General features: G+C 39.7%; 1 protein-coding gene across 4 annotated transcripts; it reads right to left on the bottom strand.

The window, feature by feature from the left end:
• Positions 1 to 109,091: 109,091 nt before the first annotated feature.
• Positions 109,092 to 280,622, bottom strand: MLLT3 (MLLT3 super elongation complex subunit). Of its 4 annotated transcripts, none has more exons than XM_070742521.1 (12): positions 280,567 to 280,622; positions 262,949 to 263,129; positions 168,736 to 168,818; positions 163,178 to 163,321; positions 157,141 to 157,260; positions 148,753 to 149,361; positions 127,528 to 127,606; positions 123,611 to 123,743; positions 121,020 to 121,116; positions 117,844 to 117,915; positions 117,462 to 117,533; positions 109,092 to 112,272 (listed from the first exon to the last, which is right to left on the bottom strand). In XM_070742521.1, exons 1-12 carry the CDS (start codon positions 280,576 to 280,578, stop codon positions 112,141 to 112,143), a joined length of 1,734 nt encoding a protein of 577 aa, XP_070598622.1. In that variant the 5' UTR covers positions 280,579 to 280,622; the 3' UTR covers positions 109,092 to 112,140. The 4 variants fall into 4 exon arrangements, with proteins under 4 accessions (XP_070598622.1, XP_070598621.1, XP_070598624.1 ...); XM_070742520.1 differs by lacking the exon at positions 280,567 to 280,622 and adding an exon at positions 264,417 to 265,067; XM_070742523.1 differs by lacking the exon at positions 280,567 to 280,622 and adding an exon at positions 264,023 to 264,673.
• Between the last annotated feature and the right edge of the window lie 7,736 nt (positions 280,623 to 288,358).

Below are 288,358 nucleotides of genomic sequence, written 5' to 3'. Positions count from 1 at the left end.
TATCAAGGGAGCTACATTTGGCAAAAGCCTAAGTGAAGGGCCTTTTCTGCTGTGGTGCTCACATTGCGGAATCTTCTTCCTCATCATCTCTGAGCTTTAGAAGGTCCCTCAAGAACTGGTTATGCCAGCAGACCTGGGGATTTAGGTGGCTCTGTTATTATTAACAATTTCCTTCATTTATTGTTTTCTTTTCTTGTTTTTAGTTCTGTTTTTATAGTTTTCAATATTTTAAAATAAATTATCATATAATGGATTTAAGGTAATGATTGTTTTACACTTTCCGTGAGTTGGGTGGCCATATAAATTTGATCGATAGATAAAAATAATAAAAATAGCTTTAGCCCACCAGTTTTTAAAATATACCTCATCCATATCATAGCAAAGATACCCAGATGTATATTGCTCAGAGTGTCTTTGAGAATGAAGACGATTCAAATATAATATCTACCAAAGCACAGGTATTAACTAAGGCTAATACTGAAATAAATGCGAGTGAAAAAATAGCGCAGTGAGATGTAAACTAAGGATTCACACAAGTAAGTGCAAAAGAGCCCTGTGTGGAAAAAATAATTTGTGAATTGAGGAAAAGACAGGCACTTTCATCCATTCTCCTTAGGTGATTATTCTTCATCATTATTCCGTAGACTACTCTACAGCAGTGTTTTTCAACCAGTGTGCCGTGGCATACTAGTGTGACCGAGACATGGTCAGGTGTGCCACGAAGAAGGAAGCTCAGGTTCAAGTCTCACAACTTTTTCCTGTGAGAGAGAGAGAGAGAAAGCAAGAGAGAGAGAAAGAGAGAGAAAGAAAGCAAGAGAGAGAGAAAGAGAGAGAAAAAGAGAGTGAGAGAGAGAGGGAAAGCAAGAGAGAGAAAGAAAAGAGAGAAACAGAGAGAAAGCAACAGTGAGAGAGAAAGAAAGCAAGAGAGAGCAAAAGAGAGAGAAAGAAAGTAAGAGAGAAAGAAAGCAAGAGAGAGAGAGAAAAGGAGAGGAAGGGAGAGAGAGAGAGAAATGAGCAAAAAGGGGAAGAAAAAAGAGAAATGAGAAAATGATTGAGACAGAGAATGAGAGGAAAGAGAGAGAAACAAAAGAGAGAGAGAAGTGACTCTTGATTTAAAGCATATGATAAAAAGCACCCAAAGAATAAGAGAGAACCCCCCCCCCAGCCCTCACCTGTTTTGGGAAATGGTTCAAGAGTGTGTATACACACACACACACAAGGGTGGGGAGAAGACAGGGATGGAAAAAGAGAGGAGAGTGTCCTAGGGTGTCATTTTGTGTCATTTTGGTTGGTGGTGTGCCCCAGGACTTTGTAAATGTAAAAAATGTGCCGCGGCTCAAAAAAGGTTGAAAATCACTGCTCTACAGTAGTCTAGTTAAATGCATTAACTAGACTACTATAATTCAGGAGAATCTGTTTATGTCTCCAACTCTTTTAAAGTTCATTTCATAGCCAGGTTTCAACTGAAATTATATTTGCACTGATTAAATCAGAAACAAGAGAGATGGCTAAAACTTTTTTTAAAGAAGAAATGATCTCAGGGTGCTTTGAAGTATAGTAAAGCACTGACTCAGAAACGTGAAGCTCTTTTAAAGCATATTTTTTTTGCTCCACAGCAGGAATGGGTGGGTGAATTTCATCAAGGGAGTGACCCTGTTCAAATATTTGCTGTGAGGCATAAGCTATTTCCTACCTTTCTCCTGTACTTGTTAACCCCATTAGAGTTAATCTCTAGCTCGATTTTACAGATAATGTGAACATTTGACTATTTACTCCAGGATAAAATCACGTTAAGAAGCGGAAAAGAAATCTTAGCCTTGTCAAACTATCACAGATATCATAACATTTCAACATCATCCTGGCAATTTGTCATTACTGCAAGACGGACACTTGATATGACAGTAAGAACTTAAGCCTGTATTTATATCAAAACAGATGCTGATTAAGAAAATATATGGAGGATGCAAATTCTTAAAAGTTTGCAGAGTGGTTCATTTTAAAAACAAATTGTGCATTTTAATGTAACAGATGGTGAGTAATATGAAAGAATTGCATTAGCTGTGTTATTACAGTTTTCATGAATGAAAGTAAAAAATATATTACAGTATTCATTTTAAAAATCTTTTCCTTGCTTTCATTCCCCGCGATGCTATTGTGCAGAAAAGATTAAAGGTCACCATGGACAACCAGTTCTGATGGCAATAATGGAGAGAACAAATGAGGTTAAGCAGTTATTAGAGAGGTCTCAGAACTAGAACAATTTCATAAAAAATAGCCTGCAATGTGATTGAACAATTATCCTCGGTTCAAGACTTCAGGGAACAAGGTTTGTACCAACTCTAATACTAATGATGGTCACAACCACTGGTTTCAAAGCCAGCCAAGTCATGCGTAGAAATGGTTGCACTGGACTGTAAAAGAGTTGGTAACACCACAATTTTTACAGAAATGGGAACTTGATCGGATTTAAAGTATAGCATAGAAGGCTCTTGAGAAAGGTTGTAGAAGATCAGGCAGTGCTGAGAGTGGGCGGAGTTAAGCACGTCATCAACTTAGAATTGTTGTGTTCCCACGAACACTTCAAATCCAACCCCTCCTGGTGCCAATGTGGAGGAGAAGCATACATTACATATTCCTGATATTTTTCAGCTTACCTGAATATTAGTCCATCTACAGGAAGTCCTCAACTTACGACCACAATGTCTGTTGTTAACCCTGCTCTTGTGTTCACGTTTACTATACACTTGTACTGTTTTGGGTGTAACAAAATGTAACAGAATATCTCCGGGACGCCTTCTGCCGCACGAATCCCAGCGACCGGTTAGGTCCCACAGAGTTGGCCTTCTCCGGGTCCCGTCGACTAAACAATGTCATTTGGCGGGACCCAGGGGAAGAGCCTTCTCTGTGGCGGCCCCGGCCCTCCGGAACCAACTCCCCCCAGAGATCAGAATCGCCCCCACTCTCCTTGCCTTTCGTAAACTTCTCAAAACCCACCTCTGCCGTCAGGCATGGGGGAATTGAAATATCTTCCCCAGGCCTGTATAATTTATGTATGGTGTGTTGTGTGCATGTTTTTTAAATTATGGGTTTTTAACTTCGTACTATTAGATTTGTATTGTACATTGTTTCTATCACTGCTGTGAGCCGCCCCGAGTCTACAGAGAGGGGCGGCATACAAATAAAATTAAATAAATAAATAAATAAATAAACAAATAAAAAAACAGCATGTAGCAAAAAGTAAACAAAACAAAAAAAACCCCACACTCATAATAAGAACCCCTCAAACGAGGAAAAGTCAATTAATCACAAGTTTCAGATCTCCATGACAAATAATCTACATGGTCTCAAATTTCATTTTGGGTCATATAGACCCAACCATAGTAGCAGGATTAAGTGAGTCCTGTCCAATTTTTACAAACTTTTTTAGCCATGATTATTAAGCGGATTGTTGCACTTGTTAAGTGAATCATCTGGTCATGAAGTGAACAACTTTGCTTGTGGGAAACCAACTGTGTGGTTCAACTTCATAAATGTACACCAATGGCTAAACTCTCAGATGTTGAACACAGGGCCATAAGCATGATACAATGGTTGTAAAAAGGGTGAGTTCCTCCCAGTTCGGACCAGATTTCCCGAACCGTTAGCACTTGCTGGTGACATAAAAATGGCATATTCGGACCAGAATATCTCCGAGACCGCCTTCTGCCGCACGAATCCCAGCGACCGATTAGGTTCCACAGAGTGGGCCTCCTCCGGGTCCCGTCAACTAAACAATGTCGGTTGGCGGGCCCCAGGGGGAGAGCCTTCTCTGTGGCGGCACTGACTCTCTGGAACCAACTCCCCCCGGAGATCAGAACTGCTCCTACTCTTCCTGCCTTCCGTAAACTCCTCAAAACCCACCTTTGTCGTCAGGCATGGGGAAACTAAACATCTCTCCTTGGGCACGTTGAATTTATACATAGTATGCTTGTGTGTGTGTGTATGTTAGTATAGGGTTTTTTTAAATTTTTTGAAATATTTTAATTAATTGGATTATGTATTGGATTGTTTTTTCACTTGTTGTGAGCCGCCCCGAGTCTTCGGAGAGGGGCGGCATACAAATCCAAATAATAAATAATAAATAAATAAATAAAATCATGGATCCAGTTCTGTTACTGCTGGTTCTTGGGCACCACCATATCTTTTTGGTAATTTTGCATGAATTTTTCAGTTTTTTGACGGCTTCTCCTCTTCTGTGGCTTGAAAAAGAGCCCACTGCCCGCCCACCCCTGGGCTAATGCTCATCTTTATTTCTTCACCGGAAGCACAGCTGACGAGCTCCTTGACTGTCTTTCAGGTTGAATCCTGTTACGGAGTAGCAGGACTGGAAGTGGAAGTAGCAGGATTGCGTAGAAGTGAAATCACACATCGAGGTGCACGCAAAATGTTGTGATGTGCACCGGTAGCAAAGGTAAGTGGAACCCACCCCTGTGTTGTGTTGTGGTTGACTCACATCCAAGTTTTCATTTGGGCTAATTGCTGTTAATTGATAGGGCCAATCAGAACAGGCTTAAGTGCAAGTCACAGTTTTCAGTCCTGTTGTAACTTTGAGTATTTGCTAAATGAATGTTTGTAAATTGAGGACTACTTGTGTGGATTTTGTCAGAGCATAACAACTTAAGCAGTGCCCTGCAGGATAGGACCTTCCATCAAATGGTCCAACAGTCTGCTTTCACAGTGGTCAACCCTCTACATAACTCAAATCTCCCAGCATAATGTAGATAACTTGTGTTTGTATGAAACAGACCGACAGACAGATAGACTGACAGACAGATAGACCGACTGACCGACCGACCGACCGACAGACAGACAAAGTTCTGCACTGGCATATTTCAGTATTGGGAGATGATCCTATATTGTAAATACTATATTACAACACCATAGGAATAATTCAATTTCAGTAGATCTTTATTTCAAGATTCCCTAGTATGCTTTCTCAGATACCTGTTAAACAGTCCAGACTGAACTACAGAAGAGTTTCATCCCAACCGGGAGCCCAGAATTCAAGTAGCCATCAATAATTTAATAACCAGAGTTGATTTATAATACCAGGTGGGAAACTTTATATTGCAGACAATATAAATATTAAGCCTAGCAGTACAATTAGTTTTATGTGAATACTGATCATATTTCCTAGGGATGTTTGTGTTTGGAGTTTGATGATCAGGATTGGATCTTTAAAAATTATCGCGAATGGTGGGTCAAAAATGGAGAGAAAAATACACAAGTTATTCTTGAGGAATAAATGGATAGGTAAGCTTTCATGCTTTTTTCAGAATTGTTCATCAAATAGATTGTTTAAAAAAGAAAGTGATGAGCAAAGTAAAATTATTGCATATTTTATTGTATGCATAATTGTAACATGTATTTTATTTTATACATAAGTTATGTATTTAAGATGGTCAGCTAAAAATATTTTGTAAATAAACCAATAAAAAGACCAACATGTATAACATTTGGAAAAGGATGTATCTTTTTGTGTGGCCTTTTTGAGTGTGGATTTTAAAGCCCTCTTCAAAAACCAAAGCTCTTTAGCTATCTTACCTAAGGAAGAATTTGTAAAAACTCAGAAGCTATCAGTTTGATTTACAAGTCTTCAGCTGACCTATTTTAAGATACTCCCTTTGGACTATTAGGGTTTTTTTCCATGACCATCAATGGTTTAAAATAATAAACAATGAAATGATAAAAGAGATACTGCAAGACGCAGAGCTAATTGTAGAACTAAAGAAGCATTACTTTGAAATTTGAGGATAATAAAGCATTAAAATGTTTATGAATGGATGAGTTAAATTGCAGTGCTTAATTTTCAGAACAACTGGAGTGATTTTGGAAAAAACCAAGGAGAGATGATAGGAGAAAAAAAACACTGGCGTGACCATAGCTCTGTCCAGACATTTTTTTAAAAAAGAAAATCAAATAAAAGGGACATCAAAGATGGTCAAATTACCTAGGGATAACAAAAACTTTTGATGTCCCATGAAATAGATGCAATGAATTTGCACATTTCACTTTTGAAAAATCTAATACTAGGAACTCACAGAAAAATATGTAGCCTTGTAGAAACCATGGATCCGGTATGATCATGAAAAGTATTGATTTGTGCCTGTTCGTTTATTAAATATATTTGCTGGTTATCTCATTGTTCCAGATCACTCTGAGTGACTTGTAGGAAGATTGCAGGATGTGGTATATAAATGTTTCCAAGGGCAAACATTTATATGCCACCTGCCCAGATTCAAATAGCTCACAACAATCAAATATAAAGACCATAAGATCAGCATAAAGCCCTTAAAATTTCAAAATATAATTAAACAGCTAGTAAGTATCATATCATACCAATTTCCCACATTCTGTTAAATTCAGCAGAAGAGGATAATCTTAATCTGTTTTTCTGAAAAGAATTCAAAGAAAGCGTAATCTTAACTTCGGGGAAGGAAGGTAGTCCATAGGGTTACAAGGCCAGCAGAAAAAGCCTAACTATCTGGCCCGGGGCCCTTGATCTCTTGGGGTACAATCAGAAGCAGCACTTCCTGAACAGACTGCATAGGATAGACAGATTCTGATCAAAGATGGTCTTGTAGATAAAAAGGAAAAATCCACATTTTGGATTGTACTAGGAAACCTATTGGTAGTCTATATGGCTGCTACAGTAGCCTTTTAAAGTAGCCTTTAAAGCCCTTCATGACATTGGACCAGAATATCTCCGGAACTGCCTTCTACCGCACGAATCCCAGCGGCCGATAAGGTCCCACAGAGTTGGTCTTCTCTGGGTCCCATCGACCAAACAATGTCGTTTGGCAGGCCCCAGGGGAAGAGCCTTCTCTGTGGCAGCCCCGGCCCTTTGGAATCAACTCCCCCTAGAGATTAGAACGGACCCCACCCTCCTTGTCTTTCGCAAGTTACTCTTTTTTTTTTCCTTTTTTTTTTCCAATATTTTTTTATTAATTTTCTTTAAAATAACATACAGACTTACAAACATTTAACATACAGTGTAGGGATGTATCATCCCTGCTCTTCTCAAAAGTATAAATGCAGATACAGAAAAAGGAATACATGATTGAATATCTAATTCAATGCTACTAATACAAAAAATATCTAATAGAAAAAATTGATATCATAAAAAAATTTCTAGCTAGTTTCTAGTCAAAAAATCTTAAAGAGAAAAAAGAAAGGCAAATTTCTATTCTATATATATAAACTAAATCTAATATAAATCTCAATGAGAAAAAATTATCTAAAATATCTCTACTTATTATTACTCTTCTTTCTTTATTTTTTATTCTTATCTATCCATTCATAAACATTGTTCCATGTTTCATAAAATTTGGTTTCTTCCTGGTCATTCAAGCGTCTTGTCATCATGTCCATTTCCGCGCAGTCTAATATTTTTGCAATAACTCCCTCTTCTTTGGGGATATCTTCCCCTTTCCAGTTTTGCGCGTAGATAATCCTTGCCGCTGTAAAAATATGTATAATCAAGTACAAAATTTCTTTTTTGTAATTTTGGTTAGTAATTCCTAGCAAACAAAACTCCGGGGTGAAATCTATTTTCTGCTTTGTAATTTCTTTTGTCATTTTTTCTATCATTTTCCAGTACATTTTAGCTTTATTACATGTCCACCATTGGTGGTAGTAGGATCCTATTTCTTTCTTACATTTCCAGCATAAGGGTGATGTGTTTGGGAACATTTTTGCTATTCTACTTGGTGGGAGATGCCATCTATAGAACATTTTAATTTGGTTCTCTTTCAAAGAAACTGACTTTGTCATCTTCCAATTACACATCCAAACTTTCTCCCATATATCTAAATCAATTTCTTTACCTATGTTTCTACACCAGTGTATCATACTATCTTTTAATGTTAACTCGATATTCTTATGAGTAATCAAATATTTATATATTTTTCCAATTACCCTATTTTGATTTTTAGTAATTAAGTCGCTTAACAAATTTTTACTTTTATTGAATATGTAAAGTATACTGTCTTTCTGATATCTAGATCTAATCTGTGCGTAGTGCCACCAATCAATTTGTATCCCTTCATCTTGTAATTTAATTCTAGATTTTAATTTCATTTGGTTATCTAACAAGTCTTTGTATCTTATATTTCTTGTGTCGTTAATAGAATTTGGATGTATTATTGCATCCAAGGGGGTAACCCAATCCGGGATTGTTAAAAAGTGGTTTTTCTTTATATCTTTCCAGATGTCAAATAAGTATTTTCTCAACGTATGTCTTTTAAAATAAGAATGATTTTTATCTTTATCATACCAAACAAATGCATGCCAGCCAAGCATAAGATCATGTCCTTCTAATTTTGATGTTCTCATGTCCTCTAAAGTTATCCAATTTTTAACCAAGTTAAAGCGGCTGCCTGATAATATAATTTCCAGTTTGGGAGGGCAACCCCCCCCCCTCTTTTATATCTTCTAACATATTTATCTTAATTCTTGCCTTTTTCCCTTGCCATAAAATTTTTTTAACCACATTTGTTAGATTTTTTAAAAAAATTGCCCCTGGATTGATTGGGATCACTTGAAATAAAAATAATACCTTAGGTAAGATATTCATCTTGATTGTGGCAATTCTTCCCAAAAATGATATTTTTAAATTATTCCATATTTCTAAATCCTTTTTGATTTCATTGATTAATTTTATGTAGTTATCATTTTTTAATGTTATTGTTTTGCCTGTTAGCCATATTCCCAAGTACTTTACTTTTTTAACTATTTGCATTCCAGTAATACATTCTAAATTACTTTCTTGTATTTTACTCATATTTTTAGTTATAATTTTTGTTTTATTTTTATTTATTTTCAAACCTGCTACCTTACCATATTGTTCTATTGTTTGGATTAATCTTGGTGCTGTAACTAACGGATCTTCCATTATAAAAGTCAAATCATCTGCGAAAGCCTGGACTTTATATGTCTCTTTTCTAACTGTTAAGCCCTTTATCTTTGAGTCTGCTCTTATTTTTATTATTCGCAAGTTACTCAAGACCCACCTATATTGCCAGGCATGGGGGAATTAAGACATCTCACCCAGGCTTTCTTATATTTTATGTTTGGTATGTATGTGCTGTATGGTTTTTAAATTGTTGGGGTTTTTTATATAATTTTATTATTAGTTCCATTCTTATACTGTTTTTTATTACTGTTGTGAGCCGCCCCGAGTCTTCGTAGAGGGGCGGCATACAAATCTAATAAATTGAATTGAATTGAATTGAATTTGTGCCATGATGGACCATGGACCACCAGCAAATGAACAGTTTTTCCAACATCAAAGATAACCCATAAAACATTACAATAACTCAGTGCTTCTCAATTATTTTCTGTTATGTCCCTTCTAGGAAGAAGTAAACATTTTGCACCCTCCCAACTCTCTGCTGACACTCATCTCATGTCTCCCCCCCCGTCCAACCTGCCACTCCCAAATTGCACCCCACTGTGAGACGCATGTTCCACCTGACACTTGTACCGTACCTCCGTTGCATTCCATAGCGTCATGTCCAGGCAGCCCATTCTAAAAGAAAATGTCTTTGTGAGTTTGAGAACTTTGATTGAACTCGTGAGACGTTTTCTTTTAGAATGGGCTGCCCTGGACACAACCACTGAAGAATGCGATGGAGGTGTCAGGTAAGTCTTGCATCCTACTCCCTGTGGCAAAAAAAGCATGTTCCCCTCGGTCACATGCCCCCTTGGCATCACTCTGCACTCCCAGGGGGCACCCTCCCCAGATGGGGGGAAAACGTGGTGGGGTAGCGAAAATGGAGGTCCACCCCAGAGCACCCCATTTGCACTGAAAGATGTTGAAAGAAAATGCAGAGTGTCCTGCATAAACCACGCCCACAGTGTGGTAGTAAAAATTTTAGTAGCTCTTCACTAGGCACACCCCACCAATGTTCCCTCTAATTTTTTTTCGGTGTGGGCGGAAAAGTATGGACTGGGCGGCATAGAAGTATAAATAAATAAATAAATAAATAAATAAATAAATAAATAAATAAATAAATAAATAAACAAACAAACAAACAAACAAAGAAAAAAATCCCCTTCTTTTTTTATTAAAAGAAATTAATAATAAAACTAAACCAAAATCTATTACTATGGCTCCTTTTCCTCCTACTGCCGCACCTCCCCGCCCCCGCCCCCCCGCGGGCTAGCAGGGGGATGGGGAGTGCGCACCCATGGAAAAGGGTGCACGGGGGGGTATTTTGGGGCACGCGCATGTACATGCATGCAGCTTACAGGGAACGCTGCACCCCACTATTTGAGAAGGCCTGCAATAACTGAAGTGCAAAGTGTGACTTTCGCTATATCTACAGCCCGGCACAGTTGGATATTAACTCAGAATATGTTTTTAATGCTTGGTTATCAGAGTCTAATCAAATCAGAGCACTTTAAAAAAAAGTTTTTTGATGAACTAAATTAACATATAAAGATGAAGAGCCTCAGCAAAATCCTGATCAACAGACAACAATTAACCACTGAGCTGATTTGATATCAAAATGTTTTCCACCCAGAGAAGATGCTCATTTAAACCATTCCTTTTTGTACAAAGCAGCAGCAGAAGAAGAAAAAAAATCACTGTTGTAAAACTTAAAACAATGCCTCTTCCCAATTAGGCAGCCTGGGATTTGCAATGCTTTGTGAACAATTTCTGATATTTAAACGACATCAAAGGCTAATACATTTGCAGCCCTGAAATTAAGTCTTTTGAATATACAGATTACATTGCTTGAGTGAGGAATAATGTTGTGTTCTTGAATGAACTTGGGGAATATGTTTAGGAAAGACCCATTGCTGATCTACAAGCATGAGAAAAAAAATTAAGCTTTGGAGTCTTGGTTAAAGCAAGACTGACTTACATTACAAGCCTCACTGTTTATGCAGAAACAGTACACTCACTCACCGGCACTCATTTAGTTCAAAATGTGCTACAATAAATTAATGGAGTTCTTGGAAAGATTAAACATCTTTTTTTTAAAAAATTGGGACTTGGCATTTATAGAACTGTGATTTGAGCGACTCACGTGCTAGGACTCTGAAAGATCCAAAACAGCTCTCAGGAAATATATATGCTGTTTAAAAACAGCTCTGCCATTACTGTCAAAGCAAATTATTTGCTTTGGCCGGGGTTATTTTCTTCATAGCTCTGCACCTCAGCGTTCCTTTCATGGCTCCCACCTCACCCAAGCTGTCTCCCCGAAGGGATGCTTGGTCTCTCAGATCCCAGTTTTATAAATACATAAAGTGTTGGCCGAGCCACAAAGCCAACAAAACAGAATCTATCTCATGATGAAATATGACCTTTGCCAGTTCTTTTCCTTGTAACACAGGAAATCTTACCCACTTAAGATAATACTAACTTACCACAAGGTTGTCTTCAGAAAGGCAACCTATATAGGGGGGGGGGGGGAAGAGATTTTAACTTGAGAAAAACTGAAAATACAGGCAAATATATAGCAATAGCTCTCTACATGGGGCTACCTTTGAAACTTCAGATTGTGCAGAATGCAGCTGCGAGAGCAATCATGGGCTTCCCAAGATATGCCCATGTTACACCAACACTCCGCAGTCTGCATTGGTTGCCGATCAATTTTCGGTCACAATTCAAAGTGTTGGTCTTGACCTATAAAGCCCTTCATGGCATCGGACCAGAATATCTCCGGGACTGCCTTCTGCTGCACGAATCCCAGCGACCGATTAGGTCCCACAGAGTTGGCCTTCTCCGGGTCCCGTCGACTAAACAATGTCATTTGGCGGGTCCCAGGGGAAGAGCCTTCTCTGTGGCAGCCCCAATCCTCTGGAACCAGCTCCCCCCTGAGATTAGAACTGCCCCCACCCTCCTTGCCTTCCGCAAACTCCTTAAAACCCACCTCTGCCACCAGGCATGGGGGAACTGAAATATCTTTCCCAGGCCTATACTGTTTATGTATGGTATGTTGTGTGCATGTTTTTTAAAAAATTATGGGTTTTTAGCTTTCTAATTATTGAATTTGTATTATATATTGTTTTCTGTTGCTGTTGTGAGCCGCCCCGAGTCTGCGGAGAGGGGTGGCATACAAATTTAATAAATAATAAATAATAATAAATAATTAGGCAAAATATAGAAAGGGCTTGTACCATCGTCAAAGGGTAGTTTGGTGTAGTAGTAAAGATGTCAGCATAGAAATCAGGAGAAGATGAGTTCTAGTCCCGCCTTAGATATGAAAGCTGGCTGAGTGACTTTGGACCAGACACTTTTCCTCAGCTCAACCCATCCCAGAGGATTGTTGTTACAACCACAAAGAATCTGAAATCTGAAAAGAGACTATTGCTAAGCAAGGCAGTTGTTAAGAGATTTTTGCTCCATTTTGTTTTGGTTGGATTGCAGCCATGTCCTCTGATAACAGAATTTGAGCCAGATTAATCGGGTCTGTCTGGTCATGATCAGCCTGTGTGGCTAAGATAAGGTGTGAGGGTCCTGCAGAGGCTATAGAACCCCCAACTGGGGCTTTGCGTGGGTCTGATGATGAAAAGGAGATGAGGGATCCTATTCTGGATGCATGAGTGAGAAGGATGCAGGGGAGGCAAGAACAGTTACGCAGACTCAGAAGGAGGACTTAAACATAGCTGTGTGCAGTCTATAATCCCAGGGTGTATATAAGGGAAGGAGATTGGGAGGTTCCCTTTGTAGAAAATCAAAGTTTGATTCTTTGAAGGAAAAGAGCATGTTAAGAGTTTTGGCCTTTTGTACAAACATACCTTTCTGCAGTTCTGAGCAATTATAGTGTTAAATCTGTGAGTACATTTTCCTTTGGAAACCTTGTTTTAAAATCCTGCTTTTCGGCTCTCCCACTTGCTTTGAACTTTGGCAGCCAAGGGACATTCCTTTGTTAAAATTTGTGTTTTGCAACAAACCGGATTGTGTACAATTGAAGGCTTGTGTCATAAGCCGGCAGAACAGGTACTATTTCATTTCAACAGCCTGAGTCTGAGACTTAATTGGAAGTTAATTACTGCTCATTTTCCATGTGAGACAGAACACGTTTTATTATTATTATTATTATTATTATTATTATTGTCACACTTCTTAAGCAAACTACTGCAATTGTTTAGTGAATCATACGATCGTTATGACTAGGTAGTTGTGGGAAAAATAGGAAGTGGAAGGAATATTAGGTACATTTGCTGCCTCTAGTTACTTATAAAGTATTCTGTTGGGCTCTCTGGTACACTCCTCCCAAAAATTCACAGACACACACACGTTTGAAAATTCAAAACAATGTTTTTTATAATGAAAATTCACTTAAACTAAGCCCTCTTTTGGTATAGCAAAGAGCACTGGTCTCCAAACAAACTGGTAATTTGTACAAGTCCCTTATCAGTTCTGTGATACTTAGCTTGCAGCTATGAGGCAATTCACAGTCCTTCTTCTTTCACAAAGTGAAACACACTTTGCTCTGGTTTAGTTTCCAAGCGGAGAAAAATCAGCACACAAAAGGTCAAAGTCAGTAAAGCAGTCATGAAGCACAACTATCAGATAATCCTCTACAATGGCCAAACCCACAGGCTGCTATTTATAGCAGCCTCACTAATTACCACAGCCTCACCCAACCACAGGTGGCCTCATTTTCTTTGATAATAATCTCTCAGTTGTTGTTGCCTATGCATCGCTCTCCGCATGCGTGGCTGTATCATTAACTCTTGTTCTGAATCCAAGGAGGAGCTAGATAATTGATCTCCTTCTGAGCTGTCTGCCACACTCTCCTCCTCCCTGTCACTCATGTCTTCTTGGTCAGAGGAGCCTTCATCAGCAGATTCCACCGGGGGCAAAACAGGCCTGCAGCATGTGGATGTCTCCCCCACATCCACAGTCCTTGGGGCAGGAGCTGGGCCAGAGCTAACCACAACATAAAGTAATAAAGGTGGGATTTTTAAAAAAAATTTCAATCAAAGAAACAAACAGACAGACAAACAAACAAACAAATAAATAAATAAATAAATAAATGCATCCTTTGCATCTAACCAAGTGAGCTGCAATCCAGCAGCTTTTATGCAGTCATAGATTCATCTTGAAAGCACCTCAAGATTCCTCGCTAGCTTAGCTGCAAAAGATTAATGCAGCCACCATGTCTCTCTCTGGAACACTGAATAAAACAGAGAGCAAGTCAAATTATATGGAACCTTACACAGGAGCAAAACAATCATTTTTAGAGAGTTAGAGAGCAACTGGGGATAGTTGTAAGTGAAAGTAAGCATTTTGATTGCTAGATAGAAGGAAATCCAAACATAATGTCTTGTGATAATGGTCCCTGGAGTAAGATATTGCATAAATTGGCCATCTGCTCAAAGGAGTTTCTGCCTCTATGTCTTGTTTCTGGCCTGAGGAAAAAGAGGGTAAGCTCCCCACAATAGCTTTTTTAAAAAACATCTTTCTTTTATTTTTGTCGTTCCTTTTAGCTGCATCCTGACAGGACAAACTTGTAGAGCTGAAGTTAGGTAGGAGCTATAACTCTAAAAATACTCCAGATGTTCTTCAGTAAGCGCAGCAAAGTCTTTATTCATGTGGGCACTCAAAAGCCAAATTAATATTTCATCCTGATTATTATTTTTACTTACTCATTTGTTTAATTTATCAGGCAATTCTTGTAAATTGCCGATCGGTTTCCGGTCACAGTGTTGGTAATGACCTTTAAAGCCCTACATGGCATTGGGCCAGAATACATCCGGAACTGCCTTCTACCGCACGAATCCCAGCGGCCGATAAGGTCCCACAGAGTGGGCCTTCTCCGGGTCCCGTCGACCAAACAATGCCGTTTGGCGGGCCCCAGGGGAAGAGCCTTCGCTGTGGTGGCCCCGGCCCTCTGGAATCAACTCCCCCCAGGGATTAGAACGGCCCCCATCCTCCTTGTCTTTCGCAAATTACTGAAGACCCACCTTTGTCGCCAGGCATGGGGGAGTTAGGATATTCCTTCCCCTAGGCCATTACAAGTTATGTATGGTATGTTATGTGCATGTTTGGTTTTTATATTAAGGGTTTTTAGTTGTTTAATTAAATTGAATTGTTACATGTTGTTTTTTGTCATTGTTGTTAGCCGCCCCGAGTCTGCAGAGAGGGGCAGCGTACAAATCCAATAAATAAATAAATGAATGAATAAATGAATGAATAAATAAATAAATAAATAAAATAAATGAATAAATGAATAAATGAATGAATAAATATTTTTTTAAATTTTTTTATTGAAAATGATTCATATGGCAATAAAGGCAAATGTTCAGCGTAGTGGTTAAGGCACCACACTGGAAACCAGTCCTGCCTTGGGCACGAAACCAGTTGGGTGAACTCTCTCAGCCATGGGAAGAAGAAAACAATAGCGAAAGCAATAGCACTTTGTTCTGTCTGGGTGCCCCCAGACTTCAACACCAACTGGAAAAAGCAGCCAGACACGCTGGTGAAAGCAAAAGCACTTTATAGTTTGAAAAATAAACACAGAGAAAAACCTGTTCTTCCCAACAGGCAGGCTATGAGACTTCACAGCAGAGTCCTGATGGCCAGACAATACAGCAGACTTCTTGCTGGCACACCCACCACTGTAGAGAATAAGACCCACACCTTTCCCCCCCAAGGTTTCAGTATTCAAAGTCACAAACCAGAATTCCAAGACGCCAAAGATCACAGCCAGGTCCCAGGACTCCCAAAGATAATACTCCACAAGCCAGGAAGGGTGGGTCTGCCTTTTCAGCCTTTCCAGAGAGCACCACACCCAAACCCAGCTGTTGCCTCTTTAGTGCTGAAAGTACCTGGCTAATTGTCCCCTTCGTTGTGTTGCTCTTCTCTGCCGGAGATCGATTATTGCTTGTGCATTTTCATCTAAGGAATCCAGGCTGCTTGCTGGGGAGAGCTCCCTCTCGGGGGACTCTGGCTGTCCTCCCTCTCCCTCAGCCTGAGATTCCTCCTCCCCGTCTGCCTGAACCTCCTGTTCCTCATCCTCCCCCTCTGAGCAGGAAGCCGGCAGAGGATCAGCCGTTCCCTGAGGGGCCTCAGACGGAATCACAACACACTTGGGCTTATATACCACTTCTTTACACCCCCTGCTTAAGCAGTTTACAGAGTCATCATATTGCCCCCAATATTCTGGATTCTTATTTTACCGACCACAGAAGGATGCAAGACTGAGTCAACCTTGAGCTGGTGGAGGATTGTACTACCAAACTATTGGCAGTCAGCAATCAGCAGAATTTGCCTGCAATATTGCATTGTAACCACTGCAACACCACAGCTCTCAAAAGCAAACCACTTCTGAAAAACTTGGCCGACCAAACTCCAGGGACTAATCCAGAATCAGTGTTGCAAGGTCGACACTGAAAAGGCACTCACACACAAAGTTTTCACTGCATGTCTTTTAGAGGGCTACCTCTGAAGAGTGTTTGGAAACTTCGGATCGTGCAGAATGTGGCCACGAGAGCAATCATGGGCCTTCCCAGATACGCCCAAGTCTTGTCATCACTCCGTGGCCTGCACTGATTGCCAATTAGGTTCCAGACACAATTCAAAGTGTTAGTAATGACCTATAAAGCCCTACATGGCATTGGACCAGAACACCTACAGGACCGCTTTCTGCCGCACGAATCCCAGTGGCCAATTAGGTCCCATAGAGTTGGCCTTTTCTGGGTCCCGTCAACTAAACAATGATATACAGTAGTATCTCTAGATACAAGTCTAATTCGTTCCAGACCAGAGCTCGTATGTTGATCAACTCGCATCTCGAACGAATGCCTTTAGACTTTGTTTTTCGCGCAGAGATAACTGGTAGCAAGGAATTCTTGTGCCATCTAGTGGAAGCTCGGCTCATATCCTGAATTTGAGCTTGGGTGTCAAACAGAAATTTTGCTCGCGTCTCGGCTCGTAACTTGGAATACTCGCATGTGGAGCAGCTCGTATCTAGAGGTACTACTGTAGAATGTGATTTTTGGCCTGATACAATTTCCTGGAAAATTTTGTTGACTTTGTTGTCTGCAATTTTTTCATTGTGGCTTTCTTCTACCTGTCTTTCCTTCCATCTATTAAATACAGATAATCCTCAACATGTAACAGTTCATTTACTACCATTTGAAGTTACAATAGCACTGAAAAAGTGACTTTTGTTCACTGTTCACTCGTACAACCTTTGTAGCATCCCCCGGTCACGTGATCAAAATTTAGATGCTGACTCACATTTATGACAGCTGCCGTGCGCTATGGCTGTGTGATCACCTTTTGCGACCTTATAACAAGGCAAGTCAATTTTCACAAAACTGAACGGGTCCAAAGACGGGCTACAAGAATGGTGGAAGGTCTTAAGTATACAACGTATCAGAAAAGACTTAATGAACTCAATCTGTATAGTCTGGAGGACAGAAGGAAAAGGGGGGACATGATCGAAACATTTAAATATGTTAAAGGGTTAAATAAGGTTCAGGAGGGAAGTGTTTTTAATAGGAAAGTGAACACAAGAACAAGGGGACACAATCTGAAGTTACTTGGGGGAAAGATCAAAGGCAACATGAGAAAATATTATTTTACTGAAAGAGTAGTAGATCCTTGGAACAAACTTCCAGCAGACATGGTTGGTAAATCCACAGTAACTGAATTTAAACATGCCTGGGATAAACATATATCCATTGTAAGATAAAATACAGGGAATAGTATAAGGGCAGACTAGATGGACCATGAGGTCTTTTTCTGCCGTCAGTCTTCTATGTTTCTATGTTTAATTGTGGTTGTAAATTGAGGACTCGCCTGTATACAGTACTACTGCAAAATGACATCATAGAAAGACAAGAAATAGAACCGCTTGGAATAATCTATTTGCAAGCAGAAGCAATATGATAAAAATGAAAGGAGACTGGGAAAAGAATTAATTACAGTCTTTCAAACACGAGCATAAAGATATAATACCTTTGTATTAAGGATCCTTGTTCTCTAAGAGCTTTAAAACCACAATACCATACAGTAATCTGAAGAAGGTTTTCTGTTTACTGTTTGATTTGTTCTGCTGTAGTTTTGATTGTACTAGTTTCTGAAGCATTGTGCGAGTGCCAAAGGAAACCAAATACCCCTGATCTAATCTTACCATGGCTCAGTTCAAGCGTAACACTAAGCTGTGGTTCGTTTTTGAAACCCGATTTTACTGACTCAACCACAGTTAGCTAAGTTCACACAAAGATGGAAATTACAAACCACGGTTTACAAACCACAGCGCTTGAGTTCACAGAACATGATAAACCAAAAAACCGAGTAAGCTACCCTGGTGGCTTAGCGGAATGAGTGAACCCAGTCATGACCTTCTGACTATTTCATATTTGATATACACACAACACCACACAAAGGAGCTTGGGACTCTCTGCCTCTCATCCAATATCTAAATATTCACTGCAGGCACTTTAGGCACATGAGTTCTGGGTTTTAGAGTGTATTGTTGGAGATGCACAATAAGTAAACATCTCAGCTTTGATATCTGTTGTGGGAATACTCTCACTTTTTGATAAATGGGGACAGTAGGATTAGAACTTTTTCTGTCGGGCTCTCTGGTAGAATCCTCCCAAAAATTCACAGGTACAAATTTCAGACACACACACGTTTGAAAATTCAAAACAATGTTCTTTATAATGAAAATTCACTTAAACTAAGCCCTCTTTTGTGATAGCAAAGAGCACTTGTCTCCAAACAAACTGGTAATTTGTACAAGTCCCTTATCAGTTCTGTGATACTTAGCTTGCAGTTGTGAGGCAATTCACAGTCCTTCTTCTTTCACAAAGTGAAACACACTTTGCTCTGGTTTAGTTTCAAAGCGGGGAAAAATCAGCACACAAAAGGTCAAAGTCAGTAAAGCAGTCACGAAACACAATGATCAGATAATCCTCCACAATGGCCAAACCCACAGGCTGCTATTTATAGCAGCCTCACTAATTACCACAGCCCCACCCAACCACAGGTGGCCTCATTTTCTTTGATAATAATCTCTCAGTTGTTGTTGCCTACATATCGCTCTCCGCATGCGTGGCTGTATCATTAACTCTTGTTCTGAATCCAAGGAGGAGCTAGATAATTGATCTCCTTCTGAGCTGTCTGCCCCACTCTCCTCCCCCTGTCACTCATGTCTTCTTGGTCAGAGGAGCCTTCATCAGCAGATTCCACCGGGGGCAAAACAGGCCTGCAGCATGTGGATGTCTCCCCCACATCCACAGTCCTTGAGGCAGGAGCTGGGCCAGAGCTAACCACAACAGAACTTAGGTATAAACAGAGATGGATTCATTAAGGGTTCACAACATTAGAATCTAGATTGCTGTTTCTCAACCTTGTCTGGCTGGGAAATTCTGGGAGCTCATGTCCACACATCTTCAATTTGCCAAGGGTGAGAAACAGTGAGAAACAATTTCTTGACAACAATAAAGACACCTAGAATAGAGTAGAGTAGAGTAGAGTAGAATAGAATAAGAATAGAATAGAATAAAATAGAATTCTTTATTGGCCAAGTGTGATTGGACACACAAGGAATTTGTCTTTTGTGCATAGGCTCTCAGTATACATAAAAGAAAAAAATACATTTGTCAAGAATCATGAGGTACAACACTTAATGATTGTCATAGAGTACAAATAAGCAATCTGGAAACAATCAGTATTAATATAAATCGTATGGATACAAGCAAGAAGTTACAGTCATAAGTAGGAGGAGATGGGTTATAGGAACAATAAGAAGACTAATAGTAATAATAATGCAGCCTTAGTGAATAGTTTGACAGTGGTGAGGGAATTATTTGTTTAGCAGAATGATGACGTTCGGGGGAAACTGTTCTAGTGTGTAATTGTCCTGGTTTGTAGTGCTCTATAGCATCATTTTGAGGGTAAGAGTTGAAGCAATTAATGTAAAGGATGCAAAGGATCAGTAAATATTTTCACTGCCCTCTTTTTGATTCTTGCAGTATACAGGTCCTCAATGGAAGGCAGGTTGCTAGTAATTGTTTTTTCTGCAGTAATGGAAGGTATATAATTTATGACTGTAACTTGTTGCTTATATCCTAAGATTTTTATTAATATTGCTTCTTCACTGCTTATTTGACCCCTGTGACAACCATTAAGTGTTGTACCACATGATTCTTGACAAATGTATATTTTATTTTATGTACGCTGAGAGCATATGCACCAAGACAAATTCCTTGTGTGTCCAATCACACTTGGCCAATAAAAATTCTATTCTATTCTATTCGCATCCAGATAAATGGAGGTATGTTGTATGAGGAGTATAAACTTGATACTGAGGGGATAACTTTCAAAATTTTTAGTCTGGAAAAAAAATCCCTTGTAGTTCAATGGATTAAGTCTTACTTACAAGCCTAAAGTTTTTAATTGAGACTCTGACATACAAAGTGATGGCAGGAGACTGAAAAAGTAACAAATGGGACCAGATTAAGTGTTTGATTCGTTTCAAGTGATTTTAAAAGGCAGTATTCTCTCACCATTTTTGCCTCTATAGAGTTAGGTGAAATGTTTCTAATATAAAAAAACAATAGTAGTTTTTGGTTGGTTAGTGAATAAAAGTTAATGGAGAAAAAGTACATAAAAATAGGTTGCCTGGCATGATCACTGCTAATAGGTCTCTCAAACTGGGGAAGGGTTCAGTGGAAGAAACCTGTCAACATACATGCTTTGATGGGCCTGGAAATTTTCTAGTCACCCTAGTCAAGTTCAGGATTCAGAAATACAATCATGCATAAAGGTCTGGATTACTACAGAGAATCTGCAAACTGCATATTCAGGGATTTTTTTAAAACATTAAAAAACAACATAAAAACTAAATTTAAAAACTTCAAATTAATATGAAGCAAGGAAGAAACAAAAGAAAAGACAAAATGCAAAGAAAAAAAGTTTAAGAAAAATGTTCATTTCCATTCCTTGGATTTTTGCTGAAAGTCATTGCTTTGAATCTTCAGTGGAATTTTGCCCTTGAAAAGACAAGAAAGATGGAGATTGATTAAACTGTTAGTGGAGGAGAGAGAGATTGTGATTTTCACCATTCACACACCCAACTGAATTAAGGCAGAGTGCATGCTTTCTCTCATAATTATGGGGTTGGCCCTTTCATTAGATAAGGTGTGGCAGTTGCCTCGGGCCAAGAACTCTGGTGTGTGTTTTTTTTAAAGACAGCAAATGATTATTTAATGCATGCATTATTGTGGTATTTAAAGCTGTGGATAAAGGGACTCATGGGATTTTTGTTTATGAACAAATGTTTGCTTTGTTAAATATGCCAGAAATATTTTATCTATCTATCTATCTATCTATCTATCTATCTATCTATCTATCTATCTATCTATCTATCTATCTATCTATCTATATTTTTCTTCTTTATTTCAATTGTATATATTACAAATGTACATATATATTAATAAGTTCCTATATAGAAATGAATATACTGCGTAATGAATTATAAGACGGGCTACAAAAATGGTGGAAGGTCTTAAGCATAAAACGTATCTGGAAAGACTTAATGAACTCAATCTGTATAGTCTGGAGGACAGAAGGAAAAGGGGGGACATGATCGAAGCATTTAAATATGTTAAAGGGTTAAATAAGGTTCAGGAGGGAAGTGTTTTTAATAGGAAAGTGAACACAAGAACAAGGGGACACAATCTGAAGTTAGTTGGGGGAAAGATCAAAAGCAACATGAGAAAATATTTTACTGAAAGAGTAGTCGATCCTTGGAACAAACTTCCAGCAGACGTGGTTGGTAAATCCACAGTAACTGAATTTAAACATGCCTGGGATAAACATATATCCATCCTAAGATAAAAATACAGGAAATAGTATAAGGGCAGACTAGATGGATCATGAGGTCTTTTTCTGCCATCAGTCTTCTATGTTTCTATAAACACAAAATGTAGTAGATACAGGTTATGATCTGTGGAAATTTATAAGATTTATTTCGCTCTTTGGAATCTTCGGAGAGGGGCAGCATACAAATATAATTAATAATAACAATAACAATAATAACAACATCAACACTAACACTAACACCAATAATAACAATAATAATAGTTGTTGTTGTTGTTATTATTATTATTATTATTATTATTTGAAAATCAATAAATTTGGAAACGTCTGCAATAAAACAACCAAACTCAGAGTGCCAAGAACCACCCATTTCAAGCCAGAGCTACAAATATTTTTCTTTATTAGCATATAAAAGGTAAATGAAGCAGTGCCCTTGAATTCTTCAGCGTTATCCAAACTCCATTAGCCATGAACATTAATTTCACAAAGGACATAAATTAATCTCTCCTGTCCTTGTTGGCTAACTTTCACCAGGGACAGGACAGGAAATCAGAAACAGAGATAGTTTCATGCACACTCCCAAAACTTGTCACCTTTGTCTCAAATGACTTTGCAAATGGAACTCTTTTCACGAACTTGTCAAAACTTACCCAACTGGAATACGCAATAATTTGTTAATGTCCATAATCATCTGGAAGAGGGAACCTTAAACTACCTAAGTGCCAGAAGAAGACAGATAAGGCTATAAATTTACTTTGCTGGGACAGGAAAAAACAAACAGAGCTTTTTGCTGAAGGATGTCAAGTTAAATAAGTGCCACTGTGGGTTTCAAAACATCAGTTCACACTTCGTTTCTCTCCGAATGTTGACCCATTTGAGAATTCTTCTGTTGCCTTTGAAATTGTCCAAAAGTATTTTTTTTCTCCCATGTAGACACACTGCATAGACACAGACAAGATAAGGAATAATATACAGCTTCTGACAGACTTGCTGTTAACATGTTAAAATAGGTTAACCAAATGAAGATGTCTAGGACCAAAGGCAGATGTTGTGGCAGTTTAAGGTGTTAAAGGAAAAGTACACGAACAGCATCTCCAGGTCAAAATCGGTTATTGATTTATGCATCTCTCTTAAGTGGAATTTTTCAGAAAATTTCAAGAAGATTCAGATCAAAGCTAGCAATTCTGTGAGGAAGATACCCCCCTCCCCAGCCGTAGGGTCAAAAGTGACATTCAAAATCCTATATCCCAAAATCCGAGGGTCACCCAGAAAGTAATGCACCACATTTTTTTCTTCAACAATTATTTATTGAACACAATGAAGCTTACACAAGAGGAAGAATAATGTTTCTTCTGCACTCCCTATTTTCCACGTAATCTTCACCCTGTTTGTGGCCTTCCTCCAGCGAGACACAAGGGCGTGTATGCCCTCTTGGTACCACTCCTTGTTCTGGTCTCGAAGCCATTTCTGCATTGTGCAAATCACTGAACCGTCTCCTAATGGCCTCACCCTCTGTGCCCAGCGACTAACTGTACTTCTGTTGATTGCAGATTCTCCATAAACTGTACACAAATGTTTGTGAATGTTCCCAACAGTTTCTTTCTCTGCGGTGAGAAATTCAATGATGACACGCTGCTTGTAACCTACATCACTTACAGATGTTATTTCGAAACAGTGCTGCAGCTATGCTATATGTCTGAATAAACACAAAATTTACATGCATACTCCTGACAATTTAAATAATGTATATCTAAAGTTTCACATTCATACCATTACTGTAGGCTGAGAAAAAAAATGTGGTGCATTACTTTCTGGGCAACCCTCGTAGGCACATAACAACTAATTCTCGTATGCAATGACATTTATTTCCTGTTAAATGATTCACTGCAATTGTTCAATTAGTAACATGATTTTTAAGTGAATCTGGTTTCCCCATTGACTTGCTTGTTTAACTCCTATGACAATCATTAAGTATTGTACCTCATGATTTTTGACAAATGTGTATTTTATGTTATGTACACTGAGAGCCTATGCACCAAAGACCAATTCTTTATGTGTCCAATCACACTTGGCCAATAAAGAATTCTATTCTATTCTTTGCTTTGCTTGTCATAAGGTCGCAAAAGGGGATCACATGATGACAGCAGGACACAGCAACCGTCGTAAATATGAATCAGTTGTCAGGCATCTGAATTTTGATCACATGACCTTGGGGCTGCTGCAACGGTTGTAAATGTGAAAAATAATCATGTCACTTTTTTTAACGGTGTTGTAACTTTGGTCACTAAATGAACTATTGTTAAGTTGAGAACTATCTGTAAACAAGTTGTTGCAAATGTCAGGCTGGTTGTGAAGACTCGGGATGAGGCACGACAGCAACACAGCCAGGGAACAATTCTAACTCCTGTTGTGGTTAGCTCTGGCCCAGCTCCTGCCCCAAGGAATGTGGTGGTGGAGGTGGGAGAGACATACACAGGCCTGTTTTTCTCCCAGTAGAATCTGCCGACGAAGTCTCCTCTGACCAAGGAAGCATGAATGACAGGGAAGAGGGGTGTTTGGCAGACAGCCCAGGACGAGATCACTCATCTGTATCATCCCTGGATTCTGAACAAGAATTAATGACACACATGCGTAGAGTGATGCATAGGAGACAACAACTGAAGGATTATTACAAGAGAAAATAAGGCCACCTGTGGTTGGGTGGGACTGCTGTAATTAGTGCTACAAATAAAATGCAGCCTGGTGTTTTAGCCTCATGGCAGTTTATCTGATTCATTGTTTTGTCAAGATCGTGGTTTTTGCTGTTCAGGATTGTGTGTGTGGACTCTCTGGACTTTAGAATTGGACTCAATTTTCCAGTTATTGGGTGAGCAATTGGACTGCATTTAACCTGCGCCTTCTGTGTACCAGAAAATACTTTTGACATTTAAAAGGGAGCTGTTTCTGTTTTTCTGTTTATAAAAACTTTTGGGTTTTCCTTTTATCGTGTGGTGTGTGTCTTCCTGGACTAATTACCCTGTAATTACAGGCGGTTGAGACATGCCGGCGGAACAACTCCCCTCTGGTGAGCCTTGTGAAGAGGGGTGGAGTGCCCTTCTCCCGAGTTGTTGGGTTGTTGGGTTGCCCTGCTCTCATCCCATCTCCTCTCCATTCTTCGTGCTCAGGGATCGGGAAGGTAGGTAATTGCTTGTTGCTGGAGCTTCGTTGCTCCTCTGCTCCACTGCCTGCCCTCTTGCCTGGTCTTCCTGTACCCCCTCTCTGTCACTGGCAACTCTTCTCAGGCCCAAGGGATCTGGGACTACCTTGTCCTGCTCCTCTAGTCATTTCTCCAGGGTTTGGCTCTGTCTTGTCCTCCTTCTCAGACTCAGGCTCCAATGGGACCATGATATGTGTTGACTTGCAGGGAGAAGCTCAAGGACGGATTCCTCCTACTGCTGCTACCAGTGCACTGCGCGCACAGCTTCGAGTATGTTGCGTGTGCATGCACGTGTCCCAGCAAGATTTTGCTTCTGCGCATGCACAGGAAGACAAATCTCACGAGGGGGCACACACGCACAAGAGATTTTGACAATTGTTTTCTTCCATGCATGCGCAGAAGCAAAACATTACCGAAATCTTGCGCCCGTGCATATCCCTTCATGAGATTTTGCACAGAAGCAAAATCTCACTAGGATGCGCACATGCGCATGCAACATTCCTGCAGCTGCATGCACAGCTCAATTTTTAATACCAATGCAGCGTCCTTTATTGCGTAGCAACCCGCTCCTGGAGAAGTAGCTATATACAAGATCGGTTTCAGCGTCAACATTGGCATCCTCATCTACCGGTTATATTCAACCAAGACACTTAATTAGTTTAGTAAAAACCAACAGATGCATTTGCAAGCCTACCATCTGGAAGAGTCAACCTTGAGCCTCATCAGGATCAAACTCCAGGCTGTAGGCAGAGTTTGCCTGCAATATTATATTCTGACCACCGCAACACCAAGGCTCCAGGGACCCGGTGATGCTAGTAGGTCCAGTGATGTCATTTCAGTATTATTGCCTGATTAACTAAAACAGTGTTTCCCAACCTTGGCAACTTGAAGATATTTGGACTTCAACTCCCAGAATTCCCCAGCCAGCAAATGCTGGCTGGGGAATTCTGGGAGTTGAAGTCCAGATATCTTCAAGTTGCCAAGGTTGGGAAACACTGAACTAAAACATGCATTCATTACAGTGAGCATTTCACAAAACATAACCATATCTGGCAGGGCCGCCATCAGGAATTTTGGGGCCCCATACAGCCTAAGTGTCTGCCCCCCACAACATTTTAAAACTACTGCCCCCCCAAATCCTGTGCCATGCCACCATGGCCACACACCCTGGGCAAGCCCTCCCCCGGCCCTCTGAGGTCAAACACAGCGTTGATGTGGCCCTCAATGAAATTGAGTTTGACACCACTGGCCTAGAGGCTAAATCCTATGACCAAGAGCTAAGAGAACGAGCATATTTAGCTCAAAAGATAGAAAACTGAGGGGGAATATAATAGTAGTTTCCCAATCCTTAAAAGGCTGCCACAGAGCAGATGGCATCTATTTATAGAAATGAAATAAATAAATAAATAAATAAATAAATAAATAAATCCCTTCTTTTTTATTAAAAGAAATTAATAATTAAAAAAACCCAAAATCCATTACTATTAAAACTAAAACAACCAGCAAAACTGGTTGTTTTAGTTTTTAGTCTCATGCCGGCCCGGGCCGGATGAGGCGAGCTCCCGGCCGCCCAAGCCTCATTCCCAAATAGATTTTTTTTACACAGAAGGCTGCTTAGGAAAGAAACAAAATTTAATAAAGCGCAACTAACTTTTGCAAATGGCTTTTTTTTGAGCGACCAGGATGATTGGCTTGTAAAAGGAATTGGGGTACAAAAGCAAACTACTCGTGCCGGCCCAGGCCCGGATGAGGCGAGCACCCGGCCGCCCAAGCCTCGTTCCCCAATGCCATGTCGTTGCCACCCCGAAGGGGCTCCTACCTTCGCCGCACGCTTTATTCCAAGACCGGGAGCACCGCACTGCCAAAGGCTCCGTCAGGGCTTCGAGTCCTGCCTCGCGAGGGCCAGAGAGCACGCCTTTTTTGTTGGTTAGGCAGGCAGCCGGCAAGAGAGGGCCGGTACTGTGCCTGTGCGAGGAGCTGCTCACTGGGCACAAATAACTGCAGGCGCCAGGAGGCTGGCCAGCAAAATCCCCCTCCCCATTTTTCAATTTGGCCGGGCCCCTGATGCCACTACCAGTAGTACCGGCCTATCGGCGGCCCTGATATCTGGAAAGTGAGCCTGCTATTATGAAAGTTGCTTATTTAAAATAGCCAGTCAATATTTCTGTGAAATTATACAGCACAAGCTGAAAATAGCCCAGGCCAATTTTTATGAAAAAAAGCAATGGATTTAGAGCCCTTTTTTCTCATACTTTCACCAAGACCCAATTTAATTGTACTTGGCAAGAATATATTTGTTTTATGTATCTGGAGTATGTGATGGTTGAATAATATTCCTCAGTTAATTTAATAGAGTTAGAGGCTTAAACTAAGTTTATTTATGTGTTCTAAAATAAGTATTTTATTTTCCTGGCAATATATATGCAGTCCTAGAGAACAAGGTTCAAATATAAACAGTTTCAATTAAATTTAATAGAACTGAATCAGACAAAGCAGTCTAAGGACAGCTTTTAGAAAAAATACTTCAGTAAAGTTTATTTTCTTTATTTATTTTTTGTCAAAATGTGTACAAGATAATTTATTTTTATTTATTTATTTATTTATTTTGTCCAATACACAATACACATTGAAGATAATAGATCTGTAATAATATAAATAAAGAAAAGAATAGAAGAAAAGATATAAAAGTATAGGTGAACATATTTGAAAGGAAGAAAAGATAAATGAGATAAGGAGAGACAATTGGACAGGGGATGGAAGGCACACTGGTGCACTTATGCGTGCCCCTTACTGACCTCTAAGGAACCTGGAGAGGTCAATCATGGATAGTCTAAGGGAAAAATGTTGGGGGTTAGCGGTTGACACTACTGAGTCAGGTAATGAGTTCCACGATTCGACAACTTGGTTGCTGAAGTCATATTTTTTACAGTCAAGTTTGGAGCGGTTAATATTAAGTTTGAATCTGTTGCGTGCTCTTGTGTTGTTGCGGTTGAAGCTGAAGAAGTCACTGACAAGTAGAACATTGCAGCATATGATCTTGTGGGCAATACTTAGATCGTGTTTTAGGCGATGTAGTTCTAAGCTTTCTAGACCTAGGATTGATAGTCTGCTTTCGTAGGGTATTCTGTTTCGAGTGGAGGAGTGAAGGGCTCTTTTGGTGAAGTATCTTTGGACATTTTCAAGGGTGTTGATGTCTGAGATGTGGTATGGGTTCCAGACAGATGAACTGTATTCAAGGATGGGTCTGGCAAAAGTTTTGTAGGCTCTGGTGAGTAGTGTGAGATTGCCAGAGCAGAAGCTGCGTAGGTAATAATAATAATAATAATAATAATAATAATAATAATAATAATAATAATAATAATAATAATAATAATAGGTATGGTATAAATATAAACAAAAACAAAGTAGGTAGAGGTAAATTTAGACAATAGGACAGTTCAACAGGGACGGTAAGCATGATGGTGCGCTCATGTACGCCCCTTACAGACCTCTTAGGAATGGAGTGAGGTTGACTGTAGCTAGTCTAAGGTTAAAGTTTTTGGGGTTTGGGGAAGAAATCTCAGAGTCAGGAAGTGCATTCCATGCAAAGGTGGGCTACTGCCTGGATGGAGGAACACAGTGGGGTAGTGAAAATGGAGCTCCATCCCAGAGCACCTGCGCTGAAAGAGCAGTATAACAGTCAGAGAATAATCTTTGCCAATCAATAGATGAGAGGTCAGCATCTTGCAGTTTTCGTACTGGATTTACCTATGAAATTATTCCAAAAGGCAGTTTGGTTGGTTTTGGTTTAGCATATTGTCTGAACCCAGGTGCTCCCTTTTTTTCATGTTATCAGGACATTATGGTTTATTCAGTAAATCATGGTTAATTAAATCATAGTTTAGCTTCATAGTTTAGCTTCACGTATGGCGCAGCAGATAGAGTGCTGTACTGCAGGCCACTGAAGCTGACTGTAGATCTGTAGGTCAGCGGTTCAAATCTCATCACCGGCTCAAGGTTGACTCAGTCTTCCATCTTTCCAAGGTGGGCAAAATGAGGACCCAGATTGTGGGGGCAATATGCTGGCTCTGTTAAAAAGTGCTATTACTAACATGTTGTAAGCCAACCTGAATCTAAGGAGAAGGGCGGCATTAAAAAATTGAACAAACAAACACATTTAGTCCATAACATCATACTAGTAGACCAGGGTTGTCAAACTCAATTTCATTGAGGGCTGAATCAGGGTTGTGTTTGACCTTGGGGAGGCTGGAAGGGCATGGCCATCTCCATGTCACTCGTGTTGGGAGTGCCTGTGGTGGCCTGAGAGCTCTGCCAAAGAAAACGGGCTCCTGGGCTCTGTTTTTGGCTGTGATGGCTTCCTGAAATTATTTGCCAGTAAAAAAAAGGAGCTCAGGAGGGGTGAGCTCGCGAGCTCCATTTTCATTGGCAGAGACACCACGAGCTGGTCCTTTGCTGTTTCCAAGGTAGCCCACAGACCAGATCTAAGCACCCTGTGGGCCGGATCTGTCCCCCGGACCGTGAGTCTGCTACTCCTGCATTAGACCACGAAATGATTTGTATTAGTGGTGGGCTCCTATGGGTACAGTCAGGTACGTAGTATCAGTAGCAAAATTTTGGTCAGGTACACAGTACCGGTAGTAAATATTTTTTTCTTTTTTTCCCTTCTGGGCTCTGGGTATGTTTTTCCTATCACAGTAAATGAGTTTGAATGTGTATAATTTTAGAAGAGCTGTGCGTGCGTGTGTGTATATAGAAACACAGAAACATAGAAGTCTGACAGCAGAAAAAGACCTCATGGTCCATCTAGTCTGCCCTTATACTATTTTCTGTATTTTATCTTAGGATGGATATATGTTTATCCCAGGCATGTTTAAATTCAGTTACTGTGGATTTATCAACCACGTCTGCTGGAAGTTTGTTCCAAGGATCTACTACTCTTTCAGTAAAATAATATTTTCTCATGTTGCTTTTGATTTCCCCCCCAACTAACTTCAGATTGTGTCCCCTTGTTCTTGTGTTCACTTTCCTATTAAAAACACTTCCCTCCTGGACCTTATTTAACCCTTTAACATATTTAAATGTTTCGATCATGTCCCCCCTTTTCCTTCTGTCCTCCAGACTATACAGATTGAGTTCATTAAGTCTTTCCTGATACGTTTTATGCTTAGGACCTTCCACCATTCTTGTAGCCCGTCTTTGGACCCGTTCAATTTTGTCAATATCTTTTTGTATATGAGGTCTCCAGAACTGAACACAGTATTCCAAATGTATATACACTTTATATAGTAGATAATCAGAAGTGGGCTACTGTTCGAACAGGGGAGAACAGAGTGGGTTAGCGAAAATGGAGCTCCACCACAGAACACACAATTTGCACTGAAAGATGTTGAAACAAAGTGCATAAGCCATGCCCACAGTGTGGTAGTGAAAAATTTGGTAGCCTATCACTGCATAGTATGTTGCATGAATCATGGCTAATAGCCTTAGTATTAATCTAATATAGAATTATATTAGATTGGATTTAATTGGATTAGTGAATTAGAGTAGATATGCACCCAGAATTGATATCCTACTTCTCAAAAAGAATTTCATACTTGAGTTAGAACAGGAACTGTGCAGATTCACCCAAAATATAGGATTTGAGAGAGCCGCTCTAAAAGAAGAAAAGAAGTACTATGTAGTCTACCTTGGCAAAATTATGCATTAAGCACTTAAAAATCACTTTTAAATGTAAGAACAATAATCCCTTGTATTTGGGGACATTTGTTTTCTAATGCCGCTCCCATTTTAAAACAGCTGTCTGTTCTCGGGAGTTTTGACAATTTCTCTAGTGGATGTTTATATTTCAGCTCTACTGCTGAACAGGTTTAAGATTTAAGCAGCCACAATTGTGCTTGGAGGCTAACACACCAATTAAGATAAATGAGAGAAGTTTGTTTGTCTTTGGGACTCATTTGGTGCTCCACACCTGAAAACTGACAGGCAGAAGACAAGCCTTTCTCTTTAATAGCTGTCTTTCAGATTAAAAGAAGTTTTAACGGTGGTGGGGGGATGGCAATCATATCTGAAGATCCAGAATCCACCAAATAAAGAGGAATAACGAGAGCCATTCACCGAATTTCAAAATCTCAAAGCTTCCTGGTTTCAACACTAATGGACTCAAATTCGATCTCTGGAGAGGCTTAAGCCCCTTCGCAGAGGTGCTCTTTGTATCATTAGTAGATGCATCAGTGCTCAGAGCAGCAACCTTAACAGTTCCACCCTCCCAAGGCAAACTGCTAACTGTCCATTTAGGGTGGGGAGAGGGTGCAAAGATTTTGCTGATGGCAATTTGTTCCATCGCTATCTTTCAGAGTTGGCTTGAGTTTGTTTAAGCTCATGCTTGTGTATTCGCTGATAGTATCTCGCCTCCTTGTCTTCTGTCAATTTTGTTTTCAACTGCCTTTGGTTTTTACAAGCATCAAGGTCTTCCCTGGTGATGCTTGTCTTTGCAGAACATGTCCAAGATATGAGAGATTTAGATTTATTTATTAGTGCTTGGGTTTTCCTCAGATGTGAGTGCATTGTCAGATGCTACATCTTTTCTACCCTGCTCTACTGAGTGGAGAATTGGTCTCTGACAGAAAGTCACTTGAAGAGACTAGAGACTAACACTGTGGGCCCACACTAATAAAATGATGTTCAACGTCGACAAGAGCAAAGTCCTTCACCTAGGTAAAATAAATCCTAGACATACATACAGCCTGGGAGAAACACCACTTAGCAGTAGTGACTGTGAAAGAGATCTTGGAGTCTTGGTGGATAATCAACTAAACATAAGCCAGCACTGTGCAGCAGCGGCCAAAAAAGCCAACACAATCCTAAACTGTATCAACAGGGGGATACACTCCAAGACCAGGGAAGTATTAATACCATTCTACTACGCCCTGGTCAGACCACATCTGGAGTAATGCATCCAGTTCTGGTCACCACACTTCAAAAGAGACATAAAAACTCTGGAGAAGGTGCAGAAAAGAGCAACCAAAATGATTAGGGGACTTGAAACCAAGACTTACAAAGAGAGATTGCGGGAACCTAGCCTAGAGAAAAGGAGGGGCAGAGGGGACTTGATAGCAGTAAACAGGTAATTGAGGGGTTGCCACAGAGAGGAGGGGGTCACTCTATTCTCCAGAGCACCAGAGGGCCGGACGAGGAACAACGTCTGGAAGCTGCCAAGGAGAGATTCAACCTAGAAATAAGGAAGAACTTCCTGATGATCAGAGCGATCAACCAGCAGAACAACCTGCCTGCGGAGGTTGTGAACTCCCCAACTCTGGACACTTTCAAGAGGAGATTGGACTGTCCTTTGCCTGGGGTGCTATAGGATTCCTGCTCAGGCAGGGGGTTGGACTTGATGACCTGCATGGTCCCTTTCAACGCAATTAATTAAAATAAAGTAAAATAAAATAAAATAAAATATAAAATAATAATAAAATAAAATAATAAAATAAAATAAAATAAAATAAAATAAAATAAAAAAATAAAATAAAATAAAATAAAATAAAATAAAATAAAATAAAATAAAATAAATAAAATAAAATAATAAAATAAAATAAAATAAAATAAAATAAAATAAAATAAAATAAAATAAAATAAAATAAAATAAAATAAAATAAAATAAAATAAAATAAAATAAAATAAAATAAAATAAAATAAAATAAAATAAAATAAAATAAAATAAAATAAAATAAAATAAAATAAAATAAAATAAAATAAAATAAAATAAAATAAAATAAAATAAAATAAAATAAAATTAAAAATACAAAACATTTGAAATGTGGATTTACAGGCAGCCATTACATATAAGTTGGCTTGGCAAAATCAGAAATGAGGTGATAAGCCACCTGGGAAAACCGAGGGAAATCATCAAATCCATCAAAAAGTGAAAGTTAGAATATTTTGGGCATGTGATGTGCAGCACCCAGAAAAATACGGCATACTTCACTTAATCCTCCAAGGAAAGATTGAAGGCAAATGAGGTCCAGGCAGAAGTATATAATCATGGCTTCAAAATCTAAAGGACTGGTTTGGACAAAACTTAACAGCACTTTTTTGTGCGGCTCTTAATATAAATAGGATCACCAACATGATCACCAACGTCCAATGATGGATATGGCACAAGAAGAAGAAGAGGCTGCATCGTGCAAGTGGGAGTAATAGGATAAGAATCAGTGGTCTCTTATCCCCAAAGCATTGTGAGACTATACTTGTTTCTACAATAATGTCTTTAATTTATCCTAGACCCAAGGATGAGGCAGATCAGGTCTATTACCTTCAACTTATGTGTCCATGAGCAAGTGCATTATGAATCTTCAAAAAAATAATTATTTATTTATTTTTATTTTATTTATTTATTAGATTTGTATGCAGCCCCTCTCCGTAGACTCGGGGCAGCTCACAACAATAATAAAACAATGTACAACAAATCTAATATTTAAAAGTAACCAAAAAAACCCTTATTTAAAAAGCAAGACATACACAGAAACATACCATGCATAAACTATATAGGCCTATTGAGTCCTTGGGCATGATTTTTGGAAATCTTCTATCACTGCTTTCTTTTGATCACTGGGAGAAAGTAAGGTAAGGGTAAAAGTTCCTAAAGGTAAATGTTCCTCTCTCACATATGTGCTAGTCCAGGGAGTAAGCAAAGTTGGCTCTTCTATGACTTGTGGACTTCAACTCCTACTGGGAGCTAAAGTCCACATGCCATAGAAGTGCCAACTTTACCTACCCCTGTGCTAGTCGTTCCTGACTCTAGGGTTTAGCCCAAATAAGAGGGGAAGGGTGTTACATTCTCAGACTGAAGCACAGGGGCTTCACTCAGGTCCTCCATTCTGGAGGGAAAATGCTGACTGCAGATTGGCTAGACTGTCTGGCAGCTCCCTATAAAATGGCTGTCTATCAAACAGAACCTTTACTGGGTTGTAAATCGTTGCCAAATAAAGAGCTGTTGTTTTGAAACCACTTCTGTCTGCCTCTTCCATTCACCCTATCAAACAGTGTTGATTATAATGAAGGTTCTGGTTTCAAACAAAAGTCAATTCATAATTATGCTGATTTAGCTAAGGAGGTTAGTAGCGTTAGGGCCGTAGTACTAGAAAACTGAATGTTTTTTTCACAGAACATTTTTTGAGTCTACAAGCTTCCAAAATTAAAATTTCAATGGATTGTTCAGTTGTACATTTTTTATTTTTAGGGGTTTTTTGAAGGGTTTTCTTTGTAAGATGCAAAACAGGCAAGAGTTCATAAGAAACATACCGTTTTTAAGCCACTGGAAGTCAAATGATTTAGATATACACATGTTCACCTGAAGCAAAATTATATGTAGTCCGAAATGCCAGTGGGGAAATCTGCAGTTTTCCAAATGGCTACTGCCTATTTGATCTACTGTATTATTATTACATTAAAGTTGTTTCTGAACAAGTACTCCAAAAAATCCACCAGACTAAAAATCTTCAAATTTGTGACAGAGAATAAGGATTGCTGCAAAAGACTGAATCAGAGGGAAAAGAAGTATTCTTAATAAATAAACAAATTCCAAGCACCATCATCCACTAACTTTGACCTCTCCAGATTCCTAAGAGGTCAGTAAGAGGCGTATATAAGTGCACTAGAGTGCCTTCCGATCCCTGTCCTATTGTCTCTCCTATATCCCATATATCTTCTCTTCTATCCCTATATCTTTCTTCTATTCTCTCATTGATTTTTTTTTATCCTATATTCTCTCTTCTATTCTTTCTCTAATTCTATTTCCTCGAAGGTGTCCTCTATTACCTTCATTGTGTATTATTGTGTATTGGACTAACAAATAAAATAAAATAAAATAAAATAAAATAAAATAAAATAAAATAAAATAAAATAAAATAAAATAAAATAAAATAAAATAAAATAAAATAAAATAAAATAAAATAAAATAAAATAAAATAAAATAAAATAAAATAAAATAAAATAAAATAAAATAAAATAAAATAAAATAAAATAAAATAAAATAAAATAAAATAAAATAAAATAAAATAAAATAAAATAAAATAAAATAAAATAAAATAAAATAAAATAAAATAAAATAAAATAAAATAAAATAAAATAAAATAAAATAAAATAAAATAAAATAAAATAAAATAAAATAAAATAAAATAAAATAAAATAAAATAAAATAAAATAAAATAAAATAAAATAAAATAAAATAAAATAAAATAAAATAAAATAAAATAAAATAAAATAAAATAAAATAAAATAAAATAAAATAAAATAAAATAAAATAAAATAAAATAAAATAAAAAATAAAATAAATAAAATAAATAAAATAAATAAAATAAATAAAATAAATAAAATAAATAAAATAAATAAAATAAATAAAATAAATAAAATAAATAAAATAAATAAAATAAATAAAATAAATAAAATAAATAAAATAAATAAAATAAATAAAATAAATAAAATAAATAAAATAAATAAAATAAATAAAATAAATAAAATAAATAAAATAAATAAAATAAATAAAATAAAATAATATAAAATAAAATAATATAAAATAAAATAAAATAAATAAAATAAAATAAAATAAAGCCTTTTGGAATGATCACCAACCCGTCACTTCCATGTCCTTCTAATGTTGGTTTATGATGATACTTCCAAAAGCCAATGTTAGATCTGAGTTTTACCATAAAATCCATTTGACATTATGATTTCTTGTGGATGGCTTTGGACAGGTTTCATCCATAGGTAACTTTTAAGGCCCCTATGCATTTAGCATCACAGGCTATTTCCTTTGGAAAGCTCAAATGACCCCAACGAGAGTCCCCAGGAATCTGCATGCTGCTGAGTTTCCTTGCCCCCTCAAAAAAGTCTCTTTTATCTCCCGTGTAAAGCCTCCTGTAGCATTCAAACCTCAGAAATCAGCAGCTAGTCCTCCACTGCTGGCAGGCAAAGAAGAAAGAGCTGAGGTGCTATAAAAAGAATACCTCAAAAGGCCAGTCTTGCTCCAGTGAAGCTTGCGAGAATCTGGAAAAGGTGAAAGTCAGGAAAGAGGCTGTATAGAATTCCGATTGTTACAATAGGAGAACTATAAAACTATCTGGGAGGAATTACAGCTTAATTACAGGCCCCGCTGGGCAGCAGGAATGCAGGTTAATTCATTTTGAGGCCACATGATTCCTTGGGTCCTCGTGACAGACAGCTGGCAACAGCTGTATAAAGCCACATTTCTTGCAGCATACGCAAGCTTTGATGAGGGCCGAGTAAAATGGACTTGCATGTCATCAGTTACATCTCTTTGTTTGCTTTTGGTCTCAGACAGGAGCAAGATGGCCAATTTTTCCAGGAGTTTTGGATGTGGCTATGTACTGTAAAGAATAGAATAGAATAGAATTTTATTGGCCAAGTGTGATTGGACACACAAGGAATTTGTCTTGGTGCATATGCTCTGAGTGTACATAAAATAAAATATACATTTGTCAAGAATCATGTGGTACGACACTTAATGATTGTCATAGGGGTCAAATAAGCAATGAAGAAGCAATATTAATAAAAATCTTAGGATATAAAGGCAGGAGATTCATACTTCCCAGCAAATTTATTCTTTTCACCACATGGTCTATGTCCATTACCACCTCCATGTCATAATGATACATGCTTCTCCAGATTTTTCCACTTGCCTCTTATCCTGGCACCAGACATCTTGTTCCCAAATTGGGAATTAGTCAGCTATACTGGCACTAAAGAAGCATTCCCCCCCTCCCAATCCGAAGGCAGCCTCAACATGTACAACATCTGTTTGACTTTGTCACATTAATCTTGGCAGGGACTTGAAATGGCACAGGAGGTGAAGTAGGGATGATCAGAGGGAACAACAAGTAGCCTGGATATATTTTTCTGCTGAGCTACTGAGCATGCACAGAAGACAAATTGCACGAAGAAGCGTGCGCCTAAGCAGAGCATGTGTATGCGTGGAAAACGTCACAATGTGAACGAGTGGCGAAGGTAACTGGAACCGACCCTTGGATGGAGCTTGTTTCCTATATACAGGCAGGGGTAGGCAGCAGGCAGGATGGGGTGGAACACAGTTCCACCAGTGGATGGATGGATGGATATCTATCTATCTATCTATCTATCTATCTATCTATCTATCTATCTATCTATCTATCTATCTATCTATCTATCTATCTATTTATTTATTGGATTTGTACGCCACCCCTCTCCAAGGACTAGGGGCAGCTCACAACATAAATGAAGCTGTGTGCCCAGCTCCACCCTCCCATCCTCCTCCTCCTTGGAAAGCGACAGGGAGATCAGCACCGGCAGTAGTTGCAAGGAGCCCTCATCTTTTCTCAACAGCTGATTGACACCCGTTCGCCTAGCTACCCAGCCTGAGGCAGGGGGTGACCCAGTAAGGAGAGCACAGGAAACGCGAAGCAAATTGTCTCCCCAGAGAATGACACTGGGGAGATTGTAAGTCAAGGACTTAACAGTTCCCTTGAACGATGATGATCATTCAAACCACTCCCAGATCATGGTTATCCCAAAGATGCTTTTTCAAAAGGCAACTGGGTTTTGTTTTTCCTTGAAGAAATTTAGCTTCACATCCGTTCAAATGGTTTCAATGATTCTCAGAGAGAGTGGCAATGACCAGTATTGGGTTGCTAGCCGGTACGGGCCACATTGTGCACCGGCAGTAAAACCGACAATATATACGTGCAGTTCTGGGTGGCCAGCAAGTGTGTGTGTGTGTGTCCCAGCAAGATTTTGCTTCTGCGCTTGTGCGGGAAGTAAAATCTCCCAAAAGGAAATGGGTATTAAGTATGAGCAGAGTTACTGGTGAGATTACAAAAGTTTAAGATTTGCATGTTGTTTGCTGATTGGTTACTTGTTTTGGCGCTTTAATTGTATCCCTGTCAAAGTTACCTGTTGCTGCGGTGGGTTAGTATAAATACATAGAGACGCGGTATACACGCCCTCTCGCGCTTAGAATTGTTAACAGTATCCGTTCAGCTGTAGAGTTCCTGTCAGAAATAAATTGTTTAAACGGCATCCGCTTTTCGAGAGTTATTTCAATGTGCGCGGGTGAGATTTCAGCAATTTTTTTGCCAAAAGTTTGCCGAAATCTCACCTACACATGCATCCTCTTGTGAGATTTTGCTTCCTGCACATATGCAGGAACAAAATCTCGCCAAGACGTCCCCACCCGCCGGTCACCCAGAGCTGTGCAGGCATCGCACAGGTAGCGTCAGTAAGTAAGAACCTCTGTCTGATAATGATCAAATGATTGCAAGGAATATCAATCGTTCCATTCTCTGCCATTCAGTCAGAAGCGAAGAAGCTTCTTGGATGAGAAGCGAAACATCTTCAAGGAAAGGCAAGTCCAGCTGCCTTTTGAAAAAGCATCTTTGGGATAGCAAGATGTCATGAAAAATCTGCCCCTCTCTGGCTGAAGCAGAAAGAAATGTTATGGGCATGGTTGGAACAGGGTTTTTTTAATCCTGAAAAGAAATGGAGTGACTCCAATGCTCAAAACGATTTCAATTGCTCCCTAGAACCATTGGTGGGCTATGAGACGGAACGCTAAATTGGGCTTGCCGCGGCGGCTCCTAAGTTCTTGCTGGGCCAGCGTGATTTTGCTGCTGCACCCGTGGAGGTAGCAAAATCGTGCACGGAGCTGCAGGTACACCTGTGTTATGGCATGCGCGGAAGCAAAAACACTTCGCCGAACCTGCAGCTCCATGCGTGATTTTGCTACCTCCACAGGTGCAACAGCAAAGTGGCGCTGGCCCTGCAAGAACTTACGAGCTGCGGCGGCAAGTGCAATTTAGCATTCTGGCTCATAGCCCACCGCTGCCTAGAACATATGCATTTCAGGACCCAACACTCTTGCACTCTAAGGATCTGGAGATGAAGGCCTTTACTTCTTATTTGCCTTCATTAAAAACAACTGGAACTAACTTCTTAAACAGTTGTACTATCCCTGCACCTTGCTCTATCTATATCATGAGTAAAGCATGAGTAAAAGACATGCCATTTGAGCGCTGTCTTTGACCAATCCATTTGGGCAATCCAATTACCCAATCCATTACCATAAGCATAGTTCACTTAAAAATCATCATCAACTCAGAGTTTTCCAAACCTGCCCAGAAGCCGAGAGGAAAAGAGTGAGAGGGAAGGAGAGAGAGAGGAAGAGAGGAAGAGAGAGAAACAGATAGAAAAAAGAGAGGAAGGAAAAGAGAAAGAAAAAGAATGGGAGTAAGGAAGAGAGAAAGAAAATCAAAATCTAGTTTGAAACTAGCTCAACTATTTAAGTGGCATTTTGATATTGATAGAGTTGCCCTATTATGAGCTCACTGTTATAGACACACAATACAATATTTTATTTTGAAATTCTCTGAGGCAAAACAGGGTGGGTTTTTTATTTATTTATTTGTTTGTTTGTTTGTTTGTTTGTTTGTTTGTTTGTTTGTTTGTTTGTTTGTTTGTTTATTTATTTATTTATTTATTTATTTATTTATTTATTTATTATTTCTGTGCCGCCCAGTCCCGAAGGGACTGTCGCTCAGACACTATACTTTTCCGCCCACCCCCCCCAAAAAATTAGAGGGAACACTGACCATAAGTGTCAATTAGTTGACAATGGGGCTAGATTTTCATCCTATTGGTAGTCAGCTTCTTACTGGTTATATTTTTAAAATGCTGAAATTGCAGAATCAGGAACCAGAACATCTCAGGCTAGAGAGTACGTTTTGTAAACCCAGAGTAGAGGGCCACATTTCCATTGTTTTGAAGAGATTGCTAGGAAAGCCTAGGGTTAAAATCCTGGAGAAGACACAGATTCACACAGCTTGATTGCTGTCTTCTTCAGGATTTTAAGTCTTGAATCTTAAAGTCTTAACACTTGTAAATCTACATGACTTCTATCTTGTCTGCAATATTTTATCTAGCCAGAAGCTTCTCTTGTAGCAAAACCATAAGTATGAAATAAAGTGTCTGGAGAGAAGGTTTTTATTGCCAAGTCTTTTGTAATGTTTGATATTATTTTTGTCAGCCAGGTGAGAAAAGGCCTGGAGTACATCCCATTTGACAGATTTGGAGTAGTTAACTCTCCTAGACTTCATAACATTTTTATTATCATTATGTATTTTTTCTAATGCTGATATACTAGCAGTTGGAACTTAAATGGGTTCTACTGCCTGTTCTCTAAAGCAGTGTTTTTCAACCAGTGTGCCGCGAGACATGGTCAGGTGTGCCGCGAAGAAGGAAGCTCAAGTTCCGGTCTCACAACTTTTTGCAGAGAGTGTGTGTGTGTGAGAGAGAGAGAGAGAGTGAGAGAGAAAGAAAGCAAGAGAGAGAGAAAGAAAAAGGAAGAAAGAGAGAGTGAGAGAGAAATCAAGAGAGAGAAAGAAAAGAAAGAGAGAGAAAGCAAGTGTCAGAGAGAAAGAAACCAAGAGAGAGAAAGAAACCAAGAGAGAGAGAGAGAGAAAGAAAGAGAGAAGGAGAGGGAGAGAAATGAGCAAGGGGAGGAAAAAAAGAGAAATGAGAAAATGATTGAGACAGAGAATGAGAGGAAAGAGAGAGAAATAAAATAGAGAGAAGTGACTCTTGATTTAAAACATATTTAAAGCACCCAAAGAATAAGAGAGAGAAAACCCCCAGCCCTCACCTGTTTTTGGAAATGGTTCAAGAGTGTGTATATACACACACACAAGGGTGGGGAGGAGACAGGGATGGAAAAAGAGAGGAGAGTGTCTTAGGGTATCATTTTGTGTCATTTTGGTTGGTAGTGTGCCCCAGGATTTTAAAATGTAAAAAATGTGCCGCGGCTCAAAAACGGTTGAAAATCACTGCTCTAAAGGCAGTTCCTTAAGATTCTGGTAGATCTCATTCTACCTATCTATATATTCAAATTTATTCTAAACTTCAATTTCTTGCATAGTAACCACTTACAAAAATGCCCAAATATATTGATTTTCATGAAGTTTGAGATGTGTATTTGCTTTAAAAATAATTAGATGTGTAAGGTAGGAGTATTTACGTAATTGAGAAATAGATAAAGCAAATTTCATTTATTCATATATTTGTTGCATAGATTTCTAAGCTGCTAGTAGTTGCTTTGAACATGCAGATGGGCAGCAAATAAATTAAATAGTAATACTAAGCGACTTTATTTGATCAATTGCAAAAGGCAGTTCACCTAGAACAACTTTCATCATGTGACAATGCATGTAACACCATCAGACATTAACATTGCTTACGCCATTGCTTATTCTTGGGACAGGCTTGATAAGTGGATAAAAATGCCTGATCCATTCTGAACATCTGGCTAGCTGTATGACCAGCCATCAGCAGACTGGGCTGAACTGGACTGGACTAGACTAGAATTAGACCGGACCAGACCGGACTGGACTGGACTGGACTAGACTAGACTAGAATTAGACTGGACTGCACTAGACTAGAATTAGACTGGACTGGAATGGACTGGACTAGACAAGAATTAGACCAGACTGGACTGGACTGGACTAGACTAGAATTAGACTGGACTGGACTAGACTAGAATTAGACTGGAATGGACTGGACTAGACTAGAATTAGACTGGACTGGACTGGACTAGACTAGAATTAGACTGGACTGGACTGGACTAGACTAGAATTTGACTGGACTGGACTGGACTAGACTAAACTAGAATTAGACTGGACCGGACTGGAGTGGACTGGACTAGACTAGAATTAGACCGGACCGGACTGGACTCCTTTATTGGCCAAGTGTGATTGGCCGCAATTGATCCCCAAATTTCTGTTGCTGAGTGAGACATTTGTTAAGTGAGTTTGCCCCACTTTATGACCTTTCTTGCCTCAGTTGTTAAGTGAATCATTGCAGTTGATAAGTTAGTAACCTGGTGGTTAAGTGAACTTGGCTTCCCCATTGACTTTGCTTGTCAGAAGGTCACAAAATGGGATCACATGAGTCAGCAACAGTCATAAATATGAACCAGTTGCCAAGCACTGAATTTTGATCACATGATCGTGGGGATGCTGCAAAGATTGTACATATGAAAAACAGTCATCATCCGAAGAGGATTCCTACCGGTACGGATGAGGATGGCGCATCAGTGGCAAAAGTTGCGCCGTGTGTGCAGCTTCTCTTCCCCTGCATGTGTTCTTGCATGGCCCTGCGTGTTTTTGCTTTTGTGCATGCGCAGGAGGCAAAATCTCGCAAGGGGACATTTGCATGCATGAGATTTTGCTCATATTTTGGTTCTGTGCATGCGCAGAAGCAAAAAAAAATCACTGAAATCTCACATTCGCATGTATCTTCTCACAAGATTTTGCTTTCTGCGCATGCGCAGAAGCAAAACCATGTAGGGACGCGCACACATGCACGCAGGAGAAGGGAAACGTCACATGCAGTCCACCAGTAGCAGCAAAATCGGGAATCCTCCCCGGTCGTCACTCACTTTTCTCAGTGCCATTGTAAATTTGAACGGTCACTACATGAACTGTTGTAAGTCGAGGCCTAACTTGTAGTCGGAGCAAAACGTAACCAAGCCCTTTCCAAGTTGGTGTGCTCCAGATGTTTCCCATCTGGGGTTTGAACAGGCAGGCAGTACCAGATGTGGTCCACTGGAAGGAGAGCTTGTCTGAGCCTGAAGCGGACAGCTGTGGTGATGAAGTCATGGGCACAAGCCGGGCAATAGAAAGAACTTTGCTGGGAAGAATTGTGCCGCTGCCCTCCATCCCTCTCCCCCCTCCCTCACACCTTGTTTGAAGTCCCTAAGCTTCGGGGTTCGAGGGAATTGTTGCTTTGAGTTTATTCTTCCGTAAGCGGGTGGCTGCCTGCCAGTGGCAGCTGCATCTGGGATCATTTGCATTGCATGTAGAGGCTCCGGTTTAAAAGAGAGGAGCCTTCCTCCCTTTGGATCATCTGCTGCTTTAAAGTCACGGCCATCGCTCTGCACAGATTGTATCCTCCCTTTTAATCTGCACTACTATTACTACAGGTTTTTTTCCTCATCATTCCTATCATCCATTTCCTCCCACTTAGGACTGTATGAGTGTAACTTGTTGCTTGTATCCTTATGATTTTTGTTAATACTGATTGTTTCTTCATTGCTTGTTTCACCCCTATGACAATCATTAAGTGTTGTACCACAATTCTTGACAAATGTATCTTTTTCTTTTATGTACACTGAGAGCATATGCACCAAGACAAATTCCTTGTGTGTCCAATCACACTTGGCCAATAAAATAAATCTAATTCTATTCTATTCTAATCTTTTACTTGACTTCCACCAAGGAGTTTAATAAAGCTTCTTTGAGCCAGGCATGGCCAGCTCATCCCAATCACGGTGAAAGACAGTCCATGGGACGAAGGAGGAATTTACTTGTTTGTTTGTTTGTTTGTTTGTTTGTTTGTTTGTTTGATTGATTGATTGATTGATTGATTTCTAGGCCACCCTTCTCAACCGACTCAGGGTGGCTCACAACCAAAATAGATACAAATATAAAGCGAGTAGAAATCTAACATTTAAAACTTTCTAAAAATTCTAAAACCCCATTTTCAAAAAACCCCATCCATATTCATCCAATTAAATTAACTATTCAGAACATCAGCTGGAGTTAGTTCACACTCACAGTCCCCGTGCCTACTGGGTCTTCAGAGCCTTGCGAAAGGCCAGGAGGGTGGAAGAGGTAAGTTGTCCTCTTTGGTGAGACACATGCCCATAAAATCATCTGCTACAATGTTCTTCCTGTCAACAACTACTTCAGCTTCAACCACAATAACACATGAGCACACAACAGATACAAACTTAAAGTAAATAGCTCTAAACTCAACTGCAGGAAATATGACTTTAGTAACTCAGTAGTTGATGCATGGAACTCAATACCAGACTCTGTAGTATCATCACCTAACCCCCAAAACTTTCCCTTGGACTATCCACTGTTGTCCTCTCACGATTCCTAAGAGGTCAGTAAGGGTCGTGCATAAGTGCGCCAGTGTGCCTTCCGTCCCTGTCCTAATGTTTCTCTTTTACTAGTATTATTATATCTTTGTATACCACCAATATGTATGTGACAAAACAAATAAAATAAAAGGGAGATTTTGGAAGCAGAGGTCGTACACTCCCGCCAAGTCCCACTGACAGCCAGTTAACCCGTCCACCACTCAGGACACAGAGCTTAATGGGAATCGGCAATTTTCAGTTCACACTTCATGGGGACAAGAAAGAGCATTTCAGTTCCTGTTCGACATCAAACAAACCAGCAGCTTTCATCTCTCTGTGAAAAATGTGAGCCTTTTTACTTTACACCTGATAAAATGGAGTTGTCTCACCGTTTATTCTTTACAGGCCTAGTGTGGGAGATCTTCGGAGTAAACCCCAAAAAGCGATTATTAATCTGGGAATTAATAACACACCACTTTCTGTGGCTATGGTTTTTTGAAAAATGAAGTTTATCTGTAAAAAAAAGGTATCAGTGCCCACGATGCATTTTAATCTGTAAATGGCCATTCCCATGCCATACTTCTCATGTGTCTGGGAATGGACAAATTTGTCACAATCATGGCTTTTTTTCTTTTGGATAATCTGCTGGACTGTGGTATTCTCAGATATTCTCTATATATTTTTTAATTCTTTTTTTCAGGAAGCAAGGTGGAAAAGACCAGGGGGCCAGTCTTTGAAATAAGAATGTTAAATCTGTAGGAGAAATGATAGATCAGTGACGGTGAACCTTTTTTCCCTTGGGTGCCAAAAAAGCATGCGTGCATGCTATCGCACATGCACGAGTGCTCACAGCCATAATTCAATGCCTGGGGAGGGTGAAAACAGCTTTCGCTGCCCCCTAGAGGCCCTCTAGAGGCCAGAAACGGCCTGTTTCCCAACTTCTGGTGGGCCCTGTAGGCTTGTGTTTCACCCTTCTCAGTCTCCAAAGGTTTCCCTGGAGCCGGGGAAGGGTAAAAATGTCCTCCTTATCCCCCTGGAGGCTCTCTGGAAGCCAAAAACACCCTCCCAAAGCCTCTGTGTGAGCGAAAAATCAGCTGGCCAACACATACATGCACATTGGAGCTGAGCAAGGGCAACGGCTCATGTGCAAACAGATATGGCTCTGTGTGCCACCTGTGCCATAGCTTCGCCATCACCGCAATAGATTATTTCATTTTTCCAGCGCCATAAAAAAATCAAATATCAGGAACCCAAGGAATTTGTCTCTGTGGCTTGCAAATTTATTGCAGAATTCCAGTCTTCCAAATCTTTTGGATAGCAAAGCGGGGGGGGGGGGGGTTGTGCAAACTACAGATATGAACCAACTCAGTTCAGAGGATTCACACTTTACAAGATTTTACTTGGCCATTGCTGTTTGAGGATGGAAGGGTTAAGATATTTTAAAAGTCTCAACATACAACTGGTTCCATGTTTACTTCCCAGGCATTGGATTCATATTAAAGAGACATGCATTTTTTCTTTCCCAGCTTTTCCCAAAGGTTTTTTTAAAAAACATTTTTAGAATTTCAGCTATATAGTCCTGGTACATGGACTATTAAACCTATTTACAGTAGCTAATTGGTGCACCAGTTGCGACCCTATTTGGACCGGGAGTCACTACTCACAGTCACTCATGCCCTCATCACCTCGAGGCTCGACTACTGTAATGCTCTCTACATGGGGCTATCTTTGAAAAGTGTTCGGAAACTTCAGATCGTGCAGAATGCAGCTGCGAGAGCAATCATGGGCTTTCCCAAATATGCCCATGTTACTCCAACACTCCGCAGTCTGCATTGGTTGCCGATCAGTTTCCGGTCACAATTCAAAGTGTTGGTTATGACCTATAAAGCCCTCCATGGCACCGGACCAGATTACCTCAGGGACCGCCTTCTGCTGCACGAATCCCAGCGACCAGTTAGGTCCCACAGAGTGGGTCTTCTCCGGGTCCCGTCAACCAAACAATGTCGCTTGGCGGGACCCAGAGGAAGAGCCTTCTCTGTGGCGGCTCCGACCCTCTGGAACCAACTCCCCCTAGAGATTAGAATTGCCCCCACCCTCCTTGCCTTTCATAAGCTGCTTAAAACCCACCTTCCCCCTAGGCCTTTACACTTTTATGCATGGTATGTTTGTATGTATGATTGGTTTTTATATAATGGGTTTTTAACTGTTTTTAGTATTGGATTTTGTTATACTGTTTTACTGCTGTTGTTAGCCGCCCCGAGTCTGCAGAGAGTGGCAGCATACAAATTCAATAAATAAATGAATGAATGAATGAATGAATAAATAAATAAATAAAGCCTCACTAAAGCCAGGTTATTTACGCAAAATACCTTCAAGAGCTGGCTCCTTATCCTAATAAGGAACTAAATATCTTGAAATAGCTATACTGGTTCTTCCTTTATTTCTTTGTCAGTAAATTTTAAAAAAATAAATTTAATCCCAAACGTGCTTTTTCAAGAAGTAACTGGATGTTCTGGTTTTTCTGTGAAGACATTTCACTTCTTTTCCAAGAAGCTTCTTCAGCTCTGACTTGATGATTGGGAACGGAAGGATTTATATTCCTTGAACATAGCTGGTCATTTGCAGCTCTTCAAACTTGGCAACTTTTTAGGACTTCAACTCCCAGAATTCTCCAGGCAGTTTCCAAGTTTGAGGACCCCTGCTTATCCTTTCAGCTGTGTAGATGCCAAAATCTCTCTCTCACAATCACCCGCATGTCCCCTCGTGATATTTTGTTTTCTGCACATGCACAAAAGCAAAAACACGCTGGGGCACACACAGGAAAACAGAAGCTGCGTGCGCAATGCAACTTTCACTACCGGTGCGCCGTCTTCATCCATATTGGTAGCAATGCAATACTGGTTGTAAGCCAAGGACACTACCAATAGAAGGAATTACACATTTGCTTACTCCTTCTTAACATGACATAGATAGTTTCTCTCTCGGGAAAAGTGATTTCGATGACATTTTTCATACCCACTGTCATTTTACAGTTCTTTGGGAGGGGATGGATGTTTTAAACAGCCCTTCTGAACAGCCAACGCATCTCCCGTTGACCATTTCCACTTTTTATTTATTTATTTTGTCCAATACATAATACACATTGAAGAGAAAGATATGTAATAATATAAGTAAAGAAAAGAATAGAAGAAAAGATATAAATGTTTAGGTGAACATATTTGAAAGGAAGAAAAGATAAATGAGATAAGGAGAGACAATTGGACAAGGGACGGAAGGCACACTGGTGCACTTATGCACACCCCTTACTGACCTCTAAGGAACCTGGAGAGGTCAATTGTGGATAGTCTAAGGGAAAAATGTTTGGGGTTAGGGGTTGACACTACTGAGTCAGGTAATGAGTTCCATGCTTCGACAACTCGGTTGCTGAAGTCAAATTTTTTACAGTCAAGTTTGGAGCAGTTAATATTAAGTTTGAATCTGTTGCGTGCTCTTGTGTTGTTGCAATTGAAGCTGAAGTAGTCATTGACAGGTAGAACGTTGCAGCATATGATCTTGTGGGCAATACTTAGATCGTGTTTTAGGCGACGTAGTTCTAAGCTTTCTAGATCTAGGATTGATAGTCTGCTTTCGTAGGGTATTCTGTTTCGAGTGGAGGAGTGAAGGGCTCTTCTGGTGAAGTATCTTTGGACATTTTCAAGGGTGTTGATGTCTGAGATGTGGTATGGGTTCCAGACAGATGAACTGTATTCAAGGACGGGTCTGGCAAAAGTTTTGTAGGCTCTGGTGAGTAGCGTGAGATTGCCAGAGCAGAAGCTGCGTAGGATCAGGTTAACAACTCTAGAAGCCTTTTTGGCGATATTGTTACAGTGGGCTTTGGCACTTAGATCATTTGATATTAGTATTCCAAGGTCTTTTACTGAGTGGGGGTTGGCTGTGAGATTTTGTTTATTCAGTTTATATATGAGGTTCAGATTCTTTTTGCCGATGTGGAGGGTAGAACATTTGCTGGTTGATATTTGAAGTTGCCATGTGCTAGACTAATGTGAGATAAAGTCGAGGTCTTTTTGGAGAGTAGATGTGTTGTCCGTGGTGTTGAAAAGTTTTACATCGTCTGCGAAAAGAACACAGTTGCTTGTGATATGATCGCATAGGTTGTTGATGTAGAGAATTCCTTGGGGAACGCCACTTTTAACCGGGACAGACTTTGTATCTCTTCATTACACCTTTGGTACCCGACATCCTTTAAAGACGTACTGATGGTCAAGAGAAAAGAGGGCTCTTCCCCCCTCCCCCAACCCCTTAAAAAAACATTTAAGCAACAACAGCAGCCAGAGCATTCAGAAAGCGTTTAAGATCACATGACTCATGATACAAACATGCGAGTTGGCAAGGCCAGCATTGTATCCGATTGAAGAGCAATGAAGTTTTAATAATGGGTCATTTACTAACACGGAGGTGATGTAGTTTTTAAGAGCTCTTTCTCATTCTAATATGTTTTCTAATATGCTGGGCTGTAGGGTGGGAGGGAGGGAAGGGGAAGTAGATTTCATTCCCCTCCTCCCTTAAGGGAGAAAAATATCTTGTTAGTCTCTCTTCTTTTCAGTCTTTTACCCCAAGGGTAGGTTGGGCGGGTGGGATATGGGGGGGTGTAAGGAGACTGAGTAGAATAAACTTGAAAAATATGTTACACAGTTTGAATGTTCTCCTGTGGTTGCAGTCGAGGCATACATTGGCGGATAACTAGAAAGGGGAGAAGAAGGAGGAGGAGAAGGAGGAGGGAGAGAAAAGAAGAAAGGAGAGAAAGAGAGAAAGAAAGAGAGAGAGAGAGAGAGAAAGAGAAAGGAAGAAAGAAAGAAGGGGAGGAGAAAGAAAGAAAGAGAGAGAGAGGAAGAGAGAGAAAGAAAGAGAGAAAGAGAACGAATGAGAGAGATAGAAAGATAGAAAAAGAAAAGAAAGAAAAGAGAGAGAGAAAGAAAAAGGAAGAAAGAGAAAGAAAAAGAAAGAAAGAGAGAGAGAAAGAAAGAAAGAAAGAAAGAGAGAGGAAGATAGAGAAAGAAAGAAAGAAAGAGAAAGAATAAGAGAGAAAGAGAAAGAAAGAGAGAAAAAGAAAAGAAAGAAAGAAAAGAGAGAGAGAAAGAAAGAGGAAGATAGAGAAAGAAAGAAAGAAAGAAAGAGAAAGAGAAAGAATGAGAGAGAAAAAGAAAGAAAGAGAGAAAAAGAAAAGAAAGAAAGAAAAGAGAGAGAGAAAGAAAGAAAAAGGAAGAAAGAGAGAGAGAAAGAAAGAGAAAGAGAGAAAGAAGGGGAGGAGAAAGAAAGAAAGAGAGAGAGAGGAAGAGAGAGAAAGAAAGAGAAAAAGAGAAAGAAAGAGAAAAAGAGAAAGAATGAGAGAGAGAGAAAAAGAGAGAAAGAGAGAAAAAGAAAAGAAAGAAAGAAAAGAGAGAGAGAGAAAGAAAAAGAAAAGAAAGAGAGAAAGAAAGAAAGAAAGAAAGAAAGAAAGAAAAAGGAGAAGAAAGGTGAGAGCCTAATCTTTCTGAAGCCTGGCAGAGTTCATTTTAAGAGCAACCCATAAAGGTTGCCGGCTGTGATTTTCCTGGTTCGTTTCCCCCCCCCTTTTTTCCTGAGCCAGGCCGACATGGTGGGCAGGGATTTCTCAGGCCTCTGGGAAAACACAAGGAAGAACAAAGTGCAGCAAAGCAGCAGTTGCCCCGAAGGATATCAAAGAAGTGGGGCTTTTTTGAAGAAGCGTTTCCGTTTGGGGAGGGAAGAGTCTATTTCTGCCACCAAAAGGAAGCCCGAAGGATCAAAACCATCGTTTGTCATTGCCCTTGTTTCCCCGAAAGCAATTTTGTTTAACACTCTACCTCTTAAACCTTCGGTATATAGCAAGTCAGAGATTCCACACTTGGTCTGTTCCCTTTGATGTCCGTTTGCTTTTGTTCTTGACCTAACTCCATGCTATTTTCACAAGGCTTCATTTGTATGCAGCCTCAGTCCAAGCCTGCCACCCAGAATTCTGTATAGAAGTTTTTATCAGCAGGCAAAATGAATTTGCAGAGGGGTGAACTGTGTCCGTCTGTCTGTCCGTCCATATACAAACACACATTATGTATGCGTTTGGGAAGGTGGATGCATGGTGGGGAGGCTGGAGTAAAACTGCAGAAACAATAATGTCACAAAGAAGATGCTTGCTGATTTTTGTGATTCTTTTTTTTTTTTATGAAATGTATGTCTTGAAAGAAGCAGCCTTTTATATCCTGTGTTATTATATTGTTAAGTCATTTTGAGGTGGTCAAGGACTAAAGATCAGAACACCAATGATTAGAAAAACAGCTTTCCGTAAGGGCACCAGAGGAGCCCTTCACTCCTCCACTCCTCCACTCTTCCACTCAAAATAAGACGTGCATAAGCGCAAAGGGGGGAGCAGTGTGGTCGAGCGGTAGGAAAAGCAAGTAGGATGCTTGGCTGCATAGCTAGAGGTATAACAAGCAGGAAGAGGGAGATTGTGATCCCCTTATATAGAGCGCTGGTGAGACCACATTTGGAGTACTGTGTTCAGTTCTGGAGACCTCACCTACAAAAAGATATTGACAAAATTGAATGGGTCCAAAGACGGGCTACAAGAATGGTGGCAGGTCTTAAGTATAAAACGTATCAGGAAAGACTTAATGAACTCAATCTGTATAGTCTGGAAGACAGAAGGAAAAGGGGGGACATGATCGAAACATTTAAATATGTTAAAGGGTTAAATAGGGTTCAGGAGGGAAGTGTTTTTAATAGGAAGGTGAACACAAGAACAAGGGGACACAGTCTGAAGTTAGTTTATTTATTTATTTATTTATTATTTGGATTTGTATGCCGCCCCTCTCCGAAAACTCGGGGCGGCTCACAACAAGTTGGGGGAAAGATCAGGGGCAACATGAGAAAATATTATTTTACTGAAAGAGTAGTAGATCCTTGGAACAAACTTCCAGCAGACGTGGTAGATAAATCCACAGTAACTGAATTTAAACATGCCAGGGATAAACATATATCCATTGTAAGATAAAATACAGGAAATAGTATAAGGGCAGACTAGATGGACCATGAGGTCTTTTTCTGCCGTCAGACTTCTATGTTTTTATGTTTCTAAAAGCGCACCACTGTGCCTACCATCCCTGTCCTATTGTCTTCTTTTGTTACTTTTTATCATTACTTATCTAATGTTTAATTTGTACAAATTATCACGCTATAATTGTTTGACTAAATAGATAGAAAGAAAGAAAGAAAGAAAGATAGATAGATAGATAGATAGATAGATAGATAGATAGATAGATAGATAAAAATAATAAAATACCCTACGAGACTAGTCTTTCAATCCTAGGCCTAGAAAGCTTAGAACTAAGACGCCTTAAACACTGTGGGTGTGGCTTATGCATTTTGTTTCAACATCTTTCAGTGCAAATTGGGTGCTGTGGAGTGGAGCTCCAAATTTTGTTACCGGTACTGTGTTCCTGACTGTTCCTGTAGGAGCTCATCACTGCATATATACATAGAATTAAATAGTATAATGGTAAATAGATAGGGAAGTTGTATCTCTTTGAGGCAAGGAGAGGCCAGGCACCCTAACCCAAACCTTGGCCACCTTTAAGCCAGTCACATGATCTTTAAGCCACCAGGTCACATGGCCCACAAGCCACACCCATAAAATAAGCCAATAAAATAAAATAAGCCAAAAAAGAAAATTTTTAAAAATCAGTCTCTATGAAGGTCTAGTTCAGTGACCTTCACGCATAATGCAATTCCCTCCCCCTGCACCTGCACATACAACCCTTTCCAGCCTTCCGGTAGGCCCACTGGGCCATTTTTTTGCCCTCCCCAGGCTTCAGGAAAGCCTTCAGAGACTGAGGAGGGCAAAAAACCGGCCCAACAGGCCTACCAGAAGTTTGTTTCTAAAAAATAAAAATCAGCTAGCCAATGCGCACATGCGCGTTGCAGCTGACATAGGGCAATGCCTCATGAGCCCTCAGATGTGGCTCTGCGTGCCCAGGGCCGCCGATAGGGCAGTACTACTGGTAGTGGCATCAGGGGCCCGGCCAAATTGACAAATAGTGGGGTCCGGATGGTTTTGCCGGCCCCCTGGCGCCCGCAGTAATTTGTGCCCAGTGAGCAGCGCCGACGTCGAGCTCCAGCTCCTCGCTTGCACAGGCGCAGTACCGCCCCTCTCTTGGAGCACGCGGCGAAGGTAGGAGCCCCTTTGGGGTGGCGGCATTGGGGAATGAGGCTTGGGCGGCTGGGGCGTTCCCTGTAGCTGTAGGCTGCGCACGCCTTAGCCAGCGCACCCCAAAATGCCCCCCGGCCCCGCACACCCTTTTCCAAGGGCGCGCACACCACGGATGCCCCCAGCCCCCTCGCTCCTCTAGCCCCCTAGCGCCCCGGCTACTCGCCGCTGCCCCCCGCATGCCCACCCACCCACCTGATCCACCTCTCTTTCTCCTCCGCCGACCAAGGTTTTTCTTGCCGAAAAAAAAAGAAAAAAAACCTTTGCCGGCTTTTTTTTTTTCTTAATTTGAATGTTCCGGGCGGGCTGGCAGGGACATTGAAAATCACTTTCGCCAGCGTCCGGAGAACGAGAGAGAGTGAGAGCGACAGAGCAAGATAGAGAGAAAGTGAGAAAGAGAGAGAGGGGGGGGGAGAGAAAGAGATAGCAAGAGAGAGAGAACGAGAGAGAGAAAGAGTGAGAGAAAGAAAACAAGAGAGAGAAAGTGAGAAAAAGAGAGAGAGAGCAAGAGGGGGAGAGATAGAGAAAGAGGGGGAAGAGAGAGAAAGAGAAAGAAAGAAAGAAAAAGAAAGAGAGATGAAAGAGGAAGGAAGAGAGTGAGAGAAAGGAAGAAAGCAAGATAGAGAAAGAGAGAAAGAAAGAGATGAGAGAGGAAGGAAGAGAGTGAGAGAGAGGAAGAAAGCAAGATAGAGAAAGAGAAAGAGAGAAAGAAAGAAAGAAAGAAAGAGATGAGAGAGGAAGGAAGAGAGTGAGAGAGGGCTGTGTTTGACCTCAGAGGGCCGGGGGAGGGCTTGCCCAGGGTGTGTGGCCATGGTGGGCATGGCACGGGATTTGGGGGCAGTAGTTTTAAAATGGCAGGGGGGGGGCAGACACTTAGGCTGTATGGGGCCCCAAAATACCTGATGGTGGCCCTGTGCGTGCCACCTGTGGCACATGTGCCATAGGTTCATCGTCATGGGTCTAGAGCCCGGACGGGAGGGATTGCAGTAGGGTAGCGAAAATGGAGCTCCACCCCAGAGCACACAATTTGCACTGAAAGATGCTGAAAGAAAATGCATAAGTCATGCCCACAGTGTGGTAGTAAAAATTTTGGTAGCCATTCACTGGTCTAGTGCAAACATGGATCTCCAGACTGAACTCCATAATCCTTGTATAGCCAGAGGACAAGGGGCGATGGGAGTTGTATTATATAGAGTAGGGGTGTCAAACTCGCATTGTCATGGCATCATCACATGATGTATTGTGACTTCCCCCCTTTGCTAAACCAGGTGTGGGAATGGCCGGGGTATGACACATCTGGCCCGCAGGCTGCAAGTTTGACAGTCATGATATATAAGAGCCATGATGTATAAGAGCCATAGAGTCATCATCATCAGCTTTCCCAAAAATGCCCATGTAACACCAACACTCCGCAGTCTGCATTGGTTGCCGATCAGTTTCCGGTCACAATTCAAAGTGTTGGTCATTACCTATAAAGCCCTTCATGGCACCGGATCAGGGTATCTACGAGACCGCCTTCTGCCGCACGAATCCCAGCGACCGGTTAGGTCCCACAGAGTGGGCCTTCTCCGGGTCCCGTCAACAAAACAATGTCGCTTGGCGGGGCCCAGGGGAAAAGCCTTCTGTGTGGTGGCCCCGACCCTCTGGAATCAACTCCCTCCAGAGATTAGAATTGCCCCCACCCTCCTTGCCTTTTGTAAGCTCCTTAAAACCCACCTCTGTCGTCAGGCATGGGGGAATTGAGACATTCTTTCCCCCTAAGCCTTTATAATTTATGCATGGTATGTTTGTTGTATGGATGTTTAGTTTTATAATAAGGGTATTTTAGTTGTTTTTAGTATTGGATTTGCATGATGTTTTTTATTGTTGTTGTTAGCCACCCCGAGTCTACGGAGAGGGGCAGCATACAAATCCAATCAATCAATCAATCAATCAATCAATCAATCAATCAATCAATAAAATCATCTTACTTATCTAGTGCAGTGTTTCCCAAAGTGTGGTATATGTACCGCCAGGGATGGGGGTACAAGATCAGAAAAAGTTCTGAAATACATCTTGCCTTTTCCAACTTTATATTTATGTGAAGTTGCCTTTTCAGCATTTGTAGACATTAGATTGAAAAAAGGAACAGACTATTGGATGTGGAACCGCATTTCAGATTAAAATTAACAACCAGGGAACCAAATTATGACGATCTGTCATCTCAGCACAAACAATTTCATCCTTCTCATTGATCCAAATAAATGTTACTTATAATATAACTTTTATTTATATTTTATTATGAATAATTTTATTTTTCGTTTATTATTTTGTGTATGTACCAAGAAAAGAAAAAAAATAAATATTTTGATTGTTATTAAAATACATCAATTTTTTTTGACGGGCGGTACTAAGCGTTACGAAAATTATAGAAGGGGTGCACATATGTCAAAAACACTGATATTAAGGCACCAGTCTAGAAACCATGAATTCAACTCCTGCCTTAGCTGTGAAAACGAGCTGGGTGACTCTGGGCCAGTCCTTTCCTGTCTCAGCTTAACCCACCCCATAGGGTTGTTGTTGGGGAGAAAATTATAAAAGGAAGGTGTGTTGGACATGTTTGCCACCTGAGTTATTTTTAAGAATAATAAAATGGGATATAAATAAAAATCCACAGGTTGAAATATCCCATTCCTGTTGAAGATTATGATATTTTCTTATTCATCCATCTATCCATCCATCCATCCATCCATCCATCCATCCATCCATCCACATCAGATACATGTACAATTAGCACAGGTGCCCCCCAAGGCTGTGTACTCTCACCACTTCTCTTCTCTCTATACACTAATGACTGCATCTCAAACGATCCATCTGTTAAACTACTGAAGTTTGCAGATGATACAACAGTGATCGGACTCATTTAAGACAATGATGAATCCGCATACAGATGGGAAGTTGAACAACTATCCTTGTGGTGCGACCAGAACAATCTAGAACTGAACACACTCAAAACCGTAGAAATGGTGGTAGACTTTAAGAGAAATCCTTCCACCCTTCCACCTCTCATAATACTAGACAACAGAGTATCAAAAGTAGAGACCTACAAATTTCTAGGTTCTATCATATCTCAAGACCTAAAATGGTCACCTAACATCAAAAACATCATCAAAAAAGCACAACAAAGAATGTTCTTTCTGCGCCAGCTCAGGAAGCTAAAACTGTCCAAGAAGCTGCTGATACAGTTCTACAGAGAAATCATTGAGTCTGTCATCTGCACCTCTATAACTGTCTGGTTTGGTGCTGCAACCCAACAGGATCGACACAGACTTCAGAGGATAATCAGAACTGCAGAAAAAACAATTGCTGCCAACCTGCCTTCCATTGAGGACCTGTATACTGCACGAGTCAAAAAGAGGGCGGGGAAAATATTTACTGACCCCTCACATCCTGGACACAAATAGTTTCAACTCCTACCCTTAAAACGTTGCTACAGAGCACTGCACACAAGACAGCTAGACACAAGAACAGTTTTTTTCTGAACGCCATCACTCTACTAAACAAATAATCCCCTCAACAGTGTCAGACTTTCTACTAAATCTGCACTTCTATTCTACTAGTTTTTCCTCATCATTCCTTTCACCCATTTCCTCCCATGTTGACTGTATGACTGTAACTTGTTGCTTATATCCTAAGATTTTTATTAATATTGCTTCTTCATTGCTTATTTGACCCCTATGACAATCATTAAGTGTTGTACCACATGATTCTTGACAAATGTATATTTTATTTTATGTACGCTGAGAGCATATGCACCAAGACAAATTCCTTGTGTGTCCAATCACACTTGGCCAATAAATATTCTATTCTGTTCTATTCTATGCTATGCTGCCCCTCTCCGTGGACTCAGGGCAGCTCACAACATATAATATACAGTATACAAAATCTTGAATCTAGTTAATTAATTAAGAATCTAAAAACCCCAAAAAGCATAAAACACAATCATTCAATTCACTCAACATTCTCTTCACTGGCCAGGGGTCAAGGATCTAATGGCCCCAGGCCTGGTGGCATAAACGAATCTTCAGATTCTTAAGGAAGACAAAGAGGGTGGGGGCAGTACGAATCTCCAGGCTGGGCTGATTCCAGAGGGCTAGGGCCCCCATGGAGAAGGCTCTCCCTCTAGGCCCCGCCAAGCAACATTGTCTAGTTGACGGAACCTGGAGAAGGCCGACTCTGTGGGACCTGACCGGTCGCTGGGATTCATGTGGCAGAAGGCTGTCTTGGAGGTATTCTGGTCCCATGACATGTAGGGCTTTATAGGTCATAACTAACACTGGGTATAACCAACAAATGTCACTGTCTTTCATTGAAAACAAAACTAGGCTTGCTGAAACCACTTACAGTAAGATGTAAGTATAGCACAGTATGTACCCAACATATATATGTATGCAACCGTGCCTTACTGTACGAACCATGGTGATGAAGTGGTTATTTATTTATTTATTAATCAGATTTGTATGCCGCCCCTCTCCACAGACTTGGGGCGGCTAACAACAATAAAAAGACAATGTAAACAAATCTAATATTAAAAATAATCTTAAAAAACCCCAATTTAAAGAACCAATCATACATACAAACATACCATTCTATAAGCCTAGGGGGAAGGGAAAAGTTCAATTCCCCCATGCCTGATGACAAAGGTGGGTTTTGAGGAGCTTACAAAAGGCAAGGAGGGTGGGGGCAACTCTGATATCCGGGGGGAGTTGGTTCCAGAGGGTTGGGGCCGCCACAGAAAAGGCTCTTCCCCTGGGTCCCACCAGACGACATTGTTGGGAATGCAGTAGTGCAAGCTAATTCTGCCGAGTGCCAGCAGTTGGATCCTAACCAGTTCAAGTTTGACACAGGTGGTAAAATGAGGACCCGGATTGTTGGGGGCAATATGCTGACTCTGTCAAGGGCTGTAAAGCACTATGAAGCTATTTATAAGTCTAAGTGCTATTGTTATTGTTATACAGGCATACATATACATGCCAAACATAGAATAAAGGCATCCTTGGCTTGGCGACTACCTCTGTGCATTTTCCTTGTCCAAGATATGGAAATAATTTATCATTGCTGCCTTCAGAATATTTTTTCCCAACTTTCTAGTCTACCAATAGTTCTAGATTTTCTCAATGCTTTCCATTCAGTACCAGGCAAGGCATGCTTCGTTTCTAGGATCAGCTGGATACAGCTAAGCACTGCCACCTGTCTGAGGCATTCATGTAGATATACACATATGGAAGTAAATCTTTCATTTAATGCAATAACTATTTGCCCAAAGACCATGCTTCTAACTGTATAGTCTGGAGGACAGAAGGAAAAGGGGGGACATGATCGAAACATTTAAATATGTTAAAGGGTTAAATAAGGTCCAGGAGGGAAGTGTTTTTAATAGGAAAGTGAACACAAGAAAAAGGGGGCACAATCTGAAGTTAGTTGGGGGAAAGATCAAAAACAACGTGAGAAAATATTATTTCACTGAAAGTAGTAGATCCTTGGAACAAACTTCCAGCAGACGTGGTTGGTAAATCCACAGTAACTGAATTTAAACATGCCTGGGATAAACATATATCCATTGTAAGATAAAATACAGGAAATAGTATTAGGGCAGACTAGATGGACCATGAGGTCTTTTTCTGGCGTCAATCTTCTATGTTTCTATGTTTTCGCCAAACCACGCTATGCTAGTCAGTATGAGAATTAGCATTTACAGAGAAACAGCCCAGTAGAGGATCCAACCATTGCAAACACAAGGGAATTGAAGGACAATGGATCTCCTGCCCAAAAGAGGGTAACCCATGATATTGGCTGAGAAAGAATCTGTCTGCATTGGGGGTGGGTTCTAATTTACCTCACTGCTGGTTTGCTTCTTCCCGTGCCGCGTGGGCACTGCTGAATTTTTTGAAAAAAAGAAGCCAAAACAAGATGGCAACTCATGCACAGTGCCAGAAACTCTGCTTCTGCACATGCTCAGAAGAAATTTTTTTTAAAAAAATTCCAAAGCAAAAAAAGAAGAAGCCAAAAACAAGATGGCGACCGCATACACAATGCTGGGAACTTGGCTTGTGCACATCCTCAGAAGAAAAAAATAAATTCATTTTAAAAAAAATTTTTTTTTTAAAGATGGTGGGACCCATGGACTCACACCAACCAAACCGGTTCCGTGACATCAACTTGATGTCACTAGTGGGTCACTACCAGTAAACGTCTTTTGTTAGGACTCATCGCTTTTCAGAACTTTGTGGGTTCTTGTGAGCATGCCTAATTGGATACAGTCCTGCCTGCCAGAATAAAAATAATTAAATATAATTAAAAAGCCATAGAATGACATCTTAAAAGAAAAACACTTTTACCCTATCTACTCTATTCTTGCTTAAATGAACACATCTTCATTGTGGTTCCTCTTTTCTGATAAGTTGGCTTAGAATTTGGTTAAAGAAAAAAGATGGATGAACTTATCTGCAAGACTGGAAAAATTAGGCACCTGCACTTCTCCCTCCCTCCTCCCTCTCCCTCCCTCTTTCCCTCCCTCCCCCTCTCTCTGTGTGTGTAGGGCACACAATTCTACATGCTTTGCAATATTCAGATAGAGTAATCAGGACTGCTGATCAGCAATCAGGCAGTAATGGTGAGCCTATGGGACGGGTGTCACAGGTGGCACGTGGAGCCATATCTGCTGGCACACGAGCCGTTACCCTAGCTCAGCTCCAACATGCATGTGTGTGCCAGCCAGCTGATGTTTGGCTTGCATAGAAGCTCTGGGAGGGTGTTTTTGGCTTCCAGAGTGCCTCCGGGATGATGGGGGAGGGAATTTGTACCCTGCCCCAGCTCCAGGGAAGACTTTGGAGCCTGGGGAGGATGAAACAGGAGCTTACTGGGCCCACCAGAAATTGGGAAACAGTCTGTTTCTGATCTCCAGGGGGCATCCGGGGGTGGGGGAACCTGTTTTCATCTTCTCCAGGCATTGAATTATGGGTGTGGGCACTTGTGCATGTGTGATAACATGCGTGCACCCAAGGAAAAAAAGGTTAGCCATCACTGGCATAGGGCTTATCATGAGGTTCTCCCAACAAGAACAGGCAAAGATTAAATCCTCCATTTCCAATCAGGCTTGTTTCTTCCTCTTTTTGATCTCCATCAGGACCATGTCAATGGATTTACCAAACACAGTTTGCCTGATCTGAGTGACCATTCCTTGCGGTCATAGAGCTAATTATAAATTGAAGGCTGCTGAAGATAATTTCAAAAATCATATCTTCACAATCTTAGCCAGTTCATTCATGGTTTCCTTTAATTTCCTGATATCTGAAGGCATCAGTAAGCGTGGGTTATTAGGGATCTTGACATACCAAAGGTCATTGCACGGGACTATAAATTCTAAGGCTTTTACAAACTCTTCAGTTTAGGATACCCTGTTTGAAATTGTGTGGAATCTATGAAAAGCTACCGTATTTTTCCTCCCTTAAAAGAGGCTGCTAATTGGGGTGCGTCTTATACTCTGAATATAGCTTTTTTTTCCCCTCCCTCCAGCCCTAACTAGCTGCTAATGATCTTCCCAGCTCTTACCTTGCAAGTTCTTTCATTGTTTCTCTCTGCAAAGAATGTTTTCCAAGCCTTAAGTCTCTAACTTGCTCCGAATAAGTTTCTTTCCAGCCCTAACCAGGTACTAACAATGTTCCCAGCTCTCACCAGCTTGCAAGCTCTTTCATTGTTACTCTTTGCAAAGAATGTTTTCCAAGCCCCAAGTCTTTGCAAGTATTTTTTTCCATTGGTCTAACTTTCTCCAAATGTTTCTTTCCAACCCTAACCAGGTACTAACAATGTTCTCAGCTCTTACCAGCTTGCAAGCTCTTTCATTGTTACTCTCTGCGAAGAATGTTTTCCAAGCCCTAAGTCTTTGCAGGGTTTTTTCCTTTGCTCTACTTATTATTATTATTTATTAATCTCCAAAGACTAGGGCGGCTCACAGAATGTTTCTTTCCAGGTACTAATGATGTTCCCAGCTTTTACTGGCTTGCAAGTTCTTTCATTGTTACTCTCTCTGAATAAAGTTTTTTAAAAGCCCTAACCAGGGGATAAAATAATGTGCTGGCTAAAGACGCTAGCCAGATGTATACCTGGTAAACAGATTCTTTTCCCCATTTTGCTTCCCAAAACTAAGGTGTGTCTTATACTGCGGTGCGTCTTATACTCTGAAAAATATGGTAATCCCTTTCTCTAGACTACAATCTAAGGTGGATAGCTGCCACAGGTTCATTTATCAGTTGAAAGCAAAACCAAACATGGTTACTTGTACATGCAGCTTGATAACATAAACTTGTTGTTTCAAATATACTGATAATTGAAACTGCTCCGGAAGGCCTTGGACAAAGGGAAATCAAATTTAATTGTTGGTAAAACTTCAGTATGTCTTGAATGTTTTGCAAACTGTTTTTTAGGTTTTTCAGACTTGACAGGTTTGACAGCTTTAGGATGTCAACCTGCATAGATGTGCGGACCTGGCAGAATGGGAGTTGAAGTCTATGCATTTTAAAATGGCCATGTGTTGAAAAATGCTGCTTTAAATGCTAAAATGCCTAATTTATTTGTGTTTTAAAATAAAGCAGATACATAAATATTTGAACACTCAAATCCATACTTCTCAATAGAACAGAACAGAACATAATTCTTTATCAGCCGAGTACAATTTGGACAGACAAGGAAGTTGTCTCTGGTGCATAAGCTCTTAGCGTACATAGGTCATAGATGTCATAGATCATAAATCATAAAATAAATCATACTTCATAAGATGCAAACAAAGGACATATCATAATATACCAACAGGGAAAGGTAGTAGGAAAGATGACAAGGTGAGAAAGATGAGAAGATGAGAAGGATAATAGTAATACAGACGTCTACATGGGTAAATATTTTTAGGCATAAGACAGTGCTGTGAAAGTTAGCAGAGTGATGGCATGGGAGTTAGCAGAGTGATGGCATGACATATGTTTGTGTCTTTTTGATTTGGCATGCAATGCCCTACAGCAGCATCCTGAGGGGAGAAGTTGAAACAGTTTATATCCAGGATGCGAGGGGTAGGTAGAAAAATAGTTATTTTCTCAGTCCTCTTTCTGGTTTGGGCTGTTATACAGATCCTCAATGGAAGGCAGGCTGATTGCAATTGCTTTTTCTGCAGTGCTAACTATTCGTTGAAGTCTGCACCTATCTTATTTGGTCATTCTGCCAAACCAGGCAATTATAGAAGCATGTCCTCTTAACGTGTGCCTACATAACATTTCTGTCGGTTCCAATCCCTCTATATCACAGCCGGCAGTTCCATAAATGTTCCAGGAGAAAGTGAGTCATCTTCCATCACAAACATACAGAAAGACATTCCTTCCCTCTCTCTCTCTCTCTCTCTCTCTCTCTCTCTCTCTCTCTCTCGTATATGGCTGCCATCTCACTCTGCGTGGTGTACATTAAAACCAATAATTAAAAGCATTTTGAGAAAACCACTCAAAACAATGACACATAAATAAAAACAAGATCCCCAGAGAGAATACATCAGAAGATTACATATGATGCAGCCAATCTATGGGCTCCTTGTTGCCAGGGGGTTTCCAGGCTTGTTAAGAAAAAAAAACCACCCAAATTTTGAGGGATTTCCAGAAAGTAACAATGGTGTCGGCTAATTTAATCACGAGGGGGGAAGGTGTTTTCCTCGCTCCTTCTGATACCATCATTTTAACACCAAGCCAAAACCTAATTTCCTTATTATTATTTTTTGTCTGCTTTAAGATATAGTCCTTTTCTCTGAGAGGCTCATGTTCCTTTTTTAGACGACGTCGATGCTTCAAATGTTAGTTAATGGCTTGAAGCGTTCTGTTTTGGAGGGAAACTGCCCTACAGTAGGAATCCACATAAGAAGTAAATGAAAGACAGATGTGGGGAGAGTGGGAGAAGTCGAAGTGGCAGGAATGATGGCTGCGTAAAAGCCATCTGATGAGGTTTCTAAGCACTGATGGGACAAGGGAAGGACCGGGATACTTATAATTGGCGGTGCATTCTCAAATTCCAAGAAATGTCTGCTGACATCATGCTGTCTCCTGAAGCACTTTTGCATATCTGCTATTTATTTGGCTAATGAATGTGCTTTACTAGTAGTTTAGGTGATCGCATTCCGATGTGAGGATGTCACCAGGTGGGGTTGTATAAGCTCAAAAAAGCAAAAAAACCCAGAGATAAGCAAGACCCTTAAGCTAGCTCTGCTGCTTATAAAGGCAACACAGGTGGTCCTTGACTTACGACTACAATTAAATCTCACATTTTTGCTGCTAAGTGAGACGTTTGTTAAGTGAGTTTTGCCCCATTTAATAACCTTTCTTGCCGCAGTGAATGTTAAGGGAATTACTGTAGCTGTGAAGTTTGTAATAGAGTTGTTAGGTGGCTTCAGTGGTGAAATCCATTTTTTTTTACTACCGGTTCTGTGGGTTTGGCTTGGTGGACGTGGCAGGGGAAGGGTACTGCAAAATCCCCATTTCCCCCCAATCAGATGGGATTCGGGAGGCAGGGAATAGAGAATATTTACTGGTTGTCCGAATTACTCAAAATTTCCACTACCGGTTCTCCGAAGTACTCAAAATTTCTGCTACCAGTTCTCCGAACTACTCAAAATTTCTGCTACCAATTCTCTGAACTGCTCAAAATTTCCACTACCAGTTAAGAACATAAGAAGAGCCATGCTGAATCAGGCCAAAGCCATCAAGTCCAGTATTCTATGTCACACAGTGGCCCACCAATTGTCCATGGGGATCTTGAGCAGAAAGAGAAGGCAAGACCCTCCCTTTCCCTTGACCTCCAACAAATGGTACTCAAGGGAATCTTGCCTGCCTCAACCAACATAGAGGCGGCACATGGACATCTGTTTCAATAACCACCGATACACTTGGCATCCATGAATCTGTCTAATCCTGCCTTGAAGTTATCCAAGCTGACAGCGATCACGACCTCTTCTGGAAGTGAATTCCATAAACCAACGACTCCCTGGGTGAAGAAATATTTCCCTTGATTTGTCCTCACTTTCTTACCTATGAGCTTTAGGGAGTGCCCCCTCGTCCTAGTATTGTGTGATAAAGAAAGGATTTTTTCTCTATCCACCTTTTCTATCCCATGTATGATTTTATACACTTCAATCAAGACTGAAGAGACCAAGGCGTTGCAACCTGGTTTCATAAGGGAGGTGCTCAATTTCCTTGATCATACTTCTTGTCCTTTTTTGCACCTTTTCCAGTTCCGTTATATTCTTCTTGAGGTGCAGTGACCATAACTGTACACAATACTCAAAGTGTGGTCTCACCATCGATTTGTACAGAGGCAATACAACTCTTACTGACTTATTTTTGATTCCCTTCCTAATGCCAAGCATGGAATTTGCTTTTTTTATTGCTGCTGCGCACCGGGTTGACATCTTCATTGAGCTGTCCACCAAAACCCCGAACTACTCAAAACTTCTCCAAACTACTCAAAATGTCCACTACCAGTTCTCTGAACAACTCAAAATTTCCTCTACCAGTTCTCCAGAACCTGTCAGAACCTGCTGGATTCCATACCTGGGTGGCTTCCCCATTGACGTTGCTTGTTAGAAGGACACAAAAGGGGATCACATGACCCCAGGGACACTGCAACCGTCAAAACAATAAACTAGTTGCCAAGCATCTGAATTTTGATCCCATGACCATGTGGATACCGCAACAGTCGTCAGGGTGAAAAATGTTTGTAAGTCATTTTTTTCACTACCATTGTAACTTCGACCCTTCACTAAACAAATAGTTTTAAGTTGAGGACTTCCTGTATCATTGTTACCATCTGTGATGTTTTGCAGGCCTTTGGATTGGATGTTTGCTGTTTTCATGCTTCTATTCTTTTCATGGTCCGTCCCTTTCTCTTTTAAAAATTCTATATTTGGTTGGCACATGGGCCAGATGTCTTCACAGCTCTGCATCTGCTCCAGTTATTTACTAAGCTGCCAATGTTTTGGGATGGATGGTGGGGATGTGTGGAGTGGAGAGGAAGAATAAAAGGGACACTTGGTCCCTTGCTATGAAAGCACCCTTAAAAACAACAACATCAACAATTCCTCTCTGGTAAAAACTGGATCTCAAGCCATATTTCTCCCTTCCTCTTCTATACTGTGAACGCCCCACACAGAGCCAAAGAACCACCAGAAGCGTTGCATTGCTTTGGAACATCTTGGTGTTAATTGAAACCAGAGATAGATTTCTCTTTTTCTTTAAAACAAATTTGAGAGTCAGGCAAAGCAAACCTCAGTCAAACGTTTGTCTGAAGCTGGAAGTTCACAGCGCCGCTCAGCACTTTACTCAGTTCAGTTTAAATAATTAGAGACACCCAGGCAGCCCAAACTCCTGGGCTATTTAAAAGAAAGGATGGGAATAATATGTTTAACTAATTTGTGTAGTGTTTCCTTGTAAACCACATGCAATAAAACCTATTCTGAAAAATGTGTTTCTTTACAGCTCTGATTTGATGTACAGCAAAAACACTCTGGAATGAGGGAAAAAGACATCTTGCTGGTTCCTTTTATACTGATTTCCTCTTATATATAGTTGTTATTAATTACAGGGACTATCATATTAAAGACCTAATGTACTGTAGTTGTTGTGTCAACCTCAGGATTGTGAAGATTTAGGCCATCCTCAGCTACGGAAATTTAAGGTGGTAAATCATAGTCCTGTCTATTTTCCCCATAACAACCCATAAAAAACAGACAAAACTTCAATAGCACCATTGTAGTCGCTATCTTCACTAATTTTGGCTACACCTTATGGATATCCTTGTGCCTATCGCCGATGTACCGCCTCCAAAAACAGGTGACCCCTCTCAGGAAAAATTGTTCCCATCCAAATCTAGGTAGTAGGAAATATCATAAAAATTTACTAGTCTTCATCTTTCTTTCTTAAAGGTTTTAGCCTGTGTTTTTTCAGAGTAAATATATATTATGGTATGATATTTTATAGTATGGTATCTTACTATGCTATGCTATGCTATGCTATGCTATGATATGATATGATATGCTATTATTACTATTACCAATACCAATACTTATTATGCTATACTACACTACACTACACTAAACTAGACCACACTACACTTATTATTTATTTATTTTATTTTATTTATTTATTTTGTCCAATACACAATAATACACAATGAAGGTTATAGAGGATATAGGAGAGACTATAGGACAGGGGACGGAAGGCACTCCAGTGTGCTTATGTCCCCTGTATAATATTATAGTATATATTATAAATAGATTAATAGATAAAGGTACTAACCAGGCTTCTTAGTGTACAAAAAACTTTTAAATTGTTGCTTACTGTTTTTTTTAAAAAAAATCTATTCTTATTATTGATTTTTTTTAATAGTATACATATTTTTTCCTAAAGAAAAGCTTCATCACAAATATTAAATTGTTAATAGCAAAAAAAAAAAGAGCTGGAGTTATTTTTTTATCGAATAAATTAATAAAAAGCTAAACCAAGAACTTGATTAAGTAAGTAAGTAAGTAAGTAAGTAAGTAAGTAAGGAAGGAAGGAAGGAAGGAAGGAAGGAAGGAAGGAAGGAAGGAAGGAAGGAAGGAAGGAAGGAAGTTTGGTTGGAGTGTTTTTAAAGAATTGCCTTTTTGGTGCTTTTTGAGTGTTGATTGTAGTTTTTTTTGTCTGGTCCATTTCTGTGGTGTACAAGAGTTGGCTGAGTGCCAGTGTGACAATCAATAACTCCTGAGCCCCTCTCCTCTGTTGGAGATTATTCCTTGGGCTCCTTTGTTTTACTGGTGGGTGGGTGGGTGTGGTGGGGGGAGGCAGGCAGGAAAGGGGGGCAATTTCTAAACTGAAACAGGATGTCCTGCTGGTGTCTCAGACTCTGAAAGGCTCCGTTTCGCTGGCTGCGTTGCAAGATGGCTTAAGTTAATCCAGGAGGATTTAGTTGGCTGCAGGACTTCTCTTTGCAACTCAGAAAACCCTCAGAAGGACTTGCCGCTGGAGCTGGCAGCATTGTGGAGGGGACTCTTTCAAAGGCCCAGGAAGTCAAAGAGAAAAAAGATCGTGTTTTAACATGTTATCGTGGAACTGTAATCAATTTTGGATCGCCCTCACAAAGGAAAGTGTAGCAGTAGAAATGTAAACTTCACACACATTCACACACTTAATCCATCGGATCAGGGAGCCCAAGAAACTGCATTACCTATTTCGGTCATGGTTAGTTGAGGCAGCTGGCTACAAAGCAAAGTTTCAGGCAATCTTGTAAGCAGAACTGCCAGGAGTCCTCTCTGAATTTTATCTAGGGCTTGACCACACAGGAGGCAACCGATAAGGATCAGTATGGTCTAAATATATATGCTCTGAAGACTTTTGTGATCCTCAAAATGGTCAGAGAGATAGGCAAATCACAGAACCTGATGGATAATCATTCCTATTTAGGATTTATACCAGACAGACTATTCTTTATTTTGGAAAGGCTTTAACGAGCATGCAAGCTTTTATAGATTGACTCACTGAAATGAGTTAAATTATTAGAGGCTTTTATGCATTAAAAAAAGCCTGTTAGTATTTGTGAGTGAACATTAATGGGCTTTTCACACCTGCTCTGAATTTGCTTAGTTCTCTTTTGGTTTTTTCAGTCCCTTACCAAATGTTCAACGTAACAATGCTCAGATGAGAATCACAATTTAATGTTTGCTAAGGGAGGGAAGCTGCTGTTAGCAAAAAACCCAGGTTTGTGTTAACGGGTAGATGTGATAGAACCCTAACAAGGCAGGATGAACAAAAGCTCACATTTTGACATGTTCCGATCGTGTCCCCATATTTAAACCAAAGAGTCCAGCTGTTAAAAGATAAGGCTGTATTCCCACTAAATAGAACAAGCTTGCAGTCCCCAGGGCTCAATGCTGCTGGCTTTGCTTAGAGAAACTGTGTTGAGGAAAGTGTTTTCACAATTAAATCGAGAGCACCAGCTGCATCTGCGCCTGAACCAATCAGATTTGATAAGGATTATCTATGCCTTAATCGCATCCTTGACCACTGCAATGGGCTCTTTGGTACCCTCGAAAAGTGTCTTTAATCTGCAGTTTGTTCAAAACATGGCGGCAAGGCTACAAATCTCAGTAAGATTAGTATAAGGCCTTGGTAAGACCACATTTGGAATATTGCATCCAGTTTTGGTCACTGCAGTATAAAAAAAGATGTTGAGACTCTAGAAAGAGTGTGGAGTGTTCTGTCGAGCTCTCTGGTAGAATCCTCCCAAAAATGCACAGATACAATTTCAGACACACACATGTTTGAAAATTCAAAACAATGTTCTTTATAATGAAAATTCGCTTAAACCAAGCCCTCTTTTGGTATAGCAAAGAGGACTCGTCTCCAAACAAACTGGTAATTTGTACAAGTCCCTTATCAGTTCTGTGATACTTAGCTTGCAACTGTGAGGCAATTCACAGTCCTTCTTCTTTCACAAAGTGAAACACACTTTGCCCTGGTTTAGTTTCAAAGCGGGGGAAAATCAGCACACAAAAGGTCAAAGTCAGTAAAGCAGTCACGAAACACAATGATCAGATAATCCTCCACAATGGCCAAACCCACAGGCTGCTCTTTATAGCAGCCTCACTAATTACCACAGCCCCACCCAACCACAGGTGGCCTCATTTTCTTTGATAATAATCTCTCAGTTGTTGTTGCCTATGCATCGCTCTCCGCATGCGTGGCTGTATCATTAACTTTTGTTCTGAATACAAGGAGGAGCTAGATAATTGATCTCCTTCTGAGCTGTCTGCCACACTCTCCTCCTCCCTGTCACTCAAGTCTTCTTGGTCAGAGGAGCCTTCATCAGCAGATTCCACCGGGGGGGGGGCAAAACAGGCCTGCAGCATGTGGATGTCTCCCCCACATCCACAGTCCTTGGGGCAGGAGCTGGGCCAGAGCTAACCACAACAGAAATAAAGAGAAATTTCCTGACAGAACAATTAATCAGTGGAACAACTTGCCTCCAGAAGTTATGGGTGCTCCAACACTGGAAGTTTTTAAGAAGAGCTTGGACATTTGTCTGAATTGGTATAGCGTTTCCTGCTTGAGCCGAGGGTTGGACTAAACTTGACAGGTCCCTTCAAACCAGATATCACACTTTGTCATGAAGGAGCTACTTTCTGCCCACTTTTTAGGGTGACAATATTGTTCTTTGCAGCCTGAAATATTAATATTCATGTTTGTTGCAAAACCGGAAGCACACACAGATGACTGATTCAGCTGGATTCAATAACTCCTTTATAAACATAATAACAGATAAATTTACAATACCATTAGCTGATTATTTCTTCAAGTAAACACAAGCAGGAGTTAGTTTCATTTCAGCAGAGAGTTCAGAGAGAAATGTGCAGAGTGGGCAGAGAGTAGAGTGGAACTGAACCACACCCAGCCTTAAGCTTAAGTTCCAGTTTTGATTCTCTGCACAGACGCAGAAGTGTTTAACTCCCATTGGCTGATGTAGTTGCTATGCCTATTCATTGGTTGATCTTGTTACCATTGACTCTCCCAGTTCATAAATATCTTAAGCAAGCACCAGATTAAGTGATTTCTATAGCTATTTGAAATATGGTTGCTAAGATCGGCAGGAAAATCACTAGGATTCTGTTAGTTCTCTTAGACTTTGAGTTATTATTGATAATAGTATTTGCATTTTTAATTTTTTATACTCTGGTGTTGTCTTCAAAATTTGTTCACTGTCTTGTGTGCTCACTGAGTGGGGAAATAGGACATAAATCAAATATAGACATTCCCCTAGCATAGTAAAGTTATACTTTATTATGGTCTTAGACCAGAACAAAACAGAAAATAAGGTTACAAACATTATTAGAAGCTATTATGTCAGATTCCTAGACAATATAATTAGCTACCTGTTTCTCATGGAGGGTGTTATATATTTTATAATTATATTTTGCCAACTAACTCAAAGCATCATTCAGAGCTTCCTTTAATGCTTTTCCATTTGTTCCATATTCTTGGAAGGAGAAAGAACAAAATCCCAGCCTTTCAAAAACTGAAATACATTTTTTGCAGTACAACCATGACCTTCTACCCTTCAAAGTTTAGGCTGTTTTAGGGGAATGGTTCATTCAGCCTCTTTTAACAAATTTCCTAACTATTTTTTTTTAAATATTATTTCTTTCCCTTGCAGCAACTAACTTGCTTAACTTCAAATTAGGAGAGGCATGGAGATTACAACTATATTCTTAGGAACGGAACACAAACACACAGAGAGAGAATAGAATAGAATAGAATAGAATAGAATTCTTTATTGGCCAAGTGTGATTGAACACCCAAGGAATTTGTCTTTGGTGCATATGCTCTCAGTGTACATAAAAGAAAAGATCCAGTATATTTCTCAAGAATCATGAGGTGCAACACTTAATGATTGTCATAGGGTACAAACAAGCACTCCGGAAACAATCAATATTAATATAAATCATAAAGGTACAAGGAACAAGTTACAGTCATACAGTCATAAGTGGGAGGAGATGGGTGATAGGAATGATCAGAAGGCTAACAGTGATAGTAATGCAGCCTTAGTGAATAGTTTGACAGTGGTGATGTGACTAATAAGTAGGGACAATTTTTTTTAGAAATACTACAATGAAGGAGAGTCTAACTATAAAACCTGAACCAATGTCTTGTGAATTGAGAAACTAAGGCAGCCAGAGGATGCACAGTAGAAAAGATTGGTAAGATGATTTAAATCCAGCTATGGAATGTCCTCCGTCAGAGTTGTCATTTATTCCTGCTCTTTCAGCATTAAGAAATTTTTTCAAATTTTTTCAAATTTTTTCAAATTTTTTCAAATTTTTTCAAATTTTTTCAAATTTTTTCAAATTTTTTCAAATTTTTTCAATAATAATAATAATAATAATAATAATAATAATAATAATAATAATTTATTGGATTTGTATGCCGCCCCTCTCCGCAGACTCGGGGCGGCTAACAACAATAATAAACACAACATGTACAATCCAATAATAAAAAACAACTAAAAACCCCTATTATAAAACCAAACATACACACAAACATACCATGCATAACTTGCAATGGCCTAGGGGGAAGAGCTATCTCAACTCCCCCATGCCTGGCGGTATAAATGAGTCTTGAGTTGTTTACAAAAGACATGGAGGGTGGGGGCAGTTCTAATCTCCGGGGGGAGTTGGTTCCAGAGGGCCGGGGCCGTTACAGAGAAGGTTCTTCCCCTGGGACCCGCCAAACGACATTGTTTAGTCGACGGGACCCGGAGAAGGCCAACTCTGTGGGACCTTATCGGTCGCTGGGATTCGTGCGGTAGCAGGCGGTTCCGGAGGTAATCTGGTCCATTGCCATGTAGGGCTTTAAAGGTCATGACCAACACTTTGAATTGTGACCGGAAACTGATCGGCAGCCAATGCAAGCCACGGAGTGTTGAAGAAACGTGGGCGAATCTTGGAAGCCCCACGATAGCTCTCGTGGCTGCATTCTGCACAATCTGAAGTTTCCGAACACTTTTCAGAGTGCATCTATGCATCTATTGGACTGAGTTTTAACCTTAATTCATGAATATTTATGTCATAATTTGTTGAGTAAAGAGAATAACAGAATAACAGAGTTGGAAGGGACCTTGGAGGTCTTCTAGTCCAACCTCCCCCTGCTCAGGCAGGAAACCCCACATCATTTCATAAAGATGGTTGTTTAATCGCTTCTTTAAAACTTCCAGTGATGGAGCACCCACAACGTCTGGATGCAAGTTGTTCCACTGATTAATTGTTCTACCCATCAGGAAATTTCTCCTTAGGTATCTAGATTGCTTCTCTCCTTGATTAATTTTCATCCATTGCTTATTGTCTTGCTTTCAGGTGCTTTGGAGAATAGCAATAACAATAGCACTTATAGACTGCAGTTTACAGAGTCAGCCTGATCTGGGTCCTCAGTTTACTCACCTTGGAAGGCTGAATCAACCTTGAGCCTGGTGAGATTTGATCTGCCAAACTGCTGTCAGCCAGTGATCAGCAGAAGTAGCCTACGGTACTGCACGCTAACCACTGCGCCACCGCGGCTCATAGCTTGACTCCCTCTTCTTTGTGGCAGCCCCTCAGATATTGGAAGACTATCTCAGTGGAAGGAATACTAAAAGGAAAGAAGGAAGGAAGAAAAGAAGGAAAGAAAGAAAGAAGGAAGGAAGGAAAGAAAGAAAGAAAGAAAGAAAGAAGGAAGGAAAGAAAGAAAGAAAGAAGGAAGGAAGAAAAGAAGGAAAGAAGGAAAGAAGGAAAGAAGGAAAGAAAGAAGGAAGGAAGGAGAAAAAGAAAGAAAGAAAGAAGAAAAGAAGGAAGGAAGGAAAGAAGAAAAGAAGGAAAGAAAGAAGGAAGGAAGGAAGGAGAAAAAGAAAGAAAGAAAGAAAGAAAGAAGGAAAGAAAGAAGGAAGGAGAAAAAGAAAGAAAGAAGGAAGGAAGGAGAAAAAGAAAGAAGGAAGGAAGGAAAAAAAGAAAGAAAGAAAGGAAAGAAGGAAGGAAGGAAGGAAGGAAGGAAGGAAGGAAGGAAGGAAGGAACAAACAACCTCCTGGGTGCTCTGTGACTGCCCATGAGCACTGCACATTTTCAACCATTTTGTAATATGCTGTCCAAGTTGCAAACAAGCTCAGCCAGGGCCGAAAGAGCTGCTTTTGATCCTTTTCTGTTCAGGCAGAACTGAAATATGATGAGCTCCCAATAGCTTTATAGTGGGCTATAAACAAAGTATATTGGGTGCTTAAGTTGCCTACTTCAACCCTGATGTTTCCAAAAAGAGGTGTGGGATTGTTGGGGTTTTTTTTTTACACAATGTGTTCCTTGTTCAACAAATTAGATAAGTTGCTAAAAGAGAATTGCTGTTATTGGAAATTAAACACCAGACCAGTTAGACTTTTAGTGTGATCCTCTGGGACTCTTAGGATCTGATTGGAATAGAAATATAGGCAGCTTTTATTTTTGTTTTTATTTTATTTTATTTTAATCTAGAATTTTTCCTATTTTTCTCTTCTAGGCAGGCTGCGTTATTTGTAATTTTTAAAAAAAGGTTTGTCTCTAGGGGAAAAAATGCTCTGGCAACAGGCCGAATTTATAAATCTAAAAGGCTTCCCCCAAAATGGTACTAAAACCCAAGGAAAGTTCTCAGCAGCATTTTCAAGGCAGAAAAATACAGTTTACAAAATATTCAGCCTACGTGCATCACCAGGATGGAACTTCCAGACTTTACCTAAGGGATTAGGATACTGATTCAATAACTTTGGTATCTATTCTGTAGGAACAGCCTAAATGACAGGCAGATGAAAAACTTGAAATGAAATGCATTTCTCTCTCTCTTAATCAGATAAGACGCCTTTGATCCTTTGAAGCATGTGTCGAAACAACTGTTAATAGATCTCAGAAGATTACACAGTTACATTCCAAGATTATCAGCATCTCTAAGCAGCGCCTAAGGATATATTAAACTGTGATGAAGAAAATGAATATTCTCCATGCCCACTTAAATTTGTATTCTTTGACCTGTTGGGCCTGGAGTCATGCCATATGGCTCAAATTATGCTCAAATGTTAAACTTATTTGCATGTTTAACCCAAACTGACTTATTCATGTCTTCGTAGAGGGAAGCCCTCATTTAAATAATCAGTTTTGGATTCCGGTTTCCTCCAGCGTCTCTACTTCATTTCAATTCTGATTATATGATACAATGAGAACCGACATAGAGGATTTGTTACCTCTGTTTTATATAACTTTTTAAACTTTTGCTCTGAAAGTCTCACACACAAAACAATTGCTACCAACCTGCCTTCCATTGAGGATCTGTACAGTGTTCCCTCGCTTTTCACGGGGGATGCGTTCCGAGACCGCCCGCGAAAGTCAAATTTCCACGAAGTAGAGATGCGGAAGTAAATACACTATTTTTGGCTATGAACAGTATCACAAGCCTTCCCTTAACACTTTAAACCAATTTCCGTTCCCTTAGCAACCATTCAGATTATTACTCACCATGTTTATTTATTAAAGTTTATTTAAAAAAATATTTATTAAAGGCAGACGAAAGTTTGGCGATGACATATGACGTCATCGGGTGGGAAAAACCATGGTATAGGGAAAAACCCCGCAAAGTATTTTTTAATTAATATTTTTGAAAAATCGTGGTATAGACTTTCCGTGAAGTTCGAACCCACGAAAATCGAGAGAACACTGTATACTGCACGAGTCAAAATAAGGGCTGTGAAAATACTTACTTACACTTACATTTCAAATCTCTACCACTAAATGCTCCGTCTTACACATTGGTAAAAAGAATCAGAATACTAAATATAAACTTGGGGGAATTGAACTTATTGATGACCCTCACTCTGTCAAAGACCTTGGAGTACTCAATAACCTAAGTCCTAGAGCCCACTGCAACAACATTGCCAAAAAGGCTGTAAGAGTTGTTAACCTAATCCTTTGCAGCTTCTTCTCTGGTAATATTGAACTGCTAACAAGAGCTTAGAAAACATTTGTCAGGCCAATCCTAGAATACTGCTCACCTGTATGAAACCCACGTTGCATATTTGACATCAACACAATTGAGAGAGTCCAGAAATATTTCACAAGAGTCCTTTACTCCTCCTCTCACAACAAAGTACCTTACTCCGCCAGATCTGACATTCTTCAATTAGACAACTTACAACACCATCATCTCCATTCCGATTTAACTATAGTTCATAAAATCATATACCAAAATGTCCTACCTGTTAGCAACTACTTCACTTTCAATAGCAACAACACACAAGCACAAAATAGATTTAAACTAAATGTCAACCGTTCCAAACTAGATTGCAAAAACTACAACTTCAGCAATAGAGTAAACAACGCCTGGAATGCACTACCTGACTCTGTGGTTTCTACTCCTAACCCCCAAACCTTAGACTATCTATAATTGATCTCTCCCCCTTTCTAAGAGGTCTGTAAGGGGTGTGCATAAATGCACCATTGTGCCTACCGTCCCGGTCCTACTGTTTTTTTATCATTACTTTTTATCATTACTTATCTAATGTTTTATTTGTACAAATTACCATCCTATAATTGTTTGATAAATATATCAATCAATCAATCAATCAATCAATCAATCACCTCACATCCTGGACACAAACTGTTTCAACTCCTAGCCTCAAACGATCCTATAGAGCACTGCACAGCAGAACAAGAAGACACAAGAACATCTTTTTCTCAAAGACTATCACTCTGATAAACAATTCCCTGAACCCTGTCAAACTATTTCCTAAGTCTGTGCTACTATTAATATTCTCATCATTCCCATCACTAATCTCTTCCCACAAATGACTGTATAACTGTAACTTCGTTGCTTGTATCCTTTCAATTTATATTGACTGGTTCCTAATATGATTGGATTACTTATTTGTACCCGGACTATCATTAAGTGATATACCTTATGATTCTTGATGAACTTTTCTTTTATGTACACTGAGAGCATATGCACCAAGGCAAATTCTTTGTGTGTCCAGTCACACTTGGCCAATAAAATTCTATTCTATTCTATTCTATTCTGTTCTATGCCATGCCATGCCATTCTATTCTTTTGCCTGAATGTTACATTCTTCCGTTTACTTAATAATGTTGACACTGTAATTTTAGTGAAGCTGAATCTATGAAACATATATTTTTATATTGAATTGTTATAAAGGAGAGAGAGTACATTTACTCTAATCCGTTGGTGACCCCCCAACTCTTCTTGCCCACCTATTTGGAGCATTGTTGTTATTTCTGTGATGGTTGAAACATGTGTAAGTACTTACATTCTGTTACACAATAATATTCTGTTGACAATAATCTGTTCTCTAGATTAGTTGTTTGCTTGCAAACATTTCATTACCTAGCTAGGTAACAAAGCTAGTTTGGTCTAACAATCGACGTGTTAGGCTAGAAAGAGGAAGATCGTGAGTTCTAGTCTCGCCTCAGTCATGAAAATTAGCTGGGTGACCTTGGGCCAGTTGCTCTCTTTTAGCCCAGCCCACATCCCAGGTGGCAAAGCCATGTCCCTCAAGGCCTTGCAAAAGTGTCATAATGGCGGACAATCTTATCTCCAGAGAGATGATGTTCCACAGAGGGAGAGCCACCCATGCAGAAGGCCCTTCTTCTTGTCCCAAAGGTGCTTTTTCAGGAGGCAACTGGACTTTCTTGTTCTTTCTTCTGAAGACGTTTTGCTTCTCATCCAAGAAGCTTCTTCAGCTCTGACAGGACAGTGGGGAATGGAATCTTCTTCAGAAGAATGGAAGAGCTATCCCAGATATTCCTGGATAAGACGTGAAATATCTTCAAAAGGAAAAACAAGAAAGTCCAGTTGCTTCCTTAAAAAGCACCTTTGGGACAACCTTGACCTGGATGACTGAAAATCTCTACAGACAGACCCTTCTTCTTGGTCCCACTAGATGGGGCTCCTTAAGAGAGAAGATCCCTAACTTTCCCTGCTATGGTGGGTTAGGTAGATATGACTGGGAAAAGATGGTCTTTCAAATAACCTCCTCCCAGGGTAAGTAGGGTCTTTGAAGATGACAACCAACACCTTTAATTGGACCTGGAAGCAAATCAGAAGCCAATGTAGCTCCTGAAAGAGAGGTGAAACATAGGCAAACCTAGGCTTGCAGAAAACCATGCAGGCCACTGCCTTTGAGCCAGATGAAGCATCCATATACTTTTCAAGAGTAGCCCCTTTAGAGTGCATTGCAATAGTAAAGACAGGAGGTTATTAAGGCATAGATAACTCTGAGTTGGGACAGTTGGCCCAAGAAAAGGAGCAGGGGTGGGCAGCAAGCAGGACGGGGTGGAACACAGTTCCACCGGCGGAAATGAAGATGTGTGTACAGCTCCAGCTGATCGGCGGTTGTCACTTCTTGGATTACTGGTCTTGGCTCAGCTCTCCTTTTTTTCCCTGCTGCTGCTGCTGCTGCTGCATCTGCGTTCCTTGCTTTTTTCCTCTTTCCTCCTTTCTGGCCTTGGATGAGCTTCCCTCTCTCCTGCTTGGCTATCCTCCAGCCTCACAGGGCCACCTCCCACCTGAGCTGCAAGCAGAAGGCGTGGGTGGAAGCGGCGCTGGCAGCATTTATGCTTCTGGCAGCACCCGTTCGCCTACCTACCCACCCTGAGGCAGGGGGATGACCCAGGAAGGCGAGCGCGGGAAACACAAAGCAAATTGTCACTCCACTGAGCGACACTGGTAAGGTTGTAAGTCGAGGACTTAACAGTTCACTTGAACAATTCTGAACATTCAAGCCACTCCCACCTGATCACATGGCCGGCAAGCCACTCCTACCCAGTCATGTGACCATTAAGCCATACCCACAAAATAAGCCACACCCACAGTGTGGCAGTAAAAATTTTGGCTGCCCATTACTGAAAAGGAGTAACCAGTGGTGGGCAGCAGCCAGTGTGGTCAGGTGCTCCATCCCAGTAGGAAATTCTGTGATACGGATGCAGCTGTGCGCCCCCAACACATGCACGCGTGCCCCCACGCAAGATTTGGCTTCTGTGCATACGCAACAAGCAAAATCTCATGTGAGGACACTTGCGTGAGTGAGATTTTGGCGATTTTCATCTTCTTTTTTTTGCTTCTGCACATGTGCAGAACTTCAGTTTTACTAATGACATTCAAAACACAAAAAAGTTAAATGTCAGGATTTGTGGGAATTTCTCTTTCTGATTACACTTTTCCCAATTTTAAGATCCTATGAAGGTGTTTTTTTCTACAACCCATAACTGGGAGTATATCATTCTACAGAAGTGTAAGATCTACAATTCTGTAGGAACACCCTGATGAAAATTGGATCCATTATTGATTTTCTTTTAGCACCATCTGAAGACTTCCCTAATAATCCACATTTTGGAATCTCAATAAAAGTTCCACCTGGATATTGCTTTTCCTTTTTTAGCCACATTTTCTATGTCTTATCCCTTTATGGTTTGCATCCCATCCTGATATCTGCTGCTTAAAAGTTTAATAGGTAAACCAGATTCTGTCTAGCATTTTCTCCCATTGCTGTGATCATATATATTTCAGCAGTTACATGTGCCTCTTCCATGTGTTTAAGAAATACTGTACTTTTCTGAGTATAAGATGCAGCTTTCCCTCCCTAAAAGAGGGTGAAAATTTGGGTGCATTTTACAGTGGTATCTCGACATACGAGTTTAATTTGTTCCAGACCCGAGCTCGTAAGTCGATCAACTCGCCTCTTGAACGAATGCCTTTAGACTTTGTTTTTTGCACCGAGATAACTGGAAGCAAGGAGATTCTTGCGCCACCTAGTGGAAGCTCGGCTCGTATCCCGAATTTGAGCTCAGGTGTCGAACAGAAATGTCACTCACGTCGCAGCTTGTAACTTGAAATACTCGCATGTGGAGCAGCTCGTATCTAGAGGTACTACTGTATACACTTTTTTCCCCAGCCTCTGAAACCTCCATTTGAGAGGCTGGGTGGAGCTCTAACAGAGCTCCACAGGCTAAAAAAATGTCTCTGAAACTGTGGTTTTACTTGCTGGAAAAAGCAAGGCACAGAACTCACAAGCAATGAACCTGCTGCTAAAATTCACCTCTGGGAACAGCTGATTGAAGGGTATTCAGGGAAGCTATCCACCCCCTGTTGTGGTTGGCTTCAGGCCAGCTCCTTTGGCTGCTGATTTTGACGCAGAGGAGTGGGAGCCGTCTGATTACAGAAGACCCATCTGGCTGGAGGAAGAATCAGACAGTGAACCAGAAAGAAAGGCAGAGAGACCAATGGAGCAGGACGGGACTGGAGAGGCAGAGAGGGGAATGGAGTCAGTCGGATCTCCAGCCAGAGTTTCATCTGAATGTTCGGTTCAGGAGAATGCTGGGAAGACAAGAGCAGCTGTGCAAATGGAGAAACAGATTATAGGTCACAGGTGATAAGAATTAATGATGCTGCTGCAACCTTGAAAAAGGGGAGGGTTGGGGAGGTTTGTGTGGGAGTCTATCGTTCAGTTTTGAAGAAAGTTTGTTAAATTGTGGTTTGGTGTTTGCTGTAGATTTCTGGATATTCTGACATTTAAGTATGAGTTATTTCTGGCTGACATCAGCCTGAAAGGCTTCTGCACTGACTGGAGTAATTAATTGTGACCTATTGAACTCTTAAACTAACATTGCTCTGCAGTTTTCTGAATATAAAGAACAACCCTCGCTTTCTTTTTACAAGTCTGTGTGTGTGTGTGTGTGTGTGTGTTTGATTTAATTACTGGATGGCCCATGGCCAGGCAGAACACCCCCCCCCAATCAGCTAAGGTGTGTCTTATACTCCAGTGCATCTTATTGTCTGAAAAATACGGTAAGTGTCAGCTACTAGAAATTTAACCCAGTTTACATAATTTTATATTTATAGAAGTGCTCTGGAGCTCTTTTTTTTTCTTCTTGAAAGCAACCCCACAGGACATTATCTAGTTCAGGGGTAGGCAAAGTTGGCTCTTCTATGACTTGTGGACTTTAACTCCCAGAATTCCTGAGCCAATCATGCTAGCTCAGGAATTCTGGGAGTTGAAGTTCACATGTCATAGAAGAGCCAACTTTGCCTACCCTTGATTCTAGTAAATCTGATCCACTTCTTCTAAATAGGCTGCTTATTTCTTTAGAACAGTGTTTTTCAACCAGTGTGCCGCGGCACACTAGTGTGCCGTGAGACATGGTCAGGTGTGCCGTGAAGCTCAGAGAGAGAGAGAAAGCAAGAGAGAAAGAAAGCAAGAGAGAGAAAGAGAACAAGAGAGAGAGAAAGCAAGAGAAAGAGAGAGAACAAGAGAAAGAAAGCAAGAGAAAGAGGGAGGGAAGGAGAGAGAGAGAAAGACATAGAGGGAGGTAGGGAGGGAGAGAGAAAGAGCAAAAAAGAGGAAGGAAGAGAAAGAAAGGGATGGAGAGAGAAAGAAGGGAGAGAAAGAGGGAGGGAGAGAGAAATAGAGTGAAAGGGAGGAAGAGAGAGAGATAATTTTATTGTCCAAACTTTTTTTAGCCCCCACCCTCCTCCCGCTCAATGTGCCCTAGGGTTTCGTAAATGTAAAAAATGTGCCGCGGCTCAAAAAAGGTTGAAAACCACTGCTTTAGAAGTTAGAAGTGAAGAAGACTGATCCAGGGTCTTCCATTGCCTGTGAGTGGTGGGATCCAGCAGGTTCCGACCAGTTCTGGAGACTTGATAGGATAAATTTTTAGTAGTTTGGAGAACCAGTAAATACCACCTGACTGGCCGCACCGCATCTATTCTCTACCCCTGAGTCACAGCTGATAGGGAAGAAATGGGGATTTTGCAGTAACCTACCCAAGCCACATCCACCAAACCACACTACACCCACCAAGCCACGCCCACAGAACCAGGATAAAAACTTTTGAATCCCACCACTGCAAAGGGCAAAAGAATAGAAACATGTCTCCATCAGAAGATGTGGAGATGCCAGTCACAACAGATTAGACACTAAGCAGAAGACCAGAGACCCATCTACACCCATAGACCAGAGAGATGAGCAGAAGAAAAAGAAACCCATATAATCTTGTGGGTCCTGTCAGTCTCAGCCACAGCTGTCCAGCTTGCCCCATCCCTATCTGGTCTGGAAACAATTGTTGCCTAGTTGAACAGGTGTTGACTGAAAACAGTCTAAATATCTCCAAGAAACAGCAGCTTTGCTTGGGCAAAAGCACCAAACTACCTCATTAATAGTTCAAAAACTTAACAATGAATCTTACTTGCAAGAGAGAGGAAAATGAAGCAAGGTTATAATCTCTATTTTACAAGATTTTTTGTTAAAGGACCACATTTTGTTCTCGTGATTAAGATACAGTACATAATTAGAAAGTTGTATGCCAGTTTCTCATGTTTACAATAAAATTCAGGGTCAATGCATCTTCCATCACAAACATACAGAAAGACATTCCTTCTCTCCCATGGAAATTTGCTAGAAAATCATTTTCCATTCTGGCTTGTGTTTTCTGGCCCTTGTAGGTTTCTTACAACTATTTCCTGATCTCCTGATTGCTTATTTGTACCCTATGACAATCATTGAGTGTTGTATCTGATGATTCTTGACAATGTATCTTTTTTTTAATGTACACTGAGAGCAAATGCACCAAAGACAAATTCCTTGTGTGTCCAATCACACTTGGCCAATAAAAAATTCTATTCGGTTCCGTTCGGTTCCAGTCCAGTCCAGTCCAGTCTATTAAAAAACTGACTTCCAGCCCTATCCTTAAGTAGCATTTTGTTAGACTGGATTTATTACTCTTTAATTCCAACAAAGAGATCTGTTTCCTCCCTACTACAGAATAAAATTCTCACATCAGGATGACAGCCACAGCTGTATGGAAATTTCAAACATCTGATACTTTGATTCTGAAATTTCCATTGTAGTGTTTGTTAATGAGTTTCACTGCTTTGAATGCATGATATAAATTCCATTGCTAAGTTGATAGGGGACAGACTCCAGATGGTCTGTGAAATGTCTTTTGAGATCTCCATTTTTAGTACAGTTACTTAAATTCTGTTTAAGGCAATTCAAATGAGTTTCCTTTGAAATGGCTTTAGCTCCTCTTGGTATTTATATGAATGCAGCATGAACACTGCTTCTCATCACAGTTTGATGGGCTGCCTGTATAAATGCAGATGAAAAGGCAAAGCAATTTTCTATGGTATCTCTGCAGTTAAATGAATCCTCTTTTTCCAATGGAAAAAGAATTTTGAACTGTAAACCTCTGATATTGAGGCAATTATTTGTATCTGAAATGGGTAGCACTTTAATTCTTCCAGGATTTACTTCTGGAGATGAAACAGAAAGATGCTGCCATTCTCCGATCCTCACCCTCTCTATTGAAAGTGTGTGTGTGTGTGTGTGTGTGTGTGTATACAGTTTGTGTACGGATCATACACAAGTTATGGTTAAATGTGTGCAGAAAGTGGACTCTGGATGTGTTTTTCCAAATGCACTGAGTTGAATGTGTATAGTTTTAGTTGTGTGTGTGTACATACATATACAGTATTTATAGTAGATAATATATATTTTTGTGTGCCTGTATAATATGTACGTACACATATGCCATATATACATAGGATTAATATATACTGTTCTGGGTCCTATTCTTTTTAATATGTTTGTGAGTGACATAGGGGAAGGTTTGGTAGGGAAGGTTTGCCTATTTGCCGATGACTCTAAAGTGTGCAATAGGGTTGATATTCCTGGAGGGGTCTGTAATATGGTAAATGATTTAGCTTTACTAGATAAATGGTCAAAGCAATGGAAACTGCAGTTTAATGTTTCCAAATGTAAAATAATGCACTTGGGGAAAAGGAATCCTCAATCTGAGTATTGCATTGGCAGTTCTGTGTTAGCAAAAACTTCAGAAGAGAAGGATTTAGGGGTAGTGATTTTAGGGGTGAGCAGTGTGGTCGGGGAGTAGGAAAAGCAAGTAGGATGCTTGGGTGCATAGCTAGAGGTATAACAAGCAGGAAGAGGGAGATTGGGATCCCCTTATATAGAGCGCTGGTGAGACCACATTTGGAATACTGTGTTCAGTTCTGGAGACCTCACCTACAAAAAGATATTGACAAAATTGAATGGGTCCAAAGACGGGCTACAAGAATGGTGGAAGGTCTTAAGCATAAAACGTATCAGGAAAGACTTAATGAACTCAATCTGTATAGTCTGGAGGACAGAAGGAAAAGGGGGGACATGATTGAAACATTTAAATATGTTAAAGGGTTAAATAAGGTTTAGGAGGGAAGTGTTTTTAATAGGAAAGTGAACACAAGAACAAGGGGACACAATCTGAAGTTAGTTGGGGGAAAGATAAAAAGCAACGTGAGAAAATATTATTTCACTGAAAGAGTAGTAGATCCTTGGAACAAACTTCCAGCAGCCGTGGTTGGTAAATCCACAGTAACTGAATTTAAACATGCCTGGGATAAACATATATCCATTGTAAGATAAAATACAGGAAATAGCATAAGGGCAGACTAGATGGACCATGAGGTCTTTTTCTGCTGTCAGTCTTCTATGTTTCTATGTTACTTTAGATGTTCAGTAAATAAATAGACAGGGAAATTGTATTTTGTTAAAGCCTCTGAGGTGAGGAGAGGCCAGGCACTCTAACCCTTACCCTTGACATTAGTGACGTCAAGTTGGCCATGCCCATCCAGTCACATGACCACCTAATCACATGATCAAGCGACCTCCACCCAATCACATAACCACAAATCCACTCCCACCCAGCAGGGAAGGGCTCCTTGTGTTCAGCACGACCAGTGTGCCCTTGCACGGGCATCTCCAATGGCCGCATGCACACTCATCAGCACGATATTTGACTTCTATGCATGTATAGCAAGCAAAATCTTGTGTGAGGATGCGTGTGCGAGCGAGATTTCAGTGATTTTTGCCAATAAGCAAAAGATAGGTGAAAACCATCAAAATCTCACTCTCGTGTACATCCTCACATAAGATTTTACTTACTGCACATGCTCAGAAGCCAAATCTCATGAGGGGACATGTGGGCATATGTTGGGGACACACAGCTGCATGTGCATCCCGGAATTTCCTACCAGGACGGAGTACCAGCCCATCACTGCTATCCAGTCACATGACTGCCAAACCACTCCCACCCACTCATATTACCATAAAGTCACTCCCACAAAATTAAGCCACACCCACAGAGTGGTAGTAACAAAAATTGGAACCCACCCCTGCCTATATCCACGTTGCTTGTATCTTTCAATTATATTGTTTCTATTTGTTTCCTAGTAAGATTTGATAAGTTTATTAGTAACCTTTTTAAAAATATATATTTTTATTAAATGTTATTACAACAAACAAACAAAAAATACTTAAGGAAAAAGTGCCCAACACCAATAAACCCCACCACCATTTAGGGGGTTAAATTATTTGCAATAAGTTTCAATTTCTTCCTTAGCTCCGGTTTACATTTCTTTACATATAAAAAGTGATTGGAATTTATTTTTCACATTGTCGTCATAAATTCTACTTAAGATGTTTGTTAGTAACCTTGACTATCACTAAGTGATGTATCCTTTTATTCCTGATGAATGTATTTTATTCTCCTTATTTACACTGACAGCATATACACCTAAGACAAATTCCTTGTGTGTCCAATCGCACTTGGCCAATAAAGAATTCTATTCTATTCCATTTCTATTGTATTCCAGCAAAGGTTTCAGCTAAACATGTATTGTTATGAAACTTATATAACTTAGATATCTCTTGTAAAATTTCAGAAGTTTTTGAAGTATTTTATTACTTGATTGCTGGTTAAGTATAGTGATTTCTTTTTCCAGTTCATATCCATCCCACTCACCCAAACATTTATTTATTAGATTTGTATGCCTCCCCTCTCCATAGACTCGTAAGCATAGGAACACCAAACATAATTAGACTTATATACTGCTCCATAGTACTTTACAGCCCTTTCTAAGCAGTTACTGAGTCAGCCTATTGCCCCCAACAATCTGGTCCAGTTCCTGCCCCAGGGAATGTGGAGGTGGATGCAGGGGGAACTTCAACATGTCACAGGCCTGTGTTATTGCCGACAGAGTCAGTTCAGAGTTTAGTTTCCTCGGACGAAGAAGAAGGTGGGAGTGACTCGGCAGAGGGGGCTTGGCACACAGCCCAGGCAGTCAATCTCCCTTATCTTCCATTGATTCGGATGAAGACGTTTTGGATCCACGCAAGCGCAGAATTATGCGTAGAAGAGACCAAGTAAGAACATATTACAGGAGATAAGAGCGGCCACCTGTGTTTGGGTGGGGCTCCAGTAATTAGGGCTGCTGCTATAAATAGCAGCATGTGGGTTTGGCTGTTGTGGAAGAGTATCTGATCGCAGTTCATCAGGAATCCTGGGTTGCTGGTTTCTGGACTTTGCTTGTTGATTTTTCACGCCATGGAAAACAAAGCAGAGCAATGTGTGTGTGTGTGTGTCTCACTTCGTTGGAAGAAGAAGGGGTGTGAGGTTTCTTCAGAGCTGCTAGCTAAGTACTTAATGACTGCTTAAGGTTAATTGTACAGACTACCCGGTTGTTTTGGGATGAGTGCTCTTTGCAATACAAAAAGAGTGCTTAGTTTATTTTGAATTTTGGGAAAAAGAACATTGTTTTGAATTTTCAAACGTGTGTGTGTGTCTGAAATTTGTACCCTTGAATTTTCGGGAGGCTCCTACCAGAGAGCCCGGCAGAACAATTATATAATAAATAATACAGCCAAGTGCTTTGAAACTCAGTGAATTGGATACTCAATGGATTTTGATTGCAGAGCCCATTGTGGCGCAGTGGCTAGAGTGCAGTACTGCAGGCTACTTCTGCTGATCATCGACTGCCAGCAGTTTGGCAGATCGAATCTCAGTAGGCTCAAGGTTGACTCAGCCTTCCATCCTTCTGAGGTGGGTAAAATGAGGACCCAGATTTTTGGGGGCAAAAGGCTGATTCTGTAAACTGGTTAGAGAGGGCTGCAAAGCACTGTGAAGCGGTATGTAAATCTAAGTGCTATTGCTATTGATTGTGTCCTGGTACCATTGTTTGTTTGGTACTCAATGCAAAAGCTAGAATATTTTTCCTTAGAGAAAAAATGTGCTCGGTATTGACCATTTTTGGCACTCACAGAATCTCCTAGAACCAATTAACAATGAGTATTGAGGTACACTGTATTGATATGGGGTTGCCCATTATTAAGGGTCAGGGGATTTCTAATTTAATAAAGACTGGGATGAACTAATGAAATAGGCAGACAAAATGAAAAAAAAAGTTCATCCTTGGCAATGAAGTGATGGGTCTATGAAGTCTAACTTTTCATTCAGACATCAGGAAACATTGGTCTGATCGCCTGCTGATTCTGCACTGAGTATCCAGCCAAGCACTGCTCTTTGCTATTCCTTTTGGCAAGCTTTCCTACGTTACCTTTCATTTTTTTTACATGCAACAGAAAAATTATTAGCTTTGGTAACTGGAAATGAGCCAGAGAGTCAACATTTAGATCAGAAGTGTCCAAACCATGGCTGGCTGGAGAATTCTGGGAGTTGAAGTCCTCAAGACTTAAAGTTGCCAAGATTGGATACCCTTCATTTAAATAGAATTCTATTATTAGATGGAAATTCTCTCTCTGACTTGGTTGCAGCAATATTGACTGCGCAGGCCTTTGCCTCAGATCTTTCAGCTTGGATTTTGTTACCATCTTTCAGTTCACCTTAAATTTCTAGCCATTCACTGTAAAGTCACACCAACACTCCGCAGTCTGCATTGGTTGCTGATCAGTTTCCGGTCACAATTCAAAGTGTTGGTTATGACCTATAAAGCCCTTCATGGCACCGGACCAGAATATCTCCGGGACCGCCTTCTGCCACACAAATCCCAGCGACCAGTTAGGTCCCACAGAGTTGGCCTTCTCCGGGTCCCGTCAACTAAACAATGTCGTTTGGCAGGACCCAGGGGAAGAGCCTTCTCTGTGGCGGCCCCGACCCTTTGGAACCAACTCCCCCCAGATATCAGAGTTGCCCCCACCCTCCTTGCCTTTCGTAAAGTTCTTAAGACCCATCTCTGTCATCAGGCATGGGGGAACTGACACATCTCCCCCGGCCCTATACAGTTTATACATGGAATGTTTGTGTGTGTGTTTGCTTTTAATAATGGGTTTTTTAGTGTTTTTTAAATTATTAGATTTGTTTTTTACATTGTTCTTGTTATTGTTGTGAGCCGCCCCAAGTCTACGGAGAGGGGCGGCATACAAATCTAATAAATAATAATAAATAATAATAATAATAAAAAGGAGGGGGGGCTTATACAAATGTTCTTTACCAAATAAGCCAATAAAATGTTTCCAATGTTGGTGTTTTCGTCAAAAAAAGACGAAGAGTTAATTAAAATTTAAAAATATGCTTAGAATTATTAGCACAATACTCTTGTCAGTTTGAGATAGCCCAACCACCCGTGTTTTATAAACACATTTTTATGTTGTTCTGTAATAGGAGAGCCAACATCTTAAAATGACCCCTAAAGCAACAACAAATGGTAACACTCAACGTTTTTCCAGCTTGTTTGCTGCACCATACAGGACAGATCCTGGCTGAAGCACCTCATCTAAGAGAGATCTAAAATGTATCTGCATATGTTTTCAAAACAGAGAGCCTGCTGTAGAATTTACAACATTCGCCTTATGGTCCAACCTATGAAATACAAGCAATCCTCAACTTACAATCATTTAATGAGTGTTCAGACAATGGCACTGAAAAAAATGAAAATTATGAACAGTTGTCACACTTATGATTGTTGCTGCATCTCAACTCGTCAGAAGGGCTTTAAACTAACGCCGTGTGGGGTAGGCCACCATATTCCAGAACCTAGCATCAATCAAGACCCCTCAGCAAGCAAGGTCAACAACAAACTAAAAAGGGAAGGGAAGGGAGACACACACAAACACCAATCAGGAGACACCAAGGGCCCTCCCAAAAACAGGCACAAAGAATTCAAATGCCTTTATACCAATGCCCAAAGCTTGGGGAACAAACATCTGCATTGTTTGCCGATCAGTTTCCGGTCACAATTCAAAGTGTTGGTAATGACCTATAAAGTCCTTCATGGCATCGGACCAGAATATCTCCGGGACCGCCTTCTGCCGCACGAATCCCAGCGACCAGTTAGGTCCCACAGAGTTGGCTTTCTCTGGGTCCCATCGATTAAACAATGTCATTTGGTGGGACCCAGGGGAAGAGCCTTCTCTGTGGCGGCCCCAACCCTCTGGAACCAACTCCCCCCAGAGATCAGAATTGCCCCCACCCTCCTCACCTTTCGTAAGCTTCTTAAAATCCACCTCTGTCGTCAGGCATGGGGGAATTGAGATATTCCCTTCCCCCTAGGCCTATACAATTTACGCATGTTATGTTTGTGTGTATGTTCGGTTTTTTAAATAAGGGTCTTTTAATTATTTTAAATATTAGATTATATGTTGTTTCATTATTGTTGTTAGCCGCCCCGAGTCTACAGAGAGGGGCAGCATACAAATCTAATAGATAGATAGATAGATAGATAGATAGATAGATAGATAGATAGATAAATGAATGAATGATACAAAAACCTTTTAAAAAACAGATCACACAAAAAAGGAGGTGGAGTTGCACTGTACATAAAAGACCACTACAATGTCACAGAGATACAAGCTACAAAAGAAGAAAACCTTCAGGAGAGCTTATGGGCCGGACAAGGAAAAATGGTTGGAAGCTGACCAAGGAGAGATTCAACCTGGAGATAAGTAAGAAATTCTTGACGTCAGAGTGATCAACCAGTGGAATGGCCTGGCAGCGAAAGTTGTGAATGCCCCAACTCTGGAAGTTTTCAAGAGGAGACTGGACTGCCATCTGGCTGGGGAGGTGCAGGGTTTCCTGCTTGAGCAGGGGGTTGGACTTGATGACCTGTAAGGTCCCTTTCAACTCTAATAAATAAATAATAAATCCCTACAGTTACAAGTTTGACAACCAGACTGTATTTACAACTGTTGCAACATCCCAGGATATTGGAATTGTCACATGGTTAAACCTAGCATGACATACAATTCTAAACCATAAGGTTATAATAGCTTTTTTAAAAAAAAATTTTTTATTGATTTTCTATTAATTACATCATGTTGTCTAGGTATTTAATATGCTTAGCAATACAGATTCCATTCTTACTTTCCACCTCTTTTCTCCAAACACTGGTAAAATAAGTTCCATGTTTGATAATATTCTGTCTTCTTTTTGTTTCATTTTCAATGTAAGTCTATCCATTTTTGCACAGTCTAGTATCTTCTTACTTACCTCTTTGTCTTGCGGTGTTTCTTCATCTTTCCAATATTGTGCGAAGATAATCCTCGCAACTATTAAGGCATGTAATATTAAATACATACTTTTCTTATCAATTTTTTCTGATATCATTCCTAATAAAAACAGTTCAGGTTCAAAATTTACATGTTTCCCTGTTATCTTGGGATGACAGGAATGGATTAAAAAACAGATTTGGAAGAGAAATATCAAATTAACAAAATCCACAATATACAAAGAAACCCAATATAAAATGCTATACCGTTGGCATCTTCCACCCAAAAGACTAGCTAAAATGCACAAAAATTATAGTCCAATGTGTTGGAAATGTAAAAACACTCAAGGCACCTTCTTTCATCTATGGTGGTTATGTCCAGAGACAAGAAAATGTTGGAAAAAAATAAATAATTGGTTGTGTCAAATAGCAAATACTAAAATAGAATATATGCCGGGAGTTTTTTCTACTGGGTATTATGAGAGGTACCTATTCTAAAAATGTAAATATCTAAGCTTGCATATTACAACAGCTGCAAGGATTGTATTTGCACAGAACTGGAAAAATCCGCAAATACCTGAAGACAATGAGATCATCAAGAAAATATACGACTGTGCAGAGATGGACAGATTGACAATGGAACTTAATAATCGAAAAGAATTGGACTATTATGAAACCTGGACAAAATGGTACCAATGGACAAAAAAAATAAACTGAAAAGAAACATTGAAATAAAATATCAAGAAATCTAAAAGTAATTAGAAGACAATGTCGATAGGAATGTATATATGATGTAGATTCATCTGTAAATATGATTACCGGTATGTACTTTTCTTTTTAAAAAATGGAAAACTTTAATAAATATATTTTTTTAAAAAAATTACTTCTTGTCCTGGGACATCTCCATATTTGAAATACAAACGTATCCTTTCAAATTGCAAATAGGTTTCTGCAACTTTTTGATAAGATCTGAGCAAGTGTTTTCTAGTATGAATCCTACTAACAGACAGTCTTTTCATTTTACAAGCCATTTATGTCCTAGATCTGTTATGACTGTTTTGATTTCAGAACAATTGTCTGTGTAAGAAACAGGCAAAATTTCAAGTTGGTTATTCTTTTACGATGGAAAGACTGTGTCATCCTACATTTACTACTTTGGGTGGAAGACATGTGCTCTCTTTCTGCTTATACAATTTGGCTCTGTACTGGTGTAATGGAAAGAGTGACCAGCTTCATTCTGCCATTGATTATTGCTGTATTTAAAGTGTAGCTAATGTTTCTTATTATTTAAGAAATAGTTATATAGGATTTTTGTATTAATTTTTCTTTGTTTTCCTTGTTCTTATTTTTTTTAAATGAAAATGTTGAAATCCATCTGAATTAAACAAAAACTACTTCTAAATATTTATTTCACTCCTACCGATTTTTTTTAAAAAAATGTCTCTCTTTTGGTTTAGGTTTTTTTTGGGGGGGAGGGCTCTCATTATTATTTATTAATATTTTTAATGTACCCATCTCCCTGTAGGTGATTTCTCATTATGGCTGTTATTAATTACCAGGCGCAATTAGCATGACATAGGACAGTGATGGTGAATCTTTTTTGGTTTGAGTGCCAAAAGGATGTGTGTGTGCACGATAGCGTACATCTGGGTAACCACACTCTATCTATCTATCTATCTATCTATCTATCTATCTATCTATCTATCTATCTATCTATCTATCTATCTATCTATCTATCTATCTATCTATCTATCTAATCTATCTATCTATCTATCTATCTATCTATCTATCTATCTATCTATCTATCTATCTATCTATCTATCTATCTATCTATCTATCTACCTACCTACCTACCTACCTACCTAATCTATCTATCTATCTATCTATCTATCTATCTATCTATCTATCTATCTATCTATCTATCTATCTATCTATCTATCTATCTGTTTAATTATTTTTTATGTCGCCCTTCTCCTTAGACTCAGGGCGGCTAACGACATGTTAGCAATAGCACTTTTTAACAGAGCCAGCATATTGCCCCCACAAGCCGGATCTCCATTTTACCCACCTCGGAAGGATGGAAGGCTGAGTCAACCTTGAGCCAGTGATGAGATTTGACCCGCTGACCTACAAATCTACAGCCAGCTTCAGTGGCCTGCAGTACAGCACTCTACCTGCTGCGCCATCCCGGCTCTTAATGCTTTGCCCTCTCCCCATGCATAAACTAATAATGCTATGCCCCTCCCCCATGCATGCACACAATGCCCACACTCCCCCTCCCTCCACACATGCGCACAGGCCTCACTGAAGCTGTGGAGCTGCCCTACTACTTACCTTTAGTTAGTTGCAACCAGGTCTCACACACCTCTGCCCATTTCTTCTGCAGCCTGCAAGGCTTTCCTGAAGATAGATCTGGACCTCTGTTATTAGCTGCTCAGGCCTTTCCTAAAGGCTTTTCCTGAAGGCCTCTCTAGCCGATAACAGAGGTCCGGATCGATCTGGAGCTCTGCTATCAGCTGCAGAGGCTATCAGGAAAGCCTTGCCGGCTGCAGAAGAAATAGATAGAGGTGTGTAAGGCCGGTTCAAACGGTACAAAACCTGAAGAGGTTCCTGAAGACCTCTGACAACAAAAAGGAGGCTGGGGATGAGCACACTTCTGGTTGGGCCATTTTTTGCCATCCCCAGGCTTCAGGAGGCTTTCCTGAAGTCTGGTGAGAGTGAAAACGGCCAAAAAGAAGGCAAAAATCAGCTGGCCAGCGCACACATGAGTGCTGGAGCTGACATAGGCAACGCCTTGCATGCAGACATTCCGGGATTGTCGTGGGCGCGTGTGTGCCCAGCGGACATGCACGCATCCATCGGCACAAGATTTGGCTTCTGCCTATTTTCGGTGATTTTTTTTTGTTTCCATGCATGCGCAGAAGCAAAAAAGCCCAAAATTGGCAAAAATCTCATGCACGAGATTTCATTTGCTGCGCATGTGCAGAAGCCAAATCTTGCACGGGTGCATGAGTGCATGGATCAAGGGGACAGAGATGCGTGCAGATCTCCATTTCTGCTACTGGAGCCTTGATCCCAACCATACCAGCTGCAACCCATTCCTTCTTGCGTACCCTCAGATATGGCTCCCCATGCCACCTGTGGCATGCGTGCCATAGGTTCGCCATTACTGACATAGGTTAATGGAATTGGTTCATGTTCTAAACATGCTTTTATCATTGTATTCTTTAATTCATTACTCACAGTCACTCATGCCCTCATCACCTCGAGGCTCGACTACTGTAACGCTCTCTACATGGGGCTACCTTTGAAAAGTGTTCGGAAACTTCAGATCGTGCAGAATGCAGCTGCGAGAGCAATTATGGGCTTCTCTAAGTATGCCCACATTACTCCAACACTCCGCAGTCTACATTGGTTGCCGATCAGTTTCTGGTCACAATTCAAAGTGTTGGTTATGACCTATAAAGCCCTTCATGGCACCGGACCAGAATATCTTCGGGACCGCCTCCTGCCGCACGAATCCCAGCGACCGGTTAGGTCCCACAGAGATGGCCTTCTTCAGGTCCCGTTGACTAAACAATGTCGTCTGGCGGGACCCAGGGGAAGAGCCTTCTCTGTGGGGGCTCCGACCCTCTGGAACCAGCTCCCCCCTGAGATTAGGATTGCCCCCACCCTCCCTGCCTTTCGTAAACTCCTTAAAACCCACCTCTGTCGTCAGGCATGGGGGAACTAAAACATCTCCCCCTTGCCCATGTTGTTTTGCCGTTTGATTGATTGACTGTGTGCCTGTTTTTTATATATATTGGGATTGTTTTATGAATTTTTTAACTTAAAATTGTAATTAGATTGGTGGGCATTGGATTTGCTACTATGTACTGTTTTTATTATTGTTGTGAGCCGCCCCGAGTTTGCGGAGAGGGGCGGCATATAAATCCAATAAATCTAATCTAATTGATTGAGGTAAGAATGATCAATAGTCTTAACCAACAGATTTCCTAACGTCCTAACCAACAGTTCTCCTAACTTAAGAACATAAAAACATAAAGAAGAGCCATGCTGAATCAGGCCAAAGCCCATCGAGTCCAGCATTCTGTGTCACACAGTGGCCCACCAATTGTACATGGGGATCTTGAGCAGAAAGAGAAGGCAAAACCCTCCCTTTCCCTTGACTCCCAACAAATGGTACCCAAGGGAATCCTGCCTACCTCAACCAACATAGAGTCGGCACATGGACATCCGTTTCAAAAATTGACTTATTTGTCAAATTGTATAAATAAAATCTTCAGGGCAAGAGGAATCATGGAGTTCCGGAAAAACATCATATATCAACTGCACCCTCTCAGTACTGTGGGGTAGATTCCATCTTACAATTATTAACTAGCCTGCATTGGTTATAAAGTTGACTTCCTTTTACACTGTGTGTATTGAAGCAGTCTCAACCAATCTAAATAAACACTGCTAAACAAATTCTAAGATGGAAAGTTAAATTACCTTACTCAACCCATGGGAATGTATTACATTTAAAAAAATTTTTTTTGGCATTTAAGAACTAAGAAATTCAGAGTGTACTTTCTTTCTGGAGGTTTCCATAAGTGCATCCTGGCTACTTAGCACAATCAAATCACAAGGAAAAGTGCAGCTTTCTCGCAGATTCAACAAACTTCACTTATCACACTTCTACCCCTTAACACACTGAAAACCTTGACATTAAATATTTACATAGACCTAACGCTTATGTTTATCTGTTTCTACTCCATTGAGCTTTTACAATCTTGCAGTGCTGTCTAAGATCAGGATTCCCTGTTTAGTCTAAGGGCCTTTCAGCATGAATGCCCCCCCCCAACCTGCCAAACAGTATATGAACATTCATTTCTTATTTCACACAGATTTGCACACTAGGGTTTACCAGAAGCTTGTGCATCTATTCTGAGGTTATGTCAGGATCAGAAAAGGAAGATCAATTGGAATCTTTTGGCAAATATCCACTGTTTTCTTGTTGGGCTCATTGATTCTTGAGTCGAACTACAGGTAGTCCTTGCCTTACACCAGTTTGTTCAGTGACCATTCAAAATCGTAACAGCGTTGAAAAAAGTGACAAGTGTTTTTTACACTTATGAGTTTTGCGGCATTCCTCCCGATCACATGATCAAATTTCAGATGCTTGGTAATTGGTTCATATTTATGATAGTTGGAGAGTCATGTGATTCCCGTTGGCGATCTTCTAAAAGGCAAAGTCAAGCGGAAAGCCGGATTCACTCGACAGCTGTTGTGGTTAGCTCTGGCCCAGCGCCTGCCCCAAGGACTGTGGATGTGGGGGAGACATCCACATGCTGCAGGCCTGTTTTGCCCCCAGTGGAATCTGATGATGAAGGCTCCTCTGACCAAGAAGACATGAGTGACAGGGAGGAGGAGAGTGTGGCAGACAGCTCAGAGGGAGATCAATTATCTAGCTCCTCCTTGGATTCAGAACAAGAGTTAATGATACAGCCACGCATGCGGAGAGCAATGCATAGGCAACAACAACAACTGAGAGATTATTATCAAAGAAAATGAGGCCACCTGTGGTTGGGTGGGGCTGTGGTAATTAGTGAGGCTGCTATAAAGAGCAGTGTGTGGGTTTGGCCATTGTGGAGGATTATCTGATCATTGTGTTTTGTGACTGCTTTACTGACTTTGACCTTTTGTGCGCTGATTTCCCCCCGTTTTGAAACTAAACCAGGGCAAAGTGTGTTTCACTTTGTGAAAAGAGAAGGACTGTGAATTGCCTCATAGCTGCAAGCTAAGTATCACAGAACTGATAAGGGACTTGTACAAATTACCAGTTTGTTTGGAGACAAGTGCTCTTTGCTATACCAAAAGAGGGCTTGGTTTAAGTGAATTTTCATTATAAAGAACATTGTTTTGAATTTTCAAACATGTGTGTGCCTGAAATTGTATCTGTGCATTTTTGGGAGGATTCTATCAGAGAGCTCGACAGTACAACAGCCATGTTACTCACTTAACAACTGCAGTGATACACTTAACAAGTACGGCAAGAAAAGTCGTAAAATGCAGCGAAACCTGTTATGTCTGACCGAGAAAAGTAAGCGAGCCGCTGATTGGCTCAGACGCGACTAAGCCAAAATGCCGCCAAAACTAAACAGCTGTCTAAACAGTTCCCGTGTTAAGCAAAAGGTATAAATAGGGCAACGGACTAGCCATTGCCCTTGTTGGGATTACGAGTTTGTGAGATGTTGTTGATTGCTATACTCCTGTTACAAATAAATCGTTCAAGACTGAAGCTGTCTTCAGTGCACTGATTCTACAAAACCCATTAACAAATGTCTTACATAACAACAGAAATTTTTGAACACATTTGTAGCCGTAAATCAGGGACTATCTGTATTCAGTTCAGTACGCTTCTTTGCTTTATTCCCATCTACTAAAAGCTGGGGTGGCGCAGTGGTTAGAATGCAGTACTGCAGGTTAATTCTGCTGACTGCCGGCTGCCTACAATTTGGCAGATCGAATCTCACCAGGCTCAAGGTTGACTCAGTCTTCCATCCTTCCAAGGTCAGTAAAAGGAGGACACAAATTGTTAGGGGCAATATGCTGACTCTGTAAACTTCTTAGAGAGGGCTGTAAAAGCACTACGAAGCAGTATATAAGTCTACTATATACAATATATACTATATTATACTACTACTCCAATTCTCTTTCAGCCAATTATGATGCCAACTTGTTAACCAACCTTCGATGTTTATTTTGTCTTCTGATCGTTATAGTGCTGCTTTTTAGGAAAAGATTTCACAACATGGCTGATGAGCCAGTAACACTATCCAGAGTTTGGGCAGCTGTGGTCATGTTGAAATCATCTCTAAGATATCCTCTGTGGTTTACTCCTTTCTTTATTAATGTCATTGGATTTTGAGAAATTTGCAATTGTTTATTCCCCCGATATCCAACATTGACGAAGAAGAAAATAGTTAGATCGGCCCTATTTGGACAGGGAGTCTCTCCTTACAGTCGCTCACTCCCTTATTACCTCGAGGATCGATTACTGCAATGCTCTCTACATGGGGATATCTTTGAAGAATGTCGAGACTACAGCTAATCCAAAATTCAGCTGCGAGAGTTGTCATGGGTTTACCTAGGTTTGCCTATGTATCTACATCACTCCGTGAGCTGCATTGGCTGCCGGTTGGTCTCCAAACGCAATTCAAAGTGTTGGTTGTTACCTATAAAGCTCTACATGGCTTAGGACCAAGTTATCATAGAACAGCGATGCTATGTATGAAATATAGATTTTGTTTTCAGAAAAACAAGTGTTGGTCGCTACCTATAAAGCCCTACAGGGACCGTCTCCAGCCTCATTTATCCCAGTGACTGGTCAGAGCCCACAGAATCAGCCTTCTCCAGGTCCTGTCAGCCAAGCAATGCCATTTGCTAGAGGAAGGGCCTTCTCTGTGGCAGCTCCAACCCCCTGGAACCAACTCCCCCTGAAGATTCACACTGCCCCATCTCTAGTGGCCTTCTGGAAGGCTTTGAAAACTTACCTTTGCCGGCAGGTTTGGGGCCGCTGATCTCTAATAACTTGCTCCGGGCGTTAGTATGATTTTGGTATGAATTAGTGTGGTTGCATGGTTTTATAATGTGGGTTTTTAAAGATCACTTTTAATACTGGGTTTGCTTTTATATGCTATAATAAGTAAGTAAGTAAGTAAGTAAGTAAGTAAGTAAGTAAGTAAGTAAGTAAGGAAGGAAGGAAGGAAGGAAGGAAGGAAGGAAGGAAGGAAGGAAGGAAACAAATAAATAAATAAATGAAATAAAAAAAATAACCGGGTGGGTGGGTGGGACAACAAGAAGCTGTCCCAGCCTTTGGCCTGCCAATATTCAAATCAATAAACTGGCTGAAACTAAAAAGTTCGGTCCTGGCCAATGCTTAGAAGGGATGCTGAGCACTACAGATATAGTCGCTTGAATCCTCTAATGCAGTGTTTCCTAACCTTGGCAACTTGAAGATATCTGGACTTCAACTCCCAGAATTCCCCAGCTAGCGAATGGATTCTGGGATTCTGGGAGTTGAAGTCCAGATATCTTCAAGTTGCCAAGGTTGGGAAACATTGATCTAATGGAGGAAAGATGGGGAAGACGTACAGGTAATCCTCGACTTATGACCACAATTGATCCCAAAATTTCGGCTGCTAAATGAGACATTTGTTAAGTGAGTTTTGTCCTACTTTACAAACCTTTCTTGTTAAATGAATCACTCCAGTTGTTAAGTTAGCAACACAAATGCAATTACTTTTCATTAATGTCTCATTCTCCCTCCCCTCCCAATGCACACAAGGAAAGAAGTTCCATATAATTTCTATCATCCTCTTCTAGTTTCCCTGGCCACTAGATAAGAATTCTTACATTATTGCTTACAATTATTGGTGGGCTTAAGAGGAGGAAGAGAGAGAAAATCTCTTCATAAAATGGGTGCTCTCATACCATGGCCAGACTTGAACTTCCAGCTTCTGCAGATGCCTCCTGGATAGGATTTACCCAGCTCTATGCACCTTTTAATGGGCTTCTTTTCAAATAGAGCTTTTGATAATGATGCTAATGAAGAATTAATGTGTAACAGGGAGGCTTCCCTCCCTCCCTTTCCATACAAACGAACTGAAACCAAAGCTTTTGAGGGGAGATTACTTGCCTCCCAGACAGGGAAAAATAATTGGTCACCTTGGTTAAGACTATTGCTTTTCTTCTCATGCCTCAAACTTGCCATTTCCTAGTCTATACACACCCCCCCCCTAAACATTTATCCATGCATACAATTCCTGCCAGAAAGTTTAATATGGTGCAAAATAGTATTTCGGGGGAATTTAGTCAATGCTCATTCCCTCACATTGCAAAAAGGGAAGGGCTCGGTACTTTGTTTTTCTGAAGGATGGCTGGATGGTGCTAGCCAAGTCTCATAGTTTCCCTCTGCTGCTCAGAAACTAAGCCATCTTGCCGCCCCTCCCTCCCCATTCAGAGCAGACCACCCACCCAGATAGGAATACACAAACCACATGGGTTAGGAATGTCTGCTCAGCGCCCAAATCAATATCAGCGTCACAACCTTATTTCTTGAAGACCCTAGCTTTTAGCACAACTCATTGCTTTCCTCTTTTTTATATATATTTTAATTTTCAGGCCCCCACTCCACTCCGTAGCACATACCTGATCCCCCTCCAAAAGAGGGGAGGAAGGAGAGAGAAAATTTCCAAAGACAAATCCTTTTTAAAGGGAATAATGTCAAAGGAAATATACCCATCCTTTCTTCTTGTTGGGAGAGACATCTTGCTTTCTCACATCTGGATGGGAACCTGCAGTTGACATCCTTAACCACGCAGATCTGGAGTTACAATCTTCCCATCCTATAGTAGAAAATTGCCATTTGTACCACAGAAAGGGAAAGTGTGGTATATTAAAAGAGCCACACTATTGTTGCCAAATTAAACACAGACGGAAGCCCAAACAGAATCGTTCCATTCTTGCAATCCTCGCATCCTGGACATAAACTGTTTCAACTCCTACTCTCAAAATGTTGCTATAAAGCACCGCACACCAAGACAACTAGACACAAGAACAGTTTTATTCCCAAATGCCATCACTCTGCTAAACAAATAATTCTCTCAACACTGTCAAACTATTTACTAAGTGTGAACTACTATTACTAGTAGTTTTTTCTCAACATTCCTATCATCCATTTCCTCCCACTTATAACTGTATGACTGTAACTTGTTCCTTGTATTCTTAAGATTTTTATTACTATTGTTTCCTGAATGCTTGTTTGACCCCTGACAATCATTAAGTGTTGTCCCTCATGATTCTTGACAAATGTATATTTCCTTTTATGTACACTAGCATATCAAAGACAAATTCCTTGTGTGTCCAATCACACTTGGCCAATAAAGAATTCTATCCTATCCTATCCTATTTGAGAAATGAATGCAATACCTTTCTAGTTTGTAAATATACTGTTGCTTAGGTCTTATAATATGCAAATTCAATCATATACATCTCTACTCCGAACTAAGTTTAACGGGGTTCCTAACTGAAGATGCTTTCAAATATTGCTCCCATTTTCCATTCCATTCAAACTGCCATCATTTTTCACCATTGGGCATCTCACCTAGGGTCCTGGGAATTGGCTTACAGTGTAGAAGGCACATGTTGTCTTTATTATTCCCTGAAGTCTCCTTGATTTGTCAATCAGTGTGCTACAGATAACACATTACAGGTAGTCTTCGACTTACAAACAGTTCATTTAGTGATCGTTCAAAGTTACAATGGCACTGAAGAAAAGTGACATGATTGTTTTCCATGTTTTTGAGCATTGCAGCATCCCTCATGATCGCAAAATCAAAATTCAGCCACTTGGCAACTGGCATATATTCATGATGGATGAAGTGTTCTGGGGTCATGCGAATACTTTATAAGATCATCTGACAAGCAAAGTTAATGAGGAAACCAGATTCAGTTAACAACCATGTTATTAACTTACAAATTGCAATGATTGACTTACCAATTGAGTAAGATTAGTGATAAAAGTTAGAGACAGTATTGGACTGCAGCATGGAAGGTGTGGTACGCCATCCGGGTAGAAAAAATGGAGATGCCCATGCATCTCCATGTCCCCAATGCTTGCACATGTGCGCTAGCAGGGGATTCAGCTTCTGCGCATGTGCAGAAAGTGAAACATCACATGAGGACACTCGTGCATCTGAGATTTTGCAATTTTTGGCTTTTTCTTGCTTCCATGCATGTGCGGAAACAAAACAATCACCAAATATCACTGAAATCTCTCTCACACAAGCATACTTGTGCAAGATTTCACTTCCTGCGCATGTGCAGAAGCCAAATTTTGCACCGGTGCATGCCTGAGCACCTGCTGGATGCGTCCACGCCTGTCACTGGGAGCAAACTAGTAGCGCTGGTGACGTTGAGCCATTCACTGGTTAGAGAATGTTGTTTAGAACAGTGTTTCCCAACCTTGGCAACTTGAAGATATTTGGACTTCAACCATAGTTCCCTCTAAGCTGAGCAGTGAGCAATCGCTCACTTAAAAATCATCATCAACTCAGAGTTTTCCAAACCTGCCCAGAAGCCGAGAGGGAAAGAGTGAGAGGGAAGGAGAGAGAGAGGAAGAGAGGAAGAGAGAGAAACAGATAGAAAAAAGAGAGGAAGGAAAAGAAAAAGAAAAAGAATGGGAGTAAGGAAGAGAGAAAGAAAATCAAAATCTAGTTTGAAACTAGCTCAACTATTTAAGTGGCATTTTGATATTGATAGAGTTGCCCTATTATGAGCTCACTGTTATAGACACACAGTACAGTATTTTATTTTGAAATTCTCTGAGGCAAAACACGATGGGTTTTTTATTTATTTATTTGTTTGTTTGTTTATTTATTATTTCTGTGCCACCCAGTCCCGAAGGGACTGCCGCTCAGACACTATACTTTTCAGCCCACCCACCCCAAAAAATTAGAGGGAACACTGACTTCAACTCCCAGAATTCCCCAGCCAGCGGATGCTGGCTGGGGAATTCTGGGAGTTGAAGTCCAAATATCTTCAAGTTGCCAAGATTGGGAAACACTGCTTTAGAATAACAAGGCTGATGGAGCTGGAATGAAGGAAACAACATGGCCATTTTATTTTATTCCGGCTGGAATCAGAACATGCTTTTCTACACCCAGACTCCATCCTGACATCAATCAGATCATGTCTTCGACTACATCTCCGTATCCAACAGCTAATCGTCTTGGGGGTTACTTTGTTCCCCATAGAGGCTGGAAAGTATGAAACAAACAGGGCCTCCGTCTTTCTGAAGGTATTAGTTCATCTTATATAAATTTTGATGGCCCGTCTAACATCTAACTTGTGCCATCTCAACTCCAGTGGGTGAGACCCCTGGGTGCAAAAGTCTGGTAGAACAATGTCTTGTGATCTGTGAAAAATAGTGTTTACTTTTGGCAGGAAGGTAGGATCCGGTCGCAGGACCACTCTGTTTGTGTGGAAGATGCATAAATTCGGTCTGACTGATAAGGCTGCGAGTTCGGAGACTCTCCTTGCTGATGTGATTGCTGTTAAGAAGGCTGTCTTTAGTGATAACAGTCGTAGTGGAATGTCCCGTAAGGGTTCAAATGGCGGCTCCGTAAGGGCTTGCAATACTAGTGGTAGGTCCCATGTAGGGAAACGATGTATGGTCGGGGGTCTGATGTTTGCTGCCCCTTTAATAAAGTCCCGAATCCATGGGTGATGGGAGATCGGGCGAGAAAAATCCATTTTAAGTATGGTGGCGATTGCTGCCGTTTGTCTGCGAAGTGTGTTAGGTGATAATCCTTTGTCCAAACCTGCCTGTAAGAACTCCAGGATTTGTATCACCGATGGCGATTGGGGATTCTGATTCCGATCTCTGCAAAAGGAGCAATATGCTTTCCAGGTTGCCTGATAAATTCGTGTCGTGGAGGGTCGACGAGCCGCTTGGATGGTGGTAATCACTCTATCTGGGACCTTTTCGTTCCTCAATCTCTCCCCCTCAAGTGCCACACGGCAAGACTCCACCATTGGGGCTCTGGATGGCAAATTGACCCCTGTGTTAGTACCACCTTGTGGTGTGGGATTCGCCAGGGGGAGGAGATTGAGAGGTCCATGAGATCCGCAAACCAAGGGCGTCTGGGCCAATACGGGGCCACGAAAAGTACCTCTGATTGTTCTAGAATCAGTTTGTTTATTACCCTCTGAATCAGGCAGATTGGGGGAAAAGCATAAAGCAGTCCCTCTGGCCAAGGGCAGGTTAGTGCATTGACCTGTTCCGCTTCTGGTGAAGGGAACCTTGAGAAAAACCTGGGTAGCTGACTGTTGTGACGGGTGGCAAACAAATCCACCTCTGGTGTCCCATATTTGTGCACGATCTCCATGAATAGATCTGTGCTCAAGCTCCACTCGGTCGGGTCGATGGTTGTCCGACTGAGCCAATCCGCTTGTATGTTCGAGGTGCCGGAGATGTGTTCCGCCCGTAGGGATGTGAGATGTTGTTCTGCCCATTTGAACAGCGACTGAGATTCTCTCATCAGATGACCTGATTTCGTGCCCCCCTGATGATTGATGTGCGCCCTCATTGCCACATTGTCCATAAGTATCCGAACATTCCGTCCCCTCACGTGTGGTGCGAAGCGTCTGAGTGCTAGGCGGACCGCTCTGAATTCCAAAAAATTGATGTTTTGGCATGCGAGCTCCTCTGAACTCCACAGTCCCTGGGCCACTCCCACATTGGAGTGAGCACCCCAGCCTGAGAGACTCGCGTCCGTTGTTATAGTCACTTCTTGTTGCGGCAGGAATGGTGACCCTTGTAGGAGGGCTGATGATTTCCACCACGGGAGTGATTGGCGTACTTGTGGGGAAATCGTTACCACTCTGGAGGAGTGGCTGGTTCGATTCCTTTGGAAGGGAATGAGGAACCATTGCAGGGGCCTGGTGTGAAGTCTGGCCCAGGGCACAATGTCTATGCAGGATATGAGAACTCCCAACAGTTGAGATAGCGATGCTAGTGTCGTTGCACGGTTGCGCTGTAACTCTGAGACCAAGGTTCTGACCTTGGTTTGACGTTCTGAGAAGAGGAAAACTGTCCCTGTCATGGTATCTATATTGGTGCCCAGGTGAGGCAAGTACCTGGTTGGTGCTAGATGACTCTTTTGGTAGTTGATCGAGAACCCCATGGCTTCTAGTGTTCTCATGGTCTCTGCCAGGTCGCGTCGGGCTCGACTGGGACTGCTGGATAATATGATGATATCGTCCAAATAGTGGACGTGTCCTGAGTTCTGCTATGAGTATGTCCAGTAACTTCGTGAATGTTCTGGGTGCTGACGACAGGCCAAAGGGCATGGCCCTGTATTGGAAGTGTTGGGTTTCGAAACAAAACCGGAGGTATCTTCTGTAATCTGGATGTACTGGGACATGTAGGTAAGCCTCCTTGAGGTCTACTGACGTCAGCCAGTCCCGTTGACGTATTGCAGCTAGTATTGTCTTTAATGAATGCATTTTGAACCTGCGGTATTTTATATACAAATTCAACTGCTTCAGATTGAGTATGAGGCGACAACCCCCTGAGGCCTTGGGCACTATGAACACAATGGAATAGTACCCCTGTCCCTCCTGGTGTGGTGGGACCCTCTCGATGGCCCCAATTGTCAGTAGATGCTGAATCTCTTGGTAAAGGAGGTTGCGCTTGTGGTTGTTGAACAGTACCGGGCACTGCAGGAATCTGTTTGGTGGTTTCTGAATAAACTCCAGGGTGAGTCCCTGGGCTATGGTGTTTAGAGCCCAAGTGTCTGTAGATATAGAGGCCCAGGAGGCGGTGAAGTGCTGTAGCCGTCCTCCTATGGGAAGTGTCTCGGAAAAGTCACTTGTTCCTTCGAAAACCTCCCCTGTTAGAGCCTCTGTAGGACTTTCTCGTTTGTTGGAATTGCCTATTCCTATCTCCGAAGTTTCCCCTGTCTCCTCTGTAGGACGACTGGGAGTACGACCCTTGGGTATACGACCTTCCAGCCTGGGGCGCAGTGGAGGAGGTCTCTGCCCGAAAGGGCTGGCATCTGAAATACGGAGTGGTGCGCCTCTCCTGGCGTCTGTAGGTTCGGGGCATGACTTTCTTCTTATCTTTATCCTCTATGAGGACTTTGTCAAGAGATTCACCGAACAATTTTGCTCCATCAAATGGGGCCGAAGCCAACTGCCATTTGGATTTGGCGTCAGCTTGCCAAGTTCGGAGCCAGATTACGCGGCGAGATGATTGGTTCGCTGCTAGGGCTCGTGAGAAGAAGCGAGATGCCGAAAGAGTGGCGTCAGCAGAGAATTCTGCAGCAGCTAGCAACTTATTAAGATCTTGCCTCAGGCGACCATCTTCAGGTCCTAACTTCATTAGCATCTTTTGGAGCCATAGGACTGAAGCCCTGTTAAAAATGATGCTGCTGAGGCTGCTTTAAGGGCCCATGCTGACATCTGGTGCGCTTTCTTATTTATCCCTTCTGCTCTGCGGTCCTCTGGTTTCAAGCCATCTGCCACCTCAGAGGGAACAAGCGTGTTGGACACCAGGGCTGCAGTTGGAGCGTCTACAGATGGGAATTCCAGCAAATTTTCCAATTCCGGCTCGAAGGCGTAAAATTTACGCTCAGAGGCTGTTGGGCCCAAGGTGCCCGCTGGATATTGCCAAGGTCTTTTAACATTGTCCAGAAAAAGCTTAGGAGCAGGTATGAGGTCTGCATCCCTCTGGGGCTCAGTGAGCACTCTTGAGGCTGGTTGAGGAGCCAATGTTGGGTCTGTGGGTTTCTCAGGGGTGCCCAAAGCGACCGCCAGTTTAGCCTTATTAAGGAGGACACGAAATATAGAGGGCCTAAAAAGCCCAGTATAAGCTGGTGGTTCTGGGGGTACCCCTTCATCCTCAGAAAGGCCATCATCTGGTTCTGAACCCTGTCCCCTGAATACAGGATCCTCTTGGAATGACTCGTGAGCAGGAGACGGGGGAGCTGGAACTGCCCAGATATTTCTCTGCAACGAGGGTGGAGGGGGAGGAGGACATGGGGAGGCAGGAGGGGCACTTGTGTACTGTTGCACCCCGGCTGCTATGCCATGAGAGTACGCAGAAGCGATCATGTCCTGCAGGGCTGGAGGTAGGCGTTGCCAGGTATCTGGGGAAGATCTGAGTCCGGCAGCTGTTGGGGTAAAGGTGGCTGTTGGTAATGGTTGAGATGCCATATGCCATGCAGAAGAGGCAGAAGAGGGCCTGGTGAATTCGGGCCTTGCTGGGTCTGCCACCTGGGATGGGCCCCCAAACCTATCTGGTGACCAATCTTTATCGGTAGCCAACCCAATTCCTTCTGGGAGCCTCGGAGGGGGGGTTCCTGTTACCATCCCCACAGTCTGACCTGGCCCTGCCGGCAGGGAGCTAGTAGTCTGCCTCTGTGCCTCCAGTTGATCCTCCAACGCCTTAATCCGACGCTCGGCTTCTCTCAGTGCAGAAGATTGTGAGCTTTTAGCCTTCGCTTTGGAGGAGTGTGACTTCTCCTTGGACTTTACTGCTGGGGGCTCTGATGTCCCCTGTTGTGGGAGGTCAGCCATTGGGTAAGATTCCGAGCCTCCAATATTGCAAACTGCAGCCGAGGGATTTTTGCTGCGTTTGTTGCTAAGTTTTCCGAGCGAAAAAATGGCCGCCGTTAATTAAAAGCCGCCTCTTCCTGTCTGAGACAGGATATCCGGCCTCATCCTCCTCCCTTGAGGGAAAATCGGGATGTCCGTCAATCCCTTAAACATGGCGGGCGGAAGCCAACTCCTCCAGGGAGGTTCGAAAATGGCGACTCCCTGTGCGGCGTGCCATGCTTCCAATGGCCGCGCCCTTAAATTGGCCGTCTCTGGCGGCAATAGGGCTTGCCCGACTGTTCCGATCCGGCGGCGTTCTCTCGGCTCCGGATTTCAAGCGGCGGATTCTGGCGGGAAATTCAATATTCCTCCATCTGCTCCGACATGGTGAGCCTCGTAAAGTTGCTCCGAACAGAGGTATGGCCGCGCAGGCCGGGGACCTCTTTCGCTGGCGACACCTGGTCCTGGGAGCTGTACCCACGCAGGGAAGAGGCTCCGACCTGGGAAACCGATGTAAGGGCGTTACTCCGCAGAGCAGGGGCCCCATTCCGCCGCTGTTAGTCATCCAAATATCTGAAAAACAAACAGGAGAGAAATCATTAGTAAAATGCATAATTTATTTTAAAAACAACAAATTCACTAATTAAAACTAATTAAAACTACCCCTAGACTACAAGAGTCATAGGAGGAAAACTCATGTGTCCCTTCACTATGACTGAGTTTTTTAGACTGACCCAGGAAGGGCAGCATGGGGGTTGGACCAGTTATTTATGCTAATTTTTAACTCAGTCCCTTCCAGCAAGGCTGAAGATTAACCCATGTTGGACTCTCCGAAGCAGTGCAAGTGGAGAATGACACATTTCTGTGTAGCATTCATTTTCTTACCATACTGTTAAGTCATTTGAATTATCTAACTCAGACTAATGCTAAAAGAAGCATTCTTTAAAACACTTGGCAAAGGACAAATTAGGGTTAGATTTACAATGTATGAATGGTACTTCTGAAGGATGTTTTCAAAGTCCTAGGGCCATTGATCGGATGACATATCATCAAGATGATATGTATGGTCTTATTGTAGGTTTTTAATTGTTTTTAAAACGGTCTCTTTTTAGATCTCCAAATATTTTAGTACTGTATGTCTTGTTATTCTTTGTTATGAGCCGCCCAGAGTCCTTAGGGAGTGGGGGCGGCATACAAATTGAACTAAATAAATAATAAATACCGTATTTTTCGCTCCATAAGACGCAGTTTTTTTCCTCCCAAAGTAGGATGAAAAATCAGCCCCGTCTTATGGAGCGAAGATGCAGGCAGGGAGGGGGGGGAGGCTGCGAACTCGGAAGCGCCATCCCGCCGACTGGCTGGCTAGCTGCTGCCTGGCCCCCTCCCTCCCGGAGGAGGGTCTCCCTCCGCACCACCAGCGGCGCTCCCCCCGCCAGCCAGCCAGCCAAGCCCCGCGCCCGCCGGAACCGGCTCCTCGCTCTCCCCCCACCGCCCGCCACGTTTGCAGGAGGTGGGGAGGGTCGGGCGGCCCGCCAAGGCCAGGAGGGACGCCGCTGCCCCCCCTTCCCTCTCTCCGCCCGCCGCTGCGCCTCCTTGTTGCTCTCACTCACTCTCGTTCTCTCTCCGTTCTTCTCAGCGGTGATGCGCGCACGCCCTGCCCGTCTCACCTTTGCCGAGAGCACTTTCCTACCGGGCTCTCAGCAAGGGGGTTGTAGGAGAAGCGGAGGCCGGCGAAGGCGATATTCAATGTCGGGGGCGCACGGGCGGTTGCGCGCGCTCCCTATCTCCCTGCTAGCCCACTCGGAATATTCAAAATAAGAAAAGCCTTTGCCGGTGAAGGTTTTTCTTATTTTGAATATTCCGAGTGGGCTAGCAGGGAGATAGGGAGCGCGTGCAACCGCCCGTGCGCCGACATTGAATATCACCTTTGCCGCCGGCCCCGCCTCTCCTACAACCCCCTTGCTGAGAGCCCGGTACGAAAGTGCTCTCGGCAAAGGTGAGGCGGGCAGGGCGTGCGCGCATCACCGCTGAGAAGAACGGAGAGAGAACGAGAGTGAGTGAGAGCAACAGACAGCAAGATAGTGAGAAAGAGAGAGTGAGAGAAAGGGGGGAGAGAGAAAGAGAGAGGGGGAGAGAGAGAAAGAGAGGGAGAGGGAGAAAGAGAGTGGGAGAGGGGGGAGAGATAGCAAGAGAGGGAGAAAGAGAGAGGGAAAGGGGGAGAGAGGGGGAGAGAAAGAGAGAGGGAGGGAGAGAGAGGAGATAAAGGAAGAGGAGAGAGAGAAAGGAAGAGAAAGAAAGAGGGATAGAAAGAGTGAGAGATGCTCAGTGAGCCTTTCTTTGAAGTTGCCTTTCTTTCTTTCTTTTTCTTTCTCTCTCTTGCTCTCTTGCTCTTTCATTCTTTTTTCTTTCTCTTGCTTTCTTTCTTTCTCTTTCTTTCTCTCCTTCCTTCCTTCCCTCCTTCCATTTCTTTCATTCCCCCTCTCTATTTTTATTTCTCTTTCATTTTTTCTTTCTCTTTCTTGCTTTTTCTTTCTCTTTTACCTTCCCTTCCTCTATTTCTTTTCTTTCTCCTTCCTACCTTCTTCCCTCCCTCCCTCCCTTCAGTCCTTCCTCTCTTACTCTCCCCTTTCATAAGTTTCCTTGCTTCCTTCCTGTTCCTTCCCCCTTTCTTTCTTTCTTTCCTTCCTTCCTTTCCTCCCTCCATTTCTTGCTTTCCTTTTCCTTCCTCCCTTCTTTCCTCCCTCACTCCCTTCTTTCACTCCTTCCTCTCTTCCTCTCCCCTTTTTGGCTCAAAATATTTTTTTTCTATTTTCCTCCTCTAAAATCTAGGTGCGTCTTATCAGCAGGTGCGTCTTATAGAGCGAAAAATACGGTAAATGTATAGCTTCAAGGCAGGATTAGACAGATTCATGGATGCCAAATGTATTGGTGGTTATTGAAATGGATGTCCATGTGCCGCCTCTATGTTGGTTGAGGCAGGCAGGATTCCCTTGAGTACCATTTGTTGGGGGTCAAGGGAAAGGGAGGGTTTTGCCTTCTCTTTCTGCTCAAGATCCCCATGGACAATTGGTGGGCCACTGTGTGATACAGAATGCTGGACTCGATGGGCTTTGGCCTGATTCAGCATGGCTCTTCTTATGTTCTTATTGTATGGATAAGAATCAATACCTTTGAAGATACCATCAACAACAGTAATTACACCTCAAAGGACTCACCTCTTTATGACTTGTATATGTGATCCTTTAGTTTTGATATTACCAAAGTTATACACTATTGCTATTCGACTCCCAATAACTAATTATTATTGTAATACAGTAATCCCTCACCTATCGCGGGAGTTACGTTCCAGACCTTGCCGCGATAGGTGAAATCCGCGATGGGGAATTTATCATCCTTCCCACCAGCTCCGGATGCCTGGAGGCGAGCAACAGCCGGCTAACCTTTCCCCACACACTACTACTTACTCTGTTCTTTGCAGCAGTTCGGCCAAATGTTGTGTTTTTTGCCTTGCCCCGGCTGTAAAGTCCCTGGTGAGTTGCCCCGGCTGTTTCTTTTTTTCTCTCTCTTTCTTCCGCCCTCGAGCACTTCCTCTTCCGCCCTCGAGCCCAGTCTGGAAATCCCCGCCGCGTCACGTTCCTTTCTTTTTTTTCCTTTTGGCACTGGCGAGGGGGATTGAACGAGGGAACGGGCCTCCGCCGGAGCTCAGTCCCCACCCCGCTCATCATTTGGGAGTCCCGCTGGGGGATTCTAGCGCTTGTTTGTGTGGTAAAATCATTCGAATGAAGCTGACTTCAAAACCCGCGATGAAGTGAAGCCGCGGCAGATGAAGCGCGATATAGCGAGGGACTACTGTAATGTGGTTCTAATATAGGTAGCTTTGATACTACAGAGATGAATATTATATTTTGCCTCGGATTTTTCCAGACTGGAGCTTTTCAGATGTGGAATTTTGGAAATTCCCATCCCAATTCATGTGTAGGGTACTAAACTGGCTATTTAAATTGAAGACTATAACCTTCCTAATGCCCCAACTCTTTAATACAGTGTCCCCCAATCATAAAATAATAAAATTATTAGGAAACTCAGGGATGGGTTCTAACTTAACTTGCTGCTGGTTCGCTTTCTCATTTAGTGACCTCATGGGTGTGCGTGCACTTTGTGCGTGCATGCTTGTGCAGTGCAGATGAAAAAAATTGGAGGGGGGGAAGTCGAAAACAAGATGGCGATGCATACGCAGTGCCAGAAATTCCGCTTCTGCCCATGCTCAGAAGTTCCCATGGTACATTTTTTTTGCAGTAGTCTATTTGCATATAGGCGGACCCCCTGGAGACAGGTAGAAGAGTGGTGTCTCGGTTCCTAAGACCATCAGAAATATGTTTTCCAATGGTCTTAGGTGACCCCTGTGAAAGGATCATTTGACTCCCAAATGGGTCGTGACCCGCAGGTTTAGAACTGCTCCTCTAAGCCATTAACACAATATCCACCCCTACTCTATCAACTCTGGTTCCACGCGTTAACTTCACAATCAAGATTGTGTATTCATAAACTTGTGAAAAATATATATATTTTCATCAGAAAAGGTGAAAAAAGGACAAGGGAAAAACAGTGGTTTTAATACAGATTCTGAGTTCTGGTTCAAATGAAACACTACAAGAATATAATGTACTGTCGTCATAAATTTAGACCTTGTGCTACTGTATATCATTTTACCAATCTTGAAGGACGAATCTTCCATACAGCTGAGACTGAATTCTTTGCCAGAAAATAGGACTATTTGAAATTAATTGAAAAAGAATTTATTTTGTTTCAGCATACAAAATAACTAAAGTAAATTGCTTTTTTTTAAAAAAAGGACACCACTTACCAGCTTTTATTCTACCAGAATTTTGTGGAAAACACTCTTCACTTTCAATACACAAATGCAGCTGAAATGTGTTTATTCCATCCTCATTCTCATCAAACTAGAGAACTAACATTTTATAAGGATGACTGATGAGCTACATGCAAGTCAGAGTTAAGAGTCTACTGTAATTTCAGTAATATTCCCTTTACATAGTTAACCCCTCCACCCCCACAAATTCTGTACATCAGCTACTATTTTTGTGGCTCAAAGGACTTATTTTGCCTTTTTAAAAACAAAGAAAAAACACATGTCCAGTATATAGTCAAAGTTATGTTGGCCTGTGCTCCTTCCAACAATCTCTCAAGAGTTTTTGCCACAAAATTTAGTTAGAAAAGTCAACATTGACCCCTCTCCCCCAAAGCACATTTTGTGCTCAATTGAAATGAATTGTGTTGAATGTGAACTGTTAAAAAAAGTTGAAAGACAGCCTTTAGATTTTCAAACATTTCATATAAAAATGCTAACAAAAATGTAAAAAACCCCACTCAAACATTTCCCGCTACACTCCAAGATCACATCATACGCCTGATGTCAAAAGTTTTCAAAAACCTCCAATCCCAACAATTGCACATTTAACAGTTGGACTTAAAAAAGAACATAACATTTCAAGTATGTTTCATGCCAATCATCAATAAGAGTCATAACATTACTGAAGAAAAGTACACTTGTTCTTTTGAAAGTCTAAGATAGACTTCCGTAGTTTAGGTCAAATATTTTAATTTAAAAATAATTTAAAAAAACACACACTCACACACATACATACACACACATACACACACAAAAGGAAACAATTTCTTTGGACTTAAAGAAACGTTAAGAACTCCCATGATTATGAAGAAATAACCTTACTACGAACTTAATTTTTCATACTGCAACATACTGTGCACATAGAACAAGGAAATCAATCAGATGATTCTGTAGCAACAAATGACAATCTGATAACTAAGCAGCAATTGGATATACAACAGCCTTTCAAGCACAGCTTATTTTGAAAAGGCTAACCAATCCTTCAGATCCAAAAGTAGTCCATAAGCAACATCTTTTATCAGGATGTCACCTGAAATCCTTACTTTAATGGCTTCAGTAAGAGAAGGCCTCTTTTCTGCCCTCTTTAAATGGAGTTTTACTTCGTTTTATGAAATCACTTTTGTTAAAGTTTAAAACAAAAATTCTGAAAATTAGGGCAGCGATGTTTAGTGGATAATTTCATTAAAGAAAGATGTTTCTATTGGATGGCTGTTTAAAAAACAAAGCAAAACCCATTGTTTTACCATTAAAAAGTTTTAAATGGTATGACATATAACATTTTGGAAGCCATCCAATCTCTGAAAAAAATGGAAGGAATACAAGTTCTCAGGTGGTCCCTATAGCAATACGTACATGAATATAGATTTTTTTTTTTTTAAAAAAGAAAGGATGGTGTGGGGGAATGGCTTAGAAATCATTTATTCACACCCAAACACAGTATGTATTAATTATGCAATTGAAATTAATCTGACCAATTAATTCACTTAATTAAGAGCACTATTACAACTGAATGTGAAGTATGGAATAAGTAATGAAATTTAGAAATAATTTTCAGCGTATTGGCCATAAATAGTTCCAAATCAAGGACATTCTATACCATGAAAACTGAACTAGTATTCCTCTTATAGCAAACATCGCCTTGTGATGTTATATTTGTTTCTAATATAATCTTAAAAGAGATGCAGAAATGTTGACGGAAAAGCAATTCTGAATTGGGATGGAACATTAGTATATTTCTGTTTTTTCCCTTAATAACAGTTCTCCTAATTTACTGACTATATAATCTAGGACCGTATGGCGAACCTATGGCATGCGTGCCCAAAGTGCCACACAAAGCCATGTCGCCCAGCATGTGTGGCATTGCCTGCTTGTCTTCTGCATTTCTGGCACACATGCGTGTGCAACGATCAGCTGTCCTCACGCATGCGGCAGTGCTGAAAACCAGTATGCACATGCGTGCCAGCCAGTTAATTGTTGGGGCACGTGTGGGCCAGAAAGAGGAAGTTTGGCTTTTCTGGAGCTCGATCCTTTCGCGCATGGGGCAATGTCAAAAACCGGCCTGCACATGCATGCTAGAACCCAGAAGTTTGGTTTTTCTGGAGTTTGGCCCACGATAAGCACATATGCACGTGATGTTTCTGCATGACCTCTTTGGCACTTGGTGCCGAAAAGGTTCACCATAATTGGCCTAGGGAGTAGGTCAGAATCCTGTTTTATTTTGTTACATATATATTAAAATGAACACGTTAATTATAACCTGGGTAATCCTGCTACAATAGACTGAGCATTAAAAAAAAATCTGTGGGCCTTATCCCACAACCAGTATCTTGTTTTTTTGAAACCAACAGAAATCGAAACCAAACAATTCAGGGGGGTTTCACACCATACTAGCAAAAGGTCAAGACAAAGTGGCATCAAAGAAAGAGTAAGGTCAGAAGGCCTGTGACGGGGTGTGCTGGATCCAAGGAGCATCCGTGAGACACAGGACATTGTAGCGTCTGGTAGTGTCGTTCCCTCAAGGACGTTAGAATATGCATATGCAGTAATAAATAGATCAGTTATGTAATAAGGCAGTGTGTTGAACATGCATTTATCTTGTGGTCTGGAGTACCACAGAGAGAGACACATGATACCATACACATTCATTAAGTGTTTTTTTTTTCAAGGCTATCCAGGCTAACTCTTCCAGAGCATTTCCTTGGTGAGAAGAGCAATTCGCTGAGGCTTGTCATTTTTCTTCTCCTTTATCAAGAGATGATGAACTGGCTTTAAGAAAAAAATAAAGCTGAAGAGAGCTGTTGGGGTTTTTGCACAAGGGCTGCATTATTCTGAATGTTTTAATTTTTTTTTCCAGATTTTAAAAAAAGCCAAGTTTTTAATGCAACCACAACTGATGTCCTCAGGATGCTCCAGATGTTTCCAGGTAACTCTGTAATTTTCTAACTGTGGTTTTGTCCAGTGAGCAAAGGTCAAAGTCAAAGGTAGTGTTTGTGATGTGAAAATGTCCCGTTTCTTCTATAAGATTTACAATCTGTCATTCAAAAACAAAAGAAAAGGTTAAATTGAAATACTTCTGATCATCTCATCTGTAAGATTTTCAGATAAAATGTAACATTAACTTGTTTCTTTATCCATGGCAGAGTTGGGTTCCTCCGAGTTCGCACCAGTTCTATACAACCAGTAGCAAACCTCTAGTGACGTCACAGCCAATTCTGTTGGTGCTGGTCCATGGACACCGCTATCTTTCTTTTGGGTGGGGATAATTTTTTCGGATTTTTTTCTGCTGATTTTTTCCTTCTGCACATGTGCAGGAGTCGTGTTTTTGGCCTCTAGCATGTGCCACCATCTTGTTTATGGCTTTTTTGGGTGTGTGTGTGAATTTTTGGTGAATGTTTGGCACTACAGTGGTGCGTGATGGGGCGGCTCACAACAATAATACAAACAATATATCACAAATCTAATATTAAAAAGTCTCTAAAAGCCCCTTATTTAAAAAACAGACATACACACATAGAAACATAGAAACATAGAAGTCTGACAGCAGAAAAAGACCTCATGGTCCATCTAGTCTGCCCTTATACTATTTTCTGTATTTTATCTTAGGATGGATATATGTTTATCCCAGGCATGTTTAAATTCAGTTACTGTGGATTTATCTACCACGTCTGCTGGAAGTTTGTTCCAAGGATCTACTACTCTTTCAGTAAAATAATATTTTCTCATGTTGCTTTTGATCTTTCCCCCAACTAACTTCAGATTGTAACCCCTTGTTCTTGTGTTCACTTTCCTATTAAAAACACTTCCCTCCTGGACCTTATTTAACCCTTTAATATATTTAAATGTTTCGATCATGTCCCCCCTTTTCCTTCTGTCCTCCAGACTATACAGATTGAGTTCATTAAGTCTTTCCTGATATGTTTTATGCTTAAGACCTTCCACCATTCTTGTAGCCCGTCTTTGGACCCGTTCAATTTTGTCAATATCTTTTTGTAGGTGAGGTCTCCAGAACTGAACACAGTATTCCAAATGTGGTCTCACCAGCATTCTATATAGCGGGATCATAATCTCTCTCTTCCTGCTTGTTATACCTCTAGCTATGCAGCCAAGCATCCTACTTGCTTTCCCTACCGCCTGACTGCACTGTTCACCCATTTTGAGACTGTCAGAAATCATTACCCCTAAATCCTTTTCTTTTGAAGTATTTGCTAACACAGAACTGTCAATACAATACTCAGATTGAGGATTCCTTTTCCCCAAGTGCATTATTTTACATTTGGAAACATTAAACTGCAGTTTCCATTGCTTTGACCATTTATCTAGTAAAGCTAAATCATTTACCATATTACAGACCCCTCTAAGAATATCATGCATAAATTATATAGGCCAGGGGGAGATGTCTCAGTTCCCCCATGCCTGATGGAAGAGGTGGGTTTTAAGAAGTTTACGAAAGGCAAGGAGGGTGGGAGCAATCCTAATTTCTGGGGGGAGCTGGTTCCAGAGGGTCGGGGCCGCCACAGTGAAGGCTCTTCCCCTGGGTCCCACCAGACGACATTGTTTAATGTAGTTTCCTATGATCTTCTCAATCTTTTTCTGAAATAGTGCCCTTCAAATGTCTTGGAGATGACAATTATAATTATCAGGTGGCTTTAGCATTCTTAAGTTTCATTTAGAGGCCCTTTCTCCTCCTTCTATTCAAGAACTTTTTAACTGAGATGAAACTAATCTAGATTTTTGCATTTTGCACATGCTCTGCCTATGAATTAGAACTATTCCCAATAATCTTATATATCTTAATTTGTGATTGCCATATCTCAATGTATAAGGCAGTGTGAAACTATAATATGAAATGCACAAATACTGTATATCCGCAATCATTATATCCAAGCAGGCAGCCATACTATAAATAAAATAAAACTACAGGTAGTCCTCAACTTACAACAATTCCTTTAGTGATAGTTTGAAATTACAATGGCACTGAAAAAGTGATTTATGATATAATTTTCACACGACCATTGCAGCAGCCCCATAGTTGTATGATCAAACTTCAGATGCTTGGCAACTGAGCCCTATTTATGATGGTTACAGTGTTCTGGGGTCATGTGGATTACATTTTGTGACCTTCTGACAAGTAAAATTAATGGAGAAACCGTATTCACTTAACTCTGTTACTAACTTAACAACTGCAGTGATTCACTTAGCAACTGTGTCAAGAAAGGTTGTAAAATGGGGCACATTCACTTAACAACTTTCTCACTTAGCAACATAAATTTTGGGCTGAATTGTGGTCATAAGTCAAGGACTACATGTATATCCTTTTGATACTTAAAGAATAGCAAAACTTTAGAACACTTTGGATTAAAAGACATAAAAATATTAAGAACTATACTATTAAGTGAGCAAGAAGGAAGCAATTCTGGCGAGAAAGCCCAACTGATTAACCTGGAACTCTGTAGTATTAAATCTACAGTATATATTTCCATCCATATAGTTCCAGATCAGCAAGAGCTAATGAAAGGTTTAACCAGACTACAATGTGAAATATATAGCATTACTAAAAATAAAATGTCAACCTGCTGAGAAGCACCGTGTTTAAAGTAGACATTCATTTATTTCTGCTGCACTGGTTTATATAGTAACTTTGGATCCAACACTCCAAAGCTTGTGTCGAAGTAATGAGTTAGGAATGTAATTCTAAAATATGCTTCATTTAACCCTAGCTAATAAACCAGCCCAGGAAGATTTCTAGAAAAAAAAACTTTCAGAAGTATTTTTTTAAAAAGAATGATCTATATTTGATATGCCTTCCTGTGATACTCTGCCAAAACAGGGCTTTCCATTAACTCCCTTGATAATAAATTTAAGGAATTCAAAAGCTGTTAGGAAGTGTTAACAGATGCATTTTTAAGCAATGCAGGACTCTTTACAGGGATGAGAAATGAAACTTCGCTTTGGTTTGATTACTATCTATCCTTTTTAAGCTCCTAAATAAAAGCAGTATGAACACTGGAATCCTGCTGTTCATAAGGGCCTCTTGGAAATATATACAGCCAGTATTACAACTGAATGGTATGAATATTCACATTTAATAGAGGAGCAGCTCAGGAATATAGCCAGAAAACCTGAGGGCTTTTCCTGACCACCTGCCAAAGGAAACCAGGTTTTTATATTCTTAATATAGTAAGAAATATTTGGCGGAAAAATAAGATAACAGCTGGAGAGATTTCAGATTATCAGTTTTAAAATCACATTAAAAGTAATTCAGCTGAAGATGTAGGATGTAAAGTCCAAGAGATTTGTATTTGCTTTTGATGAAGTAAACTACACTTTGTTGTTTAATATAGTTCTGGTTTCCATTTAATTTCACTGCAATCAATCTGGCAGCAACAATGTAAATGCTTCTACAACAGAATGTATATAGAAGGACTGGTATTATCATTTTAGATAATAATGATTGTCTTTTAGTGTTTAAGAGTAGGAAAAATTGTCCAGTAAATCTAAATGTAAAGCCAATTTGGTCTAGTAGTTAAGGCACCAGGATAGAAATCAGGAAATTATGAATTCTAGTCAATTGGGTGACCTTGGGCCTGACACTATTTCTCAACCCAATCCACCTCACAGAGTTCTTATTGTGAGAAAAATAGAAGGAAGAAGGTGATTGGATATATTTGCTACCTTCAGTTATTTGTAAAAATAATAAAGATAGGATAAAAATAAAGGTAAAGGTTTCCCCTCTCCAATAATGTCCGACTCTAAGGAAATTCTCATCTCTGTTTCATAGCTGAGGGAGCCAGTATTGTCCAAAGACATTTTCTATGTTCATGTGGTCAGCATGACTATATGTTAAGGAGCACGGAGCACTGTTATCTTCCTACCAAAGTGGTACCTATTTATCTACACCCACTTGCATGCTTTTGAATTCCTAGGTGGACAGGAGCTGGGGCAAGTAACAGGTGCTTACCCTGTCACATGGTGCTCAGGTGTCATATATGGACTGTCGACTTTCCAGCTGACAAGCCCAGCATCTTTAATCAGTGAGCCATCACACTCCCCAAAGATAGGATACAAATCAATAAATTATTTGTAAAAATAAAAGAATATGTCTCATTTGAATTATTTATAAAAAAATAAAGGTGGGACATAAATGAAAAATAAATAAACAACATACATTTTCCCTCTCTTCATATTGGAGCCCAGAGTAGCTTCAATAAGATGAGCAAAACATAAATTTAATTCATGAATATTGGGAAGAGTTAGCATTGATTATACTGATGTAATTCATGATGATCTGCCATTTAAATTATAAACTACCAAATGAGTTAAAATTTGAAATAGAAATGCATCATTTTCTGATTTAGGGGTCAGCTAAAGTTAATATTTTTTCATGAGAAGAGCCGCAATTGTTCAGTGGTTAGAATACAGTATTGCATGCGACTTCTGCTGATTGCTGGCTGCCTGAGATGTGGCTGTTCAAATCTTACCAGGCTAACGTTGACTCAGCCTTCCATCCTGCCGAGGTGGGTAAAATGAGAACCCAGATTGTTGGGGGCAATATGCTGACTCTGTAAACCGCTTAGAGAGGGCTCTAAAGCACTGCAAAATGGTATTTACTGTAAGTCTAAATGCTATTGCTATATTATTATTACTACAACACTTACGGATAGCTAGTCATGGGCTTTGATTTTAAGGGCTTTAGGAACAGTAACTGAGAATCACTTCAGGCATTATGACTATCCAGACCTCATTTTTCAAATCTGAAGCCTACAGACTCATATTAATTGATCCAGCTGATCTCAAGTAAGATAGCATGTTACCCACATGATAAATCAAGAACTTACAGACTTTAATGTTTTAAATAAATAATGTGGAAGAAAAGGTATATATGTTATTATATGTATATCCCTAACTCAGGTAGCTTATACATAGATCCTCAAGTAATAAGTTGGGCTTAGAAAGAGCAACTGGCCTGAAGCCAGGCACTTACTGTAGTTCTTTGGTTGAAGATGGACATGAACCTAAATGGCACCCACAAAAAAAGAACCAAGATTTTGCAATGAACAAACCACTGTTTTAGGACCGAATAGATTATAAAAAATTGTGAAATGCTAATATTTTGATTGATGGATTTGCTTTCTTTTGAAAAATCAAATTTAGGTTTATACTTTGTTCTTTTAATAAAATTTTAGTTTTGGAAAACTATTTAAATGACATAGAAGCCCTCACCTGTTGCAGTATATGTCTTTCTCTTAGAGTCATTAACCTTCTGTGAAGCTCAACTAATTCATCAAGATATGCCTGAAAATAAATAATTACAGATTAGAGAAAGAGAAAGACAAAGTTTGCCAGTTTGTGAAATGTCATAGTTTTGCTCACAAATATTTTCAATGTATATGATTTCACCAACATAATAATAAACAATGTACATATAGTAATACAAAATGCTAAAAGAATAATTAAGGAATATTTTACAAAGTCACATGCCATGTACATACATATGCAGATACAAATTTAAATTTTTATGTAGATGTTGATTTCAATTAGGTTTTCCGGCTAAATGTAGATTCTAATGTACGGAAGCACGATTTAAACATTTTTTCCTGTTTACCTTATCACAATCACCATTCTTAATCTGTTTTTCAGATTTACTTTGTTTTATAGGACTCTTTACTTCCAGAATCTACAAATTGAAAAGAATAAATATTTAAGGACATTACAAATTTAAAATTGAAATGTTTTAAACTATGGTAGTCTGATGCCTTTGTTTTGAAAGCAGATTTAAAGCCAATTTATATATCCTATCTATATCTCATGTTACATCCCTCAAGAGCAGTTTCAACAACAAATTAAAGCAACAAACTAATTATAAATACAATTGAAAAAATATTGAAAAAGACTTGGAATTATCAACTAAATGAATACTAGTGGAAGAACTTTCAGTAATGATTCAATAATATACTGTGTCTAATCTAGTATCAACTCTTCAATTTATTTATAAATAAATGTGGCATATTTTTAGAAATTAGCTTTTGAATGGCATTTGAAATTTATTTCTAAACTTCTACAATACTAGAATTATATCCATGTTTTGCAGATAGTTCTTCATCGAGCAGAGACCTACTATTCCCAGAACAGTTTCATGAGCATTGATCTACTTGAGCATTGATCTAGAATTATTCATTTTTCTACTCAAGTAAAATCAATAACTTTAATATAGTGCTTAATAGTGTCAAGAATACAGTGTCTTTTGAAGTAGTCAGACAATAACAAATCTAACTAACAGGAAATGACAACAGATTGTTGTTGACTAAATTGATTCATTTATATGACATTACTTGAAAAAGTGTCATTTGCTGACTTGGGGTTATTCTAAAAAGTAATAATTTGAGCTGATTTTCAATGAAATTAGAAATATGACTAATTTGTAATAATTGAATCACAGATTATTTTATACTGTGTTTACTCTACAACTATGCATTTAGCAACTGTTCAAAGTTGCAACAGCACTGAAAAAAGTGATTTAAAACTAATACTTGCACTTACAACCAGCCTATAGCATCCTGACCAATATGTGTTTATGACAATTATGGTGTCCCAGGTACACCATCTGTGACCTTTCCCGCTGGCTCCTTAAAGCAGTGTTTCCCAACCTTTTTTGAGCCGCGGCACATTATTCATATTTTCAAAATCCTGGGGAACACTGAACGGGGAGGGGAGAAGGGGGGGCTAAAGAAAAGTTTTGACAAAAAAAAATCTTCCTCCATTTCGCTCTATTTTTCCCTCACTCTTTCTCTCTCTTCCTTTCTTCTCTGCGGAGGCCGGCGAAGGCTTTTCTTATTTTTAAATGTTCTGGGTGGCAGGGGGATGCGGAGCCCGCACACACACACACCTGACATTCCAAATCCTGCCTCAGCTGTGAGAAGAACGCCTGCCCCGCCTGTCCTGTAGCCCTTTCGCTGACAGCCTGGGACAAAAGCTCTCAGTGAAGGGACTGCAAGAGGGGCTGGGCGGGCGTTAGCAGCCGGATGAGGAGGACGAGAAGCCACTGCAGCCACCCCCAACCCCCCCCTTCCTTGGGTGCCTTCCAAAGGCCCCTGGAAAAAGGCAGGAGGTAGCAACGAGGCGCGAGGACAAGCAGGCAGCTTGGCGGAGGGGAAGCGCTGACGGGCTCTCCTCCTCGCCTGCAGATTTTCCCGCAGTTCAAAAGGAGGCAAGAGGTGGCCTGGATGAAATTGCGGGGAAATCATGGGGCGAAGTGAAAGCCAGGGCAGACTCGCAAAGGCGGGCTCAGGCTGCATGAGGAGAAAGAGGCAGAGGGAAAGAAGGCGACGGCAGTGGGACCTGCAGCTCGGTGGGCGTCTCCTCGTGGGATGGAATCATCTCTTTCTCATGCTACTCCCACCATGGCTGCGCGCAGTCCTGGCGCCCCTGGCTGAAGGTCGTCCTGTGGCTGGTCTTGGGCTTTACGGTTGCTTCCTGGTTCCCTCTCCTCCCACCGCCTGTGTCTACCGCCAGCGCCTCATTCCTCGGGCCGGAGCTGCAGCTTCCTACCAGGCAGCCCAGCCACACTGCCGTAGAAAGTGCAGAGGTTATTGCCGCCGCCTCTGCCTCCACTCAGGGAGCCATCGTGGTTGAGCTGAGCGAGAGGAAAAGGCGCGGTGACCACGGTGGCTCCTGAGTGGAGGCAGAAGCAGTGGCAATAACCTCTGTGCTTTCTACGGCAGCGTGGCTGGGCTGGCCGGAGGGAAGCAGCAGCTCCCACTCGAGGAACCCACGGCAACGGCCGCCGGCTTGGTGGGAGGTGACGGTGGGAGACACAGGCGGTGGGAGGAGAGGGAACCAGGAAGCGACTGTGAAGCCCAAGACCATCCACAGGACGACACTCAGGCAGGGGTGCCGGGACACATGCGATGGGACTGCTCAGACAAGGAGCACAGCAGGACGGCGGCCGGAGGAGGAGGAGGAATAGGAGAAGTCGCAGGCTCCGCCGCAGCTGCAGCCACCTCCGCGGTAGGAGCCAAGCCGGGCTCCAATGTTTGTAAAAGTTTTCGTGCCTCCTCTGCGGCCTTGATGCTTGGCAGGGAAGGAGGCCATGTTTTGCCTTCTTCTGAGGTCGCAGGGGAGGTAGGCGCACGCAACTGCAGCCTACTAGAGCCGGAGAAGCCGAGGGTTTCTCCCCCGCCCACACTTGGGAGGGGCAGATCAGCTGTTGGGCGGGGAAGGCGGGCTCCTGTGCGCTAGCTTAAAAAAGGGTGCGCCATGCTTGGAATTTGCCCGCGCCCCAGCTCACTGCACAGCTTACAGGGATCTATGCCGGCAGCGCCCCGCCCAGCTGGAGCTTCCCTAGGAGCTTCGCGGCACACCTGACCGTGTCTCGCGGCACACTAGTGTGCCGCGGCACACCGGTTGGGAAACACTGCCTTAAAGTAAACTCAATAGGGGAAGCCAGATTTGTTTAATGACTACAATTTACTTAACAACTACAGTGATTCCCTTGGAAATTATGGCAAAAATTGGGTGCCACTCACTTATAGGGGAGATAAATATTATGCACTTCAAAGTAAAATGTATCTTTACACATATCTTTGGAAGAATTTTCCCCTTCAGAAAATATTTTAGACTAAAAGAAGAACAAAGCAAATTCAGTAAGATCTGCACAAACTGAAAATATTCAGTACTAATTAACACAAATCATTTATAAAACTAAAGAAGGCTCACAAAGTTGGGAAAATAAGAATGTTTACCGGAAAAAATTGGTATGTGCTCATATCAAAACACAATTACCTGGTTATTGTTTGTTTTTAATAAAGGTGGAGGATCGTGGTGTAGAGGTGAAGATGCAGAACTGCTATCACTGTCACTTCCATCGCTTAAACTAACCCTGAGCAAAAATAAAAGTGGTAGAGGAATGAAAAGATAAGAAGCAGGTAGATTTGGGTCAATAGACAACTGAAAAATTCAAGTCTTTCTAACTTACTACAGATTATGAACACCCTATATTATATTTTTAAGACCACTGCATCTTATCTGTCGTGGTTAGAGTTTTACATTACTGACAGCATATTAAAGACAGCATTCTGCAACTTTAGCTGCCTCGTAAAAGGGGAACCAGGCTGCATCAGTGGTGGGTTGATGTGCACAACTCAACTTGCACAAGTTGACCTGCAACATGTGTGCTTGCCTGCTGCTTGTGCAAATTGAGCAGCATGTGTATGACAGTCACACGACCTGCTTCCGAATAGACCACGGCTCATATGGGGGACCCCCGTATTAAGATACCAGATGTTAGAATCAACTTAAAAGAATTAAATTTGATCACTAGCTTTCCATTGCCACGTTAGCACCTCAAGAATTTGCTTATAGCTTGAATGTTAAAAACACATCCTGACCAGTACAAGCTTCAAAGTATTAATTTGACCATACTTAATAATTCCCATCTGTTAGCGTGTTAACATATACTATATATTCCGATATGGTAATTTTAATTAAAGAAATCATACCAAAGTGATATATATTTCACTTTATGCGTAAGATACATATTGAAACTCTTGATTCAAGAGATAGGGATTTGTTCTCTCCAAATGTGCATTAAAGCAACTACATCAGTTCAGCAATTTTTGTCATTTATGCAACAACATCAATTGATACAATTTGTTATTACCACAAAATGAAAGAAATCAACATAAATCACTTAATTTGCCTCGTTTGCATAATGATGCTGTTATATAAAAAATGCTGAAAATAAAATAAATTCAACTTCTGGGTGGAGGATTTTTGGGGAGGTGTCTTGTCTGGACTGTTTTGGATGCTATGGATATGCCCATTATTTGAGGGGGATGTCAGACAGACATTTGTTCCTTGCATCTAACAAAACCAAACTTCATCATAGTTTGATCAGAAGATAAACAAGTTCTGGAAAAAGAAGGGGTGTAGGAGATGACAAGACTTGAGACCAAGGGAGGAATCAAATGCCTCATCTGTCTCAAGTTTCTTCATGCCCATAACTCCAGCTCACCTTGATCTCCATTGACTCTTATCTACTGCCAATTTGCTTTGGCCATTAACAGTTTAGGTTCTTGTAGAGAGCGTAAGCTTGCATATAAACTTTTATACTAATTTGAACTGCCTGGATTCCTGATTTCCTGGGCTTGACGGGGTATTTTGCAGAAGGTAAGGGTGGTGGGTATAGTACATTCTCCATAACTTTTTAAAAAGAATGAATGATAGGTTTGGGGAAACAGGGCCTTACTCTGAAACTAAGAAAAATGCAGACTCATTCCTTGTAGTATGAACTTTAACTATTTAAGTCAGTGGTCCCCAACTTTTCCAGCTTTGTGGACTGGCAGTAATGGTGCTTGCCCACTGCTTGTGCAAATGGGGCTTCACATTCAAGCATGAGCACCTACCACTTGCACAAGTAGAGCTACGTGTGCTTGCACTAGTCCACTTGTTCGGAATGCTATAGCTCCGAAGTTGGGGACCCGATTTAAGAAACAAAAAAGTAAATATTGTTTTATCATGGAGAGACAGTGGTAGAAGAAGTGTATTAGAGAAAGCTCAAAAATAGTATTTTCAAACCAGGGAAATATGAAGATATTTCCAAGTGCAGTTTAACCAGTAAAGGGCTACCAGAATTTTTACTATCTCACTGTGGGCATGGCTTATGCAGGATGCCCTGCATTTTCTTTCAACATCTTTCAATGCAAATTGGGTGCTCTGGGGTGGAGCTCCATTTTTGCTACCCCACTGTGTCCCGTCCCCCCGTCCGGGCAGTAGCCCACCACTGGAACTATCACATCTCATGAAGTGGAAATTACATTTCAGCTGATGCAGTTCAAAACCACGTTTGCCTTTTTTTTTGCAGTTACTTAGAGTTTAAGTATAACTTCAAAGTTTTCCACAAGTATTTTTACAGAGCCAGATGTTCTCGTTCTATAACTGATAATTTAATGTCCTTTCCTAAGATAATAAAAACTTCTTTAACTATAAGCAACTTATAGTTGCTATAAAAACTTCCAGATAGCCTTTGCTAAAATGTTCAACTCATTTGCCCAAGTTCTGAAATTCACCGTATATGGCCTGAAGAATTAAAAGCAAGAGAGAGAGAGACAGAGAGAGAGAGAGAGAGAAGGAGAGGGAGAGGGAGGGAGAGAGATTACCTTTCTTGGCATGCTGAGCTTTTAAAACAGATTCTTTCTTAAAATGTTTTAAATTTCTTTAAATCCTTGCATATTATTTTCTTCTCTAGCATGCAGCGTTTTAATGAATCTAATAAATATTTCTGCCTTATCTCAAAATCTAAAAATATCTCTACACTATCTTTGGCTTGTCTTAGGCTGTCAAATTATCTGGAATTTATTTTTCTAATTCCTAACCTGCGTACTCTACTTCCTCCGTGAGTATTTATAGGTCTTTCCATCTCAGAGTCATTGTCATTCTCATCTGCTTCATCAGATTCATCTTCATTATCATCAGAATGCAGATCTTTCATTATAGACCTCAAAGGACCTAGTGAATAAAAACAAAAAGGGACACAGTTCAACAATAGGAATTCACATGAAGCCTATTTATGGTTAGCTTTATAATAAAACAAGTCCTAACAGAAATTTTAAGAAAGGAGGATCTGATCATTAAACAAAAGATGCACTGCTTGGGGGAGCTTATGAAGCAAATGCTTAAACAAAAGTAAATTTATTCAAGGACCAGTTGACTTAAAACAGGATTATTTCTGTCAACAAGGAGATTAGTGTTTTAAGTGTTTGCAGAATAAGCCCCTTGGAATGTTAAGTAAAGCAACTTGGCATTCTACAGAACCAAATGGATCTTTAAAACAAAACAAAGCAAAATAAGATGCTATAAAAGACCCTTAAAGGTATCTTATACTGGAAAAATCTAAAGAGGCCACAGTAACAGTACATTTTGCTAGACTAATCCATGTATTGAAAGTCATAGTCTAATAAATCACTGTGATTACAAGTTGCTCTAGCCAAGGCATTCTTTGTCTGCCTGTTTTTGATCTACTTAGAATATAGCTGTCTTCTTTAGTCTAAGGTCAATATCAGGTCAAGCCAGCTTTTTGAATGCTCATATGTATAAAGTGTGTCAATTCCAATAGAAGAGACCTATTTTTATCCAAGAATTGGACAGAGATACTACACCTCCTACACTAATGAGGTTTGTATTAAATAAAAGTTCTACAATTGGATACTTAAAATATGAACGTATTTAAATAATGTTAAAGACATTTACATAGAAGCATTAGTTTTCAGAAGTAAATAAAATATTTAATCTGCTCAGAGGTTGGGAAGCAAGAAGAAAAAAAAACCCTTTGGGCTAATTTTTGAGCTAAAGCTCTAAAATAATATTGCTACTAAAAAAACAGAACAAAAAAATTAGAGAATAGTTTAATTCTTAACATCATTATTAGTTGTATTGTTAATTACAATTTGATATGCTGCTCTATACCAAAATAAAGATTGGCTCTTGCTGTCAAATTACTAGTGGTTTTATTAATTAATTCAGAAAGGCAAAAAAACTATGTGGTTTAAGAGAAACGGATTAATGAATTTATATCCTGCCTTTCCATATGTTCAAGATAGCTAAAATAAAGAAGCACAAAGACAAAATTTAAATATATAAAATAATCCCAACCAGGGTTTTCTGCACAATCATAATAATCATTAAAATATAGAGACAGGATAAATTCCAGTCATGTGTGTCCATGGTATTAAACAGGAATTATAATCCAAACTAAGTCTGTAATTATTCATTAAGAAAGTATTAAAAACTGCATGCTACCTTCCAAAACTAGATTTTTTTTCATATGTGTTTTATAAAAGCCATATAAAGAACTTGTTTTTGGTAACTCAGATTAGGCCATAGTTATTAGCCAATTTTATATTTTGTAGTAAACCAGAATTCTTTGTGTTTGTTTAGCACACTGTGTCAATCTAGCCACTGTAGCTAAACCACAAAAAGTTGTTTAACAAATAATGATTAAAACAAATGGTGGCTTAATGCAATGTGTGAATGGAGCAAAGAGTTTTCAAGTAACAGTACTAACAAGCTTAACTTAGCTTGATTTCATTCATTTCCAAGGGTCCCTCTTGTTAAAATAGGTTGTTTTATTTTGTTTCCATGTGGTTATTTCTTCATTTATATCCCATCTTTATTCTTATTATTTTGTATAAGTTGACAGTGAAAATATTTAATATCTTTCTCCTTCTATTTTCCTCATAATAACGATCCTCTGTCAACTCAACCCTTTTTAAATTTCTTGTTGTTTAAAACAGAATAGGATAGTAGAGCAAAAAGCAGAGAATTAGAGAAATCACAAAGTATCAAGATTTGAAAAGTTGAAAGATTATGGCATAAATCTATGACATTGACAAAACTTCCATCTATTAATTAGAAAAGATCACATGGCTTGGATCTATTATATATACAGTGAACCCTCGATCATCGCGAGGGTTCCGTTCCAGGACCCCAAGCGATGATCGATTTTTCGCGAAGTAGCGGTGCGGAAGTAAAAACACCATCTGCGCATGTGCAGATGGTGTTTTTACTTCCACCGCCGCCCGCAGCGCGTTGCTGGGGCCGCTCCCCAGCTGGGGAGCGGATCTGGGGTTGCGCGAATTGCTGGGGCCGCTTCCCAGCTGGGGAGCGGATCTGGGGTTTCCCCAAGCGCGCGCGCGTTGCTGGGGCCGCTTCCCAGCTGGGGAGCGGAGCCGGGGTTTCCCCAAGCGCGCGCGTGTTGCTGGGGCTGCTCCCCAGCTGGGGAGCGGATCTGGGGTTTCCCCAAGCGCGCGCGCGTTGCTGGGGCTGCTCCCCAGCTGGGGAGCGGATCTGGGGTTTCCCCAAGCGCGCGTGCGTTGCTGGGGCCGCTTCCCAGCTGGGGAGCGGAGCCGGGGTTTCTCCAAGCGTGCGCGCGTTGCTGGGGCTGCTCCCCAGCTGGGGAGCGGATCTGGGGTTTCCCCAAGCGCGCGCGCGTTGCTGGGGCCGCTCCCCAGCTGGGGAGCGGATCTGGGGTTTCCCCAAGCGCGCGCGCGTTGCTGGGGCTGCTCCCCAGCTGGGGAGCGGATCTGGGGTTTCCCCAAGCGCGCGCGCGTTGCTGGGGCCGCTTCCCAGCTGGGGAGCGGCCCCAGCAACGCGCGCGCGCTTGGAGAAACCCCGGCTCCGCTCCCCAGCTGGGGAGCAGCCCCAGCAACGCGCGCGCGCTTGGGGAAACCCCGGCTCCGCTCCCCAGCTGGGGAGCGGCCCCAGCAACGCGCGCGCGCTTGGGGAAACCCCAGATCCGCTCCCCAGCTGGGGAGCAGCCCCAGCAACGCGCGCGCGCTTGGGGAAACCCCGGCTCCGCTCCCCAGCTGGGCAGCGGAGCTGGGGTGTCCCCGCGCGTGCCGCCCGCCCGCCCACGCCATTGCTCGCGCCGCCGCTGGGGTCTTATGGGGCAAGAGGGGAAAGACCCAGGGAAGCCGCCCAGCTTCCCAGCTGGGGAACTCCACCATCTACGCACACATGCGCAGATGGTGGAGTTTACTTCCGGGTTTAAAACTCGCGAAATAGCCCTTTCGCGATGCTTGAGGACGCGAAACTCGAGGGTTCACTGTACTCTGCTGATACATTATGGCATCCTAAATTCTTGGGAAGAAGTTGATGAACATGACATTTAATGAAAGCTAAAAAACTGGTTTCATATTGTGTATATAAGATGTCATGGAAGTTATATACAGTATATGTTAATGTGAAGGTTCTAGGTAGCATCCAAATTTAAACCTACACTGGGATCAGAATTTCCTTTGCGGTTAAGTGAATTGTGCTTGATTTTATGACATTTTTTGTTAAGCGAATTATTGCAGTTGATAAATGAATCACACAATCGTTATGTGAATCCAGCTTTCGCCCAACAGACTTTGCTTATCAGAAGCTGGCTCGGAAAACTGTAAATGATGAGTATATGACCCCAGATGATACAACTATTGTAATTGCATACTTGTCGAGTCCTCAAATTTTGATCACATCACCATAAGGATAACATCACAATCCTCTTAAGTGCAAGAGCTGGTCATAAGTCACTTTTTTTCAGTCTAGTTGTAACTTTAATGGTGATGGTTCTAAGTCAAGGACTACCTGTGCTATGATTCATTGTCAGTTCAACGTATTTTGCATGGATAAAACAATAGGATAAAAGTTCTTATCCCTAAGAGGATGACAATCCATCTTTAAACATGAAAATGCCATCCTTTTTGCTGCATGCCCAAGCACTTGCCCTCCACCCTCCTTTTTAAAATGTTACCTTGCTGTCGGCTGTTCTGAGACGGTGTGAAACTGGAGCTAGAGCTGGAACTTGAACTTGCGGGGCTAGGTTGCTCAGACTTGGAAAGGAGGGAATGTGGCAGAGTCAAGAGAAAATAAAAAAACACAAAATTAGTTCATCTGCTTGCTCAAAAAACAAACAGAAACAAAATACAAAAAAAGATACAGTAAATGGTCACATTTGCTTTGCAATAAATGGAAGGAAGGAAGAAAACACTTTTTCGTGATTACACAAGGAATAAGACATTATCCACTGTGGGCAAGCTTTCTTATTCATCCCATAAAGTCTAGGTCAGTGATGGCTAACCTGTAGCATTCGTGTCACAGTTGGAACACAGAGCCATATCTGAGGGCACGTGATGCATTGTCCTATGTCAGCTCCAAGATGCACGTGCATGCTGGCCACCTGAGTTTTGGTCTTTTGGAGGGCAGGGGAGATCATTTTTGCCCTCCCCAAGCTTCAGGAAAGCCTCAGGAGCCACAATTCTCTAGGTGGAAGACCCATTAATGATCTTGAGGACAAAACAACTGCACAGGCAAGCTGCAAACTCATTTTATGAATGCCTACAGAGTTTCCATATATGAAGTATTTCCTATACAATGATCCACCAATAAATTGTGAACAGGTCCAATTTTGGTTTAATCATTTAATCAAATGATCTGTGAATTTGATTTAGTAAGGCCATACCATCCTATAAGCTGGACTTTCCAGCTATATTTGCTGAAAATCCTCAAAACCATTTGTTTCTTTTTCATGTATTTATTTGCTTCTTTTCTACTGGTCTTTGTCACTTTTCTTTTCACATCCATTTAGAACTCCTTCATTCTTGAACCTATCCCTTGGTTCTACCACACATTTCTTAGGCACTCAAAACTGCATTCAACTTATTCCCCAGCAGCCCTTGCTCACCACAATGCATAGCACATATTTGCTCGCAACACTCTGCCTTCCTATGGCTTCTCCTGGTCCTCCCAAAGTCCCCTGAAACCCCGAATTACTTCTCCTAACTAACTATTCATGGCAGGTTAGTTGGTGTGGCATATGATAGCAGTGCAAAGTGGCAATGGCAGTCAGGCAGCAGGACCCTTGGGGAAGCTGAGAATTTTGATGGCCAGGTGACCAGCAGTGATAGGAGTGGAAGCTGCTGGTTCTTCAGTTGCCACCTTAGTCGGCCATGCGGTACATTCCCCACTTAGGCAACTCTTCTCTCTTTCCTATGTGAACTTAGGATTAACATTGTGCTGGAGATCTCAGGGCAGACATGTTTAGTGGCTATCTTTTATGGTTGCATGCAGATTGCAAAAATCAGGACTATCAGAGACTTTTTAATAAGTTGGTGGCAGGTGTATGGGGTAGGTTTGGTTGGAGATGCCTGCTTCCCTCAAGTGAGAAATAAGGATAGTTTGGTAGAGATCTCTGCCTCACTGGCTCTCTGGGTATCAGACACCACACACACACACACACACATACACCGTTGCTGGCTCCTGTGAAAGCAGAGTGGCATATCTGTTTGTTGTAGAGTAGAAGCAAAATACAGTAGAAGCAAAATACAGATAAAGCTGGAACTTGGAGATCAATGGATGTAGATGATGGATCAGGTACCTGTTTCCCCTGATCTTAGTATTTATTTATTTACTTATTAATTAATTAATTTATTTATCTTTTGATTTTCTAAACCACCCATCCCTCTGAAAGAGGAGCTCCGAGTAGTGTACAATATAATATTAATAATAGCAAAATGTATAAAAATTAACATTAAAATTAAAAATTAAACTAGGGTTAAAATTTTAAATTATAGAATAATGACAATTACACATAAAAAGGGGGGAAATCCTTAAATGACCATTTAATGTTGGATTATTACAGGTGTGGGGGGCTTTCAAGGCACTAGCCAGCCCTACAATTGCAGGGTGTTATGTCTGCTCCACTCCATGCCAGGCCACAGAGTCAAATTTTGATCCCTTTGTAGAAGGTCAAGAGATTGAGGGCTTTCCTCACCATTGTGGCCAGGAGGTTTCACAAAGTATTTACTGGCCAGATGCCCTTCCTGACACCTACATGGAGTTTGTAGCAATTACTCATTGCTCCCAGAGAGAGAAATATCTGCTGCTACCCAGCATTGAACTCACAGCCTCCTCATATAGACCATCATGTTGCTCATATAAGTCTAATAAATAAATGTTATGTAATAGTTATCTTTTTCCTCCAAATCATATACATTTGTCCAAAATGCATCCCTGGTTCTTCCATTATCATAAATCACTAGGGCATAATACACACTTATCAGCAATCTATGAATTCCTTTTATACATATATAACTTTTAGATGATATCAATTTATATTTTTGACATTCATTTTAGCTCTTTCAATTACATCTATTCCTTTACTTCCACGTACTGTATTTTTCGGAGTATAAGATGCACCTTAGCTTTTGAGGAGAAAAATAGGGAGGGGGAGGGGTGTCTGACTACCAGGTATCCATCTGGCTAGCACCCTTTGTCTGGTCAGTTTTAGCACATTATTTTATTCCCTGATTAGGGTGTAAAAAAACCCCCTTATTTGGAGAGTAACAATGAAAGATCCTGCAACCTGGAGAGAGCTGGGGACATTGTTAGCACCTCATTAGGGCTGAAAAAAAACTTGTTTGGAGCAAGCAGAGCAATGAAAAAAAGCCTGCAAAGACTTGGAGCTGGAAAAACGTTCTTCAGAGAAATAATAATGAAAAAGCTTGCAAGGAAGAGCTGGGAAGATTGTTAGCACCTAGTTAGGGCTGAAAAAAAGCTTAGAAATTATAAGACACATCCAAATTTTCAGCCTCTTTTAGGGAGGAAAAAGATGCATCTTATACAGTGGAACCCCGACATAAGAGCTGCTCTACTTAAGAGCAACTCGAGATAAGAGCTGGGAGGGGAGAGATATTTTTGTTCTACTTACAAGCCCAAATTCGAGATACAAGCGCCAAGGAGCTGTCTCCTGAAGCCAAACGCTAACTTCCGCGTTCGGCTTCAGGAGACAGCTGCGAAGCGGCGCGCATGTTTTAAAAGGTTGCAGCCGGCCTGGGGGGCTCGGGGGGGTGCTTGCAGCTTTCTTTCTTGCTCTTTTTCTTTCTCTCTTTTACCTTCCCTTCCTCTATTTTTTCTTTTCTTTCTCCTTCCCACCTTCTTCCCTCCCTCCCTCCTTTCACTCATTCCTCTCTTACTCTCCCCTTTCATAAGTTTCCTTGCTTCCTTCCTCTGTTCCTGTCCCTTCCCCCTTTCTTTCTTTCTTTCTTTCTTTCTTTCTTGCTCTTTTTCTTTCTCTCTTTTACCTTCCCTTCCTCTATTTCTTCTTTTCTTTCTCCTTCCCACCTTCTTCCCTCCCTCCCTCCCTTCACTCATTCCTCTCTTACTCTCCCCTTTCATAAGTTTCCTTGCTTCCTTCCTCTGTTCCTGTCCCTTCCCTCTTTCCTTCCTTCCTTCCCACCCTCCGTCCATTCATTCATCCATTCCTCTCTTGATCGCTTAAAGCCGGTCCCTGGTGCAAAAAGGGTTGGGGACCTCTGTCCTACAGGATTGGGTGGCAGAGAAGTTGAACATATGTAAATTTAAAAGTTTAAGAAAGTTTACAAGTTAAGTGAAAGAAACTTCATTATTCATTTATATGTACATGTACATTTCTTCATTAAAAACATGTCTTTCTGCATAATTTAGACTAACTTTGTGAGTTTTTTGAGGGCTGGAACCAATTAAAATTATTTACATTAATTCCTATGGGGAAAAGTCGTTCGAGATAAGAGCTGCTCGACTTAAGAGCCCAGGTCCGGAACGAATTAAACTCGTATCTCGAGGTACCACTGTACTCTGAAAAATATGGTACATATTCTTGATTCCATGAGAACACAGCAATTTTACTCATCTGTATACTGTGGTATCTCTTCTTATGAAATTAATTTGTTCTGTGACCAGGTTCTTAAGTAGAAAAGTTTGTAAGAAGAAGCAATTTTTCCCATAGGAATCAATGTAAAAGCAAATAATGCGTGCGATTGGAGAAAACACAGGGAGGGTGGAGGTCCTGTTTCCTCCCAGGAGATTCCTAGAGAGGCCCCACGGAAGCTTCTCCCCGCCTTTTCCGTCCCTGTTTCCTCCCAGAAGATTCCTAGAAAGGCCCCACGGAGACGTCTCCCTGCCTTTTCCGGTTACAGTTTCGGAGGCTTGGGTTTGTAAGTGGAAAATGGTTCTTGAGTAGAGGCAAAAAAATCTTGAACACCCGGTTCTTATCTAGAAAAGTTCATAAGTAGAGGCGTTCGTAGGTAGAGGTACCACTGTACTACTAAAACTTTTGTTTGTAACCCGTACACCTGATAGACTTCACCGTACAACTGATACACTTCACCATAGAGAAGGGTTTTTTTTCAATAAAGGTACCTCAACTTATAGGGCTAACTCACAAAAGTTAGGGGCCCATTGCTCCCAAGTAAATGAAATTTGGGGAATTTTCTCCCATTTCAGTACTACTGCAATCAGCTGCAATCACTCAATCCTTATTATTTGCTCAAAAGATACCACCTTGAATAAGTTACAACTTTCCTCCAGCAATTATTAACAGAAAATAATATAATAGTGATTTATTTCTGAAGCAAAATGAAAGGGCAAGTAATGTTTCATAAAAAACAAGATATTATTGCTACAAAATCAATAAAGAAATAAAACTTGATTCATGAACATGATTTTTTCTTTCTTTCACTGGTATGGCCATCAATAGAGTTTCCAAGAAATGGTTTAATCCTATTGAAGAAACTGAGACTGCCAAGGTTCCTGGAGGCTGGTCTTTCTTGAGAGGTTCCTGATGCCTCCATCAGAAAGCCACAAAACAAAAATTGTAATTGTAAGCCACATACAGTCATTGACTGAGGGGAAGGATTTCCTCCTCCCCATAATTGATCCCCTGTTGATATCTAAGAGGCCTTCGGTTAACAATACCCATGGTGGTCCTCTGTTGTAGACCTATTGCAATTCCTTGTTTAATGGCCTTGGACATCAAGGCTCCCATACTGGCCAGAATTAAGGGCTCTGGTTGCTTTTCTGAGTAAAGGCTTGCAACAGTTGTTGTAAAAGTCACCTCAGTAAAATAGACCTGTGTTGCACAGGAAATTTCTAGGAAGTGGGAGGGCCCATGGGGGCTGGCATGGAACCAAATAATAACTCACTTTTGCTGGGGAAAATTCACAGGGTGAGCACTGGAATCACCAGGAGACAAAACAGCCATCTGGGGAACTCCATTCATGAAGGGTGACTTTGACTGCTGTGGGGAGGGTAAGCCTGCACACTTCCCTGAGATCCACTTAACTTTCTGGCTGAATCCTTCTGTACCCTGACAATCACCTTCTCAATCACTCTGTGCCTCTGTTCAGCCTCCCTTTCAGCCTTTTTTGAAGCCTTCCTGCTGGAATGAGGCTTCAGATCTTTGGCCCTCCTCTTAGAAGATCAGATCCTAGAGACTCTAGCAGCGTTACTGATGCCTAAAGGGGAAGGTACCAGGCTGTCTGCCATGTAGGCTGCTCCCCGCAATGTGGTGTCCACCACCTTGAAATGGCTGGACAACACAGTCTCACCCTGAAGGGCTCTCCTGCAGGTAGCATCAATTAATCTGAGGAAGGAGGGTGCTAATTAGCATGCCTGGAGGATGGGCAGGGGCTAAATGACCTCCCAAAGGAATTGGAGGCTTCGGCTCTAATATGGCTTAGGCGTGGTTGGGCTGATGACTCACCCCTTGCTCGAAAACAAAATGGCACCTCATCATTTTGAGCGCCTCACTGCAAAGAACCACGAGGGAGCTGAGCCCTGGCTAGTGCTACGGAGCTAGGTTCAGGGGTGCTGCCAAATGTCGCCATCTAGCAGAGTATCACTCAGGCCACAGGCAAGACAGTAGAGCCCAGGGTCAGAGTATTAGAGCCAAACTCATGAGTGCTGCTCTGTTTGATTTATCAGCTGACAGTCAAACCGCCACTCTGGCAGACTTCAGCAGTATCAGGTGAAAGAGCCCTTCATGCTGAGAAGAAAACAGTAAAATTTAAAGAAATACTCAATTTAGGCCAAAGCAAGAAAACAGGAATGGAGAACTCTGCAACACATCTCATCCAGGCTAAGTCTTAGTCAAAAAGCTGGAGGAGGAGGAGGGAGGGTGGGGGAGAGAGGGAGAGAGAGAGAGAGAGAGAGGGAGGGAGGGAGGGAGAGGGAGGGAGGGAGGGAGGTGCCAAATGTCGCCATCTAGCAGAGTATCACTCAGGCCACAGGCAAGACAGTAGAGCCCAGGGTCAGAGTATTAGAGCCAAACTCAAGAGTGCTGCTCTGTTTGATTTATCAGCTGACAGTCAAACCGCCACTCCAGCAGACTTCAGCGGTATCAGGTGAAAGAGCCCTTCATGCTGAGAAGAAAACAGTAAAATTTAAAGAAATACTCAATTTAGGCCAAAGCAAGAAAACAGGAATGGAGAACTCTGCAACACATCTCATCCAGGCTAAATCTTAGTCAAAAAGCTGGAGGAGGAGGAGGGAGGGTGGGGGAGAGAGGGAGAGAGAGAGAGAGAGGGAGGGAGGGAGGGGGAGGGAGGGAGGGAGGGAGGGAGGGAGAGAGAGAGAGAGAGAGAGAGAGAGAGAGAGAGAGAGATTGATTACATCTGCAGACTCAGTCCAACAGGATTACAGAGAGTAAACCCATTCCATTCCTGGATGCAGTCTCCACCTAAATGGAGAATTTGACTGAATAAATTAATGAACGAATGAATAAATGAACAGGGCAATACCTATTGCTCATATGTATCAGAGGGTGGCAACAACAATGACTATTGTAGGATTATCAAGAGAGGTGAAAAGAGTGAAGTTGCTACAAATCATCTGTTTCTAAACCTTAAACTTCCATTTAGGTTATAATAAAATGAAAGGAGACAAGCTTGTGGTTTGATTATCTCTGATCAATTGAAAACTGTTCTCCAATGCTCACCTTGTTCTGTATTGCAACCAGTTTTCTACAAGGTGGCTGTAACTTCAGGTTATATTGAATGGTCCATTGAATGAACAATTTTAATTCAACTTAAGGAAGAAATACAAATAGTATTTATTTATTTATTTATTTATTTGTTTGTTTGTTTGTTTGTTTGTATTTCTATGAGAGAGAGAGAGAGAGAGAGAGAGGGATTTATAGCCATAAATCCTCCAATTAATTACATTCAAAGTTTCCTCCCCAAATAGCGCAATAGTAGTATGTGGCCTCTATTAAATTCAGTGCTAAGTTGCAGTTTCATGCATTGTGCTTACATAAGCTCAACAGTTGTTCATCTACCATAAATCAATCTATTGTTGCCCTTTGTAATGAGAAGGCAGATTTACAGCTTTTTAAAGGCTTGCTTCACAATCAAAAAGATTGTGAGGCAAGCTAATGGAACATCTCTCCTTTTTTTGAGGGTGCTAAAGAAAGTGGGAGGGAGTAGAGTTAGCATCTGTTCCTCTCAGACAAATGACATCTGTAGTTCTCACAGCTGGGATTGAACGAAGCAAGTAATTTCAACGTTTTGTACATACATGGAGATTCGTGTGTTTCTTACTTGCCTCACACAAAACACTTTTTGTATTGATTTGATGGAATGTGATCTCTGTGCAAAATCTTTTATACATATAAGCTAGACATTATTCCAAATTATCAGCAAAAATATGTAGACCTTTGGTATGTAGTTTGGACTCTATATTAAAAGGATCAATGATATAGATCCTAATGTATGTGTCCACCCCTCTAATGTATGTGTCCACCCCCGTCCCAGTTAAAAGCGGTGTTCCCCAAGGTAGTGTACTGGGACCAACGCTCTTCATTCTCTACATCAATGACCTTTGCGATTACATCGCAAGCAACTGTGTTCTCTTCGCCCACAATGTAAAACTCTTCAACACCACTGATAACACAACTACTCTCCAAAAAGACCTTGACGCTGTTTCTGAGTGGTCTAACACATGGCAACTCCAAATCTCAACTAGCAAATGCTCTGTCCTACACATTGGGAAGAAGAATCTGAACTCCAAATATGAACTGAATAATCAAATTATCACAGATAATCCCCACTCAGTTTAAGACCTTGGTATACTAATAACAAAAGATTTAAGTGCCAAAGCCCACTGCAACAACATAGCAAAGAAGGCTTCAAGAGTTGTAAACCTAATCCTACGTAGCTTCCGCTCTGGCAATCTCACACTACTTACCAGAACTTACAAAACTTTTACCAGACCCATCCTCGAATACAGCTCATCTGTTTGGAACCCATATCGCATCTCAGATATTAACACCCTTGAAAATGTCCAAAGATACTTCACCAGAAGAGCCCTTCACTCTTCCACTCAAAATAGATTACCCTACGAGACTAGACTTTCAATCCTGGGCCTAGAAAGCTTAGAACTAAGACGCGTTAAACAAGATCTAAGTATTGCCCACAAGATCATATGCTGCAACGTCCTGCCTGTTGGTGACTACTTCTGCTTCAACCACAACAACACAAGAGCACACAACAGATTTAAACTTAATATTAACCGCTCCAAACTTGACTGTAAAAAATATGACTTCAGTAACCGAGTTGTCGAAGCGTGGAACTTATTACCGGACTCCATAGTGTCATCCCCAAACCCCCAACACTTTACCCTTAGATTATCTACGGTTGACCTATCCAGATTCCTAAGAGGTCAGTAAGGGGCGAGTACAAGTGCACTTGAGTGCCTTCCGTGCCCTGTCCTATCGCTATATCTCCTATACCTTTCTTCTATTCCTATATCTCTTCTATTCTTTCATTGATATGTTCTATTACTATATCTTCCTTTCTATTATCTCTTAAATATATTTTACTATGAGTATCTCCTCTATAACCATCATCATGTATTTTACTATGTGTATATAGATATATACCCACTAAAACCCTCATTGTGTATTGGACTAAATAAATAAATAAAAAGTAGAGTTATAGAAGGAGAAGTATTTCCCAAGAGTAGGTATTAGATAACTTTGCAAGCAGATTTTTTTTCATATTTCCTCTTCTTGTTTTGCAATTATTTCTAATATGAATATGGAGAATACAGACATGATTCAGAGAAGGCAAAAGAGAAGCACTTACATTAGAAGGTCTAACTAGTGTATATAAAGTCCAATGTGTAGTAAAACAGGAATACAAACATTTAGCCTTAACATGTTATTTCCCTGAAATTTAAATTTACTGCACAGAAAAACTTTCATAGATTCAGTTTTTAAAACCAAGAATAGTGATTACCACAAGGACGAAAGCTTTATATAAGAAGAAAGTGAAATCTGATTTTTAAAAAAATATTAGAAACAGTCACATGCAATACTTTTAATGTCTCACTGTTAGTTCTGTCTTTAGTATAGAAAGATAGAACTTTTTAAAGCAAGCAACTGCTTTTTCCTCATCTTCCCCCAAACAAGTAATTTTGAACTTTTCTTTCTTTAAACACTGATTTTCTGGTCAAAAGAAATATTCTTAGCATTTTAGAAAATTAAATTAAACTATAGATTTGGTTTATTCGTCAAAGTTAAAATTTCAATATTAAATGTTAAAGTATGCTTGAGTCATAAATTTAAATGTATTGTTGGGTGAATACTTTTTTTCTGAAAAATTCCCTAAAGCAGCAATGGTGAATCTTTTTTTCCTCGGGTGACGAAAGAGCGTGCATGTGTGCTATCGTGCACGCATGAGTGCCCATACCCATAATTCAATGCCTGGGGAGGGTGAAAACAGCTTCCCCCGCCCCCTGGAGGCTTCTCTGGAGGTCAGACAAGGCCTGTTTTCCAACTTCTGGTGGACCTGATAGGCTTGTGTTTCGCCCTCCTCAGGCTCCAAAGGCTTTCTTGGAGCCGGGGAAGGGTAAAAAATACCCTCCCCCATCCCCTGGAGGTTCTACAGAAGCCAAAAAACACCCTCCCAGAGCCTCTGTATGAGTCAAAAATCAACTGGCCAGCACACACATGTACGGTGAACTGAGCTAGGACAACGGCTTGCATGCCAGTAGATGTGGCAGCCATGCCATAGGTTCATCATCACTGCCCTAAAGAATCTAATAACTTTTAAACAAGTAATGAATTCAAGTTTTGCATTCCTCGATTCAGAAGGTAGAACACATGGAAGGCAGTACACAGTTTTATTTTCTTGTTCTTCACATTTTCAAGTTGAAAACAACATAGGTCAAACTGGTTTAAAATAAATGTTGGACTTCCTTATAAAAGTTTTATCTATTCTCCTGTTTTGGAAATTTGGTCTTAAATTCCAGATAAACATGATATATAAGTTTAATAAATAATAAACAAATAAAATGGTATTTATTTATGTTATTTAAGAGCACTTATATGGTCGCTGAGCTCACTCTCAATGACTCTGGACAGGTTATAAAGATAAAAACTCAATATAAGTACAATAATATTAGAAATTATTCAAGGGGAAAAAAGAGAAATATCTCCACAAAGGAAATACACTATCTTCACAGATTTAACTATTCCTTGTTCTTATAGAATAGAATAGAATAGAATAGAATAGAATTTTATTGGCCGTGTGATTGGACACAGAAGGAATTTGTTTTGGTGCAGATGCTCTCAGCGTACATAAAAGAAAAAGATACATTTGTTAAGAATCATGTGGTACAGCACTTAACGATTGTCATAGGGATCAAATGTCATCTATGGCACAAAACCAGGAAAAGTATTACTTTATTATTAATCTGTAACCTACGAGTCCACGGAGAGGGGCAGCATACAAATCCAATAAATAAATTAAATAAATAAATAAAATAATCTATAGATTATCTACAGTTTTATAAGAAGCTCAAAATCACATCCATTTTTTATCAAAGTATGCATTTTATATTTTTAATATTTCTTTTGAGATCAAATATTCTACTCCATAGACAAAAATTTTTGCCACCCAGGAATTCTCAGTCCAAAAGCATTCAAAGAAATACAGCAACTTATTTTTTCTATACCTCAAATCACCAGATGCTCCTTCAAAAATCAGTTGCAAGCAATGCTTTGATTTGATTATACAGAAACACAGTTGGAAAATAATTGTGTTAGCAAATACTGAAGCAAAGTATGGAAGAAAGATTGTAGAAGCATTCATGCTGATTCAAATCAAGCAATCATCTAGTCCAACAGATGCCTAAATTTCATAAAAAGGACAATGATTACAAGTACCATTATATTAACAGTCTGCTCCCCTGGAACTGTTATTGAGAGGTTTATCATCTGATACTACTACACTCCATTTCTTTATCATTTTGCATATTCCTTTGTAAATTACTTCTTAAACAATAAAACTAAAATCACCATACTACAACCATCCCCTTTAAACTTACGTTTTCCACATTCAAAAGGAGCACAACTATACCACTAGAGTTAGTAATTGTAATGCCTATTCCAAGATACATTTTCATTAATCAATATTATTACTGTTATACATAGCCTATAAGTCATTAATTTACAGCACAACAGAAAAACTTAAGCATCATCAGATTCCAAAATCACTTTACATCACAATTTTACAATTAAGTGAAGGAATAAAAAAATAGATAAATAAAATGTTATGACAAGCAGAACACTGCTGCAGTCAAGGATATTTACATATCATAGTAATTTTCATTAGGAACATTCAGAGGAAACATTGAGAGGGAAGGGTCTGTTTCAGCTTTAATGATTAGTAATGTATACAGATGAAGTGGTGAAACAGTTGGCATAGTTCCACTATCACAGAAAGATTGGGCTTTACGAGAAAAGCAACCAAGTCATTAACGAAATTTGGGATTCCTTGTACAGTGTTCCCTCGATTTTCGCGGGTTCGAACTTCGCAAATAGCCTATACCACGGTTTTTCAAAAAATATTACTTAAAAAATACTTTGCTGTTTTTTCCCTATACCACGGTTTTTCACAACCAATGATGTCATATGTCATCACCAAACTAATAATTTTTGCAAATAAATAACAAAAAAAATAATTATTGTTAATAAATAATTATGTTTATAAATATCAGGATCACTAAGTGTCTTATTCAATGGTGAGTACCAGTAATAATGGTGAGTAAATGGTTGTTAAGGGAATGGGAAATGGTAATTTAGGGGTTTAAAGTGTTAAGGGATGGTTTGTGATACTGTCCATAGCCAAAAATGGTGTATTTACTTCCGAATCTCTACTTCGCAGAAATTCGACTTTCGCGGGTGGTCTCGGAACGCATCCCCCGCGGAAATCAAGGGAACACTGTAATCTGAATGTGAGCAATTAAGATGAATTAAACTGCTTCATCAAAGGCTTTGTCACTGCATCTTCCAGAAACAACTTCTAGGAAATTTTAAATAAAAATGATTAAACAATGCCTCAGAAATTTTAACCAAGGACAGTGGACTGACTGTTAATCATTTGAACTATAATTTGAAAGGACACTCAGTAGAAGAGAAAAGAGCTTCTTTATTTTAACCAATATATGTTGCCTAATTAGAGGTCAGCTTGTTATTTCAATATGTTCAGGTAGTCCTCCACTTACAACAGTTCATTCACTGACTGTCAGCAGTTACAACAGCACTGAAAAAAGTAACTCATGACCGCTTTTCACATGAGTGTTGGAACATAACCATGGACACATGATCAAAATGCAGATTCTTGGCAACTGACTCATATTTATGACTGTTGCTGTGTCCCAAGGTCTTCTGGTCCCCTTTTGTGACCTTCTGACAAGCAAAGTCAAAGGAGAAATCAGATTCACTTAACCACCATGTTATTAACTTTAAAACTGCAGTGATTTACTTAATTGTGGCAAGAGAAGTCATAAAATGGGGCAAATTTTACTTAACAACTCTCTCCCTTAGCAACAAAATATTCAAGTTTAATTGTACCATAACTTGAGGACTACCTGTATTGGTGAAATTTCTGTACATCAGCACAGTAGAAGGTATGTTATTAATAGAATAGATGGTATTGTTATTAATAATTGAAGTATTGATTAGTTTAAGGGTTTTTATTGCTATTAATATTTGACTTTAACTTTGTCCTGTATTGTTTTATTGTTGTAAGCCTTCCTGAGTCCTAAGGGATTGAGCGGTATATAAATCGAGCAAACAAACAGTGTTATTCCTTACTGATTATTGCCCAAGAATAATCAACACTTTGGAAATGCAAACAATTTTTGTTTGGCTACATCCCAGACACACATTACAAAGCAGCTAAGTAGCCTGCAGGCTCCAACTACTCAGGATATCATCCCCAATCCACCCCCAATCAACCAACATCAACTAATCAGCATACATCAATTACATCAACGACCCCAGGTGTTACCCCACTGACTCACCAGGAAGTTTCAACACAGGTTGCAGCTGCGGAGCCAGCACACCACACCCACCCAGCAGTATTTATAGAGGGAAGGCAGCTCAGGTCTCGCTGTGTTCGCCCTAGAACAAGGACAGAAGCACCAGCTTGAAGATGACGAGTGGGACCTCGTCGAAACGTCGGCAGAAATCTCTGAATCCTACACGGGAAGAAACCCGAATATGCCAAGACCTTCATACCTGTACCCGTGAAAATCTACGAAAACAAATAACTTATGTATACATATATTTATATGCTGATACAGGAGATGAGCCTGTAGTGTAAAGGCTAAGGCCACTGCCTTACAAGGCAGAGCTCCAGGTTCAAATCCCCAAAAGGGTGTGGCTACCTGATGAAGGCAAATAAGCCCAAAATAGATATATAGTGGTCTCCCTTCCTTTTCATTATCAGCAAAAATACACACACACTAATAATTATAGCTTACTTCTTTACTTTGATTATTCTCTAATTAAAGGTATCATTTTCCCGACACCATATAGAATTCCATGTCATTTCTATCTTGTAGTTCTTGAGTTAACTTATTCATTTGTGCACAATCCATTGTTTTTTAAATTATTATTATCATGTTATCTGAGGGGTTACTATCTGCTTTCCAATGCTATGCATAGAATATTCTTGCTGCTGTTAAAATGTGGATTATAATATACTGAATTTCTTTTATGTATGTTCCTTTTATTATTCCTAATATATAGATTTCTGGTTTGAATTCAATTTGCTGGCCTATTATTTCATTTACCCAATTCCTTATTTTGTTCCAATATTTTTTGGCTTCTGAGCATAACCACCACATATGAAAATAGGAGCCTTTCTCATGTTTACATTCCTAACACTTAGGACTTAAGTTTGGATATTATTTTTGCTAATCCTGCAGGGGCTACGTGCCATCGGTAGAACATTTTATAGAGGTTTTCTTTGTGAGAGGCTGACATTGTTAATCCTTAGCTTTTGGTCCATAATTTCAGTAATGTAACTTAGGTGAAACTTAATATATGAGAGATACTCATAACATTCAAGGCAAAATAGTTCAAGCCATGATTTGTCATAATTGTGATGATTATGGGGTACAGCTCATGAAAACCCTAAATCCCCCATCTCAGAAAATTAGAATATTACATGTGATCAATAAAAAAGAGATTGTACATAGAACAATATCGGACTTCTGAAAAGTATAAGCATGCATATGTACTTAGTACTTTGTTTGAGCCCATTCTGCAGCAATTACTGCCTTAATGAGATGTGGCATGGATGCTATTAGCCTGCGGCACTGCTGAAGTGTTATGGAAGACCAGGATGCTTCAATAGCAGCCTTCAGCTCTTCTGCATTGTTCCGTGTCATGTCTCTCATCTTTCTGTTAGCAATGCCCCATAGATTCTCTATGGGGTTCAGGTCAGGCAAGTTTGCTGGCCAATCAAGGACAGTAATCCCATGGACACTGAAACATTTTGGTGGGTTGGGCAGTGTGGGCAGGTGCCAAGTCCTGCTGTAAAATGTAAGTCACCATCCCCATAAAGCTCGTATGCAGATGGAAGCATGGAACGCTTCCATGGAAGGCTACATTGACTCTGGACTTAATGAAACACAGTGGAACAACACCAGCAGATGACATGGCTCCCCAAATCAGCACAGACTGTGGCAATTTTTACATCTCATTTGGAAACCGAGGACCTAGAGCAGTGATGGCAAACCTTTTTTTCCTCAGGTGCCGAAAGAGCATGGGCACGCATGTATACGCGAGTGCCCACACCCATAATTCAATGCCTGGGAAACGACCTGTTTCCCATCTTCTGGTGGGTCCAGTAGGCTTGTGTTTTGCCTTCCCCAGGCTCCAAAGGCTTCCCTAAAAACACCCTCCCTCATCCCTCTGGAAACTCTCTTGAAGCCAAAAAATGAATTCCCAGAGCCTCTGTGCGAGCCAAAAATCAGCTGGTCAGCACACACATTCACGTTGGAGCTGAGCTAGGGCAACACCTGGCGTGCCAGCAGATATGGCTCTGCGTGCCACCTGTGCTATAGGTTCGCCATCACTGACCTAGGGTGTGGAGGAAGAATGGAGAAGCACACACTGCAAGATGCTTGTGGTCCAGTGTAATGTTTCCACACTCTGTGTTGATTTGGAAATATAAATAAATAGAAATATGATTTTGAAAAGCAGACAATCATCATTTTAGCCATTGTCTATCCACTGCAAGATGAAGGCTCCTTTTGCATGTTTTCAACCAATGCAATCCTGAGCAAAGAAATAAGATATGGGAAACACTGTATGAGAGCAATCTGTTTCCAGGTTTTGTGTCCTTATCCAAATGCACAAACCTTTGTGCTGCTTCAATCCAGTCTCTAAGCAATTTACAAATAATACAAACAAAAAATGCAATGCAAATAATATAAATGTATTAAAGGTGGGATATAATAAATAAGTATATGTATACAATGACATTTCCTAATGAATGCAACACTCACATTGCTACAACTCATCCAGAGCAATAATACTACACCATCTTACTACACATCATCCAGAGCAATAATACTACACCTACCACTCTCTTTGTAAATAACCCAAGTTTCAAAAACGTCTATAAGATTGTAAGGGAAGGGACTACTCTTAAGTCCAGTGCAAAGCTGTTCCACAGGAGGTGAGCTTCCATGGGAAATGTCACCTTGTAATCACCTACCTGCAGGTTTCCCAGTAGCTAGGAACTCTTAATAGGCAAACTCTGTTTACCCATATTGCACAGACTATCCAAAACAGGCAGACTAAAAGGTACTTTAATGATGATCATTTATTCATGGATATTGAAACTACATTCATCATAAAAAAGGGTTCACTACGAATTTAGCCTCTTCACAAGTACGTTTCTCCAATTCTACTTTAAAAACAGATTATATGAATTCATACATCTCTCTAAATCATGGTTCAATTGTTTTATTTTTATCTATTTCCATTTATTTTGTTCTTCACTAGTACAACAGATAGAGTTTAAATAGAACTTTATCCAGAAATGTTTGGCTGATGGGAAAGGAGTGAGGAAGATATGTTACTCCCCAATTTCCTTGCTTCTGACACACCCAACACCCAATACCAATCCCTATGCTGTTTCAGAGATTCCTCAGCCTTCCCTGAGGACAAGCAAGGATTGCAGAGAGAAATAAATCATCTCCTTCTTTTGCCAGTAGCAGAAAAAAGATTAAGTCTTCCAAAAAGGGAGGAAACTTCCTTATCTGATAGTTAAGACACTTAAAAATATTTTATGCATGTAATTAAGACACTTACTGTATAATTGCTATGACATTTTAACTTTTAATTTCTCTGTTCAGATAGATATGCCAATAGGAAATCCACAAAACAAATACTGTTATCTTCCCAACCATAGTTGCAACATGAAATAATCCATAATGAGATCTAATATTTCAATGTTTCTATCTTCTAGTTTGCAGCTTAAATATTATAAGGCTGAAATGGTTATATATCATGATACACGGGCAATAAAAACAAGCCCAAGTGTTCTCTTATCACACAGCTACATGATCCAGTATAGGAAAACGGTAAGCAGGTTTTCATGAAATTAAACATCCTGTCATTGAAGTTTTTCACAAAGCAGTTTTTAAGGAACTCAAGATAAAAGCAGGCATGTTTAGAATTTGAAGTGGTTTGAACTATTCTTCCATTGCCTCAACTGTAATAAATTTGCAAGCTTTCCTTCCTTTTCCTTTCCTTGTTGCCTAATACTTTTCTAATGAGAGCCAAAAATTACAGCATGGGATTTAGAACTGGCTGGTTATATAAAACCTTCTGAAGTACTTTGCTACCTCATACAACTTGATATTGGAACTTTAACATTAGCTGAAGTTCTTGGTATTCATCTGGCAGTGGATCCTTTCGTGTTTAATATTTTAAAAAGAGGTATTTATTAAAATGGAGCAATGGAGCAATCACACTTAAGATTAAAATTAACTTGTATATTAATACATTCTTGCCCATTAATACAAGTGAGCAAAATTTTAAACATTACAATTCTAAAGTAAAATCTTGAATATTGTAGTACTGTAAAATGCACCTAAACATTGAAAACAAACACCCCAAATATCACAAATGGTAAAAGTACTGAAGGTATTCATAAGAGCACCTTGTTTTTCTTGCTTTTGTAAGTTCTTTATCTGTACAATATAGAAGAATTATATATTATAAACTGTAGGGAAAAATCCACAAATTGAAAACAATCCTGTAGAAACTTTCAATTAGAATAATGATTGCACATTCTATGGTCTAGACCAGTGATGGTTAACCAAAGTGCCAAAACTGGAGCACCAGAACCCGGAAGAGAACAGCAGTGCAGCAGTAAGCTTCTCTTCTGGGTTCCGGTATGTGCAGTTGGCTGTTGCACATGTGTGCATTGGAACCCAGAAGAAAGCAGCTAGCTGGTGTGCATACGCACCAGACAAGCTTGCCGGTGTTCATGCACATGATGGAACCCTGAAGAGCAGATGGCGACATGCGCATGCCCACAGAGAGGGCTGTGTGCCACAAGTTCGCCATCATAGGTCTATATTCAAAAATCACACGCACTAGTCTTATAACCGAGGAATCACAGATGCTCATAGCTATTTTAGGTCAATCATTCAACAGCACTAACAAAGACAATGACTAACATCTTTAAAGAGAAATGAAGGAATCAACCAGTCATATTCACATACCATCTAAAAAATATTGAGTACAGATCATCTATAAATAAATATTTTAGATTAGGCATATCCAACCTAGAGCCCACAGGCCACATGCAGCCCTGGATATCTAGTAATACAGCCTCAGAAGACAATTTAAAAATATTAAAAAGAATGTCTGTTATTTATATACATTAATTATATTATATATTATACGTGCAGGCCAAGATAATTTCTCTTCACTCAGTGATGCCCAAGAAAGCCAAAAGGTTCAGATTTAAAATTAAGAATTAAGAATGAGTTTGTGTATGTAGGGTTTTTATTTTTTTTACATATTTTTATAATATTGCTATTTTTATCATTGTTGTATTTTTTTATTGCATTTAGTAATTACTGTTAGCCGCCCTGAATCTTATTGGATTGGGGAGGCATACTAATTGAATGAATGAATGAATGAATGAATGAAGGAAGGAAGGAAGGAAGGAAGGAAGGAAGGAAGGAAGGAAGGAAGGAATTTAATCTATAATTAAAATTATATCCACTTTAACTCCTGTATTTTTGTCAACATAGTATTTTAAATTAATTTAAAATGGAAATCATTTTGCCTTCACCATCTTGTGTGTTCTTATCAATAATTTATTTAATTGAGTGGACAGGGGAGTGAGAAAAAAAAGCGGAATAGATTGTATTGTTTTGGTCACAACTGTAGCACAGTTAGAACAACAGTGTAAAATGTTTATATTTTTAAACTTTGTCTACATCAAAACCTACCTTAAAAATAATATACCACAAGAAATTTCCATCACTGCTTAGTTTTATTTTATTCTTCATTTTTAATTGCAAATTTAAAATTCTTTAAAAATATTTTAATGTATGATTTAAATATTTAGGTATACAGGTAATTTTTAATTGTAAACTGCTTTGATATTGTTTTTTTAAACTGGAAACAATATACAGTAGAAACATTTTAAATCAAGAAAAATTCAGAAAAGGACTAAGGATTATTTCTCTTTTGGTGAGCTACTTATTGCTTAGGCCATTTTAAAATATGTACAAAGAAGATGGGATTAAATAATGAAATGAAAATGCGAATTAATATTGAATAAGTTAATATTTTACTGAAATCTTTATTCCTAATATATCTTGGAAATATTTAATTTACTTGCATTGTTTAAAATGTACTATTATAGATAACTTATTAAGCACAATTGGAAGCACAACTTCCTTTTCCACAAAATATTTTATTTAATATATTGAACTGATTGGGAAGTAAAACAGAAAATAATTTTAAAGAAAAGTCCAGGCATGATTAAAGCTTCTAACATATTAAGGTAATAAACGTAAGACCTATATTCTATACGTTTTCAAATGTTTGGGGACTGTATCAACTTTCATCTACAGCACTGAAAAATGAGGCTAGTAATGTATCACATTAGTTTTCTTTTTAGCATTAACACTTAAAAGCTGTACTAGAAGTTATGAAAATTCTCTGGCATACCACGTCTCAGGCATTGCACTAGTGTGTGCAAGAAGAGGATAGCAAGATAAGCTTTTATTACCCAAGGGAAATCTGCTTGTAAGACATTGGGTATTATTTGTACCACTTATCTGTGAATAAATTCACTGAACTTAATTGGCTTTTTAAAAAATGTAAATATGATTATAAATACAATTACTTAAACTATTTCTATTTCTAGAAGTGTTGTGTTCATTACTGTATGTACAATTCATGTTAAGCAGGCATCTCATTCCAGCAAGCATCAAACAACTGTCAGAACTGACATATTTCTGATAGCCAAAGGCAATTCTTGTTACCTAATACCTAAAATCAAGTTCCAATGTTACACTTTTGTGTATATTCCCTTCTCCTCAGGCTGTTTTTTCTCTTTATCTTAGCAGATATACTCATTCCTGTCTTTCAGTGCTTGGATAACTACAGTGCTGCAACTGCGCAAACTAGTTGTGCAGCCTTTCCTAACTGTTCTACTGACTAGAATGATAGGAATCACATGATACCATATTACAGACAGTTGACCTACCCTACTCTGTAATACAGGAACTAACCACAATGACCCAAGATTCCATCAGATACGCAAGCATATTGACATCATAATAAGGCTGCTAGCTTCAAATGAAGGAGGAAGAGACAGTACCAATTACATTTTATTTTCCTTGTCTAATCAGAACAACAACAAAATTATCTAAACTTGATCTGCAGGGGATGATTTCTATATAGTAATAACTCACTCTATTCAATGTATTTCATCTCTTTATTTTAACAAACAACATGGCTCATGGCTTCAAACCCCTAAATCTCTCTCATGTAACTGTTTGTTAGATTTTGAAATGGCAGAGAGGTAATTAAAAATAGATACTCCATCTTTCCCTATTCATTTCAAGGATGTATTCCTATATTACAAATATAGAAGTATTACAAATAGAAAAACTTTCCATTTCTAAATTTCAGCTTTTAAGGTATGAATGTATCTTGTTCATAAATGTGTTTCCATCACCCACTAATCCCCATCAAGCTTATGAACAGAATTATAACTAAGAATATAAGCATGTTTTCAAAACTATGAAAGCCAATATAAACGATTACATTATAAAACAGTGGAGACAGTTCAAATTAATTATTAAAATGGAATGGAAAGAGATGAATATACCTTGGTTAATCAGCCTTGGAGTAAAATTGGGATTCAATATCATATTGACATAAAAATGCAAGCAGGGCAGCCAATTAAATTTTGTGTGTGTGTGTGTGTGTGTTTGTGTAAATATATGTATATATCCTGTTTGCATAATATATCTCCTCTATTAACTTTGCACAGCACAAACAAACAAACAAACAAACATGATCAAGCAAGTCAGTCCTACTCAAAAAGCATAAATATTTATTTCCTGGCAACCACTGAAAAAGACTGCATTTGTTGACTTCCTATTTGATTAATAAATAAGAATCATGAATCAATTTCCAAGAATAAACCAATCGTCCAAATCATCTGTAAAAAGAAACTCTGCATTTTATCTAATGATACAAATGGAATCTATTCAATATATATGCATATGCATACATGGATGATTAAATAAAGACTTTTTAAAAAATTAAGTAAACAAATCAAAACTTGTAACTGGACAAAATAAGAACACAAATTCTTACTTCTGATTTTGAAGACACATTCTCCTCCATATCAGAATCATTAGGGTCCACGATATCATCAAAAGGTGGCAAAGTGTTTTTCTTTTTTTCCAGCGGCTCACTTTCCATTTTAACTTTCCCAATTTTAAACTGAGATTTATCTTTTGTCTGTTTTTTCTCCACACTGGAGCAAGTAAGTATCAGTGGGGGGGCATTAGAAAAACTTTTAAACAAAGTCTCAGATCCACTTTTCTTCTTCTTTCTGGCTGCAAAGTCCTCAGAATCCAGACCAGGAGGTCTTTTGGAGGCAGCCTTCTTTTCTTGCTGCTGTCCACCACTTATGGTCAGTATGTTGTTTTCTGATTTTGGCTCCTTTGACATAGGTTTGGGCTCTTTGAAGGCCATCTTAGGAACAATTTTTTCATCCTTTAGTGGTTTGTTTTCTTTGGGTTTTTTAGAGGATTCTTTGGAAGATTTGTTGTGTTCCCTGGAAGGTTCTTTGAAGGCACTTTTATGTTCTTTTGAGTCTTTTGAAGATTTTTCCTTGTGCTCCTTTGATAATTTATGGGGCTTTGAAAAACTGTTACTACTACCGCTGCTGCTACTAGTGCTTATACCCTTGCTCAGCTCCTGCAACAAAGGAAAGTAAGAGGTTAACTTTTTGCGCTCGTTTTCTGTGGTTCAGAAAACACCTACCTTAAGTTGCTGCTCTGCAAACTTTACTTACATGCTAATATAGTAATGTATAAATTTACATTATATATCAATAACAAACTTGCAATTGTTGTATACCAAATACAGTCTACTGGACTATTTCTTTGCTTAAATCCCAACAAATAAAATGTTAATATACTGTGTACAGGTAGTCCTCGATTTACAACCATAATCAAGCCCAACATTTCTCTTGATAAGATGTTAAGTGAATTCTGCCTCATTTTACTATCTTTCCTGTTACACTTGTTAAGTGAATCACAGCAGTTGTTACAGTGGTAAAGTGAATCTGGCTTCCCTAATGACTTTGCTTGTCAAAAGGTCATAAAAAATGATCACATAGCAATAGCAACAGCATTAGACTTATATACCATTGCATAGTGCTTTTACAGCCTTCTCTAAGTGGTTTACAGAATGAGCATATTGCCCCCAACAATCTGGGTCCTCATTGTACCCACCTCAGAAGGCTGGAAGGCTGAGTCAACCTTGAGCCTGGTGGTGAGATTTGAACTGCTGAACTACAGCTAGCAGTTAGCTGAAGTAGCCTGAAATGTGTGTTCTCTAACCACTGCACCACCCCGACTCTTATACCCCAGGACATGACCCCAGGATCTGGCTACAATCAGAAATATGAATTAGTTGCCAAACAGACAAATTTTGATCCCATGACCATGGGGATCCTGCAATGATTGTAAATGTGAAAAATGGACATAAGTCACTTTTTTCAGTGCTATTGTAACTTTGAACAGTGAGCACCATAATGGTCTGGTGATGAAGATGCTCACCTTGGAAGATTAATTGAATCCTAGTTACCAATATTTTGTGCTATTTAGGGCACAAAAGAAAAAAAAATCTGATGCATACTCATCCGGCCAGTAAACTCTCAGCTCCATCCACTCACCCCACAGTACACTGAATTAAGGGATTACAGGGTCGAAAAAGGGTGTTTTATTGTAACTTTGAAAAGTCACTAAATGAATGGTTGCAAGTTGAGGACTGTCATAGTTTACATATTTTGTGAAGAGATATCAAAAGATATTTTTGTGAGATTCTACAGACATTCTACAGTACGTTAAAGACTTCTACAATTATTTACACATGGAAGCATCTGCTGGGTAGCAAATGATTGAGTACTATGAGGATGGTTATTCTCTATTCTGAGCAACACACTTAAAAGTTTGTTAAGAATATTCATTGTTGCTTTATATGAAACACTTACATTGTAAGATTAATAATCATACTGAGGTAAAACAGAATTCACAACTTGTTAAAAGTGAATAAGCAGGATGGAATTGCTAAAAAAAGTAATGCAATATATGGCCCTAATAATCTATGAAACTATGATTTTGGAACAAGCCTAAGCTTTAATTTAGAGAATTTTAAACCAAGGGATATCCAAGCTTAGCAACTAAGACTATGCTGGCTGGGGAAATCTAGGAGTTGAAGTCCATAGATCTTAAAATTGCCAAGGTTGGATACTAAAACATTTTAAGAAATTTATATAGGACCTTGGAGAGTTCCTGCCTATCAATGTAGGAAAGCCTTTCTCAACCTGAAGCTCTCCAGATGTTGAAACTTCTACTCATAAAGTCCCTAGCTAAACTGGGAAAGACCAAAGATATTAAAACTGAATTGAATCACATAAAATGTATTCATAGTTTCATCTTGGAAAAGTAAAAAAATGTGATGTAGTTCGGTAATTTCTGTGTTGTGAGTTCATGTAACTTTGAAATAGAATTTTCTAATGCTGAAATTACAAACCTAAGGATGAAACAACACCATTACCATAGAATTAGCAACAGATCTCTGAAAAAAAAGGAAAGTATATCTAAAAATAATCTATTTTGGTTTGACATATCTATAATTTATAGCTAGGAACATTGTTCAAAGCAAGTCTGTGTGAATTCAATGAATATATAGCTCCCAGTGGTTACATTTAAACCTGGATGTATGGCCACAATTGGGATTGGAATTTCATTCATTAACTAATGTGGTTGTTAAGTGATTGGTCTTGTGAGTGGACCTAATTTCACAACCATTTTCCCAGTTATTAAGCCACATTACATGTTATTAAGAGAATCATGCAATTTTTAAGGAAATCTGCCTTTCCCAATTGGATTTTGCTTGTTGGAAGCGAGCTGGGAAGATTATAAATTACGATCATGTGACTGCAAGAAAATGCAACCATTGTAAATGCCAGCCAGTTCCCAAGTGCCTAAATTACGATAAATTGACCACAGAGATGGTGTGATGGTATATTTTCAAGGATGGGTTGTAAGTTATTTTTCTCCCAGATCATTGTAACTTTGAAGTGTTGTCAAACAAATGGTCATAAGTCAAGGACTACCTGTAACTATATTTACTTATAATTGAGCTTAATCAAGAACATGCTTCCACCTAAAGTTGCAGAATGCTCCACCCTCAGTTGTATATGCAGTGACTACAACCTCATCTTTAAAGTTCAACAGCTGAAGTGTATCTTATGGTAGACTGTAGAAGAAAAATTACATTTAAATGAAAACAGAAGAATAGAAGTGTGGGTAAAGTAAGAAAACAAATCTTATGAAATACTTTAGTGCAGTGTTTCCCAACCTTTTTTGAGCCGCGGCACATTATTCATATTTTCAAAATCCTGGGGAACACTGAACGGGGGTGGGGTGGGGGGGTGGCTAAAGAAAAGTTTTGACAAAAAAAAATCTTCCTCCATTTCGCTCTATTTCTCCCTCACTCTTTCTCTCTCTTCCTTCCTTCCCTTCCCTTCTTTCTCTCTCTCCATCCCTCTTTCTTTCTTCCTCTCTTTTTTGCTCTCTTTCTCTCTCCCTCCTTCCCTCTCTATATGTCTTTCTCTCTCCCTTGCTCTCTCTGCCTCTCTTGCTATCTCTTTTTCATTCTCTCTCTTTCTTTCTTTCTCTCTCTCTCTGTCTCTCTTTCTCTGTCTCTCTCTCTCTTGCTAGCTCTCTTTCTCTCTCTTTCTCTTTCTCTCTCTCTCTGCCTCTCTTGCTATGTCTCTCTTGCTCTGTCTCTCTTTCTCTCTCTTCCTTTCTTCTCTGCGGAGGCCGGCGAAGGTTTTTCTTATTTTAAATGTTCCGGGTGGCAGGGGGATGCGGAGCCCGCACGCACACACACCCGACATTCCAAATTCTGCCTCAGCTGTGAGAAGAACGCCTGCCCCGCCTGTCCTGCAGCCCTTTCGCTGACAGCCTGGGACAAAAGCGCTCCGTGAAGGGACTGCAAGAGGGGCCGGGCGGGCATTAGCAGCCGGATGAGGGGGACGAGAAGCCGCTGCAGCCACCCCCAATCCCCCCCCTTCCCTGGGTGCCTTCCAAAGTCCCCTGGAAAAAGACAGGAGGTAGCAACAAGGCGCGAGGACAAGCAGGCAGCTTGGCGGAGGGGAAGCGCTGAGGGGCTCTCCTCCTTCCCCACCCCCGCGCTTCTCTCCCGCCCTGGCTTTTGCTTTGCCCGCAGATTTCCCCGCAGTTCAAAAGGAGGCAAGAGGTGGCCTGGATGAAATTGCGGGGAAATCATGGGGCGAAGCGAAAGCCAGGGCGGGAGAGAAGCGCGGGGGTGGGGAAGGAGGAGAGCCCCTCAGCGCTTCCCCTCCGCCAAGCTGCCTGCTTGTCCTCGCGCCTCGTTGCTACCTCATGCTGCTCCCACCATGGCTGCGCGCTGTTCCGGTGCCCCTGGCTGAAGGTCGTCCTGTGGCTGGTCTTGGGCTTTACGGTGGCTTCCTGGCTCCCTCTCCTCCCTCCGCCTGTGTCTACCGCCAGCGCCTCATTCCTCGGAGCTGCCGCTTCCTTCCAGGCAGCCCAGCCACACTGCCGTAGAAAGTGCAGAGGTTATTGCCACCGCTTCTGCCTCCACTCAGGGAGCCACCGTGGTTGAGCTGAGGGAGAGGAAAAGGCGCGGTGACCACGGTGGCTCCCTGAGTGGAGGCAGAAGCGGTGGCAATAACCTCTGTGCTTTCTACGGCAGCGTGGCTGAGCTGGACAGAGGGAAGCGGCAGCTCCCAATCGAGGAACCCACGGCAACGGGCGACGGCTTGGTGGGAGGCGACGGCGGGAGACACAGGCGGTGGGAGGAGAGGGAACCAGGAAGCGACTGTGAAGCCCAAGACCATCCACAGGATGACACTCAGGCAGGGGCGCCGGCAGCGCCCCGCCCAGCTTGAGCTTCTCGCGGCACACCTGGCCATGTCTCGCGGCACACCACTGTGCCGCGGCACACCGGTTGGGAAACGCTGCTTTAGTGAATCAAAAACCCCTCCATGTTAGCTTTAATTATGCATAATTTACACTTAAAATACCAAACTGCACATTTGGTATTGCAACAAGTAACATTCAGCACGGTTAGTAAATGAACTAATTTAGAAATGATAATTAATGCTTATAAAATATTTCCTTCCATTATGACAAGTTTTCGAAATCTTGCGAATGGATCAGAAAAAGTAGTAAAACCATGAGGAGAAAATTGTATTCTGTTTCATAACTGTGCAGGACAAAAATATGTTTTGCATATGGAAAGAATATTACATTTTGTTTCCAATCCAGAACAAATTATCACATTCTGGAAGATTTGCCAAGCCATTTATCTGGCCGTAATTCAACAAAATAGATGCTACAGAGAGATACTTGCATGATGAATAGAACATGGTTAAAGCATGTTGTCCCTCTTTCCTCTCTACAGCTCACAGAGAGTCATATCTTACTTACCTACCCGCTTCTGATCTTCCCTGTGCTTCACCTTCCCTCCCTAACAGTTGTTGTGACTGTCATGAACATATTCCCTAATATGTACGTCTATATATCTGGAAGACATTTTCTATCATCACCTCAAGGTAACCCATAAGACTTTTGTTAAATGGTATGATGTAATTCTTATCTCCTATTTCAATATTCAAAATCTGAAATTAAAATTATATTAAGCAACAACACAATGATTAGTGATAACAGCTTGACAATCCTTATGGTCTTTATAAATTATGTGTTGAGCCAACCATGAATTGTCTTTTGTTTCACTATAAGTTTCTCCCTAACTTAAATACTTAGCAATTTTGAAAAATCTTTAAAATTGTAAATCCAATTAAAATATTGTATTTCTCCTCAAGTATTTTTCTTGTAGAGCTATACTAAAGAGATTGATATAAATATATAAATACAGTATGTCCCACTCCCATATAAACCTAGATGCTAAATCAGCAGAAATGAAAAATAGGACATTTTTTAATGTGTTTTGTTTTTAATATGTGATAGCACCTCAGTTGCAGAATTCTCTTGAAACAATTTTATTTTACTTAGCCTTTAGTGGTTTTTTAATTTTTTTAAGTGCACACAAACACACTATGATTATGAAAAGTCTTCAAAAGAGATATTTTATATCTTAAGGGAATATGCATATAGTAACATTATCTGAATCATTAAAGAGCTGGTCATGACTACTTCTGAAGTTGCTCCCAAGTGCTCCAAGCATAGATATTTCACTTTAATGTTTTATATGCACTCTCTCATAATAATAATAGTAGCAAGATCTACTTTTTCTCAATTTGAGCAAACTGAGTGACTTGGCCAAGACTCTGGTTAGATTCACATACCGTGTTAAGCCAATGAAAACCCAAGCAAGCTAAATACGGTTTAATAAATATTGAACCAATCACTATTTCATAATGCAATCCTCTTCACAGGATTATTCTTGCAATAAAATGGGAGTGTGGGAATTACTGGGTATGCCACCTAAGGAAAGCGAAGATAAAAGGCAACAAATGACTAGAAGTATTGTTAGAACTGAAATATAAAATTCTTATAAATAAATGTGAACAGAGACTTTCTTTCTAAAAGCTTATCTTCTGTGAATTAACAACATGTGGAAATGTTCTTAAAACAACTATGATTATTTCCCCAGTATTGGAACAAAGAAAGAGATCTGGATTTTATGAAGTAACTCTCCATGAGCTAGTTAAAAGTTGATCACTGATTCCTAGAAGCCAAGAAATGTTTTGTGTAGTTTTAATTACTTAAGTAATGACAAGATGTACTTTTTGAAAAACAAAATAATGACCCAGTACTTTAATCTGGGTAACAAGATGGATGTGACAAGCATTATCTCCATCTCTGACTATGAGGTTTTAACAGTATTCTTGACAACATGCTAATTTAATCAAGAGAAGACTTCAACTCTAAATGGTCCAATCAAGAGAAGGTTGGTGCTTTTTAAATAATAATATTTCTTTCCAGCTTCCCCAGCAATGTCATCATCCTTCCTGGAATATCCTTCTGTTTTGGTGTGCTAAAGCCAATCAAAGTTTGCTCCAGCCTTTGTTTCTTTTGTTGCTGTTACAACATCTACACTGGCAATTACTGAAGGGCGTATTCACCCTTTTACCTTCTTAGTCAAGCAGAAAAAGAATGCCCCAGAGCTCCAAAGTTATGATCTTTTCTCCCAACCTTTTCAAGAAAAGCTAGAGAGAGGCTATAAGCCAAGAGGGAGCAGTTGCAAACCACTGCTTTCACAGATATTGTGATGGTTCCAGTGAGAAAAGGTTCTTGGAGCCGACTCATCAATATTTTCCTCTCATACAGCCTTAAGATAAAAGTTTCCACAGTCCAGTTGAGTCTGACTCTAGAGGCATGAAGGAAGTGGTAGAAAAAATAAAAGGAAGTTTCTATTTCTAGAGGGGAATTTCCTCTTCAAATTGGTGCCACCATTACTTTCCCATTGGATTTTGTGCTACATTTTTTCTATGAAAGACTATTTAGCAGCAGGAGGCAAACATTCACAGTTTATCTAAAATCCCCCTCTTTCCATCACTTTTTAAGTTTCATTTCCCAACTATAAATTAGCTTGCAAATCTTCTATCTCCTTGCCACACAGCTTTCTCAAATAAATCCTGTTTCCCATTTTCCTGAGAAACTAAAGTACCACATGTATTTGGAATTAATTTAAACTGCATTTAAGTTATTATTTTAAATTTTGATCTGAGTTATTACTCCCCTGCCCCAATTAAAATTATTTGAATTTGTGGTAGGATGTGGTTACATGCTTGAATACTCAAAGATTCTGTAGGCTTTATTTAGGTGTCAACATAATTTTTCAAGTTTGAAAAGACTTTTAAATCTGTGGGCACTTTATTTAATCCACAAGCACGTAGTTTTGAATATTTGAATATCATTTGGTTAATACATATTAGGGTGTGGCCAAAAACTGAACCATGGCAACATAGGAATCACTTCTACTTGGACAGTGGGAACTTTTTAAAAATTCCTCTTTCTTGCAACCGAAACCTGTGACAAATCCAGACCAGATTTGGGGAGTGATAAATACAAAGGAACAAGAGACTCTAGTCCCGCTATACATGTCATTTGCTGATGAAACTTACAATATACAGCCCTAATAAATACTTTTCATTTCTACTAATTTGTTTCTCAACAGGCTGTGTCAACTCTAAAATTCAGGTGTCAGTGAGTAATTGTCATCAAGTACATATAAATTTGAATAGCGAAATAAATAAATAAAATAAGGGTAATGCATATAATTAGTTATAAAAATTTCAGGAGCAAACATAGTTAACACTAAATATTCAGATTATGTCTTTTTTTTTAATTGTTAGGGATTAGCTGAAAAGGTTAAAGCATTTAACTAATTCCTGGCTTATTGATCATTCAACATTCAACATATTTCAATTTCTAACCATAGGCAACATCTTACCTTTGGCCCATGAGATGATTTTTTCTTCACTTCAGAAAAAGACAGGGAATTAGTGGGAAGATTAGGGAGATGAAGACTTTGCCCTGAAGCAACTGATGTTCCATCTGACATAACCATGATCTACAGTGATAAAGTAATAAAAATATTAGAAAGTTTATAAAATAAGCTGGAATATAAAGTAAAGGTTGTGGAGGTTGACAATTATCTTATGTAAAATGACAATTATGATTTCTTCTGTGGGCTGTATGTAATTGACAACTATTTTATTAATGCCACATGGCTGTCACAGAACAGAAATGACAGATTGAAGCAATAAAAGTACCTTCAACAGAGGCTTTAGAAGCTCATAAAAATTAATACACTGTACAAAAAAAATAACATGAATAAAAATTATAAGCTTGATGAATTCATCCTGGAGGTCTGTTCCACTTACACCGCAAGCAGAAATGTTTAAAGGGTTATGGGTTGCAATACAGCCTCCTAAACTTTTGAAAAGCTGTGTAAATTTAAGCGTTCTGGTAATGTTATCAAAAGAAGCAGAACTGTTTCATATGGATATGTGTGGATTTATCTGAATTTTAAGCAAGGAGAAATGGGTCTGAGAATCTTTGGGAAGCAAGATAGTCCTATTTTCATCCTTAAATCCTCTCAAAACATGGACAATGGACAGTTTTAAATGACCGGAAACAGTTTTCTAGATTCCTTTCACCTCCATACCACACCATGAAGTTATTTGCTTTCTGGTAAAGGCATCTATATTCATTTTCACATAATCAGTTTTCTGTGGACACCAATGCTTTCTGCTCCATTAATTTTATTTTATTTTTAAAAAGCATCTGAAAAAAACCAAATAGCTTAAATTCATCTATTTTGTCACCACATTTAGACAATACATATATTTTACATAGGCTTATGCACCTATGCAGGCTGTCTTTGGAATGTTCATATTATGTATACAATGAAGCCAGATACACCATCTGTTGAATCACTTAGATTCTGAAGACCAACCTTGATAGCCAAGAGTTCCCTTGAAACCAAGTTCCTTAGGAGGGAAATTGTTTGAAATTCATAAATGATCAAAAGAATAACTGCAGTTCCAGGTAAATAATCATTCTTTTTGTTGGGAATAGAAATAAACATTAAAACATTACAGTCAAAATTTTATTATGGTCAAAGACCAGAGGAGAGTGGAGTACAAAGGATTTAGAAGTATAAAAGATACAACTGGATTTTTCTAAAAAATTATAATAAAAAGCTTTTTTAAAACCCATGCAATTCTAAAAGTCGCAGGCAGAAGTATACCGTATTTTTCGCTCCATAAGACGCAGTTTTTTTCCTCCCAAAGTAGGATGAAAAATCAGCCCCGTCTTATGGAGCGAAGATGCAGGCGGGGGGGGGGGCTGCGAACTCGGAAGCGCCATCCCGCCGGCTGGCTGGCTAGCTGCTGCCTGGCCCCCTCCCTCCCGGAGGAGGGTCTACCTCCGCACCACCAGCGGCGCTCCCCCCGCCAGCCAGCCAGCCAAGCCCCGCGCCCGCCGGAACCGGCTCCTCGCTCTCCCCCCGCCGCCCGCCGCGTTTGCAGGAGGTGGGGAGGGTCGGGCGGCCCGCCAAGGCCAGGAGGGACGCCGCTGCCCCCCCTTCCCTCTCTCCGCCCGCCGCTGCACCTCCTTGACGCCGAGAGGAAATGCCGGCAAAGGCTTTTCTCAGCGGAGGCCGGCGAAGGCGATATTCAATGTCGGGGGCGCATGAGCGGTTGCGCGCGTTCCCTATCTCCCTGCTAGCCCACTCGGAATATTCAAAATAAGAAAAGCCTTTGCCGGTGAAGGTTTTTCTTATATTTGAATATTCCGAGTGGGCTAGCAGGGAGATAGGGAGCGCGTGCAACCGCCCGTGCGCCCCCGACATTGAATATCACCTTTGCCGCCGGCCCTGCCTCTCCTACAACCCCCTTGCTGAGAGCCCGGGACGAAAGTGCTCTTGGCAAAGGTGAGGCGGGCAGGGCGTGCGCGCGTCACCGCTGAGAAGAACGGAGAGAGAACGAGAGTGAGTGAGAGCAACAGACAGCAAGATAGTGAGAAAGAGAGAGTGAGAGAAAGGGGGGGAGAGAGAGAAAGAGAGAGGGGGAGAGAGAGAAAGAGAGGGAGAGGGAGAAAGAGAGAGGGAAAGGGGGGAGAGAAAGAGAGAGGGAGAGGGGGGAGAGATAGCAAGAGAGGGAGAGAGAGAAAGAGAGAGGGAAAGGGGGAGAGAGGGGGGAGAGAAAGAGAGAGGGAGGGAGAGAGAGGAGATAAAGGAAGAGGAGAGAGAGAAAGGAAGAGAAAGAAAGAGGGATAGAAAGAGAGAGAGAGTGAGAGATGCTCAGTGAGCCTTTCTTTGAAGTTGCCTTTCTTTCTTTCTTTCTTTCTTTTTCTCTCTTGCTCTCTTGCTCTTTCATTCTTTTTTCTTTCTCTTGCTTGCTTTCTTTCTCTTGCTTTCTCTCCTTCCTTCCTTCCTTCCATTTCTTTCATTCCCCCTCTCTATTTTTATTTCTCTTTCATTTTCTTTCTTTCTCTCTTTCTTGCTTTCTTTCTTGCTCTTTTTCTTTCTCTCTTTTACCTTCCCTTCCTCTATTTCTTCTTTTCTTTCTCCTTCCTACCTTCTTCCCTCCCTCCCTCCCTTCAGTCCTTCCTCTCTTACTCTCCCCTTTCATAAGTTTCCTTGCTTCCTTCCTCTGTTCCTGTTCCTTCCCCCTTTCTTTCTTTCTTTCTTTCCTTCCTTCCCTCCCTCCATTTCTTGCTTTCCTTTTCCTTCCTCCCTTCTTTCCTCCCTCACTCCCTTCTTTCACTCCTTCCTCTCTTCCTCTCCCCTTTTTGGCTCAAAATATTTTTTTTCTTTTTTCCTCCTCTAAAATCTAGGTGCGTCTTATCAGCAGGTGCGTCTTATAGAGCGAAAAATACGGTAATTCTCCTATACTCCCTCGATATTTATGCAATAACTGTGAGATGAGGCTAGGACAAATGTCTCTGTAGCACAAGCACTGGGACAAGAACATGTTGTGTTGCTTCTGCATATCCAGAGTTAAAGATACATTGTCTCCCCAGGCAAGGGGCCTTCCTGTATCAGGATAGTTCAGTTGAGGGGAGGGCATGATATCATGCCAGAGTAAAGACCCTCCAGCAATTAGGCACTTCAAGTTAAATAAGGGGGGAAGGGGAAGAGTACCTGTTTGGTTCACTAGCAATAAAAGTTGGGGACATAGCTAAATAATATAGGTGCTCTGTGTCTGCTGTACATTGTTTAATGGGTCCTTTGGCCTCATTATATCCCATGCTGAGTAAAAGATCTGGAGAAAAGTCCAAGGATGAGATTTTTTTGTTACACTGTCTATTCCCATGTGAGTAAAAAATCATTACTCATAGTTAGTGAGGCAAGGTTAAGGGGAGAAAAGGTTAATGCAAGCCAGCAGTTGAGCATATTCACCCATACTCTAGGCCTCTATTTTCATGAGATCTGTCTCTATTGTCAGGGCGGCATTAGGTATGCGCATTAAAACATATTACTCTCTGAACATTTGGATATTAAATATGAAGATCTTTGTATTTATCATCCATAGAATACAGCTAATATTATTTTACTTTCATAGAAAGGTTTTAGTATACCTGATATAAAATCCTGGATAAAATCATGTTTTCATGTGAACATACCACACATATAACCGCCCCGAGTCTCCGGAGAAGGATGGCATACAAATTTTATTATTATTGTTATTATTGTTATTATTAACATTATATAATTGTTATTGTTGATGTTAATAACAACAACAACAACAACAATAAACAACTGATCTAGTAGTATTATGGAAGTCCAATCTATTTTTAATGAAAATGTAAATGCATTTTCACATTTACATTTTTACAAATACATTTTTACATTTTTAATGTAAGAATATTAATCCGAATACAGTAGTAAAAACTAACATAAACTAAACTTAGAGAAAGAAACAAGAATGAAAAGGAATAAAAAATGCAGAAAAATAAAGCAAAATAATACAGTATAAGGTATAATATAATTAGCTACAAACAACCCAGAGTCATTCTGAGAGTGATATGGGTATCTAAATTTGAGGAAAGAAAAAAAAGGAAGGAGGGAGTAAAATATTTCCAACCTTTACTACAGCAAGTATAAAAAAAATTAATAATTCTTCATCATTATAAGGTTAAATAGATATTTCTTAATCCTATATCAAATTTTAATTTGTTGTTTAAGAATAAACTTTGAGCTTTTTGTTTCATACTATAGAATTTATTTCAATATATAACTTTTTCTTTTTTTTTAATCTGTGTTTTCTTCTGAGTTTTATATTTAGTCTTTTCTTCTGTATCTTTATAAATTAAGATAAATAACAAGGAGTCTGTTCATCATCATGATCCTGACATTATCATCATCTTCCACAGAGCCCACAGCTTTGGGAAGGATGGAAGAAAGAGATACCCACCCACCCAACCAACCAACCAGATCAATTCTGGCAATCAGTGATGGCAGACATCATGGTCAGATTATCCTTACCCTGATCAATGTGATACACAGACATGTATAAATTACATGTCCTGGATGCTAACCAGGAAAACAATGGTCATGTGAGGTAACTTTTCTAAAGATTTATGATCATTATTAGCAATCCAGATACTGTTGCTCTTTTTGGCTTGTAAAACAAAAATCCATCTGAGAAAATATAACATGTAAAGGCGTAATATGATTTGCCTGTTTCAGCTTATGACATATGAATGTGTTTGTAAGATGTTTGTGGTTTCATGGCTTATTCTAAGTTTATTTGTGTGAATGTTCAGAAACAAAATAAAGCAATTGATCAAATTATAGCCCTCTTGCTTATATGATGTCATCAAGTCGCCCCGAGTCCCTTTGGAGAAGGGCGGTCTAGAAATTCAAGTAAATACAAATACAAATCTTGATTTTGATTTGCATAGTAAAATATGTTTGAAACAATTTTATACATTTATGAATTTAAATGAAAAATATTTAGCCTTCGCCAGACAGTGCTTATCATTCTTTTGTTCCCTATTGGACTTAATAGAAGGTTATTCTGCAGAAAAGTGTGAATTTCTTGGTGTATGTGTGTGCGTTGTGTATAATATGACAATTATTTTATATTAATTAAATATCCTGTATGCTTCATTAAACTAAATTGCATTCAAAAATTAAGCTGAGAACTATGAATTCAAATGAAAGTACACTTTAAACAAACATGGCTATGTCTGCAATGTTAGCAGGAAGAAACTAAGAAACTAAGACTTTAGTTTATACAAATATTTAAAAGGCAGAATGTAAGTTTCATTTCATATTTTGCAGAAATTTTTAATAAAAGATGCTAACCCCACCCCAAAATTATTCTGCTGGAGGAAATTATTTAATATATTGTTAAGCACAGCAAACAGTAAAATATAATCTTTCAAATGATTTTTGGGGGTGAGAGAAGCCACAAATCAATTATTGACATGAATCTGATATTCTGAAGTGAATGAACTTTGAATTTCTTAACCACAAAAAGTCCTCTTTTTTCCTCAAAGAAGCAAATCTGTTTTTATAAACACAACCTTACTGTTTCAATTATTGTGTAAGTTAAATACAAGAAAAATGGAAGAAATATTAATTTGAAGATGCTTTTAAAGCACTCCATATTTAACTCTTAACTTGACTCCCTGTAAAGGTTCTTAATAGAGTGGTAAACTATTAGTTTTTCTTTCACATATGTATTCAATCACCTGAACATTGAAAATTAGGTTCCCGAGCTCCTTTAGGGAGCAGAGACCTGAGTCTTTTTTGTATTATTGGTTTTATCCTGATATATAATATCTGCATCTCTGCTACTATTTCACTTTTATTTGGTGTCCACTGGCTTAATATTGTACCTAAGGTACTACTTATATTATGGGATCAAAAAGCTGCTTTTCAACTTAATATATTTTGCTATGGAGGGAGGGAAACGTCTTTTAATGTGCTTAGAATCTGCTACATGATTTGCTGTTTGTTTTTATATACTCACTCCGCCAGCTTTAAGCAGCTTTCTTCTGAACTCCTCTGTTGGGTTGTTGAAAGTAAGTTTTTCACAGCGAAGATGGTTTACAGGTGGGTGTCCTTCCAGATGCAGGAACAGATCATAGTCAAAGCGGACTTTCTTCGGTTCTTCCTACAGGTTACAACAGAGTCAGACAAAACTAGAAAAGAAACCCTGACACTATATCCCAATACTATAGATCCATGATGGCTTGGTTTTTGAAAAGTGGATAGGCATCTGGGCTTGGGACTTCCCAGATTGAGTGACCGGGGACTCACTTAAAAAAAATAGGACTTTTAAACTATTGAGAAAGAAAAGGCTATTTTGATTCTGATCAAATCAAACTTCCAAGATTATTGTGTCAGTCACTCACACAGCATTTCTTCAACAATCTTTTACACTGTAGAATTATTGCCTTAAACTTTAATATTGTATAGACACCTATCAGAAGCATATTTATATTATATTATACAGTGGTACCTCTACCTAAGAATGCCTCTACTTAAGAACTTTTCTAGATAAGAACCGGGTGTTCAAGTTTTTTGCCTCTTCTTAAGAACCATTTTCTACTTAAGAACCCAAGCCTGGAAATATTTTCCAGGAAATTTGAGAGTGGCACAAAGGCCGGGCCAGTTTCCTGCCATTCCCCCTGGGTTTCTCTCTCTGGCGCAGTGTATGGGAGGCAGCCTCGCACCTGGCGTATGGGACGCGCATGCTCCTCCTCGCCACCTCAAAGTCCCTCTTTAAAAAAAAAAAAGCCTTAAAGTTTTGGACTTTTTTGATTCCCCTCACCTCTCCTTCTTCCTTCGGCAGCGACTGTCCTCCTCCTCCCACCCAAATTCCGAGCTTTTATTTCTTTCCTAATGGGTTTGCATGCATTATTTGCTTTTACATTGATTCCTATGGGAAAAATTGCTTCTACTTACTTTTCTACTTAAGAACCTGGTCATGGAACGAATTAAGTTTGTAAGTAGAGGTGCCACTGTATTGTATTGTATTGTATTGTATTGTATTGTATTGTATTATTATATTATATTATATTATATTATATTATATTATATTATATTATATTATATTATATTATATTATATTATATTATATTATATTATATTATATTATATTATATTGGAGGATAGACTGTTACCCCTCCCCACCTCTCTGAAATATTAACCTACCCAGGCTTCACGCTCTGAGGAATCCAGATCATGATACCATGGTCTTTCGAGACTGAAGGATGCCAATGCAATGCAATGCAATATTATATTGTATTAATATCCTTGTATTGCCAAGTTGGCACTGATTATTCATAAAAAGAATCAAGGTGCTAATTATTATGTACCAGGCCTTAAAATATATAAGGCTCTGTTTTAGTTCCTTTTCCTCCCTACAGCTTATGGCAGCTAGATCAACCAAGAATTCCCAGTGAATAACGACAACAATATAACAAGTCAAATGTTTTTTTTCTTTATCACTAGCAGCACAAATACTTTCAATTACTGCTTGTTGATATTACCTGAATCCTGAGTTGGAAACAGGTAAATTAAAGAGTGTAAAAGAAATATTTATGATCACATAGTAATAGTGTAAAAATCAATTTCCTCCTTTTTAAAAACAAAGCATCGAGGCTAAAAGACAGTGATTTGCCAGAATTATTTAGTAGTCACTGCCTAAACTAAATTAGACAAAATTTAAAATAAATTTAAGTTTAAATCAGCCAAAAATTATCTGGTAGTCAATTACAACGGTAGAAATTTAGTCAGCAATGCTGACTGGAGCCCAAATATTTAACACTGATTTGCATCATAAGCTTAAACATATTTGCTCAGAAGAAATTTCCACTATATTAAGCTGAAATGTGCACAAAAATAGCAGCCTTAAATTAAACTGTATTTAATTCCCTAATGATCAAGCCAGAAGAAATGTGTACAAAACTCTATGTGCCTAAATGATTTTAAACTGATGTTCACCAGTGCATCTCATTGAAAATTCTCCCTCTGTGTCTATGAAGGGGTTTTATTACATATATTATAAAAAGTTTAATTATACCTCAGCTATTTCAGGATGGAAATGAATTGTTATACAAGCTATACTATTATTGCTTGACAAAAAGTCTATTTGTTTAGCAAATTATTATTATTATTATTAGTATTATTATTATTATTATTAGTATTATTATTATTATTATTAATTAGATTTGTATGCCGCCCCTCTCCGAAGACTCGGGGCGGCTAACAACAATATAAAAAGACAATGTAAACAAATCTAATATTAAAAACAATATAAAAAACCCCAATTTAAAAAACCACTCATACATACAAGCATACCATGTATAAATTCTATAAGCCCAGGAGGAAGAGAAATTTCAATTCCCCCATGCCTGACGACAGAGGTGGGTTTTAAGGAGCTTGCGAAAGGCAAAGAGGGTGGGGGCAACTCTGATATCTAGGGGGAGCTGGTTCCAGAGGGCCGGGGCCGCCACAGAGAAGGCTCTTCTCCTGGGTCCTGCCAAACGACATTGCTTAGTTGACGGGACCCGGAGAAGGCCAACTCTGTGGGACCTAACCGGTCACTGGGATTCGTGCGGCAGAAAGCGGTCCCGGAGATATTCTGGTCCGATGCCATGAAGAATTCTCTAAGAAATGACCACCTCTATGTATTGGACAACTATAATACAGTTTATATAGTAAGAAGAATTAAATTACTATTGTGCTGTATACATAGCATAGTAATTGCTACTGAGCCAGAAGAGGACAACTTGTGAAAATTTCATTCTGAAGCAAATCTATATTCAGCAGGATTTTGAACAGTTTTTATCCCAGAGCTATAATTGCACTTAACAATGTACTAGGGGGTCGCCATCAGTTAACTGCTGGACAATACTACTTGGTCTGTTGTGTGGATGTTGGATAGTTCAGGTGGGAAATTGTGGCAGGTTGAACATGTTCTTTTGGATTGTTATATATATTGAGATTGGTCTTTGGTGTTATACGAATTTCATTGCATGGGTATTCTGTGTATATATGTACAATGACAATAAAGTATTAATTATTAATATTATTATTATTATTATTATTATTATTATTATTATTTTGTGGGTTTTACACATGATATTGGCTAAATTCAGACTGCCAATAAACATAAATTGAAAGTGATAGTCATAAAAGAGCCCTTATTTTCCAAGAAAAATCTAAAGTATAACATATAATTTAAAAATCGAAAATATGAGTAACATATAATTTCACTGTTACAACCAAAAGGACTCATCTTTTCTACATAAAAATTAACATGATAGGAACTAACATGAACAAAATATATTTGAAATCAATTGAGAAAACTCCACAAAACTACTCTGTTCTGAATTTCTATGTACACAGCATAACTAACAGCTAACCATCAGTGCTCTGTACTGTAATGGCTAACATGTTTGTTAAAGGGTAAAATAATAATCTATGGACAAGGATTACATAATGAATCAGAACTAGGATTCATGTGATCTAATATTTTCTAATTTCAATGGTCAGCCAAAAGCTTTATAGGAAGCATAAGCATACTGTCAGTTTCCCACTCTCATTTTCCAGTAAATGGTACTGAATGATTTGTAAGAGTAATATATTGCCATTTAATGTTTATATAGATATAGGGGGAATTTAGACTGTGTTTGCCAAAAGTAATTCTTTCCATTCCATTTATAAAAGTAAAAAAATATATTTCAGTCTCTTGGAAAAAAATAATATTCCTATCCTAAAATTCAGAAGTTTGGGTGTTTTAAGAAATTTCTAAATACTCAAAATATTTGGATTTTTCAGATAATATCTACTGACCAAAGCCAATTATTTTAAGGACAGCTACTGGCTATGATTTGATTCTATTTCATCTAATGAAATATTAAAAATCACAATACTACATTAAAAAGCTTATTTTCAAAATAGTAGAATTGAATTCAAAGAATAAATGCACTTTTATTCCCAGTGACATTTGTTATTTTCCAATGAGAGGAAAATTATTTAGGGTAAAATGTAGGAGCTTGGCCAAAACAACAGATGGTAGATATAACTTCAAATCCTCAATTTCCTCTAAACTATACCAAACTGTACTATTGTTATGTTTTATATTTTAAATACCACAAAGAGCAGCCTCCTTTCTTAACAAAACATTATCTAATTGTCCGATAATCTCCTCTCATCTTACAAATTTCTTTTCCATTTCAGAAGAAACCCAACATCACATGAACAGAAGGCAGTCTGACCAAAAGACTTTGCTTTGCCCTCTTTTCCATTCTAGCCCTCTATAAATTCTTAAATAACCCTTCCTAAAATCAAAAGAACTTACAAACAATTGTGATATGTGTTTAACGGTCCTGATGTGGACAAGAATGAATCAATTAAAATTGGAAAACTATTTATGCTTCTCACTGCAGATCAATCAGAAACATTTCACAATGTTCTCAAACCTTTTGGTCTCAGAACTCCTTTACATTCTTAAAATATGACTGATCATTTATGTGGATTATATTTATCACTATTTACTGTAATACAAATTTATCACTATTTACTGTAATACAAATTAAATCAGAGAATTTAAAAAACATTTCTTGATTTCATGGAACGCTTTGAAGAGTCTTGGGGCCTGGAAGTAGATCCCCTGACCATACCAACTGCTCTAAACATTTACTTCCTACAAAGATTTTGTTATAGGAACTTATTGAAGTCAGCAAATCTCTTTTCAAAACAAGGGGAAAAATTAGATACCGTATAATAAATGATTTCATTAAATATAAATTGTAAACATTCAATACACTATTGAAAATAACCAAAATCAGTTTTTACACTGTATCTTAAAAAAATGTAAATACCGTGTATAAAAATGCTATTAATGAATCTAATTAAAATATCCTAGCTGTATTAGCTGTCTTAGGTTTCTGTGTATCTCTTAGTTTAGTGACACAATATAAGCAGGTAATTTTTTCTTCTTCTGAAAATAAGTTAAAAACTGAAAGCATTTATTCAGAGCAACTTTATCCCAGAGTTAACTATAAAAAATAAATTATCATCTCTTAAAAAGCAGTGTGTTAAAGGTTTGAAGTCATCTCTATGATAATTTTATTCCATTATAAATTTCTACCATCAATATTCAAAACATATTCTGAAAGTTAATCACTTCCATTAAAACTGAAATAGTATTTATAATGAATTCAATTTCCTTATCTATTGGATAGCATCTAATGTTGCATTAGTTGTTTTTTAAACAACAAAACCTCTCCATCTGTTTTTGAATATCTGTTAAGCAGCATCTATATTTTGGAAGAATAGCAACAGGTTGCAAGAGAGATAGAAAATCTGCTTCTTGGATTTATGCCATTCCATCAGAAGACACTTGGATTTTCCAGGCTTATTTCAAGGACTGAAAAGAGTCTATGAAATCTATGATAAATGAAATTTATCACCAGATTTTACATTGACATTTATTAAGTCATTGGTAATTTAATTGGGAAATCTAAAGAACTTAATGGGTATGTGTAAAGAAATTGAAAGAACAGTTTTACGTACCTTGTTCTTGAAGTAAACCTCTATTGGCAAAATAAACCCAGCATACCCAGATTCTTCAACTTTGTACGGTGGATCTTTGCATACTGAGAGGGGAAAAGAAAAAAAAGTTGAGTTTATAGCTTGAACACTTAATTCTATGACTAAATAAATTCAAATTGCCAAAAAAGTAGCGTCAATTTTTTTTTACTAGTTAGCTATTCACAGCATAATTCTAATATTTCTTCCCTGTTCTGAGCTAGGAACAAGACAAAACTAGAGAATGGATTTGATGGAGGATGATCAGAAACACAGCAGGCTATTTTATTTTCAGGAATTTCCATTTCTGGAAATATCTAATTTTATGAAATTAATTTATATCATAGTTTACACAAAAATACTACGAATTCTAATAGTACTTCCTAAAAGCATATATAGTTGGCCTTGGCCCTTGAAACATGACCATTAGAATAATAAAGATTCTAATGTTTGTCCTTTTGTCTTTCAATACCTGTGTAAGTTCAAGAAAGAAATGTACATATTATTTGACATCACACAATATATCCAAGAAGTGCAATAAAAAATATCCAAGGAAGCCTTTGAATTTACTCGATTATGCAAACTTTATTGACTTTTTAAAACAATAATAATTTGTTTCCATTATTTTTGGTGTCTTAAATATTTTGTATAACATTAAAAATAAGCATGCCTCTTTAGTCTTTGTTAAATAAATTACTGACTTGGTCTCACAGATATGATAGACAAACAGATTTCACATTTTATAAAACAAAATTTTGTAGAAAGCTGGACTTGAAAGCAGTTTAATTGCCAAACAGATTGACCAGACATCTCTATGACAACTCTATACTCTTCAACAGTATTATGCTGCTTAAGCTCTTTACTCACCAAGCACTTATGATTTCTCTCAAATACATTTATCTTTAAGCGTAAGGAAAGATGGGTCTGTTAATTGTTAAATCCAGAACTTTTTTCTGGAATATTACTTAGATTTTAAAATATATGCGCAATATTATAAGATTTTTTTAAAAAACATGTATTGTATACAGTAGTCCCTCGCTATACTGCGCTTCACCTACTGAGGCTTCACTTCATCGCGGGTTTTCAAGAAATATTAATGAGAAAAATCATTCGCGGATCTTCGCTGGTTCGCGGGTTTCTGAGGAAGTCGATCAGCAGATTTAAACAGCCCGCGGAACTCGATCGGCAGGTTTTTTTAAAAAAATATATCTAAAATTGTAAATACTGTATTTAAATACTGTATCTAAAATAAATACTGTGTGGGAAGGGTTTATAAACACTTAAAACAATGAAAACTTACTAAACAATTACAATATAAATACTTAAATAAGTACTATCAGTCAATAAATTCCCCATCGCAGATTTCACCTATCGCGGCCGGGTCTGGAACGTAACACCAGCGATAGGTGAGGGACTACTGTATGTACATAAGACTCTTGATTGTTCAAATGTATAAATAGTTCTGGATTTTGTGAATACTGTATATTTAATTTTAAGTATTTGTTCATTAAACATTATAATTGATGAACCAAACTCTCTATATACAACTAAATACAGTATACCAACTATTTCTGAACAAAACTGTGCTATTATATTATCTTTAATTGTAACAATAAAAAATATTACTACTTTTTTATACTATTAACCATATCTCACAATCCTAATAAGAGTTCCAACAACATTAATATATCATAATAAATTAATTTCAGTAACTAAACCAAAAAACAACTTTAACTTACAAGGTTCAGTCACAGTAATCTTAACCTGGATTCAAATATAACAAATGTAGCCCCACCCAGCTGCCAGCCCCCACCCTTTGGAGGTTTTTGGCCTCTGCATATCGCATTTTTGGGTGGTTCCATGCATTCACTCGCAACCAGTGGAAGGTAGGGACTTAGTGAAGTGGGTGCTGCATAGGAGGCATAAGGCAAGGTGACTTGCCACTTGGCCTGGGAAGAAAGGCATTTTCAGGCGGCAGTGCTGTGATCTGCTCTCCGATTCCAAAAACGAACCATGCGGAGACCAAAAAAGATAACCATGTTTCAGGTGGCAGGCAGTTCTGGCTGACACTGCTGCCCTCCTTGATTCCAAAACTAGGGCATGCAACCAAGGCTGTCCACCGCTTAAAATGTGATGCTCTGTTTTGGTGTCTGCACACTCCATTTTTGGAATCAGGGAGTGGATTGTGGCACTTCTGCCTGAAAACACTTTCCTCCCCGATTCCAAAAACGGATCAAAAAAGAGCACTGTATTTCGGCCGGCAGGGAGCATGAGGTTGCACACCTCATTTTTGGAATTGAGGAGGAAAGTGGTTTTGGGCTGCAGCACCAGCCAGAATCACCCACCGCCTGAAACGTGATGCTTTTTTTTTTTACCTCCTCATGCTCCATTTTTGGAATTGACATGGGTGGGCGGTGGATGCCTCTGGCTAGCACTACAGCCCGAAAACACTTTCCTCCCAAAAGGAGGAAAGGCCTTGCATTTGCTGCTCTGTTCTTTTCCCCAGCCGCACACATGCACCCCATTACCTGCCGGTATGTGTAGCCACACCCCATTGCCAGACCCAACCAGGAGAATGGCCTGCTGTGCCGGAGGGATGGTATCACAGCAGAGCTGCTCAGAAGGCAGTGAGGTTGCAGTGTTCCTTTAAGGTACTTCCAGATGAGGGGAGGAGGAATTATAAAGGGATAAGCCATAGGAGCTGCCTTTTCTGCCAGTTCTGTGGGTGTAGCTTGGTGGGGGATAATTTGATTGGGCATGACTAACTCTATGTCACTCACAGCAAAGTACCACCCCACCAAGCCGTGCCCACAGAACTGGTAGTAGAAAAAATTGAATCCCACCAGTGAAGGTTTCTCATGATTAATATCCTTATTTATTCCTTTAAAATATAATTTTCCTGGCATAAGTATACTTGCTTGGCTGATTCTACCATAGCTACATTAGCATAGAACACTAAATTACAGAAATTCTGACATGAAAAATCAAAGTTAAATAAGATGCGTATTTCAAGAATCACTCAGGCCTATTAGATATAATGTAGAAATGATAAATTCACTATGTTAAACTCAGAACATGCAAGAAAAAAAGTAACATGTAAATTTAATTGCGGGAAAAAATTAGTGCTGAAAAGAAATTAATTTACCGGTAGTTCTGTTTTCTTACAACCATGCATTTTTACTCAAACTTTCAATGGCTGTGTTAAAAATATTTTGTTTTATATTTCATTCATTTTTTACTTGGCAGATTGCATGAACTCAGCTGTTTTTTAAAAATTAAGCTATAAATAAAATAATATAGGGCTTAATACAATGTTAATTCAGGCTGTTAAATCTTTATAAGATTTTTTCACAAATTGCCTTAATAACAAATGAATGATCACACTCCAAAGTGTTGAAGCACTCAATTTTTGTGGTAGGTTTGTGGGGATGCTTTGAATATTGTACTGATTGTATCTATATGCATTCACAGGAAACATTTTCACTAAGATTAGTGACACATGCATAGAGAATCATGGAAAGATCTAAAGGTACTTCACTAACACTAATATGCTTTGCACACTTCAGTATGCAGTTCAAGCATTTCTTTTGAATATAATGGACTGCACTCAGCCTAGAAAACCTTGTGTATTCAATTTTTTGGTCATCTTGCCAAACACCCTCTTCCCAGCATGTAGCAACAATTTTTCGTAATAAGCCTTCCTTCAATCAGCAAAATTCAGCATAACACACTCTTCATATTCTAAAAGTACTTAAGTATTGCATTGCTCCAATGTTACAGGTTTACAGTAGATTATTTGAAGAGCTCAAAACTCTTTTTGCTCCATATGCCAGCTTTCTTTGAAAAAGTAGTGCTGAAAAAAGAAAAATGGAAAGGTCCAAGCACTAGATTCAAATGAAACTGGAATGCATAAATGACCTCACATGCATTTGATATTATCTTAAAACAATGCTTTATTATTTATATATCCATGTTTACATTAGCATGTTAAAAATTTCAAGTGAAAAAGAAGGGTACATTATATAATTCTATTCTAGAATTATATTCTATTTTGCAGAAGCCAAAAAGCTCTCTATACAGTTACTGTAATCCTAAACTGGAAAAAAGTGTATTAAATTAACAAAAAACTATAGTTCAAAGGAAAATATATGTTGTTGTGTCTAAGCTATTTTGTAATTAGCTATTTAAAATTAGGCATGTTAAACTTTCCAGCATGCATATTCCTTGCACATGAAAACTGGAAAATAATTGAATATATTTTTATTGTTAGCTGTGGTAATGCTGCTGAGTTCCTTTTTTAAGCACAGAAATTGTTTCCTGTATGCATGAAAGAATTCAAAGAATCTGGCCGTGTGTCTTTAATTATTGCAAATGTATTGAATGCTGACCAAAATTTGCACTTTTAATTCAAATCATTTTTTATTCATAGAGCAGATGTGAGAGCTTTTTAATGTGTGAAGTCTGAATACAACTGTAGTCTATAGTACACTACTGACTGAAACAATCTATATCCGTGATAATGAACCTAGGCACGCATGCCAAAATGGCACACAGAGACATATCGGTGGGCACGTGAGCTCAGGTCCGTGTGCTGGAGTGTTGGCTTACCTGATATTCTCCTTCTCATCAGGAGGAACCAGCAGTCAGTATGGGTGTTCTTGCCTGTCATCTTCAAGGACTGAGTCTGTTATTTAAAACCAGGATCCACCCATTGGACTCCCAGTTCTGATGAATCCGATGCAAAGACATGATGTGGTGAACATGCCAATACACAGGCCTCATTCCAGTAGAACAGTGAATTCTGGTACAAGGAGGTCCATGTGTGAAAGGAAACTGGTCACAAGCCATAACAAGCTAAGTCTATCGAATAGATAGTTCAAGGTCCAGTGTAACATCCAGACAGACGCCGCCAGCGAGTTCTGGTTGTAATCAAGGGAGGGAACTGACTGCTGGCTCCTCCTGATAAGAAACATATCAGGTAAGCCAACACTCCTCCTCCATCATGGGATGAGCCAGCAATAAGGATGGAACAAACCAAAGCTATTTTCCAATGGCTGGGTTTTAATTACTCTCTTCCACAACATCCAAAGGCAGCATCGGCCGATGCGTACTTGTCGATTTTATAATGCCTGATAAACAGTGTTGATAATGCGCATGTGGCGGTCCAGCAGAGTTCCTCTAAAGGGCCTTGAGTTGACCAAGCGGCTGAGGCCACCATGTTGCTGGTTGATGCCCACAGGGCGTGGAAGTGAATCCAGTTCATAGGCCTTGGCAATAGTGCCCCTTATCCAATGATTTATCGTTGTGGGAATTGCCTTGAGACCCAAGGATTGCAGGATGAAACTGACTAGGAGTGATTCCGTCCATCTGAAAGGCCGGTGCACGTGATGTAAATGTGCAATGCCCTTCAAACATCCAAGGTGTGCCATAGCCTCTCAGAGGCATCTGAAGGGTGGGAACAGAAGGAGGTCCACACTAGTTCCTGTGCCCAATGAAATGTCAAGTTGACCTTCGGGATGAATGAGGGGCCAAGTTGCAAGACCACCCAGTCGTGATGAAACAAGCAAAGATCATCCCAAATGGATAGGGCTGAAAGCTCCAAATTCCTCGTGCTGATATGATTGCAATCAGAAATGCCACCTTGAATGAGAGGTGCCTCAGGGAGGCTTCCCACAATGGTTTGTATGGCGGACCCCTAAGTGATTTTAGCAATTTAGGGAGGTCCCAGGTGGGAAAACAGTGAACCACTGGAAGTTGTTGATCCCTGAGGAACCTATATACAGTGGGAACATGAGACAGGGAGTCCCAATGATTGCATGTCAGGACAGATGGCAATGCTGCCACCAGTCACCTGAGGGTATTGGGGCAGAGCCCCTTGTCTAGCCCATGTTTCATGAACCTCAAAACCTTGGGTAATGGAATTTGAAGTGGTGATAAATATTGGTAGACACACCAGGAGCAAAAAGTGTGCCATGTAGCTGAATAGATTATCTCGGTGGATGCACGATGCGATGCTTGGATAAAGGCTATGATGTTGTGATCATAGTCTTGACTACTCAAGGTGTCCCGCTCAATTGCCAGGCAGTCAACTGGCACCACCGTGGATCCGGGTGCACCAGAGACCCCTGGGACAGAAGAGTTAGCGAGATGGAGTTAGCAAATCTCCAAGAATCCCCCATCGAGAGAGTCCTTAGGTCAGCAAACCAGGGTTGCCTTGGCCAGAATGGAGTAACTGAGTTCCGCCCCTTCTTGAATCATCTTGCTGATTACCTGGGGAAGGATGGGGAAGGGAGGGAAAGCATAGAGAAGCCTTTGAGGCCATCTGCAGTCAAGTATATTGGTCCCCTCCACACTCTGTTTCTGATAGTGGGTGAAAAATAGCAGAGGTTGAGTGTTATCTGGGGTAGCAAAAAGGTCCCCCACAGAAGCCCGAACCTGGTTGAGATGAAATGGAAAACTGGAGGGTCCAGATGCCACTCGGCCTGGTTCAACACCAAGCAGCTCAACCAGTCTACCCTGACGATGGCCACCCGGAGATGTGCACTGACATCAGTGAGAGGAGATGGCGCTCCGACCACAGGCCAATCCTCAGTGCTTTGGTCATCAGGGATCTGCAACGTGTGCCCCCTTGGCAGTTGATATGCGCCTTCATAGTTATGTTGTCCACCAGGATCAACACGTGACAGCCTGACACTAAATGTTGGAACCATTATAGCACCAATGAGAAGCATGCAGCTCTAGCCATTTGATGGAGCACCCGGCTTGTGTCCCCGCGCAGAGTCCCTGGGCCAGGTGACTGTTGCAATGGGCACCCCAACCCAAGAGACTTGCGTTGGTTGTGATGGTGATGGATGGCTGCATTTGAAGAAGGTGCCTTTGATGATTGCCGGGGACCACCACCACATAAGGGAACATCAGACATGAAGAGGAATTCGCACCTGTTGCAGAGATGTTCCTCAACCAGACTTATGAAAGGAAAGAAGGAACCATTGCAGGTCCCGCAAATGGAACCAAGCCCAAGGGGTAATGGACATGCTGGACACCATCTTAACTAACAGGGTGAACAGAGCCGACGAGGAGGTGGATTCCCTTTGCACTTGAAAGGCCAGGTGCCTGAGACTATCCTGCCTCTCAGTAGAGAGGGAGACAATGCCCTCGAGGGACTCTATGACCATACGCTCCAAAGAGGCATGCACCAGGATGTCATCTAAATAACACTGGATCCTGACCAGCAATATCTGAAGGTGGACTGTCAAGACCGAAAGTACATTAGTGAACATTCTGGGGGCAAAAGAAAAGCTTGATGTGAAGTTAAAAACATTTCTGCAGCATTTCTTAGCTATTAAATTTGAATGTAAGTACAGGTTTGTGTTTCACTGTGTGTATCCTACTATTATGGGAATTATCTCTCATCCTTTATTCTTGGTTAGAAATTGGAATTTTCAACCTAGCTTAACTGACATTATTATCTATGTTAACTATTTAAATCGTCTGAGCAAATTTGGAACACTCCCAATATGATCAAGTACAGCATCCATCATGTTAATATTGGTTAAGCTCAATCTCTAGAGGGCACCAGGTTGGGGAAGACCATATAAACAACATAGATTTCCCTCAGGCTATCTGCAGAGAGGCATTAGCTATAATTAAGAGATTGCTGCTTGTTCTGTCAATACATTAAGTTATTTTTCAAAAATCTGTTCCCAAGGTCAGCCTTTCCTTATCATGAATCAAACGGTGTGGAGAGGAAGAAAGGTGCCTGTAAGTTAAATATTTACAAAGTTTGCAAACAAAATGACAAAATGAATTTTTGTTGTTAAGAAGCCACAGACTTTTAAAATGAATGTTTAACCTTTTGTTTTCATACCACTGACTTGCTTGTAACTATACCCTTCACACACATGCTTTCCATTTCATTGGTTTACAAACCTTTCTTGTCAAATCCAAGTGCAAATCTATTCAAATCCAAGATCATTGTTTTATTATTTTAAAGCTCTATCTCCCTGCTTTTATCACCTGAAATTCAAATATACTTGCTTTCTTCAGATTTTAAATAGGAATATTTACTTAGTTTAAACAATATTTCTTCCTTCTTACTCTATAGAAATAATAAAATTAAATTCATGTATTAGATCAACATTTATTTCAAGAAACTCAAGACAAGAATAAATTATTCTTCCTTACAATTATATTGTAACTACCTCACTAACTCAACAACTTTGCTCTTCATGGAATACCCTTCTGTAAACTCAGTATTATTGTATGTTGATATCAACTCCATGAGTTGCACTGGTTCCCAATTGGTCTCCAGGCACAATTCAAAGTGCTGATTATGACCTATAAAGCTTAGGACCAGACTACCTACGGGACTATCTTTTACCTCATGCATCCCAGCGGCTGGTTAGGTCCCACAGAGTTGGCCTTCTCCAATTCCCTTCGGCCAAACAATGTCGCCTGGCAGGCCATAGGGGAAGACCCTTCTCTGTGGCAGCCCCTGTCCTCTGGAATGAACTCCCTCCAAAGATACGCACTGCGTCCCCCCCTCCTGGTTTTTCGGAAAGCTTTGAAGACCTACTCTGCCGGCAGGCATGGGGAACATGAGCCACAAGATTGTCCCCCAGCCGATGAATGATTGAATTGGGTGAATGTGGATGACTGCATAAGGGGTTTTTAGATTTTTATTAATTTTGTATATGTCCTTTTAAATAATTAGATTTCTCACATATATTGTTTGTATTATAATGTTGTACGCCTCCCTGAGTCGCTTAGAGAAGTGTGGCATAGAAATCTCATTCATGAATGAATGAATGAGCGAGCGAGCGAGCGAGCGAACGAACGAACAAACAAACAAACAAACAAACTTCCCCTGCTCCTGGCATACTGATGATGTCTCTGCAGAGATGTCTTCATAACCTCAGGTCACAATTACTGGATTCTAGTTTACATGGAGGCCTTCTTGAACAGGTAGTCCTCGACTTGTAGCAATTCATTTAGTGACTGTTCAAAGTTATAAGGCACTGAAAAAAGTGACTTATAACCATTTTTTACACTTATGATTGTTGCAACTTCCCCATTACCATGTGAACAAAATTCAGACACTTAGCAACTGGCTCCTATTTATCAATTGCAGTGTTTCTGACAAACAAAATCAATGGGGAAGCCAGATTCACTTAACAACTGCATTACTAACTTAAAAACTGCAGTGTTTCACTTAACAACTGTCTTAAAATGGGGCAAAATTCACTTAATATCTGTCTCGTTTAGCAACAGAAATTTGGTGCTGTATTGTGGTTGAAAGTTGAGGATCACCTGTTTGTGATGGCTCTCCTCTGTAGACAGTTCTATCACTGCATGAGATGCTGTTTGCTGACAACATGGTACAGTTTGGAACAGTTAACTTTTTTTTGTATGTTGGATTTTACATACAAATATCTGAATGTTGCCCAAAGCCGCCTTTATTATGGCAGATATAATGATCTTGGGTTTTCCTCAGTTGTAGTCTTTCCGAGCAATACAACAAAAGTATCTATCTATTGCTGTTATAATAATCACTGGATGTCTATCATGATATTTTCTACAGAATTTTGAGAACTACGATCTAGTCCTATGCCTTGACATAGAAAAATAATCTGAAACAACTGAACAAATCATTTGGAGTGGTAATAATAATAATAACCTTGATGCATTATTTAGCATTATAAAATACATAATAAAATATATATAAGCCATACAAATTATTCAATTAAATTTAATATTCAAAGATGCTAAATAATCATAACAATAATACTGTTTCACCTATCACACTATGTCATCATATACTTAATTTAGTTCACTGCATAAGCTGTAACGTCTGACTTCATGTATACTATGCTAATTTATAAAATATGAGAGTATTTATCCATATAAGTAAGAACATTACTTGGGATTGATTTTCACAGCCACATTTTATTTCTGTTCCTGAGAACCTTTATTTATCAGTTTGAACTAGGCAGTTCATATGGCAATATACTCTAAATCTATTTTGCAGTTTTCTACACATCTTTTCTTTGGTCTCTTTACTCAATTACTCTACTTCAACTCCAAGGCTATAAATATTAATGCCATTTAGTCTGTATTTTTGAGGGGAGGGGAAAGGCTTTCTTCCATGTGACTTGTCTGTGAACCATCAACATATAAAGTATTATTTGCCATTATGTGCACCTCATGTACCAAGGAAAGAATGACAACTGTTATACAGATAATAGGATGACTACATTAACATATTGTCCTGAGCCAGTTTGGTTTAACCTTGCTTTGCCGAGTAAGCCTTTGGTTGGTTTCACATAGTTTGCTAAATCTTAAAACATGGCATACAAATTACTGTGTTTATACAAACCACACTATGACTTAGTATGGTATGTAAACCCAGTCACTAGCTCACTTTTCTGTAGAATTTCTAGGGAATCAGCAAAAGCGACATACAATGGTACCTCTACCTAACGCCTCTATTTAAGAACTTTTATAGATAAGAACCGGGTGTTCAAGATCTTTTTGCCTCTTTTCAAGAACCATTTTCTACTTACAAACCCGACCCTCCGAAACTATAACCAGAAAAGGCAGGGAGAAGCTCAGTGGGGCCTCTCTGGGAATCTCCTGGGAGGAAACAGGGCCTCCACCCTCCCTGTGGTTTCCCCAATTGCACGCATTATTTGCTTTTACATTGATTCCTATGGGAAAAATTGCTTCTTCTTACAAACTTTTCTACTTAAGAACCTGGTCACTGAATGAATTAAGTTCGTAAGTAGAGGTACCACTGTATATGAAACTTACTAACATTTTATCTGCATTCACAGTCTAGAACCATGATGGAGCACCTGTGGCACCCAGAGGCCTCTCTGTAGACATGCACACTGTTGCCAGCTGCTCCTCATGGTTCTGTTGCATGCATTTGCGCGAAGACCAATTGGCCAGCATGCATGCTCATGCCAGAACTTGGAAGAGAGCAGCTGACTGGCATGCATACACATGACAGAACCTGGAAGAGCAGCTCTCCACTGCATGCATGCACACCGCCCAGCTGCTCTCTTCCGGGTTCAAGTGCATGCGCTTTGGCAATTGATGCCGAAAAGGTTAACCATCATTGGTCTAAACAGAGGAGTACAGAAAATCATCAAACTTTCTTGCCCCCAACAATAGCAACAAACACCGAGAAAATTATAAATTGCTTGAAAAGGGAGGATGAATAAATATGTTATGTTGCCTTAATCTCTTTAAAAAATGTGTTTTACACACCTAACATTTTGCTCGTGTCTAAACTAATAAAAAAGAAAATAAAAACCGCAGATAGTATTACATGTATAGTCAGGTCAGGTCTCTATTCTGGATATGAAAAACCATGGCTAATGAGATACTCTCGTATTTGAGAAAGATGGAAGAAAACAAATTGGCCTTTTATGATGAAATGTCGCATAAAAGGTACCAGAGCTCTTAATAATTACTTACTTCATAGCTCCTGCCATTATATATTCATAAGAAATTGGGTTTATTTACATTGTAACTGATACCAAGTTTCAAATCATGGGTTAAGCCCACCTAGTGAGCAAAAGAGCTACTGATGTGTTTGCTATTTTGATTATAGAAAGCTGGGCTGGCATTGTCAAGAGTTTTATGAACAATTATGCCCCATATAATAATACTCTTTCGTGTAAGCGATTGATGATATTGGAAACATATAAAGTATTCTTCTTTCAAAACTTGACCACTCATTTGTTTTTAAGAGAAGCTATGCACAGTTTATAGTGTACCTATAAATGCACTTACGTTTGGATGTTAGGTTACACAAGAAGAACAGAACAGAATTACAGCAAGAAATTATTTATCAAATTTTAGTAAATTTTGAACTGTGGTTTTAGACAGGGTCTCAGCCAGCTAAATTTCTTTAGTCTATTGCTGTTTCTGGGGGTGAGGGGGATTAATTCAGGTTTTTTTAATAAAAAGAAGGGTCATAAAGGCTAGCAATTCTCCTTGGTTCAATAATGCTGTTATATTATATTGCAACTTCAGCCTTGTATCCTTTCAAGAAGCTAAATCTCTTATAAATCTCTTATTGTTAAAGAACCAAGCTCTGAGGTAGGGGTTTGCCCCGGGATTTTTAAAGAGTCGTGCAGACTGTTAAACCTCATCCTTGGCAGACTTGCTTACTTACGGTACATAAACAACACAGACCTCATACAAAAAAATAAAAAATAAAAAACTTACTATCACGGTTCTTATATTTGAAAACAGCAGCCAACATAATATCCAAGTACACATCTATAAGACCGATTTAATACTATGGCTAAAATTCATGATAGATTTATCTTTTTCAAATTAGAATAACTGACAGATGGAAATAGCATACTGGAGAAATGGGAGACTGTTTTAGGAAGGATGCCGAACAAATAATATTATTTTATTCTGTATTATCTGAGAACCAAAACTCATGGATAGATGGTTGCAACATTTACTGACTTAACTGCATTTTTAAAATTCCATAAGCAGAGATAAAATATGGAATATATCAGCAAAAGAAAACATAGGGAAAAAATTACATTTTATGCTTAAAACTTTATGTGTTTGAATATACTGAGTAAACTAGTTACAGATCTAAAAACAATTTTTATCACTTTATGCTTCTATTTTTTTAAAGGTCCAAATATATTATTTTGTATGCCTATGACATGGCCCTTTCACATAAATGGAACTGACAAGTAATTTAGGAAAGTTCATCGTTACTATACAGAAAACCAATAAGTTGCTTACTTGTAACTCTGGTTCTCTGGATGTCATGTGTACCATTCACACAAAAAAGTCTTGCACTTGTACAATCACTACTGAATTTGTTCATGAGTAAATTCTAAAGAACTGCTTCTTCTTTGGAATTCCTTGAGCCCTCATAGATGACAAACAGCTCAAGGAAAAACAATTAAGAAGAATGGTTTATATGTTGATAGACAAGTAATTTATAGATGAATTCTAAAAAAGCAACACTTTACCAGTTTGTTCTAGTTTCTTCATCTCCAAACAAATGAGTGAATACTATGGCTATACTTAGAGGAGTTAAATCAGAAACACCTGCTTTGTGTTTACATAATGATGTTGTCTGGTCTAAAAATACCTGGTTCTTCTACCTGGTTCTCCTATCGCTAGACTCACATGACTAGCAACCTGAAGAGAAAATGTTGCAATAGAAAAACTATTTCCATCCTCTCAAATATCCTCTTACCATAAACCGGAATTATCTGAGATTTTTGGGAAGCATCCTCTTTGTGTGGCTTCTATAACTAGGGAAATAAGGTATGAATATCCTGGAGAACTCTACAAAACAAATAAAGTTGGAGAAAACAATGTGTTAAGAAATAATGAGAAACAGCTTGAAAGAATTGCAGAAAATGGCTTCTGGGAGAAGGCAATGAAGAAGTTATCTCTGAAAGTAAGTGGGGAGATTGTGGGAGGCAAATCATTAAGCATGCAGAGTGGAATGGAGAAACCCATCCCCCCTTAGAACCTAGCTTTACAACTTGTATCAAAAATATTTCTGTGCAAGCATGTAAGGCAGAGAGATCAGAAAAATGAATCCATTATTGATATTGTCATACTTTGGAAAGAAGAATAGGCTACATAAATGGCATGTTTTAGAAAAACAGAACCACTGATGTCAAGAGAATCCACATGGCGTATTTGTTAAGATGCTAAACTAGGAGTAATGAAACCCAAGTTTCTAAGTTCTCCCTTAGGCATGGAAATCAGCTGGGTGATCTTGGACTACTTGCTCCCATGTAGCCCTAATTAGCACCAGATTCTGTGACAAAACAGCTGGAAAACAGATTCCTTGTTGCATCATGCATTCATGGCCTTGCTGTGTGAACTAGGCAAGCACAGTGCAGAACAAGCAAATTCTGCTCATACAGGTGAGTCAATATGCAGACCAAGAATAAAAGCAGAATTTAGTGAGCACTTGGTTGAGGATACCAGACAATTCGACACAGCTTGATGCCTTAAAAGTCTTTCTTACTACTTCTTGCCTGTATTAAAGACATGTGTGAGTTTAGTTATGATTGCGTACCATACTTCTGTAGGAAGAAAGATAAAAAGTACAAGGGAAGAAAATAATACAAGTCTACTGTTGAGTTATAGCCTCAGAGGGATTATTATTAAATTTGAAACGAATAAGGAATTTAATATATTGGATATTTTAAAAATCAGTTGTGAGCCAACAATTGAAAATATAGTCACTGAAATGTAGGTAAGGTATAGGTATTAAAATCCAAAATCTTAACATATTTTACTTGTACAGTACGCAGATCTTCAAGTAAAGCATTTTTCTGTATAGTTGCATCAAACATTCCATTAGATTTATTCAACACAAATGGAAACCAAGAGCATTTAGAGATATTCTAGTGTTGTCCTATGTTGTAATATTATCTTTTCCTGGCATCAAAATTAAGAAAATTAAAATTAAATTAAAAAATTAAGTATAATGATACCTTGTCTTACAAACTTAATTGGTTCCAGGATGAGATTCATAAAGTGAAAAGTTCGTAAGACAAAACAATGTTTCCCCATAGGAATCAATGGAAAAGCGATTAATGCGTGCAAAGCCCAAAATTCACCCTTTTTGCCAGCCGAAGCACCCATTTTCGCACTGGTGGGATTCCCCTGAGGCTCCCCTCCATGGGAAACACTACCTCCGGACTTCCGCATTTTTGTGATGCTGCAGGGAATCCCAGCCGTGAAATCCAAGCATTCCAGTGGGGTTTCCCATTTGCGATGCTGCGATTTTACTGAGGCTTCCCTCGCTGAGAAACCCCACCTCTGGACTTCCATTGCCAGCGAAGTGCCCGTTTTCGCGCTGGTGGGATTCCCCTGCAGCATCGCAAAAACATGGAAGTCTGGAGGTGGGGTTTCCCATGGAGGGGAGCCTCAGAGGAATCCCACCAGCGCAAAAATGGGAGCTTCACTGGCAATGGAAGTCCGGAGGCAGGGCATCCCGGCAGCGGCGGCGGGTTTGAACGTTTCTCCACCATGGCCCACAAATAAAATAAAGTTTATCACCTACCAAATAGTAATTTACAGTAGTATTTAATTAATTAAATGAGGAGAAAACGAATATCCACCGGTATCCGCTTAAATGTTTGAAAACCCAAGACAGAATAACATTCTCCTTGCTGTTTAGAATTTGTTTAAGAAATGTTTACATAAATTATAAACTGTTACCCTAAGAAAAATAGACTCATGACCATTTAAAAAAAATATCTAAAGAATATTTGTAAAATCAGAAGTTAAGCTAACCTTCTTCGCTGGAATCGCTTTCTGAAGCTTCATCTGGATACATCTTGAGTATCTAAGTTCTGTGCAGTTCTGTGTCACAAAATACCTAAAAATATTTCTGTTGTCTATCTGAGGAAACACTAGTTGTTTGGCTTTTTTATGGAAGAGTATAAACACAAAAGTACTTCGAATTTCACATAAAATATTGTCATTCAATTGGATGAAATTTACCAGTAATGAAAATGATGAAAAGCAATATCCATCACTTTGTACCACAAAAAGTAATGAGGATAAAGCAAACGTAATCAAAAAACTCATCAGAAATACTGCATTATTTAATGAATAGTCTCTTTGTATTACCATTTCTCTTTCTATCCCTGATAACTTTAAATAGGGGGAAGGACAGGACCTATAAACCTGTAAGGTGTGAAGTAGTATGCAAATGAAGAAAGTCTCCTGCATTATGAGCAGGCGAAATACCTCTTATGTCATACAATCTAGTTACCCTTAAGACTAAGTTACCTTACTTTAAATCAAACTACATTATTATGCAGAAATATTTATCAGGAAAAGAGGCAACAGCAGCAGAACCTTTAAAATTTTAGGATTTCTACACTTGATTTAGTCAAGAACTTGCCACACAAATTGGTCTAGAAGAGCCAGTTTGGTCGGGTAGTTAAGGCATCAGATACTAGACGACTGTGAGTTAAGAATGCCATTTGAGTAACTGAGTGGGTCAATCTTTCTCAGCCCAGCTCACATCACAGGGTGGTTATTGTGGGGGGAATAGAAAGAGGAAGGAGTATTAGGTATGTTCACCACCTTAAGTTATTTAAAAAAATTATGAAGATGGATTAAAAACATTTAAAATATATAGTTCGATGCAGGTAGTGTTATAGTGTTGAAAAGGAGGCAAATAAGACAACTATGAAGGTGGATGTCTTTTATTAGCTTTACCCGATGTGTTTAAAGCATATTAGAAAGTAAAGTAGTTGACAAGCATTCCAACATTCATGCCTAAAATTTGGAATGCAGATAGTATCCAAAGAGAGCTAGAAAATGTGATAGAAACATTTCAGAAAATGTGAAAAGAAATATCAGATAACAGCTAGATAGATAAATTTAGAAACGTAACAAAAATGTACCAACAAGCAATAGTTTTTAGTGGCAGGCACTCTGCGCTGAATATACTTCTACTCCTTCTTTCCGGTATCTAATAATGAACTCTACATTGCCACTGTCTGAACCAAGTGATTATGAAAAGAGGAGAAAATAAGTACAAATTTTCAGTCATTTGAGAAAAGGCAATACTGGTAGTCCTCCACTTACAACCATTCATTTAGTGACCATTTGAAATTACAACAGCACTAAAAAAAAGTGACTTACAACTGTTTTCACACTTACAACCATTGAAGCTGCCCTATGGTTATGTAATCAGAATTTGGATGCTTGGAAACCGATACATATTTATGATGGTTGCAATGTCCTGGGGTCATGTGATCACTTTTTGTGGCTTTTAGTCAATGGGGAAGCCAGATTGACTGCAGTGATTCGCTTAACAACTGTGACAAGAAAGGCCATAAAATGGGGCAAAATTGACTTAACAACTGTCTCACGGAACAGCAGAACTTTTCAGTTCAATTGTAATAATAAATTGAGAGTTCCTGTACATGTGTGAGAGTATAATTATGTCTGTAAAAAGGGGAAAGTGAGGAGACATGGTTTGGTGGAATAATTGACCACTGGAAAGGTAATGAACTATTATATCCACTTGCAAGGTAATGAACTATTATATAATAATTAATTTCAGACAAAAATTTAAGTGGATAATAAATTAGAACATGGTGTGTCTCTTCATTTGGGTTAAATCATTTCAAAATACAGTGGTACCTCTACTTAAGAACGCCCCTACTTAAGAACTTTTCTAGATAAGAACCAGGCGTTCAAGATTTTTTTGCCTCTACTTAAGAACCATTTTCTACTTAAGAACCCGAGCTCAGAAAAATTTCCCAAGAAATTTGAGAGCGGCTTGAAGGCCCAGCCAGTTTCCTGACATTCCCCCTTTAATCCCGGGCATCTCGGGCTTTTCTGGACTGCCAGAGGAGTCTTTCGGTGGTGCTTAAGGAGGCTTTGGCAGCCCAGAGCGAACAGAGCGTTTTCCTTTATCTGGGTGCTGCGCCTCAGAGTCCGTCTTTTTTTTTAAGCCTTAAAGTTTTGGATTTTTTTGATTCCCCTCATCTCACCTTCTTCCTTCAGCTGCAACTATCCTCCTCCTCCTCTTCCTCCTCATCCTCTCACCCAAATTACGAGCTTTTATTTCTTTCCTAATGGGTTTGCACGCATTATTTGCTTTTACATTGATTCCTATGGGGAAAATTGCTTCTACTTAAGAACTTTTGTACTTAAGAACCTGGTCACGGAACGAATTAAGTTCTTAAGTAGAAGTACCACTGTATATTGGTAAAACATGATTGGTAAAACAGCGTTACTTTCAAAATCCATTCCAGATAGGGTATTGAAAGAAAAAGTATTTCAATTCATTTGAGGTTATATTTCATCCACTTCTGCCTGATTTAACAGAGGCATGTTTAGCACTCCAAGATGTTATTCAGTACTTCCTGTCCATTCACAGAAGCAATAATAATGAGGTTAGAGGCAAGAGAGAGAAAGAGATGGAGAATAATCAACAAAGGCAGCAAAATAGCTGTGTGCTGAAGATAAGGTAGGGAACAAGTGACAAAAAGGAACAGGGGAAAAAATTGCAAATGAGAACATGTAATTAAACAGAAAAGCAGTGATTTATTTGCATCATGGGACCAATACATGTGAGCAGATCCCAATCGTCCCTTGTTTTATCACCTCCCTTGTCTACCTGCAAGTAGACAGGAAGAGAGAGAGGAAACAAAAAACAGATTTAAGGTGCACTGTGATTTCCCCACAAAAATCTCTAAAAACCTGTTTATTTCTACCAAGTTTGAAAGGAAAAAAATACTGCAATATTCAGACATAGAGACACAAAATGGAACCTGGCTAAATTTACCATCCTAAATTTAGAACTTCTGTACTTCAAATATTTTTTAAAATGCAGAGGCAACTCCTAAAAGATTTGACCAATGCAATGGATACTTTAAAGAAAGTAAAAAATCATACTGGAAATATTATTAAAATACATCTACATTTAAATATATATATATATTTAAATATTAATGTAAGGGAAGTATTTTTAAAAACAAAAATATCCATACTTGCTGTAAGAAAATTAAGTAATACTGCAAAGAAAGATGATTTAATTCAAACTAATGTAAGTAATTTCTTTGCCGGGGATGGGGGTAGTGTTTTGAAGCAATTTAAATAAAATTATTTTTTTTAAAGCAAAGAATAAATTATTTTAAAATGTAAGCACAAAAAGGTTGCAGTTAATTTATATTTTACATGAGGAGGGAGTGAAATGTAAGAAAAAGAGGAGTAATATGCACAGAGCACAATAAATTAATACAATAAATGTACAAATCTGCATTTCTCCTATACATTTGCTTTCTCCTTGTAAATTTTGCTCACAGGACAAATCCCATTCTCAGATGTGTTATTCCTGATACATAATCTACCCTCTCTACTCTTGTGTGTTTGAAATACCACATCTACGTTACTTAATTGGCTCCACACTAGGGACCATCACAGTTGCTGAGTTACATTCCTTATGTGGCTCTTGTTAAAAGGACATTAATGACTGCAATCAGTTCAATTCTACTTCCTTGCCCAATGATTTAATTTCCTGTACAGTATTCCTTTCAGCCGCCTTTGAACATGTTCTCAGCCAGTATTCCTTTTCTTTGAAACCTCTGTTCTCTATTATGTAACAGAACCCACACTGATGGGTCACAGGCAGCCTACAAGTTGTAACAAATTATGTCTCTCGCTGCCTTTTTCAATATTTTAATGAAATAAAATGATATAAACTTAAAGTGTTTGCTGTTCATCAACACACAGGTACAATGTAGAGAACAAAACAAGGGCTAGATAGGGTTTAAATTTAGATTTAGATTCTTTGTGGATAGTGAACAATCAAAATGATGTTCACAGTGAGAAATACCAAAACATTAACTGATATAGCAATAAGGAGGCAGAAATATAGTTTTCCAAAATTATTGCATGAACCTCCTTTTGAAATGTGAGGCACAACTATATTTGCCCTTATGTCAGTCGGGTTGTTAAAAATCAATCCCTTTAAATATTTGTTCCTCTTCACATTCAGTTGATTCATCTTTTTAATACCTCATATTGATATAAAATATTTGTAGAGACATTTTTGATAGGAATACTGAAACCTGTACATATTTTTATGTACTGGATGTGGTCTAGGAAGATCTAAACCCCCACCCTCCTGCCTTTCGTAAACTCCTTAAAACCTACCTCTGCCATCAGGCATGGGGGAACTGAGATATCTCCCCTTGGCTATGTAGTTTTATGTGTGGTATGTTTGTGTGTATGATTTTTAAATAATGGGGCTTTTAGACTTTTAATGTCAGGTGTGTTTTTTTACTTTTAATATTAGATTTGTCACTGTATATTGTTTTATCACTGTTGTGAGCCGCCCCGAGTCTGCGGAGAGGGGCGGCATACAAATATAATAATAATAATAATAATAATAATAATAATAATAATAATAATAATAATAATAATAATTGCCCATGGCACTGACATTGCTGCACTCCGAGTTGAGTGAACTGTCACTCATGCAGGCCTGAGAAGGGATTGACTGCCATACGCCTTGGCAATGGTTCCTCTGAGCCATCTTTCCATTGTGGATGGTGTGACCTTGTTACCTAAGGAGCTAGATTAGAATGAGACAAAGAAGGGCCTCCATCCTTCTCAGTGCCTCCGTTCTTTTAAAGTAGACACGGAGAGCCCTTCTTACATCTAGGGTATGCCATTTACGTTTCAATGGTTGGGCCGGGTTGGGGCAGAAACTAAGCAAGATGAGTTCTTGCGTCCTATGGAATCATGAGTTTATTTTAGGCATAAAGGTAGGGTCTAATGTTAATACAACTCTTTCTGAGTGAAATATACAAAGGACCTTTCAAACTGAAAGTGCCACTATTTATTTATTTATTTATTTATTTATTATTTGGATTTGTATGCCGCCCCTCTCCGAAGACTATCTCGGAGATCCTCCTGGTGGGGGTAATAGTCACAAGGAATGGCACCTTACAGGTTAGGTGACGAAGGCTGGCTGATCTTAGGGGCTCATAAGGCTGGCCCATTAGGAAATTCAGAACCTTAGTTAAGTCCCAGATGGGATACGTGTGGACTACAGGAGGGCACATGTTAGATGCCCCTTGATAAAGTGGCGGACTGTGGAGTATAGAGCCAAAGATTCTAGTGATCTGCAATTTAAAACTGAGGACAGTGCCGTCATCTGCCTCTGGATGGTATTACGTGAGTACCCTTTGTCCTGGAGGAAGCCCAGGATCTGTGCTATCGAGGGTTGTACTGGGGAACAGCCTGCATTGGAACACCAGGTACAAAACACCTTCCAGGTGGCTAAATATATATGCACTGAGTCAAAGGCCTCCAAGAAGCATGGATTGTCCTGATAATTCTGAGGAAAGGTTGTTTGCTCTTATAGTGCTCAGCTCAAGCTCCAGGCACTCAGTTGGAACAACTGGAAGTCCGGATGAACCAATGACCTCTAGCTGAGAACTTTCTTGCACTGTGGGATCCTCCAGGGTTAATGCAAGCAAAAGATGCAAGCAAAACAATCATATTAGAAAATTTAGCATTGGAGTGGAACTCATTCTCTGCTTACAGACATGGAACTGCTCAGCCATGATAATATCTGTCCATAATATTTATAGTCAGCTCCAAAAAACTAAACAACTTTTTAGGTACTCCTGTGAGAATATAGGTGGTTTCCTCCAATTTGCCATGTATAAATGCCTTAATTTATTTTCTAACATTAATTAGCTTTATCTGCAATTTACAACTTAGTCACCTCAGAAAAAGAAATGAGTTACTTGCTTTACGTACATTTGAAATTGCCTATATTATACACTTCAAGTGAAATTAAAAAGCAATGCATACAATCTTCCTATATTCTCAAATAATTACTTGGTAACTAAGTTACTTTCTTTATGTGATGATTAGATTTACTGTGCTGCAGTGAATTATTTTTACCCAACAAAATCCCACTGAAATTATGTAACTGCCTATTAATTTTAATGAGAAGTTACACAGTAAAATGTACACAGCAAAATTATTTTTTGAATACATTGTAGAGGTTTGGAAGAAACTATGGTCTTAACATAATTTATTTTATTTTATTTATTTATTTGTCAAACAATTATAGGGTGATAATTTGTACAAATTAAACATTAGATAAGTAATGATAAAAAGTAACAAAAGAAGACAATACGACAGGGACAATAGGCACAGTGGTGCGCTTATGCACTACCTTGAGGGACACCACTGTTAACAGGAGCAGGAAGAGAAGTGGCACTTCCTATTTTGACCACTTGTTGTCTGTTAGATAGGAATACTGTTAACCAATTGTGTAGTAATCCAGAAATGCCGTAGGATTTGAGTTTCAGAAGAAGTTTGTCATGGACAACTGATTCAAAGGCTTTGCAAAAGTCGATATAGATCGCATCAATTGGGTTACCTTGGTCAAGTTGAGTGGTCCAAATGTTTTTACAGTGTAAGAGTTGTATATTACAGGATAATTGTTCTGAAACCAAATTGTTTATTGGAAAGTAGGTTATTAGCTTCAAGGTGGAGTGTAATGGATTGGTTTATGATTGATTCCATAACTTTGCAGGTGACACAACACAAGGAGATAGGTTTGTAATTTTCAATGTTGCTTGGATCTCCTTTTTTGAAGATAGGGATGACTGTGGCAAGTGACCATAGTGTGGACAGGGAGCTAGTACTGAAGGATTTATTAAAATTTATGCTCAGAGGTTCAGCCAAGGTGGAGGAGAGCTTTTTAAAGAAGTATGTACATAGTCCATCTGGTCCAATAGATAAAGATGGTTTTAGGTTGTGTAATGCTTTTCTAACATTATCTTCTGTAAAATCAATTTGTGTAAGATCATTGAGGTTATTTGTGGTGCGATTAGGAAATGTTGGGCATGAGCCATTGTTGTTAACAAAGACTGAGCTGAAGAAGGTGCTAAAGAAGTTGGCTTTGACTGATTCATCATTATGGTCTATGTTGTTTGGTCCTTTAAGGGGTGGGATGGGTCTAGAGTTTTTGAGTTTATTGTTAAGAAAGTTGTAGAAGGCACGAGTAGACTTTGTCCATAGAAGGTTTTCTTCTTGGATGATGTGATAATTGGTATATTCAGTCTTTATTGGGTGACACAAATTTTTATAGCAGCTTTTAAAGTTTGAAACATGGCCTGCTTTATTTTTGCACCAAAGAGTTATTTTTTAATCCAGGTACTACAGCTGGTAGGATGAAGAAAACTGTGCAGAACATTTACTTTAAATTATAGGTATAGGTATAGGTAATTCTGATGACCAGAATTGATCCCAGAATTATACTTATAAATTTCATCCTCCCCAGGCTTCAAAGGCTTCCCTGGAGCCGGGAGAGGATAAAAACGCCCTCCCCTATCCCCTTGGAGGCTCTCTGGAAGCCAAAAAACCCCTCCCAGAGCCTCTGTGAGAGAAATCAAAAATCAGCTGGCCGGCACATACATGCAGGTTGGAGCTGAGCTAGGGCAACGGCTCACGTGCCAGCAGACATAGCTTGGTGTGCCACCTGTGGTACCCGTGCCATAGGTTCGTCATCACTGCATTAGACAGTCTTCCCATTTCATTCTCCACGTTATCCAGTTTTTGTTCTTTTAATCATTACCAACTTAGCACCATTTTAAGTACAAATATTGACAGATACTTTGGTATTGCAGATATATGCCTAATGGAGAAGAGGATTCTGTTTCCACCAGTGGTAAAATGATAAGACTCATAGGACAACAGACTAGCCCAAATTATCCATGCTGGAAAACAATCTAGGAGAGCATGATTCAACAAAACTGATTGCTCCTTCCTGCAATGGATTGTGTTGTTTAACTTCAGATGGATTGTGCTGAGTTTCAGAGATCTGGCATATTCTGTAGAAAATACACAGAATGAATTAAATATCAGACTTCCATCAAGATACAGAATAGGCGTTGATTGCTTACCTGAACGCCTCTTCTCGTACGGTGAGCGGGTACAGCAGTCACATGGGTTGCTCATGTCCAATCCGGTGGAACTGAGCCTAGTATTAAAAAAGCTTGCCGGATCCGCCCCTTCCCCAGAATTCGCGAATCCATAGACTAGGCTCAGTTGTGAAGCTCTGTAGTGTTCAACTCTCATTGTTAGAGGAAGAAAGAGATAGAAAGGTAAAGAAGACACATACAAGGGCGGGAAGTGACTGCTGTACCCGCTCACCGTACGAGAAGAGGCGTTCAGGTAAGCAATCAACGCCTATTCTCCGTACTGAAGGAGCGGGTCCAGCAGTCACATGGGACATACCCAATAGATGGTCCCTAGGGTGGGATTAGCTTGCTATCGTGTGAGATAACGGATTGGAGTACCCTTCTGCCGAAGGCAGCGTCCGCTGAAGCGTAAGAATCAATCTTGTAGTGCCTGATGAAGGAATTTGGCGAGGCCCAAGTGGCTGCTTTGCAGACCTCCTCCAACGGGGCTTGAGTCGCCCAAGCGGCCGAGGTGGCTGCGCTCCTGGTGGAATGCGCAGTGATGTTCCTTGGAACTGAGAGGGAGGCCGACTCATAGGCCTTAGATATAGTCCCTCTGATCCAACGGCCTATTACTGTTGAAGACACTTTGGCCCCCATGACTCTGGGATGATAGGCTACAAAAAGTGCTTCTGACCTCCGAAAGGGTCCTGTGCGTTGGATATATATTCTCAGCGCTCTGGTGAGATCCAGGGTGTGCCATCTAATTGCCAAGGGATGGTCTCGTTGGAGGCAGAAGGAAGGTAGGACAATATCCTGAGATCTGTGGAACATGGAACTGACCTTGGGTAAGAAGGTGGGGTCCAGTCGCAAGACTACCTTGTCCTGATGGAATTGGCAAAGGTCCTGCCTGATTGAGAGGGCAGCCAGCTCCGAAATGCGTCGGGCAGAGGTAATAGCCACCAGAAAGGCTACCTTAAAGGATAGGTACCTGAGGGACGCCGATTTTAGGGGTTCGTATGGTGCCTGCGTGAGGGAGTGGAGAACCCGTGGCAAATCCCAGGATGGATACCTGTGGACCTTGGAAGGTCTGAGGTTGGCTATGCCCTTGAGGAATTCCTGAACTTCAGGGAAGGACCGGAGAGGCTGTCTGCGGGAGCCCCCTAGGACAGATGAAATGGCTGCCAGATGACGCCGGAGGGTGCTGGTGGAGAGTCCTTTATGGAAACCTTGCATAAGGAAGGAAATAATTCTGTGTATGGGGATGCACAGAGGGGAGAGACCTTCCTGAAGACACCACTGGTGAAACTTGGACCACGTGTGGTCGTAGATTCGGTTGGTCGAGCCCCTTCTGGCCTTTAGAATGACCTCCACTGAATCAGGGTCATGCCCACGCAGCTCTAAATCTCTCCTGATAACAGCCAGGCGGTGAGGTGGAACCACTCCGGGTCTGGATGGAAAGAGGCCCCCTGCCGCAGCATATCCCCCGAAACGGGGAGTCGCCAAGGGTCCTGGACGGACAGCTGTTGGAGATCTGCGAACCAGGGCCGGCGGGGCCAATGAGGGGCGATTAAGATTACTCGGGCCCTCTCGGTGAGGACCTTGTGAATCACGTCCGGGAGGATTGGAATCGGAGGAAATGCATAGAGTAGGCCTGGAGGCCATGGACTCCGGAGGGCATTGATCGCTTCCGCTCCCGGGGATGGAAATCTGGAATAGAAGCGAGGGAGTTGGGCGTTCGCATTGGTCGCGAAGAGATCCAGGACTGGTAGGCCGAATCTGAGGGTGATTTGATGGAACAGGTCTTGATGGAGGTTCCACTCTCCTGGGTCTATCGTTGCTCGGGATAGCCAATCCGCCTGGATGTTGAGACTCCCCGAGATGTGATCGGCTAGGAGCGACTGGAGATGTTTTTCCGCCCAAAGGCCCAGCTTGAGGGCCTCCCTCATGAAAGCCTTGGATCTCGTGCCCCCTTGCCTGCAGATATGGCTTTTTGTGGCAATGTTGTCGGTGAGAATGAGAACGTGCCGGTTGGGGATGCGAGGAGAGAAATGCTTCAGAGCCAGGGATACGGCTCTTAACTCTAGCCAATTTATTGGCCTGGAAGCTTCCTCCGGGGACCACGTGCCCTGGGCTATCATCCCCTGGGCGTGGGCGCCCCATCCCGATAGACTGGCATCTGTGGTGATGACAAATTGATCCGGGCACCTGAACGGGGATCCTCTGTCCATGGCCGGAGACTTCCACCACTTGAAGGATCTGCGAACACTCAGTGGGATGACAATGCGTCGATTTGAGTTGCTGTGCCCCGATCTCTGAAAAGGCAACAGAAGCCACTGGAGTTCCCTAGCATGAAGGCGAGCCCAGGGAATGATGCCTATGCATGACACCATCTTCCCCAAAAGAGAAGATAGAGTAACTATGGATACTGAAGGATTAGATAAAATGTTAGAAATTAACTCCACTATACTGAGTTTTCTCTCGGGAGAGAGAAAAACCTGGGAAGATTTTGAATCAATAATGGCTCCCAGGTGAGGAATGGAAGTGGAAGGTTGGAGGTGACTTTTTTCAAAGTTGATGGAAAACCCATGGTCCTGAAGGACTGACATGGTGACAGAAAGGTCTGATTTCACTCTCTCTAGGGAGTTCCCATGAATTAAAATATCATCAAGATAACATAAAATGTGGATGGGAGACGCCCGGATATAGGCCGCCAGGGACCCCAAGAGCTTTGTGAAGACCCGAGGGGCCGAGGAAAGGCCAAATGGCATCGCCCTATACTGGAAATGCCTGCCTTGAAAGGAAAAACGTAAAAATTTTCTGTGGCATTTGGCTATAGGAATGTGAAGGTAGGCCTCAGTGAGGTCTAAGGAGACCATGAAATCTCCCGAGTGAATGGCGGCCAAAATAGAAGACAAGGAGTGCATTTTAAACTTCCTATATTTGATGAATAGGTTTAGTTTCTTTAAATCCAAAATGGCTCTCCAACCTCCGGAGGACTTTGGAACCATAAATAGGATGGAGTAAAAACCTAGGCCCTTCTGACCGGAAGGGACCGGCTGAATGGCTCTAATGGACAATAGATGAGAAATGGCCTCCTCCATACGGTTACAATCTGAGGATGACCTGGGCGAAGGGCAGGAAATAAAACGTTTAGGGGGAGGAGAAATAAATTCTAAAAGAAGGCCTGATTGAACAGTGTCAATGACCCAAGGGTCCTTGGAGGTGAGACGCCAATTTGCAGCGAAATGAGCTAGGCGACCCCCTATGGGAATGGAGGAAAGGTTACCATCTAGGTTTTTTTGAAGCCCTGTTAGAGGCAGCTCCCCTTTGGAAACGAAAACCCCTACCCCTGGAGTTCCTACCTTGGGAACGAAAGCGGGGGGAATACTGACCTGGAGATCTCTGATAGGAAGCCGCTTGATCTTGCTGGCGCCCTGGGCGACGAAAGGACTGCGTTTTAGTAACCTTTTTTGTGGTTGGGCCCAAAACCTTCTTCTTGTCTGTGGTCTCCGTGAGGAGAGGATCCAGAAGATCACCGAAGAGAAGGTCGCGCTTTAAGGGGCCCTGGGATAACTGCCACTTTTGGCGAACTCCCGCTTGCCAAGGGCGAATCCATAGGAGTCTTCTTGCCGTTGTAGAGGCTGCAATAGACTTAGCAGAAAATCTAGTAGATTGTAAGGTGGCATCAGCCACGTACTGGGCAGCTGCAAAGACCTTGTTGAAGTCTTGTTGACCTCTCAAGTCATCTGGAGGAATGTGCTGTTGAAGTTGGCGAAGCCACAGCAGCATGGCTCTGGAGAAGAAGGAGGCTGCTGCAGAACTTTTAATGGCCCAGGAATCAGCGGAGAAACCTCTTTTGAGCATTTGCTCGATGCGCTTGTCCTCTGGACGGAGGACTTCCTCCGCCTCGCCTGGCACAGCCGCTGCCGAGTGAAGAATTTTGACAGGTTCATCTGGTTTGGGAAAAGATAGAAGCTCTTCATAGGAAGAGGAGAGTTTATACAACTTTCTGTCCTTGGTAGAGGGATTAAGGCCAGAGGCTGGAAAATCCCACTGTTTAAGTAAGGCATCTTTAAATAATTTAGGCATAGGGATTACCTCGTTATCCTCCTGTTCCTCTGTGAAGTAAGGTAAATTCTCCTCCGGGGGATCAGTGGAAGTGGAGGCTTGTTTCTCCTGGGCCGCTAATCCCGTAGAAATTCTAGCTTTGAGGAGGAGAGATTTGAATAGTTGAGAAGGGAAAATAGTAATGGGAGGAGGGACCTTTATTTGGGATTCCTCGTCCTCAGATAAGCCCTGGAAAGGGTCTTCATCCTCCTCTACATCCTCATATTCATCTTGGGAGGACTCTGAGTCATCCTGAATAGGAGCTCTGACCGCTGGGGAAGAACCCAAGGGGCGGGAGGAACGAGAAGGAGGAAGAGGTAAAGGAAGCTCATTGATGGAGGAGAGTTTGGCATCAATGGCTTTGGACAACACAGCAAAAATAGATTGGAACTCAGGAGGTAAACTGGAAATATCAGCAGAAATGGCAGAAGAATCCCTAAAGGCCTGGGAGGATCCTGGCTGGGGGGAAACTTCCATAATATCTGGTTCCTCTGGACCTATGCCCCATAGGTTAGGTTGGGGTCTGTCTAGGTTTGGCTCATCCAGAGATAACACAGGGACCCCAGAAGGAGGCAGGCTAGAGGCCTCTGGTGGGTCTTGACTACTGATAACTTGGGCCTGCACTTTCAAACGTTTTGCTGATTTATCATGAATCTTTTGTAGGGCTAGGTCCCTTCTCTTCTCGGCCCTGGTGACCTTGGTCGAGGGGCGGGCCCCTGGAGAAGAGGAGGAAGAGGCCTGGGGGATACTAGTAATCTCATCGCCTGTAGGCCTGGCCTCTCTGGGACCTTTAGTTGTGCCTCTCTTGGGAAAGGTAGCCATAGTCTGACAATTAACAGAAGACAAGGCTGAGCCAATAATTAAATTATAAGGAGAAGATTTCAAGGACTTCCCAAGAGGAATGGATCCTGCTTCGAGGCCTCGAAGCTGCTGAAACGTGAGGACAATCTGGGCAAACCCAGAGTTCGTGCCCCCAAATCCAGCGGGGCCAGCCTCCCTAAACTTTGCAATTAAGTAAAACCAAGGCACTCTGGTTGGAGGCTAGGCCGGTGGAGAATTTAGCCTGGGACCCCCAAGGCCCGCTCCCGGATCCACGCGGTGGACTGAGGCCTACGCGGCTGGCAGAAGGCCAACACGAGAGGCCTAGATATTTTAAGAAAGGGCGCGAAGGCCTTCGCGCCAAAAAATCGCTTCGTAGAATTTCTTAAGGGGAAAGCGATCGACTAAGTCCAGGAGACTAAAGGCGTCCCACTCCGCAGGAGGTATTTTATAAGCCCTTAAATATATTTTTATACAATAATTAAGCAATAATCCAATAATAAATACTTGCACCAGGACCTCCAGGCCAAGGGATTAGAAGAATCCACAAGCGGCCGCAGGAATCGTAACCGGCAAAACCGCCGGGGGAAAACGAAACCGCAACTTCTCCCAAGTAAAAAAGCCTAGCCGCTTTTTATTTTTTTTCCTTTTAAAAACGGCTGGCGCAAATAGTGCAAGTAATTGAATAAAGACAATAAATCTTACTACTTTTTTGAAGGAAAGGTCGAAGGGAAGGTGTTAGAATGTTGAACGAGCATTCACAATACAACCGCAGGATATGCGAACTGAGCGAATTCTGGGGAAGGGGCGGATCCGGCAAGCTTTTTTAATACTAGGCTCAGTTCCACCGGATTGGACATGAGCAACCCATGTGACTGCTGGACCCGCTCCTTCAGTACGGAGAAATGAATCTATACTATGCCTTCCTTCTTCGTTAAAATACGCTGATTGCCCAAAGAATGCCAACAATTTCTCCCCAAAGGCCTGTTCATTACCTATGTGAACCTTTCCAGGTAACCGAAATAGATATTGTAGAACAATACCACAGCATTTTCTTTAGAACGTGTTGCTACTAATAACTGCTGCTGAGCTCTTCTATAGCAAAATTCATTTTATTTAAAAAATGTGCTATTGAATTTATGATGCTTTTATGTTTTTCTTATTTTCTTATTTTGCTTTTAGTACTCTATAATCTCATTTTATTATCATCTTGAAGAATATAAAGTAGTAAAGGTGGGGGTTTTTTTAGAAATAGCTTGTTATACCTACAGACAAAAAACTTCACTATTTTGGGATTCATATCATAACCCATTTTTATTTCAGATGACAAGACAGCACAATCTTGATTGTCAGTTGTCTTGGCCTTATGGGCAGGCAAGGTGGGTCCTTCTCTAGATGACAAATTGTGATCCCTGAAGTGACTGCAACATGGTATCAGAAAATGTCAGGCACAAAAGATCAGGTCTACATGTGAAGGTCAAATTAAACTGATTTATTGCTACACAGGCTGTGAACAGAACTCTTTTCACCTAATGGTTATGGCCTGCTTAGAATTAGATAAGGATAATGGAATTCAAGGGGAGTTTAGTCCTCTTATGCCTATGTAGAGATTCTATACTTATTCCTCTTCTAATTCCACCCCCAGTTTTTGCCACTCCTTCTCATACAGAAAACGAACTACAACTGTGATCCAAGTAGATTTATGGAATGTACTGGATCTAAACTGAGGAAGATCCTTTTCAGCTTTAAAAGATTTACCAATTGTTCCAGCACTAAAGTCAAAAATGGTTATGCCTCCCTAAATATTTTGTTCTACATAAATGTTTTATTCTACATAAAAATCAGTGGAACGAGCTCTACTTTAAGGGGATGTTGCCAAACAAACTAAGTATCACAAATAAGGTACGGTAAATATTAAAAAACTTTAAATAATTTTCAAAAAGCAACAAGTTATCAGAAGGCAATTTCAAAATTGAATAATTTCCTTATTATTTTATTAGAGTAATAAAGCCTAATAATTCTAAATTCTGTGAATTATGTTTCAAAATTATCATCAAAGTTTAGTTTCAAACTCTTAATGATTTTGAAGGCTATTGGCTAAATAGCCAATAGCCAATCTGGCCACCCAGAGTCCTTCAGGATTGGGTGGGATACAAATTTAATTAACAAATAATAATAATAATAAATTAATAAAATAAGTAAAAAAATATCCAATGATAAAATTTTAAAAGTCTATGAAATAAACAGAAAATTTTGAGTTTTATCTGGAAGATTGCTAATAATAAGATAATTAAAATAAAACTTCAAAACTAAATACTGAATTATTGAATTGTGTATAAATTTTGAATGAATATTTATATTTTTATGTATGTATGTGTATATTTCAAATTAATCAATTACAGGAATAGTTAGTACTCTTCGCTGGTGTAGACAAACCTTGTAATATTAAAATACTGAAAAATTTAAAATTCTAAAAAATTGGTTTTTTTAATAAATACAAAATTTGGCAAGATTTCAGCACATTTTTCACAAAATCATTTGATGTTTCTGAGCTCTCATGAAATATATCACACAAGATACTTCAACGGTCCAAAGAATTTTCAAGGTAAATTAAATTTCTAAAAAATATTTATTTTGGAGGAATGTTGTTGAATATTGTTGTACCCGATTTCTGAATTGCAGTAGTTTTTAAATCTGTAAAAAGTCCATTATTTAAAAAAATGTTTAAAAATATAGGATATAAAATTTATATCGAATTTATAAATAAATCAAACAAAAAGCACTTCTGATGTGAGGCTCATGTTCGTTTAAGTCAGTTTTGTTAAATATACCACAAAATAGCCATTTCACAAAAAATGCGAACTTATAAAGCATTGTTCACTTGGAAACTAGTTTGAACATTTCTGCACACAATGAAATGAAAATTGAACTAAAAATAATAATGCTTATTGGTTTATTTTGCACATAAAAGCCACCCACCCCCCGTTTTGTGAATTTGTTTTCAATTTGTAGATAGTTTTGCCTGCAAAATGCATTCTATTTTACTAATGTTGGTGTGGGATTGGTAGCTTGAACATTTCTGAACATAATGATATGAAAATTGAACTGAAAAAATGGTGCTTATTGGTTTATTTTGCTCATAAAAGGGGCCCCATGCTTATACTCAAATAGGCTTATATTCAAGTAGGCTTATACTCGAGTATAAGACCCTATGGTGTTATATTCGAAAATAAACTGATAAACACCATTTTTTTTCAGTTCATTTATATTTTTCTTATGATCAGGAATGTTCAATTTAGTACAGTCGTCCCTCACCTATCGCTGGTGTTACGTTCCAGACCTGGCCGCGATAGGTGAAATCCGCGATGGGGAATTTATCGACTGATAGTACTTATTTAAGTGTTTATATTGTAATTGTTTGGTAGGTTTTCATTGTTTTAAGTGTTTATAAACCCTTTCCACACAGTATTTATTTTAGATACAGGATTTAAATACAGGATTTACAATTTTAGATTTATTTATTTTTTTGAAAAATCTGCCGATCGAGTTTGGCGGGCTGTTTAAATCTGCCGATCGACTTCCTCAGAAACCTGCGATGAAGTGAAGCCGCAGTAGGTGAAGCACGGTATAGCGAGGGTCTACTGTATATCAAACCTTTTGGGGGGAAATCCCTTGGAGATTTGTAGCCTAAAAAAATATAAACTGACATGAAATGATCAAAAATGGGGGGGGAGGCCTTTTTGATCAAAATAAAGCAATAAGCATCAATTTTTTCAGTTCAATTTTCATATCATTATGTTCAGAAATGTCCAAACTATAAATTTTATGCAAAACGTTTTCAAAAAAGTTGCAACTGGCAGGCTAAAAAATGTAAATTGAAAATGAATGCACAAGGCCAGGGAAGGGGATTGAAAAAATAATAATAAACCAATAAGCATCATTTTTTTCAGTTCACTTTACATACCATTATGTTCAGGAATGTTCAAACTACTTTTTTTTTTTTCAATATTTTTTATTAATTTTCTTTAAAATAACACACAGACTTACAAACATTTAACATACAATATAGGGATGTATCATCCCTGCTTTTCTCAAAAGTATAAATGCAGATACAGAAAAAGCAATACATGATTAAATACCTAATTCAATGCTACTAATACAAAAAATATCTAATTATAAAAAATAAAATAAAAAATTGATATCATAAAAAATTTGCTAACTAATTTCAAGTCAAAAAATCTTAAAAAAACAAAAACTTTCTATTCTATCTATATAAGCTAAATCTAATATAAATCTCAATGAAAAAGAATTTGCTATAATACTCTTCTTTCTTTATTTTTTATTCTTATCTATCCATTCATAAACATTGTTCCATGTTTCATAAAATTTGCTTTCTTCCTGATCATTCAAGCGTCTTGTCATCATGTCCATTTCCGCGCAGTCTAATATTTTTGCAATGACTTCCGCTTCTTTGGGGATATCTTCCCCTTTCCAATTTTGCGCGTAGATGATCCTTGCCGCTGTAAAAATATGTATAATCAAATACAAAATTTCTTTTTTGTAATTTTGGTTAGTAATTCCTAGCAAACAGAACTCTGGGGTGAAATCTATTTTCTGCTTTGTAATCTCTTTTGTCATTTTCTCTATCATTTTCCAATACATTTTAGCTTTATTACACGTCCACCATTGATGGTAGTAGGATCCTATTTCTTTTTTACATTTCCAACATAAAGGTGATGTCTTTGGGAACATTTTTGCTATTCTACTTGGTGGGAGATGCCATCTATAGAACATTTTAATTTGGTTCTCTTTCAGAGAGACTGACTTTGTCATCCTCCAATTACACATCCAAACTTTCTCCCATGTATCTAAATCAATTTCTTTACCTATGTTTCGACACCAGTGTATCATACTATCTTTTAATGTTAACTCAATATTCTTGTGAGTAATCAAATATTTATATATTTTACCAATTACCCTATTTTGATTTTTAGTGATTAAGTCACTTAATTTTTTTTTACTTTTATTAAATATGTAAAGTATACTGTCTTTCTGATATCTGGATCTAATCTGTGCGTAATGCCACCAATCAATTTGTATCCCTTCATCTTGTAACTTAGTTCTAGTTTTTAATTTCATTTGGTTATCTAGCAAATCTTTGTATCTTATATTTCTTGTATCGTTAATAGAATTCGGATGTATTATTGCATCCAGAGGAGTAACCCAATCCGGGATTGTTAAAAAATGGTTTTTCTTTATATCTTTCCAAACGTCAAATAAGTATTTTCTCATCGTGTGTCTTTTAAAATAAGAATGATTTTTATCTTTATCATACCAAACAAATGCATGCCAGCCAAGCATAAGATCATATCCTTCTAATTTTAATATTCTCATATCCTCTAGAGTTATCCAATTTTTGATCCATGTTAAAGCGGCTGCCTGATAATATAATTTCCAGTTTGGGAGGGCAAAGCCCCCCCTCTCTTTTATAACTTCTAACATATTTATCTTAATTCTTGCTTTTTTTCCTTGCCATAAAAATTTTTTGACCATATTTGTTAGATTTTAAAAAAAATTGGCCCCTGGATTAATTGGGATCACTTGAAATAAAAATAATACCTTAGGCAAAATATTCATCTTTATCGTAGCAATTCTTCCCAAAAAAGATATTTTTAAATTATTCCATATCTCTAAATCCTTTTTAATTTCGTTAATTAATTTTGTGTAATTATCATTTTTTAATGTTATTGTTTTAGCTGTTAGCCATATTCCCAAATACTTTACTTTTTTAACTATTTGCATTCCAGTAATACATTCTAAATTACTTTCTTGTATTTTACTCATATTTTTAGTTATGATTTTTGTTTTGTTTTTATTTATTTTCAGACCTGCTACCTTACCATATTGTTCTATTGTTTGGATTAATCTTGGTGCTGTAACTAACGGATCTTCCATTATAAAAGTCAAATCGTCTGCAAAAGCCTGGACTTTGTATGTCTCTTTTCTAACTGTTAAACCCTTTATCTTTGAGTCTGCTCTTATTTTTATTAAAAGTGTTTCTAAAGTCATGATGAAAAGAAGGGGTGAAATGGGGCATCCTTGCCGCACTCCTTTATTTATTTTAAACGCTTCTAATTGCTCATTATTTAATATAATTTTTGTCGTTTGTTCTGAATAAATAGCATCTATTAAATTGACAAATTTGGGGCCAAATCTCATTTTATTTAATTGCATCTTTATAAATGTCCAATTCACGTTATCAAAAGCTTTTTGAGCATCTAGGAACATTAAAGATAATGTTTTATCTGAGTATTGCTCATAGTACTCTAATACATTAATAATTGTTCTAAGATTATTTTTGATTTGTCTACCTGGAAGGAAGCCATTTTGGTCAGAGTGTATTTTACTATTTATTACAGTTTTCAACCTATCTGCATATATTGCTATAAAAATTTTATAATCTACATTCAATAAGGATATTGGTCTATAGTTTTTAATTTTTTCTTTTGGTGTATCTGATTTATGAATTAAAGTTATCAACGATTCCGACCATGATTTAGGAATTTTACCATCTACTCTACATTCGTTGAAAATTTGCAACATATTATTTCTTAATACTTCATTTTCTATTTTATACCACTCTGCTGGAATAGCATCCGGGCCCGTGGCTTTATTATTTTTCTGCTTTTTAATAACTGCAAGGAGTTCTTCCATTGTTATTTGGCTCTCCATCTTTTCTTGTTGCTCTTCTGTTATTTGTGGTAGCTCTGAACTCTCTAAATATTTAAATACTACTTCTTCTTCAACGTTGTCATCTTTATACAATTCTTTAAAAAAATTCTGAACTATGTTTGCTTTTCCCTCTGGATCATATTTTATTGTTCCATCTTTATCTTCTAAATGTCTAATTAGTTTAGATTGCCTCTGTTTTCTCAATTTATATGCTAACCATCTGCCTGGTTTATTAGCATGCTCAAAATATTGTTGCTTAGCTCTTTTTATTTTTTCCAATATCTGGTTTTGTTCTTGTAATCTAATTTTATGTTTAATTAAATTTATTTTTTTTCCCAAGTCTTTATTTTTAATATTTTGTTGTGATAAAAACTCTAATTGTTTTAATTCCTTTATTAATTGTTCATATTTTCTTTTTCTTTCTTTGTTATATTTTGCTGTATAGGATATTGTTAATCCTCTTATGTATGCTTTAGTCGCATCCCATAAGTTTTGTGGAGTGGTATCTGTATTTTTGTTAATTTCAAAAAATATTTTTAATTCCTTTTCAATCCATTCTTTATATTCTTTCTCTTTCAAAATGTTTCTATTCATTTGCCAATTGTAATATTTTTTAATGTTTCTCATATAAACTATAACTGGGTTATGGTCCGCCCAAGTGTTAACATCTATTTCTACATCTTGTATATACTCTGCTGTTGTTTTGGGGAGCCCACACCATATCTATTCTAGTCCAAATTTTGTGGGGGTTTGAGTAAAAAGTATATTGCCTTCTATGAGGATATCTTTCCCTCCAAATGTCATTCAATAACAATTCTGCTTTCATTTTTTGAAAAGTGGAGGGCAATAAATTCTTTTTTTTCTTTTTACAACTTTTCTTCACCCCCGAATGGTCTAATTGTCTATTTGTTATAGCATTAAAATCTCCAATAATTAACATATTTTCCAAGTTTAACTCTATAATTTTTTGATGTAGCTTTTCATAAAATGCAGTTTGATCATTTGGGGCGTATATAGAAACAATAACAAGAGGTTTGGGTTCAATATCAACCTGGACAATCAAAATTCTACCTTCATTATCACTAAATAATTGTTTGGAATTTATAGAGCTCTCAACATACATTGCCACTCCTCTTTTCCTTTGATCTGCTAATGCAGCATACATATTTCCAATTTTATTATTTAACAATAAATTCCAATTACTTTTTTTTATATGTACTTCTTGAAGTATCACAATTTGAGCTTTTTGGTTCTTAGTTTTGGAAAACATTTGTTTTCTTTTCTTTGGTTCATTAAGTCCATTGACATTTACTGAAAAGATTTTTAAATCTCTCGATGTAGTCATTTATTGTATTTCTTGGTTTCGCGCTGAGGTTGCTTTCTTCTGGCCCCTTGGTCCTGTTCCTCCGCTTGAGTGAATGCCCCCATGGCCTCGGCCTGCATTGCTTCTAGTTCTTTTGTTAACTGTTCCATTTCACTTATTCCACTGTTTTCATAGAAGTCTCTTGCTTGGTCTAAATTCTCCAACTTATATCTTGTTGATTTCCATGTCAATGATAGTCCTTGTGGAATAAGCCAGCGAAACGTTATATTTTCTTTGATCAAAAGTTTGGTCAAGAAATGATAGTCTCTTCTGGTCTCTCGAACACGTCTCGGAATTTGTTTTAATATTTTTATTTCTTTGCCTTTGTGTTGTAATTGACCAGCTCTTGACCAATGCAATATGTCATCTCTCAAGCTTTTTCTTACAAATTTGATGTGAATCTCTCGTGGAAGATTAAAACGGCGTATGTAGCTGTTTGAGATTCTGAAGACTTCATCGATTTCTCTCTTTATATCAAGTGGGTCCATCTGAAGGATTTTCCCAATAATGTCAGCCATAATGGCCTTTAAATCTTCATCTTTTTCTTCTATTACATTTTGAAATCGAAGTCCATATGACGCGCGTTGCATTTCCAAATGTGTGATTGATTCATCATATCCTCTGTAACGTGAAGCAGCTTTGTCCTCTAAATGATCTATTCTTTTCTCCACCTTTTCCGCCTTTTCTTCCACTGCCTTCATTCGTTCTTCGTTGTCTTGCAAGGCTTGTTTAATCTCCTTCATCTGGTCTTTCATCTCACCTGTATCTACTTTCATTTCAGCCATCTCTGCTTTTATTTCATCTCTCTGTTGAGTTGCATCTCGTTGGGATTGAAGCATAAAGTCATTTAATGTGGTTAGTGTCTCTTGGATTGAGGCCAGGGAAGGCTGTTTCTCTCTGTCCTTTTCCTTGGTAAACATAGTTGCTGATAAGACCGGCTGTGCGGGGGATGGATGAGGTGAACTTTGCGGAGAAGAAACTACAGTTGTCTGCTTCTTGATTGTTTTGGTGTGGGTGGAAGTACTTGACATTTTAAAATTTAGAATTAATATTATTTTATGTTGGCAGTATGTAGACAATTACTATAAATTCCAAACCCACAATATCAATTGTACTGAATTAATAACAATAAGAATTCTAATTCAAATAAAAACTAAATTACTACTAATTCAAACACAGTTAAAATTCTAAATATAAAGTATGGCTAATTAATTCTCTGCTTATTAATTCTTATTACTCTACAACCAAAGTTTATCTCAAGAAGAGAGAAGAGAGGAAAAAAAAGAGATTGGTTTAGCACAGCAAAAAATAAAAAAGGAAAGTCAGCAGAAAAAGAAGGAGAAGGAGAGAAAAAAAGAGAGGAAGGGGGTATGTAGAAAGGGGCAATCAAAAATAAAGATTATTATTCAGTTAAGGAGGAACAGGAGACCAAAGACCAAAAATTTAGCAATGCATATACAAAACCAAGATTAATTATAATATAATGTGATATAAAATTGAAATTCGAAAGTTAAAGTTATAAGAAGGAAAACGCAAAAAGGAAAAAACAATTGTTAATATTCCAGTTGTAATGAGATTATTTGATTGAAGGTCTAGTTTGTTTTCAGAAACACTTTAATAAATGCTGCAAGGGTATTCCGTAATTTGAAAAGGAGTAAAAATAGTAAAATGTAGTCTTTTAGGAATTTATAAAGCTTTTTCCAAACAGATGCAATTTAATTTCACCAAGTTAAGATGAGGTCGGTCCGTCTCTCGCAGCCCAGGAAAAACCTCTCCGCTGCAAATCCAACGAAACCGCTGTTAATCCAAAACCGCTATTAATCCAAACGAAATCCAAACGAAATGCTCCAACAAAGTAATCCAAATAAAGTCAATCAGATAGTCCAAATATTGAAAGTCTCAAGTATAGGAAAAGAGTTTTTTCTTTATATATATTTTTTCAAAGATTGTAAATAGGTGGTGAGCAGTCTTGGTCCTTCTGCTAGAAAAATCCCAGCCCGGACTTCATTTTCCAGTATTTCGTAACCAATTACTTCAAAAAGGGAAATAGGAAATTTTCAACCAAATAATATCATTTTGTATATAATAAATCCTTTAGTGTCTCATTTTTAAAATCCTCTGGATTCCCCTTGTTTGCAGAAATTATACGATTCCAAACAAGTGAAAGTGTTAAGAGTAAGTTCCGGCTGTTAGTTCGCGCCTGGATACAATGTTTTTTTTAACAACTTTCTCTTTCGCCTTCGTTTAAACTCTCAAATCTCCGTTTTCTTATATTTCAATCTTCTTGCTTAACATGGAACATAGAATTTTTTTACCTTAATTGTAGCTTCTTTTGAAGTATTCCTTTTTCAGATAGGATTGCTTAATTCTCTGCTTTTTACTTTCTGAGGTTTCTTGCTTCCCGCTGGTTTGGTGGGATCGCAATGGCCGTGTCCTCTCGAAAGAGGACCGGTGCTCCCTGCACCAGAGCTGCAGGACAAACCCTCTGTCCCCGGAGCCTCGGCGATGGCTCTCCGGACAGAGGGGAATCCCCTGTTCTAGGATCGAGCCATCCGGACTCGATCCGATCGCGTTGGAGCGACCTCTGGGAGGGTTGGAGGGGTCTCAAGGCAGAGCCCTGCCAAGAGACTCCGCTGCGGTCCTCAGCGAAACCGGAAGTCCCAGGAATGTTCAAACTACTAATTCAATGCAAAAGTTTTCAAAAACGTTGCAACTGCAAGGCTAAAAAAAAATAAAATTGAAAATGATTGCACACGACCTGGGGGGGTGGGGGTGAGGCCTTATTTCTGATTTTTAAAAACCAATAAGCATCAATTTTTTCAGTTCATTTATATTTTTCTTATGTTCAGTAATGTTCAAACTACCAATCCCACACCAACTTTAGTAAAATTGAACGCATTTTGCAGGGTAAACTATCTATAAATTGAAAAACGTTCACAAAAAAGGGGGGCTGCCATTTATCAGCAAAATAAACCAATAAGCATCAGTTTTTCCAGTTCAATTTTCATATCATTGTGTGCAGAAATATTCAGACTATCATTGTGTGCAGAAATATTCAGACTATTCAGAATATTCAGACTATTCAGAATATTCAGACTATCATTGTGTGCAGAAATATTCAGACTATTCAGAATATTCAGACTATTCAGAATATTCAGACTATTCAGAATATTCAGACTATTTTCCAAATACGCTTATATTCAAGTAGGCTTATACTCGAGTATAAGACCCTATGGTGTTATATTCGAAAATAAGAGAAGGAGAGGAAGGTAGTCCTTTTTTACTTTTTGCATTTTGCATTTTTGGAATTCAAGGAGAAGGGAGAGATTTAACTGGCTGGAACAGACAAAGGGAAGGATAAAAACAGGAAAAAGCCATTTTAATTTGCACTTCAGATCACAGAGAAGGAGAGGAAGGTAGTCCTTTTTTACTTTTTGCATTTTGCATTTTGCATTTTTGGAATTCAAGGAGAAGGGAGAGATTTAACTGGCTGGAACAGACAAAGGGAAGGATAAAAACAGGAAAAAGCCATTTTAATTTGCACTTCAGATCACAGAGAAGGAGAGGAAGGTAGTCCTTTTTTACTTTTTGCATTTTGCATTTTTGGAATTCAAGGAGAAGGGAGAGATTTAACTGGCTGGAACAGACAAAGGGAAGGATAAAAACAGGAAAAAGCCATTTTAATTTGCACTTCAGATCACAGAGAAGGAGAGGAAGGTAGTCCTTTTTTACTTTTTACTTTTTGCATTTTGCATTTTTGGAATTCAAGGAGAAGGGAGAGATTTAACTGGCTGGAACAGACAAAGGGAAGGATAAAAACAGGAAAAAGCCATTTTAATTTGCACTTCAGATCACAGAGAAGGAGAGGAAGGTAGTCCTTTTTTACTTTTTGCATTTTGCATTTTTGGAATTCAAGGAGAAGGGAGAGATTTAACTGGCTGGAACAGACAAAGGGAAGGATAAAAACAGGAAAAAGCCATTTTAATTTGCACTTCAGATCACAGAGAAGGAGAGGAAGGTAGTCCTTTTTTACTTTTTGCATTTTGCATTTTTGGAATTCAAGGAGAAGGGAGAGATTTAACTGGCTGGAACAGACAAAGGGAAGGATAAAAACAGGAAAAAGCCATTTTAATTTGCACTTCAGATCACAGAGAAGGAGAGGAAGGTAGTCCTTTTTTACTTTTTGCATTTTGCATTTTTGGAATTCAAGGAGAAGGGAGAGATTTAACTGGCTGGAACAGACAAAGGGAAGGATAAAAACAGGAAAAAGCCATTTTAATTTGCACTTCAGATCACAGAGAAGGAGAGGAAGGTAGTCCTTTTTTACTTTTTGCATTTTGCATTTTTGGAATTCAAGGAGAAGGGAGAGATTTAACTGGCTGGAACAGACAAAGGGAAGGATAAAAACAGGAAAAAGCCATTTTAATTTGCACTTCAGATCACAGAGAAGGAGAGGAAGGTAGTCCTTTTTTACTTTTTGCATTTTGCATTTTTGGAATTCAAGGAGAAGGGAGAGATTTAACTGGCTGGAACAGACAAAGGGAAGGATAAAAACAGGAAAAAGCCATTTTAATTTGCACTTCAGATCACAGAGAAGGAGAGGAAGGTAGTCCTTTTTTACTTTTTACTTTTTGCATTTTGCATTTTTGGAATTCAAGGAGAAGGGAGAGATTTAACTGGCTGGAACAGACAAAGGGAAGGATAAAAACAGGAAAAAGCCATTTTAATTTGCACTTCAGATCACAGAGAAGGAGAGGAAGGTAGTCCTTTTTTACTTTTTGCATTTTGCATTTTTGGAATTCAAGGAGAAGGGAGAGATTTAACTGGCTGGAACAGACAAAGGGAAGGATAAAAACAGGAAAAAGCCATTTTAATTTGCACTTCAGATCACAGAGAAGGAGAGGAAGGTAGTCCTTTTTTACTTTTTGCATTTTGCATTTTTGGAATTCAAGGAGAAGGGAGAGATTTAACTGGCTGGAACAGACAAAGGGAAGGATAAAAACAGGAAAAAGCCATTTTAATTTGCACTTCAGATCACAGAGAAGGAGAGGAAGGTAGTCCTTTTTTACTTTTTGCATTTTGCATTTTTGGAATTCAAGGAGAAGGGAGAGATTTAACTGGCTGGAACAGACAAAGGGAAGGATAAAAACAGGAAAAAGCCATTTTAATTTGCACTTCAGATCACAGAGAAGGAGAGGAAGGTAGTGGCCCGCGCGCCTAACGGCGCGCGAATCATATAACTATAAACCAAAATCAGCAAAGTTTGGTAGCAATAGGGGTTGTGGATTTTATTGCTAAGTACTTGTATTTCAATACATTGTTAAGATGACTGGCTTGGTGCAGTGTAACATTTGTTTGGCTGTTGTCTTCCGTAGTAACTTGTGGAACTTGGGGTACTGCCCTCTTTGCATTAGGACATCTAGGTTAGATGGCGAGATCTCTAGATTGCAGTCCTTAGTTTGTAGCTTGCAGTCAGAAGTGGAAAGATTGTCCCAGCCACGTGCTGTAATGCAGCCATGTGTCCAGCCTCCACTTCCACAGCGCCACCCGAGGAGGAGGGCTGTGTGGACAACTGTCGGTTCAGGAAGATTGCGTGGAGTTGAGCAAAAACATAGTAATTTTGGTCTCTCTTTATCGAATTCCTATACTGTTCTTGCGGATTTAAATAGTAAGGATGTTGGAGATATTAGCAAGGCCCCTCAGGCAGAGAATGAGGGGATATTCAAAGGGGAAGTTGTTGTAAATGTCACCAAACCATCAAGTGCAGTTAGTAGAAATATAAAGAGGACACATTTTCTTGTGGGTGATTCGACTGTTAGAGGTGTTGATTTGGGACAGAGTAAGGACATGGTGAAGGTGCTGAGGTGTCTCCCAGGGGCCACTGCCAGCAGGGACAGGAGGAGGATTACAAACATTGTCAAGGCTGTGAGTAAAGGCAATAACATTGATGTGGTGGTGCATCTTGGCACAAATGATTTGTCCCAGAGAAATGTCAATATAGTAAAAAGAGATTTTCAATGTCTAAGTGTGGAGCTGGGTAAAATAGCAGATTCAGTGACTTTCTCAGAGGTGTTACCGGTTTGTGGCCAAGAGGATAAAACAACGTGTATCATAGAGTTTAATGTGTGGTTAAAGCAGTGGTGTAAAGCTGAAGGTTTTGGCTATGTAAGTCATGATGTCAGTAGGTGGTCTAATAGGGAGTTGTTTAAGAGGGATGGTTTGCATCCATCATACAGAGGTACCCAGGTACTCGGTGAGGAATTCAGAACTTTTTTGGACAGGCATTTAAACTAGGTAAAGGGGACAGAGATGTAACTGATGTGGGTGATTTCTGTCCCCGACCAATGAGGATAAAGCAGTTTTTGGAAGCTTATGAAAAGGGAGCTGCAAATAAAATAGATGTAGTTGTTGATGATAAGGGGCAAACTAATAATGAAAATAATGTTCTTCGTGTAATGTGCACGAATGCTCGAAGCTTGAGCAACAAGCTCTGTGAATTAATGGCCATAATATCTAGAGATAATTTGGACCTGGTTGCCATAACTGAGACATGGTTTAAGGATTCTAATGAATGGGAAATATCCATACCAGGATATACACTGTATAGGAAGGATAGAATAGAGAGAAGGGGAGGTGGAGTAGCCATTTATGTTAAAGAAACTCTAAAAACAACACTAATTCAAAATACATGTCAAGATCTAGAGACCCTCTGGATTTGCATGCAAAATAAAGACGGTTCTGTCATTAGAATTGGGGTGATCTATAGGCCTCCAGGGCAATCTGAGGAATATGACAACAAGATGGTGGATGAAATTACCCAAATGGCAGTAAAGGGAGATATTGTGGTTATGGGTGATTTCAACATGCCTGATGTTGACTGGAATATCCCCAGTGCCCTTACATGCAAAAGTAAGAATATAGTAGAGGCCTTTACAGGAGCAGCTCTGGCACAGCTGGTTAAGACACCAACTAGAGGGGAGAATATTCTAGATTTAGTTTTTACGAATGGGAATTGGGTTTCAGAGGTCAAGGTGGGAGAAAATTTAGGTTGCAGTGACCATCTATGTTTGTGGTTTGATATAAAAACTCATTGTGAGCAATCCTATAATGCAACCAAAGTATTGGATTTCAGAAAAACAAATTTTAATGCAATGGGGGAATATTTAGATAATGAATTAAAGGGGAGGGATAAAATGGCAGGAGCGAGCACCCAGTGGACTGTATTTAAAAAGGCCATCTTAAAAGCCACTGGACTGTATGTAAGACAAATAACTAAAGGTAAAAGGAAGAAGAAACCGCTATGGTTTAGCAATGATGTAAGGACTATAGTCAATGAAAAAAAGGCTGCCTATAGGAGGTATAAAGAGTCTGGAAGTATAGCTGATAGGGAGGTGTATAAAATGAGACAGAAGGAGGCGAAACAGATAATATATGCTGCTAAAGCCTCAAAAGAGGAAGAAATTGCCAAATCTCTAAAGAAGGGGGATAAAACCTTCTTCAGATATATTAGTGATAAGAAGAAGAAAAACTGCGGCATCACGAAGCTTAGTACCGGGAAAAATACATGCATTAATGGGAATAAGGAGATCGCTGACCATTTCAATAGCTACTTCTGTTCAGTTTTCTCAAAAGACACCTTACAAAATAATACTATAGAGGGATATAGCATTGCCTCCAACTGTACGGATTCAGCTCCAGTGATCTTAGAAGCCGATGTCTTAGAAGAACTTGAACGATTAAAGATAAATAAGGCAATGGGTCCAGATGGCATCCACCCCAGAGTTCTTAAAGAACTCAGATCTGTCATTGCTACCCCCCTGACTGATTTGTTTAACCAATCCTTGTTAACAGGAGATGTTCCTGAGGATTGGAGAATGGCAAGTGTTGTGCCTATCCACAAGAAGGGCAGTAGAGAAGAAGCTGGTAACTACAGGCCAGTTAGCTTGACATCAGTTGTCGTTAAAATGATGGAGACTCTACTGAAAAAGAGGATAAATCAGCACCTAAAAAACAATAAATTATTGGACCCAAATCAGCATGGCTTTACTGAAGGCAAATCATGTCAGACTAATCTCATTGATTTCTTTGACTATGTCACAAAGGTGTTGGATGAAGGTGGTGCCGTGGATATTGCCTACCTGGACTTCAGCAAAGCCTTTGATACGGTTCCACATAAAGAGCTGATAGATAAATTAGTGAAGATTGGACTTAATCCCTGGATAGTTCAATGGATTTGCAGCTGGCTGAAGCATAGACACCAGAGGGTTGTTGTGAATGGCGAGTATTCTGAGCAGAGTCAGGTTACAAGCGGTGTGCCACAAGGGTCTGTTCTGGGTCCTATTCTTTTTAATATGTTTGTGAGTGACATAGGGGAAGGTCTGGTAGGGAAGGTTTGCCTATTTGCCGATGACTCTAAAGTGTGCAATAGGGTTGATATTCCTGGAGGCGTCGGCAATATGGTAAATGATTTAGCTTTACTAGATAAATGGTCAAAGCAATGGAAACTGCAGTTTAATGTTTCCAAATGTAAAATAATGCACTTGGGGAAAAGGAATCCTCAATCTGACTATTGTATTGGCAGTTCTGTGTTAGCAAATACTTCAAAAGAAAAGGATTTAGGCGTAGTGATTTCTGACAGTCTCAAAATGGGTGAACAGTGCAGTCAGGCAGTAGGGAAAGCAAGTAGGATGCTTGGCTGCATAGCTAGAGGTATAACAAGCAGGAAGAGGGAGATTATGATCCCGCTATATAGAATGCTGGTGAGACCACATTTGGAATACTGTGTTCAGTTCTGGAGACCTCACCTGCAAAAAGATATTGACAAAATTGAACGGGTCCAAAGACGGGCTACAAGAATGGTGGAAGGTCTTAAGTATAAAACGTATCAGGAAAGACTTAATGAACTCAATCTGTATAGTCTGGAGGACAGAAGGAAAAGGGGGGACATGATCGAAACATTTAAATATATTAAAGGGTTAAATAAGGTCCAGGAGGGAAGTGTTTTTATTAGGAAAGTGAACACAAGAACAAGGGGACACAATCTGAGGTTAGTTGGGGGAAAGATCAAAAGCAACATGAGAAAATATTATTTTACTGAAAGAGTAGTAGATCCTTGGAACAAACTTCCAGCAGACGTGGTAGATAAATCCACAGTAACTGAATTTAAACATGCCTGGGATAAACATATATCCATCCTAAGATAAAATACAGAAAATAGTATAAGGGCAGACTAGATGGACCATGGGGTCTTTTTCTGCCGTCAGACTTCTATGTTTCTATGTTTCTAAACTGATAAACACCATTTTTTTTCAGTTCATTTATATTTTTCTTATGATCAGGAATGTTCAATTTAGTACAGTAGTCCCTCACCTATCGCTGGTGTTACGTTCCAGACCTGGCCGCGATAGGTGACATCCGCGATGGGGAATTTATCGACTGATAGTACTTATTTAAGTGTTTATATTGTAATTGTTTGGTAAGTTTTCATTGTTTTAAGTGTTTATAAACCCTTCCCACACAGTATTTATTTTAGATACAGGATTTAAATACAGGATTTACAATTTTAGATTTATTTATTTTTTGGAAAAATCTGCCGATCGAGTTTGGTGGGCTGTTTAAATCTGCCGATCGACTTCCTCAGAAACCTGCGATGAAGTGAAGCCGCAGTAGGTGAAGCACGGTATAGCGAGGGACTACTGTATATCAAACAGTGAAAAAAGTTTTCAAATTGACCAAACATAAGCACCTCAAATGAGTGACCCGGGAAGAGTACAAGTGTGACTTTTTTTCAGCAAGAAAGAAGCCTCCCACCCCCCAAAAAAAAATTCTCATAGAGAGAACCCCTGATATGATCCAAACTCATGAAACTTCACGTTTCAGATATGCAGGGAAAACTTTTTACAGGGTCTCAAAGTTCAAAAACAGGTCTCACCGACCCGAAGTTAACAGCAGGGTTAATGTTGTATTACTTGCACTGAATTACATATTTGTATTCTTGTATGTGAATACAAAAATAATCAGTTACCACAATTTGGTCCCATTTCTTTAAAAAAGATAGTTTCCTTTTGCCACTGTTCAAAATGCTAACAATATGCTTAGGGGTCCCAAATTCTATATCAGTGAATATTCCTGAATGAAAACCTTTCCCAGAGTATCCGAATTTTCAACATCTGTCAGGATTTATAAGACATTTTTCCACACCAGGTATTAAGCTAAGAGGAGGCTCATTTTACATCTGCTGCTGAGTAGACACAGGTTGGCCGTAACATTTGGTTAGAACTGTCTTGGCTAAATTTCAACCAAAGTCTTTTACTGCTTTCAATTAGTTACACAGTGGCTCCGTGGTTAAGATGCTGAGCTTGTCAATCAGAAATTTGGCAATTCAGTGGTTCAAATCCCTAGCATGGTGTAACGGAGTAAGCTACTGTTACTTGTCTCAGCTTCTGCCAACCTAGCAGTTTGAAAGCACGTAAAAAATGCAAGTAGAAAAATAGGGACCACTTCTGTGGAAAGGTAACAGTGCTCCGTGCACATTCAGCATTTAATCATGCCGGCCACATGACAAAGACGTCTTCGGACAGCGCTGGGTCTTTGGTTTAGAACCGGAATTAAACACCGCCCGTAGACCTTAAAATGACTAGCACACATATGCGGGGGAACCTTTACCTTTACTAGTACTGTGAGTCATTAACTGTCCGCATGCCTTCTTCTAGAGGATATCATGTTATACAAAACAAGTTTCAGTCATTACAAAATGATCCACATGCAAAGAACTGCCTGTTTGATCTATCTTTCTTCCTTTTAAGTTTGCAAAAATCTTTTTACCCGTTGTCCCCTGAGGCACAATGTAACAGAATTTCTAAAAAAGGCCAAGAACAACAAAATGTGTTAAAAGTCTCTTCTCTAGTACAGCAAAATCATTCATGCCAAAATTTGAGTGCTTCACTTCTGTTCTCTAAGAAGCAACCTGGTACAGTATAAGTTTATTGTAGAAGACATTATATATATAGTCTACATTGGGAATTTCATTTGAAAAGTCAGTTTACTTAATGTTGTGATTCAGTCTGAGGCTCCTCAGGGAACGACTGGAACTCTGCCAGCTCCATGCTCAGAGGGGGAGGGGGAGGAACAGGAGGAGGAGGAGGACCAGGCAGACGGGGAAGAGGAATGTCAGGACGAAGAGGAGGGAGAACAGCCTGAAACCCCCGGGGGAGAGCTCTCCCCAGCGAGTAGCCTGGAGTCATTAGATGAGAATGCACAAGCCATCATAGATATGAGGCAGAGAAGGGCAGCACAACGAAGGGGACAATTAGTCAGGTATTTCCATCCCTAATAGGCAACAGCTGGGTTTGGGTGTGGTTCTCCTCAGAAAGGTTGAAATGGCAGGCCCGCCCTTCCTGTATTGTGGAGAGTTATCTTTTGGGAGTCCTGTGACCTTGCTTCAATCCTTGGCGTCTCTGATTCTGGCTTGTGGCCTCGAAGGCTGAAAACTTGGGGGAGGCGTGGGTTTTATTATCTACAGTGGTGTGTGTGCCAGCAAGAAGCCTGTTGTATTGTCTGGCCGTCGTGACTCTTCTGTGAAGCTTCATAGCATTCCAGTTTGTAAGAACAGTTTTTGTTATCTGTGTTTGTTTTCAAAGATATAAAATGACTTTGCTTTTTACCAGCGTGTCTGGCTACTCTTTTTAGTTGGTGTTGACGTCTGGGGGAACCCAGACAGAACAACTTAAAAAGTACATAAATTATCTGAAAACTTTTACAAACACCTATAAAGAAGTAGAAATTGAACTGACAACCAACACTAGCAAGGATACATTTATTCTGATTAAACTAACAATGTCAAGAAGACTGCCTATTTTCTTTTTTAAAAAACATGCCAAGATCTGATTAATCAAACCATTCATGGAATAGTAGCATTCCCCAAATCATGCACAAAGAATTTGTATCATAATTAACCACAAACACTAGTTAAACTAGTGAGAGAGGAATCTAATTTATATATATTTATATTTATAACCTTTTTTTGGTAGATGGTAAATATTTGTAGCAACCCTAAAGTTAGTCATTATATTTTTTCTAAGTTCAGTTTTAGTTATTAACATATTAAGAAGATAGCTTTAAATAAACAATAATCCTTAAAATAAACTTAATTCTTCAACTCTAAAAGTAACATCTCTCTTGTTAGAGAGAAATATTTAATATGAAAAAATTATATAATCTCAGATTTGAAAGAAACTACAGATGTAGTTGTAAATTGAAAGATTCGATTTCATGATCATGCTCAAGGATCTCTAAGGAGGCATAGAGCTATATTGTTTTTTAAACATTATTTTAGGAGTTTATAAAAGGGGTGGGTTCCTCCTGATTCAGATCGAATCGCCCAAACTGGTAGTGACCTGATGATGATGTCACATAACTGGATCTCCGTGCACGGCAACATCTTTTGTTCAGCTGCTCGAAAAATGGCCCTCCCACCAGCCCCAGGGTTAATTCTGAACTTTATTTCTCCGCCCAAGGCACAGCTGATCAGCTCCTCAGCTGTCTTTCGGGTTGATTCCCGCTTCTGAGCATGTACGGAAGCCAAATTGCACGAGGGGATGTGTGCATGCACGTGAGCAGAGCGAGCACATGCAAAACATCACAATACAAACCGATGGGGAAGGTAAGTGAAACTTACCCCTGGTTTGTAAAGCCAGTTATTTGCATCATAGCTTTATTTTTATTTTATTTTTTTACATTTATAATTTATAACACATGAAACAAGCTACTTCTAGGTAATTTTAAAAGTAATAGGCAATTTCTTTAATCAATAATACACCTGTTATCCTATTCACTACAGTATTCATCTTTCATTTTTGGATTTATTGATTCATTAAAATATTTCATTGTTTCTGTGTTATATCAATACTCAATATATTTCTCCCATAATTTGAGTTGATCTTTGAAATAGGAAAGGATGTGGAAACCAAAGTTTGATGCAGTGTAATCTATTCTACTTATCTATCCATTATTCTACTACATCATTTTTTTAAAAAAAATAGCATTTAAATTATTAGTTTGGATAGTAGCAGTGTCATTTTGAAATGGCCTATGATTAGATTAATTTAAGTGAAATTAAGATGGAGTGATAATATATGCTTAAATTAGCTGCTGAGTGAAATACAATCAGTTTGGGCATTAAGAATCATCACTATCCAATATTCTTTTGTTGTTTGGCACATGCTACAATTAATCACATTTTAATGCTTTTAAAGCACCTGTTAAATGAAACTTTAAAATACTGTCTACTAATATAAACATAGCTGATAATAAATCACTTTTCAGTTTCCTCCAACTTTCCACCAGGCATCAGTGACACCATTCTTCCTCACCTGCTCTAGATACTATAAACAAATCTATCGGTTAACTCTTTCCAAATTCAGGAAATCTGGAACGGACCTGAAAATTATCTTTCTGATTTTTAGCAAGTATTCTCACTGAAGCCAATAGATCAGGACTGAAAGACATACAATTATATCAAGGAAAGCCAATAGCAATTTCAGATTATTTTGTATATCAGATATTTTACAACAGAAATATCCTGGTAAGCATTGATTCCTTTAAAAAAAAACTAGATTTGTGTAAGGCAGATCTGTCTAAAGACATTCAAAGTGACTTGGAGATATACTCTGGTTTCTCTTCAGATCATATAAATCTTTCACCTTTTACAAAGTGACTTGGAGATTTTATATCTGCTACTTTAAGTTTCTAGACCTTCTTGAATAATTTTCAAAATTTTTCAGTGATTTACTGAATAAGTTATAATGGAGTCACAAATAATGGCAAAATCTAGATATTTTCAGGGCTCAAGACCATATAAAAAAACCTGAAAACCTCCCAAAATTTCTCATCAGCAAAATTCTTTTACAGAAGACTTTGGATGCTATTATAAAATTTCCTCTATGTTTAATTCTTTAGTTATAAGATACCTCTTAAGTCTTAAATCTTACCAAATATAGGATAGTATTTGGAAGAAAGAGGCAATATGCATTCAAAGCTTTAAGATTTGTAGTGTTAGATTCTTTCCAAACAGAAAATAATGCAGGTAGCAGCCTGTAGAAACAACAATTATTCTAAAATTCTAAAAGATTGCTAGTGAACATACTGCATGTTTGAGGATAGTTATTAGTAGACCTGTGGAAAATGACATTATTGATTATAGCTTAATTTTTAATTAGATGAGGGATTAAAACTACATAAAAGTTTTAATTTAAAAATTGACAGGATTTAAAAAACCAGTTTAACAAAGTTTAATTTAATTTTTTTTAAAGATATGCTTAATAAAAAGCCATGACATATACAAGCTCAACACAGCAATGAATGAACATCAACTTCAGAAATATTTTACATTCAAATAAGGATTATGTTAAAATAGCATTAAGAAAAACCACCAATTGGTGCTCTGCCAACTGCTCGCTTTCTCTCTCTCTAATCCAGTGATCATCTAAAGTCCTATAACATTTAAATTCCAGGTGCTATTTATATGTAGCGCAGAAATTTGAAAAAAATCCAGCTTGCCATTATGTCAGATGAACAACTTGTTGGTTAAAAAACATTTTATGAGAAAGATAAGGTACCTTCAGATAGCAATTACAGTTAAGAATTATGTTCATTAAGACTAAGTCCTATCATCACCTGTGTTGGGTCCTTCTTAAAGCAAATGAAGTCATGGGATGATTTCACGGTTTCTGAATAATCTGGCAGTAAATTATGCCTCTATTCAAAGTGGGGGGGGACCAAAAATAATCTACAACTTATTTAATGGTTATTTCTCTGATTAAACTAACTTAGATGGCATAAGCACTAACAAGAATTGACAAACAGCTCAGGTCACATGATAAGATGAAATAATCATGAGGCAATCAAAATGAAAGATTCTGCAAATGTAAATAGTTTATTCCAAATCTTTATATCACATGGAAATAGATTTAGACCACTAGATTTTATATTTCCAAAATTAGAAGGATTTTCCAACAAGCTTTATGATAGCCCTTTATGCAATCTAATACTGTTTCACCAAATAAAGCTCCGTTCACATGCTTCTTAAAGGACACAAGTCTTGAGCAGATACACTTTGCCTACCCCTTTCCTCTGGAATTTTAACTATCTTGCCCAAGGAAGAATTCTTGTAAATTGAAAAGCTTACAATAGTTTTATAATCCTTCAGTTAACTTAATGAAGATATCCCATCAACATGGATTTAATTTTTTCACTGTTACTGCATATATCAATGGTGAGCTTATAAAAAAAGCTTAAGCTTCAACAATAAAAAGTAGTTTCAAAGTTAAAAAAATATCAGTGTTAGAATACTACTACATTCATTCCATCAATCATCTGAATTACTTTCATTGTACATGCCACACAAGCATTCCAAGTAAAGTATTTGAACAGTTGCCAACAAAATCATAAATAACTCTACTAAAAGTAGAACGTTTCTCTTTTGTTTTTATCAGCCAGTGCTAATCGTGTCTTTAGCATAGTACTATCAAACAATCCATTAGCATATGGAAATAAAAGATAAGATGTGAATTTAAGTACAAATAGTGAATCTATGGCTGAGTCAGTTTGAAATTACAATTGTGAAATTCCATTGTAAATTTGATTGGCACCAATTTTCGCAGATAAATTTTCACTGCTCCATTAGCATACATATATTCTTATATTCCTCAAAATATGCTTGGAGAAGCACAAATGGGTTTGTAATGCCTGAAGTATGATAAAAGCTGGCCATAAAACCCGTAAATAGAATTGAATAATTTAATCCCAAAATATTCAGCATTAGAATTTCAGTTATTTCTCCAATCCAGAAAATATTGATACACTTTTAGCTGAAAAATGGGAACTAAATGGATAAAACCAACTACAGTGGTACCTCATCTTACAAACTTAATTCGTTCATAAGATGAAACAATGTTTCCCATAGGAATCAATATAAAAGCAAATAATGCGTACAAACCCATTAGGAAAATCCAAACTTTAAGGCTTAAAAAAAAAGCGGTGGGCGGACAAAGTGAAGGCTGACGGAGTGGAGACAGACAGCGAGGAGAAGCGAGGAATGGAAGTCCTAACGAAGGCTAACGCTGCCCCAAATTGCTCCAAAAATCACCCCTCCAAAAGCTTCCTATGTTGCCCCAAGCAAAAAGAGGCGGGGAATCCTGGCGGGGGCGGTAAGCAAATGGGAAATCCTGGAGGCGGCAGTCACAAGGCAGGGGAATCCCTGCGGCAGTAAGAGAGCCCACGAATCCAGGCTTGGCTTCGTAAGGTGAAAATGGTTCTTAAGAAGGGGCAAACAAATCTTAAACACCGGGTTCATATCTCGAAAATTTCGTATGAAGAGGCATTCGTAAGACGAGGTATCACTGTATATAGAAAAGGAGGCCAATATTTTATACATGGGTGTCAAACTCGCATTGGGACTTTTTTCCCACTCACTCAGCCGTGCGTGACTATGGCAAGTGCATGATGCATCCAGTCAGTTTTAAGAGGCTTCTGTTTAAATTATCACTAAACCTGACCAGGATAACAGTCATGTGACTTAGAAATCAGAGACTTTAGATTACAAGCATGTAAATAAGGTATCTCAACTGCCTGAAATATTATTTCAAGAATTGCTATATGTTAAAGCCTTTAATTGCCCCTTATCTCACTTCACAGAAATTTAAATTTAATTGCACTGGAAGTCCATTAATGAGGTTTAAACTCAAATTTTTGATCTTCAAATTTATCCACAACTGATTTTTTTTATTTATAATCTCCAGTTTTACACACAAGTTTCAAATTCAAATAACTTTAACCAGTCATTAATCAGCAGAACACACAGAGAATAAAGCCACAATGTGACTTCCTTAGTTTAAATTTTATATAGTACTGTATGTAAAAATCCTACCACCGTTATTAATACATTATGGTTTAAATCTTAGCATATTGTGTGAACCAGGTATATGTGAAGATATTATGACCAAAATCAGCTGTTTTTAGTAGAGGTAGTCCTCAACCTGCAACCACAATTAAGCTCAACATTTTCATTACTAAGCAAGACAATTGTTAAATGAGTTTTGCCCCATTTTATAACCTTTTTTGTTTAAGTGTTCATTCTCGGTCACCTGTGGGAGAGTCCAAGTATGGGTTAATTCCATCTGATTGGCCAGAGGCTGAGTTGTAAAACTCCTTGGCTATGCCTCTATCATCTGGCTGAGCCTCCAGTTCTTCGACAAAGACTCGAATCTTGAGATGACGTAGTCAGGACCTAGGGCAGACTAGATGGACTATGAGGTCTTTTTCTGCCATCAATCTTCTATGTTTCTATGTTTCTAGGGTGGGATTGGACTCTCCCGCAGCACATGAATGTTCAGGTAAGACCAACGTTCTTTCTCCTGTGTGCTGCTTGGGGAGTCCAAGCATGGGATATACCCAAGCTAAACATCCAAGCAATCTGGTCCAGGGTCCCTCTGACTGGAAGAACCCTTTGAAGCACTCATCGCCCAAACACAGCCTCAGTCAAGGCGAACATGTCCAATTTATAATTCCTGATGAATGGTGAAGGGGAGGCCCAAGTCACCACCCTGTAAATATCCTAAATCAATGCTTGTGTTGCCCACACCGCTGTCGTGGCAGCACTTCTAGTTGAATGGGCCATGATGCGCACTGGAAGAGTTCTGGCCTGATAATCATAGGCCAACACTATGCATGCCTTGATCCAGCACCTGATGGTAGAAGGTGTCACTTTCCTGCCCATGGAAGTTGATTGAAATGAAATTAATAAGGATTCGGTTCTCCAGAAAGTGGCCATTCTATTGATATACTTCTGAAGGGCTCTGCAGACATCTAATGTAAGCCAGCGCATCTCTTGAGTGTGTTTGATTTTGGAAGAAATCTGGTAAGATGACTTCCTGAGCTCTGTGAAATAGAGAATTGACTTTGGGCACGAATGTTGGATCCAGTCTGAGGACAACTCTGTTGGAATAAAAGACACACAAATCTGCCCTCACAGAAATTCTCCTAGCTGATGTGATAGCTATGAGAAAGGCCATCTTAAAGTTCAGCAGTCTGAGGCTGGTATAACCTAACGGTTCAAACAGGGGAGACATGAGGGCCTGTAGAACTATGGAGAGATCCCAGGTAGGGGATCTATACACCATAGGCAGCTGCAAATTAGCAATTCCCTTTAAAATCTATGCACCCTCCAGCGATGAGAATAGGCGTTGATTGCTTACCTGAACGCCTCTTCTCGTACGGTGAGCGGGTACAGCAGTCACATGGGTTGCTCATGTCCAATCCGGTGGAACTGAGCCTAGTGTTAAAAAAGCTTGCTGGATCCGCCCCTTCCCCAGAATTCGCGAATCCGTAGACTAGGCTCAGATGTGAAGCTCTTTAGTGATCAACTCTCATTGTTAGAGGAAGAAAGGTATAGGAAGGTAAGGAAGACACATACAAGGGCGGGAAGTGACTGCTGTACCCGCTCACCGTACGAGAAGAGGCGTTCAGGTAAGCAATCAACGCCTATTCTCCGTACTGAAGGAGCGGGTCCAGCAGTCACATGGGACATACCCAATAGATGGTCCCTAGGGAGGGATTAGATTGCTATCGTGAGAGATAACGGATTGGAGTACCCTTCTGCCGAAGGCAGCGTCCGCTGAGGCGTAAGAGTCAATTTTGTAGTGCCTGATGAAGGAATTTGGCGAGGCCCAAGTGGCTGCTTTGCAGACCTCCTCCAACGGGGCTTGAGTCGCCCAAGCGGCCGAGGTGGCTGCGCTCCTGGTGGAATGCGCTGTGATGTTCCTTGGAACTGAAAGGGAGGCCGACTCGTAGGCCTTAGATATAGTCCCTCTGATCCAACGGCCTATCACTGTTGAAGACACTGTGGCACCCATGACTCTGGGGTGATAGGCTATAAAAAGTGCTTCTGACCTCCGAAAGGGTCCTGTGCGTTGGATATAGATCCTCAGCGCTCTAATGAGATCCAGGGTGTGCCATCTAATTGCCAAGGGATGGTCTCGTTGGAGACAGAAGGAGGGTAAGACAATATCCTGGGTTCTGTGGAACATGGAACTGACCTTGGGTAGGAAGGTGGGGTCCAGTCGTAAGACTACCTTGTCTTGATGAAATTGGCAGAGGTCCTGCCTGATTGAGAGGGCAGCCAGCTCCGAAATGCGTCGGGCAGAGGTAATTGCCACCAGGAATGCTACTTTAAAGGATAGGTACCTGAGGGACGCCGATTTTAGGGGTTCGTACGGTGCCTGCGTGAGGGAATGGAGAACCCGTGGCAAATCCCAGGATGGATACCTGTGGACCTTGGAAGGTCTGAGGTTGGCTATACCCTTGAGGAATTCCTGAACCTCTGGAAAGGAACGGAGAGGCTGTCTGCGGGGCCCCGCTAGGACAGAGGAAATTGCCGCCAGATGACGCCGGAGGGTGCTGGTGGAGAGGCCTTGATGGAAGCCTTGCATAAGGAAGGAAATGATCCTGTGTATGGGGATGCACAGGGGAGAGAAGCCCTCCTGTAAACACCACTGGTGAAACTTGGACCAAGTATGGTCGTAGATTCGATTGGTCGAACCCCTTCTGGCCTTTAAGATGACCTCCACTGTGTCGGGGTCGTGGCCACGTAGTTCTAAGTCTCTCCTGATAACAGCCAGGCGGTGAGGTGGAACCACTCCGGGTCTGGATGGAATGAGGCCCCCTGCCGTAGCATATCCCCCGAAACGGGGAGTCGCCAAGGGTCCTGGACGGACAGCTGTTGGAGATCGGCGAACCAGGGTCGGCGGGGCCAATGAGGGGCGATTAGGATTACTCGGGCCCTCTCGGTGAGGACCTTGTGAATCACGTCCGGGAGAATTGGAATTGGAGGAAATGCATATAGTAGACCTGGAGGCCATGGGCTCCGGAGAGCATTGATTGCTTCTGCTCCCGGGGACGGAAATCTGGAAAAAAAGCGAGGGAGTTGGGCGTTCGCATTGGTCGCGAAGAGATCCAGGATTGGTAGGCCGAATCTGAGGCTGATTTGATGGAACAGGTCTTGATGGAGATTCCACTCTCCTGGGTCTATTGTTGCTCGAGATAGCCAATCCGCCTGGACGTTGAGGCTCCCCGAGATGTGGTCGGCTAGGAGCGACCGAAGGTGTTTTTCCGCCCAAAGGCCTAACTTGAGGGCCTCCCTCATGAGGGCCTTGGATCTCGTGCCCCCCTGTCTGCAGATATGGCTTTTTGTGGCAATGTTGTCGGTGAGAATGAGAACGTGCCGGTTGGGGATGCGAGGAGAGAATTGCTTCAGAGCCAGGGATACGGCTCTTAACTCTAGCCAATTGATTGGCTTGGAAGCTTCCTCCGGGGACCACGTGCCCTGGGCTATCATCCCCTGGGCGTGGGCGCCCCATCCCGAGAGACTGGCGTCTATGGTGATGACAAATTGATCCGGGCACCTGAAAGGGGATCCTTTGTCCATGGCCGGAGACTTCCACCACTTGAAGGATCTGCGAACAATTGGTGGGATGGCAATACGACGACTTGAGTTGCTGTGCCCCGATCTCTGAAAGGGTAATAGGAGCCACTGTAGTTCCCTAGCATGAAGGCGAGCCCAAGGAATGATGCCTATGCATGACACCATCTTCCCCAAAAGGGAAGACAGAGTTACTATGGAAACTGAAGGTTGAGATAAAATGCGTGAAATTAACTCCCCTATACTGATTTTTCTCTCAGGAGAGATAAAGACCTGGGAAGATTCTGAATTTATAATGGATCCCAGGTGTAAAATGGATGTGGAAGGTTGGAGGTGACTTTTGTCAAAGTTGATGGAAAAACCATGGTCCTGTAGAACCGCCATGGTGACAGAAAGGTCTACTTTCACTTTCTCTAGGGAATTCCCATGAACTAAAATATCATCAAGGTAACATAAAATGTGGATGGGTGACGCCCGGATATAGGCCGCCAGAGACCCCAAGAGTTTTGTAAAGACCCTAGGGGCCGAGGAAAGGCCAAATGGCATTGCCCTATACTGGAAATGCCTGCCCTGGAAGGAGAAACGTAAAAATTTTCTGTGGCATTTGGCTATAGGAATATGGAGGTAGGCCTCAATGAGGTCTAAAGAAACCATGTAATCTCCCGGGTGGATGGCGGCCAAAATGGATGATAAGGAGTGCATCTTAAACTTCCTATATTTGATGAATAGGTTCAACTTCTTTAAATCCAAAATAGCTCTCCAACCTCCGGAGGATTTTGGAACCATAAATAAGATGGAATAAAAACCTCGGCCCTTCTGACCGGGGGGAACCGGTTGAATGGCTCTGATGGACCATAAGTGGGAAATGGCCTCCTCCATACGGTTACAATCTGAGGATGACCTGGGAGAAGGGCAGGAAATAAAACGCTTAGGGGGGGGGGAAGTAAATTCTAAAAGAAGACCGTTTTGAACAGTGTCAATGACCCAGGGGTCCTTGGAGGTGAGACGCCAATTAGAGGCGAAATAGGCTAGGCGGCCACCTATGGGAATCGAGGAAGAACTACCATCTAGGTTTTTTCGAAGCCCTGTTAGAGGACGCTCCCCTTTGGAAGCGAAAACCTCTGCCCCTGGAGTTCCTACCTTGGGAACGGAAGCGGGGGGAATACTGACCTGGGGTTCTCTGATAGGAAGCCGCCTGATCTTGTTGACGCCCTGGGCGACGAAAGGACTGCGTTTTGGTGGCCTTTTTGGTGGTTGGACCCAATACTTTCTTCTTGTCCGTGGTTTCCGTCAGGAGTGGATCCAGAAGATCCCCGAAAAGAAGGTCGCGCTTCAAAGGTCCCAGAGATAACTGCCACTTCTGACGTACTCCTGCTTGCCAAGGGCGGAGCCATAGGAGTCTTCTTGCAGTTGTAGAAGCTGCAATAGACTTGGCTGCAAATCTAGTAGATTGTAAAGTGGCATCAGCCACATACTGAGCAGCTGCAAATACCTTGTTGAAGTCCTGTTGACCTCTCAAGTCATCGGGAGGAATATGCTGTTGAAGTTGGCGAAGCCACAGAAGCATGGCTCTGGAGAAAAAGGAAGCCGCTGCGGAACTTTTAATGGCCCAGGAATCTGCGGTGAATCCTCTTTTGAGCATCTGTTCAATCCGCTTGTCCTCTGGGCGGAGGACCTCCTCTGCCTCGCCTGGCACAGCAGCCGCCGAGTGAAGGATCTTGACAGGTTCATCCGGTTTGGGAAAGGATAGGAGCTCCTCATAGGAAGAGGAGAGTTTGTACAACTTTTTATCCTTGGTAGTGGGATTAAGCCCAGAGGCTGGGAAGTCCCACTGCTTAAGTAAGGCATTTTTAAACAATTTAGGCATAGGAATTATCTCGTTATCCTCCTGTTCCTCTGTGAAGTAAGGTAAATTCTCCTCCGGGGGTTCAGTGGATATGGAGGCCTGTTTCTCCTGGGCCGCCAATCCTGTAGAAATTCTAGCTTTGAGGAGGAGAGATTTGAACAATTGAGAGGGAAAAATAGTAATTGGAGAAGGAACCTTTATTTGGGATTCCTCATCATCTGAGAGACCTTGAAAGGGATCCTCATCCTCTTCCATATCCTCATATTCGTCCTGAGAGGAATCTGATTCATCCTGAATAGGAACCCTAACTGAAGGGGAGGAACCCAAGGGGCGGGAGGGACGAGGAAGTGGAGGAGGTAAGGAGGGCGCATTGATGGTAGAGAGCTTAGCATCAATGGCTTTGGATAACACAGAAAAAATAGATTGGAATTCAGGAGGTAAACTAGAAATATCAGCAGGAATGGCAGAAGAATCCCTGAAAGCCTGGGAGGATCCTGGCTGGGGGGAATCTTCAATAATATCTGGTTCCTCTGGACCTAATCCCCATAGGTTAGGTTGGGGTCTGTCTAGGTTTGGCTCATCCAGAGATAACACAGTGACCCCAGAAGAAGGCAGATTAGAAGCCTCTGGGGGGTCATGGCTACTGATTACTTGGGCCTGTACTTTCAAACGCTTTGCTGATTTGTCATGGATTTTTTGTAGGGCTTGGTCCCTTCTCTTCTCAGCCCTGGTGACTTTAGTCAAGGGGCGGGCCCCCGAAGAAGAGGAGGTCGAGGCCTGGGGGATACTGGTAATCTCATCGCCTGTAGGCCTGGCCTCTCTGGGACCTTGAGTGGTGCCTCTCTTGGGAAAAGAAGCCATAGTCTGACAATTAACAGAAGACAAGGCTGAGCCAAATAAACTGGATGATTAGGGAGAAGGATTTCAAGAACTTCCCAAGAGGAATGGATCCTGCTCCGAGGCCTCGGAGCTGCTGAGACTTGAGGGCAATCTGGGCAAACCCAGAGTTCGTGTCCCCAAATACAGCGTGGCCAGCCTCCCTAAACTTTAACAAAAGTAACCAAGGCACTCTGGTTGGAGGCTTAGCCGGTGGAGAATTAAGCCTGAGCGTCCCAAAGCCCACTCCGGGATCCGAGCGGTGGACTAAGGCCTACGCGGCTGGCAGAAGGCCAACACGAGAGGCCTAAGTTAAAAAAAGGGGCGCGAAGGCCTTCGCGCCGAAAAAATCGCTCCGTAATAGAAATCTTAAAGGGGAAGCGATCGACTAAGTCCAGGAGACTAGAAACAAGCGTCTCACACCGCAGGAGGTATCTCTTAAGCCCTTTAACAATAGTACTATAAATAAATCAAAGAAGCAATACTTGCACAAGAACCTCCAGGCCAAAGGATTAAAAGAATCCACAAGCGGCAGCGGGGATCGTAAACGGCAAGAAAAGCCGTGGGAAAACGAAACCGCAACTTCTCCCAAAGGAAAAAAGCCGAGCCGCAAACGGCTGGCGCTATTAAGGCAAGTAAGCAAATAAGTATAATCAAATCTTACTACTTTTGAAGGAAAGATCGAAGGGAAGGTGTTAGAATGTTGAAAACGAGCTATCACAATACAACCGCAGGATGCGAGAACTGAGCGAATTCTGGGGAAGGGGCGGATCCAGCAAGCTTTTTTAACACTAGGCTCAGTTCCACCGGATTGGACATGAGCAACCCATGTGACTGCTGGACCCGCTCCTTCAGTACGGAGAAAAGGATTACATTCCATTGCAGTTCAGAATAGTGGCCAGAGCGGCTACCTGTCTACAGAGTGTATTAGCTGAGAATCCTTTATCAAGGCCCTCCTGGAGAAAGTCTAAAACCTTTGGAGCATAGGAACAAGTTCTTCCTTTGTGCACCAGCAGCAAAAGGAGGACTAGGGGACTTCATATATCCTGTTAGTCGAGTCCCATCGAGAAGCCTGGATGGTCAAAATCATTCTGCCAGAGAAATAATCTCTCTACAGGATCTCCCTTTCAAATGCTAAATGGCTAAATGCTAAACTAAAGCCCCTGGGGCTCTGGGTGTTGCACAGCCCCCTGGCTGAGGAAGACCCAATCCCTGGGTATCCTCCAGAGACAAGATATGGATAGGCTCACCAGGTCCGCAAACCACAGGCACCTGGGCCAGTAAGGAGCCACAAGCAGACCCTCCATCAGAAAGGATCTTTCTGATGACCCTCAGAATGAGGTTCTTTGGAAGCCTTGTCAGAGGGATGAGATTTTCCTCGAACCTTTAGGCTTAGATCCTATGGAAGGCCCTTTGAAGAAGATCTGGCCCTGCTAGACTCAGAGGCTTCTGTTCCTTGCTGTCTGGGTGAACTCAACAGAATTGCTGCTTTGAGGTCTGGAGCGATCCGCATTTTGAAATGCTCAAACAGCTAAGAATTGATGTGATAGCCTCACAACAACTGGTGCAAATCCCAAGCCTGGGAAGGATCCCCTGCAAAGGAACAATATCAGTGCTCAATAATGATCCCAAAGGGATTGGCAAGCTATACCCGGGGAATAATAATAATCACTGCGAGGCCCAGACAGTAGATAGGTGCCAAAGCAACAACACCACATGTGAGCACACTTGGCCAGTAGAAAATGGCATTAAACCAGAAAAATGGTTACAAGTGCTGCAAGTCTTCGGAGAGGGGCGGCATACAAATCTAAGTAATAAATAAATAAATAAACAATCAGAATAATGCCAAACTGGCAACATGGATCTTCCCAGCCTTCTGAAACTGAAGCCTTAATCAATTAGGCACAAAGAAGGAGAAGCGAAGCCCTGCTGAGTCCTCTGCAAATTCCACATGTAGTCATTTAGCCACTGTGTAGCTGTTGTCCCCCATAAAGACGGGGGATAGCTCTGGTGGTGGGTGCTTCTAGCCACTAGTGCTAAGAAATGTAAACCGTGCTGCGGCAGCGCTTCATAAGAAACCCCTTTTTAAAAAAATAAATTTTATTTACATGCATATATACATACAACGAACAATATAAAACATAAACATTTAAAAAGAAATGCTTTACATCTCATTTCAATTTTGTGTCTTTGCCAATTGATCTGAGCTTTTTCCTGCACTTTGTAGAATCCAAGCATGGAGATGAAAATATTCATGCCGGGCAGAAGAGATGTTGCCAAGGAATTTTACAACCAATCACACAGAATTAACCCATGCTTGGAGTCTCCAAGCGGCGCACAGGAGAAGTCATTTTTCCCCAGTGCTTTGTAAGTTTCAATGGTTGCTAAACAAATGGTTTTCAAACAAAGGTCTAACTGTCAAGGACTTATAAGCATTCACTTAACAATTGTTCAAATTAAGTCTCCAAAACAGTCAGCTATGACATAAATTTGAAATTATGACCATTGTCCCATCACTGATCTCGTGATCACATTAAGGACTGGTTGCATCATTCCATAGTCACATGATTTACTACATTTTCTGCCTGTTTCTGGCAAAAAAAATGCCAATGATTAAGCTGGATTCACATAGCCATGTGATTCAACCTAGAACTGTGGTAAAATTGGTTGTAAAATCAGGTTTGGTCACGCAATGACCCAACTTACGACTCTAATGACTTACAACAGAAATTGTAGGTCCAATTGTGGTTGTAAATTGATGGTTACCAGTATTCCAACTGAAACGCAACACCCTTTTCCCAAGGTTTTGCTTCAACCTGAAACAATGTTTCAAGTTCAATTTAATGCTCGACCCAAGATCATGGCAAAACATTATTTCATTCCATTTTGTTTGAAATGTTTAAATATAATATAGTTTGTTTTCTTTTAAATTCACTCAAACCACACAGGTTATTTCCAGCTGACATTTGATGTATAAGAGGGAAGTCTGGCTATGGAAGAATCCATTAACTACATGCTCAAAGACTAAGAATCTTTTGTACGCTAAAAAAAATACTTTTAAGAGATTTATTGGTGATGTAAAATTCTGCTTAATTGAGCTTTGCAGACAGACAAGTGAACCTTTCTTACTATGGAATTGTAATGTACCTCCACCCTCAAAAACCCATTACAATTATCCGTCTTTGCTCGCCTTTGTGGAGGTGTACAGGAAGCACATAACATGCTATAAAAGTGATGGGGAATTTGTTTTTGGCTCAGGTGCCAAAAGGGTGTGGGTGTGCGTGCTAGCATGTACACGCACACATGCCCACATCCATAATACAATTCCCTCCCCTGTGCATGTGCACAATCCCCATGCTGCCCCCACACACATGCACACAGCCCCATGAGCCCCCCCCCCCCGGCGCATGCACAAAGGCCTTACTGAAGCTTCCAGACTCCTGAAGCAAGTGAAAATGGCCAAAAAGAATCATCTGGCCAGCATGTGCGTGCGTGCTGGAGCTGACATAGAGCAACTCCTCACACGCCTTCAGATATGGCACACGTGCCATAGGTTCACTATTACTGAGCTATAATGTTCCGTCCACTGTTGATTTGGAGGCTTTTTAAAAACAAAATATATCTTATCCCTTCGGCCATTTCTCCACAGGCTATCAAGTGCAAAGAATCAGGACCACACATTAAGTTCAAATCAGGAAGACTTATTGCTCAAGCCTGTGCACAAGAATCTAGTGAACTAATGATCAGTTCTAAATGCAAGTCAACAGAATTGAAGGGGGACTTGACTTGGAGCATTAGTAAACATGCAACGATTCTAGGCTGAGTCCATTCTTGACTCAGTCTCTGCCTCTTCTTTCATTATACAGGCTGCCTAACAGGCAGACCCCCATCAACTTTAATGGCTACAAGACAGACTGAAAGGAAGCAGATTTCTTTCCAGTTCTCTTTGTTTTCTGAGGCAGGAACTTTGAAATTTGAGTTTTTGTTTTGATTGAACACAAGACACTTGAAACATTTTAAGTTTTGTTCCACGGTAAAGCAGAAACCTTGCAATGTTCCAAAAGAAAATTCTAAGTGTACATGCTTCTATTCTGAATTTGAAATATTATTTTTCATTTTTGTATACAACCATGAATATAGCCAGAGTTCACTGTTCGTTATTTGCTACCTAAAAATAAATGTTCTCTACCCTTAAATGAAAATACCAAGACAACTTACACAATTAAATATACATTCTCTCAATTCGTAACTGAATAATTCTATATATCACTTTGAAAAATATTGTGCATAATTACCCATTTTGTGGGGTGGTGTTATAGTTAAAAATTGCAGAAACGACTGTGGATTACTGAAGAGTTTAATGGAATAGACTTTGAAAATAAGGAATTATATTCAAATCAAGTTGGAATTAAGATTGGAATCACAAATTGTAATTAAGATTGCCGGGACAGCTATCAACAACTTCTTGAAACTCAACATTAAGAAAACTAAGATCATGGCACCTGGCTCTGTCAACTGATGGCAAGTAGTTGGGGAAGAAATAGGGGTAGTGACAGATTTTATGTTCCTGGGCTCCACAGATGGGGACCACAGCCAAGAAATTAAAAGACAGTTGCTTCTGGGGAGGAAAGCCCTGGCGAAGCTAAAAAGCGGAGAAAAAACCCTGCCCACAAAAGTGCATGCAGTCAAAGCTATGGTTTTCTTAGTTGCAAAGTATGGCTGTGAAAGCTGGACCATAAAAAAGGCTGAGCACCAAAGAATTGCATGCATGGAATGCAATGCAATGCAATGCAATGCAATGCAATGCAATGCGTAAATAAATAAACAAACAAACAAACAAACAAACAAATAATTGAGGCCTTTGAACTATGGTGCCGGAGAAGACTCCTGAGAATCCCTTGGACTGCAAGGCAATCAAACCAGTCAGCCCTAGAGGAGATCAACCCTGACTGCTCTTTAGAAGGCCAGATCCTGAAGATGAAACTCAAATATTTTGGCCATTTAATAAGAAGGATGGACTCACTGGAGAAGAGCCTAATGCTGGGAACAATTGAAGGCAAAAGAAGAATTGGGCGACAGAGAATCAGGTGGCTGGATGGAATCACTGAAGCATTCGATGTGAGCTTAAATGGACTCTGGGGGATGGTAGAGGACAAGAAGGCCTTGAGGAACATTGTCCATGGGATTGCGATGGGTCGGACATTCTCAACAACAACATTCAAATCATAAATTGGCAGGCATGAGATAATCTATTCCCAATTATTATTCTCATCTGTGCAATTTCATCTGAGCATTCTTAAACAAAGAAATATATTTATTTTCTGCAACACAGTTTGTTCAGTAGTTGGTATAGAGAAATACAGTATTAGGCAATATAACAAAAACAATTTCTAATTTGTATGTAAAAACAGGACACACACTTCCAAATAAATCTTAGCTCCCTCTTCTATTAAAGCTTTTCTTCCTTCTTTCTTAAAATCCCGTCTGGATATTTAAGTGGAGTGCTTTAAACTAGCCCATGCCTTTTCACAGAAAATCAATTGTATAATATTGTTCTCATGAGTGATTAGCAATATATAAATGGCATTTCAGATGAAAGAAATAGAAAACCACTTAGAAGTAAATGTTAAGAAGATTAGCTTTAAATTATGCTTACTGGAATTTCTAAATTTAGAAAACATTTTTGTTCTACTTAACAGAGCAAATGTTTGTGATCAATGAATCTGTTTAGAATTTTTTATTTATTGATCAAATTTCTATATCACATCTCACCCGAGTCTGTGCTAGAAGAGAAGAGTTATTTATTTATTTGTTTATCTATTTATCTATTTATCTATTTATTTATCTATCTATCTATCTATCTATCTATCTATCTATCATCTATTTATATATTAGATTTGTATGCCACCCCTCTCCGAAGACTTTATTATTTATAATAAATATATACAGTGATGTAATATTATTAATGACAAAAGAGTTAAGAGCAAAGTTAAAAAGTTAGGATGTTAAAAAGTTAAGGAGGCAGAGACAAGCCACCAACTATTCCCAAAGGCAGATCACTCTGAAACTCCTTGTCTTGACACTCTTCTGGAAAGCAAGCAAAGTGAAGGCCTGCCTCACCTCAGGAGTTAAGATATTCCAAAGGGCAAGCATTCTTAGCTATGTAGCTCAGTGGTTTAAAAGGCTTATACTCCAGCAGTGAGCCCTATTATCATGTGACTGGGTAAGCTCTGGTTCCATGCCCCAGATCCTGCCCACCTACCAATTTGAAAGTAGATAAATAAGTACCACTATTACGGGAAGGTAGTGTTCCATGTTAAACCGTATGCTTTGCATAGTGGTGTGCCACATGACCACAGAAACATCTTCAAACAGGTCTGGCTCAAAGGCTTTCAAAAGCACTGCCCCCTAAAATCAGCTATGACTGGTGGAGTAAAACCAACAGGGACTCCTTTACCTTGACTGTACCTAATAGCAAGGCATGAGGCATGATACGTCATTGCTGCTTCGCCTGGAAAAAGTGGCCTTAGTCAAACTGCACGCTTGGACCGTATGTCAAAGCAATGTCCAGGACTTCTTCAATGAGCTTCCTATTCCCATGGGATGCACAGCAATCTCTCTTTTGGCAGTCTTTGAAATTGCAGCAACGTTTCATGCAATAAATACAATCCACTCTAAAATGCTCCTAAAGCAACTCAGAGGATCAAAGCATTCTTAGGGAACATCACCCCAAATCTTGGCACCAAGCCTGATATCTGCTCCAGGCAACCTGAGAGTGCTAATCTTCCCTAGGGAATATATGTGTTTTTATTCCTTTTTACTGTAAATCTTGAAATTCTGTACAATTTCAATAGTGACTTTTGTATAATATATAAAGATTGACATTGTTTAGATCAGTGTTTCCCAACCTTTTTTGAGCCGCGGCACATTATTCATATTTTCAAAATCCTGGGGAACACTGAACGGGGGGGGCGGGGGGGCGGGGGGGGGGGGCTAAAGAAAAGTTTGGACAAAAAAAATATCTCTTCCTCCATTTCACTCTATTTCTCCCTCCCTCTTTCTCTCTCTTCCTTCCTTCCCTTCTTTCTCTCTCTCCATCCTTCTTTCTTTCTTCCTCTCTTTTTTGCTCTCTTTCTCTCTCCCTCCTTCCCTCCATGTCTTTCTCTCTCCCTTGCTATCTCTCTGCCTCTCTTGCTATCTCTCATTCTCTCTATTTCTCTCTCTTTCTCTGTCTCTCTTGCTATGTATCTTTCTTTCTCTCTCTATCTCTTTCTCTCTCTCTTTCTCTGTCTCTGTCTCTCTCTTGCTATCTCTTTCTCTCTCTCTCTCTCTCTTGCTATCTCTTTCTTTCTCTCTCTCTCTGTCTCTCTCTCTCTTGCTATCTCTCTTTCTCTCTCTTTCTGTGTCTCTTGCTATCTCTCTTCCTTTCTCGCTCTCTATCTTTCTCTCTTTCTCTGTCTCTCTCTCTGTCTCTCTTGCTATCTCTCTCTCTCTCTCTCTCTTTCTATCTCTTTCTCTCTCTCTCTCTTGCTATCTCTTTCTTTCTTTTTCTCTCTCTCTCTTGCTATGTCTCTCTTTCTCTCTCTCTCGGGTGGGGGGTGGGGGCTAAAGAAAAGTTTGGACAAAAAAAATATCTCTTCCTCCATTTCACTCTATTTCTCCCTCCCTCTTTCCTCCCTCCCTCTTTCCATTGTATCTCTCCCTCCCTCTTTCCTTTCTATCCCTCCCTCCCTCTTTCCTCCCTCCCTCTTTCCTTTCTATCTATTTTCTTTCTATCTCTCCCTCCCTCTTTCCATTGTGTCTCTCCCTCCCTCTTTCCTTTCTATCTCTCCCTCCCTCTTTCCTCCCTCCCTCCCTCTTTCCTTTCTATCTCTTTTCTTTCTATCTCTCCCTCCCTCTTTCCTTTCTATCTCTCCCTCCCTCTTTCCTTTCTATCTATTTTCTTTCTATCTCTCCCTCCCTCTTTCCTCCCTCCCTCTTTCCTTTCTATCTCTCCCTCCCTCTTTCCTTTCTATCCTTCTCTCCGTCCCTCAGCGGCGGCAAAGAAGAAGGAAGGCAGGCTGCAGAGGGCACCGAGGACAAGAGCCCTCGCTCGCTCCCTTGCCCTCTGACTTCCCTCCCTCGCTGCTGAAGGGATGAACGCGGGCACGAGTGCGCGCGCGCGGGCCCGTTGCAAGAAGTTTTTGTTTGTTTGTTTTTTCCTTCCCCCGGCTCACGGGAGAGAGAGAGAGAGAAAGAAAGAGCGCAGCCAGGGAAAGCGGCCTCGAGCCGAGTGCGAACTGCAGGATGTGGCAAAGGACTCCTTGCCAACCAAAAAGGGGGTGGGGGTGGTGAAGGCAAAGCCTGGGAGGCGGGGAAGGGAAGAGCGGGAGACCCCCAGACAGAACGGCTGAGGGGAAGGAAAGACGGAAGGAGGGAGGGATTGAGAAGCGAAGCCAGGGAGGGCTGAGAGAAAAGGGGAGCGGCGCACGCGAGAGAGGGGGGGCGGCATTCCCAAAGCGGACGGAGAAAGCTCTCTCTCGCAGCGAAAGCGCTCCCAGCCAGGGGGCTGCGAGAGAGGGCATTCTCCGTCCATTTCGGGAAAGCCCGCCCCGGCACCGGCAACTCCCCACCCAGCTGGAGCTTCCCTAGGAGCTCCTCGGCACACTGGTTGGGAAACGCTGGTTTAGATAACGTGTTGAGTATTGAAAATAAAGAGAAAAATATTTTAGTTACTTTTTAGAATATTAATATTACAAGCAATAAAACTGGCTTTTTAATTTAAAGTTAGGTATAATTTTAAAAAACCTGGGATTTGCATCAAAGTATTAGTGGCAAAGATTTGTTTTAATCTGACTACTTAATATTAAAATCTTCATTAACTGTTATTTGTGTGTGTGTGTGTGTGTGTGTGTGTGTGTAGGTTTTGGTGTGTTCAGGTCTTTTCCCGTGTAAGATCTAGAGTGTCTTTGCAATGTTTCGACGTGATCACACCCGTCGTCTTCAGACTGGTGTTTTGGGCTTTGTGCTGCTGCGAATGAAGTGTGGTTGAGGCTGCCATTTTTCTATAAATGGTGGGGTTGGGGTGGAATGTTGGCTCAACTGCTGCAAGTGGGTTGGATGGCTGTGTTATAACATTTTGATTGATTGATGGAGTCACATTTTGGTTAGTTGATTGACTTGATGGAGTTGTGGTTGTGATTCGTTTGTTGACTAGACTCCAAAATAATCCAGACAATGTAAAGTTTCCTGCTGCAGCAAGGAACCAGCAATTGGACTAGATGACCTCCAAGATGTCTTCCAGCCCTAAATTGCTGTGCTGTTTCAAAGTGTCTCCTGAAGTCACATCTAGTACCAGGGTTTGTAGTGCTTTCTTCCTCTGCTCCCTCTCCCTCTCTCCCTTCCTTTCTCCTCTTTTTCTTTCTTTCTTTCCTTTCTTTCTTATCTCATTTTCTTTCTCTGCTCTCTCTCCCTTCCTTCCTTCCTTCCTTTCTTTCCTTTTCTTCCTCTTTCTTTCTTCTCTCTCTCTTCCCTTTTTTTCTTTCATCTCCAGTCATAGTGATTAAAAATCATAGCCTATATATGACATCTTGCATCAGGGATTGCATTTTAGTGGACTAGTATAATTTCCTGCCACTTGCATATGTTTACATATGTTGGTTCCAGAGAGCTGGAGGCGCCACAGAGAAGGCCCTCCCATGGGGCCCCGCCAACTTCTAGGCCTCTTTGTCCTAGAAATTGTAAATATAACTAGAACCAACCCATGTATCAAGTATAGGAACCTAACTTGGTTAAACCTTCGCTTCCACATCATTTCATAAGATAAATTGTTATCAGCTAGAAAACACTTTGCTTAACCATAGAGAAACACCTGCTGCTTTAATTTCAGGGGGGTGAGGAATAAGCTACTGGGAAAAGTGAAATAACTGGATCCTACAAGTTCTGATTCTACACCAGGAAGGAAGTCTCTACCCTCTTGAATGGGAAAAGCTGGCTATAAAAGAGGCTCAGCTCACAAATGTACATACAAAGGCTCAACTAACAACCCATCTCCTCTCTACGCTCTTTCTAAGCTTCTCCTTTGTCCCACCTTTCTGCCAGTAGTGTGTGCACACCCACGGTTGCTCCTCGGACTAAAATGTTTTAGTGCAGAACTCTTTCCCTTCAAGGTCGTCCCTCCACAGCTGTCTTTTCCTTCCCTTCCCCAAATTCTGCATCAAGCTGGCTCTTGTGCTTGGCATTTTCCCACCTTCACCCATCAGGGAAAGAGCAGGAGAACTATATAGTAAAAGCGCCCGGGTGGAGAGGATTTGTTCTACTGCTAGCCACTGAGCCAGAACAGCTGCATAAGAGAGCCGCCTCCTTTAATGCTTGGAGCCAAGATCTCTGTCCCTCTCTCTCCTCTTTCTTTCCCTTCCCCTCTCTCATTCTTCTTTCTTCCTCTTTCTTCCTCCCTCTCTTCCTCTCACCCATCCACACCCAGAGAATAACTGTAAGGAATTTTGGCCATGTTTTTTCTGTGTCTGGATATAAAAATAATACACCGGCTGGGGAGCGTTTCCCCATATTCCTCTCACTGCGTTCATGGCTGCTTGCTGCTTTTGTGTTTAAACATAGCACAGAGAAAAGTCTCCCAAAAAGAGGCAAGAACAGGGGAGAAACAGCCACTTTTCTCCATGCTATGTTTAAGTGCAAAAGCAGCAAGCAGCCATGGAGGCAGCGAGATGATTATTTATTATTTATTTACTCATTCATTCATTCATTCATTCATTCATTCATTCATTCATTCATTCATTCTTGGTGGTACTGCTTAACGGCCCCAGGCCTGCCGGCAAAGCCAGCTCTTCACAGCTTTCCAGAAGGCTAGGAAGGTGGGAGCGGTATGGATCTCCAGGGGCAGTTGGTTCCAGAGAGCTGGAGGCGCCACAGAGAAGGCCCTCCCATGCGGCCCTGCCAGCTGACATTGTCTAGTTGACGGGACCCAGAGAAGGCCAACCTTCTGGGCCCTAATGGCCGCTGGGAGGTATGTGGCAGAAGACTGGCCCTAAGCCATGTAGGGAAACGCTCCATTCCCAGACACCAGTTGGGGCACATCTCCCCATTTTATAAAAATATAATTATATGCACAGATATGGTTCACTCAAATTCTACAAATAGACTAAAAATACAACAAGAACTGCTTAGTGAAGGTTGGAATATACCATAGTTGATCTATTTATAAATATAAAATTAGATTTCAAGAAGGAAGGGGAAACATTAAGGGAAAAAACAATGTGAAATGCAGATATAAAACCAACACCACTTATTAGGGTACGTATATGTGTGTGTGTGTATATGCATATACATGTATATGTGTGTATGTATGTATGTATGTATGTATGTATGTATGTATGTATGTATGTATGTGAATACACACACACACACACATATTTAAGTATGATACGAAGACATATTTTTAAAAAAAATTATAATAGAATAGTTATAAAAGTTTAAAGAAAATTGCAGCATAATAGTGGGAAAATTAGGGATCAAATCTGTAAAATTAAATAAATTTATAACTTAAAGATAAATTGATACTTAAAGATAAACTGATATTAATTTATCTTTAAGTTATAAATTCATGTTAATTTTACAGATTTAGTCCCTAATTTTCCCACTATTATGCTGTAATTTTCTTTAAACTTTTGCATCTATTTTATTATAGGGTTTTTTAATTACATCTTGGTATCATACTTAAGTGTGTGTGTGTGAGAGAGTGAGAGAGTGAGAGAGAGAGGGAGAGGGAGTATATATACTCAAGTATGCAATCCTTGAGAATTGTTGATCATACTTTCAATTAGGCTGCATATACTCAGCACCATAACCCTCCATGACACCAAGCAGAAATTCAGTTTATATTAAATATATGTATGCATGTTGTATATACATCTATAGTTTTCAGACCTCCAATTCTTAGTTGATTTTTTTCCTAAACAAAAAAGGGCACTTCCCAAACTGAAAAGGTAAGACCTGGTTGGTACATGTGGTCTTAATTCCAGATAATGTTAATCAATTTCAACTGCCCACTGTAATCACAGGATTTGAATTAGTCAAGACTAACTTCTCACATTGAAATAAATGTCATTTCAATTTTCAACAGTTTTAAGTACTGTTCTCTTTGTCCAAACCACATTAACTAATAAAAACTTTATGCATCTAAGTGTTGGTCTAATAGCAGTTTATAATACAAGCACCGACTTAGAATAAATCAAAATTAATAAAACAGTGATTAATTGCAAGTTTACAGTCATAACAGATTAGAGCAGCATATGAATTCCATAAATATATAAATAGCCCATTTATTTATATATTTATGGCATAAAAATTCCATAATGAAATCGATGGAATAGATAGAAGGTGAAACTAGGCAAAAAAAAACCCTCAATGCTGGCTCAAGTGGACTACTGTAAGTCTGTTGCAAAAGCCATTGCTACATGTGCAAAGATGATCCATGGGCACAGCAGTGATTTTTAACAGTAAGCCTGTAAACTGCATGTGCAACTATTGGTTTGCTGCCAGACCACACTCCCAACGGCCAGCTTGTCCAGGCAGAGTGGGAGCATTATCTAAATGGAGGCCCCTTGTCAAAATGCAGTCTGACAATTTTATTCATGGGAGAACACAGAAGTTAATTACTGTATCTTAGAGCAGTATTTTTCAACCAGTGTGCCGCAGCACACTAGTGTGCCGTGAGACATGGTCAGGTGTGCCACGAAGCTCAGAGAGAGAAAGAAAGAAAGAAAGAAAGAGAGAGAAAGAGAGAGAGAGAGAAAGAGAACAAGAGAGAGAGAGAAAGCAAGAGAGTGAAAGAGAACAAGAGAAAGAAAGCAAAAGAGAGAGCAAGAGAGAGAGCAAGAGAGAGAAAGAAAGCAATAGAGAGAGAGAAAGAGAGGGAGGGAAGGAGAGAGAGAGAGAGAGACATAGAAGGAGGTAGGGAGGGAGAGAGAAAGAGAACAAAAAAGAGAGGAAGGAAGAGAAAGAAAGAGGGATGGAGAGCGAAAGAAGGGAGAGAAAGAGGGAGGGAGAGAGAAATAGAGCGAAACGGAAGAAGAGAGAGAGAGAATTCTTTTGTCCAAACTTTTTTTAGCCCCCACCCTCCCCCCTGCTCAATGTGCCCCAGGGTTTTGTAAATGTAAAAAATGTGCCACGGCTCAAAAAAGGTTGAAAATCACTGTCTTAGAGAAACATTGCTTAGCAAATTTTGAGAACACTGAATTAGCTTTCTTTATAGATAAATATATTTTTCCTCTCTTGGCTATAAAGAAACACATTTCTAGAATCTGATCTAATCCACTTCAAGAAAGTAATTTCAAATCTACGTAAACACGGAGGAGAGTGGGTGACTTTTCTGTGGAAACTTCCTTCAATGTTCCCATTTTTTAAATTTTGAGTAGACAGAGAAAGTTATAGGAGTTATGTTGCTGTTTTAGTTACATCTACACCACAAAGAAGTCACTTGTTTAGGTAAACTATGATTCAAATAACTGGCAAAGTTAAAGAAAAGAATTGGCTAAATACCACAAACTGGGTTTTTTTACATTTACAATGTAGGAACCAACTGGACTGACTAGAATTCATTTCTCTGAAATTAATAGGCAGAACTTTAAAACTAGACTATAAATAACTTTGTCCACCATTACCTGTGCAGTCAATAAAGGCAAGTTGTAAAAAAGTATTTCTGAGATCACTGAGTTGTTACAGCAGTTTCCTCTCTCAATAAACTAGTGACTACAGGTGTAATACATTGTTCCTAATTTGCTTCAATATAAGGCTGAGAGGAGGAGAAAAATGGCTTGGTTCATATAAACACTAACCTGTAATCTATAGCTTATAAATCACAATGTTTTAGATACCATAGAACAGGGGTCGACAAAGTTGTTCAGAATCTAGGAGCCAGCCAAAAAATTTAGGAGCCAGAATTTTTTTTAAGCAAACTTGGTTTTTAATTTAACAAAAAAAACATTACAAACGTTATAAACAACATTTTACTTTTAAAGATAATAAATATTATATTTTGATATTTTAGATTTTAGGCAACATTCTAGTGTTTTTCACTTTGCGTTTTGTGGCCATGAACATGCCTTGTGATTTTAGAGCTGAAGTACCAGTGGTCCACAGCCTTGGCAGGATCAAACGCCTTCACAGATGGCCCATTCATGGTGATCATAAACAAGTCACTTAAACTTTCTTCTTGCATCCTTGATCTGAATTTATTTTTGACCATGTTCATCAAACTAAATCCTCTTTCACAACATGAGGTTGAGACAGGGAGCACCGCTACAATCGACAACAGGTTTCCCAGAACTGGAAATCTCTCGGTGTTGGAGAGTGCCAAATCCAGAAGCTCACACAGTTTTTTTCCTTTTCCAAGGACCTTAAACTCATACCACTCATTGAGGAGTGAGTGAATGCATTGGTCATCACTTTCAGGTGGAGATAGCTGTTTACGAAAATGATGAGCCAATGCAGTAATCTCAACCACACCGTAGTCCGGTGTGGTTGAGATTACTGGCCCGAAGGGAAGGAGCGGTTCGGGTTCCCCGCGCGGCGGAAGGAGAGGCGCCAGAAGACTGACGGGTTTCCCGGCAGGCCAGTCCGGCCGGCCACCCATGCGAGCGCTTTTCGGCGACTGTTCCGGCCCGGGAGGTCCCACAGGACGCACGCCTTCGCCGGGGTTCAGTTGCATCAGGGGGGGAGGCTTGGGCAGCGAGAAGGGCAACGGCTGAGGGGAGGCCGCGGCAGCTGCCGAGTCTCCACCTGACATCGCTTTCACCCCCTCCCCCCCGGCGCAGGCCTGGCTCCGCCGAGCCGGCTCTGCTGTACTCCCGTCGGGATCCGAGGGGAGACCGTTAGTCAGAAACCGAAACAGAGAAGAAGGAAAGGGAGACCGGGCCGGGGACGCGGGTGAGGGGGGGAGGGGGGAGGAGGGGTTACTGGTCGGAAGTCACCGCGCACGCGGCCGGAGGAGGAATGAACAAAACCTCACGCCGGGAGGGGAGGGGCTTCCGCTTCTCTCTGAAGGCGGGTGAGCGGCCAAGATCGGAGCGTCTGTGTGCGGTGGGGGGGAGTGAAGGGGTTCGAGTAGGAGGCGGAATGGAGGCAAGGGGGGGAGGGAGAGACGCACGCAAGCGCAGGGGACGCTGGGAAAGCAGCTCGCTCCGAGGTTGATGGGCAGAGCTACGGAAGCCAAGATGTACCATTTCTGGGCGTAAACACAAGGCGGGAAAAATATACTGTATACCAGTGATTTTCAACCTTTTTTGAGCTGCGGCACATTTTTTACATTTACAAAATCCTGGGGCACACCACCAACCAAAATGACACAAATCTAATAAATAAATAAATAAATAAATAATAAATAAATAAATAAATACATACATACATACATACATACATACATACATACATAACCCCCTCATATATACAATCCCATGTAACATCCCCTTATAAATACAGTCAATCATCAATCATCCCTCCTGAAATTTATACCACTGTCTCATTTCTGGGTACTTCTCCTGTCTTTCCCCCTTTTCTCTCTCATGTTTCTCATTTCTCTCTCTTCCTCCCTTTTTCCCTCATTCCTTCTCCCTCTCACTTCTCCTCTTTTTCCATCCCTGTCTCTCTCCCCCCCCTTATGTGTGTGTATGTATACACACTCCAACCATTTCCAAAACCAGTTGAGGGCTGGGTTTTTTTTCTCTTTTATCCTTTTCAAAAACAGGTGTGGGCTGGGGGGGGGGGTTTCTTATTATTTGGATGCTTTTTACCATATGCTTCAAGAATCACCTCTCTCTCTCTTTTGTTTCACTCTCCTCTCATTCTCTGCCTCAATCATTTTCTCATTTCTCCTTTTTTCTCCCCTTTTTGTTCTCATTTCTCTCACTCTCCTTTCCTCTCCCTATCTGTCTTGCTTTCTCTCTCTCTTGCTATCTTTTTCTCTCTCTTGTTCTCTTATTTTCTCTCTCTCTCTCTTGTTCTTTCTCTCTCTCATGCTTTCTCTCTCTTGTTCTTTCTCTCTCTGTTGCTCTCTCTCTCTCTTATTTTCTCTCTCTCTCTTTCCTTTCTCTCATTCCCTCTTTCTCTCTATCCTTTCTATCTCTCACTCTTTCCTTCTCTCCCTCCCTTTCTCTCTCTTTCCATTCCCTCTTTCTCTCTATCCTTTCTATCTCTCACTCTTTCCTTCTCCCCCTCTCTTTCTCTCTCTTTCCTTTCTCTCATTCCCTTTCTCTCTCTCCTTTCTATCTCTCACTTTTTCTTTCTCTCCCTCCCTTTCTCTCTCTTTCCTTTCTCTCATTCCATCTTTGTCTCCTGGGGCTGACTGCGCCTGCCCTGCACCCCCCACCGCGGAGGGAAAGCATTTGGCATCGGCACCGCCAACCCCCCCTCCACAAGCAGCAAAAGCCTCTGCGACTGAGCCGGAAGGCAAACGGCGCACCCCGCCGCTTAGGCTTTTGCTGCTCCTGGGGGGGGGAGGATTTTCTCCTCCCCGCCCCCCCCCCGGCAGCCAAACGGCGCTGGTGCAGGAAAGCAGCGTGTTAAAAGGCGCGCTGCTTTCACGGAAAACAAACCCGGCTTTCCTGGCAACGGAGGATGACAAGCAGGACGAAGCGGGGTGGAGCAACGCGAGGCTCAAGCAGGCAGCTTCCGCGCGTTTCTTTCAGCGGAAGAGGAGGAGGGAGCGGATCGGGCGGGCGGGGGCAGCGCCTTCTACTGCCGGCGCCTCCCCGCCCCCCCCCCCAGGCAGGCAGGGGAATGGGGACTGCGCGCCCATGGAAAAGGGCACGCAGGGGGGGTATTTTGGGGTGCGCGAGTAGCGGCGGCGGCGGCGGGCAATAGCCGGGGGGCGGCTTCTGCAAGTGGGAGCTCCAGGGCTGAAGCCTCAGCCCTGAAGCTCCCACTTGCAGGAGCCACCTCGCGGCACCGGTTGAAAAACACTGCTGTATACATACAGTACAGCAGGCAACATTTTCTAGGCGCCAGACAACATTTTCTAGGCGCCACTGGCGACCAGGCGCCTGGGTTTGTCGATCCCAGCCATAGAAAATTAAAACAAAAAAGCCACATTATTATTATTTAGAGCAAAGTACTTATTTCATATCACACTGAACAATACATCAGTAGTGAGTCTCTCAAAACTTCTTTCTGTTATATTTCACAAAAATACTCAATGAGATTTAAGAAATTTAAATCCTCAAACATCAATTTAAAATCACTATTATTAATAATAATAATAATAATAATAATAATAATACCGGTAGTAATAATAATAATTTATTAGATTTGTATGCTGCCCCACTCCGAAGACTCGGGGCGGCTCATAACTATTACATAAAAAGAATTCCTTGTCTGATACTTGGTAAAGATGTTTAGCACAGAATAACAATATGAAAATCTCATTTCATGGGTCTTCTAAAAGTCTAAAATGCAAACAAAAACCACAACATCCACTACATGGTAGCACATACTTACAGTGACACATAATTCTCTATTCCCAACAGTTGAAATTCCATCTTGAATGTATAGATCATGCTGCTACAATTTACTGAAGAGGGTTAAAGAAGTACAGAAGTACAGCAGTTTTATAGGGTGAGCACAATATTAGGAGAGCTTGAAGAAGAGAGGGGCCTCTATTAATGTACCTTCAATAAAATACTTCCCATCCACAGCTTCTTTTCTTCTTCTTTTTTTTTGGGGGGGGGAGATAGAACAATTTGCATTTACAGCTTAGTTCCTCTGTCCCTTTAACTTTTTTCTTCTTCTCTTTTTATGGTGGATATAAATGACACCAAATTGTCAGATAGGCTGTATGTTACCTATACAAACAGGCCTATTTCTGACAACCCATAAAACAATTACTGATGAAATTTCTATAAGGTTCCTTGACTCCTAAGCTTTCCTACAACACTTCAAAGCTAAATTTCTTTCAGTAGACTTTGGTTAGTACCTAAGGTGAAGGGAAGGAGGAGTTTTTCTACAATTTTTGAAAGAATTTTTGCTTTCTGTCTTCCCTCAAGTTTAGAAAAGAAGACAAATGAAGATAGGGATTGTATTTGAAGCAATATTTTTAAAAACTTTATTTTAGTTGTTCTCATTAACAATAATACGTCTGATTTTTTGAACAGCACTTCACCTTCAGTTGCTGTTAAATGACTGTTCCTTTTTAGAATCGGTGCATTTCCACAATAAATTTCTTTACTAAAGAACTTAATTCACACTTACTCATGAGGGATAATGACTGTTTCAACATTCTGGCTTGGGATAATGATCACAGTCACTGTAGTTTATTCCACAAATCATAACTAAACATTTTGTAAACCCAACCCAAGAATGGTATACCTGTTCTAACAACGGTTTGAAATGAGATAAAAACTTGCTGCTCTATTTTAGAGTAAACAATATTGGGTTCAATAGTGTAAAATGTTAAGAAAATCCTTGTTAAAGTCTATAACTGTTTTTATGTTTTATACTGTTCAGGAGCATCAGGCACCGTTTCTTTTCTATACAGGTTCACAAGTTTTTTACATTAAAAATTGACAATAACTGATCACAAAATTGACAATAACATTTCAACATTAAAAACCTCAGCATGGTCTTTGTATATCTTTATATCCAATATTACATCATATATTCTTGTCTTATATATGTAGAACCCAAAAAAGTGTAGAAGTCAGACTTGCACCTGCACCATTTCCCCTTTTCCTCCAGTAAAACTAGAAAGAGTTTTACTGGGGAAAGAGTCCTGAATAACTGAAAAACAGTGGTTATTAATAAACACAACTGTCATCTGCACCTCTATAACTGTCTGGTTTGGTTCTGCAACCCAACAAGACTGACACAGACTTCAGAGGATAATCAGAACTGCAGAAAAAAACAATTGCTGCCAACCTGCCTTCCATTGAGGACCTGTATACTGCATGAGTCAAAAAGAGGGCCATGAAAATATTTACTGACCCCTCACATCCTGGACACAACTTGTTTCAACTCCTACCCTCAAAATGTTACTACAGAGCACTACACACCACGACAACTAGATACAAGAACAGTTTTTTCCCGAACGCCATCACTCTACTAAACAAATAATTCCATTAACACTGTCAAACCTTTTACTAAGTCTACACTTCTATTTCTACTAGTTTTTTCTCATCATTCCTATCAATCTTTTCCTCCCACCACTGTATGACTGTTTTTTTAGATTTTTATTAATATTGATTGTTTCTTCATTGCTTATTTGACCCCTATGACAATCATTATCTTCATTGCTTATTTGACCCCTATGACAATCATTAAGTGTTGTGCCACATGTTCTTGACAAATCTATATTTTCTTTTATGTACAATGAGAGCATATGCACCAAGACAAATTCCTTGTGTGTCCAATCACACGTGGCCAATAAAGTATTCTATTCTATTCTATTCCTAGCTTCCTCCTTTGCATGGACCACTGTTATATCATCAAAACTTTTGCAGATCACTATATGGCCCAACCAAACTCCAAATTTCTGGTGATATCCTTACCTAAAATCTTACAAGAGTGCACAAATCTCACAATGCTGAATAAGAACACCAAGGTTTGATAACTTTAAGAAGGCATGTCAAAATATTGTGATATTTCAATTTTTTTATGTAATTGTAAACTATTTTTCATTTTTTTTGACCCTGCATCACAGACCACTTGCAGAATGCAGTGGTCACCAATTGGCTTCAAACTACTCAGCATAATTTCTTTTTTCCTTATAGCATTAATTGTGGTTTAGAATTGATGATACTGTTTAGAACATTAAAGAAAACACAGCTGGTACTTACTGGCAGTTTTATTTCTTCTTAACATATACAATAAGGGTCCTTATGTAATGTGATTTCCACAAACATCTATTATATTTATAATACAGCACTCTGCATCATATGTTTGTATTATTTACATACAGAATATGAAGTTTTAACTCATATTTTATGTGTTTATATTATATTTAGGTATAATTTTAAATGATTAGAAACTGATATTTTCCCTAAAGGTATATCTAAATAGATTACCCCAAATAAGAAACCTACTCCTTTATATGGCAATCTATATGAAATATATTGATATTAAACCCATGCAAATAATATTGCCATAAGACTCAGAATAAGGTAGAGAAAGAGCCCAGAGAGGAAAGGTAGAGGGAAAGGCCTGAGATGAAAGGTAGAAGAAATAGACCTAATTTTGTGCTATTACCACAAAAAGCAACCACTTAGGGATTAAAGACATAAAAATAATGGTTATATTCAATAAAACAAACTACTGAATAAATATTTCTGAAGTGTCTAAGATAATCAGAATATAAAACTATACCAGTTCAATGGTGTTGAACTGAAGAGTCACTTTGGAAACCAAGGCACTGCATGTCATAGACCAAAAAAAGGGGGGGGGATTATTCATAGATTAAATGTTGAGCTTCTTTTTAGAACTGCCAAAACTCAATACTGTCTCCTTTATCTTAGGAATGTTACAAAGTCATCATACTGTAGTTATAAATTATGTATTGTGGGGGGGAAATGGCAAAAGATAAGGGAATCCCTAGATTGAGAATTAAGGATCCAGATTTAAGATGTGCATACAGCTGAACTTTTCTTCATTTTTACTACCGGTAATTATCTGGAACCCTTTTCTTCATATTTTTTTACAGTATTTCCCTCATCTTACCCATGCTTTTTAGGGGTTCTCTCAAGCACAATGAATTCTTAAAAGCTCAACAACTTACCTTGTTTGTTAAACCTTATTTTGTATATATACTAAGATAATTGTTTCCATTTGGAACACATGGGTGTTGAAATCAGTATTGTACTAATAAATATTACACACTACTGCAATGTTTGGCAACAACTTTTTTGGAACATTTACTATAAATTTTTACCTTGCATCTTCTATTAACCTGTGATAAAAACCTAGCAATTGGCTGAACATTTTAAAATTTAAAATTAATGTTTTAATTTACTTATATTTACTTAAACCATAGAAGGAACTTATATCCATTTTAAATAACATTTTCTAACAATATTTCCCTTTTTAACCCCAAGGCAAAATTAGAGGATTAGTAAAGTGTAAAGGAAATCTCAAGAAATAATTTTAGGCTTCTTTTTATTCTTCTTACAATGTCTAAAAAACCAACTGTGAATATTTCAGATATAATAAACAAAAATAATGGTTGCATTATGTTTATAACATAATTGCTGTAAAACTGCACTTTCAAAATGCACCCAGTAAAAGTTACAGTATTTATTTTATTTTTTAAAAAATGAGATTTTTTTCCAAAAATATTGAAACTTTGAAAAACGTGTAACATATAGAGATAGTCACCTTGTTTATTTTTAGCCTGATTTTCTCATTAAAGTATACTAGGAATAACACTGAAAAGAGCAGGTTTTTTAAAGATAAGCATTGACTGATTAAACTCACTTAATAATTTATTAATAATTTTAATATTATCCTAAATTGACCTGCAAGTTGCTATTACCTGTAACAAATGTAACAAATTTTTGTGTGGCTATTTAGAAAAAGCAAGGATACTAATGCTAGAAATAGACATAACATGCATCATTGCAAGAAACAATGAGTTGTGTATTATGGAATGTTGTCTTTGTACTAAAGCAGATACAAAAAGCATTGCATTACAGGGAAAAAAGCAGGAGGAAGTCAAAGCTAAAAACATTTAACCACATTAAACACTAGCTAATCAGTCTCTCTTTCTCAACTCCAATGCTCCCACAGCAGCAGTATTTCTTCTGATCTTTTATTTTTATCATTTGCATGGATTCTTGGGAATTACAAATTTTCATTTAGTGAACAAAGCCTAGCATTAGACATATTAATGTATCCCTGAGTTGATATATATCCAATACTAAATAGGTAAGAAGTTTAAAATATTTTAATTTTAAAATAAAAATTAGGAAATACTTATCAATTTTTCATTTTCTTCCCATAACATAACATCAAGAATGGGGGGACCTCTGTCTCTGAATTTTTCCATTTTCCCTCAAAGGCATTCATGTTTCTACTTATATCTTCAATTGTAGATTTTCCATCTTTTCATTCACACACAGAGATACATACATACATACATACAACGGTGGACTACTAGCCGGAACGCTAAATTGCGCTCGCCGCCGCAGTTCATAAGTGCTTGCGGGGCCAGTGCGATTTTGCTTCTGCACCTATGGAGATAGCAAAATCACGCACTGAGTCACAGGTGCGCCCATGTTTCGTTGAGGTTTTTTGCTTCCGCGAATGCCGAAACACAAGCACACCTGCAGCTCCGTGCGTGATTTTGCTACCTCCACAGGTGCAGAAGCAAAATCGCACTGGCCCTTATGATTGATAAGCATTTCCTAATTTTTAAAATAATAACAATATACAAAGACATAAACATTCTCTTCTGTAATTTTTTTAATTTAATACTAGGGGAGAATTACTCAATGTCAATCACTGAATTTCAATGAGGTTGGGACTGTTTTGAACTTGGCTTTGTCCAGTACAGCAGCCCCCAACCTTTTTGGCACTAGGGACCAGTTTCATGGAAGGTAATTTTTCCATTGACTAGGGTTGGAGGAGGCGCGCACAACCTAGATCCCTCACATGCACAGTTTGTAGTTGCACTCCTATGACAATCTAATGACTGGTCATCTGAATATATAAGATAGACAAGTTCTTAATTTCCATTAACAGAAATAGGATATCAATGTAGTAATAAAAAGACATGGAGCATTTGCTAATGCAGAATCATTATTCCTTGATGAAAGCTTAAACCCATAATTGAATCATCAGCAGAGCCAACAATGAAGTTGCAGAAAACTAAGAACTCAAATTCAGAGATAAAGTGAAAATATAAGTTTTCCCTCAAGGTGGAGACAGCATCCAGTAATGGGTTAAATCTGTCTGATCTGTGATTGGACTAAGTCTGTCAAACCAAAATGACATTTCACAGAAAAATGAAATATTTGGCAAAAATCACCCTATTTCTCCCTTGAGCAAGTATGGTTTTATGACCAATCCTCGATTATAGATAAATCTAACTCATAAAAATGCAATAACTAATTTCAAATTAATAATATGTGCTTGTAAAGATGCTGCAGCCTATAATAAGTTAATATAAGGTCTGTGTGCAACACACACATATGTAAAAAAAACTGTCAAGAGAAAGAACTGCTACTATCAGAATGCAAATTTGCAATACATGAAGTACAAAATGAGACTGAGACAAAATGAACTATATAACTACAGATTTTTTCAAACTACATAGATGTTCTGTTTTGAAGATATCACACTTCCTTATAAATCAATATACTAATATTTTGTAATAGGTACAGCTTTTTGACATGGCAAGCCTGTGAATACTCAAAGATTATATTATTCATATCTATCATTCACCACCATATCTGAAGACCTAAAATGGTCACCTAACATCAAAAACATCATCAAAAAAGCACAACAAAGAATGTTCTTTCTGCGCCAACTCAGGAACCTCAAACTGTCCAAGGAGCTGCTGATACAGTTCTACAGAGGAATCATTGAGCCTGTCATCTGCACCTCTATAACTGTCTGGTTTGGTGCTGCAACCCAACAGAACCAACACAGACTTCAGAGGACAATCAGAACTGCAGAAAAAGCAATTGCTGCCAACCTGCCTTCCATTGAGGGCCTGTATACTGCACGAGTCAAAAAGAGGGCGGGGAAAATATTTACTGACCCCTCACATCCTGGACACAAACTGTTTCAACTCCTACCCTCAAAACATCGCTACAGAGCACAGCACACCAAGACAACTAGACACAAGAACAGTTTTTTTCTGAACGCCATCACTCTACTAAACAAATAATTCCCTCAACATTGTCAGACTTTCTACTAAATCTGCACTTCTATTCTACTAGTTTTTCTCATCATTTCTATCACCCATTTCCTCCCATGTTGACTGTATGACTGTAACTTGTTGCTTATATCCTAATATTTTTATTAATATTGCTTCTTTATTGCTTATTTGACCCCTGTGACAATCATTAAGTGTCGTACCACATGATTCTTGATAAATGTATATTTTATTTTATGTACGCTGAGAGCATATGCACCAAGACAAATTCCTTGTGTGACCAATCATACTTGGCCAATAAAAATTCTATTCTATTCCTTCTATTGTGCTATTCATATACCCTTTCATTATAAGACCAATGCATTGCAGTACAAAAAAAACCTGGGTGGGGGATACAGAGGAAGATATTAGATGTAAGGCAACCAATGTACTTTTTACTGCATACAAAGTAGAAAAGATAGATCTTCAAATTCGAATTTTCCAGTAGTGCCTACTTGCTAAATATTTAATATTGGTCCAATAAATCAATTCCTGCATTATAAAGGAAAATAGAACAGATTTACTTGAAAATTAAATCAACTAATTTCAATAGAATTTACAAAATAGTTTTGTAAATCATAAATATGGTTTAGGATTCCCCTTTCTTTACTGCTGGCACTTAAAACAGACTGAACTGGATTCTATATTTCCATTTTTCTCTAAATTCTATTTAAGTTTAAAAAATTTAAAAATCATAGTGACTCCAGTTACGCAATAAAGCCTCTTTCAACATGAAAGGCTACTTAAAGACTACTTTCAACATTCCAGGCTACTTATAATAATAATAACAACAGAGTTGGAAGGGATCTTGGAGGTCTTCTAGTCCAACTCCCTGCTTGGGCAGGAGACCCTACATTACTTCAGATAAACGGTTATCCAACATCTTCTTTAAAAACTTCCAGTGTTGGAGCATTCACAAATTCTGGATGCAAGCCATTCTTTAAAAATATTCCAGAAGTTAATATATCTAGAGAGAATACAGAATTTTTCCGAATGCATAGGAAGTAATAATTTGCACACAGCAAAAGAATTTAAATTGTTGAGGTTATCACATGTTCAATATTCCTCATTGCCAGTTTACATTTGGTTCTGCAATCAAATACTAAGCTTAGTGATTGAATTACACTATTTTGAGGCAACAACTTGATTTCTATTAACTATCACATCAAAACATATTTAATGATATTTAAATAGAATTTAAATTTATGTCAGAGTTTGGAAAATGTAATTGTAGGATTTGCACCAAAAATGCAGGATTTCTGGTAAGTCACAAAATGAAACAGTCAGGCAACAAGTCAGGAGATCAAGCAAATCATGGTTTAGATTCTTAGGCTACAGTAAGTGCAAATCACATTACAAGTACAAATCATGTATTAATGAAGCTAATATTTTCTATATTTTGATTAAAAATAAAAGTTGGGTTGAACTGAGATTACTCAAAGGATTATGTTCAAAATTGGTTCAATTAGTTATGTTCAAATACATTTTGCTGAATTATGCATGATTCCTACAGTCTATTTACAAATCAGTCACAGGACTTCCATTGATTACAATGAATACAAAAGCCATTATGTATAGTCAATGGAAACACTTACTGAATCATTAGGAAGTCCTTCAGTAAGATGAAGACAAGGTTCCTAAAGTACGTGGGCATATATACATGAGCATACAGACCCATGCACACACCCATGCACACACTCACAGATTTTCATGTTTCTAAATTTCTGCTTTCTATTCTCTTTTTTAAATAGCTACTCTTTCAAATTAGCTTACAAGTATTTAACTTTTATAAAATATGCAGATGTTTTCAAATACAACTCAGATTTAAGTTAAATTCATAAAAAAGGAAAGCATGCTTCAATTTACTTGATCAAAGAGCCTACAGTGGTACCTCTATCTAAGAACGCCTCTACTTAAGAACTTTTCTAGATAAGAATCGGGTGTTCAAGATTTTTTTGCCTCTTCTTAAGAACCATTTTCTACTTAAGAACCTGAGCCTGGAAAAATTTCCCAGGAAATTTGAGAGCAGCACGAAGGCCCAACCAGTTTCCTGCCACTCCCCCTTTAATCCCGGCCATCTCGGGCTTTTCTGGGCTGCCAGGGGAGCCTTTCAGTGGTGCTTAAGGAGATTTTCGCAGTCCAGAGGGAACAAAGCATTTTATTTATTTATTTATTATTTGGATTTGTATGCCGCCCCTCTCCGAAGACTCTCTCATACATACTTTCTTTGGGCGCTTGGAGAGGGAACAAATCACTTTGCTGTTGTGATTCCCTTGGGCTGCCTCCCATACACCCGGTGCGAAGTTGTCTCCCAGAGCGTCTGGACACGGAAAGGCAAAAGGGGGCGCTTCGTCCCTGCCGCATCAACTCAGCTTCAGCCAAACTGAGGAGTCACCACACTGAAGGAAAGGCACCGACTACAAAGCGAGCGAGAGAGAGAGAGGAGAGGGGAGCCTTTGAGCATGGGAATGAAGGTAGCAGCAGCACCCGCCTTTCAGTCAAAGGAGCGGAAGGTTCCCGCCTCCTTCCGGCCTGGGTTTCTCTCTCTGGCGCAGTGTATGGGAGGAAGTCTCGCGCCGGGTGTATGGGAGGCACATGCTCCTCCTTGCAATCTCAGAGTCCCTCTTCTTTTTAAGCCTTAAAGTTTTGCATTTTTTTGATTCCCCTCACCTCACCTTCTTCCTTCAGCAGCGAATGTTCTCCTCCTTTTCTTCCTCCTCCTCCTCCCCCCACCCAAATTCCGAGCTTTTATTTCTTTCCCAATGGGTTTGCTTTTACATTGATTCCTATGGGAAAAATTGCTTCTACTTAAGAATCTGGTCACCGAACGAATTAAGTTCTTAAGTAGAGGTACCACTGTACTTTTATTCTCACTGAATTGTATACATAGCATTTCCAATATCAGTGGTTCTTAATCTTTCTAATGCCATGACCCCTTAATACAGTTCCTCATGTTTTGGTGACCCCCAACCATAAGTCTAGTGCCAATTTTCCCAACAGAGCTTTAAGCTGATTGGCAGGAAGGTCAGACGGACATCCCCACTGTAAACGCCTGATTGGTCGGATTGTAAAAATAGTCCCAAGGTGCCAGAATAGAAGCTTTAGTTCCTAACACCATGGGAAAATCTGTCTTTTTCCATGGTCTTAGGCGACCCCTGGAAATGATCATTCAACCCCCAAAGGGAGAAAATATTCTTTTTTCTTAGGAAATCAACTGCAGTGATACCTCTACTTATGAACTTAATTTGTTCCATGAACATCTTCTTAAGTAGAAAAGTTTGTACTAAGAAGCAATTTTTCCCATAGGAATCAATGTAAAAGCAAATAATGCGTGTGACTGGGGAAACCACAGGGAGGTTGGAGGCCCTGTTTCCTCCCAAGAGATTCCTAGAGAGTCCCCATGGAGGCTTCTCCCTGCCTTTTCCAGTTACAAACCCAGAGGCTCGGGTTTGTAAGTGGAAAATGGTTCTTGAGAAGAGGCAAAAAAATCTTGAACACCTGGTTCTTATCTAGAAAAGTTCATAGGTAGAGGCGTTCTTAGGTAGAGGTACCACTTTATTTCTATGGCAGGATTTTCACTTTCCACATAGTTCCTATCTCCTGCAGCCTTACATTTATTTCACGATTCTTGTAACTGATGCCTTACCCCACTGATGTCCAATTGCTTCAGTAAAATGTAATCTCTATAGCCAACATTTGTATTATGAGTTTTAAAAGGCAGCTTCATTTAATTATTACTGAATCACAGAAGAAACGAAGATATCACCAAGTAAATAATCATTATGATTGATTACAGTAAATAAATAAGTAAATAATCATTGATTATGATTGATTACAAATAATAATTGATTACATTGATTACAGAAAATCCACAAGTCCAGTTTTAAAGGAAAATATTTGTAGCTCAGGGTTGAAATGAGGTATCTTTGGTGCTCTCCGAGTTTGGCTGTTTTCTTGCAGATTTTTCATTACCCAAACTAGGTAACATAATCACCATGAAATATCTGCAAGAAAAGAACCAAGTTCAGAGAGCATCAAGGACCTCTCAAGTCTAGCTTTTATAAGACATTATCATTTGATACTTGGTAAACAAAACATGGCAATATGCATTACCACTATTTGTCCAAAGCCAGACAAATGTGTACAAAGCAATCTACAACAGAAGTAAAATAAATTGGTTGCAAGAACAAATTGAAAATGTTTTTCTTGGTGTGAAAATCACCATACATAAATGCTACTAAATTACTAAATAATCAGTTAATGAGGTGTTAGAACTAATAAAATTCTTCATTTTGACAAAATATTCATAAATTTAACATTGTCTTATTGAAATAGAACAACTTCACTTTCATAAGGTACACCCTTTTTCCAATAATAATACAGTAGTCCCTCGCTATACCGCGCTTCACCTACTGCGGCTTCACTTCATCGCGGGTTTCTGAGGAAGCCGATCGGCAGATTTAAACAGCCCGCCGAACTCGATCGGCAGGTTTTTCAAAAAAAAAAAAAATCTAAAATTGTAAATACTGTATTTAAATACTGTATCTAGAATAAATACTGTGTGGGAAGGGTTTATAAACACTTAAAACAATGAAAACTTACCAAACAATTACAATATAAATACTTAAATAAGTACTATCAGTCAATAAATTCCCCATCGCGGATTTCACCTATTGCGGCCAGGTCTGGAACGTAACACCAGCGATAGGTGAGGGACTACTGTAGAACTGTGGTATTCTAAATCAACCTAAATTAAATTTTATTATTGTTTAAACATGTTTATGAAGGTTTTTTTTCATTTAGAATAGTATTTTTATTGGCCAAGTGTGATTTGACACACAAGCAATTTATTTTGGTGCAAATTCCTTGTGTGTCCAATCACACTGGGCCAAATGAAAATAAAACTTCTCAAAAAAATTTCCAGAAGGGATAAAGAGAAATATCATGATTTATAAAATTACTTATATTTTGATGTGTGTATAACACATTTTGGCAGAATGCTAAACCATGTATGGGCAAGATGGTATGCATGAATCATTGTGAACTATGGACTTGCAAACAATCTCTGGGTGGTCCTAAAAGGATGTGGGAAAATTATTTCAAAAAATTAAATAATCTATTACAGTTTTTGTTAACCATTTTATTATGGCTTGGTTATTTGAAGCAATTAGTTACTAATCTATGTTCTAATAAAAAAAGATGTTTCTTAATTAAAGCTCAGAGCAAAGGTTTTTGATCACCTCTTTCAGTGTTCTGTGAGTAACAAAAGAAAATGAGCCAAAGACTAACTGCAGCTTATGTTTATAATATTTGTTATATTTGTTTAAATAAAGAACAATGACCTCCCAAATAGTTTTAAGTAGTTTGCTATTAATTTCAGATTATCACATATAATTTTAATTTTCATGCTTTATGATGATTGTAACTGAATGGTGGATATTTCATTACAAAAATCCTGCAGCATTGAGGAGATATCTGGGGAACCACCAGCAGAAGCTGTTTACCTGATACTATTTGTCTGATTTTTGTGTGTGTGTGTGCTCCTACACTTCATATGGAGCAAATTAGCAGCACAATAATTAACCATGCTTTGTGGACACCATCTTTGTTTTAAATGTTGTTTCATTGGCCATTTTTTGTTATCACACTACATTTCAGTGATTTTGACATAGTTTGGAAATATATCTCATTATAACCAGGATTTATCCATGTCACATAATTCAAAGCATGTTTTGAATTAAGATGATTAACAAGAAACATTTACCCAATACATTCCTCACCCATATGACAGACATGGAATTTTTTCATGTTTTCTCAATTTGCATATTTAATGTAAGAATTTAAGCATTCATTTAGCATTGAAATTTTTATTTTTATTTCTCATATATATTTAAATCATCTTAGCTTCAAGTCTGAAAATTAATATTTCCCCATTTTGGAATACTTAGAGAGAAATATAACAATATAATTACAAAACATAATCAGATACTTATGTAGCCATGGCTATATAACATCTCTACTAATTATTAAACAGATATTTAACCGATTAGAGCGTTCCCAAATACTGCGAACCAATATATAATTAGTTTGGACTGGTATGTATTAAAATAACTTCTAGATCATTTCTGTAAAAAATAAGCAGAATTTTAACTATTAAAAGATGCAAGAGCTAAAAACAATGGCCTCGGGTAAGACTTAAATAAATAAATGGGAAATTGTAGTCCACATCCCATGATTGTGAGATGTCATGGAATACAAAATTTCATTACTGGCATTAATAACAACTTGTGCGATACAACAGCAGAGAAACACACTCTGTAACAGTTGCATAGTCATTAAAATTTATCAACAGTTCTGAATTTATGAATGGTCAGGAGCTCTACATGAACTGGCAAGCGTATTATTTTTATTTTGCTGTTATCTAAAAGATTATTTATTAATGAATTTACAAAGTGCAAATTAAAGAAAGAAAAACATAGATAGCTATTTCCTTTAAAGTAGTTGCATTGTAAGTTAGCTGCATTATCTTCTGATTCAACCTGTGTGCTTAAGATAATGATCTAAGCAGCAAGTAATTTGTTGGTATAATGAAAGGAAGTTGTTACTCTTTATTAATTGTTGCTTGTATTGATAGCCCATTTTATTTTGATTTCCAAATCACAGCCAAACCTTTAACCATCTATTTAATGTCAGTGTTTCAATCAAAGAGCTAATAATATGCAAGGAGGGAGGTATAAGAACCTGTACACTATACATATGTACAGTGATACCTCATCATACAAACGCCTCATCATACAAACTTTTCGAGATACAAACCCGAGGTTTAAGATTTTTTTGCCTCTTCTTACAAACTATTTTCACCTTACAAACCCACTGCCGCCACTGGCATGCCGCATCTTCGGACTTCTGCTGCCAGCGAAGCACCCGTTTTTGTGCTGCTGGGATTTCCCTGAGGCTCCCCTCCATGGGAAACCCCACCTCCGGACTTCAGTTGCCAGCGAAGCACCCGTTTTTGTGCTGCTGGGATTCCCCTGCTGGGATTCCCCTGCAGCATTGCAAAAACACAGAAGTCCGGAGGTGAGGTTTCCCATGGGGAGCCTCAGGGGAATCCCAGCAGCGCAAAAACGGGCGCTTCGGCTGGCAAAAGGGGTGAATTTTGGGCTTGCACACATTAATCACTTTTCCATTGATTCCTATGGGAAACATTGTTTCGTCTTACAAACTTTTCACCTTAAGAACCTCATCCCGGAACCAATTAAGTTTGTAAGACAAGGTATCACTGTATATGTATACACACACACACACACACACACACACACACACACACACATATATACATACTATATCTATCTATCTATCTATCTATCTATCTATCTCAAAGTGAACAATATAGTTTTCTTCAAATAAATTTCAGCTGTAATCCACCTCACCTGCTATAATAAACAACTGTAAACATACAACTGCATTTGGAGGGGAAACTAAAACTAAAATCATCTCCATAAGAAGAATAAGAAAAAGTATAAACAGAAATAATACAAGTTCTTCTCTACATTACTCAATGCCTTCTAGGCTGATGAAATTCTATATTTTTATATATAAACCATTAAGATTTCTGTAAGCTTAGATTTCAAGCATGCACTAATCTTTGTTAAAGAAAATCATATGAAACAGGAAAAATACACAATCTTGATTAAAAGCAGCCTTTATTCATAATTAATCTATTACTATTTGTTTATTCCTTGTGTATTACCTAATCATTTATTTCCAGTATATCCGTCAAACAGATATGAACAACTCACCATTGAACAGGTTTAGTCCATAAATATACTTAATTTTTATTGGTCATCACTACTTCAACAAAGAACCATTTAATCAAAATAATTGCCATAAAGATTTTTACCCATCTGCCTTTGTAACAGGCTACCTACTTCCAATGTTTATTTCCCTACCAAAAAAAGAAAGGAAAAGAAAATAGACTGCTCAATGTTTAATAAATAAAAGTATTTTAAGACATATGATCTGATTATTATTATTATTATTATTATTATTATTATTATTATTATTATTATTATTATTAATTATTATTATTTATTTATTAGATTTGTATGCCGCCCCTCTCCGAGATGGGCCTAGTATGTTATAAAATATGAACAGAAAATACATGACAAATACTACATCACAGCAAATCAACTGGTTAATGCTAAAGAGTCAGACCAAAAGTTTATCCAATTTGGCACTTCATTTACATGAGCTAGCCAGATGCTAACGTAACAGACAGACAGGATAAAAGCATAGCATCACTGTTCTTCTTGGGTTCCTCTGCAAATAGAATTCAAAGGAGTAAGGTGTCTGATAAAACAGGTAATCCCTTTCCCTTAAGAAGGGATCCAAAGTAATGTCCATAAATGGTAATTTGATCCCAATGGTTTCAGACTATAAATATACACTCACCCACCATTACTCTAGGATTACTTTTATAGAAATGGGATGGGACAATGAAATATATCAATATTTTATTGTATACAAGAGCACCAAGAAAGCATTTACAGTATTTATATTTAACATTGCTTGCGTCATCAACTGAAAAAACAATCCTATTTACTAACAAAATTATCTTGCATGGGACAGGAAATATTTTTTAAAAATCAATAATAACAACTAAACAAAAGTCATGAAAATCCATAAATTGCAACCCAGAATTTAAGGAAAACATGTCCTCTATTAACATTTTACTCCCATTAAGTGTATAACATAGCTATCAAGGGACAACCTGTTGGGCTTTCTGTATTACCAAATGTAACATGAACCCTCAGCAATGTAATATATACATGCAGAAACCTAGTTACGTATATCAAGTATTCGCATCTTTGCACATTCTGGACTATAATGAATATATTCACTTAACAACAACCCACAAACCAATGTTACAAAAATCATGTTTCTTTAGACTGGACAGAAAGTTATTCAATTTGAGGAATTGGAGTAGATCATCACAAACCATTATAACAGCATGGATGCAGGATTTTCAGACTTAATTCCTATTCATATTAGGACGTCTCACTGATTTTTAAATAGACTTACATCTGAATAGCTACACCAAAGATTGGATTGTACTAGAAAACTAAGGAACCTTTTACTATGAATAATGCCAAAAGAAACATTTATCCACACTTCTTACATCTCTTGGTAAGAATTATATCTGCACTACAGCTTCCAGAAACAAATTTCTAACACATATCAGAGGAAAAATAATTAAACTAAACCTAAAAAAGAGATTGTATTAGCAGGTATTTCTTTTTCATATTGTAGCCAAATATGTATCATAGGAAAACCAGTATCAGTGGAGGTTTTGGCAAAAGTCAAAATGGAACATAAAACAATACTACAGTATTAGAAATATTTAACAGTACATATGATAATTCAGTAAAAGCATTCAAGAATTATAAAATAAATAAATCAAACAAGCAGGAGAAAAACAATATATAACTTACAGAAACTAGTATCCAAAGATGCTACAATACTTCAAATAATCAATCTGAAAAGATGAAAAGCTTACAGATCCTGCCCATTTTTTCCCATCCTTTCCTTTCACAGATTCAATAATTCTCAAAGCCTCTAAGCAAAATGGATTTATTAGGATGCTATTTTAAAAGACCACAGGAGTTCTATATGCCAATAAAGATTAGACAAACAATAACTGCTAACCATTGTGCATACTCAGATAAACAAACCTGTTCACAAACAAAGCACCTTATTGTATTCGTACTGTTACCTTCACTAATCCTACTAAAACAGTCAAGACAACAGCTTGGAGGTCATGAAATGAAAATTGAAAACAAGGGCTTCCTAAACCTCTTGAAATCAAAGGAAAAATCACTGTCATTCTTCTGTGTTTTGGAGGCATTTGTTTGCATTTTTTTTGGTCATATGTTGACTTCTTTTAAATACATGCTAAATCAGTACAAGCAGTGAAAGCACAAAGACTAAACAGTTTTCATCCTAAAACTTGCATAACTCAATACTTTAGATAACATTTTGCCAATACAAAGAGACATACAATCCAAGAGAAAATATAAAAAGGGTACCAAATACACAATATTTACTTAACATTATTCTGCTTATTTCTAGTGAAAGATAGGACCATAAACACTGCAAATGAAAACAATACATGTATCACAAATCAATGTAATATTTTCCTCCATGGCTGGTAGTACAGGTCAAAACTATAGCAAAAACTGAAATAGACACATTACAACAAATAAATAGTATTAACAAAAAATGTCAGGATATTAGTTGCTTCATTATAAAAGGAAGCTCATGTCTCTCCCTGACATTTCTCAAAGGTTGCAGCAAACCATCATCAACCTCCAAAGGTGGTGAAAAAGTATTCCCTGCTCAGGTGTCCATCACCCTGATTTTCCATTAGGCAAAACTATTTCCTAGACAAAAGCTTCACCTCTACCCCACTCAATCCTTTGCAGAGAATAACCAGGGTTTCATATCATGAAAGCAGAGTGTGGAGTTTGGAAGTCGAAGGGAACCAACCGTTTTCTTTTACTCCTTTATGCAAACATATTAAAAGAGAAATTGAGACACCTTTGTCCTGGAGTCTTACCTCTTTTTGGCCTAGGGAAGCTGTCATGCAAGTGAAAAACGACTTTCTCCACAAAGTGCTGAATGTTACTATGCTCGGGTCCTCTAACAAATACCATCCAGTCATGAGTAAAACCTTCCACGGTGGGTTTCTTCCTCACCTGGGCTCGATGGCCAAGCTCCAGTTTCACCTGAACAGCGCACTAGGGAGGGAGAAAAAGGATAACAATGAGTACCAGAGAAAAAGCAAGGATACCTCCCCCCTTTCCCTCAACTCCACTCCTGTAGATTTCAAGGTTCCCTGAAAAGGACAAAAAGAAAACACACACAAAGAAAATAGCTGCCTGCTTATAGAGGTTAAGGCACCATTCTCTTACTTTTAAAAGAGAGACCTTGCCAGGGAGGAGAACAGCCGGGATTGTAACGGAATGCAGGCTGGAAAAATTGCAACCTCGAGGCCCCGGGGCTTGGGTAGAGAATTTGGGGTTGGGGGACACGAAAAAGTGGGAAATAAGGCGGGAGGGGGGGGAGAGAACGAATTTCTGAAGAGATTCATTCCCACAAGAAGCCATGCTAATAAATAAAAAAGGGAAAGGAGCAACGGACAATAATATTATTATTATTGCCTGTATGGGGGCTTGTGGGATTTTTCAACGGAGCTGGCATTGCAAGTTGCATTCGAAAACGCGCTCCTCCGGCGAAGCAGAGATCGCCTCAGAGTCAATAGCAAGAAGGGAGGAAGGATGAGGAAGGAACCGAACAAGGAAAAAAGGAGGTGCGGCGAATTGAAGTAGTTTCAAAACCCATTTTTGCTTTTTTTTTTTTTGCAGGAAAGAAAGCTTCTTGCCTCCGCCGCCACGCGTGTCCATGTGTGTACATAAACACAGACACACAGATATACACCTAAGCCGCGCGCAGAAAAGAGGACGACTTCTATGGGGGGGTAGGGGGGGGGGGAAAGGGGTGCCCGCCAGCTGTCAGAAAAGCCACGCCGGGGGGACGGGGGGGGCGCGCGAAGAGAAACGCACCATCCTGAGAGGCGCCTTCCTGAGCTGCCGGCCAGTTTCTCCCCCCTTGCAACACTGTAGTTACTCACGGCTCCCGCCCGCCCGCCCACCTCCCCGGGCGCGCGGCGGAGGCGGGTTGCTGCCGCTGCTGCCGTTGCTGCTGCTGCTGCCGCTGCAGAAATATGGCTGGATTATTATCCGCCTCCAGTGTGCGTGCGTGTATGTGTGTGTGTGTGTGCGCGCGCGCTTCATTCAACTGCACAGAGAGGAGGGGAGAGGGAGCGCGGGGGGGGGGGTGGGAGGAGAGAGAGAGAGAGAGGAACGAAAAGGAAGCCGCGCGCGACAGAGAAGGGTTGGCGGAATCGCTCCCCCCCCCCCCACACACACACACCAACCAACCCCTCGCTGTATAATTGGCAGCGCTGTGAGGGAGAAGGACGCTGTGAGGAGGGGGGGAAGAGGTTGCTCCTCGCATGTACTCACCGAATGGGCCATGCCTGGGGGCCTTGGGGGTGTCTTCAGCTCTCCCCGCCCCCACCCTTTCAGCTCCAATTCATGAAGAAACGGAGAATGCGCGCAGGAAAGGAAAGCCCATGGCGGACGCTTTCACCCCTGTGGGCTTGCTTGTTATTTATTTTTTTATGTTATTTTTTTTCCCTCTCCCCCCCCTGCCTGCCGATAGTACTGCTGCCGCTGCCGCCGTCGCCTTCTTCCTTGTCTGTCGCTCAGCTCGCTCCTTATTAAACTAAGCCCCCGGCTCTGGCTGCTGAGAGCTACCGAGAGCATGCGCCCTGGTGCACTCCTGTGCCAATTCCTGACACTCTCGTGGATACAAACACCGGGCCAGAAGAGGAAGAAAAGAAAAGGGGGGGGGGGGGGTTTAAAAAAAAATAAAAGCGGGGGGTGGTAGAAACAGAAAAGAGGCAGAGCCAATTTTTTAAAAAGCAGCCGGGAGTCCGGAATAACAATAATAGTAATAATAAATAATAATAATCGATCCGTCGGAAGAAAAGATTGAAGGGAACCCGCGTGCAGGTTGGAGCCGTGCGAGGCAACGCAGCCTGCCAGCCTCCCCGCCCCGTCGTGCGCACACACACACTTTTCGTGCTGCGCCTTAAAGTAACAGGTTTATGAACTGAGACGGGGGTGGGCCAAAACTGCCCAACCCCAAAAAAGTTTTTTTTAAAGTCCTGGAATTTATCAATAAAATATTTTTTTTTTTAAAAACCGGATTAAAACTGCTGGAATGTATGTCTAGAAGCCTTTTCAGCTGGTAGCGAAAAGAGGAGTGGGGAGGGGGAGCTGTCTTCCTTTTCGTTATGAGGTAAAACGGTTGGAGTCCCCCCCCCTTTTTTTTTTAAGAGAGACAAAGATCTTTTTAATAAGAACTTGGAGAAGGAAGGAGGGTGTGTATGTGTGTGTTTCAAAACATCTCGGAATTCCTGCCATTACTTCAGCGGTTGCCAATTAAACGTTTTAAATGATAACTTGAAAGAGGTTGGTATGCATTTTTGTACAAAAATTGGATGACAAGAGTGGAAGAAAATCAAACTCCTTCAATCAAATAAAGGTGTGCAACTGGAAAGTTGAAGCAACTTGTACCTGCCTTTCGTTTTAAATGATAAATGTACTGTATATCAGTGAAGCCAAAGAAGCACTCTCGGTTAGATCACAATTAGTGTTCTTTATATCAACAAACAAGTATTGACTGATTCCAGTATAAAATTAGCTGTGGGATTATTGGGGAGATGAATGAGTTAAGAAAGGAAGGAATGGAGAGGTGTTCTGCTCAAAGGCCCACTGGCAGAATTAGCTTGTCTTTAAACCCACCTTACAAGATCTTACCCAAAAAGTAGAAATAAGAAATTAATATGATTCCAGAAATCCTAGAAGGATACACATAGAGTACCTAACAGAAAAAGAATGAATACCCTTTATTCAGCTTCCCTTCATTAAAAATACATCTAAAATGAAAGTTTAAATCTGGAACCAACTCCCCCCCGGAGATCAGAACTGCCCCTACTCTTCCTGCCTTCCGTAAACTCCTCAAAACCCACCTTTGCCGTCAGGCATGGGGAAACTAAACATCTCCCCCTGGGCACGTTGAAGTTATATATGGTATGCCTGTATGTGTGTATGTTAGTATAGGGGATTTTCTTAAATTTATAATATTTTAATTAATTGGATTGTATTGGATTGTTTTTCACTTGTTGTGAGCCGCCCCGAGTCTTCGGAGAGGGGCGGCATACAAATCCAAATAATAAATAATAATAAATAACTAAATAAACCTATTCTGACCTGAAATAACACTCCCAAAATAGCAATTGCAATCAATTATTGACTACAGTGGTTATAAACTGTACTTGAAACCCCATATACTTTAGCAATCAGCAATTATAATGTTAAAAAGACCAATAATCTGGCTCGATTTCTGAGGGATAGGAAAATAGTTGCTTTTCCTAAAGTTATTGCTACATCTTCAAAATAGATTAGTGTGTAAGATGTGCACATGTAGGTGGAATGAGTTGAACATAGCAAAAATAGCAATAGCAATCCTTAAATTCAATACTTTCCTATTCAGGTAAAGTACCAAAAGGTCCTTTAAACTCAAACTACCTGTAGATTTAACTGTAATCTACAATCCTAAATTAATTCAAGGTCTGCTAACATAAAAAATGTCATATCTTTTTTTTTCACTTCTCTTGTGGCCTTATTATAACAAGAAACCTCTATATCCGAATCACTGATAAAATCCATACAGAACACTTGGTTTTCATATTTTTAATAAGAGAACCTCTAATTCTAAACATGCCATATCCTTAATTTAATTGCAAACTTTAATAATATCACTCCTCATTGCATTTTAGGATTAATATACAGGTAGATTAGGATTCTCTAGACTGCTCTGTAACAACCTCTTGCTCATCTTCTGTGAAGCTTTTTTTTTATGTTTAGCATCCAGCCACATAATACATTCAAAAGTTATCAGAGGTGGAGTTCAGCAGTTCTAGAGAACCGGTAGCAGAAATTTTGAGCAGTTTGGAGAGCTGGTAAATATCACCTCTGACTGGAATCACCACCATTTATTCTCTGCCTTCCGGATCTCAGCTGATGGGTGGAAATGGGGATTTTGTACTTCCCCTGGATTGGGGTGGGAATGGAGATTTCACAGTATCCTTCCCCTGCCATGCCTACCAAGCCATGCCCACCAAGCCATGTCCACAGAACTGGTAGTAAAAAAAAATGAATTCCACCACTGTTCAAAAGCTATATATAAGTTTTGTAAACAATAAAAGTTTTTTTTACTCTGTGTACTTTTTATTGGTCTTAATAAAGATGATTTGATTTTTAAAATGTTTTTATAGACTTTAAATGTTTTACTCTTTGTTTTCTTCTTCTTGGTGATTACAAATGCAAGCTTTTTTAAAATAAAGAAAGGGGAGTAAGAAGAGAATTATAGCGCCTTTCTTTTTTTTCATTGCCATCTAGGTGCCCAATATATATACATATGGAATATGTCCCACAGTGTTCTGAAGGGAGGGTCTTCTAGATAGTCCCCTTGAGAGTTGAAACAGATTTTCTGATCTATTAAGGCAATTGGTATTACTGTATTGGTCAAATAAATCAATGAAAGTTCTCTTGTAGTGTCTGAATTTTTCTTTTGGGATTTTCTTAAAGTCCCCAAATCATTTCTTGATGGTACCTTCTTAATCTCGGTAAGTTTGTACACTTTTAATTGGGAAGGATGGAATAAGAGTAAGCAAAGTGACTTCAGGATATTCAGCACTACTGGACCTAGAATATTGAGTGGACATACTTGAACTGTAGTGAATAAGTTTTAGTTCATAGTACTGTAAACAGTTTAATTGATAACAAAATACAGGTTTCCTAAACATTGTAATGGAAGAGTGGCTAGAGGTAAACATGGGAAATAAACAGCAGCCTTTGAGCCCAAGTAGAACTCTGTAGTTTTTTAAAAATTAAATTGATTCTTTATATTATTTTGGTGAAGTTAAAGATTATTGTTTAAAGACTCTTGGGTCTACCATTTACCAATTTTAATTGCAGCTTAGGTTAAATGTTGTTTAGGTATTTATTTCTTCATTGCAATAATAGTCAAACTGTTCCAAAGTGTTCCATGTTTTCTTTAAAACTTAGAAAGATGACTTTTTGGAAAGAGAGTCAGAGGCCAGCTTTCTTGCACCAAATATTTTGATCATTTTTCTCCCGTTTGAGGATGGGGAGTTTTATGAAGTAAGATAGATGTCAAACATGGCAGATATTTAAGGTAACCATTTTTCCTTTTAAAACTTCCAAAACCTGTCCACTCTACTTTTGTAAATTGTATCTCAAGAAACCACACAAACCCTACTGAAGCTTTCAGGGCCACTGAAATTGTGCATCTCTGACTTAGCCAGTGTACTCATTCCGCCAGAAAGTATATTGAAGCCTTTCTGAGAAATAAATGATCCACTTGTCTCAACAGACAGTGATATGTGACAGCTCAGTGGCACTATTGCTGAAGATACGCAGTTGTGCTCTTACCAAATTATTTGTTGGGAACAAGGCCGGTCCTACTTTTAATAAAGATAAGTTGTTTGTGTCAACTGTCAGATTTGGAATAATATTTCATTATACTGTAGTTTAAACCATTATTGCATCTTTATTGTCTGATATGAGGAAAGCAAGGAAAGATTTCCTGTCTTTTTATCAATGTAACTGATTAGTTATTACAAATCTTAGTTTGATTGGTAATCATGTTTTTCTTTTCTTTTTCTTTATTTCTTAGAAATGGGCTGAATCTTTATATAAAATTGAGCTAGTGTAAGAAAACATGAAAACCAAGGCACTCTAAAGAAAAGGAGACAACAACACTACAGAATACATGCAACTTTCTGGCTCCATCGTTTCAGCCCAAGTATTGTGTAACCAAAGTGCAGAAATTTCCAATTTTCAGCACTTTTTTTCAGCAACAATTAATGTTACATTTCTAGTAACTATTTTATTTGAGTCCTCTCTCAGATAAATAAAGTTCAGCCTCATATTCGCCAGTAAAATCATTGTCAGCAATTGATCAATAAAGAATCTTCCCAGCCCTCATTCCAAAAAGAATATCCATCTCTTTAAGTATACAAAAAATGGCATCCAATTCTTACATTATCACCCAAAGAAAAGGGAGGAGGAAATATCTCTCTGCATGCCACAGCATAGCCTTCACCTATGCTGAGAGGTTATGGGCTAGCCAAGGAAAAAGAGAGTGGTCCATTTGGTGTACATAAATCTGTTCACACATTTGCTTGTGGAAGTAAGTGCACAAATAATTTTTAACACCAATACTTGAAATTAACGGGTTCAGTTTAACTCAGACCTTTCAATTTGGTGGATTAGCTATGGTGGTAATTGTAGGGAAGGCATTTCTAATGGAAACCTTTTGGATGTCTTCATGTGAAGAATTATTATTATTATTATTATTATTATTATTATTATTATTATTATTATTTAGATTTGTATGCTGCCCCTCTCCGCATATTACTAAGCACTGATTCCAGAAGTCTTCCCATTGACATTGATCACTGCAGCATAAATTATAATTCCTGACATTTGTGTTGAGTAAAATGGTGTAAGTTGTGGAAATATATTAATACGTAAGCCAACCTTACATTATTCAATTGAAGATTTCCAGTTGAAAAGAATAATAAAAGTGGTTATTGCTTTGAATATACAATAGAGGATATTTTTAACATAAAATTGCTTCCTACAACCTTGTAGGATTGTTTGTGGATTGTTTGTGTTCCTTTTTGTTGATGGATTCCACAAACCTCACCCTGAAAAAGATCTACAATGAAAAACAATGTGCAAGGGTTTGGAAAGTAAAGGTTGAAAAGATTCTAAATACACAGGCAAAGTTAGACACTCATTGTGAACCAGAAAATTTACCTTAGGAAACAAAAGGAAAGAAAAATTCAAAGAATGTACTAATTGAATAAATGCAACTGGTGATGAAGGATCAGAGGAGGAAAATGGCACATCTAACAATATTTAAGAACTGCTTTTATCATCACTCATTGCATTGTGACATCCTTTGGAAGATTCTGAAAAGGTTTTTTTTTAATTGCTGTTGGTTTGAATTATGTAGCACAATTTTCTGGGCTGGGGAAGAGAAATGTATTTATATTATTTACAAAAGTTAACTCATTCATTCATGGGCACACATACACATGCATATACATACATGTTTGTAGTATCAAAGTAAGCAACATTTTCCGCATGCTTTGGATGAGCACTTCCCCATCTAACTTACAATTTGCAATCCATTGAAGGCTTCTGTTTTTATCCCGAATCTATAACAATGGGAAATGATATGTTCAGCCAGCAGATGGCGTAAACAATCTTTGAACTTTTGTCCTCACTTGACCTCTTCCAAAGGCCCCTACAGTTCTTGGTCAGTCTGAGTTTACCATGAAGATGTGTTGAACTCTAAATTAATTCAATAGTTAGTCGCTTACAGCAATTTGCTACTAAGACAATATCTACATATCTACATATTATAGAGGCAGAATCCAGGCAATAGTTTTGCAAGTGGTTAGGGATACTTCTATGCATATTAGTGCATGTTAGTACTCAGGCATATATATCGAGTCCTTTTCACCTTATGGTTGAGAGCACGCTTTTCTTATAGCAGCACTTAGTTGCAAAGCTCACATGGTACAAATTATAATGCAAAAACAAAGCAGAACCACTTGTGACCTCAAGGTCACTATATAGTCAATTTGGTTGTACCTCTGAGAATCCTTGCGCATAATATAATGCACGTGCATATTACAATTACAATAGGCCACTGCTCAAAATATTTTCAGTCACATGTACTTTTTAACATCATATGCCCACTGCTATTTACAAGTCTCAAATTACCTTATATTGTATTATAATACATTTGTTACATGTGTCTGGAGATACTTAACATGACATCCAATACACACATAAAATACGAGTATACTGTACTGGAATTACATTTAAGACCACAATGTATTCATGCATCTAAGCCACTCTATTTTGTATCCATATTACTGATGTCTGAGATTTAACAAATGGATTCATATGTCATGCAATAAACTATGTTTTTTTAAAAAAAACAAAACAACAGATTATCCATGTTTTTAGTTAGCATTATTTGAAAATCCAGTCTTTATAGTTCAGTAAAAATGGGTTGATCATCATAGAAAATTTGTGCCTATTGTTTCCTAGAACAGGGGTAGGCAAAGTTGGCTCTTCTATGGCATGTTGACTTCAACTCATAGAATTAGCATGATTGGCTCAGGACATCTGGGAGTTGAAGTCCACAAGTCATAGAAGAGCCAACTCTGCCTACCCCTGTCCTAGACTATCATGGAAACACTCAGGTATTCTGAGATTAGAGTGTCTGCAGGCAAGGTAAAAAAAAAATCAAGATAGAAGATGTGATTATGCAATTAAAGCTCTATCCTTTTTAATGTCTGTTATGCATGTTCCAAATGCTAATCCTAACTCTAGTCTGGCCTTAAGCATGAAAACTAGCTGGGTGATTCAAGGTCATTCACTGTCAGCCACATACACTGCACAGGGTCGCTGTTGTGGGGAAGTAGATATGTTCACTTCCTCAAGTAGATCAATGATAGATAGATAAAGAGAGAGAGAGAGAGAGAGAGAGACTGGTATAGATATACTCTTGATATAAATATTTGTAATCAACAGATAGTTTAGAAGGCTGCCATTGAGATAGCCTACCAATAGAGGGAAAGGGCTCAATTAAAAACCAACATTGAGGCACTGATCATAGCAGCACAGAAACAGTCGCTATGCACCAGTTCCAAGAAAAGCAGGGGTCTAACAAACTAGACAGGACTCAAGGTGCAATCTATGCAGATAGGCCTCAAAGACAATTCAACACATAGTGGCAGGCTGTAAGATGCAAGCAAGAACAACACACACTGAATGGCACCACTAAGCAATTGGCATTATGTAGAGGAACATCTGCATGGTGTCTGGGCTAGACACTCTCAAGTTCAAATGGGATATTCCACAGAAGTTATTTTCTGGAACATAACAGGTCTGTTGGGCTTCCAAAACCAGACAGATACCAGTCAGTCAATCAAATATGGTAGTAGACAAGGACCAGAAGACAGCAGTGGTGATAGAGCAGTGGTATTAAGTGACAGCAAAATCAGGATGAAGGAGCATGAGAAGTTGGAGAAGGACCAGAGCTGATGGAGAAGCTAGAAAGAATGGGGTAGCACAGGGTCCCAAGTGCTCCTACCAATTGTGGTAAGAACACTTGGGTCCATGACTCCTAAGCTGGGACAGAGACTCCAACAGATCCCATGAAGGATATGACAGCTGTCTGTCCAGAAGAGTGCTGTCTAAGGAACAGTTGAGACATTGTACAGAATCTTGAAACTCCCAGGCTGACAGAGGACTCAATATTGAGGAACATGCATATCACCTACTATAGGGATGAGAACATTTTATTTACTCATGTGTTTTTTAAAGATATATCATACCTGGGTTTCAAAACCAAACAGCAAAAAAGAGATATAATACTGCTTGCTGGTTGTTGGTATCTAGATACGGTTCAGATTTTGGTGGGCCAGATAGAATAACTTCTCCATTCTTGTTACACAATTCCTCTCAATAATAGAAATACATTACTCATTCACACAACACACAAAGCCCTAATATGGTTTGTATGCAGGAGTGGGCTACTGCCCGGAATGGGGGGGGGGGAACGCAGTGGGGTAGTGAAAATGGAGCTCCACTGCAGAGCACCCAATTTGCACTGAAAGATGTTGAAAGAAAATGCAGGGCATCCTGTATAAGCCATGCCCACAGTGTGGTACTAAATGTTTTGGTAGCCCTTTACTGTTTGTATGTGTGGAGCCAATTAGCACATGATCAACAAAACACAGTTAAATAAATCACGGTATACCTAGCTAAAACATAAAGGGAATTGTTTTGTTTTGGTACAGTTTGATTTGTGAACACAGCCAAAACTGACAGGCAAAACTTTTTTATGATGAGTCACCGCTACTACAAGAATTTTAATAATATTTGGGTAAGAAGAATGTTAAAATATTGACCAGAAATTGTTTCTTGCAGTTCATGCACTTTAGCTCTAATTTCAATAGCTACTTGAGATCCACTCAGAAATGGTAAATAGAAGCAGCTATTTTGATTGAAATTATCATCTTTGCTGACAGGTTTACAAAGCAGTCAAATTATAGGAGAAACAATAAAAGAATTTTGCACTTTAAAGACTAAGGAATGCTTATGGCATTCATGGATCACAATGAAGTGGCTACTGGATATTTCCCACAATAGATTTGTTAGTCTTTCAGTTATCACAAGATGCTTGTCTTATTTTCCCTGTAAAAGACTGGCATGGTTATTCCTAAAGTGACGAAAGTGTGGAACGGAATCGAATGCTTTTTTATTTCTATCCAAGCCATAAACAAATTACAAAAATCCCATCTCTCCTTTTATCCCTACTGCAGTCTACCGGTACAGATAAAGATGATGGGCTGGTAGCAAAAATTGAGCTGCACATCAGCTTCGCTTTTGCAGGGCCGCGCACGCGTCCCAGGGAGATTTTGCTTTTGTGCGTGTGCAGGAAGGAAAATCTCATGAGGGGACATATGTGTGAGATAGATTTCTGTGATTTTTTTTTTGCTTCTACGCATGCACAGAAGCAAAAGAATCTCGTGCACGCGTTTGTCCTCTCACAAGATTTTGCTTCCCGCGCATGCTCAGAAGCAAAATCTCATTGGAATGTGCGCCCACAGCAGAAGCAAAGCTGTGCACACAGTGCACAGGTAGCATCAGAATCGGGAATCCGCCCCTGAACAAGCTTCGTATAGATAGTCCTCGACTTATGACTACAACTGAGACCAGAATTTTTGTTGCTCAGTGAGAAATCTATTAAAATGAGTTTTGCCCCATTTGATGAATCATTGCAGTTGTTAAAATTAGTTGGCTGTTAAATGAATCTGGCTTCCCCATTGACTTTGCTTGTCAAAAGGTTGCAAAAGATGATCACATGATCCTGGGATACTGTAACCATCATAAATATGAACCGATTGTCAAGCATTTGGATTTTGATCACAGAGATCGTGGGGATGCTGGAGCAGTCATAAGTGTGAAAATAGTCATAAGTCACTTTTTTCTTAGTACTGTTGTAACTTTGAATGGACACTAAATGAGCTGTTGTAAATCGAAGACTACCTGTATAGGAAAATAATGCTTCAGAACTTCATGTAAATTATCACCTCTCATCCCAAAATATGTTTCGGTACCTAACAGAACAGAAGAGAACAGAATAGAATAGAATTTTAGATCTTGTAATTTTAGAGTTAGTGCATTTAATTTGCCTTTCCTTCGTTTTCTCCTTTTTGTTAGCGTATGCTATATAAATTCCCCTTAAATAGGTCTTCATTGTGTTCCATAAGTTCTGTAATGTTATATTAAAATCAGTGTTGATCTGGAGAAAGTAATCTAGTTCCTGCTGCATTGTTTTTATGAATTGTTTCTCTTTAATAATTGTCTGATTCATCATCTTTGTTTCGATTTCCTGGTTGGGTCTCTCCATTTTAACAATAAGGGGTTATGATCAGCCCAGGCATTTGGAAATATTTCTATGTCTGATATTTCATTAATGAATTCCATATTTGCCCAGGCCATGTCAATTCATGACCAGGATTTGTATGGTAAGGAGAAAAGGGTATATTGTCTAATGTCCGGATTATAGTAACACCATATATCTTTTAAAATTAATTCTGTTACCAATTGTTCAAAAGTTGCAGGTAATTGTTTCCTTATTTTAGGTTTGCTTGCACTTTTATAATCTTTATTCCTATCACTAATTGCATTGAAAGCTCCCACTATTATTATGTTTCCTGAAGGTATTTCTAGTATTTTTTATGCAAGTCTGCAAAAAAGCTGGATTGATCGAAGAATAGAATATAATTTTATTGGCCAAGTGTGATTGGACACACAAGGAATCTGTCTTTGGTGCATATGCTCTCAGTTTACGTAAAAGAAAAGATAAGTTTGTCAAGGATAACAGGATAGATAGGTTATTAGTCTTCTCGTGGCACTGTAAAACTGTACTTAACTTAAGGAGTTATTTAAAATATTTGAGCTCACAGCGAACTTCTGTTTATAAACCTTTGATTTTAGGAGAGAAAAACAATGGGGGGGAAATAGGAATTAATATTTTATTACCGAGTCTGTCAGTTGGAAAAAGCTCTCTTCCATGGGCCAGACAGAGCAAATAATTTTAATTATCCTAGTAAAGAAGAGAAGACTTGGAGAACAACTATTAGGTAGTGTAGGCCGTAATTATGCATGCTACATATAGAGGGGATTTTTTTCTTTCCTTCAGGTGAAAAACAGCCTGAGCTTTAACACAACTTCTAAGGCTTAATCTGTCTTGCTGTTAGCGGATGTCAGTAGTTTGGAAATGATGTGCTATTTTTAGACTGCAACTTCTCCTCAAGTGCAATTTAAGCATCAATAACCTAATTGCTGAGGTTTTTTCCCCCCTAGTTGAAATAATTGAGCATACGAATATGGGCTTTCCTGTGAAACTCCTGTTAACAGAATCGGATTCCTGCCCCGCGTATATAATACATCGCTTGATTTTCTCTGACAGTCGCTATTCACTTTTTTCTATAGTTTATTACCCTTCTTGTGTCTCTGGGAATTGTGCATTTTTTCCAGCTTGAATAAACGATTCTAATGATCTAAATATCATCCTCAGTCATTTTTAGGCTGAGTAAGCAGCAACGATAGCTAATTATGAGCTAAATGGATGTTTCTCTCCTCCCCTGCCAGAACTACTCGTAGAATGTTAAAAACCTATCTCAAACTCAGCTAGATTTCCCAGCTGTGCAGTTAATCTGTTTTCATCCGATTCAATCTCAACAAAGATATAAAAAGGTATGCATTAATAAACACACCCTCACTGTAAAGCTTCTGTACAGTGTTTAATATCACATCCTAGATTTTTCAAGCTGGATTCATTGCAATAATGTGGCAATGTGAAGCAGCTGGATTAAAGCAGAACAAAATGCTATCAATTTAAATTTCTTCCATTATCAACTCTAGGAAGAGGAATATACAGTGACTATTTGCACACTTAACCACAAAATAACTAAGCACATTTTAGCTTACTCTCTCCAGCAAGACCCGTGACCAGTTTAGGGTCCAATATACTGTGTTGTGCAAACCCAGAAATCTAGGCTGAGCAGACAATGATTGTTAATTATGTGTAGATGTGTTTTGCAAAGATTAATCATAGGGCTATACTAGTCAACTACATTTTAACTTATGTTTTGGGCAGGGGTGGGCTACTGCCCGGATGGGGGGGAACGCAGTGAGATAGCGAAAATGGAGCTCCAACCCAGAGCACCCAATTTGCACTGAAAGATGTTGAAAGAAAATGCAGGACATCCTGCATAAGCCACGGCCACAGTATGGTAGTAAAATTTTTGGTAGCCCTTCACTGGTTTTGGGTGAACCAAATATTTGGGCTATGGTGGTTCCGGGTATTGGTGACTTAGTCCAGAAACAGTAGCAAGTGATCTAGAACAATATGCAAAACTAGCCTGCAAAGCATGTACCTGTATATTGGTGCTATAGGTTCTTGCCCATTCTAAATGGTAAGATCCAGCTTGTGTGAGTGTGGGTGTGTGTTTGTGTCTGTACGGGTGTACTGGATATATTCAAAAATTGGTCAAAGTTTCTCTGCTTGAAGGAATTACTGTATTTTTCAGAGTATAAGACGTACCTTTTTCCTCCCTAAAAGAGGCTGAAAATGTGGGTGTGTTTTATACTCTGAATGTAGCTTTTTTTGAAGCTTCTTTTTCAGCCTTAATGAGATGCTAACAATTTCCCCAGCTCTTTCCTTGCAGACTTTTTCATTGTTACTCTCTCCAAATAATGTTTTTCCAGCGTTTGCAGGATTTTTTCATTGCTCTACTTACTCCAAATAACTTTTTTTCCAGCCCTAACGAGGTACTAATGATCTTACTCATTCCAAATAAGGTTTTTTTAAAGCCCTAAACAGGCTTAAAGTTTTAGATTTTTTTTTATTCTCCTCACCTCACCTTCTTCCTTTGGCAGTGACTCTCCTCCTCCTCTTCTTCCTCCTCCTCCTCCCACCCAAATTCCGAGCTTTTATTTCTTTCCTAATGGGTTTGCACGCATTATTTGCTTTTACATTGATTCTTATGGGAAAAATTGCTTCTACTTAAGAACGTTTCTACTTAAGAACTAGATACGGAATGAATTAATAAGTAGAGGTACCACTGTATTAGGCCCGTGTATTGCTTTGAATTCAATGAGGAAAAGGGGCTTCAGGCTGCAAAGCCATACAACACTAAACAATATATTTTAAAAAAATGAAGTACATGACTGTTTCTGTAAAAAAAAAGGGGGGGGAAATAAATGAAACATTTTGATAAAATGCTTTGTTCTTTTTGATTTAATACATCCATTTTAATATAAAGTATGACATTGGGTATAATGACCTATTTTTTCAACATTTATTGTGAGCTATATAAAAGAAAATCTAAGAGTAGACTTTCAATGTTTCACTTAGAATTTTTCACTTAGAAAATCTGTTTTCTGTAGATTTTCTCCTGGGAGATTGTGTTTCAGTATGACATATGAAGAGAGAGCAACAAGACTCCTTATTTATGGATAGGATAAATTTTTGGTTAGTAACATTTGAATTCCTTTGCCTAATTAACTCTTTGTGGAATATCCTAAAGTCACCATATTTTTCAGACTATAAGATGGACCTTGGTTTTTGGGGAGGAAAATAAGAAAAAAAATTCTGTCTACCAGCATCCATCTGGCTAGTGTCCTTTGCAAACAGCTTGGAACAGGTATATTCACCTTGCAAAGCTCCATTTCAGAGATTGTTTTCAGCCTTGCAAAGCTCTGTTTCAGAGGCTGTTTTTCAGCTTTGCAAAGTTCCATTTGAGAGGCTGGGCAAGGCTACATTTGGTGTATAAAATGACTCAGATTTCAATTCTCTTTTAGGAGGGAAAAGGTATGTCTTATACTCTGAAAAATATGGTATTTAGGAAAATACTCAATTTCTGCAGAGCATAATTCAAGAAATCATGGTCTGGCTCTATTTCAGCCTGGCTTGATCTTTTACCCTTGTAGAGACAGAAACATGGCAAGTGCTACCATATTAGATACCTGGACTGATAATATAATATTACTAGAGAAGCTCAACAGTTTAGGCTGATAAGAATAGCTTCATTCCTTTCAGCAGCACTGTCACTAGAGAGGGGCTGTGGAAGATTTCTGTCCATTGAGTAGTGGGGGGCTTTTTTGGCTATTCAACATCTACATTGAAGTACATGTTTTTCCCAAAATAAGACATCCCTTGATAATAAGCCCAATCAGGCTTTTGACTGCATGGCAGTAAGGCCTGGTACTTATTTCAAGGTTCAAAAAATGTAAGACAGGGTCTTATTTTTTGGGAAATGCGGTACAGGGAATGCTCAACTTACAACAGTTCATTGAGTGAATGTTCAGTTACAACAGCACAGAAAAAAGTAATTTATGACCATTTTTCATAGTTGCAACCTTTGTAGCATCCCCAGGATCATATCATCAAAATTCAGATGCTTGGCACTTGGTTCATACTTAAGACCATTGTGTCCAAAGGTCATGTGCAGTAGCGGGTTTGTTTGTTTGTTTGTTTGTTTACTGCCATGCATTCAAAAGCCTGATTGGGCATATTATCAAGGGGTGTCTTATTTATTTATTTATTTATTTGTTTGTTTGTTTGTTTGTTTGTTTGTTTGTTAGTTCGTTTGATTTTTAATGCCACCCTTCTTTTTAGACTCAGGGCAGCTTACAACATATTAGCAATAGCACTTTTTAAAAACAGAGCCAACATATTGCCCCCACAATCGGGGTCCTCATTTTACCCTACCTCAGAAGGATGGAAGGCTTAGTCAACCTTGAGCCGGGGATGAGATTTGAACCGCTGACCTGCAGATCTAGCAGTCAGCTTTAGTGGCTTGCAGTACTGCACTCTACCCACTCGCCACCTCAGGTTCCTACCGGTATGAATGCTGATGCCACACCAATAGTAAAACTTAAGCTGCACATATAGCTTTGGGTCTCTGGCGTGTGCGTGCATGCATCCCAGCAAAAATTTGCTTCTGCACATGCGCACGAAGCAAAATCTCATGAGGGGACACACGTGCGAAAGAGATTTTGGTCACCAAAATTTCACACATGCTTTTCCTTGCGAGATTTAGCTTCCTGCGCATGCGCAGATGCAAAATCTCACTGAGCAAAATCTCACACTAGAGATCTGAAGCTGTGCACACAGTGCACTGGTAGCGGTGGTAGCAGCAAAACCCACCTGGTCACGTGATCATTTTTGCAACCTTTTGACAAGCAAAGACAATGGGGAAGCCCGATTCACTTAATAATGGGTAACTGTTCTGGTTTCAGGCTAATTCAGATAATAATTGAAATAAAAGATTGCCAGATGCTTATATTTGTAAAAACACAGCAGCTTCTTTATTTTTCCTTCATCTTCCAGTACAGTGAACCCTCGATCATCGCGAGGGTTCCGTTCCAGGACCCCACGCGATGATCGATTTTTAGCGAAGTAGCGGTGCGGAAGTAAAAACACCATCTGCGCTTGCGCAGATGGTGTTTTTGCTTCTACTGCCGCCCGCCCTTCGCCCGCCCACCCCGTTGCTCGCGCAACGGCTTCCCTGGGTGCCCGCTCGCTTGGGAACATCCCAGCTTCGCTCCCCAGCTGGGAAGCGGATCTAGGGAGTCCCCACCGCGCGCGCGTTGCTGGGGAAAGCGCGCGCGCTTGGGAACATCCCAGCTTCGCTCCCCAGCTGGGAAGCGGATCTAGGGAGTCCCCACCGCGCGCGCGCGTTGCTGGGGAAAGCGCGCGCGCTTGGGAACATCCCAGCTTCGCTCCCCAGCTGGGAAGCGGATCTAGGGAGTCCCCAGCAACGCGCGCGCGGTGGGGACTCCCTAGATCCGCTTCCCAGCTGGGGAGCGAAGCTGGGATGTTCCCAAGCGCGCGCGCTTTCCCCAGCAACGCGCGCGCGGTGGGGACTCCCTAGATCCGCTTCCCAGCTGGGGAGCGGAGCTAGGCTGCCCCAAGCTCGCGCGCGCCGCCCGCCCGCCCACGCTGTTGCCGGCTCCGCTTCCCAGCTTGGAAGCGGAGCTAGGGTGCCCCAAGCTCGCGCTCCAGCCCACCGCCGCTGGGGTCTTACCGGGGCAAGAGGGGGAAGACCCAGGGAAGCCTCTGCCCGGCGGGGAAACTCCACCATCTACGCATGCGTGGAAGGGCACGCATGCGCAGATGGTGGAGTTTACTTCCGGGTTGCAAACTAGCGAAATAGCCCTTTCGCGATCCTTGAGGACGCGAAACTCGAGGGTTCACTGTAATACATATGCTCTGACTCAATGGTTTTCCTTTTCATCTTTCTCTTTAGCAGATAAGCAAATTATTTCAGTAGTAACATCAAAACATTCCACAAGTCATTTTAAATTTATGGGCTAATCAGTGCTAGCAAGGAGCCATAAATTCTTTGCTTACTTTCTGGAGCATGTCGGGGATGCCTCCATCTTAGTATGACAAGATTGAACGGAATCAGCTTCTTCTTCCGTTTACACCCGGATGTGAGGTAATTACTTAACTATTTCCTCACTCATCCTAAAATCTCCTCCCTGTAACTTGTTCTAATCATTTCTGAGTGCGTCTGAAGTAGGGGTTAACCCATCTCCAATCATTCCCATTTGATTCATCTGAATCCATGTCTACGTCATTAGCCGCCTCCTCTCCGTTACTAACATTCCTTTCTGTCTGTAAATCAGGCAAATCTGCCAATTCTAAATTGCTCCCTCCTTCGGAATACAAGCATTCCTCAGGCTGAACGGGAGTATACACAACAGTAACCAACTTATCAACTGCAAGGATTCACTTATCAGCTGTGGCAAGAAAGGTTGTAAAGTGGTACAAAACTCACTTAATAAATGTCTCATTTTATCAAAAGAAATTTTGGGCTCGGTTGTGGTCTTAAGTAGTTTTATTTCTATAGTCATCCAGACATATGGGCACAATGCCTTCTGTATACTGAGCTTCAGTGGTGGGTTGGTCCCGATTTGGCTCAGTTCTCCAAACCGGTAGCGGCTACGGGAAGCTCAGCCCAGCCGCCTGGGTCGCTTCTGCACATGCGCACACACAAAACGGTAGCAAAAGCATTTAGAACCCGCTACTGCTGTGCTCCATATGTTAATGCTGAGCAATATTCTTCTTTCCACCTGATCAGAAAAGCTATAGAAGCCTTTGAGAATTGTAGATTCTCAAAGGTATTTGTAGGATAATAGCTATTCTACTATAAGTCTGTTTTTAGATAGCCTGTTATCTAGCTTTTCTATTATTTTAAAATTAACTTTGTTTTAATTTTTGAAATTACTGCTTTGGGGCATCACCGGTTTTATGATTTTGATAAAGATTGCTTGTTATTGTTTTCTCGAAAATTGCTCCGGGCTTCTACTAGGAAAGAAGCGGCATAGGAATAAAATGAAATGAAATGAATAAAATGAATTTAATAGTGATCAAAAAAGAAATGGTAGCTGTTAATGTAAGAAAAATCCTGCAACCAAATCTGTAGTTTTATGGGGGGAAAGAGCAATAGGGATGATTAAAAGTCAGTTCAACGTAGAATGAGCCCCTTTAAATAGAAGGGTTAAAGACAATTTTAAATCCACATTCCTTTATGTGTGCTTTTACGTATGCACATTATCAGTGAAAAAGATGCCTCAAAATTTCTTTCTATGGCATGTCTGAAATCTCCTTTTGTGTGTGCGTGTGACCCTCTCTAGCAAGCTGCCTCTTTGCCACAGGGTCACTTTGAGAAGGCAACAAGGGTGAGAGGCCAATAAGGCTATTGGCAAATCCTCCCCATTCAGTGAATAGTTCTGTTGAAAAATAGATATACAAATCTTGAATCGGCAATATAACTGTTTTGGTTCCCAACTGAAAACAATGGGATGGGTTTGTTGGAGCAAAGTCAGCACATGAATAACAAGATTCTTTTTGGTATGGCAAAAATGACCATGGAAAATAAAAAGAGACACCCGACAGGCTAACTCAGTTTATTTCATTTTTGTTGTTGTTATTCGACTTGCTGTTTCTTTTTGCACTGCGTTTACTTGTTTATTTGTTTATTTGTTCATTTGTTTATTTGTTTATTATTAATTTATTTGTTTATTTATTCCACCCAATCCTGATGGATCCAGTAAAAATTTTAAAATTATTATTGACAAAACTATGAAAAAACTTAAACAACAATGCAGATTCTGTGCAGTATTTGTAGTCCTCGACTTACGACCACAATTGAGCCCAAAATTTCTTTTGTTGGAAGAGAATACACTGTTGTATAGGCAGCATGATCCCGAACAGCGATTGTCATTCAAAATACTTTCAAATTAATGCGGCATGCAGTGTAAAACTGTCAATAAACTGGGTGGGTTGCAATTCAGAAACTATTTCATAGCAACTTCTAGAAATAGGGAGATTCAGATGGCACTCTACAAGATTTCTATGACAGGTTGATGACTATAACTGGGAAGTACAGTACAGTATATAGGAGGTAAAATATAATCTCGCGTAAGAATAACACTAGGCACTAGGCAGATTTGCATTTGCTGAGTGGATTCTCTTTCTGTCAATTTGTAGGGCACATCTACTATGAAATATTTTATTCTTTGATGAACCAAAACAATTACATGAAGCCTAAGTCCTATCCCTAATTCTATAACATGTTCTATGATCACACAATATCCCAGCCCTTGGTTTACTGAATTAATTCTAACCACTAAGAGTTGATGATCTAATCTTTTATAGTTTCTTCTCTGGCAATATTACACTGCTTACCAGAGCTTACAAAACATTTGTTAGACCAATTCTGGAATACAGCTCAGCTGTCTGGAACCCACATTGCATATCAATATTTTGGGCTTTGAAAACCTAGAGCTATGTTGCCTTCGATCTGATCTAAATATAGTTCATAAAATCATCTACCACAATGTCTTACCAGTCAATGAATATTTCAACTTCAACCGCAACAACACACGTGCACAAAATAGATTCAAATTCGATGTAAACTCGACTGCAGAAAATACGACTTCAGCAACAGAGTGATCAATGCACGGAATGCACTATGTGGCTCTGTGATTTCTTCCCCAAACCTCAAAAACCTTAACCTTAGATTGTCTACAGTTGACCTCACCGCATTCCTAAGAGGTCTGAAAGGGGCCTGCATAAGCACACCACTGTGCCTACCACCCCTGTCCTACTCTCCTATTGTTCAAATATACCTACTTGCTTTTGTTTATGTTTATACCATACCTATTACCTTGTACATGCTTTGACAAATAAATAAATAAAACTAAGTATCAGACATTAATATAATCAAGAAAATCCAGAAATATTTCACAAGAGCAGACCTTCACTCCTCCACTCGCAACAAAATACCTTATTCCATCAGACTTGAAATATTAGGATTAGACAATTTACAATTACGTCGCCTCTGATCTGATCTAAATGTAGTTCATAAAATCATATACCAAAATGTCCTGAATGACTACTTCACCTTCAACTGCAGCAATACACAAGCATGTAATAGATTCAAACTAAATCAGTGCCTGGAATGCACTACCTGACTGTGGTTTCTTCCCCAAACCCTCAAAACTTTAACCTTAAATTATCTACAATCGACCTCTCTGCGTTTCTAAGAGGTCTGTAGGGTGTGCATAAATGTACCACTGTGCCTACTGTCCCTGTCCTACTGTCCTATTTTATTGTTACTTTTTACTTATGTTTATACAAACTACTACTATCCTATATATGTTTGACAAACAAATAAAATATAAAATAAACCCAGATGGCTGGATTTGAACATTGACTCATAAATTCCGGGTGCTCTAGCTGTCCCATTAGACTGGGATGATAATCAGTAATAATCAGTCATAACAACATATATGAGGGCTACGAAATCTGAGCTGCAAATTCAAGATGGCAGCAAAGAAAACTTTTGCCCTTTTGTGACTATCTTGTAATTATTTAGATTTTTTTTTGCAGCCCACTCTGCTAGCCCTAATATATGCTATTATTACTGATTATCTTCTCAGTTTAATAGGAGAGCTAGATGACAGGGAATAAATACAAAGGTTGTAAATACGTCTAGCCGCATAAGAGATTAGCTGTGGACCTTTCTTAAAAAAGAAATAAATAAAATGTTATAGTTCCCTAGGGACAAATAATAAAAGCTTGGGCAGTCCTCCTGAGACACCCACATGGATGCATTTGATTTCTGATTGCCTCAAAAACATTATTCCCTGGAGAAATTACAGCATAACAAATACAAAGCTGACTTAAGAAATTATTTCCTTCAGCCACTGTACATAATCTGTTTCTAATGCTATTTTGACTGGATTAAAATAATCATAACTGTTGGCTCCTGTTTTGTTCAAAAATCAATTATCCTATATATTTGCTGAATTTTAACAGCTATAATTAGAGAGAAAAATGTGGCAGTCTTTTACTTTTGCCTAATTTTAGGAACAAACAGGACCCTTGACTATGGAAATTCTGAAAATCTTTCAATATATAACTCCCATCATCCCCAGCAAGCATAGCAGAGGTGAAATCCAGCAGATTCTGACAGATTCTGGAGAACCGGTAGCAGAAATTTTGAATAGTTTGTAGAACTGGAAGCGGAAATTTTGAGTAGTTTGTAGAACTGGTAGTGGAAATTTTGACCAGCAAATACCACCTCTAGTTGGCCCCAGAGTGGGATGGGAATGGACATTTTGCAATATCCTTCTGCCATGTCCACCAAGCCATGTCCACCAAGCCACACCACACCCACCAAGCCACGCCCACAGAACTGGTAGTAAAAAATAATTGGATTTAACCACTGACTCATGGTCATTGTAGGCTAATATTTCTGGAAAGCACCTGGCTAAAGAAAGTAGTGTTGTTTGTGGCAGAACTATTATAAAATTCCTTACCTAGGCAATTGTTTTTGTCAGTGCAAGAATCTTCTGACAAATTTTGTTCTCTGATAAGGAGGCGCAGTGGCTCAGTGGCGTAAAGACACTGGAGATGCTTTGTTCCTGCAGTTTGAGTCCTAGAACCTTGTGGTGGAGTGAGAGCCCATACTTGCCTCAACTCACCTAGCACTTCAAAAGCATGTTACATACAAATAGATAAAGAGCTGATAGATAAATTAGTGAAGATTGGACTTAATCCCTGGATAGTTCAGTGGATTTCAAGCTGGCTGAAGCATAGACATCAGAGAGTTATTGTTAATAGCGAGTATTCTGAGCAGAGACAGGTTACAAGTGGTGTGCCACAAGGGTCTGTTCTGGGTCTTATTCTTTTTAATATGTTTGTGAGTGACATAGGGGAAGGTTTGGTAGGGAAGGTTTGCCTATTTGCCGATGACGCTAAAGTGTGCAATAGGGTTGATATTCCTGGAGGGGTCTGTAATATGGTAAATGATTTAGCTTTACTAGATAAATGGTCAAAGCAATGGAAACTGCAGTTTAATGTTTCCAAATGTAAAATAATGCACTTGGGGAAAAGGAATCCTCAATCTGAGTATTGCATTGGCAGTTCTGTGTTAGCAAAAACTTCAGAAGAGAAGGATTTAGGGGTAGTGATTTCTGACAGTCTCAAAATGGGTGAGCAGTGTGGTCGGGCAGTAGGAAAAGCAAGTAGGATGCTTGGCTGCATAGCTAGAGGTATAACAAGCAGGAAGAGGGAGATTATGATCCTGCTATATAGAGTGCTGGTGAGACCACATTTGGAATACTGTGTTCAGTTCTGGAGACCTCACCTACAAAAAGATATTGATAAAATTGAACGGGTCCAAAGACGGGCTACAAGAATGGTGGAAGGTCTTAAGCATAAAACGTATCAGGAAAGACTTAATGAACTCAATCTATATGGTCTGGAGGACAGAAGGGAAAGGGGGGACATGATCGAAACATTTAAATATGTTAAAGGTTTAAATAAGGTTCAGGAGGGAAGTGTTTTTAATAGGAAAGTGAACACAAGAACAAGGGGACACAATCTGAAGTTAGTTGGGGGAAAGATCAAAAGCAACGTGAGAAAATATTATTTCACTGAAAGAGTAGTAGATCCTTGGAACAAACTTCCAGCAGACGTGGTTGGTAAATAAACAGTAACTGAATTTAAACATGCCTAGGATAAACATATATCCATTGTAAGATAAAATACAGGAAATAGTATAAGGGCAGATTAGATGGTCCATGAGGTCTTTTTCTGCCATCAATCTTCTATGTTTCTATGTTTCTATAAATAGGTACTAGTTCAGTGAGAAATGTGATGGCGTTTCGTACAGACAATTAAACCCCTGCCGGTGCTGGTTCTGTCTGGATGGGATGCCTGGCTGCAAGGCAGCAGCAGTAATGGGAGAATGCTCCAGATGATGCCTCAGGATGTCACTTGTCTTTCTGGAGTGGCGTCTTTCTAGTAGTTTTCCCTCTGTGGTACATCCTGGACAGCACCCAAGAATGAACTAAACAGACTAGCACTCTTCGGCAGCGAAATTTGTAGCAACTAACAACATCCTGCAGTCTTTTGACTAATTATAATATCACTATATGCTAATGAAATTTATAATTTAATTAATTAATTAATTCAATGTGTATGCCGCCCATATGTATGCTGCATAGTTTTGAGCAAATACCGGATCATCTATTGCTAGTGATCTGATAAGTTTGTTAGAGTTCAAGGGTGTCTTGGAGTGATAGTTGGGGTTCAGCCTGTACAGTTGGGACCTTAATTTCTGTCCCATTAACATTTCTGCTGGGGTTCAGTTGGTGGCCGTACATGGCATGATGTGTTGGGCAAGCAGGAACTGGGCAATTCTTTCCTGCCAGTTCCATGGGCCCATTCTTGTGAGTGCCTCTTTGGTAATTCTCACTATTCTTTCTGCCTGGCTATTGCTCACCGCATTGAATGGCGAGGCAATAGAACTGGTCATATGCCCAGCTTGGCCAGGAACGACTCCATGTTCTTGGTGGTCAGTTGGGGACCATTGTCCGAGATGAGTACATTGGGAAGGCCAAGGGTTGTGAATATTTGTCTTAGTACTCTAATGGTTGCCTCAACGTTGTCGACGTGGGCATTATCACAACCTCTACTATATTTTGGAAATTGACAATTATTATTGTTTATAATTATTGAAATGTTGCACAATATAATTGAATTTCAGATTAAAAGTTTAATGTATTTTATTTTGCTAACTATACCAAAAAAAGTTGAAATTTTTTTCTACTCCCCCCCTTATTTCTTTGCATCTTCCCTTCCCCTGTTGTTTTTCTTTTTTCTTGTTTTTAAATATACAGTATTTTATATTTTATCTTTTGCAGAAATTTAAGAAAGTATATTAGTGGAACCATTTCCAAAAGTACCTCAGAAGATTCTCAAGGCTTTTGTGATTGCAACAGCCATCAGAGGCCTTTGATTTTAATACTGGAAATGTTTATTCATTTCCTAATTGGTTCTTTTTATATTAACTTCTTGTTTCATTCTATGTGTTTGTGATTTTATTAATTTTGATCGTAAATAAATAAATGACAACTATTAAAAATGTGAATTTCTCAAGTGAAGGAGAAAAAATTCATAGAATATTTATTCAAATGTCACTATTCCACATGTTAATATTTAAGCCTTAAACAACTTCCATCTTGGAGCCCTTATTGTTTATGATAAAAAGCATCTGGGTAAAAAAGTCAATATTTTTAAGCATTTAGGGTTTAAACAAAATGGCAAGCTTAAATTATCAGTTAAAAATAAATTAAATAGAGTCAGTTTGGGTTTACTGGTTAAGGCACTAGGTTAGAAACTGGGAGACCATGAATTCTAATCCTGCTTTAGGAATGAAAGCCAGCTAGGGGACTTTGGGCCAATTTCTCTCTCTCTCAATCCAACACACAGGATTGTTGTGAGGAAAGTAGGAGGGGAAAGGTATATTAGGTATATTTGCACCTTGATTTATTTATAAAAGGAATAAAGGTGGTATATAAATAAATACAAATAAAATAAATGTGGCATAGAGAGAATTTACAAAGTTTGCAACTTTGTAAAGAATGTGCAAATACACCCCTATTTGCACATTTTTTACAAAGTTGCAAACTTTTCTTCATATCACTTAGATGAAGTTCAGTGGAATTAGAAGATATTAGTATCTGAAGGTTTGTTAAAGGCAAATCATTGTGTAATTTTCATAGATTAGATGAATATACTGTACTGTAGCATTCTACAATTAACCGGAAAATAAGAACACTAC

The sequence above is a fragment of the Erythrolamprus reginae genome, chromosome 2 (assembly GCF_031021105.1).
Source record: "Erythrolamprus reginae isolate rEryReg1 chromosome 2, rEryReg1.hap1, whole genome shotgun sequence".
NCBI lineage: Eukaryota > Metazoa > Chordata > Lepidosauria > Squamata > Dipsadidae > Erythrolamprus > Erythrolamprus reginae.
Note: the sequence above shows the minus strand (reverse complement) of the source record. Positions and strands in the feature narration are given on the sequence as shown.

Excerpts from the sequence above, each read along its gene's own strand:
- MLLT3 (XM_070742521.1), bottom strand. Across the intron at positions 149,362-157,140 it reads AATCATCTCATGGGCCAAAG|GAGCTGAGCAAGGGTATAAG; the intron begins GTAAGATGTTGC and ends CCTTTGTTGCAG. Across the intron at positions 127,607-148,752 it reads ATGTGTCTTCAAAATCAGAA|TCTGAGCAACCTAGCCCCGC; the intron begins GTAAGAATTTGT and ends CTCCTTTCCAAG.